This window comes from Lemur catta, chromosome 6 (genome assembly GCF_020740605.2).
Source record: "Lemur catta isolate mLemCat1 chromosome 6, mLemCat1.pri, whole genome shotgun sequence".
Taxonomy (NCBI): Eukaryota; Metazoa; Chordata; class Mammalia; order Primates; family Lemuridae; genus Lemur; species Lemur catta.
In genome coordinates, this window is record NC_059133.1 from 34,397,406 (window position 1) to 34,646,816 (window position 249,411).

Consider the following 249,411-nt stretch of genomic DNA (forward strand, 5'->3'; position numbering starts at 1 on the left):
AGGATCGTAACTTGAGAAGCTGTAAACAAATGATTCTGCAGGAAGAGAATAATACAGAGATAAAGGTTAAACAGAATGGAGATAAATCTAATGCAGAATAGAGAAAGTTTCCTTAAACAGTCGCCTTAGATATCCCCTTTTAACTGAGAAACAAGGCAGTAGACTTTATCCTGACACCTGCAGTCTAAGTTACTCCTTCCAAATGTGTCAAATCAAATGGTGTCTCATGGCAAAAGACATTGTCCACACTTGAATCCAGAGAAAGTTACAAAGCCATTTAACCTCTTGGTCCCGGCCAAACCCAGACAGTTAATTATTGGCACTCAGTATATATTCACACTGTGCTGGGCACTTTAAAAATGTTAGCTCCTGTGATTCTCATAAAAATACTAAGAAGTGGGAACTGTAATTCCCATGTTTAAAAACGGAGCTAGTTTGGAGACAGGTTAACTTTCCCAAGGCCATGAAGCTACCAAGTAAAACAGTCAGGATTCAAACCTTGTTGATGCCCAGAGCTTCAGAGCTGGCATGCCTTGAATTGCAGGTGTGCCATGATACTGATTACTTCTATCTCCAGGTGGGGGGCTGAAGGACAATCCACTCCAATACTGTCACTTATCCCAGCATACTATACAAATACGATCTTTTTATTTCTGTGCCAGGGCTTGAATATGGTGGGCAATCTGACTCCAAAGTCCACAATTTTCACACTGGGCTTATTATCTTCCTATTTAAAGTAAAAGATTTTAGACTTCCAATAAAACCTGACAAATTGAATACCCACATCCATTCCTCTCCTTCTCCTTTGAGAAACCGCACTGAAAGACAATGGAAGAGGGCAGTGGTGGTGGTAAAAACTTACAAGGACAAAGAGCACAGGAGAGAAGAAACCAAATGAGAGAATGAAAGGAAGATGGATCCCTGGTCTATGACTTAAAAGAGGAGTGTGGGGTGAGCTGAATTCAACTGCCGGTGGAGGATAAAGTGGATTTCCTTCTTAGAAAGCTGAAATATCTCAGGATTTGGAAGCTCTGGATTCTTCTGAAGGTTCCTAATAAGGATTAGGGTTTAAAAACAAAAGACGTGATTAAAAGATTGTATAATTCAAAGTTAGACCCCCACCTTGCAAGATGAAAGCACTTTCTCTGGACCATCAGTATATGATCTTGTTTTATTAAAGTAATTGTATAAAACAGATTGTTAAGCTCCATTTCATGCCAAGGGGAGAGCATGAGTGAAGGCACAGTCTGGGTTGGAAAGAGTGTAATGTGTAAGTAGAGCAAGAGAAAGCAGTAGGACTAGAAAATTTTATCAGAGCCAGCCAGATGAGAGGTCAGGGCCCCAGGGTAAACCTCTGGCCTTTCAATTAAGACACAAAAGGCCTGTTGATTGATCACTAAGCATATGAAAGCTTAAAATCGTTAGCTATTGAGTCTAAGTTTGAATCTTAATACTGGTACTCATTACGTGGGAAAACATAGAAAGTTTACTAACTTTTCCACATTGCAATTTCTGCATCTGTCATCTGAGGCTGATAATCTTACTTCACAGGATTGTTGCAAGGTTTAAATATGTGCCAATTGCTTATCATCAGGGTAGTAGCAAGCAAAGCTAATATAGAACATCAGCCAAGCCTTGTGAACTGCCAAAAAATTCAACCAAAAAAAACCTTCAGCTCCATTAACATACCTAAAATTTTATCATCAGAACATTCCAAAAAAAAAAAAAAAAAACCCATTTTAAGAAAGAATGTAAGTGTTGTGCTTTTTTACGAAATTAAATTATACTTTTAATGAATCTGAGAAATTCAGTAATCACAATCCTTTCAATATTTAAAGCCTCTAAAGCTTTTTAATGTGTAATATTTATTTCATAGTATGTCAATAATGGTATAGTTAATATGCTATTCAAGCTGATATTTTAAACACTTTAAGCAAAGATGCCTTGATGAGATTATCTAAGAGAAGCTTTCTAGTAAATGAAAAAGTAAAATGATAGAGAGGGTGCAGAGAAAGAAGAGCACAGGAAATAAAAAAAATGCTGTTCAAGAACGCATGATGGGAGGAAAAGAAACTGGAGTCAGAATACTTACTGCCTAAGGAAAAGATGGTGACAATTGGGAGAGCAGAATGGAATTATAATTAAAAAAGAAAAAATTATAATTAAAAGAGAAAAAAGACATTGGGATGCTAGAACTCAATTGTTCTTACTTTAAAATTTTTGCCTAGAATCAGCCATCACTAATACAGGCTTATCTTTTTACCATAGAGAGGGAGAATAAAAGTAATTAGTATACAATTTTATAATAATTATAGATTACCCTGGTAATATATTCTGCTGACCACTCAATTCATGCTTTCACCTAAATTTGTTAAGAGCCAAATATCTAACTATGAATAAGTATTAATATTAGAGCTACTGAAATTTTGCTTTTGACTTCCATGTTTTTAGTTTCTTGGATCTTATGAAAACTTGGCAAGTATACATGGAAGTGTTTGTATAAAGCATTTCATCTCTGCAACAGGTGTATGTGAGCTGAAATTTGACCCTACAGAAAAACTACACATTTGTTCTGATTTAGCAGAACAAATTTCTGGGAAATATACTGATTTTCTGGGCTTAAGAATAGTTTTAAAACTTCTAAAATGAAATTGTACATAGTACTAAAATTATAAATTCATATTTTGAATGTTTCTTCTTTTTCCCAAATAGTAATTGCAATAATGACGAGGAGAAAAAGTCAGATAAAAGAATTATTCTAGAAAAAATAACATTCCAATAGATGGGATGACAACTACAACTCCAGTTTATTCCAGCAGCCAAATAAAATGACATGAGATTCATCCACCAACTTTATTTTTATTTCTGAAACATAAATCTAAGTTACTTCTAGTTAAGAAAAATATTTAATTGCCTGTACTTGAGAAAAACTTGAAGAAAAAAACCTACGTAAATATTTCCAATTATTTTTTTCCAGTTCTTGTTTTGTTTTTGTTTCTTTTTCCCTCTGCATAAAAATTTACCATTGAGAAAAAATATCTCATCAATGTAGTTGTGATGAAGAGTCAATAAAAATTGCTAATGTATTAATTAAATCACCCAAATCCTTGAGAGGTAATTTTAATTCTTCTGCAGAGATAATTCCTAAGAATTATCTTGCTTCTATTTTATATTCCTAAACTAAAACCACTGTACGGTACTCAAATATTTGCAATAACACTTTAAATATATAAGAAATAATTTCATCATCATGGTGATAAATGATGAAAAAGAAAAGAAATATCCTTTGTCATAACATTTTGCAGAAAGTGTAGTTGACTGCCTAACATTAATTTAGGCTGCCAAATTTTGTGTCTGTGTCTGTGTACGTTGTGGGCGGGAAGGGTGGGCATGAAATTAAACTAGAAAATGAAACTTAAGGCCAGTTTATCAAAACAACAGCTGCTCTTATGTAACAAGGAAGTGGGCAATAATTTGGGGGTTCCAAAGACAATGCAAAGATTTCAACTGAGGTATTGTTTTCAAACTGAAGAAAATATAGGGAGAAAGAAATTACTTCATTTAGATAGATCATGAAACCAGATGTCTTATTTATTTATTAATTGGAAGCACCATGGAAAAGAAAATAAAAATATGGATACATGTTGGGTATTGGGATGGTTTTAATACAATCTGGCCAATATTTACCTCTGTAGAATCTCTCTTATCCTATTTCCACACCTACAAACTTACTACTACACCACAGCCTGGATCACTAGAGAGTGGCACAATGAAAACAATTAAAAAGTACAGTGAGCTTTGTGGACACATTTCTCCAACCCTTATTGTGAATGATGATCCACTTAGATGACTCTTGTGGTAGCTTTATCTTCTGCCTGTTGACACGATTTCCTATGTGTTCTTAGAGTTGGGCAACTAAATATTTACAGTTTACTTAGGATATGTGTTTTATTAAGAGCTGTTTATAAATTTTATCAAGAGAGCTAAAGTCTATTCAGAATTTCTGGTAAAGATATTTCGTTTAAAAATAAATTTCAGTTGACATCCCTTTGTTATTTGCTTGCATTTGCCTTTTTTCAAATACAGATACTCCTAAACCTTGGTGTGAACATAAAGTTTCTTTCTTTATATCTATATACTTATAACTCTATGTGGATATAGAGTTTGTCTATAGCACTATGCTGTTTACTCCATCAAAACTGATATCAGCCTATTATAAACTAACTCATCACATCTGAGAGCAAGAAAATTATGTTTTTTTAATTTTTTTCATTTTTTGTATTATTGTTTTATAACTATAAAATTCAAGTACTATTACGGGGCTCTGCCAGAATATTCCAGCTACTAGAGTCTCTTCCTTGTATCTCTGTCACAACACAAGGAAGCAGTGCAAAGGTTTAGGTTTTTTGATAGATGATTGTAATAGTTACATCTTCAAAACTAACTGTAAATGTTCGTGTTTGTGTGTGTGTAAAATGACTAAATTCTATTTCTTTTCTTCTTTAGTATCTCTAAAGGTTGTTCTTGCCTCACGTCTCTGGTAAGGTTAAATAATACCCTGCTAAGCCAGCTCGTTGTCTGCAGGCTTACTTACATCCCATCACTGGACTAATCAGCAGGTATTTACTGAGTACAACTATTTACTGAGTGCTTTCCATTATGCTCAGAAGAATTCCAGGAACACAAAGAATTATATTAAAATGACTGCAAATCCATCTTTGTTCTTAGGTAGATCACGTTATAATCATGAGGAAAATAGGTACACAAGTGACATACAATTGGGTAAGCCTTTTAGAGGTAGATGAAGAAATAATAGTGGGAGACCAAAGAAGGGAATGGAAAAATCTGTGTTCAATGCAAAAGTAATCATCAATTTTATCACTCCCTTGCCTACAATCTGGCTCCCCACTGCCTATGATGAAAAGTCCAAAGCCTTTTGCATAGACCTGTGGTTTTACCTCGTATCTATATTCCTCCCTTAGGAGGCATTTGGAAATGAGTAGTGTATTCTTTCCTATTGCTATCTCATAAATTATCCCATAATTTATCAGCTTAAAACAACAAATGCTTATTAACTCATATTAGCTTCTGTGGATCAGAAATCTGGGACTGCTTATTTGAGGAGGCTCTGGTTCCAATGAGATGGCAGTCAGGCTGTTGATGACATGGCAGCTGGCTTTCCCCAGCGTGAGAGGAGTGATGATGCATGAGCATGTTGTGCATGTGTGTGTGTGTGTGTTTGTGTGTGCATGCATGAGAGAGAGAGTGAGAGAAGAGAGAGAGGAAAAAAAAACAAGAGCCTCCACAATCTCTTATAACCTCTGCTTTATCCTGTTGGTCACACAAACCAACCTGGGTACAAAGTGGGAGAAGACTATACAAGGGTGTGAATATATAGAGTCTGGATGATCAGGAACCATCTTGGAGTCTAGCTACCAAAAGTAAAGACACTATTGATTTGTCATAATGACTGGCAATTGCTACAGGCATGAATAGTGTTACAAGAAAAAATCATAGCCCATCACCAAAATGTCAACAAATAGCTGTTCATTATGTCTTCTTCTGCACTTTGTGTACACTACCTTTTCCCACATTTGTATACTTGGTGCTCAACCTGTGCCTAGCTTCTTACAATTCTTGTAATTCCATTTACAATCCTATTCCTCCTAATCTCCACAAATCTTCCCTCTGGCTGCAGTGCCTTCTTTACCTTAGCAACCTTTCAAACTCACCCTTCAGGATTTCCTTCAAATATCTTCTCCTGGATTCATTTCCTGATCTTATGAAACAAACTGAGCCTTTGCTTTTCTCTGCACTATTCACATCTTTGGTATACTGTTTATTACACTGATAGAGTCAGTCTTTTACCAATCCATCTCAGAAGACTGTGAGCCCCTACAGGCTATATTGTAGAATTTTAGCTTAATCTCAGTGTTCTCTTACCTTACACAGTCTCAGCCCATAGAAAACAGTTAAGTGAATGACCAGATTAGCAGTGTATTGTCTGTACATGTGTATGCATAAGAATGGTGCCATTTCAAAGGAGGAACTATTAATCTCCATAGTGAGATTAAATGGTTAATATATGGGTTATACCATATGAAATTTCTCAGTTCAACCATTTTGACCAATTAAGACAGTAATTTCCTATGGTTCAACTTAATAAAGAAATTTCTTACAAAAATGCCTATTACATGGCGACTATATTGTACAAGTCTTAGCTATTTTTCAGTTAAATTAGATGATATTAGTGAAAGAATAATAGTTACAGATAATTGTCATTTAAGACTTAACACTTGTTCAGAATATTTCCTAGATTTGAAGAAAATACATGACTTTGCTATGTAACAAATACTTTCAAAAATTATTGGTTTTCAAATTCCTCGCTTTTGACAAAATTGAAAGAGGATCTAATTCAGTTATTGATTTATTAATAATTTTATTATAAATTACTATGCTATTTCTAACTTATAGAAGAAATTCAAATAATTGAGTGATATTTATATTAAAAAATACTCTGAATCCTATCAACATATTTATGAAAGCATATTTTTTGGCCTTTATAACTATAAAAATTAAAAATAGAAATAGAACTGATGCTAAACTTGTTGCACGCTAGCATTTAATTAATATGCATCTCTGCATACCTGAACTGTTTGGAGTATTTTGATCCCATTAAGAACAGTTATTTCTAATAAATTATTATTTATTTCTAAGAAAATTATACATTTACAGTTATTTTTAATAACATTTGCAAAACATTTACATTGCTTTTATAAATTGTACTATCAGTGAAATGAAAACTAGGTTCAGAACAAGTAAACATTAAACCTATAATTATGGGAAAATTTTAACAGGTCAAATTCAATTTACATTCATAATTTCTCTAATTCTTTTAGCTCTGCACAGATAGACAAATATATACACACATACACATACATGTGTATGTGTGTATAAAGTATCAATATATTCAGCTCAAGAAATATCAAGAAAAACAAAATCGGCTGGGTGCAGTGGCTCACACCTGTAATCCTAGCACTTTGGTAGGCCGAGTTGATAGGATCGCTGGAGGTCAGGAGTTCAAGACCAGCCTGAGCAACAGCAAGACCCCATCTCTACTAAAAATAGAAAAAATTAGATGGGCGTGGTGGTATGCACCTATAATCCCAGCTACTCGGGAGGCTGAGGCAGGAGAACTGCATGAGCCCAGGAGAGTGAGGTTGCCATGAGTTAGACTGATGCCACGGCACTCTAGCCAGAGCAACAAAGTGAGACTCTCTCTCTCAAAACAGTAAACAAACAAACAAACAAACAAACAAAAAGAAAAGAAGAACAAAATCATAGAAAACAGTTGGTAATATATAAAGAAACCTACAGAGTTTCCAACAGAATGCTTACTAATCTTTCAGTTTTTAACATACATGACATTACCCTTTCAGGGTCCTATTATTTAGAATAGATTCTAGCCTCACCTGTGGAAAGACAACAGATCTTCATGTTTATGTGTGACTTTTTGTCTATATCTAACAATGACTAAATATAGTAACCATTCAAAACAGTGCCTATATAGGTTAGGCATCTCTAATCTGAAAATCTGAAATTAAAAATGCTTCAAAATCTTAAACTTTTTGAGTGCAAAGATGGCACCATAAGTGGAAAATCTCAGACCTTACCCCATGTGATTGGTCTCAGTCAAAATACAGGTGCAAACACATAGTTTATTCAGCAACCCTATGTGAAAAACCCTCCCATCCCTCCTCAGCTGCCATAGCTCTTTTCCACACATACAGTTTCCCCCACACAAGCGCACCCAAAAAGGGTAATAAAATGGCACTGTGTAGGACAGATATGGCAATGGTAGGTTCCCCATGATGCTCCAGATGGAGCTAAGACCTATGTGCATTACTCACTGTCTTTTTTTTTTTTATTATTCTCTGCTCCGTGATGTAAAGATATTGTTGAAAATGTCAAAAAGGCCCCAGATACCCCTGTGGACAACAGTAAATAAGATAAAAATAAAGCATTTATGTTTATCTATAGCACAGAAAGTCAAGCTGTTGGAGAAATTGAACAGTGGTGTAAGTGTGAAACATTTAACAAAAGAGAATAGTATTAGAATGCACAACATACATGACCTGAAGAAACAGAAGGATAAACTGTTGAAGTCCTATGCTGAAAATGATGAACAGAAGTTAATGAAAAATAGACAAACACTGCATAAAGCTAAAAATGAAGATCTCAATTGTGTACTGAAAAAGTGGATCCCACAGAATCGCAGTGAACACATGCCACTTAGTGGTACACTGATCACAAAACAAGTGAAGATCCATCATAATGAACTGAAAATCGAAGGGAACTGTGAATAGTCAACAGGTTGGCTGTCAAAATTTAAGAAAAGATGCAGCATTAAATTTTTAAAGATTTGTGATGATAAAACATCTACTGATTATGAAGCAGCAGAGAAATTCACTGACAAGTTTGCCACAGTCATTGCTGATGAAAATCTGACATAGGAACAAGTCTATAATGCTGATGAAATGCCTTTACTTGAGCCTTCCTGTCCCAAATATACACTGACTTCAGCTGGTGAGACAACCCCTACATGAATTAAGGATGCCAAGGACAGAATAACTGTGCTGCCATGTGCTAATGCAGCAGACACTCATAAACTTGCTGCGATATGCAAAAGCTTGTGTTTTATCTGTTTTCAAGGAGGGAATTTCTTATCAGTCCATTATTATGTTAACAAAAGTGTATGAATCACCAAGGACATCTTTTCCCACTGATTTCACATTGTGAACCAGCAGCTCATGCTCACTGAAGGGAAAGTGGACTGGATAATGACTGCAAAATTTTGTAGGATTTGCCAACTGTCTCACTCATTCTCCAGCTGAAATTCTCATCAAAAATGATATTTATACCATGTAATTCCCCCAAATATAACGTCATTAATTCAACCATATGACCAAGGTATCCTTAGATTAATTAAGGGTAAATATAAAAACCCTTTCTTGAATAGTGTGGTAGCAGCAGTGAACAGAGGTGTAGACGTAGAAGGTTTTCAAAAGGAGTTTAGCATGAAGATTGCCGTATGTGCTGTTGCCAATGCTTAGAACACAGTGACTAAAGATACAGTTACGCATGCCTGGTACAACCTCTGGCCTGTGACTATGCTCAGTGATGATGATGAATAAGGTGGTGACTGGAAGATTCTGTATGCCAAGTGAGAAAAAAATGATGTCTGACCTTTTTACAAATGCAAAAAAGACACCTTCAGAGTCCAGCAGAAAGCTGAAAGAAGGGGATATTGAAGATGTTTTTAACATCAATAATGAGCCTTCAGTTGTTTATTCATTGACCAATGGTGAAATAGCTGAAATCATTCTGAATCAAGGTGTTTGGGATAATAGTGACAATGAAAATGACATTGTTAACACCGCAGAAAAAGTGCTCATAGGCAACATAGTGAAACTATGTGATGGGCTTATTGAAGCACCAGAGCAGCATCCATTCATAACAGTGCAAGAAATAATGTCAGTTTATAAAATCAAAGAGAAACTTCCAAGACAAAAACCATTATTAATAAGGCAGATGACTCTGGAGGAAACACTTAAAAAAGCCATCTAGCAAGGCTGGGTGTGGTGGCTCACACCCGTATTCTTAGCACTCTGGGAGGCCAAGGCAGGAGGATTGCTTGAGACCAGGAGTTTGAGGTTGCTGTGAGCTAGGCTGATGCCACAGGGCACTCTAGTCAGGACAACGGGGTGAGACTCTGTCTCTCAAAAAAAAGAAAAAAAAAATATCTAGCAGAATTCCTTTACATCCCTAGAGAACCTGTTTCATGGTTTCTCAACTGCTTCTGGTATTTCTTCTCACCTACATACATAAAACAGTGTACAGTAACCTTTTAATCAAAACAGCATTGTAGGTAAAAACTGAAAGCCTACTGTTTTTGTTGTTACAGTTGTTTAATAGCTGATGCAAATATTCTGGTGAGGCTACTCTGCTGCTTAGTTATCTTTAACGCATTATTTTTTTCACTGTATTAATGATATGTCACATTTTTTGCTACTAAGTACTTATGTTTGAATAAGTGTAAGAAAATGATTGTTTATGTCAGTAGCATATAAATTCTGAGTTAGGAATGATGGTGATGCCAAACAACCACAGATTGTCTACAGGAATGATGAGATAGTGTCACCTCTGCTTTCTGATGGTGCAATGTACACAAACTTTGTTTCATGCACAAAATTGTTAAAAAATATTGTGTAGAATTACCTTAAGGTTATGTAATGAATGAATTTAATGTATAGACTTTGGTCCCATCCAAAAGATATCTCATTATGTATATGCAAATTTTCCAAAATCTGAAAAAAATATTAAATCTAAAACACTTCTAGTCGTAAGCATTTTGGATAACGGATACTCAACCTGTTAACATATTAATTAGTATTTTCCAGGAGCACAATGCATTATTTTTCACATGTCATTTTCTCATTGATAATACTAATAGAATCTAATTTATTCAGTAATCAACCTTTTGACAACTTTAATACCTGTAACAAATCTAAGAACCTGATATCAAATGGGAAAAGTTCTGACCCACTAAAATACTGGGTATTTCAAGATTTCAGCAAGCTTGGTTGTGTTATTTTGCTGATCACATCAATTTAAAAAGAATAATTGAAAGCTTCATTTAACAATTCATGCATTCATTCCATAAAATTTATTTTACAATTTCCTATGTGCTCAACAATGCACTGACAAACTAAAATGTCATATAATAACTCAATCACAGTAAAGGAGGAGATAAAACACAATGATATTGACACAAAGCCTAAAATGGATGGTCATGAAAATGGATGTAAGTTATTAAGAACTAAATTATACTTGATATTTTATGAAAGCAAGTAGGTAACTATTTTAGTAAAATGTTTATTTTATTTTCATTTCATTAGAATTATAATTTAAAATACATATTATTAAAAATGTTATCTTTAATACTTAAAGAAACAGCTAGTTACCTGTGAAATTCTCTTACTGAAAACAATGTATTTCACACTAGCAGGGACCTCATTGTTTCTTTAGAAACTGAGGATTTTTTTTTCATAAAAAATAGTTATCTATAAGACCAGAGTAACAGTTTAATAAGCCCAAGATTAATTATGATTACATTATGTCTCAGAAAATGGACATTATGTAATAAGGTGCAGCTAGACGCCCTGGGGAAACCATGGTGGTTATTTTCAACTGGCTATTTCTATTAGATACAGGAATAGCACTGAGAATCTTTTAAAATTTAATAGTCTCTGTCCTCCCTAGAGGACTAAGTCAGTAGATTGAAATAAAATGTTATGCTGGATTTCAAAATAGAATATTCTGAACTACATACACAAATTAATATTATTGGTCATTCAGAAGAACAATCAAATGTTGTTCATATTAAACCAGCCATGTAGAATGGCATGGGTTCATAAGTTCAAGGTTTTCATGAAATACTGCTCTAGGCAAGTAAACATTTGAATCAAACTTAAAATATAACCCTCAGGTCTATAGCTGAATGTATTTTCCAGCCTGAGTTACATATGCATTGTCACATTTTGTAATCATACAAAATGTGCAGGTTCCAAAAATAAACAGAAATGTTCATCTCCTAGTCAAGTTATTAACAACCCAGTGGAATTCAATTTGGCTAAAAACCAAAACTGGCAGTCTCTGTCTGATCTCCTACAGATGTTTTTTCTTCTCTATAACAATATATCCAATGTTATAACCTATCATCATACATCAATATTAATCATTACCAAACACATCTATGCATGACCACGCATACATTTTGAACGTGAAGTTGACCAATTTTTTCTAAGCAAATGTTTCATATTTTACTTGCCACTTACTGATTTCTGGGCCTTCCTGAGGAATAGCAGTTTTGAATCAATAATCTTACATTGTTATTGTTATGTTTCTATAAAGGTATTCTGTTAAGTGTTCTTAGCACTCCATTATATGTAATTAGAGTTACAAATGCAAATTAAATAAAAACAAAAATTTCACCGGATGTTTGATTCACTCATTTATATAGCAATTGCCTAAAATTAAAACCTACCATCTGTTCTGTGTATTCAAAATCCACGTTTGTAATATGGTCCTTTTCAACTTTTTGATAGTTATTATGATTTCCAGAAGAAAAATACTAATGTTAATTTTTGAGGGTGCTTCTCAAAATATTTTGGACTCTCAGCAACTTCATGGATTTATGATTCTTAACATGCACCAGTTTTTTTTTCTTTCCATTCCTTACTTTTTTATCACAAATTTGTGGGAGTGTTTTAAATAATGAAAATTGTCTTTAGACTATTTTTCTTAAATGCTAAAAGGAAATTAAAGAAAAATCTGTTTTCCTGGATACAGTCACTGAAATGTCAAAAGAATGGGTCTTTAGATACATTACAATTGGGAAAAATAGAGCATTTTTTATAGTAATCATGTATAAAACCACCAGATGGCATCTCCTAGTCCCTGTGGAAAATTTCTGTTTTCTTGGTAGATGAAACATTTAAAAAAACAAATAAATTATGCTGTCCCAAAAAGAGGTGTTTCCAACCACTAACTGCTTAATTTTTTGTATTCTATTGTACTTTTTTTTCACGTGTTAGTCTCTTGCTTCTGTTTTTACTTATATAACAAAATAAACATTGTATTGCCTATGTAACACTATAAGGGTTATGACCAAAAAAATAAAATTCTCTTCTTAAAATTTTTCTCCACAGACTTAAAGCCCACAGTCAAATGTCTGGGCAATGCTTATAATACAATCATGATACTTCTGAATCAAAACTGAGTTTTGCCACCAATTTCACCAAAAGGCAAAATTAAATGTGTGATATCTAAATGGACTCACTGATCATTCTTGTTTTCCTCTGAGAACTTCAAGCTGTGGCTTACAAACAGTTTTCTTGTAGAATGTGCTGTGAAATAGCAAACTGGTTTTAACTTATCTGTTACCGTGGGGCTTTTTTTACTTCCTCAGTAGAGAAGCAGCAAGATATAAAGAAAGAATTTTGGAAAAATATACCATCTAGAATGTTTCCAAAGCCCTCTTCTGATAACAAATATTGTTATGGTCAAACTTGTTGGAGAAATAACTTATTAAACAAAGATAAATGTTTTTATTTATCTGTTTGTTTTGTTTCCTATTCTAATGTGTTTGATGAATCTGTCAGAGGAAAATATGGATAAAAGTTAACTTGATTAAATCATTCCACAATGTAGAAATATATCAAAATATCACATGGCACCCCACAAATATATACAATTATTATGTTTCAACTTTAAAAAGGTGGTATAAGCAATTCTTTTACCTCAGTATGCATACTTTATTCATTTCTTATCAAGATTTGTATTCAAAAAAACACACTTCGGGAAATGTTGATCTGATGGATGTTAATGTCAACCATCAGTCTTAAAGAATCAACTATAGAAATTTCAACATCAGTAAGGATTTAATTTTTGATTGTAAGTGTGACATTAATGAATGAATAGAATTAGAATATTTTTTCTATTCTAATTGCTACGAAAATATATTCCATTTTAAGTTTAATGACTATCATCACATATTTTCTCAAAGAGAAATATTTATTTGAAAGTACCTGAATAAATGACCAAATTTTCACATTTTATAGAAGATGTGTTGCAATCTGTGACATGGCACAACTATTCAAATATATTTTTAAAATATATTTTACAAATTCTCTGCTGAAGCATTTAGGATGCTGAAGTACAAAGCTATTATTTGAACTATCTAAATACATTTGTCTCCCTCATTTTAAGGCTATTCCAGCTTAAGGAGGTAAATTAATCTGTGAACATATTACTGAAGGTCGAGTAATAGGAAAAAAAAAAAGCAAAATTAATGAGAAAACAATAATAATAAACACACAGAATAACTGCGGCATAAACAAGAGAAAGTTTGTTTCTCTCTCCCATACAGATGATACACAAGGGTTTCCAGCCCCAGCTCCTCAGCCTTGCTGTTGTGCTCTAAAGGGCTTCCACTCCAAAGGCCACCTCATGGTCCCTGAGGTTTCAAAATCTAGGTGCTCATTCTAACCAGCAAGAAGGAGAGAGAGATGAACATGGCTCCATGTAAGAGCATTTCCTGGAAGTTGTACACCCTACTCTCCTTACATCCATTAGCTAGAATTTTGACATATGGTCAAACCTAAAGGCAAGGAAACTATGAGCCCAACTAAAAACTAAAAATAAAATGAGAATAGTGACTGGGAGATAATTAGCAGCTTCTGACACTCAGGAAGCTAGTAAAGGCACAACTTGAGAGTTAATTTGAGCTCTTTCGGATTCCTGTCCTTTTTTTCACTACCTCATTTACACTTTTTATGTGAACATACTCAGGTTCTCCATTATTAAATTCTTTAAGCCCTGCGTTAAGTCTCCTCTACCTCACAAAGCCTTTCCTAACTAGCACACCTCAGAACAATGACTTGTCTATAGGGGTTTTGCAGTATTCAATCTGTACCACAAATTCTGGGCTGAATTGTCTTGAAGGCACGTCTGTTTGTATGCAGGCTTTCTCCGACTGGATTGCAAATTTTGATTTGTGGTGTCTAATGACATTTGAATTCTCATTTTACTTTACTGGATGTGACCTTGTTGACCATGGCTATATACAAAATCTCACTCCACGCTTTGGCTTCTGTGGCACTACTTGCCAACTCTTCTTATGAGTAACAACTAGCATGTTAGTGTTAGAAAGCTGTGTACCTGCAGTCCACAAGAGAAGAGATCTTGAACTTTGTACCCCATCAGTGTTCACTGTTAGGATATTTTTAATACAGTCAAAATTTGCAGACTACTGGCATGCAGACTAGATCTATTATATAGACATATTTTTTTTTTGGCTCATACAAAGTCATTAAAAGAGTGACTTAGTTGTCAACATTTAAAAATCAGGACCTGTCACATTAAAAAAGAAAACCAAATTTCACTACCCCTTGAAAATTCAAAGATCTGGAACACTGGGCCAACATTCCCACATGCTTTAATAGTTTTGACCTGGGTAGCTGTCATCCTCTGTAGCAGAGGCAAGGGTATGTGTTCACTAAATCTCATTTCTTTTTCTTTCTGAACATACAACTATTAGTTTATTAAGTATGAAATGTCCGATTTCCTTAAGTATTAAGTTTGATGATTGATACCTCTGACATTTTACTTTGACACTTCTTGTTTTGTATTTATTGTAAAGGTACATCCTCAGTCTTTAAAATGCATGTTTTGGCTTGTGATTATCTTTCACATTTTTTAGACAAATTTTGTGAAACCATGGATAAGTCAAAAATGTGTGATATTTTAGAATATGAGTTCCATCATGGAACCAATGCAGCCCACACAACTCGAAATATCAGTGAAGTGTTTGGGAAGTACATGGCTAATGAACACACAGTACATCGATGGTTTGAGAAGTTCCATTGTAGTGATTTGAATCTTGAAAATGAGCCATGTGGGTGACTTGAGATCAAGATGGATAATGATGAGAAGAGCACTGTAGTGGAAGTGAATCCATCTCAACCTAGGTGTGAATTAGCAGCAAGGTTTGATGTTACTATTAAAAAGATATTGGACCATTTGAAACAAATCAGCAAGGTAAAGAAGCTGGATAGATGGGTACCACATGAATTAAACCAGCATTAGAAGAGAAATCATCTCAAAGCTTGCCTTTTTCTTCTGTAACAACATAAAGGCAAACTATTTCTACACCATATTGTTAAATGTGATCAAAAATGGATTCTTTTTGACAATTGCAAGCATTTGGCACAATAGTTGGATGAAGATGAAGTGCTGAAACACAGTCCAAAACCAACTGTTTATCAAAAGAGCTAATGGTGTCTGTTTGGTGGTCCAGCGCTGGTGTTATGCACTACAGCTTCATGAAACCTAGTCAATCCATTACAGTGGATGTCTACTGCAACCAAAAGGATGACATGATGGGAATTCTTGCAATTAAACAACGTAGATTGGCCAATAGAGATGGGCCAATCCTCTTGCAGACAACGCTGGACAACATGTTGCACAAACAATGCTGCCCAAACTGCAGAAGCTGGACTTGGAAACTCTCTTGTCATCCACCATATTCACCAGACCTTGCACCAACTGACTACCACTTCTTCCAGGCTTTGGACCACTTCTTGCAAGGAAAAATACTCAATTCTCAATAAGCTGTGGAAAACTCTTTTTGCAATTTCATTGCCACTCGCTCTCCAGTCTTCTTCACTGCTGGCATAAACAAGCTACCATTAAAGTGGCAAAACTGTGTCAATAGTTTAGGCACATACTTTGATTAATTGTACTGCTTCTTGTTTGAGATAAAATAAACTTTTGATTTAAAATTGGACATTTCATATTTAATGGTGTAATAAATTACCTTTCCCAATAAATTAGGTATGGCTGTTTGAGTTCAGCCAATCAAATGTAGTTAAAAGTACATATGTCACTTTGAGAAATGGCCACTGAAAAAATTGTCTATACAATGAATAGTAATCACTTTCTTATCCTGTAAGACAGACTGATGTAAAAAATACAATGGGAAGACTTCAAGACCATGATAGATAAAGAAGGAGACTGGATCTCTGAACTATTACGTGGAGCAGAGTTCTCATGCTAATCCTCTCTGTTACATAAGAAATAAATAAACCCGTATTGTGTTAAACCATTGGGATTTGGGGATTGCTTGTTACAGCAGTTAACCTAACCTCTTTAAACAATGGTAGGCAGTCTAAGTCACAATCATCTCCACCAAGCCTAATTTATCTTTCTAATATCTCTAAGCAGTTGATTTATTGACTTTTAAATTATGCCTCTATGGCAGTCACAGTAAATTTTGAGGACCAAATTTAAAAGAAATTTGACAAATTGATGCTCTTTACAAAATATTAATAGTTTACAAAGGTCCAGACTACTTGTCATAAAAAGAACAGTTAAAGGATTACACGTGTACAGGTTTGAAACGGAGAATTTAGAAGGTACTTTAAACAGTCTCCAAATATTTGAAAGGGTTTATACAACGAAGAATTGAACATGTTCTGCATAGCCTGGATGGCATATTTAGTACCTGAATGGGTAGAAATAGAAACTGAAAAACAATTTTTAAAGGGGATAATAGAAAATATTCTAACATTGGGTTAATAGGTTGAACAAGAAGACTCCTGAATTCCAGAAACATATAATACCTAGATTTTATTAAGTTGGTGCTAAAAATTACTCATACTCAAGTGTGTATACTTATTATTGGTTCTGCTTTGCTTAAAATATTACAATGTTTTCTTTTCTCTGTCTTGACTTGGTTTGCTTTAGTTTTTATTACTATAGTGACCTTACAATACTTTGTTTTTACAAAGTAAGCTTCAGCTATATCACAGATTGATTTGCTTATTATGAACATAAAATGAAATTGCTGCCTTGGTAAAGTAATTAGCAATCAATGAGTCCTAATCATGCTCGCATTTTTAGTTTCATAGTTTCTAATATTGAAGATAGATAGATGAGGTTTTATGTTTCTTTGTATGAATAGGCCTAATGACTATTCAATTTACAGCCATCTTTAAATTTCATAAATTAATAGAATCCTAGTTAAAGCTAACATAATTAAAATATAAAATACATATAAAAGACTTGCCTAAAATAATTTCTTATCTGAAATCACCAAGTCTTTCCATGTGTTTATCCTTCTTTAAACTTTTTTCAATCTATTATATGTACAACCTAATTTGAAATAAAAATGTAAAAGATACAGTTGAAATCCCCTAGGTCCCCTTCTCCAATCCTATTCATCTCTTTCTTTTTCCAGAAATAAGTGTGAGCCTAAATTTGGAATTTCTCATTCCCATATATCCTTTTAAATTATTACTACATAAGTGAATATCAATAAATTATACATTATTGATTTGCCTGCTATTAAGACATATATATGCACCATACAGAATGCAAGTGGCTTTTTCTTGTTCAACATTATGTTTTGGTTTTTAAAAAGTAAATGTATTTTTGTTATATATTTTACTTATTTTTCCCTTTAAACATTTAAACAATTATCTAATTTGTGGGATAGCTAATCCATCCACATGGTTTCCAAGTCAATAAGCATAAAATGCTATAGAGTTAACAGTCTTCCTCCCACCTCTATTCTTTAACCACCCACTTTCCACTCACGTTAGTCCCCCAAAATAGGTACCCATGGTTGCTATGTTTCTTGTCTATCCTTCCAGAAATATTTGAAGTGTGTAGACAAATAGTAGTGTGCTATACATTGCTTTTTTATAATATGTTATCTTTTCATATCAGTGCATAAAGGACATCTTTATCCTTTCTTAGTGTAGCATAATTTCATTTTATGAATGAACTCTAACATATTTTATAAGTACTGTTCCATTGATTGACATTAAGGTTGTTTCTGTGTTTTAGCAAATACAAATCATGTAGCAACATATAACACTCACACATACATAATTTTGCACATATGAGTGATATTAGTTAACTAACACAATGTAACAAATTTGGTGGGCTAAGAATTCAGGCTCAGTTTAGCTAGATTCTTCTGTCTCCATAACTTTTACAAGGCTATAATTAGGTGTTGGCCAGGTTCTATGTACTCATTTGAAGGCTTGACTGGGGGAGGATCTGTTTTCAAGCTCATTCACACAGTTGTTGGCAAAATTCAGCTCCTTAGAGGTTAATGGAGTTGGGACCTGAGTCCCCACTGGCCCTTGGGTGGAGGCCACTATTACTTCTGTGCCAGATGGATGTCTTCATAGGACAGCTCACAATATAGAAGCTTGCTTCTTTCAAAGCAAGGATTCTGACAGGGGTGGGAAGTGACAGATAAATAGATGATTAATAGATGATAGATAGATAGATAGATGGATAGATAGATAGATACCAAAAGAGGGTGCCCAAGAAGAAAGTTGAAAAAGTGTTCCCATAATTCCATGTTATAATGTTTTCTCCTACCACTTATTTGACTTTTAATTTTAAAATAGAAATAGATAAGAAGAGACGCATGAAGCAGAACTACTTCAAGTGACACAAAGACCTGCAGTGAGAAGCAGAGCTGTCTTGGTCACCACAGCCTGAAGCAGAGTTGCACAGATGAGCCCAGCCAACCTGCAGATGCGGTAATAACAAATGATCGTTGTTTTGAGTCACTGAATTTCATATTTGTTATGCAGCTAATGAATGCATATATGTTAATTAGCATTTTTCTTTTTGCTTTTAAATTATTCCTAGATGTGATTGGAAAAATGATTAGCCCAGTCATATTGATATTAAAAGACTAGCATTTTAAAATTTCTCATATTGATTTAGGCATATTTAGTTAATTTATTTTATTGCAATATTTTATTGTATATTAAAATTTATCCAACTTCTCTTTGCTGAACATTTACATTGTTAGCAATTTTTAAACTATTCTTTAACACATCTCTGAAAACATGGAGGCTGCAGTGACAGCTCAGTTTTTGAATGTTTCTAAATTGTCACAAAATCTGAAAAAGCAACTAGTTAACAAAACCAAATTTGCCTGGCATCACCGGCCCCCATGGCACCATGCCACCTGGTACTTCACTTACAGTGCAGCACTCTGCCACAGACTTGCTAGCCACCAGCTACCCCCTGCCATGTGCTGCCATTACACCTGGACATGGGTGGAGTGAATGCCCACAACCCTGACACCCATGGCCAACCCTTAGATAGCCTTGCCTAGCAGCTGCTGCCACTGCCAGGCAAGGCTATCTAGGCAGAGCAATCTCCTACAATTTGTTTGCTTAAGGTAGATTTTACAATTACTTGTTCAAAGTGAACAGTCCATTTTCTGAGTTTGCATGAATTTGGGAATCCCAGCTTCTTTTTTCAGATTGATGTCCAAATATCCCTAAAAAACATATTAAATAATGATCTCTTCCCCCATTGTTACCTTGTACGTAAAACACTATTTTGAAGGTGATCAAGAAAAAGTAATTTACAATTATTTATTTGAATTTTCTTATCTTCAAGCTTTAAATATTCATAATATTAATAATACCTTACATCTGTGTGAGCACTTTACAATTTTAAAGAATTCTAACATACATTTCCATAAGCATTTCAAACTCAGATTAGAATTCCCCATAACTATACGTCATAAAATAGTGCAATGTTCTTTTTTGTGCCTACGAGTCTCTCAGTTTCTTAGTTACCTATTATGTTATGTTTCATCAAAAACACTTGCATATTTATATCAACATTCTGTTTACCCCTTAGATTATTCATGCCTGAGTGGAGTGTCAGCTGCAGAAATAGGAGGTTTAATGAGTTTCATGGGGATACCTCATTCCAAGAACAAAAACTGGAAAAGGAATAAACACAAATGCCTGCATACTAATATGGTCCCTTGTTAGAACTAATCTCAGAAGCACAAGATGATAGATAGTCCCTACACAATATACATCTCCTTTAAGGGAGCCTTTACTTTCAATTCGGTTTTCTTTGTACAAGTCAATCTCCACAGACACTGCACTAATGCTAAATATATAAACCACAAAAGCCCAAAGGGAAAGGTTACCATTACTCTACCCTGAATATTGCATTGCTCTGCACCTGCTCAGGTTTTCTTTTAGACTATTGCTTTGTTCTGCTGATCTTTTTTTTAAAAAAAATAATTATTGTTGTTTGTGATAGAAATAGGACACCTTAAAAATAAACACTCAACTTATTAGCATTCTAAACATACCTTCTTTTTCTTTAAAAAAGAAATTTAATTTACTTTGGTTAAGATAATGAATTATAAAGTACCCTTTTTAGCATATTTAATATATGCTACATAGTGCTGGTCTGTTGGGACAGCAAGCAAAGTCAATGTAAAAGAATGAAAGTTAAAGTTGATTGAAGCACATGAAAAATGGAGAACTAAGGCAATTATTCATGCTTTTAAGATTAAAAATTTCAATATATGTATAAATAAAAAGATTTTGAATCTGTATAATTTAGATACATTATCTTTTTCTTTTTTTTTTTTTTTTTTCCTGAAACAGAGTCTCACTGTCTTGTCCATGCTAGAGTGCTGTGGTGTCCGCCCAGATCTCAGCAACCTCAGATTCCTGAGCTCAAGCGCTCCTCCTGCCTCGGCCTCCCGAGTAGCTGGGACTACTGGCGTGCACCACCACCCCCAGTTAATTTTTTCTATTTCTATTAGAGATGGGGTCTCACTCTTGCTCAGGCTGGTCTTGAATTCCTGACTTCAAGCAATCCTCCTGCCTTGGCCTCCCAGAGTGCTAGGATTACAGGTGTGAGCCACCACACCCAGACCAGATACATTATTTTGTGTATGATTTCTGTGTGTGTGTGTGTGTGTGTGTGTGTGTGCATGCAAGCATGAATGTGCAGCAAAATTACATGGAATTATAATCTTTATTTCTAATGTCCATAAAAAGTTTGGTTTTAAATTTTACAGAGCAAATTAAGCAAAGACTTCCAAAGGGCCCTAAATTTCTTCGGTGAGGTTTTTGAAGCAATGTGTTCCAATGATATTTAAGGAATTTTATTAATTTATCTGAAACATAGGAGGAAATGTTGTTTGATTCAGTTTTAAAACTTACTTTGAACTATATTCAGCACTTTCTGATGGATATTCTCTAACTTTTCCGATTTTCTTGGATTTCAAAGAGAATAAATTTTAGTCATTAAAAGGTGCTGATTTTCCACACATAAAAGAATACTCAATGTGATACTCCTGTGGCAATGAGAAAGGAGATAGTCAAGAGGGACACATGGAAATGAGCATCAAAGTAACAACTAATTTATGTAAGGCACTGTACATATATTATTTATGTTATTATTGTAGTTGAAGTTATCTTCTGTAATTCCCTCATTTATTCCACACACAGAAAAAATTCTTCTTCCTGCTGGCAAATGATGTGAAGGAAGGTAGCAACTTGCCCAATCTGCATGGTTAGTGAGTGCCAGAGACAAGATTTGAACTTTATAGGTTTTATGACTACAAACTCAATATCCTTTTTCATACACCATGAAACTAGGAGAAATAAACAGGGAATTTTAATTAAGGGTGTTAAAATGTGCAAATGTTTCTAATAAAACCATCAGTTTGTTCTTAGAGTTCTTCTATGTCGTTGAAAAGGAATGAATATATTGCCAACATCATTTATCTAAGAAACACAAGTGCTCAGAGAAGTTAAAAATATTAGGCACTACAGGCTCTAAATGTATAGAACTTACAAATATTTTATGTGCTTTAAATATCATTTATTGCAGGATTATTTTATGCCTGTCATAGTTCTATTATCACATTTAATCTGTTCAACAAGCAGGTGAGAAAAGTATTATTAACTAATTTTTATAGAAGATACTGAGGTTCAAAATCGATAAATATCACAGAGACCTTCAGGGATTTATCAGAATTCAGTGAAAGTTCTCCCAACATCTAATCCTCTATATTTATATTCTTCTGACTTCTTCAAGCAGACTGGTCAATACATCAAAGATAGAGGACATTCAAGAGCCCAAACATGATTCCAAGTTAGAGAAATGGAATCATTGTGATCATTCATGTTTTCAAACTTCCTTTTTTCACAGAGTAACTCAAGTATTTGGATTTCAAAATATCCAAGCAATAATCTCAATCCTTTCTTTTCACTTTACCCAATGAAATTAATGTTTTTAAAAAACTTAACCATCAAAATATTTTCAACCACATAAAGAAATAGTAAGAAACACTTCTTTAGAATTTCTCAAATATGCTGATAGTAAATGTTATAATATTTCCAATCATCATTCAGGAAGGCCATCTATCATCAGTTAAACACTGTGGCCCTGCAATTCAGATTTCCAGAATCCAAATTCTGGTCCCAGAACTTATTTTCTTACGTGATGGCATAAAATTTCTGAATCTCACTTTCTCCACGTGCATGATGGAGATAGTCATGTGCCTATGATTCATTTAGGACACTTGGTTATAAGTTTCACAAAATTCTGCTCAACCCAAACTTAACCAAAATGTATTGGCTTATGTAAATAGAGTTTAGAAGTTTCAAGAGTGCTTTGATCATGGCTCTGGCTCCATTTTTTTAAGGTTTTGTGCCAATGCTGGCTCATTGCAGGGTAGCCAAATGGCTACAGTAGTGTGAGCCTCACATTTCATGCTATTGCTTCCAGAGTAAAAGAGACTTAATCTTCCCACAACCATCAAATACAAGCTGTCAGGTTTCATCCAGATTTAATTACATAGAAGAAGCTCATGCCCACCTTTACAAAACATTTCTATGGCAGAAAGAATGGGAAGGAGTATTTTTAATGGTCCTTTGGACCTTTAAAGTATGGATGTGGGAGTAGGTTCAGACTTAAACCAAATAGTGAGGAAAGGGACAGGAACAGTAGCTAGGGTTGCCAAAATCAATGTCCTCTGCAGGCTGTCTTATAGAGTGGTTGTAGAATTGAAAGAAATAATACATGTATTGTACCTAGCAGAGATTCTGACATAATAAAAAAATACCTAAATATTAGATAATATTCTCCTAATACTTTTACTTTATTTACATTTCATTTGATGATTTTATTAGCAATCTAAAACACAGAAGGCAAGATCATATGCTGTATCTTGGAAATTATTTTTCTAGAATATTTGTTCTATATAACTGAATTAGACTGTTGTTATTTTATGTCTTGAATGTGGCTTGTACAGAAAGCCAAATCATATATCTTGGTTCAAACAACTTTGGTCTCATCCTCCTTTATTTCTTTCATGAAAAATATTCATAAATGGAATTAATTATTCAGCAAAAGTTGATTTGGCAATATAAATTGCCACAGAGTAATTTCATGAACTAGTCAGTTGAATGAACACATGCAATACTCAAACTTCATGTGCTCATGATACACTTTCAAATGTAATAATTTTTGGCTGAATACTTTAAAAGATTTAAAGAAAATAGGTGATTTTTTTAAAAGACACATTTCGGAAAATTGAAGGGAAGAAATCTTCCTTTTTCAGTTATTCAACTATGCACTTAAGAGCTGAGCCCCTGTGTAGTTTTATTTTCTACTCTAATGACACTCTCATGAATTGACAAAACAAACTTTTCACATGTTATAATGAACAACATGTCATTTCTCTTCTTTCCACCTTCCCTTTTTACCTTATCTCTTTCATTATTATAAGACGTTCTGTGTCACTGCACCCAACCCAGCTTACCATAATGGTAATAAGTCAATATTTATTGAGTGTTTATTATTTGTCAGAGACTGCTTTAAGTCTTTTATAGGTATTAACTCTTTTAATCCTCAAAAATGATGATATTTCTTGTAAAGTATTTTTATGGTCCTTTATGTAGTAGCATATATTATTGTGAACATTTAAGTAAACCTATCTTTCACAGCAGTCTTCAAGGAGTCATGTTTATAGTTTAAATAAATCACTACAAGAAGGAATGTTTATATTATCATTTCCCAACACATACACACACACACACACACACACACACACACACACGCACACACACACCCCTGCTATGCTATATGTCTAGACATACAGCTTTTCAACTAGCATGAATCGCCATACACAAGAGCTTCACAGTTGCTGAGCTTACAGCTTTGGATTCGTTTACATACAAATACTGCCTACCTATCTCTGAATCATAGTTTCAAGTTCCTGGAAAACAGGATCTAATTGTAATATCTAAGTTTAAATGTCCATGAATGATTCACTTCGCTATATCAGTCTATTGATATAGACTGATCAATCTTGCCATTAGTAATAAGATCCCTGATAAAATGAAGCAATATTACATTAGAACTTAATGAGATTGGAAGGAAACAGAACATAAGAGATCAGTAGAGGTTGGACAAGTGAAAATGTAGATACTATACAGACAGTTTCCTAGCTTTATGTCTAAGGACCTGAGCAAGTGTTTTAGTAATGAACATGGCAAATCAATGAATTATGCATAATTGGTTATTTAATTATGTTTAACTGCACAGAAAACTTGGTTTTTCTATAATGTCAGTCGAATTATTGTCTTTAATTTCTCATAATTTGAATAAAAGAAACCTTCCTAGTGTTGTTATAAAGTTACATCAGGATAAGGACTTCCACCAGAAATTCTAGTTAATTGCATTTCTCTGATCATCAAAGAAATGCAAATCAAAACCACAATGAGATATTACCTAACCCCAATAAGAATGCTTTTATGAAAAAGTCCCAAACATTAGATGCTAGTGTGGATGTGGAGAGAAAGGAACACTTATACACTGTTAGTGGGACTGCAAACTAGCCCAACCTCTATGGAAAACAGTATGGAGATTCCTCAAAGAACTAAAAATAGACGTACCATTTGATCCAGCAATCCCACCACTGGGTATTTACCCAAAGGAAAAAAGAATCATTTTATCAAAAAGACACTTGTACTTGACTGTTTATTGTAGCACAATTCACAATCATGAAGATGTGGAATCAACCCAAGTGCCCACAAATTCATGACTGGATTAACACAAGGTGGTATATGTATATATGGAATACTACTAAGCCACGAAGAAGGATGACTTAATGCTTTTTGCAACAATATGGGTGGAAATGGAGACTATTATCCTAAGTGAAACATCTAAAGAATGGAAAAACAAACACCACATGTACTCACTATTAAATTGGAAATAATCAATGAGCACACATAGAGGAAAGTATAACTCAGTGGAAATCAATCAGGAGATGGGGCGATGGGTGAAAACCTACCTAACAGGTACAAACTGGAACACTATCTGTGTGACAGGCACACTTATAACCCTGACTCAAGCATTACAAAAGTGATCCTTGTAACCAAAAATATTCGTACCCCCACAACATTTTGAAATAAAAAAAAAAATCTACTGGCACCTTTTTTTAAAAACTTTTTTTATTTCAGCATATTACGGGGGTACAAATGTTTAGGTTATATATACTGCTCCCAACTATATCTCAGCTAGATCCAGTAAAATATCAGTCATTAAAACAATATTTCAGTTGTTTAAACCATATAAAAAATTATTAAACCAAACCTCCACAAGGTCAAGGAGTATAACTAGTAATTTAACTGTCTATTAGGAAAAAAATAAATAAATACTTTCAGAGGAAGATAATGCACAGTTTCTACAACTTTCCCCCACAATGTCTAACATGCAATCAAAAGTACTAGACTTCTAAGATTCAATAAAATGTGAACTATTGTTAATAAATTTTAAAACTCAATAGAAAAACCCATGAGATGGCAAAGGTATTGAAAGTAGCAGACAAGGGCTTTAAAATAGCTCTTATAAATATATTCAGTAAGCTTAACAGTGGATTGGAGGCAACTGAAGAATCAGTGAACTTGAACATAGATCAATTGTAATTATCTAATCTGAAGATAGAGAAAAAGATTATAAAAGCATGAAACATGAACATGGCCTCAAGAAGTGTCATAAATACTAATTGGTCTGGTATACGTGTGAATGGGGTTCTACAAAGGGAAGAGGAATAATAGGGCAGAAAATAATATTTGGAGAAATTTTTTCACAAATTTGGGGAAATTCAGCTAACCCTACACAGGGTAAATACAAAGACAGTATACTTAGGGACATCATAATCAAATTGCCAATGAATATCAAAGATAAAGTGAGCATCTTAAGTAGCAAGAGGGAAAAATACATATTACATTGAGGGGAACAGAAATATGAATTGTGTGGACTTGTTTCTTGTCAGAACAAAAATGGAGAAGAAAACAAAATAACATCTTTAATATGTTAAAAGAAAAAATAATTCTATGCCCAGAAAAAATATTCTTTAACAATAAAGATAACATAAAGTTACTCTCTTAGACAAGTCAAAATTGAGATGATTCATCCTAGAAATCCACACTACAAGAAATGCAGAAGACTATAAAATGTGATTGGGTAGACTGTTCTTATTCCTTTATGTATTTCTCACACTTTATCTCATAGGACCCTACACTAGGTACTCAATAAGTATTTTTTTCAAAATCCATGTTTGCAATTAATTGACAAATAAAAAGTAGTTTTTGTACCAATTATCTGAATTATTAATACTTCATTCTCTAACTTTACTTTTGCAATTTTTATTTTCTTAGCCCCGTTTTGTTTTTTGAAGAGATTAATTTTGAAGATTTTGATTTATTTGTACTCTTCAAAAATTTTGCTAAAATTACATCAATATTTAGGGAAGGAATAAGACTTGTAATTTCCAAACAGAAATTCTGAATAACCAACAATTTTCCTTGAAAGATTTACAGTTTCATTTTACAACTGCCTGAAGCACTCAAATAATTGCCTTCTGTTTAGAGACATTACACATTACAACATATTTTAATATCCCTACCTTTATATTCTAGACACAATACAATTTAAAAAGCATTAGTGTGCATTTCTCTGAAATAAGCTTTAAACTATGGTCTGCAAGAAAGAATTATGGGAAATATTCTGCTCTTGTGTGTTTTTTAGCCAAAACAAAAACTATTACAGCTCTAAACCCTAATTCTGTATTTTAATTATCTTAATTTCTAAAACTAGAATACAGACTCTTCAAAAATATAATGGAAATTAGTTTTTCTTGGAATCCTTTGGTACAATGCGTTCTACCTAGCAACTGGTCAGCCTCTGGTAAATGAAAGAAAGAATGAATGAATTTTATAAGTAATAGAATCACTAGTTAGGTACACAATCTTTAAAATTCTAGTTATTGCAAAGTGGATATTAAAGAAATTGAATTATTTTCCATACAATTATTTATATGTTTTTGACCTCATAGTCAAACACCATAAGATTATCTCTACTTTGAGTCCTTACTCCCTATTCTCTCTCTCTCTTCTCCCCATATTCCATTGAAACTCCATTCATCAAAGTCACAGTGAAATCCATCCTATGAAATGCAGTGGCTTTCTTTCTATTTTCATATTCCTACTCGTAGTTTGAACGATACTCAACTTGATATTGGAACTCTTTTTTAGGTTTCTGTGATACCACATTTATCTCATTTCTCCTAGTTCAAAAGGTTCTAGGAATTTAATTTTATTTATATATTTTTTGTGGGTTTTTTTGTTGAAATGGTTTTATTTTTCTATAATATATTGATGATATGATATCAATATATTTTCTAATATCAACATGTTCTTTAATTATTGTAAATAACTTTCAGTACCTATATGATTCTGGAGAGTTATTAGTTTGTTGAGATTTTTAATCAATTTCATAGGCTTTTTTATTCTATGTATTCATAAGCAGGTTTCCATAAATGACAGAAATATTTTAACTTGGAAAATAATGGAAAATAACTACATTTTTCAGTTCTGTGGTAGTTTAAATAACATCAGATGTATCTGCAACAAACCATTAAGGGAAGAAATTTTTAATAAATTTAATAAATTATTTAATACACTTAATAACATATTTTCATTTTCTCCATGGTTATTAGCTTATTCAGAATTTATTACCTTTTACTCCTGGAGTCAATATTGGTAATTTTTCAGAAAAATATTTATTTCAATAATATTTTCAAATTTATTGGTAGGTCTATAAAAAGTAGCCTTTTAAATAAAGTCTCTTATTTGTATCTTCTGTTTTATGTCTAAAGTTAAATTTATCTTTTTCTTTTTTTTTTTTTTTTTTTGAGACAGGGTCTTGCTCTGTTGCCAGGCTAGAGTGCAGTGATATCATCATAGTTCACTGCAACCTCAAATTCCTGGGCTCAAGCTATCCTCCTGCCTCAGTCTCCCAAGTAGCTGGGACTACAGGCATAAGCCACCAAGCCTGGCTGTATTTTTTTCATTTATTACAATTGTCAGAGAGTTCATACTCTATTTTACTATACTCCTTCCCAATGCCTATCCTCCACACACATGCAAAAACAAAAACAAACAAAAAGAAATTTTTGGAATTCTTTGTAAATTATGTTTCTCTACTAAAATTTTATGTATGATCAGTTTTCCACTTTGATCCTATTTATTTCCATTCTCATACTTTCTGTAAACTGTTTTTGTCTTTCTGTCTTCTTTTTATGAATTATTTATTAATTTCTTATTTTTCTGTCCTTTTAAAATAATGCCCTCTTTGAATTATATTTACTTCTGATTGTACATTTGATCACTTCTCAGCCTTTTGGCTAAGATCGAATGTACGTTTGACTATATCCTGCAAGTTCTCAGTCATCTTTATATCTAAGAATTTTATTAATGCAGATTCTGTCTTCTATTTGAACAAATGGTTACTTTGGAATTTTTTTTAAATTAAGTTTTCAGATTTCTACTTTGTGTAGGGCTCTTTCCTTCTGAGAGAGATTATTTCCCATTAATGTCTGATACTTGCAGTCAGAACTCCCATTCTTCCCTGACTCACTGCACCTAGCAGCTTCTCCTTCAGCTACCACAGTATTATGTGCTTTTGTTGTCTGTATGTATGGTTTCCAGAATTTCCATACTTCCTAGTTTTGTAGAAGATATAGTTTATGAACTCTCTGTTCTCCTCCCCCATTTTCCTTGATGCTTTATATGGTTTTTAGGAGAGCAATGAGAAGATAAGTAATTAAGCTATTGTTACTTTTTGAAAACTGAAATTGTAAAATATATATATGACCAAAATCTGCTATGGCAGAAAGGATATTTTCTCTCTGCTAAGGTCTCTGCTCATTGAAATATATGAATATACTTTTTATAGCATCTCCTCACTACTGAAGTTAATGTTAAATTAAACCTTTTAATCAACTAATCTATTTTTAAGTTAATTAAGTTTCAGGCATCCTGTATCTATTCAATATGTGATTAAAATGTTAAAAGTTAAATTGAGTTTATGCCTAGGGAATTGTACTAATAGTGGTAACTGGATTACAAGACATTTTGTAGGATAATGATTAAACTAAAATAAATCCAAAGAAAAACATGGTAAGCCATCTATTTGAATGTCTTCAATATTTAGAAAAGTAAGTAAATCACTAGAATAGTCTATGTTTTTAAACCAAGGACTCACTGGGCATTTAAATGGCCTCCTGAAATCACTATTCAGTGAGTAAATTAATTCTTGAGTAAATTAATTTGTATCTATGATGTGATCAAATCAAAAGTTGAGTCTTGGACTCCTTTAGCTTTCAAATATAAAATAAAAGACTTCCAAATCAAAAAGTGAGAGAGAAAATTTATATTAATATCTAAATCTATATTAATATCTATTAACATAAGTTTTTAAATATCTCAACAAAAAAGTATTATCAAGTTTCTAATTCTCATGTTTGTGGTAATAGGCTCTACCTCAATAATCATCAGTATACATGATCTACTCTTTTCCAATCTGTGGCCTTCTACATAACACCTTACTATTCATCATAGTTACATAGTATCTCCTCCAGCTAACAAAATCATCTCTAAAAATTTGAATGGTATATTTATATTAATGATAACTAACCTGTCTCTTAAAATTATACTTCATGCATATTTCAAACAATTATATTTTATCACCTTTAAGAGTTGCTACTTTCTTCTTGGTTAAGTTCCAACACTATTATTTTGGTTACAATTTTGAACACACCACATTGTGTGTTCATTTACACTCTTATTTCACAGTTTTTATTCTAACCTCCCATTGTATTTGATTAATAGTTTACAGGCACTATGTGGAATCTGCTTCTAAGAATAAACTGAGTATTTCTGTCAAAAGTACTATATATAATATTTTTGTGGTTATTGTATTAATAATTTATATGATGCCTATATTAATGCATTTTTATGTAGTTCACCTACAGTCACATAAACCCAGTCATCCATTTCCTTATTAATAACTTAATTGTGTATCTACAAAGTTTGAGCTTCTCTTCTTTCAGGTCTTTACTTAAATTTCAGTTCTTGGCAAGGACTTCCTTGGCCATCCTGTTTAGAAGTATACTCCAATATCCCCTCCCCCCTAACATGATTTATTTTGTTCCATAGCACTTATCACTCTCTGATGTTTATATTTTATTTATTTATTTGTGGTCTGCTTCCCCTCACTAGAATGTAATATTTGTATTAGGGATATTACATATCTTTGTTCATGCTCTAGAATACTTCTTGGAATGCAGTAGGTTCTCAGTCAGTATTTTCTGAATAAATAAAAAATAAATCCCAGAATGATATGGGCATTATTGGAGAAGGTATGTAAAAAGATTCAGGAGGGTTTCAAGAAGCACTTAACATACTTGCCATCAAATTGGTACTAACTGATCAACACTATGGTGCTCACATGATAGTAATACTCTCCAGGGATTAGGGGGTTGGGGGGGACAAACTCACAACTAAGGGTCACAGACACGGTGAGCATTGTAGAGGGGAAGTGCATGCCTCTAAACCTCGCTTGGGTGAGGCAAAGTCATAAAATGTAACCAGAAGATTATTTGCACTTCAGTGTTTATTGCAGCATTATTCACAATGGCAAAATTATGGAATCAGCTTAAGGGTTTATCAAGGGATGAATGGATAAAAATGATGTGGTGTTTGTACACAAAGGAATATTATTTAGCCATGAAAAAGAAGGAAATTTTGTCATTTGCAAAAACATGGATAGATCTGGAGGACATTATTTTAAGTGAAATAAACCAGGCACAGAAAGACAAATATTTCATTTTCACACTCAAATATGGGACCTAAAAAAATTGATCTTAAGGAAGTAGTGAATAGAATGGTGGCTACTAGAGATTGGTAAGGGTGGTGGGATGGGGTAATGAAGAGATGTTGGTGAAGGGGTAATTCTATTTAATAGAAAGAAGAAGTTCTGATGTTCAGTGGTACAATGGGGCAGCTATAGTTGACCATAGTTTATTGCATTTCAGAATAGCTAGAAGTTTTCAAATGCTCCCAACGTAAAGCAATGATGAATGTTTTAGGTGAATCTTGTCCCAGTTACCCTGATTTTATCATTGTATGTTGTGTGCTTGTATCAAGATGTAACATGTAATCCATGAGTATGTACAATTATTATCAATAAAAAAATTTAAAAAAAGAAGCACTTAACATGATTTGCCAAGGAAAGGTTTATATGAGTTTCTATATTCCCTCCTAATATGCACACAGTTGTATAGAGCCATACTATATGGCAGAATCTTGAAACAGAAAATAAGAATATAGCTCTTAGTACTCAGGATTCATGTTCACAATGCAGATATTAAATTATTAGTTAAATGAGAAGGTGAGCATGTGCTATGAGGAATGTGAATATGCTAGGAGCTAGAAAACAGATTCAGATTTGCTAATAATATGTTGCTTCTCTGTTTTCCCTCAGCTCTGTGTCTCATTCAGTCATCCTCACTGTGACTTCTCACTGCCCAGAATACTGTGCATCAAAAATATAAGACAGTTCTGTCTCTATTGGTTTTTTCCCCTATTTTCTGGCATGCATAGTACTCTGGACAATAAATACCTCAAATACAGTTGGTGGCTCTACTATTTAAGGTGCTCCTCGGAGTCTAATGAAGCAAAGTGCTCTATAACTGAGCAGGTAGGGGCATCATTACTAAAGCAGCTGGAGTCATAGCTCATTTTGGCACTAGTGACTGATGCGAGGTGAAGAAAGTAGCAATATGCCAGGTGGAGATAAGTCACTTAGCTGGCTGATTACATCAAATTGCTTCCAATATAATCAGCCGGGACACATTTACCAAATTGGCATTTCAAATCATTATACGGAAGTTGAATTAATCACCTAGGTATATGGCTTAATATTATGTGTTCAGTATGTGATCATAGTAGGCACTTAATAAAAATGTTAATTATAATATATGGAGGAGAAAAATAGAACAAATAAAATCATACCTGATTTTTTCTAAAGTTAGACTTATCTTTACATTATGACTTTAGATATTGTCCTAATCAGAAACTCTGTTAGTTATCAATAAATGTTTTTGATTAGCCTAAAATCTTTACTGAGGCATCAAATGAGAAAACTTGGAAAAACAGACTACAACCTATAACAGTCAGCACCTGATTTTTTGTGTGTTATTCTCCATTTAGAGTCAATCAAGATTAGAGTACAACTCATTTTTAAATTCCCCTAGTTCTCTGTTGCTATGTGTCTGCCTCCTCCCAGATCAAAATTCAGCTGCATTGTGTCCTGCATACATTCCTCTTGATTAAGAGGCTCTACTGGTTGTTCATGATGAGGTTTTACACAGTCCCTTGATCCCTCAGAGTTCATTTAAATTGTCTTGCCATTTTCACATTTCATTACATAGAGAAAATGAAACATAGGAAAGATTGAAGCATAGTAGACATCATTTTTCTAAGCTTTGAAGCTGATGACAAGACAAACGGCAATAAAAATGTGTTTTAAATCCTAGTAGAGTAACATTGAAATGAATGTCAATGTTAACTTACAGTTGTGTAACTGTCTTCCTCTTCTATTTAAAAAATAATGTTGAATACCATTGCCTTGATATTATAAGACTTTTTGTGCTGTCTGTTTAAGCTGTTCTAAGAACTAAATGATTCCTTTTTTTTAGGGACTTTAAGACTTTGACAAATCAAAATTAGAGAGTTTCTGTATATCATTGTATCTATAGTTAAGAACACTCTATTGCACACTTAAAAATCTTTTACAATGATAGATTTTATGTTAAGTGTTCTTGGTACAATAAGAAAAACAAACAAAAAAAGTTGACTTTATCTCAGTCACTGTCATTAAATTATAGTATCATTATATTTCTATAGACTCTTCTGAGATAAAAAATAATATCAATTAAAAATAATTGATAGATGTTTTCCTTTACCATTTCAAAATAATTTGGCTGGAGAAGCTTCTAAAATATCACTCCTGGCATAGGAAAATAGAGGGACAAAACCCATATCAAACTAATGACTCTGGCTACCTTGGGAAGGATTATGATTTTACTTTTATTTATTTGACTTATTAAAATCATAAATGTTATGTTTTGAAAATGTTTAACAATACAAATTTAATCACAAAAGGAATCAACTCTCACTTCAAAGAAATTAATAAGCTTTTAGTTTTTATTAAGTACACTAATGACGGTTCATAAATTCATTTGCCTTAAACAATAAAATGAACTTACTCCACTGTATTTATTTCATGAGTGTTTTATAATGGAGAGGTGGCTTATTTTTCTATCCTGTATCTGACACCCATCTTATTTGGGAAGTATTCCCCTGATCTAAGTGATGAGAGAATTTTATCTCCTGCTGCAGAAACTGAAGCATCCAAATAGCTCCTCCCTCTGACTCCCTAAAGTGCCAGGTCATGATACTTGACCAGTGAAAAGCTTCAGCTTCAACCTTGAAGCTTGAGGTAGTGATGCAAAGATGCAGGTCCAGTTGACTTTAGTGTAGCAGTATGGAGAGTCTTGCAGAGGTGCCAAAAGTGGTATTTTTTTAGCTTGACCTTGGCTATGTTCTTTGATGCCAAACCTTTTGGTGCATGGTTATTTTCTGAGACTAATTCTCCAGCTTTCCTATGAAATTTTAAACTAATCATGCATCCAGAAAAATAATTGCTACTTAACTTTTCCAGAGTCAGTGACGTTACTTATCACAAAAACTGTGGTGAAGAAATTGGTATTTGGGAATACATTGTAGGCAGTAGATACTTAGAAAGATGAGGGTTCTGTCCTAAAGAATGCTAAAGAGAAATAAAAATCTACGGTAATTATCAATAGGTGGAAATATAGCAACTAAGATACACAAGACATGAAAAATTCAAGACTACAGGATAGAGAGCTACTGAAAATCATACTGCAAAGCTTAGAGAGAAAGAGAATGAAATCCATGCTGTCCGTTACAGTAGCCACTAGTCCCATACGGCTAAATACACCTGAAATAGTGAAGACTTAGTGCTTAAGAAAATGATGCAAAATATGTCAATAATAATTTTATATTGCTTATATGTTGAAATAATATTTGGGGTACATTGGGTTAAATAAAATATAACAATTAACTATATCTGTTATATTTACTTTTTAAAATGTATCTACTAGAAAATTTAAAATTATACATGATGGTCACATTTGCAGTTCACACTGTATTTTTATTTCTATTAACAGCACTTCCCTAAATCATCAACATGTGGTCCAGTCTGAAACCTTGATATTTTCTAATACTGTACTTAAAAAAATTAAATATTTAAAAAATAACCCATAAAACAAAATGCCTGTCATACAGCATTGATTCTGAAATAGCAAAATATAAAAATTTGATTGCCAAATTATAATGTCATTGAAGTCATGGTCTTGCTAACTCTCTTACATGAAATTTTTGGCATTGTCTGAGAAAGAGAGAGGTCAATAGGGATGGGTATATGGGGGAGATTCTGGAGGACTTGAAATGCCCATAGTCCTTATTCCCACTAACCTTCTCTTGCCAAAGAAACCCCTTCATTTGCATAAAATACATCTTCAACTTCCTTACATAAGCATTACTTAGGAAATTAAGCCAATATCCTTCATATCCAATGGTGGTGCATGCTTCATTGTCCACAGATGTCCAACTCAAGCCAATATCAACATGGTTCACAAAAGAAAAGGTCTATAGGCTCAAAGAATTTCAGAACTTTGATATTTATGCATGCAAAAGTGTGGGTATAGGAATGAAAATAGATTCTAAGGGTACTTAACAAAGAAGGGAGTAATATAATTTGAAATTGGGCTCACAATATCAATATGAACATACCTCCCAGAGACTCACGATTCAGTGTGTTAACTCAAACACTGGGTCTAATTTTTTGCTCCCTTAAAGTGACTCGTGGCTGGTTACCTACATAACTGTGCCTTGAAGAAAGGAATTTGCTCAGACCTTTCAGGGAATTGGTACACTGAGCCAAGGTTAATTCCCAGTATCCTACACTGCCATTGCAATCAGCCAATAAGAGTGAGAATTTATTGCAGTTGGGAGGCTGGTGGAGTTTTGACCCAAGTCTGTCTTTTGGTGGACCCAATTAAAGCCTAATTCATAGTGACTTTATTTCACAAGTTCCTAAAATGATTCTCTAAATTTTATTTCTGCTAAAGAAAACTGGGCCCATTTCTATTGCTTATAACAGAGGGCATTTGGCCAATATGAATTTATGAAACTTAGTAATGTCCTCCATTTATTGGAAAGGGTGTTGATGTTGATAATATATCTACCTTTAATTTCAGCTTCGAAGCAAATAACTGTAACTTTGAGCACCTGTCTTCTTCACCTGTAAAATTAGGATATTTGACTATCATTTAAGTTGCTTCTAAGCTTAAAATTCTTGATTCTTTATATCACAACTGAATCTACATCTAGCAAGTGACTCTAAACTAAATTTGTGTTTTAACCTGATGGTTTGACAGCTCCCACCACAAATATTCATGCATCAACAGAATTAGAATTATTGACAAAGCCTTGTATAAACCTGAGGCTTTTTTTGACTTTTCTGATCTTAAATGTAACCAGCAAATTTCTAAAGCATAAAGCTTCATTCACTAGTTTTTCTCCTGAAAAAAGAAAAGCCCCACTCCCTTTTTTAAACCATGTAGCTTATAGTTTTGATCGTTAATTTACAACAATTATAGCTAAGCCAACTTCTCTAGTCTACAATATAACATTATCTCCAGGCCAAAGAGGAAGACAAATATAAAATGAATAATTTTACAAATATATAACAATGATTGTGGTAAATGCCATAAAGTTTAATACGGTATTATGGGAACACATAATGAAGCACCTGGCAGATAACTGCCTCAGAAAGAAGCAATGGATTTTTCAGAAGTGTACCGAAGATGGAATCTGGTTTACATTAAGACTGGCAGCTGATGGGTACAGCGCTGTCCTCCAGCTGATGTGTTTAATGTGGATCAAATCGAAGCACAGGGTAGTGTGTCGTGTCAATCTGCTGACAAGAACGCTTCATTAATCCTCATTTCCTTTCTGAGTTCTGGAACCTGAAACATCATAGGGCTTGGATCCAGGTTTTCTCCCTTCATCAGCCCCAGATGGGTGCTCACATCACTTGAGAAAGTAACGAAAAGGCACATAAATGCCTTCAGATTACTTCAAACATCAAGATACCTGCAAAATTCTATCTTACATGTATGTAAGCCTCACCTTCTCCTGGTTAGTTCCATCTCCTTTTAAACTAAGAGAATAAAAGTTTCCACCTTCAGGAAATAAATCCAGAGCTCTCCTTGAGAAGAACAGAGTCCCATAAAAACCTACAATCCACAAAGCAGAATGTAGATTTTCTTTAGGCTACTGTCCTCGTTTCCTTTGCCACTTCAGTTTAATTTAGGTCCTGAGCATGAGCTTATTTTCGCAGAGGTATTTATAGAGAGAAGAAAAGAGAGAAAAGCTTAAATCTGAATCTCTCCAATGCCTTCGAGAGATCAGGGCTTTTTCCAAGGAACATTTCCAAGAATACATTTTCTTCACAGTGATAGCTTCCCAAACACGATAACCTGGTGAGTAAGTGCCAGGCCTCTACCAAGTAGGTTGGGTTATTCTTTTATACTGTCACCAGCATGGGAAAGTCACTTAATCACCTAGGCCTCAACTTTCCATCTGCAAAATGTGGGCAAGAATAAGATTATAATGAGGATTGGACGAAATACATACGGGAAGTGTTTAGTACAGTGCCTGGCTAATATCTGCTGAATAAATGTTAGTTACTAACATAGTTGTCATCCCTATTTTTAACAGACAAAACCAGAATAGTAATTGAACACAAAAAGAGGGGAAAAGGAGCATATTCATGTCACACAGGCAGCTGCTGAAAACATTTTAATTTATACAAAACCTATCCTGATCTGCATTGTTCATTTTAATCACTTTCACTGATTGTGCATCTATGGATTGACCTTTTAAAAATTGTATTACAAGCAGCACTTAGTGCTTAATGTTTAAGAGTAAGGTCTCTGGAGTGAGAATGTCTGGGTATGAATGTAGTCTCCACCATTTTCAAGTTGTCCTGTGTCAGACAAGTTACCTTTCTAAATATGTTTCTACCTCCTCAACATGGGAGTAATAATAGTACCTCCCTCATAGGTTTGCTGTGAAGATTAAATGGGATAATGCATGCAAAGTTCTAGAACAGAGTCTAGCACAAGATAAGCACTCAAGAAATGTTATTTCAATACACTGTCATATGTGCCTAAGAATGGGCCAGTCAGGGGTGGGAGGTGCGGGGTAAACCCATAACTAATGGAAGCAGAACGCACTGTATGGGGAAGGGACAGGCTTGTAGCCATGGTTTGGGTGGGGCAAACAGCATTACATGTAACCAAAATGTTTGTACCCCCATAACATCCTGAATAAAAAAAGAAAGAATGGAGATACATCTGAGAAACATGTCCTTAGGTGATTTTGTCATCGTGCAAACATCATAGATTATACTTACATAAACCTAGATAGTGCTGCATCACCTACGACATCATCTAGGCTACAAGCCTGTAAAGCATGTGATTGTACTGAATACTGTAAGCAATTGTAACACAGTAGTATTTATGTATCTAAACATATATAAACATAGAAAAAAATGTTTTGTGCTATAACATCGCCACTGTTACAGCATCACTAGGCAATAGAAATATTTTAGCTCCATTATAATTTTATGAGACCACTGTCATATATATGTGGTCTGTCAGTGACTGAAATGTGGTTATTGGTGCATAACTCTAATTATGTTATAGAGTGTCATGGATTTTTCATCCTCTTCCCCAAGAATCAATCATGTTCTCTCCTTTTTCATCCTGTAAAATCTGTTGAAGGATTTTGCTCAATGTGATAAGAGTGAGTCGACCTATCAAATTTTCGTTGAAAAAGTTTAGGCTAAACAAATAATATTGCCAAATCTTAAAATTTCAGGATTGCCTTAAGCAATGGCAGGGTATCAGTTAGGGTTTGATCAGGAAAAAAAATCCTCTGGTATTTCAAGCAAGAAGAAATTTAATGTAGTGAACTTGGTGATTTGAAAATACATAGGAAGGGCTGGAGGAACAGCAATCATAATGAACACTCTTCATCACCAGTGATGAGAGGATTAGGAAGTTTCAGGAATCACAAGAAACCTCCACCAATGCTCTCAGCTCACCATAGCACCAAATGAGCAATTTCCAGGGGATTTGGAGGGGCTACAAACATCACATCTGTCGAAGCCCATGAGGTCTCCTTGCTGCATGAAGAATAATTATTTCTGCTTCTATCTCACTTTTTGTTGTTTGTTTATTTGTTTGTTTTTAATACAGTGTCTTGCTCTGTGGCTCAGGCTGGAGTGCAGCAGTGGTATGATCATAGCTCACTGTAACCTTGAACCCTTGAACTCTTGGGCTCAAGTGATCCTCCCACCACAGCCTCCCAAGTAGCTGGGACTACAGGTGCCCACCATCCTGCCCAGCCGATTTTTAATTTTTTTTTGTAGAGCCAGGGTCTTGCTATGTTGCCCAGGTTGGTCTCAAACTCCTGGCCTCAAGCAATCCTCCCACCTTGGCCTCCCAAAATGCTAGGATTACAGGCATGAGCCACCAATGCTCCTGGCCTCCTCTGCTTCTCTTTCACCTTTCAAACTTTGTAGCCTCTGCTTGGCATACTCTAACCCAGAAACCTGCTGACCAGGGATTCTGGGAAATGTATTTCCTAGGCTTCCAGTCAGTGTGATTTGAGGACAGCCAGAAAAAGAAATAAGGGTGCATGCTGGTTGCTCTCAAAAAAATAATATGCAGCAAGTCACTCCTTTGGCCATTCAGCATCTATATATTACACATCTATCTATATTTAAATTTGTAAACACCAATAAAAATAAAATTCTCAGATTTAACATTTTACAATTATTTCTTATTCAAGTAAAGATATGTTTATTCTCTCCCTAGAAACAAAAGATCCCAAATTTCATCTCTTTACTCAAATCAGTGTGATATTATGTATCCTTCCAGTTTAGTATAATAATTTTTTTTGATAAACTAAACACTAAAATATAAGGTTGTCCACCACTAAAATATTTTATATAAAAATCACATAGGTTAATATACACAAATATAGTCATGGCAAATCAAGCAAGAAAGTATGCCTGAGTACTATAGTGATTTCTGCACCTGGATATAAAGCAATAGTTGATATTAATAACTTCTTTTTCTGGTAACTGTTCTACATCCTCAGCTTGCACCTAAGGTGCTTGTGTTTCATTAGTCAGTGGGGTGCCCTAATCTTTATTTATCCCACCTGAATTTAGTTGCTAGCATTGTTCCTTAACTTCTCCCACTGTTGATGGAAGTAGTAAGAGTTTCCCAGAGAATCCCTTCTATTTTACACTCCACCCCATTGTGTAGCAGTGACCTTATTTTCCCTTAATAATCAGTCATTTACACCAAACTGTTCAGTAAACCTCTTATTCGCCTGTTACTTCATTTATATGAATCATTAAGGTGGCAATCTCAACTTCTAGTTTCATAGAGATTTTATTTTATTCCATGGTAGAAAGAAGCATTCCTCCCTTAGGAATCAGGGAGCCCAAACATGTTAGGACAGGAGTTGGGATATTAATAACAAGATGGACTATTCTCATTTATTCCTTTGGGTCCAGACCCGTGTGTTCTCACCATGCTTCTAGGTGATGGGGCACCTGGTAAGACTAGTGAATCTCATGGGTATTAGTTTATCGCCTCACATACCTTACAGTAAATGAATTCCTTGGTCAGAAACAATATTTGGGATCCTATGACAGTGAATAAGGCATTCAGTGAGTCTAAGGATGATGCTGCTGGCAGAAGATCATAGGACAAGGAAGAAAAATCCATATCCACAGTGTCTATTCCAAGAATATCAAATTGATACCCTTAATATGATGTAAAAATCCAATGTAATCAATTTGCCACCAGGTGACAGGCTGGTCCTGGGGAACAGTGCCGTATTAGAGACTCAGCTTTTATCTCAGCTCTTTGCAAACTTATTACTCAGCAACTTACCTGGCCAGATTTACCTTGGAGAGGGTTAGACTCACATGGCTTAACTCTTGCATAACTTTTATTTGAACTGCCTTGGACATTGTGTTCTTGAATTTATTGACAAATACTGCATTGGCTATTGAAAGAGACCGACATCCACAGAGAAGGTCACCTTGTTTATCTGAGACTCCTCTGCAATGTGTGCCCTTTTGTGCGGCATTATATAAATGGGTCACAAATGGGCTCACACTAAGTAATGACCTAAGAAGTCCTCTTCTGCTGATCTCCCATTAACCTCTTCCTCTGACTTCCTTTTCACTAGTCTCCCAGTCGTGTTCCCTCCATGTTCATGACTATTCAGGAAATCTAGTGAGACCATCCATCAGCTGGCATACATCCATATATCTCGTCATCCCCACTACCATCAAAGTGAGACCCTGAATGCACTGATCAAGGTCTGCCCCCTAGGAAGATTTCCCTAGGGTTTTCCAAGACCTCAATGGGAGAAGTTGTGTAGTTGTGTGGTTCTTACTTGTTGCAAATCTATTTTCAATGTGTAAACCAGCCATAAATGTTTTCTTTCTCATATAGTTGGTTATAGAAAATTCCCCATGAGACCGCAAGTACAGGCTCAGGTAGAGGTGGGAATGTATGTTGCCTGCCGAATCTAAAGGAGGCTTTTTCTCAATACTAGAAGGGGTGTAAAGTTTAGGAACTTATCTTCCACTTTGGAAGGGAATATATTAATATGACACAGGCTGCTAGCACCTTAGAAACTTCACCAAGACAGCATGCTCCTGAGTTTTCGTGGGAAGTACCTCCCACCATCTGGCACCTTATGTGTCCTACCAAGGACTCTAAGATATTTGTTGATTCTTTCCAACCAGATTCAAAGAGGATGTATTGGTATAGTGAACTCAAACCTTCTGGGGTGGAGAGATGATTTACAGAATTCCTGTGGATAGGTAGAAAATTTAAAAAACCGTGGTAGGTGAAAGAAAACTGCTACTATTGATCTTTTCTAATTGGTTTAACTTCAAACACAGGCTGCATGCAGGCTTTTCATTTGTATGAATTAGTGTTTTAGTTAAGATTTAAAATTTGGTAAGGAAGAAAAATAATTTTCAGATCTAATAAGCATATTTATGAAACAAAGCAGATTAATAAAAATAGATAATAGAAGTACTATGGAAAAAGAATAAATAATCATATGAAATGGTAAAAGGTAGGAAGACGAAATCATAGGATAGAGGAAGTAAGATGAATTACTAGAAATAAAGATGAGTTTTAGAGAGATATAATGAAAACAAGGCATATGTATTGCTAAAGCAAAGAAAAATAATTGACACTATATAGAATGTTATGGTAATCCTTTCACAGGTTATTCTATGTCATTACTTTTCTTTGTAAATTAACAACTAGGAAAGGGAAAATATCGACAATATTTAGAGAATTTATTATTGGTTATAAGAAAAATAACATTTTGCTACAGTGCTAATGCCAAGAAAATCATAGATTTTATTTGAAATTTAAGTGTTCCCAAAGTTCATCTTTATCTAGGTATTTAAAGCTCAAATATGCTGATTCTTTATTTTTATGTTTTCTTAGTACTATTGTTCTGAAAAAAATGAAGTATTTCTGTTGAATAATTCAATATCATTCTCTCCTTGTAAAGTTAGTAACCTCATGCTACTGTTATAAATTACAGATATATCACTGGCTCTAGAAATATCTTTATAAACAGTCTAGTGCAGATGTCTTTCGACTCCCTGAGAAGCCACAGCCCACACCATTTTCTTCTTGCTTCGCTAAATGTCTATCATCTCAGGGACAATATGTGGGACCTTCTCTGATTTCTTATGGGAGGCCTGGCTCTTTGTGGAAGCGCACAGAGGGAGAAAGTCTTAGTGTCTATTTTCTACCTTGTAAAAAGAGTTCATAGAGGATTATTTTCTGTTCTTTTTCTTCCTGGTTAGTTGTCTAATTTCTTCTCTACAATGTATTCTGGCACTGCAACTGGGGCATGTAGATAAGTAGGTTGATAAAGATGATAATATTTGTACAAAGGCCACAGTTTCCTGAGAACAAATTCTGTGGCAGACACTGTAGGAGGCATTTTCACAATAATGATGGCTGGTCATTTTGAGTGTATAGTATGTTCAAGGCACTATGCTAAGGGGGTTATCATCCTTATAATATAAAATCATTAAACAATTCTATGACATAGGTATTGTTATCATTTCTACTTTACTGATGGTAAAAAAAAAACAGACTTAGAAAGGGTTTAAAAATATTCTCACAGTCACGTAGTTACTATATAGTAGAGCTAGGTTTCAAACACAGATCTGTGTGGCCCTAAAGCCCATATTTCTTATAACAGTTGATTCTGTAACCTATATTTGTGTAATATATTTTAAAAGTTTCTAGTTCCCTTCTGTATTATTCCAATCCACCTTCCATTGCCACAGGGTGTTGTTTTGTTTTTCCATAAGCAAATATTACAGAGTCACGTCTTGTGCGTAATTCTTCATTGGTTCCCTATAAACTGCACTATGCAATCTATATACTCCTAAGCTTGACTCAAAAGGCACTTTGTATTTAATCATTTGATCCCTTTAACGTGTTGAGTCTTAGTTTCCTCTACTTCCTTTAAACTTTATATTATTCTAACATGTTTTTCTCTAGGTCTGGAATGCTATAGGCCTGGAAACTTCTTAATGGTTCTCAAGTTTTGCCTCAAAGTATCACGTTCCCTGTGAAGGTTGATTTCTTCAGGAAGACTTAGGGAAAAAAATGTCACCTCTGCTCTCATTATTTCTTGTTCATTCGGATTAGCAAAGTATCGTGATGAAGATCAAAGAGTATACTCCTGTCTCCAACTCTTAGTAACGTTACTTAATTTCTTGGTTCCTCACTTGTCACTTTGGGGATAATAACAGAACTTCTGTCACACGTTTCTTGGGAATATTAAATAAGACTGCCTCTAAAAGACTCAACAGAATGCCTAGCACACAGGAAATGTTCATCGAAATGTGAGTTATTACTTTTGTATTTTATTACTAAGCATTACCCAAATATATAAAATTACCACATTGTAATTTTATTTATTTTTTATGGTAACCTTTCTTTTTATCATTCTATCTTTTCTACTGTACACTCTTTTAGAGAGGGTTTGTGCTTATGATGGAGAAAATTCTGGGAATATTCTAGGGATGGCTTCTAGACTAATATTTGCCTTATGTGGAGATTTTTAGATGGTCACCAAACCAAACTTGAAAAAGTTTCTAGGCTCCTTAATTAAAACAATTTATTAAGATGATATACATTTGAGTTAATGTATACATAAGTGTGATTGGGAAAAAGTTACGTGAACCAGCTGAGTCTCTCTGACGATAATAGAGAATATTTTCAATTACCCTGTTGCTTAAGAGGTGAAGGCATTAGACCCCCTTTTGGGGATGGCTTGATGAAGCCACACACGCTCTTTGCCGGATCTGTTGGCTGTCGCGATGTGTCGCTTCATCCATCACTTCATACCATCTCTTCACCGACAGAAAGAAGATGATACAATGAGCACTCACAGGCTGTGAGATAAACTAATTCCTGCTCCCTCTGTTAGGAGAACTCACACTCTGTGCCCTCAGAGAAAGCCAACAATATAGTGGCTTCATGGTCTTAACCTGCAAGTGAGTATATGTGAATATGCCTTGTCATTATCACCCCAAACACAAAAGACCCCAAGACAGATGTGGAGCCAGGTCTATGACGTGAGTAACATTATCAGGTGGTACTCATACATTATCTTTTTACTTTTTAACCTGAAAGTTCTTAGCAATATTCTTTTCCCACACGAGGCACTGGGTGAGTCAAAAAAGGAAAAAGGAGGGAGAGAGGGGGGAGGGAAAGAGAGGGCGGGTGGGGAAAGGAAAAGAAGAAAAATGAAGGATAAGGAAGGGAGGTTAGGAGATGACACTTCTCCATTTTATTGACTACACCATATTCATTTTTTCACTTTTCTGCTGCTAATATCTCTAGATCGTTTTCTTCTAAAAATCTTTTTTCTGCACCCCTTTTTGCATTATGCTACCCGGCTGCCCCCAGTTTCTATTGTAATGCTTCTTTCACACTCAGAGCTCTTGCGGCAGATGTAAGGAAAGCTTTCCTGGATGGATGAGAAGAAACTACACTCTTTTGAAGTTAGGAATGCCTATCTAACTTGCTCTTGTCCACTTAATGGGAGGAGCAATGGTTTATTTTAAATGACTAAGATGTTGGCATTTACTTCTCCAAATAAACTCCTGAATAATAGTGGATATGAATATTCTGAATAATAGAAATATACTTTTTCTTTAGACACATGGTCCCATTATATCAACTTGACTGCAGATAAAAAGAACTTCCTGGATGTGCATTTCTTACCAGGTTGATTGCTTTGGCTATACAGGTCATTGGCTACACAAAGTTTTAGTCTGACCTCACAGCATTATTGGCCAGTCTCTCTTTCATTATTTTAGCAGAAATTCTTTATCAACGTCTACACTTGTGAATTACAAGAAAGAGGTTCTAGGCTAAGTGCTCTATATGAAGTAATAGTCTAAACAATTGGCTTACAGTGGATGGCTACCACGGTCGAATAGCCTTTATTTCTACCTATTTAACCTTCTCCTGATAAAAGTTAGATTTTAATGACTCAAAGACTTTTTCCTTAGTCTAGCACCCTTCTAACAGATAATTCTACCTCCCCAAATTGCTATTAATTGAATTTTCTTTGGTTTACTGTACTCCTAACATGACTCAGTTTCAGCCAAACTCCTAAAATCTAACGCAGTCCAGAGTTCCTTTGGCTTGTGCTTCATGGTAGTAAAGATTAGCTGGATCTGCTCCTATTTTTTAGGAGGGTGGGTTGTTCTGTTTTCCCTTTTCTTGTTTCAACGGAATCAAGGGTGTGATAGGAGCAGAGCTGTTTCATTATTTCCCAGGTATGTGTCTGCAGTTCAAAACTAAATTAAACATGCCAACCCGACAGTGGTAATTATTTTCCTGAAGAGAAAACCCTTAGCTTTTTTCATTTATTTATTCATTCAACAAATATTTATTTTATATTATTCTATGGCTATAGCAGCTCATAGTTTTCTATGTGTTGAGGGCCCTGTCTTCATGGGGACACAATAAGAGGACACCAAATGAACTAGAAAATGTCAGAAAGTAATGAGGGCAACAAACAAAATAAAAGAGTGATGGGCTATGTCATGCATGGGGGCAGTGTCACTTTAGATTGAGTGTCCAGAGAAGACTCCTTACCTTATTAGTGTGATTTAGAAATATTAGTACACTCCTTCAGGTGAACTCATACTGCAATAGGTGCTATGCAAAATAAAAACAAAAGGAACAAAAGACAGAAAACTGCCCTCAAACATGTTAGTGAATTTGTGAAGGATCAAATAGTAAAAAAAATTGATTCCAGGCAAAAAACCTGATCAGCTCCCTCCATTTTGCCACCCACCCCAATCTTCCACCTCCAATATTCAGGTCTGGTCCTAATCCAATCAAAACAGTCTACATCAGAACAAGACAGGTTAAGAAATATGGTGAATTGCACGACCATCTGATTCTCTGCTTTTGGCTCTGAGTGACACTCCAGGCATGGAGACATGTAAAGCCTATTCACTTCAGATCTGCAAATGTCAACAGAATCATATTCACTAAACATCCTCATTTTTATCACAGTGCTTTTATTGACAGACATGAAAAGGAGAATTATTCTTATCAAAACCATATTTTAAAAAGAGTCAATGAGAAGAAACTCAAGTGCCTTGTAGTGCCAAAGACATTTTGTTCTGTGTTGACAGCAAATGAAACTGCCATTTAGAAAAACTAACACTGTGCAGTTCAAATGGTCAACAAGCCTTAACACACAGTAGGTTCGAACTTCTGATTGTCATTCAGGGGGGCAATTGTTGAGCCTTAGTGCACAGGAAGCTAAAAATTCTCCGTCTGTGCTTCTCACACATGCTAATATAGGCCATAATACTCCACATGCTGGACAGTGACTCAGCTGAGACCTATAATCTGAAGGAGGCACAGAAAAGGTAACCAGGTTTTATTCAGTGCCACTCAGGAAATATGCTAGATACTTTATACGTATTTCCTCATTCCTGGTGCCCTTCAATTTCCAGTTGGAATACCAGGGCATCAAACTCTGCCCTTGACATACAATCTTCAATAGTGTTCAAGTAATTCTGAAGCATTTACTGAGATAAAGACTTGATGGCTCCATGGCTGCAGGTATAGTTTATCAGTACAGTAATGCAGTGTGGATATTCTCATAAGGGAAGTAAATAAATGCTCCTCAAAGGCTAAAGGTAGATATTTACAGAGTCCCTTCCTACAAACTATATTCAGAAAATGGAGAACCCTATATTTTCATCATATTTATATTGTATATACATAACCTCTCTCTTTAAAAACAAAAGAAAGAAGAAAGAACACAAAGGATTCTATGATCTTGCCTCTGATTTATTTTAAAAAGCTTTTTAAATGTTAAGATCAGCAAAGAAAAGCTAATGTCAATGTTGGGAGGAGATGAAGGGAAGATCCAAATATTGGAACACAGGTGAGAATCTCCATGGTGTACCCCCTTAGGCCAGGACATAAATTAAACCATCCCCCAAGGCTTGCCTACAAGAGCAGACAGTCTATCAAGACAAGGTTTAGAGCCTGTTTTATTTACTGTCTGGGTTTTTATTGTTTCTTTTGGTAACTAAAACATATTGGACTTTCTCCCCATATATTTTCATTTGAACCAAGGTTATAAAAGTAATCTGAATTGTATATTAGCCATTTTACATCCTCATGAAATCTCTCAATATGACACGTTTGAAAGTGAATGATTTTGTGAGGTATGTTTAGAATAGTAAAGCTGTACCAGGAGATGTGAATTGCATTTTTGATATTTATCCATAAATTAATTACTCAAGGATTCATGCATATGTAGAAATTGTTGAATTTTCTCTATCAGTTAATTATTGACCAAAATTCTATTAACATTTACATACACATTATTCAGGCATTATTTTCTTATGCGGATTATATCTCCAGAAATAAAATACGAGCCTCTAGGGTAATTGAAAAACCACTACATTTCACAATTATCAGATAAAGTCTAAGATGATAAATATTGCCTTTAAAACACTGGGAAACCATTATTTCTAAAAATAAATTGTAAACTAAGCATGATTTTATTTTGCAGGACTTCAAAGCTATAAATCAATTTATGGTTGCCTCTATTGAATTAACCTACTGTTCCCTCACATTCCCTGTTTCCAAGGAGGTGATAATAATAACCCCTTTGTATCTCATAGGGAATATTAAGAAGATAAATGGGATAATATATGTGAACATCCTCTGAGCTACTTGAGAGTGTGTGTGTGTGTGTGTGTGTGTGTGCGTGTATATACAAAAATTAGGCCAACATTGTTTTTTGAAGAACTATAGAATGAACATTTAATTAGATTTTTGATCTTACAACAAATAATATTTCATAAATATTTTCAATAAAGGAAACAGTAATTTACTATATCTTCTGATTTAGGCAATTCACAATAAATACTATTGATATTTTCCTCTTGACTTTCCTCTTTTTTGTTTACTTTTTATTTTTTCAGAATATTACGGGGGTACAAATGTTTAGGTTACATATATTGCCTTTGCCCTGCCTGAGTCAGAGCTTCAAGCTTGCCTATCCCCTAGACAGTGCACACCGCACCCATTAGGTATGAATATACCCATCCCCTCCTCCCCCACACCTGCCCGATACCCGATGATTGTTACTACCATACGTGCACATAAGTGTTGATCAATTAGTACCAATTTGATGGTGCTTGTTTTTACATTGACTTTCCTCTTAATTATTTTTGATCATTCTAGTAAGTCCTCATGGGCCAAGATTTACCGGCATATTTTCTAAGCTGTGAAGCCCCAACTCAGAAACATAACCACATCTTCCTACCACGTGCTACAATTATAAGAAGGTAAGTCAATGTCTGCCTAGAGTTAACAAATTGTATTCTTAACATTAATTTCTAAAAGCTATTGTGTTATTACCTTCAATATTAATTATGCTGCTTTCAATCCACCATTTTACCCATAAATGGAGAAAAATGATGAAGAAAGTTATCAGAAACAACAGATAACCCAGTGATCTCTCCATCAGAACAAGCAATTGTATGCAGTGGAGACAGTTGGGGGGATTATAAGAATGTGGATGTAATTCGGTTGACTTTATTATTTTTTTTCCTATGGCTTTAGTATATTATTGGAGGAGAGTCGCAGCTGGGTCTAACCCCTTAGTTGAATTGTGGCTATTCATGGTTTCAAGTTGGTCAATAGTCAGAAAATGAATGCAAATTAATATGGGGAATTGAATTTAACTCTCATTACCCTGGAGAAATAGCACTGGGAATAGATGTTGTGCCTACTTGCCTAATAGATCCTTCTTCTGTGCTCCAAAGGCACCTTGTCTACAGAAATATTTTCGCTTAGACGAATGATCCAGATAATGACACGTATCCTTTTAAACAACTAAAAATATGGATTGCGCACTTTTACCTCCAGCAACTAGAATAGCAGCTAAAATGAACAGATGTAGTATAAAATATGCTTATAGTAATGTATGATTTTGAAAAATATTCATCAATCATTTTAGATCTCAATTTTGAAAAATATCCGTCTTATATTCCGAGATAAAATTAGAAAAAGAGGCTTGGAAAGGAACTTGGGAGAAAATGGTTGAATTCAAATAAACCTTTAAGGCATAGATGTTTTTGTTGGGGAGAAGTGAGCACCTTTTTAGGCTACTTAGTTACATATTAATGACGCAGGTGCTCTACTTTCTTTTCTTTGTTCTTGAGGAAAACTGGGGTAATTATTTGGTTCTTTTTAATCAGAGCTCTATTTCTGAATACCTGTTCTTTTCTTTGTGAAATCTCTCTCCCTCTCTCTCTCTTAAAATGGATACAGCATGATGCTCTGCAGGAGCAAAGTATCTGCTTTTGTAAAGATTGTGACTTCTTCTCCAGACAATTTTATAACCAACTCCATAAGCACGAAAACTTTTTTATATGGTTTTCCTGTAGTTCTCTAATGTTTCAAATTCCCAAGATTTGCTGACCAAAACTTTGGAAATTCTGTTGCACTAATACATTCCCTTTTGAATTTGTTTCCCAGAAAAAGTGGAGCCTTCTTGTAGCCACAAGATAACTGAAAAGCCTTACACCACCTGTTTGTCCAGAGAAGACAAGTTAAGCAACACCCCACCACAGATTGTGCCCAAGGACCTGCTGAGCAACCTTACTCCCCACGTACTGCCTGTGCACAAGGCTAAAAGAATGATCAATATTAACACCTAGCTCATTATACTACTAAAATCCCCACCCTGGGAAGGACTTATGCACCATTTTTTGATCATGAGATGTATGTACTAGCATGATTTCTCACTGTGCTTGCATGCCCTGCACTCCACCCCAACACGTAATGATGCTCACTCCCTTCATAAATTATTCATTTCACCTCCAAAAAATCCCCTGACTCTGTTGGTCAGAGAAGCAGATTTGAAGCAGTCCATTCCTCCCACCTCCTGGTTTAAGCATCCTCTGTAATAAATCCTTTCTTCCTTAACAATCCTCATTGTCTCAGTAAGTGTCTTTCTGTGTTGCAAATAACCCAGAGAATCCCTCTTGCCGGTTTGTTAATAGTTACTCATAAAATAAAAAGAGCTGAGTCTTAGACACTGAAAGTCATGATTATCTGAACTTTAACCAGAAGTAAATGGTGGGTGAAGCATTTTAGAGGTCTCTGCATATTACAAACCCTGGTCAAGCCCCAAGAAGGGTTCCTTCATACCTCTTGTCAAAGCAAAGGCAACTGCTCTTAGTAAGTATGGAGGTGTACGTACTATGCTTTTGCTAAAGTTTGAGACAGATCCTATTTCCAATGGTAGAGATGATTTGAGTGGTGAGGAGTGGCGAAAGGTAAGGAAAAAGACAAATTAACTAATTTGCCAAACTTCTTTTCTTAGGTATACATACAACAATCCTGCCTAGCAAAGTACCTTTTCCCAGTAGTGTTGAGTATCCCCACTTTTGCTTCCTATTCCAATTTGCAGCATCAGTGGTACTTTCAAAATGGGTAGCATTTGTGAGAGTCACTAATGAAGGCTGAAAAACATTTTACAATATAAAAAAATTGTATTTCTCTCAAATTTCAATATAGGTTGGTCTATATTTATACTCTCCAATATGGTAACTGCCAGTCAGTATAGCCATTGAACACTTGAAGTGAGGCTGGTCCAAAGTCCTATGTGTACAAAATAAACACTGAATCCTAAATATTTAGTATGAGGAAAAAAGAATGCAATATATCTTAATAATGTTTATACCAGCAGTCCCCAACCTTTTTGGCAATAGGAACTGGTTTCATGGAAGACCATTTTTCCATGGACTGAGACCAGGTGGGGAGATGGTTTGGGGATGATTCAAGCACATTACATTTGTTGTGCACTTTATTTCTATTATTATTGCATTGTAATGTATTAAAAAATAATTATACAACTTGCCATAATGCAGAATCAGCGGGAGCCCTGAACTTGTTTTCCTGCAACTAGACAGTCCCATCCGGGGGTGATGGGAAACAGTGACACCCTAAGTGTGTTGCTCATGTCCCGTCTACTCCATAATCTTGTTTTGGTTGCTGTCACGCAGAAAACTCTGCTTCACAAAGATAAGATGTTGGAAATGGAAGCTGGCTTTTCAGTGCTTTTGTGGCAACCTCAGGATATTCTGCCTTGACTTTAATCCAGAACATACGGAGATTTGAAGTTGTCTCAAACATACCTTTAAGGCCACCGTCATTTGTGATCTCAGGCAGTTGATCCTCTTCTAGCATGGACAAAGTCTATTCACTTGGCTTATTCACAAATGGGTTGGTTGGCAACAAAAGTGCACATAGCATATCCCCATGCATACCTTCCTGAAAAATATATCGCACAAAAACAAGTATTGTTGCCTTGTCCACACTGGTAGACTCATCAACCTAGATTGCACACCATGGTGGCTTATTAATCCTCTCAATATTGTGCCTCAATATCCTCTGCTATTTCATCAATTCATCTAGTTATGGTGCTAGCCAAAAGAGGAACATGTGCCACCTTTTGAACTTCAGCCTCTCCTAAAAGTTCCTTGGCAAATGTCCTTAGCAGCAGGCAAGACCAACTCTTCACCAATAGTAAAGTGCTTCTTAGCTTTAGCAAAGCAGTTAGCCACTAAGAATGATGCTGTCAGTGCAGACTTTGATGAAGTGGTGGCCTTCAATAATTGCTTCTGCCCTTCATGTTCATGTTTTTTCTCTTAAAAAACTCCAAAGGCTTGTCTTTTAATGCACAGTGCTTGGTCTCCATGTGATGAAGCAGTTTTGAAGGTTTCATGGCTTTGTTGTATAGTCGGTCACCACATATTATACAAAGCAGGCTTGGAGAATGTGAACCACCGGTTGCGATGAACCCATAATTTAAGTAGAACTCTTGGTATTGTCTTTTAAATGGAGCTTTCATTTTCTCGGCAGTCTTAGCGTCTTCTACTGTCTCATCATTTGGTCTTTCCCTCTTTACAAAGTAACTCTCCAGTGACTTTTTTTTCCCCCTTCTAATTCTTGCTAGGGTTAGCTCATGAACTTATCAAAACTGTGACTGAGACAAGTGTACACTGTGGGAAAGAGGCGCTGATGGAAATGGTAAATAAAATAATGGGCAGGCCACACATGGACTCACGCACTAAAATAAGTGTCGCTTCTGACTTAAAGCCTGCCACCAGATGCAGCGTAATTGTCACTTGCCACTCACGGATAGGGTTTTGATATGAGTCTGCAAGCAATTGATTTATTATGGTCTCTGTGCAGTCAAACCTCCCTGCTAAGGATAATCTATATTTACAGCTGCTCCCCAGCACTAGCATCACTGCCTGAGCTCCACTCAGATCATCAGGCATTAGATTCTCATTAAGAACACGCAACCCAGATCCCTCCCATGTGCAGTTTACAGTAGGGTTCACACTCCTATGAGAATCTAATGCCACTGCTGATCTGGCAGGAGGCGGAGCTCAGGCAGTGATGCGAGCAATGGGAACAGCTGTAAACACAGAAGAAGCCTGGCTCTTCCCCTCACCTCCTGCTGTGTAGCCCAGCTCCTACAGACGCAGCCTGCGGGTTGGGGACTGAAGTTTTGTATCAATTATAGGCTGAAATAACATTTTTGGATATGTTGGATAAAATAAAACACATTATTAAAATTAATTTTGACTTTTATTTTTACTTGTTTCATTATAGAAACTAAAAAATTCAAAATGGCTCATATGACTCGCATTCTATTTCCATTGGACAGCCCTGTGCAGAGCTAGTGTGGGCAGAGCAAGATACCAAAGCTTCACAGAGGCACCAAGCTGGACACTGAGCATCAGAAAGCAGGACAGTTGTATTTTATAAAAATGATTAGTAAGATTTAATTGAAATTTAAAAAATGGTTGATTTTTTTTCATTTTTTTCTTGATAGTTTTTTAGGTGTCACGAAAAAGCTCATTGAATAGCACTAAATGTGCTGCTAAAGAAGAAATGTATAGTCTAGAATTGTGGGAAAAAAGCTAGAATCATTCTTTGTGCTATGTATGAGCCTACATAGTCACACGTTACAAAGAAACATGGCTTCAACTACACAAATAGTAAAAAAAAATTTTGAAATATTTTGTGAAATAAATACAAAATCTCACCTCACTCAGACATGCTATGGAATGTCAATATACACTAGAAGAATTAAGGAAAATAACAGAAGTTACCTTACATGAGGAATAAAGGGGAAAATCACACCCTAAACTCAAGAAGTGCTGAGAAAAGGGGATTCTTAAAGATCTTGATCTGTTTTTGGAAGCATTTGTGAAATTTCTGTATTTCATATTATAGAAATATTACACCAAACCATTATCTTGTTAAATGAAGTTAATTAATTCATGCCTTGATCCAGAAAGCTAAAATTATTAATATAAAGAATCTGTCTTAAACATAGTATTCTTCTTTGACCAATTCTATAAAAGATCTGAGAATCTCATGCAATTTATATAAGTATGGAATTGTACCTTTGAAATAATATAAAAAATTTATATTATTGTGACAAAAATTTGAGGTTTTAATGTTTATCAATTTTTAACCTGCCTGTAATTTTATGCAGAAGATGCTCAAAATTGTGCATGTGCTGCACAAAATTAATTGTAGAAAATGTTTATAATGTATCAAAATCTTCACTGAGCTCAATGTAAATCACTGGATAGGGTATTAAATGTATTAAACCAATCTTTTACATGCCAATAACAACAAAAAAATTCTGAACTATGATCTTTGAAAGAGAATGAAATCAGTCTTGAATTTGTGCTATCTGCAGTAGTTTGGTATGAACTGTCACTTATCATCAATAATATTAGCAAACACTCAAAAGGGAAATAAATCTAAGGTTGGCTACTTCAATCTTTGACAGCTTAAAGTACACTATTTCAAAATTTAGAGAAAATGACATTTCTAAGTTTAAGAAAGCACATGAAAATTACAACAAAACTGACTTATTACTAATATGAAGAGATTAAAGAAATGAAAATATTTGCCTGACTATAAAGGAGAAGATTCACATATAAAATAATATCAAAACTAATTTCTATAAAGACTGTTCCCTGATTATTATAAATTTAAGATATGGTCTTGATAAGGAAGAGTTGTTGAGCCAAGTGCTTCTTTATAATATCCTAACATTGAAAAGTTAGGGAGAAGTCAAGAAGCATGTACAGTTCTAGATGCTGCATTATAAGGTGGTGAAATACTTTGATATAGGAAACATGAAATTATATGATTGCATTAAATATTGTTGTGATAGTCTATGTAAAGTGCTAATTTTTAAAATATTACCCTTATTACAGAGTTTGAACAGACATTTTTATACAGTAATTATAAGCATATATATTGCTTTATAGTCATATGAACAATTTTAGGCAAATTTTTCCAAAATGAAGTTATTAAAACAAATAAATCCTCTCTAAGTACTATGACGATTCAGAAAAGGTTGTCTAATTTGGCCTTATTGTCAATAAAATACATACAATGTGAAAACCCTGATTATGAGTAATTTTGTCAACATAAATCCAAAATATACATAAAATAAACTCATAATGATTTATAATATATGTATGTTTTGTTTTATTAACCATTCAAGTACTTTCCTATTTTCAATGAAACAACGAAGCATGTGTTTTAATCATTTAAATTTGGTCATTTTTGTTATTTTGTTGGCATTTAGTAATAAAATGTTACAGAAGCTTAATACATATTTTTCAATGTATTCATTAGAAAAGGATACTTGTCAAGGTACAAAGGTAGAATATACTTCATTTAATAGCCTGCACCCTTGACTTATAACATGTAAATATCTAATCATATTGCATGTAAATGTACATTTATGATGTTTCACAGGTCCCACAAATATCAGACTTAAACCTGGTGGTAAGATTTGCTCTTGATGAAAGTGAGAATTTCTATTTTTATTAATCATGTTGAAAAGCCAATAAGAGTGTCAAAGTGTAATTTTCTAAAAGTTAAAAATATAACTCATAAAGACATAAAATAAGCCACGTCAAAAACCTTAAGGAGGGATTAAGCCAAAGGTTAAACTGGGTCAGTGGGGTATTAGAAAGACCAAAGTATGTGTAGTCACAGAAAGGGAAAAAATGCTGAAATGACATTGCTAAATTAAATGCAAAACCATTTAATGTCTTCTAAGACCATAAAAAATAACCTTTAGAGTTATTTTTTTCTATCAGACAAAAATCATTTGCATCTCAACTCGACAAAATTCATTTGCAATTTAACAGTCTTCTAAAGGTTAGTATCTAACTGCACAGCGTCTGGTACTTTATCAATAGCAAATAGTAAATCAAATAAAACTGAATCATCTTAGAAAATTAGATAAACCTGGAGCAGACCTGTTAGAGCTCTTATATGCCCCAAAAAGGACATGCAGTCATTCTTTTGCATCCCAAGTTTTGGATACTTTTTCTTAGTAAGAGAAAAGAAATAAAGTCTTAAGTTGTAGTGAAGGACTCCTTGTCTAACTGAAGCTTGGGTAGCAGGCCATGACTCTGATAAATAGATCCCAAAACATTCTATGTGGTATGAGTAACATGGCCCCAGACATATAGAGGTAGACCAGAGACCAGGCCACAAGATGCCCTGTGACTGGGACTCTGCAAGGATGGGCCTGGACTGGTACATTCCAAAAGCAGCCTTATTTCATTGTAATTGTAATTTATTCTGTGTTTTGATAGCCTTCTTTTATCTCCAGCTGTCAGTAGAACACTGCCAAGTGTTTATAGCCTTATCTTCAACTGTGTTGTGGGAAGTTAAAGTAAGTGTCTGATCCATGTTTGGGTGAGGTATTCATGTTAGGCATGGAGAGAAAGGGGAGAAATAGTATTTGTCCTCACACTAAGGCCAGTGTGATGCTAACAGCACTGGCTTATGGAAAAGTGCCCAGGGAAAGAAATCTGTGTGAAATTACTTATTGACATTGTTGGGCACACAAAGAATAGGAGCTACATAGGTCCAGCTTGGCTGATAGCAGTGGCAAGTGAAGATGGGTTGTGTAAAATACCTGGGCAGGTGTATAGCAGAAATACTTGGAAGGGGATCCTGGAAAAGACTGGTCTTTCCCTTTGGACAAATGAATGAGGACCCAGCATACCTATGCTTGTTAAACTGTAGTACAATGAATACAGGCGTGAACTCTACAATCATATTATCTTGGTTCAAATCCTAATTCAACCTCTTAATATCTATGTAAATTTGACCATATTACCTAACTTCTTTATTCCTCAGTTTCCCTATCAGTAAAATAGGGGTAAAGCATACCTACCATACAGGGTTGCTATAAAAATTAAGTCAGTATCTATCTATCTATCTATCTATCTATCTATCTATCTATCTATCTATCTATCATCTATCTTAAAATACTTAAAATAGTGCCTATTATGCTGTGTGCCTTTAGGTTATTTTTCTTTTGGCATAAGTGCTATTCCTGCCCTTCTATGTTCACCTTTTAATTGTAGGAGTAATAGCCTGCAAACTGTATTTTTCTTTCCAGTTGGGTACAGAGATTGGAAAGTAAGAGAAAGAGAGATACCATTTCCCTCTACCTCTTGAGATGCCTTCAGCAGAAGTAGTAGAAGAAGTGTCAGATGGCCTCCTCCATGGGGGTGTGGCTCCCAGGTGCTCACTCATATGCAATAACATCAGGGCAGAACCTCCAGCCAAGAAGTGGCAAGGCAGGGCTACCAACTAGGAGGAATGCCACCTCTGGATGAGTGAATAACTCTCTATACTCCTTGGTTCACCCAGTCCTTCCAACAATTTTGTAAATAATTCGCTGCATTAAATCTCTCTGCAGCTGAAATATCTAGAATGGTTTCTGTTTTCCTGACTGATGAACACAGTTATTGCTATTATTAGTATCAGTTATAGTAATACTGCTATTACTATCCTCTGGACCATTATCCAGGGACCAAAACATCTAACAATGTAACCTTCCTACTCAACTTTTCCAATTCACTACTCTAATTCTTTTTCCAAGATTGTCCTTGGACCAGAAGTATATTTAATGAATGATCAATAGTTATATGAACTGATGTGTCATCTAACTACTCTATTATGGGTTTATCTCCTTCACTGATCAATGGCCTAATGGGAGGAGAGACTTAGTTCATTCAAAACCAGTCTAAGAAAGATCACAGGTATTTTGGAGAACATATTTTGAACAATTCAAAAAATGTGTAATCAATAATAGGAGAATTGTTATGCCCTACATAAGGCAATTGTGTCTAGAAACATTGTGTGATTTACTTTTAATACATTATTTTTTCCAGCTCTCTATTGATTATCCATGACTTATAACAGTTTGAAGGAGGAAATATATACTACACATGTAACCTTGTTTCACAGCAGAAGCAAAGTTCATTTCAATAGCCGTTCTGCCTTGGTACCAGGAAATTTGATCAACGAATTTAGTATCCAGAACTATAAATTTACAGAAGAATCTGTGAAGGTGAGGGCTTAAAACTGAAAAATAATTTTTAAAAATGGTCCTTAAAATACAGGACTTATATAGAGGGAAAGTATCTGGCTCAGCAACAGACGTAAATGATCTAAGATCTAAGATATTAGTAGCCAAGTAGCCACTACACCCAGCTAATTTTTCTGTTTGTTATAGAGACGGGTTCTGACTCTTGCTCAGGCTGGTCTCAAACTCCTGGCCTCAAGCAATCCTCTCACCTCGGCCTCTCAAAGTGCTAGGATTACAGGTGTGAGCTACCGCACCTGGCCTTAATTCTATCTTTGAATTATCATATCCTTCTTTCCTCATTTTGTTCCTCTTTTAGACTCTGGAGAAGACTATTATTGAATTTGTCATCTCCATATACTGGCTTTCCTGGCAAACAAAAGGCTCCTTATTACATGGTCACACAAATATACAGCTAGTCACAAACAACATTAGCTGCCAAAATGACTTTACTTTGGGTGACTCTTTCCAACAGTTTTCTTGGTTAGTCAGAATTTTTTAATAATAACCTTTAGGATATAACTATATAATATGTGACTAAAAATAAATAAGAATGATATAAATATATGACATGTAGAACCAACATCGTTATAGTCCTACCACTTGAAATACTTGATTAACGTGTACATGAGTTAGTCTACTACTTTCTGAAAGCTGGAAAAAGAAAATACAATGAACTGCTGTAATATAATATGAAGAATCATTGATTGGAAGACAGTAGAACAAAATAAAAATAACACTGGTTTTATAATCAGACTACTTGAGATCAATCCCTAACTCTTTCTCTCTAAGGATTATTCTCTCTCTCTTTCTCTCTCTCTTCTTTCTCTCCCTCCTTTCCTGTCTCTCTTTCCTCCTCCCTTACAATTGCTCTCATTCTTGTTTTCACTCTCCTTCACTTACATGTGCGTAAGACACACATACACCTCATATCAAATGCAGCAAAGTAGAGACATGAGCCAAATTCAGCCTGTCATCTATTTTTGAAAATAAAATTTTGTTGGAACATGGCCACACCCATTTGTTTACATATTGTCTATGGCTGCTTTTTTCTCCAAAAAGAGTTTAGTAGTCAAGTGACTATCTGGTTACAAAAATCTAAGATGTTTACAATCTGGCCCTTTACAGAAAAGTTTTGCTAATCTCTAGTATATAGTAAAAGCTCAAGAAATGTTAGTCCCCCCTTGTTTTAGTTTGAGAAACTATGGTAGATCACCTGGTATCCTAATCTTGGTTTAAGAGCATTCTTCGTAAGAGAAACCAGGGCTCCTTGGAGAAATGGTTGATTCTGGAACTGGGGCAAAAAATATACACTATGAACCTGGAGCATTTTGTAGTGCCAGAAAGTAAAGAAGTGCTTACAAACAAAAACAAAACAAGTAATGGAGGTAGGTCATTTGGGTACAGGAGAAAAATGAAAGTACTCCCAATGGCTAAAGCTGGGGCAAGTTGAGTAAATAAATAAAAATTGTATTGGATTATAACTCAGAGTTTAAATTAATCTCCATGAATCCATACTGATATAAATAACTGATGGGATAAAGAAATAAGTGAGATAACAAACAAATTTCCAGTGCAGAATTCCAAATAATTTATGTAGGCACTGCCCTCAAAGAGGTGGAACTTAACTAACTGTCCACATCTCAAGCCTGGGCTATGCATAGTCACTTCCTTCCAAAGAGTAGAGTATGGAGAAGAAGAAAAACAAGTAACTTTACAATGGAGAAAGCTGACAAACAGTATTTCAAACAGGTGATCAAAGTTAACATCAATAGTAATAAATCAGGTTGATGACACATACCCTTGATATTATGTGATAAGAATGGTACTGTGCCTCTGTAGTCTTCCTCCACGAAATATACATTCCAAGTCTGATCATTAGAAAAATTTCAGCTAAATCCCAGTTGAGAGACATTCTGCAAAATATCTGACCAGTACTCCTCAAAAGTATCAAGGTCATCAAAAGCTAGGAAAGTTGGAGGAACTGTCACAGCCTAAAAGAGGCTAAGAAAACATAACTGCTAAATGTAATGTGTTTTCCTTGGATAAAATCCTGGCACAGAAAAAGGTAATTAGGTAAAAACTAAAGAAATCTGAATAATTATAAACTTCAGTTAAATTAGATAATAATTTAGATGATTATTATGGTTAACTAATATATCAATATTGTTGTCATATTAATTATAACAAACCTATCACACTAATGTAAGAGTAATAATAGAAGAACTAGATGTGGGGTATATGTGAACTCTCTCTATTATTTTTGTAATTTTTCTGTAAACGTGAAACTATTTGAAGTTAATAGTTTATTTTACAGTTTGGCAGAAAACGTCCATAAAGTTATTGTACTTGATACATTTAGATGTAGAAATTATTTCATCATGGGTCTAACGAAGCAAAATAAAATGAACAAAAGAGTTCCAAATATGTTTATTCTCTTACAGTAATATGCTGTACTAAAATGTTTTACTTGAAAACTTTTGCAGTTTTCACATTTATAACTAATGGGCTCCTATCCTAAAAATGCTAGAGAAATACAAAACTCTATTTCAAGTAGAAAAGACAAAAATAGCAGGAAATAGCAGCCATGCTCTGAATATAATAAAGTCATTTAGAGGTTCTATATAAAAGCAGTACAAAAAAGAAAGAAGGCAATAGTCAAAGGGTAAAATCTGCTGGGGACATATTTAATTCAAGTATTGTATTTTGGAAACTACCCAAAAACAGTAAGAAAGCTAGCACCATGTCTGAGAAATTATAGTGAGCAATAAAAAGAATGGCAGTTCATTTTTATATTTGGAGGGAAAAATCAGCATAAGAAAGAGAATGAATTTTTCCTACATTTGAAGAAAAAAAATACTCTAAACTACAAATATATTTCCTAAGAAATAACTACCTCCAGGTAGAAAATGTGCAACAAGGACAATTCTATGCCAAGAATAAATCTAAAATTCACACAGTTAATCCTAGGCATTGCTAAAACCTGAATGCTTTAAAAAGTTAAGCAAAGAAATCCAAAGCTGTCATCTGAAGTGTTTTAAGTCCATGACAACATGCTTAGTTACAAAATGACAGTTTTAAGCCAAATTAAGCCATGCTGGAAATCTTTCTGAAGGGGAAACTGATATTGCACAAGGACCGTGTCAGGTCATGGCAGAATAGGGTATCATTGGCACCCTGGGCCTCCGATACCAGAAGCAAAGTGATATATCCTGATTCAATCCTCAGGAAATCTTTTTTTAATATATACAAATACAAGGAAACAATTCAGTCATTTAGAAGACTGATGATATTTCCACCAAAAGGTACATTATTGTGAATGTTAGCCACAGATCAATGCTTTCAAAGGCTTTCCCCAATGTAATAAGATAACATTTGAATCACCCTGCGTTTGCCTTGAAAGTCCTTTTTTAAAACACTGATAGTTCTCAAACAACTCAAGATAATAAAGTGATTTCACCTATGTATTCCCTCATGCTAGTTCAGAAAATGTCTGTTAAATAGAAAATATTTATTAGCTTATTAGTGCTGTATATTAATACTTAAATATAGAAAAGCAATATAATATGCAATTAGGAACTAAATTGCCAAAATAATTTTCAAAATGTAATTATGCTGATTAGCTCTAAATTGAGTACACAAATTCGTCACATATCTGCTTTGGCCTATTATCATTGCTTGGGTCTTTAAAAAGAAGACAACTGATATTTCTATCAATAAAGTGTAAAAGAGTGAGGGAAAACCAAACTTAAGACTGATCCCTTTGCCTGTTTGATAGTTATGCTGTTTAACTTCTTGGGTAAAGGGAGGATTAATTTTACGTGAACCATTATAGCTTTAGCACAGATCACTTACCAACATTCATTTATTTAACAAATGTTTATTGACCACCAAATTTGCATCAGTCATTATGTCAAATCTCTGGGAATACAACTGTAAATAAAATCAGAAAGAATTTCTGTCCTCAAGGAGCTTATAGTCTGATTTAATAGACTGGTATTAATTAAATAATCACAATGACAAATGTAAAATTGCTCTTGCAATAATTGCTAGGGAAAGACAGATGAATGGTGCTACATGATTTAGTCAAAGAGATGACAAAAGCTTCTCTAAGGGTATCATACTTGAGATGAGATATAAAGAGTAAGTAAAAGTTTACTAGACCAAAGGAAGAGGGAAAATTTTCCAGGTAGAGGGAAGAATGTATTCTAAAACTTTATAGTAGAAGGTAGTTTGGACCATAGACGAGCTTTGAAAATCATAGTAAGAAAGTTTACCTTTCCCTTAAGAGAGTAGGAAGGCATTTAACTTTTAACCAAAAGTGACATGACCATTTTTGCATTTAAGAAATTTCATGTAGTCTCTACAATGTGGATAAATGATGAGATGGGGCTGGCCTGGATGCAAGTAGCTTAGCTAAAGGGGTAGTACAATATCTGGAGTCATATAATGAGAAGTTAATCCATGCTGTTTTCCCTGGAGCTAAAAGGTGGATAGGTTTGAGAGCCATTTAGGAAATAATATGCACTGGACTTCATGATGGATTGCTTATGAGATGGAAAAATAAAAGAGAGAAAGAGAAACAGGTGCAAAAATTAGCCCCTGGGTTTCTGACTAGCAAAACCTGATGGATATTGGGGCTATTCACTGAGACAGATTACCAAAAAAGATCATTAAAATGTGGGGAAGATGATGTGGAGTAAAATGAGTTCATTTGGGGATGATGAGTTAAGATACCACTGAAATATATAAGATTTGGCACTTCCAGAATGGCAGAGTAAGAACTTCTGAAAATATGCTACTCATAAAAACAACAAGAAAACTGGCAATAATAGGAAAAATCAACCATTTAAAAACTCTAGAAATTAACTAAAATCTTGCAACATGACAGAAGCTTTTAGGCAAGAAAAAATGGCTGAAGCTCAATAACAGCAGTGATCTTTCGGGCATTTTAACTTGTGCTACTCCCATCACCCTCTTCTTGGTTTCACAATAGCACTAAAAACCAACAGGGTCACAACTATATAGCTGTGACAACCAGGAGACTACCAGCCACTGGAGGGAGCAAAGTAGATTTGGAGCTTCCTATATATCTGATCCCTAGAGAAACTATTTGACCTTTCTAGCAGCTCCTATGTAAAGCTCCATTCTCAGGGCTTGCATTTATTTGACCTAACTTAGAACTCTCTCTGTTTGAGTCCTATCTTCAGGTTGTTTAAAAAAAATTGGCAATTTTTTTAACATTGCAGCTGGCTGAGGCAGTGATACCAATTATAACTAACAAGAGGTTAACTAAAAATCTTAAAAGGGAAAACTGGGGAATAAGAGACCCACTAGGGCATTTGTAAAGGTCCAACATATTTCTGGAAATCCGGAAGGCCATGCTCGTATGAAAAGCTGTGCATATATCCAGGAATGAGAAGGCCCTAATCTCTCATGTTTGTCTAATATTGATGCTTTGCTCAAGCAGGAAGTAAAGACTAAGGATGAGTTTTAATTGTGTGTTAGAACATTGAAGGGATACACCACCATAAAAACAGTACCCTTTGGCAAAGACTTGGTGACTTATTGGTTCAAGGTCATTAAGGAAATCTCGGTCTAATCATTATCTGATTACTAAGTTAACTAAAAAGAAATTTCATTGGCTGCACAGAACAAAGAACACAGACTTTATAAAATTAGTCCAAAAAGTCACTAAACAAGCAAAACTCTTTGCTTTGCTCAGCATCAGCAACAACAAAAACAATGACAATAAATTGTAACAATAACAAACCCTGGGTAACGAGGAGTTGATTTCCAAAATTACCACATTATGTTATTATAAATGATCAATTTTTCAATAGAAAATTATAAAACACACTCACACACACACACACACACACACACACACACACCAAAAAAACAGAAAAGTAGGTCCTATACAGATGAAAAAAGAAGTCAGTATAAATTGTGGTTAACAAAGTCAGATGTTGGACTTACTAGACAAAGACTTTAAATCAGCTATTATGATTATGTTTAAAGAAATAAAAGAAACCATGTATGAAAAGCTAAAGGAAAGTATGAGAAAGTTGCCTCACCAAACAGAATATTGAAGAAGCAGAAATTATTTAAAAATCACCAAATAAAAATTCTGAAGTTGAAAAAGACAATAACTTCAATAACCAGCTTTAAATAATGAATAGAACAGCTAGGAAGAAGAACTAGAAAACAGAAGACCTGAAAAACACTATAGACAAACTGGACCTAGATATCTACACAACACTTCACCCAATAAAAGAAAAATACACATTTTTCTCAAGTGTGAAGGGAACATTCTCCAGTATAGATCACATGTTAGGCCGTAAAATAACTGTCAATATAGTTAAAAGCATTGAAATTATACAAAGTGTGTTTTCCAACTATAATGACATGGAATAACAGAAGGAAGGAAACAGAAGAAGATGGAAAATTGACAAATAGGAGGACCTTAACCAACACACTCCCAAGGGACCAACTGCTCAAAAAAGAAATCCCAAGGGAAATAACTCTGAGTTTAATGAGAACAAAAGCACAACGTACTGTAACTTATAGGATGCAGCTAACAGTGTTTAGAGGTAAATTTATATCTTTAAATGCCTTTATTTAAGAAAAAGAAAGATTTCAAACCAATAATCTATCTTTCCACTTTAAGAAACTAGGAAAAAAAAGTTAAACCCAAAGCAAAAAGAAGGAAGGAAATAAAAGATATTACAGGAGAAATTAGTGAAAGAGACAATAGGAAAACAATAGTCAATATCAGCAAAATCAAAAGTTGGTTCTTTGAAAAAAATCAACAAAATTGCTAAAACTTTTGCTAGAATTACTAAGGAAAAATGGAAGAAGATTCAAGTTACTATTAAGAAAGTCTGGAATAAGCAAGAGACACCACACCACCTACCTCACAGAAATAAAAAATATTACACGGGAATATTATGAGCAATGGAATGCTAATTAATTATATAACAGAGATGAAATGGACAAATCCTAGAAATATAAAACTATTTAAACTGGCTCAAGAAAAAATAGAAAATCTGAACAGACCTATAACAATTGAAAAGATCAAATTAGCAAACAAAATATTTCTCACAAGGAAAAGTCCAGGCGCAAGTGACTTCACTTGTGAACTACAAATAGAAATAGATCCACCTTTAGGAATTGCAACACTTAATATTCTTATATGACTATACTCCCCAAACTGATCTACAGAGCCAGTACAATCCCTACCAAAATCTCATCTGCCATATTTGCATAAACTAACAAGATGACGCTAACATTCATATTGAAATGCAAGAGATCCAGAGTAGATTAAAATAGTCTTGAAAAAGAATATGAGAACACACATTTTCTGATTTCAAAATTTACTACAAAGCCACCATAATCAAAATAATGTGGTACTGGCATAAGGGTAGAAATATAGATAAGTCAAATAGAATTGAGAGTCCAGAAATAATCCTTTGCATTTATGGTTAATTGATTTACCACAAGGGTGCTAGGATAGTTCAATGGAAAATAATAATTTCTCAACAAATCATGCTAGAAAAACTGGATATCCACGTTTTTGCATGTGAAACAAATAGACAACTACATTCACAAGTGTTGGCTAGGATGCGCAGAAGTTGGAATCCTCATATATTTCTGGTGACATTATAAAGTGCAGCCACTTTGAAAGAACACTTGGCAGTTCTTCAATATATTAGATATAGAGTTGACCTAATGAATTAAGACAGATCCCCTACTTCACACCACATACAAATATTATAGGTATATGGATCACTGACCTAAATGCAAAAACTAAACCTTTAAATCTCTTAGACGAAAATATAGGAGTGAATCTTGCTGTCCTTGGATTAAGCAATGGTTTCTTAGATGTGATACCAAAAGCACAAACAAAAGAAAAAACAGATAAATTGAATCTCATCAAAATTTAAAAAACTTCTGTGTTTTGAAGAACATCATCAAGTAAGTAGAAAGAAAACACACAGAATAGGAAAAAATATTTGTACATAATATATGTGATAAGGAAATTATATCCAAATATATGAAGAACTCTTACAACTCAATAATAGAAGACAAAAATCCAATTCGAAAAATGTAAACTATTTGAATAGAAATTTATCCAAAGAAGCTATACAATAGGCAATAAGCACATGAAAATACGTTCACCATCATTAGTTAATAGGGAAATGTGAATTAAAGGCATAATTAGATACCACTTCATACCCACTTGGATGGCTAAGATAAATAGACAATTATAAAAACAAGTGTTGGCTAGAAGGTGAAGAGATTGGTACATTCATATGTTGCTAGTGAGATTGTAAAGTCGTACCCCTACATGGGAAAGAGGTGTGGCAGCTCCTCAAGTTGTACCATAAGATTCAGCAATTCTACTCCTAGGTATATGCCTAAGAGACATAAACACCTATGTCCACACAAAAATTCATACATGAATGTTCACAGCAGCATTATTTATATTAGCAAAAAAAAGTAGAAATACCCCAAATATCCATCAACTCATCAACGGATTTTTTTTATTTTCTTTGAGATGGAGTCTCACTCTCTTGCCCGGGCTAGAGTCCCATGGCATCGGCCTAGCTCACAGCAACCTCAAACTCCTGGGCTGAGGCAATCCTTCTGCCTCAGCCTCATGAGTAGCTGGGACCACAGGCATGAACCACCATGTCTGGATAATTTTTTCTACATATATTTTTAATTGTCCAACTAATTTCTTTCTATTTTTAGTAGAGATGGGGTCTCTCTTTTGCTCAGGCTGGTCTCAAACTCCTGAGCTCAAATGATCCACCCACCTCGGCCTCCCAGTGTGCTAGGATTACAGGTGTGAGCCACCATGCCTGGCCTCATCAATGGATTTTAAAAATATCATATATCTATGCAAAGAAATGTTGTTTGGCTATAAAAAGGAACGAAGTACTGATACATGTTTTACCTTGAAAACATCATGGTAAGGAACAAAGCCAGACATAAGAGATCACATATTGTATGATTCCATTTATATTAAATGTCCAGAATAGATAAATCTAGAGAAACAGAAGATTAGTGCTTTCTAGGAGTTAGGGGAAGTGGGAATAGGGAGTGACTGATCATAGGCATGGGGTTTCTTTTTGGGATGATGAAAATATTCTAAAATTAGATACCAGTGATAGCTGTACGACTTTGTTAATACACTTAAAACCGTTCAATTGCACATTTTATTTTTGCTTAGTTTAGACATTTTGTTACTTATATAGACAGAAAAAATAAGAATAAGCCAAGAACGCCGGCTCCCTGTGATCCTTTTCTCACACATCAAAAAGGATGACACTGAAACAAAAAGGGCCATTGACTGAAACATGAGTTGTGGGATACCCTTGGCTGAGGAGCTAATTTTAGACTGCAGCTAAGCAGTATTATATTCTTCAGCTCTATTCTGAGGTATACAACACTTTAAATGGGTGACTTTTATGGCATGTGAATTATATTTCAATAAAATTGTTAGGAACAATTTTTAAAGGATAGAATAATAATGTTTAGTGTTTGCAGGAAAGATAATTTTGAGTGCAAGTCAGAAAGTTTTCTGTTAATGTTGATAAATAGAATGGTTTATAATGAAGTTACAAAGTACAATTTCTTTAAAAGAATATAAAAAATAAAGTAAGGGAGATATGGAGCCCAGGGATTATATGAGTAAATGGTTACAGACAACATCTTAAAGATATTACATATATGTTCCTGGTTTACACTGACTTAAAGCTATCATTTCAGAAAACAAAAATATGTCAAAAGTTACTTTGAAACCAGGCAAGAAATATTAAGATAAAAGGAACCAGCTAAGATTAAAGCATATGGTCTTTTCCTATTTCCCAAACTTCTTGAACTTTTCAAAGGCATTTGTATAACAGAACAAAGCAAAAAGACAGTGAAATCTAAAGGGAGCTATTCACAGTAATTGAAATAGCCAAAAGCAAATAGTTTTTAAGGCATTAGTTCTGTGCTTTGAGAATGCGTGAAGGTTTTTCAAGAGAAGCTTAAGATAGGCACCGTTTATATGGTTAGAGAAGAGAGATATGTGGAAAGTAATATAGAGATACCTCAAACAGCTCCAAGTAGAACTACCATTTGATCCAGCAATCCCATTACTGGGCATCTACCCAAAGGAAAAAAAGACATTCTATAAAAAAGACATCTGCACTGAAATGTTTGTAGAAGCACAATTCACAATTGCAAAGATGTGGAAACAACCCAAGTGCCCATCAATACATGAGTGGATTAAGAAAATGTGGTATATGTATACCATCAAGTATTACTCAGCTATAAGAAACAATGGTGATCTAGCACCTCTTGTGTTATCCTGGATAGAGCTGGAGCACATTCTACTAAATGCACTATCACAAGAATGGAAAAACAAGCACCGCATGTAGTTACCATCAAATTGCTATTAACTGATCAACACTACTATGTGCACATATAGCAGTAACATTCATTGGGTGTCAGGCAGGTGGGAGGGGGGAGGAGGGGATGGGTATATTCACACCTAATGGGTGTGATGCGCACCGTCTGGAGGATGGACACGCTTGAAGCTCTGGGTCGGGTGGGGCAAAGGTAGTATATGTAGCCTAAACATTTGTACTCCTGTAATATGCTGAAATTAAAAAAAAGAGAGATTTCAATGAAAAAGAAACATTCTTTTCCATGTATGTGGTACATTCAAACCACTGCAGAGGTGTTACAGTCAATCATATACATCTGTGAGAAAAGCTAAAAAATCCACTTTGAGTGTGTTAGTTTGTACAAGAAATACATTGTAACATTAAATAAATCAGTCTTTAGCCTCATTGTCTTAATTATGTGTCTCTATAGTTTGGTCCATATTAGAATCTTATTCAAAGATGTAGTCATAGCAATTCAAATTTACATGGTGAGGTAACTTGCTGGCATTTAAACAATGGTCAACCTTGAATATTAATGTCAGAACTATCAACAAGGAACACACTGGGACGTTGAAATTTCATGTTAGCTTTTTAAAATGTTTTTATTTTTAACAATTGTGGGTATGTAATAGTTGTATATCTTTATAGGGTACATTTGATATTTTGATACAGGCATACAATGTGGATTAATTAAATCAGAATAACTGGGGTATCCATCACCTCTGGAATTTGTCATTTCTTTGTGTTAGGAACATTCCAAATCCACTCTTTTAGTTATTGTCCAAATCCACTCTTTTAGTTATTGAACAGTGATATGATCCATGGTGGGTTTTTAAATGTAGTTTTTCGAAAAGTCGGGGGTTGGGCAGAGTGGAAGAAATAAGCTTTGGAGTATGGCTCACTGGGGAAAGTGTTTACATTCCTTAGCATCTGTGTGTACTTATTTGCTCCCCTATAAATAGAGAATAATATCTGCTTCATAGAGATACAGGAATGATGAAATAAAATAATATTAATAAATATTCTGTGAGTATCTGGCACATACAGTAGGCCCTCAGTCACTGTAGCTATAATTACTTCTGTAATCATCAAATACTATTTTACATTATAGCAATGAAAAGCATCAGATAAAAGCAACTTGTTGTGACATTATAAAATGTTAAGTAAGTCATACATCACTATGATAACCTTTGGCCAATACAATTTCATGTCATAGGAACTTGACTTTCATTGTCATAAGGAAGGTGATGAAAAATAATAATCTCTACTTAAATATGGCACACAGGTACAGTGTCTGTAAAACAGTGTTTTCTTCATTTTTCAGTTTAAAACGAAAAGGAAAGATTCCCCTCAAAGAGATCATAGAACAACTGGTAGGATGAGACAAATGAATGAAAAATGTCAAACTCTTGTTGAGTCTCTTTCCTTCACAGATGAAAAGAAAAACTGGGGAAGATGGTTATTTTTCAAATGACTATACTTGTCGCTCAGAATAGACATATATTTGAGTCCTCACAAATATTTCATATTTATATAGGATATACTCTGTGCTTACCAATCTATTAATACCAAGAAAATTTAGCTACAGAGTTGGGCATACATTACAGCAAATTTTTGATATATTTTTCATTCTTCCCTGCCAGCTCCTAAGTGTCATGAAATCAGTGTATCTTGTTCTCCTATTAGTATCTTAAGTGCACCACACAATCTCTAGCGGGCTATTAATGCAATATTGAATACATTTTGGTTGAACGAAGGGATATCCAGACTAGGTTTGTTAAGAATACGCCTTTCAGTAGGAAAGAATACACCTGCTACCACTGTATACAACTTGCCTTTATACAAGCAGAGGCAGGGACTCCCCCAGTGTCTAATGGCTCTACCCGAGAAAAGCTCAATGGAGGTGATGGAGACAAAAGGGTAGACATTTAAGTAATTGGCAGTACAAAAAGTGTGTGTATTGTGGGTGTGTATGTGTGTGTGTTTAGGGATGGAAATGGACGTGGGGGCTTCAGGACAGAGCACCTAGAGGAACCATTCCTTTGTGGATTCTAGCTGGGTTTGGCTCTGATATTGAAGTGTTGCCAGGTAGAAGGCTTTTTTGGCCAAGGAGCCAAAAATACTTATGCAGGAGGAGTGAACTTGTAGGTCTTAGTGCAGTAGAGTTACACTGCACGTACGTTCAATTTTTGAGCTGGATTTAGAACCTAACCCTCACTTAACCTGCATTTAATGCCTAAGAACATAAGGCTGATTCCTGTTCAGTAGGGCCTTCAAAGGTACTGGTGGACTGGAAAGACAAGGTGCAGCCAGCCAAGGTCATCTCCATATCTTTTCCAAGAATAACGTGCACATCAATCTGCTCAAGTATGATTTAGATTAAAATCCAGTAAGCGTTACCTACTGTGTGCCAGGTGACATTTATTTCCCTACCTCTTTCTAGGAAACAATGTATTTATATTAATTAAGTTTACAGAGGCTGATTTATTAGAAAGTAGTAAATCCTTCAGGCAAACAGAAACATTTTAGAATTCTCATCCATCATTTGTTGTTTATTAGGAATTTTATAGTTATCATAAGGCAGGAGAAATAGCAAACATACTTACTGCACACCAGACACTGTTTCAAACTGTTTACACAGATTATCACATTTGATTCTCACAACCACCTATTCCACAGGTCCAATTATAATCCACTTTTCCAGATGTGGATATGGAGCAACAGATATTAAGTTACTCACCAAGGTCACACAGCTTCTGAGTCATGGATCTGGGATTCAAAGTCAGCAGGCTGATTTCAAAGCAGGGACTCAACCTTTAAGCTATACTGTCACTGAGCACTGGGTCATGCAGTCACTCGCTACCTAGAGTTTGAATTTGTTTTGTCTCAAATTTAGCTCAGTATTTCTCCAATTTTAATGCATTTATGAATTACTATGTAAAAGTATAGACACCAAAATTAAATTTTATGAGTAATAGGAGGAATTTCAAGGGTGATTTTTGCCTTATCAGCTTACTTTAGAACTTAATCCCAGAAAGAAGCAATCCTGCTATAAGTTGCAAAATCTCAGACAACCTGTAAAGCAAATGTAATGTAAGTAGATGCTACCCCTCTCTAACAGGGTACTTGGATATGTTACTTATAGATAAATTATCAATTCATTAGGACCCAGACTTTTTAGGTAATACTAGTCAGCCTGTTGTATTGCAGTTGGTATATAAAATTTAAGAAAAACATAAATACTTAGACATATATTTTATTAGGATTATCACCTAATCAGACAAGTCTTAATCACTATTTATTTATTGATTCATTTGTCCCTTTCCTCATTCCCTTCCTTTTTTCCATCTATTTATTATCATTCACTACTATGTGTTAGATTTGCAGACAAAACCAAACAAAATAAAGCAAAATCCAAACATGGTCTTATTCATGTGTAGCTTATATCCTTTAAATGAGTAAGGAGCTTGTACATGTCTCAGTATTGGTTCAACTTTTAGAAACATGCTGAATATTAATCAATAGAACTAAGTCATTTGCCTAAAACCATAGAAAAATTTGAGATGCATAGAATTATATCTTGATGTTTATATTTTAGAACTCTACTGGATAAAAATCTGGTACAAGATGAGGATTATAAGAATATGGTTTGAACATGGTAAATACATTCATTTGTTTTTCATCATGATATTTTCCTTTTACAGCTAGATAATAGAAAGAATGTGTTCAGCTCTAAAAATTTCCAACTGTTATCAAGCTGGGGATCAATTGCAGTTGTCTATATTCTATTTTTATATTTTTATATTTAAAATCTTCTTAATAAGAATTCCTGGATTTTTTAACTCCTAAAAGTTCTAAATAGAATTAGACAATAGTTTCATACTTGATTGCTATTGTATCCAAATGAAAAGTTCTAAGTCATAACACCAGAATATTATTCAATAAATCCTTTGGTAAGTAATGAGTTTCTGGACAAGAGGAAGAAAAAGGTTAACCTGTATCTCATTCTGAAAAAATAGGTAAAGCCCGTATGAGAGGCTCTATCTCATCTGATAGAATAAGAACGTTGCCAAGTTTCAGAAAAATATCTTAACATATTTTGATTTGTTTACATTTTAAAATGAACTTGGATTTTGTATACCTAGGAAAATTAATGAATGACTCCTGGTTTCCATACAGATAAAAGAAAAAGTCCTCAAAATCACCAAAAAAGCCTATGAACAAATACAATTTTATAAGTCTTTCTATCATAGAATGTGCTCAGGTTTGTAAAAGTTAAATGACAATTTAAAAATTTTTTTTATTAAAATGGGATTTTTTTCATCAAAATACTTAAATTGTGAGATAAACAAGGTAATGAAAAATTTAGACATATACATGATATCAAAAGCTTACAAATTTAATTTGAGTGTTTATTTCACTAAAATATTTAATAAAATTTGTAACCTAATGGAAATTTGTTTTCCAGAGCTCTTTCTGGAAGGTAAAGTCACAAAGGAAAAGTAAGTTTTGTTTATTCCTCTTTAAAAAGTATTTTTTGCATTTAATAAACATGACAATTTATAGTTCACAAAAGGTTGTGTGTGTATATATATATATATATATATATATATATATATATACACACCTCCAATTCCCTCTGGATTTGTGTAAATTATTTCCAAATTTAGCAATGAATGTCTCAGAAAGGAAAAATTTGGAAGGACAATATTAGTATTGATACAAGTAATAAAATAAATGGAAACACAGAAGTGGAAAATTTGAAGAATAAGAGCATGAAGAAAAGAATCACAAGTCCATGAGAAGTAAAATGGAGATGCTCTTTAATTTACATAAATATTAACTTTCTGAATTAACATAAAAGTGAAAAAAAACAGTTAATAGTAATTTGAAGCCTCCGATTTAAAGACAATTTCAACCTAGAGTCGATGATATGTTAGGTAGTAGCATCCTTGACACATGATTACACTATAACTCAGCTGTAAATCACATTGTAAAGATGAGGATTCATAGAGAATATGAGAACCAAATTCTTGGAGCTGCACATTTGAAGTCAAAAGTTCTTTCATTACATGGAAGAAACATCTATAGTCATTGAGAGGAGTGAATCCCAATGGGTTAGAAAACTACTAAAGAAGAAAAATGACCTGTCAGATGATAATTAAAATTACCTCCAGGCTTAGCATTGTTGCTGTGCTACAATCCCTAGCATGCTATAGAGACATCTAGGAAAATACCTCTTTCCCCACAAAATCTATTTTCAATCATATTAGTTGGTAATATTTTCCATGGAACTGTATTTCCAACTCTATATTGAAAATGAATAGATGAATGGGATTTTCTTTATTTTTAAAATGCCTTGAAAGTCAATTTTATGGAATATATCTCTTCAATAAACCAAGGAGACAGGAGAGGAAAAAAATCAAACTTGGGATATAAATAATAAGGGAAGAAAATATAATAAGTATAGAGATGAAGGAAAATTGAAAGGCAGAAATGTAAATGCTGCAATTTCATCTCCACTTTTTCTGCTGAATGATGATGAATGCAACAATTAACCTGGCATTAACCTCCACCCACATTTTCCATTGACTCAGTGGGAGCTCTTCACAGAGCTACAATTATGAGCTGCACATAATACAAAATTGTTAACCTGCTCATTTACCATCTCTATTATTCCCTAAATATTTTATCTCATCTATTAATGTCAAAGTTCCACTGACATCAAATGTAGGTGCTCTTTCTCAAGAGCTATAATAATTATATATGTCCCATATGAAAATGGAAGATAAATATCAAGCATATGTTTAAAATATGTCTTCCACATATCTTTGTCCTAAATGTATAGTCTGAATAAAAATGCCAGTCACTAAAATATGATGCTAAAAATTTATGGTGGGAATGTTGTCCGTATAAAGGTTTGGAGTAAAAGCAGAGGAAGATTCTTCCCACCTGATAATAAACTGTAATTTCTACAGGTTCGGCGGTATTTTCATTTCCCCCAGGCTTGTCTCTAGTTGTAAAATTGGTGTTAATAGTAACTATAACAGAACTGACATGATTGACTCAGTGTATGCCCCACCATTTAAATCGCCACAACCACTTTCTCTCCTCATCTAGCTCATTGTCTTCAAAATATTTCAACTGAATAAACATATCATCATCATTTCAAAACTCATCTTGTAATAAAGAAGTCTCCTCAATAACTCCCTAAAGCTTCCCCTAATGAACGTGCTATCCCTGATGTAGTACCAGTATTTTGCTTATATCCTATCCATGTCAAAAGCTCTCATTTCTTTTTTGTTGTTTCCTTGTTATTCTTTATTTACAAGTCTGTAATATTTAATCCACCTTAAGACTTAATTTTACAATATTTTTATATTACTTGGAGATTAGATAAGCTACCACAATTAGAAGGAGTTCACAAAAGAGAACAGTTATCTGAGGGTATATACAGGGACATTTTAGGGAAGGCGTGGGGTGTTAAAAAATCTTAAGTTCTCAGAATTTCACACTTAGACCATTATATACTTTTTATTTGTATACTATCGATTCTTCTACAGCCAAACTTAAAAGCCCTCAAAAAAGTAATCTGCCATGATTATTAATAATGTTGAAGAAAATGGCACTGAGTGACCCTCCAACCAATGAACCAAGCTGTTGCCTCCTCCCATGTCCTGAGAATGGATCTATTCTCCTCATATGTGACTAGAGTATCATCAGCTGATATGGATAATTTTGACTTTCTGTTATTATGCCTTTTAGAATTATATAATCATTTTTCTATAATACATTTTAATATACTAGTCAAGAAAGACCTCGCATCAACTTCCTGCTCAGAAAGCCTTAAAGGCCTTCTGAGTGAATTCTAAACTCCTTAGAGTGACCCTCAAAGCCCCTTACAATACTTGTCATACTCTCTTTTCTTTTTCCTACCAGCTTCTTTCTACTCTTAATATTTTGCTATTTTCCTTCATGTCTTTTATGTTCCAGACAAGTAGACTGTTTTAATAATAAAATATATTCCATTGTTTCCTGACTCTGTGTATTTATACATTCTGTTCAGTTCAAATGAAATGTCTTAAATACTACCTCCACATAAAAACCCTCTTGTTTTTAAAGACCCAGCATAAATGCCACCTCTTTTGTGAACCTTTTCATGTTTCATGTAATACTTTGTTCATATGTCTTGTATATTATGGCACTTACCATGTCTTATACTGTTTTACAGATAAATAACTCTAAGTTCCTATAGGGCAAGGGCCACAGTTTATTTATCTTTTTCTTGTAAATCTTTATAGAACATAGTAAACAAAATAAGCGGTAAATAAATGTAGTTGAACTAATTTTCCATTGTAAAATGTATTTAAAAATGAAGATTATCTGGTAGGCAATATGGTACTTTTACTCATTCTTTCATTCACAAATATTTATTGAGCACCAATTATATGACAAACAATGAACATACAGTGGCAAACAAACCATTGTCCCTCTACTCGTGGAATTTACAATCTACTGTAATAACATAGCGTAATACAAAAAGCACTGGATTAATTGACACTTGAGTTCCAATGTGAGCCCTGTTCCTCACTAGCACAAGCTGAGAAGTTGATATAATCTCTCTGCGTCTCATTTTCCACTCTTGGTTAAATTTAATGTTCTTTACCATCCTTTATGGCTCAAAATGTTTTTATATTTTATCTTGACTCTGGAGCAGCATGATCAGGTGGATGCAACTCGTTCAATAATATATATGTCAATAACAATGCTGTCTTTTTTTGGAGTTAATTTGCTTTCTCTCTGTATCCATCAAATACAGAGAGAGCCAGCACATGTAGGTGTTTTTCGATAATATTAACTAAATAAACAGAAATCAGCTTCAAATATTTTAGTAGGCCTAGCATAATTTACTAAATGTTAGTAACAAAAAATATAGGATTGGTAGTGTATTGTTTTAGACAAATGATGGCCATATTAGAAAATCCTGGCCAGGAAATTTCCCTGAGTTGTGAGTATTCCTTCAAGCCATGTTTATTCAGTCAGGTAGTCATGATGGGAAAGATGACTTGCAACAAATCATTTCAAATAGATTGTTGAACTGATCAATAACTCTCACTCACCCAAACAGAGTGTTATGTTTTACTCTTAGTAATAATAAAAGGAATAACTCACAAAGCTACTGGCAGAGTCCATATTTTGGCATTTAAGGGGTCTGGGAGCAGAAGCACCTATGTGACCAAGACATTATCAATCAATCAATCAACTCAGGTGAAGAAAATCCCTCAAAGACTGATTAAACCTGAATCTCCATCTACTTTTATAAACCCTATGCAATGTTTATTTCAATACTTTCTACTCTTCTCAGACCCACTTTGGTCTCAGCACAAGGCCTTGCTTTCTACTTCGTTGAGATTATAGAAGCCTTCCAATAGAAACTCCCTCAATCTCTTCACAACCCTACAATTCCACCTGCAATGGTGTCTATTCTTTTATCTTCTGGTTCCACGAGAGGAGATATCCTCTTCTTATTAAGGCCTATCTTGACACCTATGTCTTGTTTTCCTCCTACCTGCTCCTGTCTTCTTGATAACCATATGCCATCTATTATTATTTCTCCTGTGTCTTCAACCCTCCATCTCTGCTAGCTGCTTCTCTCCGTTATTTAAACATACTCAAATCTCTCCTTACATATACACATACACATTCTCTCTCTCTCTCACACACACACACACACACCATTAACCCATCTCCTTCTCTGTTTCCTTCACAATCTTATCATCTTCTCTTAAGACATCATAGACTGCCACTAAGCAACCCATTTTAAACTGCCCTTCCCCTCTACCTCTAAGCCAAAACTGCTTTCAGTAAAAATCTTGATGACCTTCTACATCACTAAATACAGTGAGTGGACTTTGTTCAAGCTGGCTCTTGTTCCCTCAGCAGCACTTGTGACAGAATTGCCCATTTCTTGTGCATTTCCTTGATGTGTATCCTATCAGTCTTAGTTTTTCCTTCTACCTCTTATTTCTCCTTTTCTGGATCCTCTTCCTTTATATAAACTTCAAATGTAGATTTCCTCATTTAAAGAAGTGTCCTCCTATGAGATACTTTTCTTATTCCTCTACTCTAGTGATTTAAACTATAGTTCAGCTGGTTCCCAAGTTTATACCTCTAGCTCAGAACTCTCTTCTTAGCTATAGACTTCTACGACATCAGTTATGTCATAACCATCTTGCTATCTCAAAGCCACATCAAACTTCATAGGTTCAAGCTAAACACACGCTCTTTTCTCCCCAAACAATTCCTTCTTTAATGGCCCTCATCACCATTTATGCATTCATTCATGCCAGAAGTCTAGGAGGCATTTTTCATGTCTAGTCTTCTTTATCATTTGCATTCAACCTATCACCAAGGTCTGTTGATGTTTTCTTCCAAACATTTCTGGAGTCCAACCATTTCACTGAATTTCAATTCTGTCTTCCTAGACCACGCCACTATATTCTCTCACCTGGATTGCTGAATAGACTCTTCATTGATGTCCTCTAACTTATACCTGCTTCATGCACCCCAATCACTGCCCACACTGCATGCAGAGAATTAAAGAAAACACAAAGTTGTTCATTGCAATTATTCTTCCATTTAGGACTACTTGATAACCTTACATTTATCTTGGGATGAAATCCAGAACCCCTAATGTGGCATTTTCACCTTAACTGGGCAGACTCTTACTCTGTTTCTGTTTGCCACATTGACCCTTCTTTCTGCTTCTTGAAAAGCGCCTTCATGCCCAAGGGGCCTCCCCCATTGGGTACTTGATCTTGGAATGCTCTCTACAGCCCTCACCTTTGCTGGGGTAATGTTTAAGACTCATTACTCACATCATACCATAAATGTTACTTCTTTGGAGAAGTTTTATTTGAATTCCCATATTGGTTTACATACCAATTACAGGCTCTCATTGCACCATGTACTTTCCTTAATAGCATTTATAACTATTTTAATTGAGGAATAATTCTTACAAATACCATTAATTCTAGTAGGATTTTGATTATTTTGAATGCTGCTTTATCTTAAGTGTTTAGCACAGTGCGTGGAACTTAGGAGCCACTCAAAATGAAATTATCAAGTGAGTGAGGAATGCATCTCTCTCTTTCTCCTCTCTCTCTCTCTCTCTCTCTCACACACACACACACACACACACACACAAACACACACACATACAAACACTTTCTCTCTCTCTCCTAAAGCAAATAGCTTTCATAACCACTGGTAATAAAATTTTCTTCTAAGCTTTCAAAAAGCACCAGTGAGATTTTTTGAGTGTTAGGGGGATGGTGAAGGAAGGAAGAAGTGTTAGAGAGGGGAAAGAAAGGAAAGAGCCCATGACGGTGGTCACTGGCTGCTGTGAACTCCTGAATATACACAGCCACCCATTCTGCTCCTGGGAGGACTTCACTTGTCTTCTCCAGAGACAGGGAAAGCAAGCATGTTAGCTGATTCCATGGTTTATTAACTGAACCAAAAAATAGTATACTTTACATTCATGCTCTACACCCATCTTTTTGTATTTTCTCTTTATTACGTAATTATTTGTGATGATGCCAACAACTCATTTGCAGAGTTCACAACTGACTTCAGTGTAGAATTTCAAGAATGAACATTTATGCATGCACATACATACACACACACTTCTAAAGTAGAAAACAAACAGAAATTATTATTAAAATAGTAATACTATTGGTCTTTTGAGATAGATGATTTTCATGACAGTGTGTAACTATACATTTGATACAGACTGTAGTTGCAATAAAGATAAGGCCAGTAGAGAGCACTACATGCACTAGCTTTTAAAATATTCTTCGGATTGCTGTTAGTAAAATTTAGTGAAAGAATAGTATTTTAAATTTTATCTAGATTTTTATCCAATTAATTCATGAATGTATCATTTCATTTGAAAATTAAGGTACCTAAGCATCGCTTTGTATTTTCATTGTGTTCATATATCATTTCATTTGGTGGAAATAAAATATTCAATAAAATGAGTATTTAACAATGGATCTATTATACAATATAGTAACTACAGTTAATAATACATTGTATTCTTGAAACATGCTAACAGAATGATGTAAAGTGTTCTGACCACTAAAATGATAACTGTGAGGTAATGTATATATTAATTAGCTAGATTTAGTCATTCCATAATCTATATGCTTGAAAACATCATGTTGTACAGAGTAAATACATACAGTTTTATGTGTCAATTAAAAATATTTTTAAAAAATTTTAAATAAATAAAGTTAAATTTAAATAAAGTAAAATTAAGGTGGATTTTCAGGCTTTTAATTTTTATCTTGCTTTAGAAATATATACTGTTAGCTTCTTAGTAGAAAACTATGGTAATCACGGTTGACTTACTGAATTGCTGGGTAACACATGACATGACACTACATATTTTAAACTAAAAAATGGTCATTAGTCTATGGCAACTCACTATTTTTTAAAATCACTTATGGTTTTAGAAATTCAATTAAATATGACATTTGTATAGATAAGTGGTATCAACTGGTATAGGCAGAATGCATACAATGAAGCAGGAATAAAACAGTCACAGATATTATAATCTGGAAGCATATCATTGAAAATGGCCATGTTAGCACCGGATTATATAAAAATACAAGGCCATAACTGAGTGGAATTCATGCTCACAAAGATGACATACACAAGAAAAATTTTCATTTGTAACCCTGATTGAGATAGCAGAAACCTATAAACAACCTGAAATGACCAATATGAAATTATTAATATTTTGATAGAATTTTATGAAGTAATTAAGAAGGATTATATGGATCTATATATACTGATATGAAGATATCACTAAAACAATATGGTGATGCAAAATATAATGCATATAATTCTATTTGAGTTTTTTAAAAAATGTATGTGCACACACACACATAAAAATGTCCTTGTTGACATCAATTACTTATAGTGAGTGAGTGGGTTTTACAATACTCTTTGAATTGTTTTCCATGTACATTGTCTTATGCTTAAAATTCCAAAACAAAAACCCTTGTTTACCCACAAAAGAATATATGAAAGATTTAATAGACTAGTTTATTTGCTTATCCCACCTAGATAAAGATGGCAGAGATTTGCTTACTCTCTCCACTTTTGGGGGATTGTTTTTATTTAAGGCTTAGATAAAAATATTTATTCACCTTGACTAGTCACAATTGATCTATGCAATATCCAAGTCACAGGAACCTTGAGATATTCATTCAGAATTAAGAACATCTTCATTTGCCCCATTTTCCCCCCATTCTAGTTAAAACCTTAAGAGGCTATAATAAAGTCATAATTGCATTTATTATGTGAGTAAACGCTTTAAGCACAAAGTAAAATTGAGAAACCTCGGAAAGCGAACACTTCACAGGGACACTGCATTTCAGGAAGTGGATCTACCTTGCATAACTGCACAGACACAGGATGGCATGAGGAGATTGCAAGTAACAGAAAAGTCCACCTGCGGGGCAAAGGTGGAAGAGCTCATCCAGGTCTAGAAAAGCCAGGAAATCAGAAAAGGTAAGAGTGAGAAACTCAGTTTTAGAGGAGCATAATTTGATCCCCCTAATTACTTTCAAGAAAAAGGTACTTTGTGTTTTAGGCTGGGCCCAGAAAGATCATGTTTAAATGTAAACAAATTAAAACTGTAGCAATTTTTGCTTTAAATTAAAGCTTTGGAGGATAAAAACTAGTGAGAGTTTGGAACTCTCATCTGAATATGCTGTCCATGCTAATGGTGCGTTTAGCACTTAAACTTGTTAATTACTGACATGTATGTTTCCCAGAATGACTAGAGTAAATTCTTTTATTAGTCTCAATTACTGTACTGTGTAAGAATCTGGGAAGAATTCAAAGATGGCCTTTTCATCTGTTTCTCCGTAATATCCTTAATTAATTCCATAGTATGAAAGTCAGAGAGAAATTATACTGCTGAATGGAGTAAGTTAAGCTGGATTTAAAGAAATAAAAGTCAGAAATTGAGGTGCTTTTCAAGAGAAAGCCATTTAGACTATATTTTAAATGAAGCTAGAGTGTAAACAAACAAGCCCTAGATATCATTAGCATCCTTTTCAAGGATTTAAGTGATGGATGTTGCCCCTTCACCATGCGAGGATTCGCCAGCAATACAGACACCCCCTTATAATCATCATGTCCCTCTTTTTTCTGTGAAATTCCTTAGAAGCAGGCACAGAACAGTGCCTGACATACAATAGGTACTTAATTTTTTGGATAAAAGCATAACTTTTCACTCAATGTTGAATATATTAAAAATGTAAAGATGACAATAGTAATAAAAAATTGTTTAATTGTGAAAGGTTGTACATTCTGACAGTTTGGAAATACCTCCTGAGCAAATTGAGAAGAGATGACTCATACATCTCATTTAAAAATTCATTTGCCTTGTATTTCTTGTATCTCTTAGACTTTGCTAAGAAATGTAAATATGAGTTTGGGAGGCAATGGTATGAATATGAGGTTCAGATACATAAAGAAGAAGAAAAAAAATGTAAGCTTTGAATTTAAATTTCATTATTAAAAGATCAATCATAACTGAAAATAGAAAAATTCTCATTTTGAAATGAAACAAAAACATCATTTTATATTCTATGAGTCAATAGGAATAAATAAAATGCTGTAGAACCAGAAATGCTTTGCACTTATGAATTATATGTGTTATTGCCTACGGCAGAATCAGAATAAAAGTTAATTATTAAACTTAACGATTTGCATGATAACTGGTAATGTAAGACAATGCAAATAAGACCATACGACTGAGGAATAATTATTCAGATTTCAAATTTCCTTCTCTCAAAGTTCTTTTTTATTCCTTTTGAAGGAAATTAAAAATAATTAGAATTGACTTTTAAAATTTTCATTTCATCTTTAATTTTCTAAAATTCAACTCTGAATTAATAATTTTTCATTTCACTCTGATGTTAGTAATTTTCATTGTAGATGCTATGATACAAATTTTTGTCTTAGCATAGAGTGTATTTGTACCTTTTATTCTATCATGGGCACAAAGAAATTAATGAAGGGTTCATTATGTTTCTGTTAATATTACCTTCCACCATCTGACTCTTCATGGCCCTCTGTGGGCTTGTTTTTCTTATTTTCCAAATTGAACTGCTGATTTTACCCAAACACACACGGTGTCTGCTCTCATTCCTGGCTCTGCTCTCCTGCTCCTTAGAAGGCCCTTCTGCCTATCTGTGTCTTTTGTAATTCTAACTTGTAATTCTAATTTGTCAGTTTATTCATTTTTTGTACAATACTTAGTAACTAATTACCCTCTTTCTTGTTTATTTATTGTCTCTGTCTTCCTTGTAGAATACAAGCTAACTGCAAAAAGGGACTTTTTCTTGTTCACTATAATATCCTGGTGTCTAAAAAAGTACCTGACATATTAAAAATATATTATTTGTTGAATGAACAAATAAGTAATTGTCAAAATAAATATAAGGATAAAATAAATATTGGAAGATACTCTAATTATGATGATGATTAAAAATAAACATTTATATTCCAAGGTATTGGTTGGCACTGCATCTTAATCTAGTGCTATTTTGATAAAGCTGTGTGAATTATAAAAGATACTGTGATATCTTGAACCAGTCAAAAATAATTTCTAACACCCAGGCTGAAAGAATTCCAGTTTGAAGGTGCTATTTTCTCATATAAAACTATGCTCATTATATTCCATTTATAATCTAACTAAACACATTTTCTTGGTATGTTAATGCTTTATGCAATCCTTCTCTTGATTTTGTCATATAGTTTAAAAAGATTCAATTATGTGAAACAGACCTTAACATAATTTTTAATGAATTTTCTAAAAAGAACAGATTTTATATGTCAAAGTAGGCAGTTGTTTTAATATTAACCTGTATTTATATACAATGGAAACAGTATCATAGTTCTTTTGTCCTTTGACCTAACTTACCTTCAGGCATTCCTCTCTTTTGAGTATATCTCAAGGACACCAAAAAAAAAAAAAAGAGAGAGAGAGCAAGAGAAAGGATATATATACATATCTGGAACTCAGAAATAAAAGACTGAATCACTATATCTTCAATAATATTGACTGAAGTGTGATGTTTCTTAATGGAAAGCACAGAAGCTCTTGAATCCAGATGCTACTATTCTTAAGCAAACTGCTTAACCTCCCTGAGCCCCAGTTTACTTATCTCCAAAATGAGATAAGAATATCTATTTATCTGGGCTGGAAAGAGAGAAAGAGAGAGACCAATCTAGCACCAATCCTGGCTCATATAAAGGGCTCAATAAGTGTTTATTGAATTAATTAATCCCATTGAAAATATAGTCATCACTGGACTAAATTACTATATATCATTTAATGGAAGAGTATAGTGATTTTGTAACCAAATAGCTAAGATAAAAATATAATTAAAGACGTTTTAACAATTCTCTGATTAATACAGAACAAAACAACTAGCATACGAGTAGGTCAAATATATTGACCTTGACGAAACACTGTGATTAGTACAGAAGTGACCAATTATACATGAGACCTAAGCATGGGCACACCGACCTAAGCAAAGGCAAAAGAGGTCAGAAAAATTTTCTTATAGTATCTCTGCATGTCTTGAAAAGAAATTCACAAATATTATTGGAGAGACCATAATTCTTCATACTTCATAAAAACAAATTCTAACAGATAATGAATTACTATTCATTTTCTATACCTGGGTAAATATACACTGAAGGCATTCAACTTTCCACTACTAGAAATAATAACATGAATATATGGCAATTTATACTTCCCCTTACTTTCTCTTTTAATCCTTAAAAAGCAACACACAGAGAGACAACACAGAGAAAGAATGATAGAGCAAATTTTCAATTAGGAAGCTCAAGGCCTAAGTCCAGAAACAGTCTATGAAATGTTTAGTTCTGGAGATACATTAGCAAATAAAAAGATTTAAAAAAATTGCCTTCATAGATCATATAAATCTGGGATTTGTGTTGAAATAGGTACAATTATGGCTTTTAAACTTATGAATCAAGCTGCTTAAGTACATATTACTAATAAATGATGTTGTTAAAAGAACTACATTGGAATACAAGGGATTTGTATGTTCTTTTCAATCTCAATTATTGAATTACTTTTGAAAATTTTGTGTGCAAAACCTTGGAACACACTCTGACATCATTGTGCACAACTCAACTTCTTTCTGTTGCTTAATTCAGGAGATGTGAATAAGGATAATCAACCAGAGTTGTTGCTTCCTCCTCTGGCATCCCACAGCCCTTGCTTTCTGTGGTGCTTAGAGTACTTACTGCATGGAATTTCATGGTTTGATCACCGTTCATCTCCCAACTGGAACTGAGCAGTGTCCAGAGAGAGGGCCATGTGTCATTAATCTTTGCATGGTCAGCACCTAGCACAGTGCTTGCCACATGGTTCAGGTGGAATGTTGGCATGTATAAATAAACTTGTATATTCTTTACTGTTTTCAAAGTACATTTATGTGTATGATTCTAACAGACCCTCACAAATTTCTGTGAGATTGCTGTATCGAACTAGTACCCTCATATGCAGAATTTCTGTGAGATTGAAGGATAATATTTCTCTTGTACGACAGATGAGGAAACTGAGGATCAGTGAAAGATTGTGTGACTTCTGAAGAGCACATAACCAAGACTTGAATTTCAAGATCAGGGTTCTTTCTAAAATACTAAATTAAAAGATAAGCATTTTGAACAACTATGTTAGATGTGTCTTTAGGGTCTGCTAAATGTATGTGTGGCCAATCATCTTTGGCTTTCCCAGTCATTGGTGAAATGTTGCTTATTTTTTTCAACTGTAGACCACAAAATAGAAAAGACCTTTGGAAATCATCCATACTGTAAACAGAAGAAAATGGCATCGACTATATGCAAATATTTTGCTACAAAACAGTGTCTGCCTTTAAGAGTTTATTGCTAACCAGAACAATTCAGCTTTATCAAAGGGAAGGGGATGAAGGCAGCTCTGTCATTTCCAATCCTGCAGCCAGACGTGCCCCCATTCTGCTTAGAGCAGGTTTCTCTGTACTTCTTAATTTCTTAATCAGGAAGTACCAATCCTGACTGGCATAAGACAGTGAAAGTAGTCTGTTTGTGGGGATGAAAGAGTCACAGTGAGTGTTTAAAGACTCTAGTAATTGAATCCTGATCAACTGACAGTAAAGTCAGCCTTTAATAACATGGTTTTCCACTAGGTCACAGGCCACACGAAGTCAGGGACTATATTGAACCCCCAAGTTAGGGGCATGACACATGGCATGGAACACCCTAGCTCAATTTCTGGCACATATATTAACTAATTCATTAAGTGGTATCATTGAGTAACATCTGGTTATATATCATAAAAAGTGCTAGGTACATGTTTTTCAAACTTAGTGCTAGAGAATCAAAATCAGTTTGGAAAATAGGAACAAAACTGGGGGGAGGAACACCTTTACTAGAAGTGATCTGTAAAAAAATTGAGAAAAAGTCTGAAAATCCTACTTATTTCTGAGGTGCATGTATTGAATTGGTATAGTAATACCACTGGCTTAAAAAAAAAAAACAACCCCGACTTAGTGATAGAAATGCATCTTCATGTTTTTTATTTTAAAATATTTTTTAAAAGTTTGTTATTACAGGTAATTTATTTTCTAGGCAATCAATTCAGGTCCTAAATGGACACCTACGGATGGAACCCTGGCCTTAGGACGGTTATTTTATATACTGTTACAAGTCAACATTCCAAAAAACTTCAACAGAAATTAACGGCAATTGTAATTAAAATCTCAAACATTTCTTACACTAGAAGCATTTTCCCTCTAAAGGGGATGCTATTACAGGGTTGACAATTTCTCTTAATCGGAAAAAAACTGATCTTTCCACTCCCGCCCTCATATCCTCTTTCCCTCCACTCTCTTGTTCTGACACACACACACACACACACACACACGCATGCACACACGCACATTCTGATCATTTTATCGCAGTGGAAAGTTGAAAGAGCAGCACGTCGGCGCTCCCGCGGGCAGAGCCGCGAAGTTCTCGGGCGGCGCCCGGAGCCGAGGCCGCGGCTCTCGGGTACCTGCTCCGCTTCGCGCTGCATCTGAGGAGCTGCCGCCACGGCACAGTTGCGTCTCCATCTGGCCGCCAAGCCGCCCGAGCTTTCCTCTCCTCCATCACCGCCACCTTCCTCCCCCCCCTCCTCCCCCTCCTCTCCGTCTTCCCTCTCCACCCCCGCCCCCAATCTCCTCCTCTTTTTCTCACTACAAGCGGTTGCCGATGCTGAAGCCGAGCGTCACTTCGGCTCCCACGGCAGACATGGCGACACTGACAGTGGTCCAGCCGCTTACTCTGGACAGAGGTAAGGGAGCGGCTCGCCCGCCAGGCCCCTGCGTCCCCTCTGTCTGCCCCTCCGTCCCTGCCAACTCCCACCGGGACAGCGGGACGCGCTCGGGCAGGGGGACAAGGGGAGCGAGGAAGAGCCGAGAAGGCGTCGCGCCGAGAGCCGGATACTTTCTTCCCCTTTCTCTGCCCGCCGCGTCCCCGCTGCCCCTTCGCGGTACTCGCCCAGCCCAGGGCTGCCGTCTTCGGGCTCTGCCGCCCCCGCCACCACCCCCGGCCCCTCGCCAGGTCGCCTCCGGGCCGCCGGCTTTGTTGGCGCGGATGCGCGGGGACCGCTAGGCGCCCGGGGCTCGGGGTCGGAGAGGGGCAGGGAGAAAGCTCGCCCGGCCGGAGACCCGCCTGCGGGCGGGGACCCAGGAGGAAGTTTGTCCAGGCGCCGGAGCGCGAGGGTCGGTCCGGCCGGGGCGGGCAGGGTGCGCCCCGGGCTGGCGAGGCGCACGGCGGGGGCTGCCCTCGGCCGAAAGGGCGACGCGGGCGCGGGCAGCCGTCCCCGGGCCGGGGGTGTCGCGTCGCGGCGGCGGAGCCCGGCTCTCCCGGCTTCGCGTTCCCGATGCGGCGGGGTCGCGTCTGCTCCCGCCGCCGGCAGCCCCGGGCTGTGGCAACTCTCAGCTTCTCCCGCCCCAGCCGGCCGTGCTCTCCCCAGCTCGGTGCCACCTCGGTGCCTGGGCTGCGGGAGGCGCGGGGACAAAGCGCAGGTTGGGCTGAAATTCGGCTTCTGACCTGCGACCCTGTGAGCCCTGCTCTCTGACTTGAATGGGGAAACAGTTGTGCTTCCGCCCCGGGACCTCCCCGAGCTCAATGACAGAGTCACCCGCTGCGATCGGGGGCCTCTCTGGAGCACCGGTGGGGCTCACACCTGTCTCTGAGTGTTCGCGTTTCCCTTCTGGCTTTCAACGTCCAGTCATGACGGCGCTGGAGTCCCGGGGCTCTGCAGAGGAGGACACCCGCTAGTCCCTCTCCGCAGCGTCAGGATTTAGGACCCTGGGCGGCCATTTGGAAATGGTGTGCTCACACGAAAAGGATTTCGTCCCATGTACCTCTAAACATTTGCTTTCTAGCGGATTAAACGGAAAGGTGGGGCAAGGCAAAAGAGCATCCTTCTGCGAGTACAGTGACAAAGCCAGCGAACTCAGTTTGAGGTTTTTAATTTGGAGAGACTGTGGGTGACTTTAACGCGATCTGTTGGCGCCAGAACAGATGTCATGTGGTGCCCATAGCAACCTTACTTGGGATAAGAGTTGAAAAAGAAGACATAATTGATTTATGTTGGAAAATGTTGATTTGCAAGCTAGCAAATTAATAACAGTAGTTAAAGTGCTCAGAAATCCATTGTATAATCCTTGATTTCACCCCCAATATCATCATCTGCACTAAGCAGGATAAAGCCATTGCCAGTAAGAGCCAAACAGATGGCAAGCTATTAGAAACTATGGACTTCCCAAGTATTTCTGTTTTACTGTGATGAGCTCTTATATTGTCCCATTACTAAATCACAGTCATTAAACATCCCAAGTAAAACGACTACATTAGGGGCAAAAACTCCAAGAAGATTGCCCTGAGCAATTTTATATACTACTAATAATACTAATAAAAATATTTCACTGTTTGGGTTTTACCTTAGCCCTTCGTTGCCTCAGTCAGTTGTTCAGAAGAGGTGCTAATCAGATCAAGATTTATGTTTTAAAGTTTGTTCCTGTTCACAGCCAAACTGTACCTGTATTCTCAGTGTGATTAGGTCCATGCACAAGCTCAGGAAGGAAGATGGGTTAGAGTGTGGATGATCTAAATAAATTCACCAGCAGCTCACAAAAACTACATAACATAGGGATAATGGGTTATTGGCATCACCACTGTGCATGAAGTCAATATATAAATATTTTTCTGTCTACCTTATTAAATATGATTAATTAATCGGTTAATTTCATCATTAAAATGATGAAAGAAAAGGTTCTAAAATTTCTCCTTCAAAAATAAGTGTCTTTTAGAAGAAGCAGCCCAATAATACTGGTCTGGATCCTAGTTGCAACTCTGCTACTCACTTTGGGTGTGTCATTTAACCTCTTTGGACATCAGTTTCCTCTCTGCCGTACCCAGAGTTTGGATTAGAAGATTCTGACTATGTGTAGGTTTAGCAGTCTGTAATTCAATAAATTAAAGTTAGGACTCAGGTTTTGGTCACCTACTGGGAGATTTTCCAGATGACCCCTCTGGCAGGCTGCTTTGGTATCCTTTGATGGGTTCTAAATTTATGCACGGCTTTTGTCCCATCAGAGCATTTATCACACTCTGTTGCATTTGTCTCCCCATTGGATGGTGCTCCTTGAGGAAAGAGAATATTTCTAAATTCTTCTTTGAATTCTCAGTGTCTGCATAGTCCCTGACTCCTAGTACAATAAAAAAATTAATGTAAGTTAGTGTAAGTAAACTAAGGGCAACAGTAACTTAAGCAATGATAAAATATAGATATTTAGTAGTGGACTGAGGTACACTTCATAGATTCACAGCATTTTGGCCCTGGAAAGGATATTAAAGGTAGCATAGGTCGGTGGTTCTTAGGCTTTCTTTCCCTAGTACACTCATCAGTAACAATAGCTTACAAGGCTGTGATTTTTAACCAAAAGGGATTGTGGCAGGTGGGCAAAGGAGAGGAAGGAAGGAAAAAAAGGTGCTTGACAAAGCCTCCCAAGGGCATCCCAGAGAATCTGAATACACCGTGCATAATTTTAAAGCTTCTAGTTCTTCTTTAGTATCTTCATTTTACAAATGAAAAACATGAAAGAAGTGATGAGATGTTTTCAAGGTTACTCTACTACCTAGTAGAGATTTTATACTGAAATCTAATTCTTTTTGTTTGGTGCCCTTTGGCCTGATAAACGGATACATCTGGAGTCTTCAGGACAAATGTTTTAAGCAAACAAATCAACGCTGTGGATTGAAATTAGGAGTTACTGCTCCCCAAATTCGAAAGATATGTCTGAAAGTAAGGAGCTCATAAGTCTGCATCTAGCTTCTTGGGTCTTGTTTGGGAAGCAAGCTTTTTCAAGGCCCAGCTGGTGCCCAAAAGGATGAACAGGGTGAGTCAAGACTTTCATGCCTCTATGCATGCCCAAAACTTTGCCATTAAGACCTGAGATTAACCCCATAAAGGCTTCTGGGTGGCTGTGGCCAGTGTAAGCTCCTGTTCACTCTGGTCCCAGTTCTTGATATTATTCACTATTGAGTGCCTACTATAAACCAGACCCTATTGTGGGATTGATGTACAGTGGTGTGCTAAACAGACATAATTCTATTTCATATGATAATTAATATCTACTGGGACAGGAAAATTAAAACATGCACACAGGCAAACCATTCATTCATTCATTCATTCAATATTCATTTATCACCTAGTACATACAGGATGCTGCAGAAATACCAGAAAAAAAGTTTTTGCTTTTATGGTCCTTAAGAGTCTAATGAGGGAGACAGATAATAAGTAAGGGATTAATTAATTAATTAATTTAACAAATAAATATTGAGTACCGAGTACCAGCTTGATACCAAGTATTGTTTTATGCACTGTAGCAGTGGTAGTGAACAAAATAAATAAAATCTAATGGCATTTACATGCTAATGAGCGTCACCCAATGGACATATACATACACAACTACAAGTGCTAAGGAGAAGAAATAAAACTGGATAAGGGAGAGTGCTATCGATGGGGGCTGCTGTTTTAGGTATGTTAATCAAGGAAACCCGCCCTGAGCTGATGATATTTGAGAAGAGCACTGTGGAAAGTGAGAAAGCAAATGTTGTAGATGTCTTGGGGCATGTGCTCAGGAGGAGGAACTCTTGTGCATCCCGGGAACATCAAGGAAGTCAGTGTGAAAAAATAAACAGAGGAACGAATGGTAGAAAATGGGATGTGTGAAGTTGGTAGTCAGGGGTCAGATGATGGAATTCATAATTGGGATTTTAGATTAGTTGAAAATATGAAGTGCTCTAAAGAAAATAAATATGTCATTGGACAGAGAATAATGGGGAAGGACCTATTTAGTTAGCTTTGGGCAAGGAAGCCTCCCTGAGAAAAGGGAGCATCCTGGGGTAGAAATTTGATTATATGCCAAGAAAACCTATAGATCAGCTTATTGTTTCCTTTTATTGCTAGGCTAAAATATCATAAATTATAATTAGGTTTTCAGAAATATACTGAGTCCTATAATTTACACGTCCCTATAATAAATCTACATGTTGAATGGAAGTGGTCATTACAGGATACATAGTCATTTTCAGCCTAATATTTTGTGTTAGACAGCGGTGGTATAGGACGTAGTACATGTAATTTACCCTTGTGGCAAAGAGAAAATACTGATAAACAGATCAGTGTGAAATTCCCTTCCAGACTTTAAAATGTTCACAGCCACTCTCCCCTACACTAGAGATTCATTTGCCCAGATTGTAATCTTTAAAACCAGGAATGACCTTCAGTTAAACTCGAGGGAACAAAGCAGAATGCAATCCTTGATACTTAACACCTTCATATTAAAGAACATAGGAAAGTTTCACTATGTTAAAAACTGCATGGATTTAGGAACTTTCGTAAGTACAGTAGTTTCAAATCTCCTTCACTTTCCATCTCAAGGTCAAAGAAGATAATACAAAAGAATTCTTCAAAATTTCACTGTTGCTTACCTTTTCTCCCTAATTTTAAGATGAATGGCTTTTAAATAATTATGGCATGTAAAGGAATAATACAAACCAACTCTTGGAGAAAAATGAATAATTAAAACATTTCTGGGAGTTAATTAAAATTATGTAATTTAAAATATTTGATACTTTCCTTATGACATGATTAGTAGTTTACAATCTGCATTTATGTGCTTATATAAGATAAAATGTTGATAATACTAGCACCTAACATTTTCTGTGAGTTAAATTCAAGTTGGATAGGTTGCAAAAATGTAAATGGAAATCTTATTTCTTGGCTTCTAAAATGAGTTGTAATCTAAAATATTGATTAAACAAATCTTAGTGTGCTTTCCCTTTTTAAAAAATCAAACTTTTGTCCTTTAAACATTCTAATATAAAATCACATACTTTTATTTTGCAGATTTCAACCTTATGAAAAAAATACAAGAACAAAAATTGAATGCAAATGAGAATCCTATGGGTGCCACACTTTTCATAGTATTTGTGATACATTAAATTTTTTCTCTTTTCCCTGTTCACTTTTCAAGACATGCAGAGCTTATTACTTCATGTATCTTCCAATTCAAGCCTTGAGCAGCCTATAGCTTTTCTAATCAGCTCTATTCACTAGTTTTTATAAAATCTGTATTTGCCTGAAAATTGCTTTTGCTCACAGTCCAAAGGGACCTGTCTCTTCTTTCCTGCTCCTAGTAATTTTTTTTAATTTGACATGTATAGAGATTAAGAAATAAGAAAAATAAAAATTAAGTTAGTTTTTATGTTGTTTTAAAGATGTATGTGCTGGTGGCTTTGATCAGGAAAGGACAGAGAAGAGCTGAGCTGAGTATATTTTGTCTCTTGTCTTAAAGCCTTCCCACATTGGCATCCAGATATGTTCTAGTCTACAAATATTAAGTGTTTGCTTGCTTTCTCATCTTTTCTGTAGTCTCCAATAGACGTTTTTAAGTTATTTTTAATGAACTTTTTTGTTTTTTGCATATCAATGAGAGTGTTCCTTTTGCACTATACAGTTACAGAACACTCTAGGACTCAGAATTTCTCACATCTGCCTTTTCTTTTTTGTTTGATAATGAAAAGTTGCAAAGAGAAAGTCCCAAATCTCTGAAGAGTTTTTATTACCAAAAAAGATATTTTATATTTAAGGAGAATTTTACGTATAGTTTTAATAGTTAAAGGAAATCCAGAAATTAATAAATGATAGAGCTTCCAGAGAAAAGAAAAAGATATCTGTTGGATACTTTCTAGTTTGGTGTGTCAGCTGTCTAAGCCCTGAAATGTATTTGGTGTGCAATTTATGAAATTAAAGCCTTTGCTTCTGGAGTGTTTTTCAGGGATCACAACTAGGACCTACCTATTTACTGAGGGGAAGGAAACATCTGGGGAATAATATACCAAGTGGGAAGATGTACTGGATATTAGGAATGGTGTTGCTGTGCAAAACCACTATCTCTTGGAGAAATTTCTTTTCCTAAAGCCTTGACATCTGTCTGTTAGGATAAAGTCTCCATCAGGTCAGAGACTATGTTGGATTTGTTCATGTAGAGCGCACCACATTGTGTGATACATAGTCGGCATATTCTTCATATTTGTTGATTGATTAAAGAAATGAACAAATGAAATTGCTTTAGCTGAACTAGCTATCATGGATTATTCTTTATGCAAAACAAAAACAAGAAGAAAAAAACCCACTTCCATCCAAAAGTAATGCAAGACTGGTGGCTACCTTAGGATGCCATTTTGCCTTTGTGGGTGTGTCGGGGTGTGTGTGCGTGTGCACATGGGCACGTGTGCATTGTAGACTCCTACAGGTGAAATCCAGGGTCACAAAAGGATGTGAGGTTTTGGTGTTGACAGTTATAGTTTTTCTGTGATTTGAGTCTTGCTAAGTAATGTGCTAGCTGAATTTGAACACTTGCCCAAAGACCACTTGAAAAAAAATTATATGGGATTGAAACTTATTTTGAAGTTATACTCAGATATCTCTCTGTCTTGGACAGAAACCTAAGGCTTCTAATTTAAACTAATGGTAATTTCCCTTGGAAATAATGTAACTATTTCAAGTCTCACTAGTTGTACTATTTTTATTTACTTGCCCAGTATGGTGACAGTTGTGATATTTCAGTATAAACTCTTCTGGTTTCTTTTTTTCTATCAGAGTTACCTTTAACCAAAAAAGAAGAGAATAATGGAGTCACAAAATGGCTATAAGATTCAAATCTGCAAGTTAGATGGAGGAAAAAAGGCATGAAATCACAGCTTAGTCTATTTAACAGTAATGAAAAAATTGGTGAATATGGTTGAGGGACTGCTGAAAGTGATTTTTGAGGAAAATTGGAGAATAGAATTGTTGATGGACAAATAATCTAGTTTCCAAAAAGGTGATAAAGGTTTTTTAGGAAACTATAGAGCAATATATTTGTTGTTACCTCATCACACACACACACACACACACACACACACACACACACACATATGTGATGTATCAGTAAAAGAATGATATATTGGCACTTAGAAAAGAAAGTGGTGGTCCCAGAGACTACACAGGATCACTAAGAATAGGTCTGGCTAAGTTTCAGACATATCCCATGGTCTTACTATATACTTAGACATATTCAACATTGTTACCAATATATTGGATAAGCAGCAGAGAATACTATTTTAGTCAAATTTACAAGTGACATAAAGCTAGGAGGACTAACAAATAGTTTGGCAAACTAAATCAATATTCTGAAGTTATTTGTAGCTTTAATGGCGGGTTACAATAAAAGAGATAAAATTTAGTGGAAATTAATGTAACTTTCATTCATTAGATTGAATCCCAATAGAATGTTGATTACATGTCAATTCCACTGGTATATGACTGGAACAATTTGGTTTAAGTTAGTTTGGAAAAGATTGGGGAAGTTTTTAATAAATTCACAATGAGTAGTGTGATGAACTTATCAAAATATATTTTTAAAAATCCTCTCTTGAAAATTAGATATAATTTAGATAATACTAATAATGTAGTAAAACATTAAAACACCATAACCTAGCAGAGGTTATTTCAAAAAAATGCTGGAATGATTCAAAATTAGAAATCACTCTGTGTTGGCATATTAATCATGTCAATAATATGTTTTAAAACATGATGAAAAACTAATTCACAATCAGCATTGTTTCTCAACTGAGACACCATTGTTAATTGGGGTCCTAAACTTATTTTTGATATAGGAGGTTTAGTATCTCTAGTTCCCAGGCACTAAACACCAGCCTAAATCCCACTGGTCCCATCATTGTGTTAACTGAAATATCCAATGTATTTCCAGATTCATTCTGTAAAGGCAGTTCTATCTCATGCAGTTGAGAACCAGCAATGTCAAAAAAAGAATAGTTTAAAATTAGGAAATATTTTTACATAAAAATTACTATAATTTTTTACGTTAACAGATCAAAGGAGAAAAACCATAAAATCTCAGTATATATTGATAAAGCCATGGTGATAATAGGTAACATTGATATCTGATTTCAAAACAAACAGCTTTTAGTAACCTGTAAGTAGAGGACTTCCTTAACATGATAAAGACTAGCCATCAGATGTCCATGTCAAATATTTCACTTAGAGTAAAAGATGGAACATTTTTATTAACGTCAAAAACAGTACAAAAATGATTTAACCAGTTATAAGTTATAAAAAATAAAATATTAAGGAGGAACTGTCAAAATTATCATTTTTGGATTATTTGATTATCAACTGCAAAGCTACTAGAAAACATAAGTGAATTTGTTAGGGTTATACAGTTACTGGTATTCACAAATCAATAATCCTATATCCAAATAATAATCGCCTATGTCCAAATGATAAATTAAAAATTTTGATAGAAAACTAATTTATAATAACAAAAAAATGTAGGAACAGAAGCTAGAACTAAAATTTTTGAATATGACATGCCTACAATATATTCAGGAATGGAAGATACAGAAGTAAACAAGATTAGCAGGTTCTCTGTTACGGATGGTGCTTACATTCTAGTTAAGGTAGACAGACAAAATATTTAAAGAGGTAACATATAGTATGATTTCAGAGAGCAGTGGTGCAGAGAAGAAAAGTAAACAGTGGAATAGAACTGAGAGCTACTTGCACAGTGAGATTCTGGAAGGACTTTCTGAAGAGGTGACATTGAAGTAGAGACAGCCACGCAAAGACCGAGAAGAAGAGCATTTTGAGAAGAAGGAGCAAGTGCAAAGATGGTCATCTTGGTGGGTTCAAGCACCAAGGAGCAGTAACCAGAACATAGACAATGAAGAGGAGAATGGAACAGAAGGGTATGGAGTTTTAGTCAGGTAGTACCTAGTTTACAAGATTGTTGTGAGCATTAAGTGAGATAATGGATGGCAAAATGCTGTGCAAACTGTAAAGTGATATTCTAATACTATTTCTTCAAGTTTCTATTGTACTTTATGTCATTTCTGGAATATTGTATTGTTTGGGAAGCCACATGGTACTGTAACTTAAAAACATGCGTTCCAGAGCCATCCTGCTTGGGTTTCAATCCCAGCTTTTCTACCTAGTAATAGCTCTGCAACTTGCCTCAAAGTTACGTGACTGATTTAAGTCTCAGTTTTATTATCTGTAAAATGGCAAATGGTAATAATAGCACTGACCTCACAGAGTTGTTGGTTTTAAATCAGTTAACATGTATAAAATACATAGAACAGGCCTGATACATAGTAACCACTCAACAATGGTAACTATTTCTTCCCTGAGCCCTGGATGTTGGGTGCTCCCACCCTACTGCCAGGAGGCTAGGGCAGAGAATGTTTACTGCCTTTAGGGCTATCCTAAGAGGCAGGGGCCTGTTTATTTTGGTATTCTCCAGAAACAGGAAGCATTTGGAGATGCCTGGAAGTCCAAACAAAAATTATCCTGTATACGCACCCAATTTGCCAACTCCTTCCTCAAGTCACATATTTCTTGATGCTTCAAATAACAATTTTTGAAATAATTCTAATAGAAGACTTATCATATGAAGTTGAGATTATTCCTCTACCTAGCTGTCCCGTAAAAACATAAGTTTTTTTTATATGTATTTGTGCATTCACAGTGCTTGAAAAATAAGCACTCAAATGTTTTCTGAATAAATTAGTAGTTTGTCTTCAAATATTGCATAGGTTTGGGGGAGTTAAAACTAGGTAAATGAGCAGACATTTACATATAACTTGAAAGATTTTTACTCAAGAAAAAATTTACTATATTTATTCCGCTTAAACTTAAGATCAGTGCTTTCTAGGAATTGGTGAGCATCCTATTAATATTAGTAGAAATGTATAGGCAAAAGTTGAATGACAAATTGTAAAAGTCGGTACAGATGGCCTTTAAGATTCAGTAATAGTTCAGGGCAGAAATTAGAGTTCAGTGGCCTTTTTATATTTTTCTAAGATAAGCTAATTATTTACAGATCTCAAATGTATACTGAATAGTTGACTGGGTAATAGTCACTCTGACTTTGGACTCTTTTTTAGTGTTGTTTCATTGTAAAGCATCTCATGATGCTGAGAGAGGCAAACTGGCAGTTAAATGTGTGAGCTCTAGATCCATGAGGCTGGGCGTCAATCCTATCTAACTCTGCCTCATCCTAGCCATATAATCTTGACTGGTTATTATCTATGTAACCTTGATCTGTTATTATCCTCCTTGAACTTTAGTTTTTGTCTGTAAAATTGAAAATAATCATAGTCTCTAACTTGTAAGGCTGCTGTAAAAATTATCTGAGAAAATACATGCAAGTGCTTAGAACACTACCAAATCCACAGTAAGTGCTCAATGATGAATGATTATTCCCCACTTCTTTCCCCCAGGGGTATGCATTTTCCCCAGTGTGATAAATGAAAAGTGCATGGGCTTCAGATTTAGACAAATAAGGATTTGAGTTGCAATTCTGCCACTTACTATCTATGGAAGCTTATCTATTGCTACTTTCTCCACATTGTATTTCTCTTATCCTTAATATAGGCATAACGATGCCCACTTTGCATGGTGATACATTCCTTTTTTTCTTCTTTCCTTTGCTTGGTCATTCAAGGAAAATCAGATGAGAGCCTACCATGTGCCAAGTGACCAAGTCACAGGCAAGGGATAGAGCTAACAGTCTAGGGAAGACAGATACTAAGCAGATAATTCAAACATATTTTGAACATGATAACAACAGCTCATATACATTGGGTATTTACTACATTCTGGGCAAAGTGCTTAGCACTTTCCATGCTTCATTTCAATTAATCCCCCCAACAAACTTATAAGGCAGGCACTGTTTTTATTTTGAAGAGCTGAAGTATAGAAAGGCTAAATAAAGAGGAATGGAGCTTAGGCCAGTTGATTCTTGAGACCTTGAACTTAGTCACTACACTACATTGTCAAGAGCAAGTGCATAGGTCTGTAACAAAGTTTTTAACAAGCCCTGAGGAACATGAACTTGTAAGGAACAATGGAGGCAGAGGTGTTTGCAAAGACTTCGAAGAACTCACAGATAGATGGGAGGCACAACAGGAGAACATGTTGCCCCAGACCAAAAGGACAGAACCCTGTCCAATGCTTGTAAGAATAATGTATACTAATGTTGGTAAAGATTAATGTAAGTGATATATTTTGAAAGTCTAGCACAATTATTTGAAAATAGATGTTTAATAAATGGTTTTGCTTAGTATTAATGGTTATTAATTTTTTATTACTAAGGGTAAAAAAACTCACAGATAGTGTATTAGTTGGAATTTTCCCGAGAGACAGAACCAGATACACAGATATAGATACATGAGAGGGGATTTATTACAGGAATGAGCTCACATGATTATGGAGCCTGAGAAGTCCCACTCACGATAGGACATTTGCAAGGTGGAGAACCAAAGAAGCCAGCAGTGTCTCCCAGTCCAAGTCTGAAGGCCTAAGGGAGGTGATGGTACAACTCTCAGTTGGAGGCTGAAGACCTGAGGACCCAGAGGGGGCTGGGGCGATGCTGGTGCAAATCCCAGAACCCAAAAGCCAGAGAACTTGGAGTTCAGATGTCCAAGGACAGGAGAAGAATGGTTTTCCAGCTCTAGAAGAGAAAGTGCATGTTTGCCTTTCTTCTGCCTTTTTGTTTTATCCAGGCTTTCAGCCAATTGGATGGTGCCTGCCCACATTAGGTGGGGGTGGATCTTCCTTAGTCCACTGATTCAAATGTCAGTCTCTTCCAGAAACATCCTCATAGACATATTCAGAAATAATGCTTTACCAGCTATAATAATCCCCCCTTAGTCAAGGGGGACACATTCCAAGGCCCCCAGTGGATGCCTGAAACCATGAATAGTATCAAACTCTATAGGTCCTATGTTTTTCTATACACTATTGGGTGGGTAGCACCTACAGGACAAAGGGATGATTCACAACCTGAATGGAGCAGGTAGGCGAGAGATTTCATCATGCTACTCAGAGGGAAGCACAATTCAAAACGTATGAATTGTTTATTTCTGGAATTTTCCATGTAATATTTTTGTACTAAAATTGACTGTGGGTAACCAAAACCACAGAAAGTGGAACAATGGATAAAGGGGGATGACTGTATCTAGGTATCTTTTAATCCAGTCAAACTGACATCTAAAATTAACTACCACACATAGAATTATAAGAAAGTACCAGCAATGTTCTCTTCTTTCTTCCCTGCCTGTGTCAGTGAACCAAGAGATAATGACTGTGACAGTCAGATTACCTTTTACTGATCCCTAATGCACAGACAAAACTTCTTTAGGGACTGGAATTTTGACAGGCTCACATAAGGGAGAGAAAAGTGGTAATAGCACCCTTGGTCTTCTTTCCTTACAGTCGTTACCTCCAAGTGGGAAAAGGGAAAGGGATTTGGGAATGTGTCAGAACCTGGATTTCAGGCATGAGGAGAACATTGTGATACCTTTTTTCCATCAATGTCCTGAAGGACCTAAATACTACACACCCATCATTATTAAAATACGTGCCTTGAGGTTTTAATATATATTTCAGTGGCCCAAGTAATGCCATATTTGTCTGGCATTAAATGGGAAAGAAATGTAAACTTACAAATAACCAAAGCTTACTTCTTTAGGCCAAAATTTTTATTTTTAACCACTTTTAACCTAAACATATAGGATTTGTTTCCTTTCCTTTTTCAGTATAGCATCTGTTCTCCAGAAAATGGTTTTTTTTTTTTTTTTGTAAACGAATGGTGGAGATAAAACAAATAAGGCAGTAAAGCTTGACATGCATGACTGAAGGAATGCTGAGATATTTATTTTGATAACTCAAAGGGAAACTTTGTGTTAAGATCATCCCAGCTCTTCTCAGACATATTTTAGTTAGCTGAATTTGACAGAAACATGCCTCTGGATAAATGAGATGTTTTGTGACCAGGCAGACCTTAATTTCTTCTGATGTCACACATTTTCCAAATATTGCCAGTTTGGCATCCAAATGAGAACGACTAATAGGAAAATGTTGAGATGGGTGTATGCTATAGACAATGTTTTTGTGCCCCCAAAATGCATTTGTTAAGCCCTAACCCCTAATGTGATGGTACCTGAGGTGAGACCTTTAGGAGATAATTAGGTTTCCATAAGGTCAGGAGGGTGGGGCCTTCATGGTGATAGGATTACTGTCCTTATAGGAATAGAAAGAGACCAGAGTTGTTTGCTTTCTTGCTTTCCCTTTTCCAATCTCTCTCTCTCTCTCTCTTTCTTTCTCTGTCTCTCTGCCTTGAAAGGAGGCACAGATCCAGAAGGCTGCTATCTATAACCCAAGAGGGCTCTCTCACCAGGCTGAAACTACTAGCACCTTGTTCTTGAAAGTCCCAATCTCCAGAATTATAAGAAATACATGCCAGTTTTTTAAGCCACTTAGTCTATGGTATTTTGTCCCAGGAGTCTGCCTTAGTCTGTTTGTGCTGCTATAACAAAATACCATCGACTGGGTAACTTATAAACAACAGACATTTATTTCTCACAATTCTGGAGGCTGAGAATTCCAAGATCAAGTTACCATCAGATTCAGTGTCTGGTTAGAGCCTGTTTCCTGGTTCACAGATGGCTCCTTCTTGCGGTGTTCTCACGTGATGAAAGGGGCAAGACAGCTCTCTGAGCCCTTTTTTATAAGGGCACTAATCACCTTCCAAAGACTTTACCTCTTTATACTCCACACTGGTGATTAGGTTTCAACATATGAATTTAGGAGGGACACAAACATTCAGACCACAGGGCAGCCAGAGCTGACTAAGAGTGTAGCAATCATCACATGGTCTTGGCCTTAACAATCCTCTATCCTAAGTAGCTGAACAGATTAGCCATAGGCAAGATAGCTGTAAATGGATACACATTAAGGTATACCTGCTTTTCTATTTAGTTCCCCCCTCCCCAGTCTAGGTTTAGAAATCTCTGTCATCATGTACTAACAAGTTTTCAAAGCTTCTTCTCTTAGCCCGTTCTCCATTATTTTCAGAGCATTAAAAGAAAAATGAAGGGCAAACCTCTAAACCTCACTTGGGTGAGGCAAAGGTACTTGATTTGTGTTTTATCATCCATTCAGCTATCCTGTGTCTTTTGAGAAGAGCATTCACACCGTTAACATTAAGAGGTAGAATTGATGTGTGGAATGTTGATCTGTTCTTCCTGTTGGGTAGAACCTTATTGCTTTGTTTGCCCTCTTGTGCTATTGTCTTATGAGAGTTGTGAGTTTTGGAGTGTTTTGGGTGATTTTACACTGGGGGGAATCTGTTGTGCTGATCCATGCATAATGCCGTTCAGAGTATTTCCTGCAAGGCAGGTCTGGTTGTGGCAAATCCCCTCAGTGTTTGCTTGTCTGGAAGAGACTTAATTTCTCCATCCATTGTGAAACTTAATTTTGCGGGATATAAAATTCTAGGCTGGCAGTTGTTCTGTTTACGAAGATTGAAGATGGGGCCCCCATTCTCTTCTGGCTTATAAGGGTTCTGTGAGAGTAAATATATTTTTCTTCAGCAATGTAGAGTTTGATTCACGTTTGGGGAGCTTTGGAAACCATTAGAAGAGATTGCCCGTAGTATGATAGTTGTATGTGAAAAGTTAAGTCATTGCTAAGTGATGGCACACATTTATTAAAGGAAACAGATTTATTTCATATGAGGGTGGGCAGTTGTTGTACAATAGATGCTAAGCTTGACATTTGGGGAGCTACAGAAATGAAGGAAGTCATGAAAGATAAGGTGAAACATATAGTTTACAGATAAATAGGGGTGTCTAGATTTCTTTGATGGGAAATTGAGAGAGCCTGAAAATATTGAGCAAGAAAGTGAAATAATCTTCATTGTATATTTATTAACTAATGTGAAAATTGGCTGTAGAATTGAATGTATGGAGAGGATCAGTGCTTTACAAACATTACTTTGGGAGATTTTATTGGATGCTCCTTTGAGAAAAGTTCCATGGTAAAATAAATTAGGAAATATTGAGTTCCCCAAACACTGGGCTAAACAAACGTAAAGATGTTTCCTTACTTGTAGACTATATTTTGTGACTCTCCAAGCAATCTGGAATATGCATATGGAACTCTATGTTCAAGGAACCTTGTCATTCTTTGGAACAGTTTGAGGATTTTGGACTATATTACTGTAGTAATCTGGATGATCTGATCCAAACTTGAGAAGGAGCTTTGGGAATGGAAAGAAAGAAAGAGATATTAAGGACATGCCTTATTGACTAACAGATAATGAAAATAAAGAAAGGAGAAAAATCACAGGGGAAACATAGTGGTCCATGAAGTTGATGAGTTTAGCTTAACAATGAGCTTTAAGATGCTGGGAGGACAGGCAAGTATAAATTGGGGTTCTGATGTGGGAAAAGTATGCAAGGCTGTAAAAAGTTTTCAGAAACATAGACACCATACAATATATAGTGACAGAGAATAAGCTCAAGATGATTAAAGCATGAATTAGGGACATTGCAGATCTAATATTAATAGGTACAGTTTTTTTTTTTAGAAAAAAACTGCAAGATAGATCAAAAGACTATTTAAAGGAAGATATAGCGACAAGTCCTTGAAAGGAAGTACTTTTTGTGATTAGCATCATTTTCAGTATTCATACTGAAATATAAAAAGAAAACCAAGTAGATGTTTTTCTGCTCAGCATATTCATTCACGACGGCAGTGAAGTGTGATGCTGCCTTTCAGAAATTCTGATAGACCCAGGATATTTGGGCAATCAGTGATTTTTGACAAGCCAGGAATTCCTCACTATTTTAGCTTTCTCTTTTTTCCTGTGGGTGTTACTTCGCCATCCATTATGTCCACATCAGGATTAGAATCTTGAGTTCACATCTCCTCTCCATCACATTCTCAGAGGTTTACCTTCTGTACTTTGTTGTTAACCACCTTTCTTAAAGGAGCATTTGTTTCCTAGAACTGTGCTTGTTAGCACTTGCAGGTGTTTCATGGAAAGTGTAGGAATTTATAGAATGGCCAAAAGGCTGAAAAGCGTCATCACCAGAAACAAAACCTTTAAAAAAAAGTCAGACAACTGAGATTAAACAAAGATAACACAATATGTCCTGTGTTTTATTTATATCTTTTGCATAATTAGGTCTACCTGCATTTATGTGTAGAAGGAAATGCATATAGCAAAATATGTAGATGCATTTTCAAGGTCAGAATGTGGAGTTTGGAAGAGAAATATGGAACAGACGGTAAGCTCATAGGAAAATTAAGTCAGCCAGTTTTCCCCAGATGGTCACCTTTATACTATTTTTTCGTAGCTTGTGAATTAGGCACCTGTGTTTTCTTCCACTCACTCCCTGCCATGTGAATTTCTGCATTGACATTTTAATTGCAAATAGAAACAATAAATCCTGATTTTTTTTCACCAAGAAACCCATGTGTTTTATTCTTGGTTTTGCTTGGAGTGAAATTAAATTTTAGAATTTCTAAAATGCTTACTTGAATTTTATAGTTTTTTAGCTGGTATGTTTATAGAAATGCAAGTATATGGTTGAACTCAAAGGATTTTTTTTGGCACTTTTCTGGAGACTGGCTTTGATAACCTTTAACATCGCTTCAATTTTAAAACAAGTATAATATATATTTTCTATAGAATGTGTTGTAAAAGGAGATCTATGATTACTAATAAAAATATCCATATTGATTTCATGTGTAATTGAGTTAAAAATGTTTCTTGAATGGGATCCTTACATTAAGTATATCCCCCTCCAAACCCACCCACACATATAAAAAGACTGTAATGCCTTTTATATAAACAATGATTTTCAGGTAAACAATATGCTTTTCTCAGTGACCGCTTTCAAACTTCTTTGGCATTTGAACTGGCATTCTATTATGGAAATGTCAGATAAAGATAATAAGACTGCTTCCGCATCAGTGCTAAATAAACCAGCATAATAATTTCCTCTTTATTTTGCATTGCTTATGTGCCTTAATTAGTGTTGACCCTGAGATGCATGTAGGAAGGAGAGAAGGGATTCCTAAGAGAGACATGTTAATTTTTTTTTCGTTATTTGTTAGAGATATCCTTAATAAATATTATAGAAAAATAAATACTTTTAAAGCATTAATAAAATGTGATGAAGTACTTGAACCTGAGTTAAGGTATTCAGTGTATGCATTCCTAAAGATGAGATAAAAATAATCAGTAAATTATGGCAAGAATGGTTTATGTTAATACCACTTGCAAAGTAATACCTTCTAAATTAAATTGCTTAAAGATGAATAATTTGCCCTGCATTAAAAAATGTGCATTGAGTACCGAGATCTTACTTATCTTGTTCAAAAGATAAAACCAAAGCTAAACATATTTTATTTAATCTTCTCTCAAATGGAACAAAACCAAGCTATTTACTATAAATTCAAAACCTTGTTGAACAAGCCATTTCAAGTTTATTGCATTTGCATGTTTATTTTGAGTCAATTAGTTCCTAATGACTCACCAACTAGAAAAGATAGAAGTATAATTTTAAGGACATCTAGTAGTCTGTGGTATTAAGTTTAAAAATTTTTTTCATTTGATTAGAAAATATTAAATTATTTTAATAAAATATAAGATTGCTGCATCTGTTTTTACACAATTAAATGTTTTATTTATAAAGTTTAAAATTAACTCCTCATGCTTAGGATCTACAACCAAACCTCCAAATTTGCACCTCCTAGAACCTCCTTAAAATTACATTTTAAAAACAAGTTTCTGATACATTTTATGTACACAAAGATTGAATTGTGATTATAGAGTCAGTGAACAATTTTTTGAGTCATGTGTGTTTAATAGAATTGAGTAAGACAAACTTGCCCCAGAATATTTCCTCCACCTTCTAGACGGTTATTTTCTTTGGGCTTATTTATTTATTTAATATATATTTAATGAGTACCTGCCATACTATGGGCCTTAAGCCGGGCATCAAGAGAGAACACAGAACAATCTTTGTTCTTCTTCTCATGAAGCTTATATTCTAGAGGAGAGAGATATTAATCAAACGGTGACAGGGATAAATGTAAAATTACAACAAGTACTAGGAAGCAAAGATAGATGGTACTATGAAAGAACCATAGCACATATTAGGCATTTAATAGTAGATCCTTAATATTTGTTGGCTGGATTTCTGCAAAAAAATAACTGGATGAAAGGGATAACACAGAGAATTAAATTATCCCAGAGAAAGCTTCCCTGAGGGAGTGATGTTTAACCCGAGATCTGAAGCATGAATAAGCATTCCATGGTAAAGAGTGTAGGAAAGAATGTCTCACACAAAAGGGAAACACAAGATAGATCATGCCAGATAGAAAAGAGTGATCTTAAGCATCCAGAGGGGAACATGGTTCCCTAATATGCTGGAGTAGTTGATAAAGTCTCCTTATCTTCCATATAAAGAAGTTCAGTTTCATCCTAAGAGCAATGGAAAGTCATTGAAATGTTTTAAATAGAGAAATAGTATCCATCAGAACAGTGTTTTGGGGAAAAAATAGTGCTTTGGGGTTGAAAATTGATTCTAAGATGAGCCAAAATGGAATCAGATTAGTTGGAAAACGATTGCAATAGTCCAGGCAAGTGATAGGATATACTCTTCTTCCTAGGGAGGAAGAGTAGGCCAAGAAAGACGTGCATAGACAGAGATTCTGAAGACATTCTATAAAACGCTAAAATGAACAGGGGTGCAAATGAATTAGTTATGGGGAATAGACAAGGAGAGGGGATACATCAAAAATATCTACTATATTTCTATCTTACTATCTAGATGGAAGGTGGTATTCTTTAAGAGTTTAAACAGAAAGTAGAAAAATTAGAGAGAAAGATGATAAGTTCAGTCTTAAGTTGAAGTTAAGGTGCTCTCAGTAGTCCAGGAAGAGAGCTAGGCAGACCATTGTGTGTATGGATCTGGCAATCGGAAAAGAAATTTGAGCTTTATTATACTCCAGTGTTTCTGAGGTACAAAGCACAAACATAATTAGATGTAACCACCACTTTTCCCATAAAAATTGAAAATCAGGTAATAAGTGATGGACTTTGGACAAAAGACAGAGAGAGAGTTCCTGAGAGAATGGGCTTTGTGGAAACAGAAAACTCTAGCAAGCATCACAATAATGGGATGGCAAGTGAAACAACTCAGGATAATTGGAGAGAACAGCAAGAAAAGGTAGAAGAGAGTAGAAGGGTGCATATACAGGAGATGGAATAAAACGGTGTAAAATTTACCTGGCTCACAGTTTTACCTAGACTGTTTATATATAAATATATCACAACGAGACTTAAATCAGTCAAAAAGATTATCATAAAAATAATTTATATTTTCTGATAAACTCTGTATCACAAAAAGGGAAAGATCAAGAAAACACAAATTACCAATATTAGAAATGAGAGAGGAAGCATACAAATATAGTAAGGGAAAGTTATAAATAGTTTATGGGAATAATTGATAATTTAAATAAAAAATTGACATATTCTTTAATAGATGCAAGCAATGAAAGCTCCCCCAAAAAGGAATAGATAACGTCTATTTTTAAAAACTGATTAAGTTATATTTAAAAATATCCCCACAGAGAATAATTCCTGTCTGGATAGTTTTATTGGTGAATTCTACCAAACATATAAGGAAGAAATGTCATCAATTCAACACAAACCCTTCCAAAAAATACTAGAAAAGGGAACACTTCCCTCATTTTAGTAGTACAAAATCACCCTTACATCCAAAGACAATATAAGAAAAAAAATCTAAAATAAATATTTCCCATGGATATTAATGTACAAGTGCCTAACAAAATTTTAACATATCAAATTTAGCAAAAGATACATAGAAAGGCTATATAGAAAGGATACATATACGTATACATATACAAAAGATAATTTATTATGATCAAGTAGAATTCATCCTACAAAGTCAAAAATGGTTCAAGATTTGAAAATCAATCCAAATAATCCACCAGAACATCATATGATACTCTCAATAGATGCAGAAAAAGCATTTGACTAAATTCCATGTCCATTCATGGTAGAAACACCTAACAAAGTAAGAGTAAAAGAAAACTCCCTCAGCTTAATAGAGGGCCTCTGCAAAAACCTACAGCAGATGTAACACTTAATGGTAAAAGGCTGAATTCTTTCTGCTTAAGATTGAGAACAAGGCAGAGATGTCTGCTCCTATCACTTTTCTTTTTTTATTTCAGCTTATTATGGGGGTACAAAAGTTCAGGTTATGTATATTGCCCATGCCCCCCTCCCATCCCCCCAAGTCAGAGTTTCAAGCGTGTCCATTCCCCAGACAGTGCACATCGCACTCATTATGTGTGACATTTCATGAGAGGTCCTAGTCAGTGCAATATGGCAAACAAAAGAAAGAAATAATATACAGATCTGAATGGAAGAAGTAAACTGTTTATTCACAGACAACATGATTGTCTATGTAGAAAATCCTGCAGAATCTACCCATAAAGCTACTAAAACTAATAAATGACTTTAGTAAGAGGAGGAGATAAAAATATCAAATGTATTTCTATATAATAGCAGTGAACTATTGGAAACTAAACTAAAACAAGAAATACTTACAATAGCATCAAAATAATGAAATATTTAGAGTTGAATTTAACAAAAATGCATAAGAATTGTATACTAAAAACTATAAAACATTGCTGAGAGAAATTAAGGATTTGAACAAACGAAATGATATACCATGTTTATGGCATTGGAAAACTCAATACTGTAAACATGTCAGTTTTTCCCAAATTATTACATAGAAATAACAGAAATCTCAATTAAAATGCCAGAAGGCTTCTTTTATAACATAAAAATTGGCAAGTTAGATGTAAAATTTATGTAAAAGCAGAGGACACAGAATAGCAAAACTGAAAAACAAGAACAAAGTTGGAGGGTGTAATGGGGTGAGAATGTTTGGGTCCCCTTAAAATTGATGTGTTGAAATCCTAACCCCAAAGGTGATAGTATTAGGAGGTGGGGCCTTTGGGAGGTGATTAGGTCATGAAGGCGGAGCCCTCATGAATGGTATTAGTGTCCATCTAAAAGAGGCCCCAGAGAGCTGCCTTGCCCCTTCTACCACGTGAGGACACACAGCAAGGTGCCATCTATGAGAAAGTGGGCCCTCACCAGACACTGAATTTGCTGGCACCTTGATCTTAGACTTCCCAGCCTCCAGGCGAGAAATAAATTTCTGTTGTTTATGAGCTACCAAGTCTATGGTATTTTGTTGTAGTAGCCTGAATGGACTAAGGCATAGGTTTTACATTAATACTTTATTTCAGAATTTGCTATAGAAATACAGTAATCAAAATAGAGTGATATTGGTGTAAGTATGATGGATGAAATAGAATAGAGGCCAGAAGTAGGTCCACAAGTATGTGGTCAATTGATATTCAGTAACTGTGCCAGGGAAATGGGGAAAGGCTAGGCTTTTCAAGAATGCTACTGTAAAAATTGGATTTCCTTATGTAAAAAATTGAACCTCAATCTTTCAAACCATGCTCAAAAATCAACTCCAAGTGGGCCACCCAAAAATGTAAATATAAGACCTAAAACTATATTATTTTAGAATAAAGTATACAATAAAATCTTTGAGACCTTGGATTAGTCCAAGATTCCTTAAGTTGAATATAAAGGCATGTATCAAATAGAAAATTATGATAAATTAAAAATCACTGGTCTTCAAAAAATGCCATTAAGACAAGCCAAAGACTAGGAAAAGATATTTGCCAAACATATCTGATAAAGGATTTGTATTCAGAATATATAAAGAACTCTTAAAATTCAACAATAAAAGAAAATAACCCATTTTTTAAAAAATTGAACAAAAGATTTGAATAGATATTCTCTAAAGAAGATATGTAGATGGCAAATAAGGAAATTTGAAAATATATTTAATATCATTAGTATTTAGAAAAAAACAAATTAAAACTACATTGAGATGGCCCTCTTAGAATTCTTTTTAAAGGCCTGATTTCTGGGTATGAGCTTTAAAAAGATAAACATCACTGCATCATTGTCTCGAGTACAGAATACCATAGAAATGGCTCTTCTCTCATGAATAAGGTATCTTACTAGTCTTGATGCCTTACGGCTTCTCTCTTTAGTAATTATTTAATAAACTCTCATCTTCCCAAAATTATCCTTGTGATCAAAACCTCAGGCAAATTACATTATGTCCTTTGACACAATTTCTTTATACATAAAATGTAGGGCGTGGAACATACAGTCGCTTCCAACTGGGTGTTACTAGTTCACTCTCCTAAAATTTATAAATCTTTGATAAAAATGAAGAAGGATTAGCATTTTTAATTTATATTTGGTATGAATAGATACATATAGGTATCTAATTCTGATAAAACATACTCCTCATGTAATTGTGCATATTAAAACATCAATTATTTAAATTATTTTCATTACTTTTTCCCCAGCTCAAATTTTTATTAAAACTCTTATTACTAATATATCTGCATGTCATAAAAAATTAACATTGATGTAGTGGATCAATGTTCATTGAGTACTGATTTAGAAAATAGTGGAATCATTCTTATGATTGGTACATAGCAAATATTTGTATACAGCAAGTTATTTTTAATTAGGACTAAATGACAAAAGCAAGTCTGGACAATTTTAGTTAAATATTAAGTAGTATAGTGGGAAAAGATCTGCCCTGGAATTTAGAGTATCTTAGTTCTACTTCTGACTTCACCATCGACATCTCAGACTAAGTACTTAGAAATGCTCAACTTTTAGATCATGGGCAATAAATTTCATCTTACTTTGTTTTGGTTTCCTCATCTACAGATTTATGGGGACCGACTTGATGAGTATTTGGGTAGCTTCAATTTGAATAGTCTATTACTTCTGTACAGCTTTATTACTTTCAGGCACATACAATGATTGTAATTAGGCTGTCTGCCTGGAACACTTTTAAATAACTCATTTTCTTTTATCATCTTATATTTATTGTTAGTTTATCTTGCAAGAGGGTTTTCTTTTTATCCTTCTCCTCTTTAAGCATTCTTCCTTTTCCACTGTCCTCTAAAAAGCCACAGTGCTGTAATTCTGGATTGAATCCATTCTTCCTGGCACTCAAATTGCCCTACCCCCATCACTTTTTTGGTGTCCTGTTAATTAATAGCACTGTTGATAAATGGACCATTCCTGTAGGTAGAGCATTTATTCTTTAAGACCAAAAAACATTAGTCCAAACTCTCATTTTATAGAGAAAGATGTTGAAGCTGAGAGAAATTAAGCAAGTTTCTAAAATTTAAGTTACAATTTTAGGACTAAAAACTAGGACTGCTTGATTTCCAAGTCCATTGTTCTTTTCATAACATTATAATGCATTTCAAGAGTAACTGGATGACAATGAAAAGAGGATTTGGATCAAGATAGTAGGTTAAGCATGTATATCTTTATCCCCTTCAACCCAAAATCTCATACATGTCAAAAAATATATAAAGCAAACAATAAATTTTGGAAGGTGCTAGGGAAAAGGAGGATGTTGTTAAAGCCAAAACATTTTGAAGAGTCCCTGGAAGATGGCACACAGAGAGAATCAGATTGATGAGTGAAAAGGATAGTAATAATCATCATTAGTAACATTTATTAAGCATTTACTAAGTACCAGGCACAGGGCTAAGTATTTTCATTTTTATCTTATTTAATCCTCAAAACACATACACACACTCAGCACAGACACTCTGAGGTATGTTTTATTATGATCTTTGTTTTACTAAAAATGAAACTCGGGTTGGATGAATTGCCTGAAATGCCATAATTTGAAAATGCTGAATTGAGATCTGACTCAAGCTGACATCTGAGATTCCCTCCTGATACCCTGTCCTCAAACCCCTTAACTTCCTTGCCTCTCTAGTTCCTATCTCCTTTCCATCTGTTATGGAAAACAGTACGGAGGATCCTCAAAAATTAAAAATAGGACTATACCATATGATTGATCATTCCCACTACTGAGTATATGTCCAAAAGAATTGAAATCAGTATGTCGAAGAGATATCTGCATTCCCATGTTCATTGCAGCATTACTAACAATAGCCAAGATAAGGAATCAACCTAAGTGTTCACTGATGGATGAATGGATAAAGAAAATGTGGTATATATACCCAATGGAATACAGGTTGAGTATCCTTTATTCATAATGCTTGAGACCAGAAGCATTTCAAATATTGGATTTTTTTTTTTTTTGCATTTTGGAATATTTACATATACATAATGAGATATCTTGGGGATAGGACTCATGTCTAAACACAAAATTTATTTATGCTTCATATATACCTTATACACATAGCCTGAAGGTAATTTTATATAGTATTTGTAATAATTTTGTACTCAAAACAAAGTTTGCATATATGAGGCCACATGTGGAATTTCCCACTTGTGGCATCATGTTACACTCAAAAAGTTTTGGATTTTTTTGGATTTCAGATTTTCCCATTAGGAATGCTCAACCTGTATTATTCAGCCTTAAAAAAGGAGGAATTCCTGTCATCTACAACGACATGGATGAACTTGGGGAACATGATGTTAAGTAAAATAGCCAGACACAGGCAGACAAATGCTGCATGATATCACTTATATGTGACTTTAAAAAAGTTTAACTGATAGAATCAGAGAGTAGAATGGTAGTTACCATAGACTGGGCAAGGGGTTGGGAATGTAGGTAGGAGTTAGAGAGATGTTGGTCAAGTGATACAAAATTTCAGATAGGAAAAATAAATTCAAGAAATCTATTGTATAACATGGTGACTATAATTAATAATAACGTATTGTATTCTTGAAAACACTAGGAGAATAGATTTTGTGTTCTCACCACAAAAAGCGATAAGTGAGGTGAGGCATGCTGCTTGTATTGGTTTGGCCATTCCAGGGAGTGGGCATGTTTCAGAGCATCATGTTGTACATGATAAATGTGTGTAATTTTTGTCAATTAAAAATAAATAAATAAAATTTAAAAATAGGTACTTTAAGTTAAAATTTTTCATTTAGTTAAATTATTTTGAGATACCTTTGTAAGTTTTATTTTAATTTTAGGAAAAAATGCCTAGTAATAGTCTTGACAACATAGACTAAAATTTTAAAAGTTTTTTATAAGCATAGAAAAATATCTAAAGCATAGGACTAGGATTCATACTTCCCCTATAAAACCCCCAGATGTTAATTTATTTTGTAATTAGAAAATAAAGTACTCCATTGGTTTTTACGTTGTTTAAAATTTATTCAATATTTCATATAACTGGACTTACGACTAAATACCACTTTGTTAGTTACTATTAGTTTGCTATACAAATGCAATAGGTTACCAAACAGTTATTTTTCTCCTTTTATGTTCCCAAGATTTGGTTTATAAAAGAAACATCAATAGAAAGTCTGGGAAAGCAGCCCCAGGAAATCTAACATAATGAGGACAAACTCATTATTTTAAGATATTTACTTGAATGTTTAGATCATTTTTGATATTGCCCAATAGTAATCATCATGTTCTCTACAAAGTACATACACTATTCCCCATAACAATTTCTGCAAACACCAAGCTTTACCCTCTAATCATCTCTTAAAGATGTAGATAGTACCACGCTACCCTCACCATATAATTCCCAAAGTAACTAAGAAATTGGATGACAGTATGATATGGTAGTGATAAGGTAAAAGAGGAAACATTATTAAGTAGTTTGACAGCAGAATAATATATCAAAGTGTCAGTTTAGATAAAAACATTCGTCCATTTTCTAGTATAGGATGTATTTGAGGACAGGAAAAGTTAAATTTGTAGTTTCTTTATAACAAGCTCTCTGAAATCATCCAACTTGATTGGGTGTCTCTGCAGCAATTTCCTGACATCTTTCTCTTCAATTTCCTGAGCAACTTGAAAAGTGGAATCGGGATTTACTGATAATGATTACAAGGAAAAACTCCCAACTTTTGCAATATTCACAGGTGGAATCACTACCAATATGAAAAGTAGATTGCTTTTTATTTACTAAGCTAGAGAAATACTACAACTAACATCTTTTTGTGCGTGGTATTTTAAGTTGTCAGGCAATAATTATTTAATTTACTTTGTCTAATGAGAGATCATTAGACAGATAAGAAGCTCTATGGAAGGAAAGGTAAAATACATAAAGTTTGGGTTAAAGTTAAACGTAAAGCTCTGTGAAAGTTGTTCTGTTCTTTCATCTGGCTGCATCTAGAATCCGTTGAGATCACAGATGAAATATAAATATGGAATGGTATAGATGGACAGTCTGGGAAGTTAGTGGTACACTATTGAGGCGTATCATATTGCTAACTTGTTACATGGTAGTTTTATTCTATTCCTACAGCTGTACTTACTGTGTACTTAACTGGCTAGTGAGTAAGTGCTTGTTACATTAATTTTCTAAAAAAAAAAACTTAAAAAAAATTTGTCTGCATACAAAATGTTGTAGTTGGGACAATGTACTTTAAAATACCTCTCCCAGATAGCTTAAAAAAATGACTTTCCTAAAAATTGTCATGTGTGCTAAAATGAACTCTGATCTACTTTCTAGGCATACCCATTGGTTCTTATTGCTCTCAGTTGTAGAAGATTAAATTTGATCATTATAAAAAGATGGAGTCTAGTCCCTTAAATCCTCATTTTCTCAGAATTCACATTTGTAAGGAATCTAAATCTTGTCAAATAGGGTTTGGCACAGTTATCATTATTAACTAGTGAATTAGATACTTACATAAATATAAGAAAGTTTCATTCAATATAATAAATTATTTTCAAAAAAATTTTTTAAGTGCAATTGTCATGATTCTATATTGGATACAAAAATTAGTAGGAAATAGTTGCTCTAGAATTTGGCATAAGAGGGCAGTAGATTTCTCAACTTCTTTCTGACATGCAAAACAGATTATACTTTGGAAACAAGAAAAAATGAAATAAGCTAATTTCACTGTGATTAGGAATAAGGCTATAGTTGTCTGTAATGATATAAAGACATGGGTGCAAGAGTAAATAGAAAAGTGAGGTGAAAATACAGAAGAAAAGGAAAGACATCAAATATAATAAAGAGAAAGAAAAGAAAGCTCATATAGAAAGGAAAGTGAAACTTTTGATTTCATGAGGTCTTAGGTAGTGGTAGTAGGCAAATCAACCTTCAATTTTAGCTGCTTGGGGAAGAAAATTAGATGAATTTAAAAAAAAAAAGAGAAGAAAAAGAACAAAACACTGAATATAGTTACCAGCGAAACTATGAACGCATTACTCATTGCTACCACATAACAGCAATTGTTTAACAAAGAAAGCCGTATCTTAAGCTTTGTGTACCTAAAGATTTGTTTATTGGGTAAGTAATCACTTTCAAATGAAATAAGTACCTTTCATTTCAGAGAATCTCTTAGCAACTATAGCTTTCATTTTGTAGCATAAATTGTTCTCTTGGCTGCAATAGGATTGGCAAACACTTTGGCAATCCAGACCAGGATTTTGCCATTATATAAATTCATGTTTTAAAAATTCTAATATAGTCAAACTTTATTTGTGATACACGTCAATGTTTTCCCAAATCCCATGAAGAAAAGCTCATTTAGTTTTTAATAATAATAGTTTTTAATATTTATCATTAAATATTTATTATTAAAACTAATAATAGTTTTTAATAATTTAGTTTTGAACAGCATAATAAGTCAATTTTAAAAATTTGAGCACATTTAAATTGAGCCAGTTCTTTTTTAGAGTTTACCAATTAGTCTGCATTTAAGGAACATGGTAAGTTGTTGTCAGATCCAAACAGGGATGAGTGTCAAATGACTAGGACACACTGATTGTCATGTCTCATTCGTAACTTGTAAATTGACAGAATTTCCTGTCATCACAGCAATGGAAGTATAACGCATTATTGACCATTTATGTTTTTGGTACACAAACTCTGTTGTATAGTATTAGACTTTTAAACTGAGCATTTTTGGCATAATTTTAAGATACATGGAAAAGCTAGCAATCAGTCAATATTTCATGCACATTATTTAAAATGTTCTCTTAATAGTTAATTCTACAATACAATGCAGGAAATGCTGACCTACAGCTAGACAAGTTGTTTATAGCTGCTCTACTTAAACTTTATGTGCTCCAGTGTAAGAGTGTGTCTTTAAAAAGAGGACATCTAGTCTCTTTATCAAAGGAAGTTTGAGTTACATAATTCTCTTCCTATAATTTTATATTTCCTCTTCAAACATTACCACTAATAGAACAGGAAGTGAGGACTCACAGGAATAAAGGATTAGGAGAAAAGAGGGTATAGATCTCATTATAGATCATAAGACAGGTACTTTACATTAAAATCTCTTTATACTTATACTCTCATTTAGACCTCACAATAACCATATAGAGTTGATATCACCACATTTTATAGTCCCCAGGTCTCTTTGACTTTCAGGTCTATACCCATATTCTCCAACTGCTTGGTGTAGTGATGTAACATTTTACATAATCTTTTATTGACCCCAAATTGAGGGCTCTTATATAGACAGGAAGATCGCAGAATCAGATGCTACTCTATTTTAAAATAATTTTTGTCTTCAGGGTTCTTCTATTTTGTTACTCTTGGTACTTATTAAATGTATTGACACCATTTGCTTATAGATGAGGCAATAGCCACAACTCCTTATGAAGCACTGTTAAGGCACATGACTATATGCAATAATATATCCTTTTCCACCTAACAAGTATTCCGTGGACACCCTCATCATAAAACTCTGCCCTACCCCTTTAGGGTACTGATTCTTCTTCTACACACCTGCACTTCAAACCTATCCATCCACATCTTGCTGTCCCCACTGCCCCAATGCCAGTCTAAGATTCTGCCATCTCTTGCCAAAGCCACTATAATAGCCTTCTTCCTAACTAGTTTCCTACATATGTACATCCTTGGTTGACAATCATTAATATTCCAAACAATATTCATAGTGATGTTTATAAAATGTGAATCAGATCATATCATTCCTCTGCTGAACACTTTCTAAATGCTTTTTCATAATTGTACTAAAATCTGAACCTCTTATAAAATCTTTGTATAAAACCTGGCCCCTGTTTACTTCTCAAGCTTTGTCTCCTATCCAACAGGGTGCTGGGGTTGGTGCACTGTGGCTTGTGAGAGCTGATTGTTAAATATTCTAGAGTTTTGCAAGCTGCTGATACAATGTTAGTAGCTTGAAACTGGCAATAGTAGGAATATTTACACCACAGAAATCAGTAAATGCTACAAATCAGGGCTTTTTTTTTTTTTTTTTTTTTTTGTCTTTGTCTATTTGTTTTGGAGAGCTAGTTTTTAATCACTTACAAGCACACCACTGTAACTGCTTTTTGCCTTATTTACAGTGTTCCACTGACACTGATTTTGTCTAAGCTTCTAACATGTAGGCTTGCTCACCTTACTTTAGCATCTTTGCCCTTGCTATTCTCCTTGTCCACATGTTCCTCCTTTGGATTTTCATATGGCTGGCCCCTTCTCAACATTCAAGCCTCAGTCCAAATGTCACCTTCCCAGGGAGGCTTTTCATGAGTGCCTTAATCAAAAGACCACCACACATTACTCCAGTTTCTCTATAACATCAGCCTTATCCATGAAACCTACAAAAGTGCCTTTAAAGTCATGTGCTCTTGTGTCAGCTAGCTCTCATTTGGTTGAAAGCCACAGAAAACCAATCAGTAAAGCATACATTTTCTCACAGACAAGAATCACCGGTTTGGACAGTTCAGGGTTAATACAGCAGCTCAGTGACAACAGTAGAAGCCGGATCCTTTCCTTCTTCCTGTTCCACCCGCCTTAGCACATGACATTCATCCTCATGAGCACAAAATAGCTGTTTTGCCTCCAGGCACTTCAAGCCATGATAGCTGTCAAATCAAAAGGAAAAGAGGAAGCGTGCAAAGACCAAAAGGCTGAAGGCATGTGCCAGCAGTTTGTCCATTTCAAAGGCCTTCCAGGAAGCCATACCCAGTGATGTTACACTTACAACAATTTGGTGAAATTACAATAGAGTCCAGAAAGAGAAATATGTTTGTAACAGAGAAAGCAGCCTGGAAAAGGGCAAAAATGTTTTCTGTCTCTTCAAAACCCCCTTACCCTTTTTGAAAACTAAAACCTGTATCCCCGCCTCAGGCCAGTGACCAGGAGAGTGTCTTTTGTTCTTTGTGCCACAGGAGATGGCTCAAGGGAACCATCCAGGTGGAGGTCATGAGATTGTCTTAGCCGAAGATGAGATGAATCAGAACCTTTAAAAACTCTGCACTTCTGCTCAGAAGCAGGACATTGGGACTTTAGGGTGGGAGTCTGCCAACCTCCTCGTTTGCTGGCAAATTAATAAACTTCTCTTTCCTTCTCAAGCTACTTGTCCTCATTCTTTTGATGTGGCCTCAGCCTCAGGGACAAGTGCCAGACTTGGTAACGTGTTCACTTTTCAGCTCTTGTAGTAGAGGAAGGCAAAGGATAAGAGAGATGTGGATGGCTTTGGGGTACATAATTCATCTTGTTAGCTATAGTGCTCAATGTGTTTTGTGGAATTAGTTGACAATAGCTAGTACTCAATGTGTTTTGTGGGATTAATAGACAATAGCTTTAAATGACCCAGTTCTATCTTCAGCAAGTTCTAGCTTCAGATGAATCATGAGTCAAATTCCACAGTTTAAATGTCAATCAAGTTCATCAAAACTCATCATTAAACAATAAGATAATTGAATTATTCCAGATCACCATAAGCTTATTCCTCTTAAATTCCAAAATTTTTAAGTTTCAAGATTTTGTTCTTGTTTTGCTTATAACATTTCATCTATATTAAAGGAAGTCTTTTCAAAATGTGTTACTTTACTATCATTAAGCAATTTATGATTTGATCATTTTTCAGTGATCCAGTATTATCACTGTGAACACATTGATTATACTATAATACAGTCTGAAACTTTGGGCAGTGTATGACTGTTTTCCCAAGCTCACAATGGTCCATGTTGCTATATTTAAAAAAATAAGTTTGCCATACCTTTATTGTTTTATTTCTATTCCCTTTTCTGTGGCACTGCAGAGCAATAAATAAGAGCATGGGCACTGGAATCTAACACAGCTAGTTTTGAATTCTGGTCTCATCATTTATTAGCTGTATAGCTTTGGGCCAGATGATTGATTTTTCTGAGCATTAGGGTTTATTATTATTATTTTTCCTTAACTGCACAGTAGAAATAATAGTACTCCTTTATATAATAGTGAGGATTTTACAAGGTGACATAAATAAGGGAAGTAAGCATTGAATAAATGATGGACATTAACTCACTTTGTTCTGGATCATATAGTAAACACTCAGTAACCTGTAGAATGCATTTTTCAATTGCTTCCTGCATCAGAACCATCTGACGAGACTACTAAAAGAGCAGATTTTGAGGCTTCTCTTTGGCTTCCATTTATTTTACGTTTCAATTCTTAATACCCCCTTAGCTGTGGTTTTGCTTTCTGCAGTTTCACTTTCCCCAGTTTCAGTCACCCAAAGTCAACCTCAGGCTGAAAATATTGAATGGAAATTTTCAGAAATAAACTACTTATAAGTTTTAAATTGCATGCTATTCTGAGTAGTGGGATGAAATCTCTCACTATCCTGCTCCATCTTGCCTAAGATGTCAGTCATCCTTTTGTCCAATCCATCCGTGTTGTATACGCTACCCACCCATTAGTCACTTTAATAGCCCTCTCATTTATCAGGTCAACTGTCCCAGTATCACAGTGCTTGTGTTCAAGTAACCCTTATTTTACTTAGCAATGGCCCTAAAGCTCAAAAATAGTGATGCTGGCAGTTCGGCTATGCCCAAGAGAAGCTGTAAATTGCTTCCTTTAAGTGAAAAGGTGAAAGTTCTTGATTTAATAAGAAAAATAAAATTGTATGCTGAGATTGCTAAGATCTGTGGTAAGGATGAATCTTCTATCTGTGAAATTGTGAGGGAAAAAGAAATTGGTGCTTGTTTTGCTGTCACACCTCAAATTGCAAAAGTTACAGCCATAGTGCATAGTAAGTGCTTGGTTAAGATGGAAAAGGCATTAAATTTGTGGGTGGAAGACATGAATAGAAATATGTTCTGGTTGACAGAGCTTGGCTTAAGTACTACGGGTGGTTTCAGGCAAGACTACTGGGGGTCTTGGAACATATCCCCTACAGATAAAGGGGAACTACTGTAAATGGTCCAGGGATAAATTTTTATGTTGACTGAAATTTGAGAACCTCAAGCCAGGACTTGTTGATCAGATTAGCTCTGTTAACAACCTTGGAGAAAGAAAAGTTCCAGGAATGATTTTAAGTATATGGATTCCTGAGCCACATCTCAAATATAGCCTGGACTTTAGAGCTAGATTAACTACATTCAAATTCTACAACTTACTAGCTCTTTCCTCAGGGAAGTAATTTTAACTCTATGGGTCTCAGTTTTCTCTTCTATAAAGCAGGGATAATAGTAGTTCTAGCAAGAGAAGTAAAATGTTTAGAACAGTGACATAATAAACACTATATGTATGAGTAATTAGAGTATTAGAAGTACCATTGTTATTAGAATCTCCAGGGTGTCCCTCCAGACTCCATGTCAGTGATTCTCAACATGACTATACATTATAGTCACTGGGAGCTCTGAAGATCCTAATGCCCAGATCATACCTCAGGCCAATGAAATTAGAAATACAGGTACGTGTGGGCAGGTAGGATCCAGGCATCTGTGTTTTTAGTGACCCATGTAATTCTAATACGCCCTCAAGGCTGAGAACCATGCCACGCTATCATTTAAAAGCTGTCCAGGTGAGTCCGATGACCAGTGAGTCCTACCTGAAGGAGGTATACTGGTAAATAGAATAAAGGTTAATCTTTATTGAGGGAGGAAAGATTAAGAGCTCAGCCTCTGACCAAGAAAGCCTGCAGAGTGCAGAGTTATTATAAAAGTACTGAATGTCAAAGAAAAAGCTTCTAAAAGTAAAGCTGTGATTGAAATGAAAATAATAGGCATGGGGTTTAGAATCTCTCAAATTTCCCACTTGTTATTGAATTACATAAACTCTCTGTAAGCCTCAATTATTTCATTTGCAAAATGTGGATATTTGCTACATTATAAGGACTGTTGTAAGGATAAAATGGGTTAAAAGATGTAAAACTCTTAGCATACAAATGACCTCCACATTACAGATGTTCAGCAAAAGTTTATTGTTGTTATTGCTTTTAGGAGTAGGGATCAATGGAACAGGGGTGTGAGGATGAGTGAGGGGTAAGTGAAATACCCAAGTGTTTTTCTTATGTAATGGGAGAGAGGTATTAATCAGAGTTGGCAGACAATAGGAGGAGTAGGTTTCAGTAAAAAAACTTCTTACATCTTGCTTTCATTGTGCTTGACTAGCAGCCTCCCCTGTTCTTACCTAATGTTCCTCCTAATCTGAGCTATATTACTAAACTCAAACTTCTACATTAGTAATCAAACAGGGTAGAATAGTCTGATAAAATAAGCCTAAGGACGTTCTGAACAAGGACCTTAAGAGGACTCATAAATAAACCACCACACCTTATTGCAGTCGATTTAAGAGTAAGTATTTTGCTTACTCAGAGTCTTCTTTTGCTTCCTTCTAGATCCTATCCTTTTGTGTTTCTGGTATTTTTACAGAGCTGAAGGGAATCTGAATTCTGTTTAAAACACCAGTCTCATATCTATCTATCACTAACTACCTCTTTGTTTCTAGCAACAGCCAGGCCTGGGCTGGAGAGACTTGATCTCCCCACTTTTGGTTTATAGACTTCCTTTGCCTTTGGCCACCTGCTGTGACTACCTGACCTCGTACTGCTGGACTCCCTTGGGTGGGTAGCAGCCAGATGGTTCAGGCTCCAGTGGACGCTGCTTTTCAGTTCTCTCTTTGCTCAGACAGGCATGGAGGGCAGGCAGATTGCCAAGTCCATTACCTCTGCACCAGGAAAAAGGGGCTAGTCTGCCTTCTTTCAGGCACTCCCGATTGCCACAATTGCTTCTGTCGGAACCTTCCTCATTTAATTGATGGAATGGACACAAAAGACCCATGACCCTGTCCCACATTAATAACTTTAACAATTTTTGGATTTTCTCTCCTCTCCCAGCTACCTCTTATAAGAACTAGAAAAGGCCTATGGTATAATGCAACAGGGTTGTCAGCCCAGCTTTTATAAGTATTAATGGAGGTGTGTCTGGTTTCCTTGTTGGCTCTTTTTTGAACAACACTGTTCTCAACTATGAATGGTCTTGGGAATCATCTGGAAACAAACAAACAAAAAACTTGATGAGTGGATCCCACTCTTAGAGATTTCAATTTAATTGGTCTGGGATAGTAGGCCAGTATAAAAACTTCACAGTTTATGCTAATGAGCAATCTTTGGTAGGGACCACCATTTTTAGAATGGGGTTGGGACTTAAACCTAATTACTGTCGTCTGTGGGCTTTTATCAATGATTCTGACACTCCTGGAAGAATCCTATTCAGTATCCTGTTACATACTGTATCAAAGAATAATAGAGAACACAAGCATTCCCAGAATTCTGGAGATGAAAGAAACCTAAAACATCATTTTGTTCACTTTTCTCTGTCTGGGATCTATGAACCAATAGCTGCAGAGCATTTGTTTAAAAGGCAGATTCCTGGGCCTTATCCTCACACCCTTTGAATCAACATCTCTCAAATGAGGGTGAGAGTTAGGGCCTGCATTTCAACAGCTCTGTCAGATGATTCTTGTGAACATTCATATTTTAGAACCAATAATCTGTGGCAGGGGTTCTCAATCCTGGCTGCACGATGGAATCAGATAGGGGCTTTATAAACACCCATGCCAACTAGAGTGATGGTCTCAACCTTGGCTGCACTTCAGCATTACCTGAAGGGCTTTAGAAAGCCCCAGGCCTAGCCCCTACCCTATGTCAATAACCCAATAACGTCTGAAACGCTGGGGTGGGACCAACCCAGGCATTTGTGTTTTTTTCAAACTTCTCAAATGATTCCATTATGCAGCCAAGGTTGAGAACCACTGTTCTGGAGATTCTGGTTTAATTTCTTTGGGGTGGGTCTCAGGCAGTAATAATTTTTAAATGCACCCCAGATAATTTCAGTGCACAGCCCAGATTGAGAACTATTAAATACTCAGGCTAGTGTCATTCTGAATTTTTCTAAACTTCCTCCAGTGTCGTCACTAATGCCCTTCAGCCTATAGATTCACTCTTGCCTTCTTCCCTGACTCCAGACCCAAGCAAGTCTTGACAAAGGCTGATCGTATTCTAGAGATCTAGATTCATGCAAAATTATAGGTCTACCAACGTAGACTTCTAACACCTGCCTTCCTGAGCTAGAATCATTAACTAATCTATTATTCATTCAACAAATGTGCATTAAACACTTAAAATTTGCGAGGTACTTACCAATGAACTATGGATACAATAACAAATAAGATATCGTTCCTGATACCTTGAGATGCTTAGACATGTGTGTGGATAAGGGAGAGAGATGTGTATAAAAACAGAGGGTAATAATTATTACAGTGGATGAGTGAACAAAAAACTGCAGGAACACAGACATGATAGCAATTAAAGTTGCCTGGCAGAGTCAGGGATGATATGTTTGAGGAGATGTTATTTAAGCCCAGTCTTCCCTACATGGTCTTTGATGAACTCTCTTAACAAGCCTTTGATCTTACTTTATTCCCTTTGTTTGAAACATTCATCCTCTTTCCTGACTCACACCCCCTACCTAGGACTCTCCTTAGATGTTATGTCCACAAAGAGGTCCTCCTTGACCTCCTGGATGATGGTAAATGTCTTTGTTATACATTTAAGGACCAGCCTGTAATGCTTTGTTTATAACACACACCTACTTTGTTGTGTGTCTCTAACTCATCACATCTGTAATTTCCATGAAAACAGGAGTAAAAAAGCCAGGGTAGGTTTTATGTGCAGGAGAATAATAACTAGATTTATCATTCAGGACGATTTCTTTGGAAGCAATGTGGCAGACAGACTGAAAAAGAAAAGACAAATTTAAAGGAGATCAGTTAGGAGATGCCCCAGTTCTAGAGGTGAGAAATGATGAAAGCTTCCCTGAAATAATGAAGTGAAGGGGTTCCATTCAAAAGGCATTTCTGAGATAGAATCTACATCACTTTCTGACTAACTGCATGTGGGGGTGAGTGTGACAGACATCATGGTCAAGTTGGGAGACTGGCTGGGTGGGGATGCAAGTAATGGAAATAAGGAATACAGGAAAAGAAGAACTAGTTTTAGGAAAAAAATAATAATCAGCTCAATTTTAGTATGTTGAGAGTCCCATGCATCCGTGAACATCTAGGTAATTTTTTAATGCATAAAATCTCAGCGTGGTGCCTTATTGATTGTGGATGTGATCAGTATTGTCGGATTGACTTTGCTGACTTTCAGTTTATGTACAGAAAGATAGACTTTGGAAACAAGCAGTGTGATATTGATTTAATGATTTGTGCTACTTTGGGCCATAATTGGCCATCAACATATCTACTTCAGGGAGTCTCCATTCAAGTCACTTTCTGGGATTTCATTCAGTTAGATACATACACCTACACTAAGCCCACCTGAATTCTGAAGTGGTGACTATTTTATTACAGATGGCTGTGCTATTATATTTCTTTCTTACTGGATTACAAGTTTGGAAAGAAGTGTGTATTATTTTTGTTAAGCTGGTGCCAAGTATATGCAACAAAAACTCTTTCTCTCTCAAATTAGTGGATGGTGGGTGGATGGATAGATGACTGAATAAATTTATAACTTGATGGCAGAGATGTGGGATACTTCCTGGAGCTGGGCATCTAGGAATTGAAACCTCATATCCTACAACACAAATGCCTAAGTGGCTTCCCAGTGAGTTAGTAACTACAGCAACAGGCCTAGAAGAGATCACCAGTAAGTATTTTTTAAATAGCCTTTCATTGTATCATTTTTTCTTGGAAATGTGAAATAATCCAGAGAATTTTAAGGTTTATGGCTATAAAAGACTATGTGTTTCTTGATACATTAACCTTTGATATTGTCAAGTGAAAGAGAGGCATTTAAGTTAATTGCTATTGAAACCTCTTCTGCGTGGTACTGCTTTAGAAGCTAAGCTAGTAGGTGGGAAGATGACCAGATTTTTGTTTGGGGATGAAAACTTTGTGGATCATATGAAGAAGACACTGGAGGAGAAGAAATAATGACAGTTAGACAGAGGAGAGACGGTGAGGGCCTGAAATAATGCAATGGAAGTGAAATGGAGTGAGTCTATTAATTAATTAATTCATTCATTCATCACATATTTGTTCATTGTATTATACCAGCCCCCGGGGATGCAATGGTGACCAAACCGGACAAGCTCCTACCTTCAAGAAGTTTATAGCCAAGCGGAAAAGATGCACATCAATCAAATCATTATACTAATAAATGCATCATTGCAGCTGTGATAAATATGATATGGGAAAGGAAAGGTCAAACTGAAAAAAAGTATCTCAGAGATAAAATTTCCAACACTAATTTGGTTATTGGGGTATCAAAATAAACAATAGGCATGTTTCCTACCCTTCGTTCCTGAAAGAATATTCAAACTGATTTGTATGGCAGAAAAAACATACATGAAATACCATCAAAGAAAGTGTATTAAAGTAACAAATGTGCAGAACAGATTAAAATGACTTTTTACCAAAAGATAAGATCAGTAAGATATGAATCATAAACTCTGAGTTTGCAATGAATTACACTTGTTTTTCAATATTACCATTCAATTGGAATAGTAGTACTTTGCTCATGAGATACAATTTATTCTAGGTTTCTCCATTTTGATTTTTTTTCATTCAGATGTTGCAAGAGCAATTGAATTGCTGGAAAAACTACAAGAATCTGGAGAAGTACCAGTGCACAAGCTACAATCCCTCAAAAAAGTGCTTCAGAGTGAGTTTTGCACAGCTATTCGAGAGGTACGACACCAAGATTTTAATAGCTAATGTCTGCCATATGTCTTCTGAATAGAAAACATGTCCTTTTTACACAAACATTTGAAATAGTTAAGATTGGAACTACATTTTAATTTTCTGTTTTTATATCCTTGGACAGATGATAAAATATAATTTAGTCTGCTAAATTCTTAAATTAGATCCTACCAGGATTTATACATTCACATAAAACCAAATGTTGATATTCTGGTACCAATGAAGGGACTGCATCAATAGGTGACTGTTGCATGTAGTCTAAACAGTTTAGTGGTTACATGAAGCCACGTGTGACTTCAAGGAGAAATAGTTATAATTAGTGGGAGCTCATCTTGTCTTAGAATAACATTCAAGTAAGTCTTTCACAGGTAAATCTGAAAGAGTAAGCTCCTACTGAGTAAGGTTATAGTCATTCAAACATTATTGTCTAGTGCAATAATGGGAAATCACCAGTCTGGTATGGCTTTCCAGTAAAATCTTTGTAATGTTTTCTTAACTAATAGTTTTAAGAAGACCAAGTTGAAACAAGTGTGTTGAAATGACTATTTTAATTTTGCATTGACATATGATAGAATTGACTGTTCAACTAATGAATTTAATTGGTTACAAAATAATCCACTTGAGATACATGGGCTATATTATTTTATTCATTAACCCATTACCATTTCCTCATCAGGTACCAGGTGGTAATTCATTAGTTAGAACCTAGAGTTCATAAATCCAGTATATTTTCCTTCTTTGAAGTCCCCAGTGATGAATTCACTATTGTCATCCTCTCCAAAGCCAGTGGAACCCAATGACTGCCTGGAGAGTTTGTTGTAGCATACAGCATATACCCCTCTCAAGGAATCCCGTGTTACTCTCCCTTTCTCTTTGCAACTCTACTTGTGGCTAGTGCGCACTCTTTTGCCTCAACAATGCTAGTTTATAAGTAGTTACTAGGTAGAAAAGACAGTAGAGACATACAAAACCTTTCTCACTACAGATTTAAACTGGTACCTGTGCAATACAGTTAAAATTTGGCCTTTGTGAGGATTTGACCTATACTGTTGTGTGCTAAATATTTCTCAAATAAAATTGTTCATTTAATCTTGTTAATATTGAACACAGGTTAAGTAAATAACTATAATAGCATCCCTAGGTTTTAACCTATGAATTTTATCAAAGGCTGGAAGGAAGTATATGAATTCTATGCTACTGGCTTCCCCTCAGTGGGAAAGGTATAAGATCTCTAGAAACCCCAAGAGCATTCTCTTGGTTACTGTTGTCACTAATATAGTCATTCTGTAGACCAAGGCTAAATTTCCTATGCCCTCTTTTCTTTCTTCACAGAGTACTATTCCCTTGAGATTTGGTGGCCAATTTTTCCTTTTTAGAGATTCTGTCATCTCTTCTGTGTCTTAGCATTCTGCTTTCCACAGAACTAACTAAAGGATAGGACACATCAAATAAATATCTCTGTTCACTAGGCATATGTCTTATGATCAATTCAAAGTCTCTACCTTCATGGAAATTACAGCCCAGTGGAAGAACATTAAGATAAATAAGTATGTAATACAATACCAGAAGGTGGAAAGACTATGGAAGGAAGTAAAGCAGGATGAGAAGGGTCAGGGTAAGCCTCTGCTAAGTTGAAGGTGATCAGAAAAAAAAACCTAATTGAAGTCACACAAGTATCAGGGGCTACAGTGTTCCAGGTAGAGGAAACCACAAGTGCAAAAAACACAGAGGCATGAATGGACACCCCTGAAACTAGTATGTCTGCAGTGAAATTAGCAAGGTAGGCTCCTTAGAGGAAGCTAAAGGGTAGGTAACATGAGGCTTTGCAGGCCATAGTAAGAACATTATATTTCATTCCAAGCATGATAGGAAGCCCTTGGAGAGTTTTGACCTGATCTTATTTGCTTTTTCAAAAGGTCTTTCTAGCAACTGTGAGAATACAGTGTCAGTATAAGAGTAGAAACAAAAGAGACCAGTAATAAAGTAATGAGTAGATCAAGTGAGAGGAGATGATGGCAGCTTGGACAAAGATGGCAGCAGTACAAGTAGTGGGAAGTTGTTAGATTCCAGATATATTTTTTGAGAGTAAGGTCAGCAGGAATTTTTGATGTGTCGGATGGATATATGGGGTATCAGAGAGAAGATTCAATTGAATCTTAGGTTTGGGTTTGAACAATTGGATGAACGATAATATAATAAGATGAGGGGTGGGTCAGTTTTGGAGAAGACTATCTAAGAACTCTTTTCTGGACACAGTAAGTTGATTATGCTTTTCAGACATCCAAGTAGAGATATGTAGCAGGCATCTAAATCTGAAGCTTGAGTCTGGAGATGTAAAGGTGGTATAGATATCTGTTCAAATAAACATTTGATATGGAAAAAAAAGAATGAAAGTAAAAAAGAAAATAAATATGGGGACCTTATATAGGTATTAATGTATCTTACAAACTGTCTGTGGTAAAGTGGGTCTGTGTGTCATCTTAAGTCCATGGAAGTCTATAACTGATCTGCAGGCAATCCAATAATTTAAAAAAATGATGATATAAGTTATCTACCTCGAATTTTATAATGTGAACAAGAATTAATTTTATGTTCACAGTAATGGCCTTAGTATTAATTTTATGTTCACAGTAGTGTCCTTAGTAATAATTTGTTCTTAAAGGCAATCCATCTTATACAGAAATTATAAAAGGTCACTTCATCTTGGCTAACATTTCACACCATTTGTGTGATATTGTTTATATTTGTTAAGTTTGGAATTTTCTTTATTATTCTTATTGTGTTGATTTGCATTTGCTATGGGAAGTAATGATAAGAATAGTAATATCTATACAACAATTCTGAATAATATTGTGAATCTGTCTAGTGAAGAGTTTTTCAATAAAAACATAAAATATGAATACCTGCTGCCAGACTGGTGAATCCAAAAGCTAGTAAAGTTCAACTAGAAAGTATGACAGTAAATATCTGAAAATTAAATTTTATTGAGACTAGAACACTTTCAGTCCTGGTGTTTTTATCACTGACTGCAATGCTGGCCAGATACCTTTGAAGTTTTCAATTCAAATAATGCTCAAAATCTTTCTGGGTTGAATTATCTCAGTTTTTCAGAAATATTTTCTATTAATAGTTATAAATTTTGTCCAAAAAACTGGAGAAGATAACAAAAACTACAGTGTCATCATTCTTACTTGCACTCACCAGAACAAAAACAGATACAGGTCATACCAGTGCCAACAAGATTGTAAAACACAAATTATGCTTAAAAAAGAAAGCAGGGCAAGCTTTTGCCAATTTTTTTATTGCCTTACATAAGTATAATAGCAGTTATTATTATACGTTGAGGTAATCTCACATTTTGCCTTACACTTGGATGAAACCACTGAATCAGCTCTTGGCATATATATAGCACATGAGAATAACTTGATGACATTTTGTGTTTTTTTTTAAACTGAAAATGGATGGACTTAAAGGAGATTAGCAGTTTTCTTTACTTAGCTATTTTTCTGTAAACTGTAATATGACTGAAAAAAGCATGTTAAGATCAGTACTGAAGGAAGACTATCTATGTACACAACTAAGAAAGGCATTGTTCTATTAATAAATAAGTTGCACTTGAATTCCATTCCACACACAGCTTTATTCACAGAATACGGAGAGTGGTCACTAATACTGTTTTTTACTATATTTGATTGCCGAAGCATCTGGAAAAAATCCTGATCAATAATTAAATTGAGCCTAATCTGTGCAAGTAATTTCAGAGAACATGGCAGAGAATGGGTTAACACATGATACTATTTTTCTATAATGAGATGTGTTGGCTGATAAGAGAACATTGACATAAGTTTTTGAATGAGAAATGAAATAAAAATTTTATGGTGCTTATAGTCCCAACAAACACCATTTCTGTAATTTCAAGTCACTTCCTTAAGTTTTAGATCCACACTGTATTAATTATCTTCAATGGCCTAAACTTATAAATATAGAGTTGAAAAATAATGTTTATGAAATGTTGATTTTTGAATAAGAGAATTCCATAATAGAACTGAGTTGTAGTACAAATAGTTCAATTGCCAAAAGATGAACTTTCTCCTGACACTTTATATTCTTTGTGCCTCAGAGAAAGAAATTAATGCATGTATAAATTATCATATTTTAAAAGGACATCTAATTTCTGAAACAGAATATGAAGAAATTCTTTCCACAACCAGAGAAATCAAAATATAATTACCAATCTAAATATTGTTTACTACCATCATCTTCCATGTTCTAAAACATTCAAGCTTCTGCTTTCCAGGATTGTGTATGTGTTCAGTGACCTGAAGTATGATGTGCTGCAGACACTGGTCTATTGTAAGGATTTACTCCCACAATTATAACTGCCATATGCATGTTTTTTTTAATTTCAGAATATTATGTGGGTACAAATGTTTTGGTTACATGGGTTGCTTTTGTACTGCTTAAGTGAAAGTTATAAGTGTGCCCATCACCCAGATCGTGTACATTGTACCCGTTAGGTAGGAATTCACCCATCCCCATCTCCCCCTCCCACCTGCATGATTTCTGTTGAGTTTTACTTCCATCTAGGCACATGAGTGCTGATTGGTTAGTTCCAATTTAATAGTGTGTACATGAGGCGTTTGTTTTTCCACTTTTGTGATACTTCACTTAGGAGAATGGTCTCTAGTTACATCCAGATTGTTGCAAAAGGTATTAATTCATTTTTTATGGCTGAATAGTACTCCATGGTATACATATACCACATTTCATTAATCCACTCATGTACTGATGGGCACTTGGGTTGTTTCCACATCTTTGCAATTGTGCTGCTATAAACATTCGGGTGCAGGAGTCTTTTGTATAAAATGTCCTTTTATTCTGCTTCTAGATTTTCTCCCCTTTTTTCCTATTCTCATTTTCTTCCTAAGGATAGAGTTCATTAGCCCTCCAGCACCATCCCTACCTTATGTAAATCTTACACCACTTGTTTATAAATTGATATTTTTGTCTTATAAACTTTTAAGACAAGACACAAGAAATACTTGGAGTGTGTCAGTCTATTGTTCAAGCGCTCTTGATCCCCAATGACAATTGTTTTTTGAAAGGATCCATAGATTGGGAATTTTCACCGCAATGCCTCCCACCAGGGATGGGGGAAAGGTCACTGTGAGATGTTCTTTCAGATCAGAGAAAGCAGCAAAGTCATTAGAGTAGTGATGCAGTCAAATTGGCCAAGGTTTGAATTCCACCTTGGCTACTTATTTTTTACTTCTCTGAAAACTTATTTTTTTAGTTTAAAACAATGGCATAACCACCGGTCTTATAGCAGTCCTGATAATTCAAGATCATATATGTAAAGACACCTATAGACAATAATTACACAATCAGTGGATGCTATCATTATCAAAGAGTAGGGTTCCAAATTATTTCTAGGTATAGTACTTTGGTAAGTCCAGAAATGGATAAAAGATAGAGAAATGGTAGTTTCTATAAGCTGGATCTAGGAAAACAGACAGACTAATAGGCTTATATTTGTTACCCCACCATCAATCATTAAAACAAAATAGAGTCATTGCACCCTAATTCCTACAACCATATGAGAAATAGCATTGTGACACAAGTTTTTATTCTTAATGCCATTCTATAAAATGCCTTGATCTATTGTGTGGATGCAAACATAGAAGGCAAGCTTAATAAGCTTTATGACAGAGCTAAAGATTGGCTGCATGATAAAACCTAGATTTAAATTTACCCTAAGAAAACATACACTTGGATCAATAGTGACAAGATGAGATGAAACAAGGATGAGATGAGAAAGAGGAGTTGGAGGAAGAGAGAGTGGGAAGGAGTGAAGGAAGAAAAGAAGAGAGGGAAGGAAGAAAAAAAGGAAAGAAGGAAAAAATAGAGAGGGAAAGAGAGGAATGAAAGAAGGGAGGGAGGGAGAGAAGGCTGATGCTGAATCATGGCTTTAATGTAGCGTATTGGAAAAGCACAGGAGTATTGACAATGGATTCTGACAAACCTGGATTCACACCCTTGCTTGACCACTTACTTATGTAATCTTTTGCCAAGTTGCTTAACTTCTGTGACCTTGTTTTGTGTTATCTTTTTTTACGATAAGACAATAATAACTTCACAGGATTGTTGGGAAGATTAAATCAAATGAGATAACATGTTAAATACTCTGACTAATACAGTTCCTAGCTTAAAGAGTTGGTTGTTAAGAAATCGTAGCTACTTTGGTGAAAAGTTTGGTGGATTTCTTGAAAATAAGCTAAAGTTTTAGTACGTTCTAATAGAAATATTAGTTAAGGATAAGAAGAATAAGAATCCTGTAGCTTTTCAATCATTCAAAAATGCAAAATTTTTTAATAGGAGGCTTCGTTGACACATTGTAGTGCTTGTAGAAAAAAGACTTAGGGATATTTAGCCACATAAAGAGAAAAATCATTTGTAATATGAGATATGTCATCCAATATTTGATGGGATAAGGGGAAAGGGAATTATCCATGCCAGACCACTGGATTAAAAATGGAAGAATGCAAATAACTAAGGATAACTAGAAATACCCAGCAGTGGACTCACTTGTAAGAAGCTTCCTATAACAAGAGCAGAGATTAGATGGTATATTTCAGATTACTTTAGAACAGGGATTTTCTAAACTGAAGGTCATGTATAGATTTCATGTTGTAAGTTAAGTAACAGGAAACATAAATATACATAACTTTTTATTTAGCTTTATTTTGTTTCCTTCACTCTGTGCAAAAAAAAATTGTTTATGATAAAATATGTTTTTTGCTTTTTAAATGTTTTCTTTTAAACATGGATAGTGTAGCATGGATTTCTTATGTAAAATTATCATCCTTACACAATGGCATCTAGAATAGCATTGCATTCATCAGAATTAATGAAAATGCATCTGACATTGTGTTTGTGCATATCTCTTCCTGTTCACATTAAACTTAGCTTAAGTTGGCAAATGTCAAAAAAAAAGAAAGCTGATGGATCTTACACTTTCTTTGATTTTATTTGCATTGCTAAATATGATGGGACACAAAAGCCAGACTGTTTCTTGTGTGATAAATTTCCTGCCAATGAGAGAATGAAGTCAAGGAAGCTTATTTCTGAGCATCCTGAAAAAAAATTACACAATATAGATTTTTTTTCCCCTAGGGAAAATTTCAATTTTAAAAGGGTGGAAATTTACCTAAATTCATATTTGCCCCAACATGAAAGTCTTGATACATTTCAAATCAAAAGAAACAATAAAGAACTGGAGAAAGCTTTATCAAGTACTCTAGAAATGCTTGAACTGGTAGGTTGCTTACAAGAACAACAACAACAAAATTTAAACACTGCCTCTGTTCACTTGATATAACCTACTCCTGAACTCTGGCATTTTGCTAATATTTAATATTTTGAAGCCAGTCATGGTGAAAATAACAGCTGCACATTCCTTTTTGGCATGCAACTGGATGAAAACTATTGTTGTTTCATTAAAACTCAGATTTTATCTATCATGTGAATGCTGATGTCTGTGTGTGTGTGTGTGTGTGTGTGTGTGTGTGTGTGTGTGTGTGTGTGTGATGCCTTAAAGGCCAAGTCCTTTCAACAGTAAAAAAGTTTCTTTGTCAAGTAAAACTCCTAATGGAAGAAAAAATATTGATACTGTATGTATTATATATATGAAGTACATATGTAGTTTCTGAATCTAAGATCCATCTTGATGAGTCTGGTGAAGATTCAGGTTCCACTTGTCACTTTCACCATCAGCATGACATGTCAGTGTCAAAGACTCTGACAATTATCCTAAAAGGTGCTTTTCCTGCTCTTTTAAAGGTGACCTAATAATTTCACAGCCATAGCCTTAAATCTAGGTTTTCAAAAGTTTTTATTTAGAAACAGAGCAAAATATGTTACTTTTACTATCAAAAGTTTCTTGGCTTTCCAGAAGATAAGTGTTAATGCACTTGGCTGAACTCGAGACAGAAATTTCACTTTACGTACAGGAGAGATGAATCTTAGTACAGTTTGATTAAAGAGGTTCTTTGCAGATGTTAAACCAAAAGCATGAGGTTAGTATTTTAATTCCAGATTCTCTGGTCTAGTAGGGTGGCTTTTGGAAGAAGAGATCAAAGATGAAAACTTGTGATTATTCCAGTGCTAAAAGAAAGACTTCAGTTAAGACAAGGGAGTTGAAAGTGAAAAAGCCTTGTCAGCTTATCCATGCGGAAGATCTACAAACACCTGGAAAGACTAGAAAACTCTTTTAAAGGTTCCTTCTACTTATATTACTTAAAACCGAACAAAAGATTTAAGCATCTTCCCTTGCTGACAAAGGCTACATTGTTGACGCCAACCTCTCCGAAAATGATTTCATTTGACTTGAGGACAAAGGATAGAACCTGAAAACAACTTTAATATCTCAGAAAAAGCTCGGGTGTCTTGACAAAAGTGCACTGTGCTTTGACAGGGAATTTAATTCTATTTGATATTAAAAGCTATGGGAGCTGCAACTTTGAGCACTCACTGCTATTAGACTCAAAAGTGATTGGATACTAAAAATGACTTCAATATTTCCATGTAAAAGATCACTCTAGATTTTAACTTTTTACTGGGCCATATAAAACACCCTGCTCATTGAAAAATATTTAAGGAGAAACAAAGTTTTCTTTTTTAACATATTATTTTGTTAGTTTGCATTTATTATTTTGGGGGGGAGCAGTGGATTTTTCTTGGGATAACTGCACAGTTTCATCAGGGTGTCAAAAGGGTCTGTGATATTTCCTCCCATTCCCTAGCCCCCCTAAACTGAAGACTACTTTCCAATAAGGGACTATAGTATCAGTTGAGAAATAGTAGTTAGTCTATACCCTAGGGTCCTTCCAATTCCGTGAATCTGTAGTTATGTAGCAAGTAATCTGTGTTTTCCTTTATGTAGATTACTGAGCATCTATGGATGGTAGGAATATGTGACTATGTGAGACTGTGAATAAGATAAGAAAGACAGGTATTGGGAAGATTTTTAAACTGATAAAAAACTGAAAAAATTAAATGTACTTATTGAGTTTTTTTGAGAATATACCTTATAATTTTATGTAGGAATTGCAAAAACAGAATGACTTACATCACTCACTGGGAGCAGAATTTTTAAAGTAGAGTTATAGTTTTATTTCTGTGACTTTCTTTGAGTGAAGACACAAAGTTTTTAATGATGTGCAGAGTGTTTGTAACATCAGCATGTCACATTCTGGTAGCAAGAACAGGGTCCGTGTGGCAGGAACCATCTTAGACTGTAATTGCGCTAATGGGTCATTGATTTTAAAGATATCTAAACAGACCTTTACAAATCGTCTGTAATGACTCTGAAGGCTGTTAGCATCACCGTTGGGTAAATACTTAGCCCAAGCCTTTCTCTTTGCTATTACAAATGATAAAATAAATAGTACGTATTTCCAGAAGCTTGCAATTACATGTACTTACATAGTAGTTCAAAACAATAGACTCCTTGGAGGAGTTATATTTTATATCAGTCAGATAAAGTGAACATTCTGTCTTCTGATGAGATCAGAAGACTGGAAATCAACCTTCTATTTTTGGTACCATGGATGACAATTGTTTTTTCTTTCAGTGAACAAGTCATTTAACCTATTCTTGCTTTAGTGTTACCAAAATAGATGGAGAAAAATCCATTTGTACAAGCCATCTAAAATGAATGAGTTACAAATTGTCATTTTTAAGCCAGTTTGCTGTATCTCTGAAGGTGGTTTGCATGTAAAAAATAAATTATTATCATTTATAATTCAAGTATTTGCAAGGCAATTAATATTAACTTACTCCTTTCCTTTCTTTCTCCCTCCTTCCTCCCTTCCTTCCTTCCTTTTTTCTTTCTTTTCTCTCATAGGGAAATATAGGAGATTTAGGGCTAAAAACTGACCACTGTATCTTGTGTATATCATTTACTTGCTATTCTTTTTATATAGTCTGGCTGCATGTATTTTTCTACAGTATATTTAATTTTTTTTGTTTAAAAAGTATAAAAACCTACCGTACTCATTAAATATTGGGGGGATGTCCTTTTTCACTTTGTATCATATTGTCGAGATGAAATCACATTTTTTTGTATTGCTGTAGTTCATTTGTTTTAGCCGCTATGTGATATTCCATTGTGTTAATATATCACAGTTTATTAAATTGCTCTCCCATTGATGGACATTTGAGTTGTTTCCAGTTTTTCACTATTATAATCAGGACTACTGTTAACATACATGTGTCTTTTGTTAGATGAACAGGACATCTCTTGGGTGTATACGTACATGTGGAATTTCTGGGTCATCTGATATAAGAATGTTTTACTTTAAGAAGCAATGCCAAATAGTTTTCAAACTTGGTTACTACAATTTACACACAGACAAGCAATATATAAGTTGTATATCCACATTACCTCCAACACTTGGTATATGAGACATTTAAATTTTCACCAATTGAATGTACTAAAATGGTATCTCATTGCAGTCATCATTTCTGTTTATTTGATCATTAAATTGTTGAATCCTTTCTTACACTTATTGGCCATACATGTTTCTTTTTCTTTGAAACATCTGTTCATGTGTTATTCCACTAATTTGTGCTTTTTGTATATTTTTATATATTCTTATTAGTAGTTCTTTACTGGTGGTGAATATAATGAATGTATTCTCCTACTTTGTAACTTGTCTTTAAGGTATCTTTCATACTTTTAAAATTCTTAATTTTAAAATTCACACTGGTCTTTTTAAAAATAATCAATGCTTTTTTTGGTGCTATACTTAAGAAATCTTCCCCTACGCCATTGTCTGAAAGATATTTACCTATATTTTCTACTGAAGTGAAAATTTTATTTTTGAAATGATGAGTGCCCATAATGTACCTAGAGTTTACTTTTTGTATATGTTGTGAAGTAGAGATCCAGTTTTATCTTTTATCTATACAAATAACTATTTACTTCCAGCTCCATTTATTGAATCATCCCTAATTTCTTTCCTGATCTGTCACATCACTATACATCATAGTCCACACATATAAATCTATTTCCAGGTTCTCTGATTAATTGGCTAGTTTATCGAGCTCTTCATTAACGCTCTATTTAACTCATTTGGGAGACCCCAGGCAATGAGTATGGGGAAGAGGGTTGGCAAGTAGTTTTGATCCTAGCTAGTTGTGATGCCAGCTCTTGTCTCAGTGGGAGGTTTGTGTGTGTATGTGTGTAAAAGTAAATTAATAAAAGCAAGGCATTCTTTGATCAATGAGCAATGATGAGTATGTGCCATAAACTAAAGAGTATGATGATTTCAATTCTGTTCTTTGCACCTGAATTCCAGTGGGACAGGAAAAAAAAAATAGAACTGTGTAATGTTCTCAAAAAGAGTTAGAACAGTTTTAAGTCCATGATTTATGGGTCTCTTTCTATTTCTTTTGTTGTTAGGAACATTCCAATTCTAATTATTTCTATTTGTTTTATTAAGGTTAATAAAGGTTTTAAGTAAGAATCATCTACATTACTAATGTAGAGAATGTCTATTTTAAACATAACAGAAAATTAGCACCTAGTATGGTATGTGCCAAATAACGAGCATTTAATAAATACTTGTTGAGTGCCTCAAGTAATTCATTAAGATAACTCATTTTCATTAGTAGACAAACATATATTTGATTTTCATAAATCTTGAATTTTTGAATGGCACTCTGAGCTCATACAAATCCCAGATAAAACATGCTAACATTTCTAGTTCAGAATAACATCTCACTTACATTAATATGGCTTCCACACTAGAAAAGAGATCTCTAACTAGAACGAAAAACTTCAGGGTTCTTTATGTATTTGCATAGATATATACATTGATATGAATGTGTAGATATGTAACACATGGGTGTTCATGTAATAAAATGTATAAATCTTGTATTTGATATAAAAGTTGGTAATGTGTACAGGGTTAAAAGGAACCTTAGTTCTGTGGTTCTCAGCGTTTGGGGGAAATCATGAACTTTCTCTGTGAATCTGGTGAAATTATGGGTTGTTTTTCCAGGAAAATGTACATATGCAAATATTTTTATTAAAAATTCAGAATGTTGGTAAATCTTCTGAAACTGATCTATTTGGCATCTTAATCTGCTATAACCTCTTAATTTTAGAGATAAGAAAATAATATGCAGAAAGATTCAGTGGTCTTTCAGTCTACTTAGTGCCTGAGTTAGCACCAGAACCAAAGTTTCCTGGATCCCAGTCCAGTTCTAACTCTACTTGCTATGGATAGTTGCAAAAACAGAACATTCTGAAATGCAGAAACAATGAAACATTATTTCACTGTTTGTCAGTAATGAGTTAAAATAACTAGAAAATTATACCATGATTCTTATTTCCATAATCCGTGTTTGTATCACTGTTCTATTTGTATCAGTAATAATGATTTTTAAAAAAATTTTTGTCTTCTTGTCCTTTCTTTGCCTCAGTTAACACAAGACAATATATTGTGTTTTAGTATTATATTCTCTTATATATTTTTAATCCAGTTTTCTAGAAGGCAATGTAAAAAATTTAGTTACTAATCATTGTATATTTGGCATTGTTTCACCAAAACAGTTAAGACATTTTCAGAAAATTTCAGCCCTTTCTGGAATAATTTTGTATTTTTAAGACCAAACTTTAGCAAATGTATTTCAGGATCTACCACAAATATGCATGTCTATTCAAATGCGCTCATAGTTCTTTTCTTAGTAAGTTAGCACTACAACCATTTTCAACCAGTAGCCACAATGTTAGGGAGAAAGCCTGTTTTCCTAAGTAAAGAGAAATCTGTTACATATAATCTTGTCATCCAAAGCTTCCTTGGTTTTTTTTTTTTTTCCATTTCAACCTGTTGACTATATAATAACAGACCCCCAAATATTTATTAAGCCTGATACTTGGAAACTTTTGAGCTACATTTTCTCCATGCTGCTGTTTCCCATAGATCAGCAGAATTCCCAGACTTGTCCCCACTGCCTGAAGTCTAGCCCAGAAGTACTTTGCTGCCCGTTCCCTATTTGGTGCAGTCACAGAACCCAGCCCTACCAGTTGACAGGCAAGAGACAGCAGTAATTTCAAAAGGCATCTTTCCAAGTGTTTCAGGGACTACGCAAACAATAATAACAATAATAATAGGCAAACAAAAATCAAATAAACAGATAACCAACCAAACAACAACAAAATAGCAAGAAACCATTTACCTTAGAGTTGCCCAGGTAAGGGATTGGGGGCCCACAATAAACACATCCTCTTCCCCTCCTCAGTCTTGCTTCTGAAAAAATAACCAGTGACCAGTAGCATCAGTGGCAGAGAAATCATGGATGTCTGGATAGCCGACAGAGGATAACATTGATAACAATGGACAGATGTGTATTTTCCATGTTAAATGCAATAATGCTCTTCTGTCTTTAAGGTCAAAAAAGGAGAGAGGAATTAGCCTTTCTGGAACACCCATTAGAATAGATTATTTCCCTAATTTCTCTGACATCATTTTCTGTATATATCTTCCTACACAATGTTTAGGTTTTACCATCCTGGGGGTATCAACAGGCATGCAGTCATACAATGAAAATCATGCCAACCACATCTTTCTAAAGAACACTCAGGGGTAACTATTCTGAGGGATATAAACCCATGTGGAGGCAATGTAGGGAAGTTTACTGGCAGTCTTGCAAAATTAAAGAATCCTACCTCGCAGGGCTTCTGATCGAAAGGATATTCTGTTAATTTTCCTCTGCGACCACCTGCGTGACTGTCAGTTATTGTTAACTCCTTATTTCAGAAAGTGAATTGCAACTGGATTCTATTAAAATTTCTTTGAAAATTATTCAATTTTCTCACATATGGGCCAGTAATTACTTCTGTGTCCAGGATGGAGACTAATCAACTACCACTGCACATTGAGAGAATTGGGATTGCTAGATATTAACTGAGTAAATTAAACTTTACTAAACAAGCTATACAATTGCCCTTTCTCCAAATATGATGAAGATTTTTGTCAATTATATTTCAATGAAAACTAAAAATTAAAACAGACAAATAATAAGGGTGGAAGAAATTCAAGGTCTTTGAAAGTTATGAATGCATGATAATAGCTCAACGGAACTTCTCAATAATAAATATTTTAAATGTTTGAAGATAGTCCCATGAGAGGACAGTAATTTATTAATTACTATGGTTGAAGAGTTTGTAATTATGAGTGTGATCCAAATCACATTGTTGATATTTCATGCAAAATACCTTGTCAAGCATAGGCAATTATTCAAACAATAGTTAAGAGGAAGAGATTCAATAGTTAAGAGGAAGAGATTCATTTAGAATGTTCATTTGCCTTAATTAATTTTGGTACATTATTATAGATGAGGGAGGAATTTTTAAAGATCTCTATGACTTAAGGACTGCAAGCAATAGAATCACTGAATCATGTTTGATATTCAAATTTTCACCTTAGAAAAGATAAACTTGAGTAATAAAGAGTCTACTTCAAATACTGACTTAATTCATTACAAAAAAAATGGAATTGACTATTGTTCTCATTGTGGCTTTATAGTACTTCCATTGCCAGGCACAATGACCAAAATTGAAGTGTCTACTCTTTGAAAATATAACTATACAAATGGATTTCCCCTAACTTTAATTTTTATGTAATTAAAATTGGACCCTGTCAAGCTACAACTTTAAAAAAATCTCAGAACATTTATCTTTTAGTTAGCTAAATTGTCACAATGATCACAACAGTGAGAAAAATAATTTAAATATCAACTAATGTGCTTATATTTCATAAAATATTTCCATTTTGTAGAAGATAAAAAATATTTTCATCATTGAATTCCCAGTGATAAAGAGGTTTACATTTGTTTATTATAAAATTCTAGGAATATTTTGACTATCAAATATTAAGTTTAATTTTGAAACTTGCTTTACAATGGATGCTTAATTAAACATGAGTTTTACAGGGAACATATTCATAAGTTAATGTGGCTATTTTGTTTATTCAGTGCCAAATGTTCAGATGTTTATGAATATTGATTTTTTTGGAAGGAAAGCAATATTTATAATGGTTAGAATAACATATGTTTGTTGACATTAATGTACATATTGGCAACTGAAAAAAAAAGTAAGATGAGATTTCCTCAATGCAATGGCTAATGTGAATATATAAAACTAATTAGATTTAAAAGTAGTTGCATTGCTTATTGACTTGCTTTCCCAATAGAGAATAGAGAAATCCTTTTTAGAAATACTGTTTCAGACATTGCAATTCAATATACATAATTTCATTTTCATGTAACAAATTATTTAGGAAATAAATTTATTATATATTGTGTGTTAACTCCAAGGGACATTTTCTATTTCCCACTCTTCTCCTTTACTTCCCCTTTGACTTGGTCTTCAAAAGCAAAAGAACCACTGATACACTCTCCTTTCCAGTTCTCATCCTACTCTCTTTTTCCTCTTATGTGACTGAAAGAGGGAAAGAAGCTGAATTAGGTGGATATATACTGTTTTCAGCCTGAGATTTCTTAATTTTGTCTGTTGATATTGGTTCCTTCAAAAATGTAGCAGTTACTAGTTTATGACCTCAGGGCTTAGATCCTTTCTATGTGAATGCTTTTTCCATTTATAAAATAATTTTACATTTACCTTTCCTAAGGTTTAAATAAAATCCTTAGAATCCTTGTTTGCTGTTAAAATAATACAAAGATATTACATTTACAGTTTTCATGTATAAAGGTAAATTTGGCCTAAAATTTGTGAATGGTGAATATAACTTGGATAGTGCAACACAATATTTTCAGTATGTAAAGAAATATTAGCTTTCGCTTTGCAGCTAGCACCTGAAGGAGCATGCTGTGATGTACATGACTCTGCTACGCGTAATCTGGCCATAATCTTGGCTGAGCAAGTTTTCTCCTGTTCATAATTTCTGCTCTCAAGACACTTCGTTTTCCTTTGTGGTCTCCCAGTAATCCATAGGTGATGGTGCCAAACACATAGTAGGTGTCTGTGATGACAGTTATAATTTAGTGTGTCTCTGGACATTTCTTCAATCCTCCGTGCTTGCTGTGCTCCCCAACTCTGTTCATTTTGCAGCAGCTTCTTGTCCTCCACCCTCTGCCCAGGACATGCCTAGTACTTGTGTGTAGCATCGGTTCTGATCATGTCAACTGGCACAATTCACCTTTCTTCTTATTGAAAGAGAGAGTATTCTTACACTATTAATGACTCTGGAAATTCTCAAGGGTACCAAGTAAGATTATCCAATGCACACTTCATCAGAACCATTCATTTTCTTAATCATCCTAGATTTAAATATTGATTATTACAATTTCCTGGCAAATGGCAGTGTCTCAATGAAGGGTCAGCTTTTTCTAATATGCACAGAGGCACCAATTGTACTAAGTATGAGACTGGATTTTCTCTAACGTATTCTTTGTCATTTTGTACATTTATCATAGAGGAGACATATCATGTGCATTGAGCTTCTCAGAGAGACCCCAAATCTGTTAGGAATTAGAGAATTTCCTAGAGCCTTGCAACAAGCAAGTTTTCTCTCCCTAAGTTAAAAATTCTCATATCTTTTAATACTATTGTATAGCCATCTACTTTTTAAAATCTTCAAAAATACATGTTATTCTGTGAAATGATTCCTAACAGTTTTTAAATTAAGGATATGTCTATTCTAAGGTCTCCTGAGATGTGATAAAAATCAGAGTGCCAGTGGACATGGTTTTCTGCCCAAACCTCCGGAGATCTTTGCCAAGCTTCCCCCATGGTGCTCAGATGGAGTGCAATGCCTTCTGTCTGAAGATGGATCCACCCACAGCCAACTAAACAATCCAACTAAGCAGTTTGAGTTGGTGAGAAGTGATAGAGCATATTCCTATGTGCATAGAACTTCCCCCCCACTACAAGAATCCTCTAAGTTAGATTAAAACGCTCTGTTTATTTTTATGTGACCAGAAAGCATATGCATCTTCAACTATCAGTTAGTTTTCACAAAGCCTTCGCTGAGTTGCCTCAAATTCTGCCCATTTGTCTCATGAACTATATGACTTAAAAAAAAAATTACATTGAGATACTTTGGTTTAAATTGCTGGATGCTAGTGCCTTTTCTCCACCTAGGCAAAACTCAAGCCATCTTAATTTCACCTTCTGCTTCACCTGCAGCTTTTTTTTTTAAACGTATATTCTTACCCATCTTTTTTACACGTAAGTACAGAGCAGTTGAGATGGGGGGGGGGGGAGGTCCGGCTTTTGACACTGGAGAAAGGTCTCTCTCTGCTATAGGATTTCCCAATGGGCGAGCCTGTCCTGCTACCTGATAGTAGCCCTTTCGGATAGGAACCCCTAGTGAAACTAGCCCAGAGGCAAGCAGGGGCCTCTGGTGATCTTATCTGAGAGGTTGCATATCTTCAGTTAATTTAAGCTAAACAACAGGCCCTGCTGAGCAGCCTGGCAGGTAGAATCCCTAATCTATCTTGTTAGGGGGCAGTTAAATGAGGTCCTAGCCACTTCCTGGTTCCTGAATTAATTAGTTCTTAGGAACTTTGACCTAAATTATATCAAAAGACAAATAACACATGGCTGGGAAGAAAGACATAAGCCCTGCAGTTTCTTTTCTCTCTTACCGGCAGGACAGATGTCTCTTTATCCTTGGGTATGCAAACACTGACATATCAGAAGAATTTTGTGAATGATCACCTTGGCGCTAGGCAGATGGACTCTCATAATTACTATTACACTCTTGTGGCAGGCAATTTATACGTTATCAGAGAAAAGAAATGCTACCAAGGTGCCGGCAAGTTGCTAACCATCCATTATTTCACTGTAGGAAGCTGAAAATAGCTGCTTTCCATTTGCTCTGCTGTCAGCATAGTAACACTTCAGGGATAAGTATCTTCAGGGGGACTGTAAACCTGAAGTATACTTAAGTGAAAATTGAAATACCAATATGTTAAATTGACAATATAAAACACACACAGCAGAAAAAATATTTTTACACATTTCTGGATATGAAGGAAATGGGGTGCTCATGCTAGCAAAGCATAAATTGAGAAGAACTGGTGTTTAGTGATATTGAGCTCTTACCACAATAAAATTTCTAAAAAGAGGGAAAAAACAACCTAAAAAGTAAACAATTGAAATTTACTGTAACACATTACTACCTATAAAAGGACACTTTGGGAATGGGGTTCTTTGCAGGTGCTGTTCCTCTGAACCTTGACATCTTCATGGTTTTTCATTATTAAGGAGCATAATGTTCATATACAGAAAGTAGGGTCAAAAGAAAATTCATAGAAGTCTTGCATAAGTGGACACTTACCCAAGTAGATTGAAGGATATCCGGTAGAATGTGGAAAAAAGGAAAAGGGCAGGTACTCCTGGTTTCCTACCAACAGTCTCCTTTACTTCTAACTGTCAGAAATATGATTTTATCCGGGTTTCTACACCCCTACCTCTTAACGCCTGCCCCCAGCCTGACTCAGGGAAGGGCAAAGCTAGCCTTGGCTAAGAGCATAAATCTGATTGGTGCAATCTAAGGCAGGTGTCATGGTTTTAGTCTCCTTGTTAGGGGTGGGCAGGTGATCCTGATCCAGCCAACGAGACATGAGTGGAAGTCTAGGGGTGGATTTCTGAGAGATGTATCATAGCTATTAAAAGAGACATAGGAACAGATAATGGTCTCTTTCCCACTAGATGTTTTGCTGTCTGGATGTGGTTTTCGGAACTATGACAGCCTTTGGAGGATTATGAGGAGAACAAGCCTCTAAAGACAAAGATGATATTCTTAGAATTCCAGAGAAGTGAAAACCTGGGGTCCTCGATGACAAGATTAAATATCTGAACTAATTGTCTTTGTTCGTTTTACTTCGAACTTTCTTGTTATTAGCTTTTCTTGGTGTTTGAGCCAGTGTTTCCCAAACTTTGCTGTACACGAGAAGTACCTGAACAGCTTTAAAAAAATCTTGATGTCCGGCTCTCACCCCATTGCAATTCAATCAGAATGTTGGAGTGGGAGCCAGGCATTACTATATTTTAAGGATCCCCAGGTGATTCTATTATGCAGCAACATTTGGAAACCATATGGTTTGAGCCATTTTGAATTATATCTTTCAATTTCTAGCTGAGTTCTTCCTAACTGAAACAACCAACTTTTAGAAAGAAAATCGAGACTGAAAACATTATTTGTGTGAGTGGCTACATGGATAATAAAATAGAAACAATATTAAGAAGAGTATAATAAAGTCAGAAAAATGCTTTAATAGTTTTCAAAGGGAACTCAAAATCAGTGACTTAGCAATCAAATCGAACCATATTCAAATGTAATCAAATGCCTACTACTCTTGATAGAGTAGTCTCACTGATTATTTCCTTTTATAAAGCTTTGTATCTATTAAATAACCTGTAGTATAATTTATGTAAAATAATTAAAAGTGAAAGACTCCTTACATCTTTATTAAATTTAGTCTTTGAAGAATATGTGGAAGGTTAGTTATCTTTGTCACCTGTTACAAGTCTGCCCCACCAAATGTAACACACACATTTATACCCTTTTTAAAAAATGTATTTTTGAAACAGGATCTCAATATATTGCCCAGGGGAGGCCTCGAACTTTTGGCCTCAAACAATGCTCCCCTCTCAGCCTCCACTGGGATTGTAGGAACAATCCACCACACCCAGCATACACACCCTTTTATTACACCACTGGTGAATCCTAGATTAAGGCCCTCTCACATCTTACCTCCTTGCATGATCCATGAATTGTAATTTAGGAAACCATCTAAGAAATGGTTCATAGCAACTTATGCTCCACCTGGGGAGACACAGGCAACAAACCTAACAGCTTACTGTGACTCTTGGCAACAATTCAGTGGCCCAACCAATTTACAGAAGAAATAATTTCTACTCTCTGGAAGGCTGTACTCCCTCGTATTTTGAGGATGGGGATCTATCATCATCTACCTCTCCAGGAAGATCACATAGCAATAAGTCTTAAGTCCTTTTCTTTATGTGAGATCCAGAGGGCAGATGCCTGTTCCTCCTCTCACACTTTCAATAAAACATTAAGCATTGGACCTAGGATCTTGCCGAGAATCTCAGTGTCACTGTATAGTCCAAGAGTGGCTATTTTTGGTAACATAAATCCTGACCATGTTTGTGATCATAGTGAATCATGATCCAGTATGACAGCTGCTAGAGAAAACCTCCAGTTTCCATGAAGACTTTCTTTATATCTCACAGCTGTTGTTGATCCCATCCCTATTATCTGTTTCTCAATAAAATTGGACTCAGGTCTTGATTTAGTACTTTCATCTTCAGGAAGATTATAAAAACTGGATAGATACTATATAAATAGGCATCCTTATTCTCATCAGACAGCAAGACAGATATGCCATTCAGTTTATAAAACAAACCTGGTATACTGACAGTTAAATGGGCTTTGCATTTCATAGGTCATATCAATGTAGAATTTTCTTTTCTTTTCTTTTTCCCTAGAGACAGGGTCTTATTCTGTCATCCAGGCTGGAATGCAGTGGTGCAATCATAGCTCACTGCAACCTTGCAACCTCGAACTCCTGGGCTCAGGCAATACTCCACCTCAACCTCCCAAGTAGCTAGGATTACAGGTGTGCACCACCATGCCTGGCTAATTCTTTTATTTTTATTTTTGTAGAGATGGGGGGTGGGTCTCACTATGTTGCCCAGGTTGGTCTTGAACTACTAGCTTCAGGTGATCCTCCCACTTCAGCCTCCAAAGTGCTGGGATGACAGGCATGAGCCACTACGCTCAGCCTATGTAGAATTTCTTTAATTTTTTAATACAGAGAGATAACTTGCTTAACAGATTAGAAATGTGACTACCCAATCTTATTCTCCAAATAAAAGACTTTTTAAATTTATAAAATAAAAAAATAAATAAAAGACTTTAAAAAACATGCTTTTAGATTGGCAGTAAGAACATGAGGACACTATAAACTTTGAAACAGGCATGGAATCAGAAGGTTGTTTTTATTTAATGCTGAGTTATGCTGACAATCATCTCTAATAAAAATGAATGGGCAATGTGAGAGGAATACGCAGTGTCTGAGAGATTCTTTGCATCAATCTGAATTGATGGCATTTACCAAATTGAGGGAAGGTACTAATGAAGCTCTTCAACCTAATTAAAGCTTTTTGAGCTTTTCTTTCCCCCTTTCTAAACTAACTTAGATTTTTATAGGATTTAATTTGAAGGATATGGAAATACAAAGACAGATTTTTGTCATCCCCAAGGACAGGTTAATAATGCATTCAAATTCAAATCATCTTTTACTTTGATAAAACTGACCTACTTTTTCTTTCAGAGAGAAAATGTCTCATGAAATATTTTTCACATAAAAATGTTGCGTTTCGGTGCCTTTCTTTTTACATACTATAATTAAACCTGGCATATCACTTCCAAAAGTTAAATGAAGTTTAGTTCATTTTCAGGTCTGGGCTTTTTAATGAGTTAGCATCTCTGCTGCTTGAGACAAGCTGCATTCAGTGCTTTGCATGCCAGGGAATTTTTCTGACAGTAGTGATAATGATGCAGATGTTTTTCTTTGTGGGGATTTTCCAACAATGTCCCTAATGAAAACACATGTCTACTTCCTGGCAAATAAAAAAAAAATCATTTTTCAAAACAAAATATTTAAATGCATTCATCCTAAAATGACAAATGTAAACAGCCATTATTTTCTCCGCATCACTTTTGTTCTGTACCATTGTAACAATAAGGTGATTCATTTCTTTTCTTTTCTTTCCTAGTCTTGATGTGAAAACAACTTTAACAAAATCTTATGCAGATCCCAAGTGGAGTGGGGATAATTAGAGCAGTGGGGTCAAGCCTTGCAGATTGACTCTTGAAATTGATTTGCTTTGTCGCCTTAAGCCCTATGTCTAAGTCAACTGATTCCATTTCAACACAGAAATAAACATAGTTGCTACAGCATTATGTCCTTAAACTTATGAATGTAACTCTATCTTTTGAGACTTCCATAGAGAGGAATAATGAAAAAATATCTGTGTAAATAATGTTTTAACAAACCTTTTTATTTTTAAAAAAACATGAAATTTTGCAAAATTCAGCTGAAGTTTTTGAAAAACAAAACTCGAGATACATTTTGAGGGCTAAGTGAATGTTTTCTGCTGCCCTTTCTCAAAGGAACATTTTGATGTTGTTCAAAAAACAAATCTTTCATCAGTTAGCTTTTAAAAAATAATTTCCAGCTGATATGCTCAGGAGATGTTCTTACTCTATTCTTAAGCATCATAATCCATACCCCACCAGATGAGGTACAGGGTGGGGTGAGAACCAGAGATGTCTGTTGTATCTATTGCTTGGTCATAAAAAGAATAATATTTTAAATTGACTGTTCCATGTTAAGAGAACTATGTCAAAATGCCACATCAGATAGACCACATCAAAATACAGGGTGTCCCAAAAGCCTCCCTACAAAGTAAAAGTTTTGTAAAATTTTATAATGAATATTTTGTAAATAAAGGTACATTTAGCTACAATTTCCCATTTTCCCCATGTATGGCAACTTTTGGGACACCCTGTATTTTTTCTACCAAGGGAATTATTATAAACCTCCTTTTTCTTCTTCTTGGATGACTGAGCCATTGTGATCATTAGGACATATATAATTAAACAACTCTTTAGAAAAGAAGATCAAGCCTGGGAAATTTAGATAATTCAAGCCAAATAAAATCCTTGGTTAGTAGCAGGTTGGTTAAGTTTATATGTACCTTTGGGTAGGTGATTATGTGCTCTCTTTCTCTTATCTTTAAGAGGACACATTGCCCTTTTGTAGAACAAACCTTAGAACTTTTTTAGGCTCTACCTTTACAAACAAAGCATGTTTAATTATGCTTGATTACTTGCTCTACATCAATTACCTATTTTAAACTACAAGAAAATGGAGAACTAAATCATTATTTGTGAGAGTCTATTTAGCCCTTGAATGAATGAGCTTGAAATACAAGTCTAATAGAAGCCAGCCTTAAGTCAGCATCCTTAAAATTCCCTTCCTTTTCTCTCTCTTCCTTTTTATCAAAGTTATATAAGTTTAAGAGCTAGAGGGAGTCTTTAGTTTCAAATCAGAACCTAATGATTGTTTTACAGTCTTAACATCCATCGTATAAAATTAATTATGCAGAACCAAATATGGTGCCTTGAACATAACTTGAATGTAATGGAACACATGAGAAAAGATATAATGGAAAACTCCTTTCTGTAAAGAGTGTAGTCTGGTGTTCTGGTAATGATGTTGCTGTTGGTAAAGGCAAACCCAATCTGGAATTCTTAATTCTTTACCTTCTTTTACTGGAGAAAAATTTGAGTCACCCAATGATGCAGTCCCCAGCCCCGGGGCCACAGAACGGTACTGGTCAATGGCCTGTTAGGAACTCAGCTGCACAGCAGGAGGTGAGCCTGGAGTGGGGGAAGCTTCATCTGTATTTATAGCCACTCACTTGCATCACCACATACACTCCACCTCCTGTCAGATTAGTGGCCGCATTAGATTCTCATAGGAGTGCAAACGCTACTGTAAACTGTGCATGCGAGGGATCTAGGTTGCATGCTTTCTATGAGAATCTAATGCCTGATGATCTGAAGTGGAGCTGAGGTGGTGATGCCATTTGCTGGGGAGTGGCTGCAAATACAGATCATTAGCAGAGAGGTTTAACTGCACAATAAATGTAATGCACTTGAATCATCCCAAAACCATCCCCCCACCCCAAGTCTGTGGAAAAATGGTCTTCCATGAAACCAGTCCCTGGTGCCAAAAACACTGGGGACCGCTGACCCCAAGGCACACACACACTCAAATTCCCAGCTGAGGATGAACAAGGAAAAGCTCTGCCTTCTTGTAACAACTTGTTGTAAACAAGTGAGCTTTTTGCCATCTCTTTCTTGCCAGCCACATCCATCATATTTTTGTGCTTTCTCTTGGTGATTTTGCTGTTTAAAATGCCCCTCCCCATAGTGCTGAAGTGCTGTCTAGTGTTTCTCAGCACGAGAAATCTGTGATATGCCTTACATGGAAAATACATGTTAGATAAGCTTCATTCAGGCATGCATTATAGTGCTGTTGGACTTGAGTCCAATGTTAATGAATCAAAAATATACATTAAATAAGATGTCTTTAAACAAAAGCACACATAAAACATTTATGAATTGATTTGTTGGTGAAAATGTTGTAACCAGAGGCTCACAGGAACCTAACCCTGTACTTTGTCTATTAATAGAAGCGATGATTCTATATTTGTTAATTCAGTGTCTGCAGATAAAACATGACTGCAAATAACAAGAATCAACAGTAGTCTTCATTTTCAATATAGTCAATTCGAGAAGAGAGAATCCTAGATATATAGTTGTATCATATAAAAGATTATAATTCATAATTTTACAGGGTATCTGGAAATTGTGAAATATGATGAAACTATTTTTGCAGGCTTCACAGTTTACCAAATTGTGCCTGACTCACTGTAGGGTTAGTATAAACTGAAGGACTTGGTCATAGTTGAGATATTTCTAACCTTAGCCATCTGGTAACTTCTTTGAAAAAGAACCAAATCTTCTATTTTTCTATTTTGAGATCTCTTTTGAAGACCACACAACCATAATCTAAAACATCTTTAAATGATCCTAATACCATCACATTGTTGACTATATTTCAATATATGAATTTGCAGAGGATACAAACATTCAGACTATAGCAATACGTACATAGAGGACTTTTCATTTTTCAATTATCTTTTCATAAATAAATTGTGGTATTTTTATAATATTAAGCATGTTGGCACCTTTACAATAATGTAAAAGAGTATTTAATTCATGGGGAAAATGTTCACAATATTTTAAGTAAAAAATCAGATTACATACAATCTGATGCAAGACTGGCTTTAGAGACAACTGTCAAAGACCTGCCTCACAGACCCACCACAGAGCTGTCTGCTCTGGGAACTAATAGGGATGGGTCTTGGAGTCACGTCTGCTTTCTGGCCAAGAGAATTGCTTAGATTAACTTTATATCCTCTGGGCTGCCATGGGCAGCTAGTTGCCCAACTAATGAAAGATTAGCTGCAGGTTCTGAGCAGAGCTCCTCTGGGCACCTCCCTCTGCAACTGGGGACCAGTGGTCTCAGGGGACATCAACGCTAACTAATTAAGACAAGGAGACAGCCAGCACAGTAAGGGCAGTGATATCGGAGGGTGTGTCTGCTTCTCACTGCAGAGTACCTGCAGAGCTAACCCTTTCTGGAGAAAGCCCACCTTAGTCCAGACATTCGTTCACAGCTCAGGGGCAGTTGTGGCAGTCTTGGCAGAACTCCAGGCAGATGCCAGCTGCCAAAACTGTTTGGATTAGTTGAGTGACCCTATCACCATCAAATGTGAGAACAACTTTGGTATCTCCTTCACCCAGCAGTCCTGGGCAGATGTATAGGACGGGTTCTCTTGCCTGTTTGGTGTCACCAGTGCCAAGAGGGACACTTCAGGAACAACACCCTGCTGGGAAGAATGACTGAAATTGTCAAGCTGTCCCATATTACCAGGAGCAAGAAGAAGAGGCAGGAACCAACGTGCTTGTGTGAGAAACACAATCATATCCTGATCCTTTTCTTTGACAAAACCTAGAGTTGTGATCTCTCCTGTGTGCTGAGCCCCCTGACGATTAGGGTCAGTCACCACATGAGGCCCAGAAAGGACGCTGCCCCTCATCACAGGGAAAGGCTCAGCAGTTCCATCAAGCCTCTCAAAAAGAAAGTTGCAGACAATCAAAAATTAATAGGCATTCAAGACAGAAAGCCCTTAGAACTGAGAAATAGGGGGGAAAATCGGATACAGAAATTGTTCTGTGAATGTGAATACCCGAACCAGTTTGTAGAACATGAGCAAGAGGCAGTTCTCCAAAGGTTAGCTGGTGAAGAGAAGAGCATTCAACAGAAACTCAGCGTAAATGAAACAGCATTTTCAGGCTACATTTCCACACTCAGAGGTCTGCTAAAGGGTATGGCAAAAAAGAGTATGACATCAGAAGTGAACTGCTGATGGGTATCAAGAGTATCTGCAACAGGCATGAAAGCCTAAAAACTTCGGTGTTCTATTCATTCCAGTGAAGGAAAGAGGGATTTCTGTCTTCCTCCACGGCATTCACTCTAGAGGAATTACACAGGAATTTAAAGAAGCTGTAACTCGGGACCCCCAAACAGCACATCCTAATCTGCTTGTCTCTGAAGATTATTTAATTTAAAAAGTATGCCATTCGTGAAGAAAAAGCAAATAGTTCATCCAGATCCAAAGAGATGTATAATTTATCCAGTTGTTCTGGGTTAGGACAGCTTTGATTCCTGCTGACATTACTGGGAGGTTGAAGTGGTCCACTCACAATTTTGAATGAACTGGGGTGGAGGGGGGTTGTGAAGACTCCCTTGTCAGTAGAGGAAAGTGATCTCCATTAGGACAGACAGATGCTGGACAATTCAGTGTGACACTGTTTCAATCACTCTTCTGCTAAAGGAAAAGCCAAGAGGGATTAGCATTTATCTGGACTTTGAGTTGGGCAAGATTTTGTTTTGCAATCTGAATGACATGTCTCAGATTTATTTTTTCATTGATAAATTTTCTGAAATACTGAGCCTTATTTCACTATTACACATGATTCCAAACTTCTTTCAATCTTTCTGGTAACAAATTATGAGTGATGAGCTGTGACACTGCTTTATTTTCTTTTTGTAATTTGTGGACAGTAGGTAGAATATTGTACAACTAATACAATGCAGTGAAGTTTTGTAAAATTCTTCTACAACAAACACATACATAAAATTATGTAGTCTATGCTTTTTCTTTTCTGGTTTCACTCAAAAGAATTGTTTTGAGATCATCCATGTTGTTGTATGAATCAATAGATTATTTTTTTTTTATTGCTGAGTAGTGGCCCATAATACAGATATACCACAATTTGTTTATTCATTCACCCATTAATAGGCCTTGGGGCCACAAATTGTCTCTCCATGGGGGATGTAGGTTGTTGCTTCTTAGCCCATCTCTTGCCCTTGTTGCTGGCATGCACTGGGCTTCATTTGGTCTGCCATCTGTAGTTTGCCAAAATCCTACTAAAGAGGCAACATACCAATATCTATCAGCATTGGAAATCATATACTTTTGACCCAATAATCCACTTCAATGAATTTGTAATAAAGAGATGTTCTCACACCTGTAAAAGAGATATCCAAGATCATTTGCTGCAGTACAGATTGTGAGAATTAAAGTGAAACCCGTCATTAGAGGATTGATTAAATGAATTATGATATATCCAAACTGGAGTAATATTAATATAAAGCTTTAAGCAGAATGAATATTAATATGTACTGAGATTTCATAACTTCCAAATATTGTAAAAAATAAAGAAAAAACAAAAAATAGATTACAAAAAGTAATGACTGATTTGCTATATATTTTTAAAAATCAATAAATAAAACAGACTAGAAATAAATACCACAGAATGTTAACAGTGGTTGTTCCTTGGTATGGAATTATAAACAATTTTAATGTCTTGCTTGTGCAGTTCTATATTGTACATACTTTCTATAGTGTATGTGAATTACTTTTATTTGAAAATCACCTCTTAAAAGTTATTTTCTTTGTATTCCCTTTCTCTTGAATATAATTCACTTGAAAAGGAGTACATATGAGTTATATAAATTTAAAAAGATGTCAATGTAAGACTGAGTCTGGGCCTCTTAATTATATACGTAGATATTGAATCCCCTAAAAATCCTCTCATCTTATTCTAAATTTCTCCTAGAAGATAACAGATACACAAAGGGCTTCATTTCCAGTTAAAGAGGTAACTCACAAATTATATCTTAAAGCCTATATTTTTCCTCTGAGCTTTAGACCTATGTATCCAGCTGTCTAATGAACATCTCCTCTAAGAGATCACAAGACACTCAAACAACATTGTCCAAGATCCAATTCATCATCCCACACTCTTTACCATGCCACCAAACTGGACCTCTTCCCATCCTTTCTCACCCAGAGTCTCTCACCATCACCAAATTATGTTTGGTTTACGCCTTAATTGTGTTCACTATTGTCAGCATCTCTTGCCTGCCAAACTGTAATAGTCTCCTTTTTAACCTTACTTTATTTATGATGAAGTATTATTAACTATGCCTCAAATATTATATGGGACATACTTAAACCAGAAATTTATTCATTATTTATCTGAAACTTTAATTTAATTGTGCATCCTGTATTTTTATTGCTATGTCTGGCAACCTTATCATTAGCTATAATAACTTTAATTCAATCAACTGAATAATCAGGTTAGTTCTTAATAAGTGAGTTATTTTTTTCCCTTCAGTGTTCATTTGATTAGCTGATGAGTCCTATGACAATGACAGTATAGACCTAATTGTTCCAAAATGATTGATTCATTTCCCTGATAAAGACAGGGAACTATTTTTTGTTTTACAACCCTAGGAAACTTTTAAGTACACTGTTAAATTTCAACCATGATGAGCCAGTATCCTAGCACTTTGGAATCCTTCATGAAATTTTACACCATCATAATCCAAACAGTAAAAAATAAGATAGATTTTAAGCCCCAAACCTTGTTTGAATCTTCCCCAAAATTAGCAAATAGGGATAATCCAGTCACTTTGGTGCTATGTTAATTGGAAATGACATCTTCTCAAAATTTTGCTCAGGCATTTCCTGTCATAACAGCCTCTGGCTGTGTAACAAGGGCTGGATAGCGAACAGCTGCCATAAGGGAATTCTTTTTGGACAGCTATAAGGAAAGAGATTTCTCCTGGGTAGCTTGGCCACCTGCCATGTGGACCCAGTAGAAATGCCCTGTTGTGATCTCATTTTTTTTCTTGAAGTTATATAATGATTTGTACAAGTTATTTAATATGCACTACCTTATAAAAGTTATTTGTGTTAAGAACCCACTAGGAAATATCAACCAATTATAAAAATAAGTAGTGAAGTTAAAGGTTAATGGCACAATTTTAAAAATTATAGTCATTCTTCAATTTTATTGTTTCACAACTAATTATTCAGAATAATATTCAGTATTATTCAGAATAATTAGTTGTGAAGATGTAAAACTGAGCAAAGTATTTCTATTCCCTTCAGAAAATTAAGTGAATGGCATAGTCATTTTAATTCACTTAAAACAAGTGATATAAATAACTTTTGGAAATTTCAAAATTGACAGAGATTTTTGAGGACTGTGTTATGTAACATACCAGTAGTCCTAATGCTTCCCTACTGTATTCCCCCAAAACCAAAAACAAATGAAAGGATGTGCCATTTACTGTCAGGGACAAGAAAATGTTTAATCTTTGTTAAGTGGTCCTAGAATACCGAGGGTTCTCCCATCCTCCCATATCACTTAAGAGGTGGAGTGCTGGAGAAGTTTCTTAATGTGCCCCTCTCATTAAACTTAATCTATAAATAGCATTTCAGAAAAAGTCCCAGTTCCTTTGTAACTTATCTAGGCTAATGGTTAGATATTTAAGGGCATCATTTTGTCTGAAATGTGCCTCATCTTCATCTAAATCTGAGCAATGGTGATCATTTGCAACTTGAGACTATATTTTCCTTCAATCTAGTAATACCATTTTCACATAAATTTACTTTAGGACATGAAATTGTTCATAAATTATGAACCATTTCAGCTTTTCTATATCTGTCGTCTAGTTAATGTCCTTTAAAGCAAATCATAAATGGCATGTATCACATTGCAGCAGAATGTTTGAGTCGTATAGCTGAGCTCAGAAATACACTTGTGGGCTATAAGAAGTAGATTTGAGGTTTCAGTGCAATTAAGACAGTATCATAACCAGGGGTCCATATCCTCTTCTACATTCCATCCTTCCCTCTCAGGGATTACTATGAAGGAAGCTAGGTAATAGGACCATAGCCAAATGGGAAACAAAATACCACTTTGTCATCAACATGTAAAGTACCCAAATCTTCTCTAGTGAAGCTCTTCCTGATAAAATATAGATTAGAAATAGAGCTTTGGGCTAGATACCTAAATCAACCCTCTCTTTCCCTCTAGTCTGAGTCTAAGATGTCTGGTTTGGCCTAGACTATGAAATATAAAATAAGAAAACCAGCTACATCTGCCCCAAGCTGGAACCCCCTACCTAAGCTATTGTGACATGGATGCAGAAAGAGAAGGAGGTGTATCTCATGGCTGCTAACCTTTTAGAGATACTATCAATACCACTAATAAAGCAAAACTATATATAGTTCCTGGATGCTGATCAATCACCTGAGGTCTTCCTTCCTTAAGAGTATTGTGGCAACACTAAGAAGGTGTGCAGAGGCTAAATGGATGAGAGTAGACCATCAATTTTTAGTTCCAAAGCATCACATTTGCATCACATTTATTTTCAATCTTCAAATTCAGTGTTTTTTTTATTTTTGTTTTTAATTATAAGTAATGCCATCCTATTCGTGACTTTGTTGTGTGATGCATCCTGTCAGGATGCAATTGGAGTAAGAGGCTCTGTAGTAAGGCTGATTTTGTTTCTTGAAGACAATAGTGGTTATCTATGAGTGTTAACTAAGGTTTCTTCTTCAGTGATGAAAGGAAGCACTGTCCAGCCAAAGGCATTTATTTTACTCTACACTACATCAGCATGGTTTAAAATACTAATGAAGTAATGGAGCTAATTGCCTAAAGAAGGTCTTTTGTGTTCTTTGTGACTGAAAACTGGAGAGCCCATTTGTTTTCCTCTTCATTATTTGAATAAAAAGAGTATTTCACATGGCAGTTTTCACTGAATCAAGGGGGATTCTTCCTCTCCAAGTCCTTGGCCCCTTCCTGAAGGAATTGTCAGTAGCCATATTGATTTCACCCGGTAATACCATCAAATGTCTGCTTTGTTGGCTGAACCTTCTTTTGTGTATCATTTCAACCCAATAGAGATGTTGTCCTGTGCTTCTTTATACCTGTCAATATTTTTTCTTGTCCAGTGGATGACATGTTTTCATCAAAGTTGATGGCCGTAGAGAAATGTGGAAAGACATTACTCTGGATATTGTACTCTTCTCTGATTTTTATTGGATTGATTTGAGCCTTGATGGTCTTACTGTAGTAAACAGGACTTTACTGTAGTAAACAGTAAACAGTGAGTGCTATTTAATTTTACTCTTTTTTTTTTTTTTTTTACCAAAAACGCTGGCTCTAGACAGTGAATTTTATACCCCAAAATCTTTAGTTTATAGGAATTCTAACATTGCAATTTTAAACAATGTTTTCCACAGTTACAAAAGCATATGGAAAATATATATAAAAGATAAAAAGATACAGGGATAACTATAGCTTTAAATACATAAAATTTGTATGTGGCTGCCAGTTTTTCAAAATGGAAGAAGAAACTTAAGACAAAAAATAGATATTTTTAGGAATATCTCTTCCTTAGCAGATGAATCAACTCAATTGATTCATCAATTGTTTCTATAAAACACCCTAAAATAAGTAGAACAAGTTTTTGGTGATGTAAGCTCTATTTCTATGATATTTTATTATAGTCATATCCATGTGCACGTTACGCACATTCACATCAGAGAACTTAATTTTGCTGGCATGGACTCCATTCCACTGAATACAATTAAGTTTAGAGCCACAAAGTCATTTTAGATACCTCCTCTGGCCTAAAATCTGCGTTCATAAAACCTGCAGTGTTTTTATTGTATTATGATAAATACGTCATGGCTTAATATTATGAATGTTGTCCAACTACCCAGTTGCCCTATAATTATAAAAGAATATGGAGACCTTAATCTTTATTTTTAATGTTCTGAGGATATTTAAATATTTTAAAGTCAGATACCACATCAAATATTTGTTTCTTTATTCAACTCATATCTGAGTTTCTAAATCTGAAAAATCAGGAAATCCATTAAAAAACATATAGATAGGTGTAGATATCAGGTTTGCTTCATTTTTACAGTCACTGATATAGAGGGGTTTATATGATCCTAATTGTAATTCTGTTGACATTTTGGTATCCAGCCCATCCATAACGAGGCTCTACAAAATATCTGGAGCATCCCATGTGTTAAAGACATGTTCTTATCCATTAAAGTGTATCTGTTGCTTTCCACACTTACAAACTTTCAGGAGTGAGGGTTAATGTCATCCTTTTATTATATTAAATATTTTCGTATATATGTCTTTGTGTTTCAAAACCTTTATTTTAACTTCTAAAATCATGATTAAGCTTCTGAATATTGTCATCTCTTCAAAAATCTTTTCTGCTTTTTAGAAGTCAGTTTATTAAAGTATAACTTACATATAGTAATATTTCCCCTTTTCAGTATACCATTCTAAGAGTTTTAATAATCACATTCAGTTGTGTAACCATCACCATTATCAAGATACAGAACAACAGTTCCGACACCACCAAAAATTTCATCATGCTGTCCCTACTCCCTGCCTCTGGCAATCTTTGATCTGCTTTCTGTCCCTATTGGTTTGCCTTCTCCAAAGTGTCACATAAACAAAATCATTACAGAGTCTGGATTTTTTCACTTAGCAAAATGCATTTGAGATTCCTCCACATTACTGTATGTATGAGTAGTTTATTCCTTTTTATTGCTGAGTAGTATTCTGTTGTATTGATATACCTCCAGTAGATTATTCATTCACAGCTGAAGGCTATTTGGGTTGTTTCTAGTTTGTGCCAATTATAAATAAAGCTGCTATAAGTATTTGCATCTTGTTTTTGTGTGACTATAACTTTTTACTTATCTTGCATAAGTAGCTAGGCTTAGATGAATGAATCTTACAGTAAATGTGAATTTAATTTTATAGAAAACTGTTATCCTGCTTTCTAAAGTGGCTGTACTATTTTATATACCCACCATCAATGTATGAGAGTTATAGATGTTCAACATTCTTGCCCATACTAGATACCATCAGTATGATTTTTTTAACCTACATATTCTAATCAGAGTGTAGATGTATCTAAGTATGGTTTCAGTTTGAATTTCCCTAAGTGACTAATGATGTTGAGGATCTTTTCATATTTGCCACCCATATATCTTCCATGATAATGTGCCTGTTTAAATACTTTACCCATATTTTAATTGTGTTTAATTTTTATTGACTTCTCAAAGTTCCTTATAAATACTGGACATGGGGCCTTTATCAGGTATATGTTTTGTAAACATTTTTCCCAGTTAGTTTGTCTTTTCATTTTCTTAACAGTGTCCTTCAAAGAGTTAGTTTCTGCTTAAAAAAAAAAAAAAAAAACCTATGATTTTAGTCTTGCCTCTCAGTTTTTAGGCCCTCATATTAACAAATTTGCACTAATTTCTAATGGACAAAATTATAACTTTCAGAATTGGAAGAAGTAGAAGAAAAGAGACCCTAAAGACAACATAGATCTGTATGACATTTACTTGGGTAATACAGCAATCAGAAATTCTTTTGGCTGAAAGTAGCAGAAAATCCAACTTCAGTGGATTCAGTTTGCTTAAGCAACAAACAGGACTATTTTTTTTTTCCACTACAGGAAGTTGAAGGATAGGCAGCTGTTTGCATGCATTCAGGGGCTCCGTGTCTTTAGAACTGATGATATCTGTATGGTTCCCTGGCCTTTCTCTTGAAGTTGAAGGTTGCAACTACGGCTGCTAATGTCCACACTCATGGCAAGAAGTAAAATATGGGAAAGGACAGCACTCGCACCAAGATAGCAACGCTTTCTCAGAGGCTTCTCACCTACCTCCAGCTGGATTCTCACTGGAGAGAACTAGGTCAGATGCCCAGACAACGTTGGGAGGAGGGGGTTGAAAATGGGGATTGTATGAAGTGAGTCTACCTAGAGCCTGCCACACACAGAAATTGTTAAATAACATCCAAATACAAAGGGTAATAAAACTATACTATAAAAGTAAAAGAACATTCAAAATCTAATTTTAAACTTAAGATTTTTTTTTTTCTTTGAACTTGCTGCTGGCTACGCAACTAAATTCCAAAGGTATCATTCCAATTGCTTCTTGGGTGTACATATAATAGTAATAATAGAAATAATAGCAGCTATTATAAGAAGAGCATAAAATAAGAATAGTGGATTATGGTTTTTAAAACCACATACTTTACCTTCTTTGACTGCCTCTTTGAAGATAGGGTTTTACATAATAGACAACTAATGTACACAAGTGGTAGGTTACTTAAAGTCACATAGAAAAGGGACCCAGCATAAGAACTCACAATATAGATTTGTCATCCCTTACCTACCTCTCTGTACCAATCGGGGTTTTCAAGATCAAGAAGAAATTTGCAATAGAAAAATTAGCTGGGCATGGTGGCATGCACCTGTAGTCCCAGCTACTCAGGATGCTGAGGCAGGAGGATTGCTTGAGCCTGGGAGTTTGAGGTTTCAGTGAGCTATGCTGACACCACTGCACTCTAGCTGGGGTGACAGAGTGAGATTCTGTCTTAAAAAATAAAATAAAATAAAATAAATAAAAATATGAAGCTTGCATATCCCACATGTTTAACAATATAAAAATTATATTGTGATACAGTCTGCATGGCCTGTGTATATAAACTTGATATATAAATTGAAGTGACAGTAAAACTTTCACTTCATTTGTACTTGTTATTCTTTCAGTGATAAAATTTCCATCTAGGAAAAGTAGTCTATTTGCTTTTCAATATAAAGTAAAATGTAGATTATTCATTTAAAAAATTTAAACCAGCCCTTCTATAGTGAAAATTAATGTTATGTGAGAGTTTTAGAAAGAGCCTTTTTTTCCTCTCTTAATTTAGCCCAAGTGCCTAACACATTGACTAGAATAGCTCCTAAATAGAATTAGCCGAACGAATGAATAAATGAACTTTTGAACCAACTCACTACAATTTCATTGCTTTAATTGCATTGATCTATATTTTTAAATTTTCAACAGCTTGGAATATGTTCTAAACATGCACAATGCTGCTGAATCTGTGAGATTTATTCAAGGTTAGGAAATTACTGATGCTGAAATCTAAGGTATGAGGGTATCTATCAATTATTTGCCTTACACTAGGAATTAAACCCATCTTACCAAATGGAACATGCTTAGAATGCTGTAGCTTTAAGTTTATCAAACATTTTGGAACCCAAAGGATTCAGCCCCACTTAAAAGCCCCTTGTCGAAGCACATACAATTATTTTCTCTTTTCCCTTTAAGAACTCTCTCGGGGTATCTGGTAAAATAGTTTAGCTTTCCATGGTAACTTTCTTCAAAATTTTACAAATACTTTTATAGTTGTCCTTGAAGAGTAAGGTAGGCATGGATACATTTTGTCCCTTAGGAAATGAGAGGCTAAGGAAATTCATAAAGTGACATAGCTAATGGAAATAGAATTAATATATCCAGGCTTTGACCTGACTCTCTAACCAGATCATGTTCTCTTCAGCTCACTTTTGAAAACCAACTAATTAGAATCTATTGTGTTTTATTGGGGGGGAAAAAAAGACTGGCAATAATGTTGGATTCAGTTCACTAAATCTTAGCATATTATAATCATAAAGGGAGCTTAAAATGATATTTCACTCTCATTTGAGGTGAGGAATTTGTTGGTTGCATAATTCTTGAATTGTACATTTACAGCCATCATTTGTTTAATGGTAGCTACTATATAAAACCTAGATACATTTATTCAAAATATAAAAACTGCTTGTGGCATCTGCAAGTTTTTGTTTGCATGCATGCTGTCAAAATAGTAGTAGTTTGATGCTGTCTTAATATAAGAAAACCTGATATGGTTTAAAGAGGAAAGATTTTGGAGGCAGTACTGATGAATTTGTATAACAAATTGGTGACTAATTAGCTTTATGATCATAGTCATGTTACCATCTCTGCAACTCCATTCCATTGTGTGTAAAATGCCCAAATCATAAATTGTGAGAATTAAATGAGCTCATGTATATAAAATGTTTAGCATTACATTTGACCCAGAGTAAGTCCTCATTAAATGCACACCAGAATTATGATAATTTACTTCAACAAATATTTATTAAACATTTATAAGATCTTCTGCCCTATTATAGATCTGCTATAAAAGTGGGATTTTATGGCTTACTAATTATTGCATATAAGAAGAAAAGATATAGCTGGACTCTTTAGATCGGAATTTCTCAGCCTCAGCACTACTGACATTTTCACAGATAATTCTTTGTTGTGGGATGCTTCCCTGTGCACTGTAGGAAATTTAGCATCATCCCTGGCCACCATGTATTAGAAGCCATAGCACCCCTCTCCTGCCTGTTTGTAACAACCAAAAATGTCTCTAGACATTGCCAAATGTCTCCTGGAGGGCAAAATTGCCCCCAGTTGAGAACTACAGCCTTTGATCAATTCTTTGTAAAGAGTGTTCATGGACTGCTAGTCCTAGGAGATTCTCCCCAAAAGATCCTGGGATCAAATAAGATGAGAAACATTAATTAACAGCAACAGCAATACGGATAATAGCTAACTTTTGGTAAACTTACTACCTGTAGCAAACTGTTCCTGTCTTGTTTAATCCTCGTAACAGACCTAGAAGTTAGTTACTATTTGAAGGCACATTTTTCAAATGAGGAAATTTAGCACCAGAGAAATCAAGTTACTGACCAACATCATACAATTAGTAAATGGCAGAGCCAGGGTTTGTTTCCAAGTTATCTTCAGAGCCTGTGCAATTATCTGCTACACGGTACTGCCCCTTGCATGTTCCACTTTTTAATTCAGAATTCAAATTGGGATGTTAAGGATAATTATTCTTAATTTGTGTTATTTGTCAGGTACATGCTATTTACCATATCTTAAGCACTTACAAAATTATCTTTTGTTTTAACCAATTGATGACAGTGTCCAAATTATTTACTGAATGATTATCTCCATAAACATCCTTAGATGCAAGCAAAGAAGTCACTTTCCCTGGAAATGTTAACTAAAATAACCCCAGACAAGTTCAGATGGCCAGGAACTAAGGAGGGTGAGACTTAGTCTGCTTGAGGGAGGCAGAGAACATTTAACAGAGGAGATAATATTTGAATTGGGCCTTTATTCATCATGTTAAACTGGGATAAAAAAGAGTCTGCCAGGTGGAAGGGCATTCCCAGCAGAGTAAATAGCATGTGCAAAGGCCTGGGTAACTGGGAGGGTTTAATATGTTTAGGGAGTGGTGGGGATGGAGGAAAGGAAGTAGGAAAAAAAGACTAGACTGGAGAAGGCTGGGTTCTGCATTATTATTTCTGGCTTGACTTCTGTAGGCATTTGACTTTGTCACCTTACTGTAAGGGCAGCAGACAGCCAAGAGCACAGTAGTGACATGGTCAGGTAGGTACTTGATGATAATAACTGAAGTGAATACTGTTTGGTGGTAGGGAGACCCAATTAAGGCACTAATGCAATGCTTTCAGAAAGAGATAATGAGTTAGGGTTGAGCAAAGGGTCAGATTTGAGAGAGTTTATTAACAAGAGGAGCAGGGCAGGGAAAATCTTCTTCTTAAATGGGCTGTAAGAGCAAATAAGTAGAATCTAGTGGAAGGGCTGTCTCTATGAAACAAAATGATGCACTCCCAAAGAAATAACATGGAATTATATTTAAGGCTATTCCGGTAGCCTGGAGAATTTGCAGTAACATGTCTCAAATTCCACAAATGCTCTCCTAGAAACCTGTTCTCATTCCCATTCAGATCTCTCACAGAAATTGAATATCTCAATTGTTCAGTGGCAATTCAAAGCTGAAAGGTAGAATCTGAATTGTACTTCTACCTTTTTAGTCCAGACCACTGTGTCTATTTTCTTCTAACCATGTCACCCAAGAAAGATGAGTAAGCATTAGTGGAGATTCAACCAAATATATTAGAGAAATGATGAGTCAGTCAAAAATGTGAGGAAGAGATTAGTCCCAGCCACTCAATAAATGGTTGCTGAATGCAAGAATTAATCAAATTTTAGATTCACTTTAATAATTTTTGACTTAAGCAAGTAAAATAAGATTAATGGAAAGGAAAAACCCTTCAAGCCTTCAATCGTAATTTTCCTATTTCATTTTTTTACTAAAATAGTTAATGAGTTACTCCAAAAAATTACTCCAGCATAATACCAAATGGATTTTTGCTTTTCTTCATTATGCAATAGATTTTTACACCTTTATTATTTAAATCCAAAATGAGCATATAGTCCAATATATTTAACCTTGATATTTTTTTCCAAATATCATCTTCAAACTATTCTTTAAGGTTCTTTCTCCATATATCAGTTCATTTAAGATGAAGCAGTTATTTTACCATTGATATAAAGATTTTATGATTCCATTTCTAGCAGTTTAAAAGGAAAATATTTTTTTCTACCATGTTTTAATGATTTCTATAGTTGTGTAGTTGTATCTAAAAATCATAATTGGTAAGAATATCTGCTGTTTAAAGAGTGCTATTAGGTACCAGAAGCCTTGAAAGTATTGTTTCAAATAACAATGGCCCTACTAAATAGATATTCCTTACCCATTTTTCAGATGGGCAGAAAGAGGGTCAGAGTAGTGAAACAAGGCCTCATAGTTTCTCCATTGTATTGTAAGACTCAAAATTAGGTGCATTAGTCATCAAAACCTGTGCTCTTTCTAAGACATCATTCTGGATCCAGATTTTACCCCCATCCTTTCTATTTTACCTAAATGTTAACATGAACACATAGCTGATATGTTGCTTTGTGTTACCAGTTCTAACATTCTCCTACTTTGCTTGTTTTTGCCCTGGAATACTTTTTTTTTTGTCTCTGTGCTTAAAGGACTCATTGACTACCCTGTCCACTCATATTGAAGTCAAATAGATTCACAGAGTAGATTATGTTATAAATGTTCAAAGTTATGAATGTGTATCATTAACAGTAACATACTTTCCAACGTGATGGAGTTTGGGCCAAAGAAAAGATACCGTTATCCCAGCTTTGTGGAATATTAATTTAGAAAACTCTTTTTAAAGTGTTACCAAGATTTAAGAGGTAACTTTACATATAATTTTTATCACATTTTTGAGAGCTAGGGCTCTCTATAAATTTATATATAAAGTTTTTAATGACAAAGTAGAGTTTTTATAAAACCAAATGTAAAATAGTTTTTGTATTTGATAAACATAGACAATCAAATTAAAAACTTCTGAATAAAAGTGATTGCCTTCCGTGTCCCAAGAGAAGGTATTTTTTGGTCCAAATCATCAGGATAATTGATTCAGACCTATTTTATTTGGTAATAGAGAACTTCTATCTTATAATGGCAATGTATTGTCCTGTCTGCAATGAAAGAACTGAAACTCTTAATGTTCTTACACATTTCTTTTTTTATGTGAACATTTTAGGTATATCAATATATGCATGAAACGATAACTGTTAACGGCTGTCCTGAATTCCGTGCGAGGGCCACAGCAAAGGTAAGGCTTGAGTAATTTTAAAAGTATAATTGACCCCAGTTATCTAGTAATTGATTGTGCGCGTGTGTGTTTCAGGTATTCTCGTGTGTACACTGTAAGAAAATTTAGACATCAGTGGCAGCCCAGAGTCTAGAACCAGTACTACTTCCCAGGTAAAAATCCTAATGGAAAATTGAACGTTTCTGCTGCTTCTGTAGCTTAAGAAAGGAGAATGATTTCATTAAACTCACTAAATGTCCATTTGGCACAAGCAAATCTACTGGGTCATTGTATGAAACACTATATGGTGTTCTGACACATTCCTCTGATCCAAAAGAACCTGTATCCTATTCAGTGCATGAAGATTTATTTGCACAGATCAAAAGACTTTATTTAAATTAGACAGGAAAATAATTCACCCTACACACGCTGATCTAGGATTTTTCCACGTACTCAGCTGAGCAGTGGGTAACTTGCTGAAAGAATGTGGTGTTGTGAGACCCCATCTCTAAATAAAAAAAAAAAAAAAAATTAACCTGGTGTGGTGGCTCAGGCCTATAGTCCCAGCTACTCAGAAGGCTGAGGCGGGAGGATCCCTTGAGCCCTGAAGTTCAAGGCTGCAGTGAGCTGTGTCATATCACTGCATTCCTGCTGGGCCACAGAATAAGACCCCGTCTCTATAAAAAAAAATAAAAATAAAAAAATAAAAAGTTTTTTAAATTAATTTAAAAAAAAAAAAAGAAGAAGAATATGTGGCTTTGACCTAAAGGGAAGGGCTGTCACCTCTTGTGGAAGTGGCCACATTTGCTCTTTAAAAACTCAAATCCAGAGATTGCGGAGACCCTACTAATGGAAATCTTACAGTAAGATCATGAAATGATTAAATATCTAGAAAAAAGACCATTAAGACATTAGTTTTAAACTAAAATCACTGATGCAGGTCTTATTTTACAAATACACAAAAGTTATAATAGAAACAGAACTTGCTTTTAAAAATCTGTTATCTTCTAATAGCGTATAAGAAATAAGAACCATTGAAAATACTTAGAATTTTCCATTTAATTGTTTTATGTTACAACATCTCTTGTTTGGTTTCTCTCCTGATTTTTTAGTTTTCATTTTGTAACCGAACACTGTAGATTGATAAGTTTCTTTTTAACTCAGGAAAAAAGAGGGAATTATTATCATTACATCATGCTTTGCTTGTACTGAAGTGGAACACATACAGAAAAATGATCCCTACATGGTTTAATTAAGGGGAAAGTGAATTATGTAGTGTTTTACCATTCTCATTTCTTATTCATGTAGAACAGCAGGATAGCAGCATAATGTTGCAATAGCACAATATTTTCTGGTTGTTTCTGGGCTGTCTGCATTGCATCCATGTCAGCCATTAAAACTTATGCATGACGACAAGGTTTGCATGAGCAAATGCATGCAGCTAAAAACAAGCCATTGTTTTCATATCATTCACTATCTTTCACTAAATGCAGACAGTAGCAAAATGCTAAATTGATGTGATATTGCTGTGTGTGGAAAAGAATGTACAGTAGTTGGAATCAATATTTTCACAGTGTTGGATAAATCACTTTATAGTAGGCATCTAATCAAGTGTGGTTACAGTGGGATAATGGAAGTGGAAAATAAGAAGTAGGCAGAGAATCTTGGTAGAAACTACTTAAATGTTATTATTTTATTTCTATGGGGGGTGGGAACCAATGGTAAGTTGTTTTCTTGAACTTATCTAAAGAAATTAATATATTAATTTTAAAATAAAATTACATCCATATTAAATGATGTGTTAGATATCTAGCTATAAAACCATGGACTGTTCATTTTGACTATTTCACTATAATAATTGAAATATTAATGTAAAATATAGAGGAAAAAATGTGCCACGTAAGATCTCCCACAACAATGTGGAATATAGGTCCACAATCTGTTTGAATCTATTATTATATCTTAGTTTTTATTTTCTTTTGGGCCTCCTCAATAAAAAATAAAAACTTATATTTGCTAAGCCTGTGGTTCAGTGATATGAGGGTTATATATGTATTCACCAGCATATACACGTGTAAGTGCTCTTCCATTTGTGGAATAAATATTTCTGAACTTTAATGTGCAAGCATGAAACTAGACTGTGTGTCTTAGGAAAAAGTGCAAGACACACTCTCTGCCCTTAAAGTGCTCATAGTCAATGCATGTACAAAATAATTATAATAGTAGGTAGTATATGTAACAAAACTATTTGGAGTCCAGGAATAGAAGGAATTGCATCTAACTGAGGTAACTGGGAAAATGTTTATGAAGAGAAATTTTTATCGTAGTGGATAAGCTCCAGAAAGCTGGAAATAGATGGGTGGGGCTTTACCAAAGAAAGGAATCCCCAATGGCATCTAAATGAAAAAAGGCCCCTCCGTTTTGTGTTCTTTCTTTCACAGGAGAATGCTATAAAACTTAGAAGTTGCCTGAGCTACCCACTGCAAAACATATGATTAGGCTCATTTCCCTCATTTTATTACCAAAAGACCATCTTTTCTTTCAGGCAACAGTTGCAGCTTTTGCAGCTAGTGAAGGCCACTCCCACCCTCGGGTAGTCGAACTGCCAAAGACTGATGAAGGCCTTGGTTTTAACGTGATGGGAGGAAAGGAGCAAAATTCCCCCATTTATATCTCACGCATCATCCCTGGAGGGGTGGCTGAAAGACACGGAGGCCTCAAAAGAGGAGACCAGCTGCTGTCAGTGAACGGAGTGGTATGTTTATAAAACAACCAGAAATTTTTCTCCTTGAGCACATTCTTTTTTTTTTTTTCCTGCTGTTACCAAAGTCAGTGTTGAGATCCTAGAACAAATCATAATTTTGTGTTCAAACAGCTTCCTAAGTATCGATGCATACTAAACCTATAAAGGCTGTAATTTTATATTTTTATGTCTCATCTCATCTTGTTCAGTTATCATAAATATCAGCTCGCTGGAAAATCATCCCAAGAAATTATCCCAACTAGTAGAATTTCCCCCCGTAATACTTTAATTGAATTAACATGTAGAAGGGCATAATAATTTCAAGACGCTTTTTATTCTAAGTTACCATAAGCAAATAAACACATTTAAAAAATAAAGGTAAAACTCCTCACTTTATAATGTGTGTGGGTTTGTCATTTTAATTATATAAGAAGAGTAATTTTAATGTTTATATAATAATAATACATATGAAAAAGGCTAATGCATTCATAATTCTTTTCGCCAGGTCTACAACCATAGTCTAATAGTATTCCTGTATCAGAACATCACGTGTACCTCATAAACATACACATCTATTATGTACCCATAATTAAAAATTAAAAATATATGTATTCCTGTAATCCTAGTACTCCGTGAGGCTAAAGTGGGAGGATCGCTCGAGGTCAGGAGCAAGACCAAGACCCTGTCTCTACTAAAAATAGAAAGAAATTAGCCAGACAACTAAAAATATATATAGAAAAAACTAGCCAGGCATGGTGGCACATGCCTGTAGTCCCAGCTACTTGGGAGACTGAGGCAGGAGGATTGCTTGAGCCCAGGAGTTTGAGGTTGCTGTGAGCTAGGCTGATGCCAGGGCACTCTAGCCTGGGCAACAGAGTGAGATTCTGTCTCAAAAAAAAATAAAATAAAATAAATAAATATATATATATATATATGTATGTATTAGTATATTAGCCTCTCCTAAAAAAAGTTTGATTACATTACCTATTCATCATATATATTTTAGTTTTCAAATGAAATTAAAGTAAATAAAAATATATAACATTTTAAAGTAAAAGTATGAATGTATATTTTTTCATAACCTCATATTCTTTGGATGCCACTACCTTTATGTGTTATAATTAGTTGCTAAAGAAACAGCTTCATGTGAAATGAATAATTTTCTCCCCACAACTTTCATTTATATCAAACATAAATAACCTAAAAGTATAAATTTCAGAAATATAAACAGGAACATATCAATGTTTACCTTTCTATTAATCTAAGATCTTTTTTTCTAAGAACTTAAAGATTTTAATGTATAAACTACTGCCTAGATTTGGGTTATTTGCAGTGATATTGATTTATGCTTAGAACACAATATCCAAAATAAAATGCTTTTGGAATGTGATATTTTACTGGTTACTATCGAGTGAAATTCTTCTGTATTTGTATCTTGAATTTTGTTCATTTGTTTTTTTATTTTTAGCCTGACTAGTAGTTTCATAAAATCCAAAACGATTCATTTAACTCTGCTGTTCCCTAATGCATATCAAAATTATAATCCCATGAATATTTCATATAGCTTCAGCATTCCAATTACTATTTACTTTTTTCTATGTAATAATGCTTTGAGATAAGCTTTTTCATTGACCTTTAGATAACTATGACTTTTTCAAAGCATGTTTCAACTGATAATTTCAGAGTTGAACTTTCTGGTCTAGAGGGCTTTAGAGCTAGGCCACACCCTCGTCACGTAGTAATCTACGCCTCAGAGTGTGAATTTATGATTTCTCTGAATATATTGGGTAGATCAAAAGAAGATATAGATTTAAAAATAGTATGAAAAGTATAAAGAAATCCAAAATATATTAATAGTAATTATAATTGTATAAAGCAACAATAAATATATATATTAATTCAATAGGTGATTGACTTTGAACTTTCTGCTCAAGTAGCTAAAAGCCTTTGTTAACCCACACATTTGCAGGGAACACTGTGGACATTTCACAGTCACTCATCCATTTATTGCAATGACCTCCCAATGTACCTGGGAGGCAGCAGGGAGCATTGAAGTCAAACAGATAAGGTTCTGCCACTCAATATCCATATGATTATGAATTCATATCCCTTGAACCTGGATTTTCTTATCTGTAGAAAAAGGAATACTAATGATCTGAAGGGCTCTGGTGAAAATTAAATTGAGGCAAAGTGTCTGTTAAAAACTGTCCTGTGATAATTTGGTCACATATACTTTTAATAGGTAAGTGTGGCTACAGGAGGATGATTAAGCTGGGTGAGGATTAAAAACCCCCAGTGATATTGCTTTTGCTAGTTATGTTAAAAGTAAGTCCTAAAGAAAATTCTGCTCTCTATGTAGGCATATGTTAGCAAACATTTGTTAGCAAGAAGGCAGTAATCAACTTATACAGCTCTTCCATAAATTTGATGAAATCCTGGATCTCTGTCCATTTAGGTGTTCTAATCATAACCTTGGGGAAAAGGTTCACTTGAGGCAGGTGAGACAACATTCCCAGGGCCAGGATTTTGTTACCCTTATATTCAGTATCAGACATCCAGAAATCCTATTAAACTCACAGTTGAAAATAGTATGGTTCAGTGATCAAACTTTTACCACCAATCTTATGGTACAGGCTCTGGGCCTCCATAAGATTTTCATACTCTCTTCATGCAAAGATGAAGAATGTCTCTAAAAGGCTTTAATATTCCACATATATTTAAAACCTTTCATGTTACCATTAAGTTCAATTTATAACATTTATTGTGCTAGTTAATGGCCCACTAATTTCACCAAATAAAATCTATTTCTGACACATTTTTGCTAATAAGTAAAGCATCATTTGTTCATCAACACAGGTGTCACAAATGCTCTTGTAGTGGCTGCCTCTTGAGTGTGGCCTTTCTGAGACAATGCTAGCCAACCACTCTACACTGGTTTACTTTACTAAGCTCCTAGAGCTGGAGCTTAAAATACCGCACATCCGTATAATCAAACTATATATTATAAACTACCTATTTTAAAGTGTTTAAAAGTAAGTTAGGTACATTTTAACAGTGTCTAATATGTACGGGTGTTCTGTAAATGAGAAACTTCATGACCCGGTGACTCATTCATAGTCATATAAAGAGTAGTTAATCCAATTCCTAAACCCTGGGCTTCTAATGCTGAGTCCAGAGGTCTTTTCAGTATGAATAATTCCAGGCAGGTAGCAGCACTTAATGGGAAAAAAAATTATTCTGTAATGAAAGGGCCCAAAAAAGAAAAGATTAGCAAATGATTGAATGATTTCTATTTCTACTTTGAAATAAGGTACCATTTGGGGAGATTAAATATGGAAGATTTTCAGAACGTGCCATTCTAAACTGAGAACAAATTTTTGAAGGAAGTGAGTTAGAGGACTGAAGCAAAACTTAACTACTTTAGCATAAGTTCTCTGGGGAAAATTTCCAAGTATCCTACTTATAAAGTAAAAAAAAATATTCCATGGACCTTTAAACATCTGAAAAGACACCTGAAATGTCCTGATTATCTTTGTTTACTTGTATGTTTTCATATCCTGCCTGCATTTAGAAAGGACATGTCCTGATGTCTGATAAAAAGTAAAATATGTTAATACAAAACTGTTAACATGGAATGTTAAGTAATAAAGTGGGATAGAAAGGGAGAAATCAATAAATAGAAATTAAAAAGAGATACAGCAGTTGAATAATTGATTTTTTACCTTTGCTTCTTAGAAGTCAAAACAGAAGGAAACTCATACCAGCTCAGCTATCACTGGGAGAGAACATTTTTTTTTCTATCACTAGGTCCCAAGAGAAATTTTTCTTGGGATTTTTGCAAATGATAGATTGAATCACCTAATACAATTTTACAGAAAATACAGAGGCCTTTTGTGTATGGCTACTTCTTATGTCAACTCTCAGTGAAAACTTACAGCTGAGTGCTGAATTAAAATTTAGCATCAATAGGAGGTCAAAATGTTACAGTTATAATTTATAGCTTTCTAATATCCCCTTTTCACCCTTTTATGCTCAAGTGTTTTCTCAGCAATTTTGAGGAAGGACTAAAGGACTATTTATAAAGGTTGCAGCCAACGTGGAGCCAATAGGGATGGTAAATATATTTAGTGATAGAGTCAGGATATGAAAAATCTCAATAGAATGATATAGTAGGCCTAATTCAATAAGAGTCTACATGAAATCCTGCTCCTATGCCCAGAAAACGAGCTACACATGTGCAGAATCAGGGAGGAATGGCTAAATACCAGAGCCTGGGGAAAAAATCCTGGGGAATTTCAGTTGTTTTCAAAAGAAATATAAGGCAAATTGAGGGAGAGGGGCGAAAAATAAGGCTAATGTGATTAGAGAAGCACTGATACAAATATCTTGTACAGAATATGGAAAGAGGTTGGTCCAACTCTTGAGTGTGCTGTTTAGCTCACACTCTGTTGTGCTCTGATCCTGGTTCCATCTTTGTACAGAACAATAAACTCATGCAGAGATGAGCAATCTTTATGCAAGGAACATGTTGAGTTGTTTAAGGTGGAGAAGAGAGTATTTAGGGGAATGATGACTGTCTTCAGCTGTCCTCCATTGTGCAATGACAGAACCAAGACCAATGGGTTAAAGTCACAGGGAAGGCAGATTTCAGCTTACTGTAATAAAGAGCTTTTAAACTCTTAAAGCTCTCTACATGGAGAAAGACTAAGTCATAAGGCAGTATGTGCCCATCATTTGAAGTTTTAAGCAGAGATAGAAGACCACCTGAGTATTTCAAAGTATGTGTACCATGTAGAGGGTTGAATAGTTGGCCCCAAGGTCCATTTTAAGTCCATGACTAAGTGATTCTATGTCTTCAAATGGAATTTTGCTGAGACCACAATATAACCCTCCATACAAATACACACCACCTTATACTGTGAGGCAGATAAGTAGGCTCTGCCTATACTCTGTGTACCCTATTCATGAGACATTTTTTCCTAACTGGAAAGATTAGAAATCTACTACAATATACTTTTTATTTATTTAGCACTTTACAGTTTATTATCAGTGTTTACACAGTATTCTCCTATTTGTTCTTCAAAAAAAAAAAAAAAAAACAGTCTCATGAAATGGATAGGGCCAGAATGTTCCCTCCCCTCTCTCTCTTTCTCTCTGTCTTACACACACAAATGCACACACAGTTTCACACCCAAACAGACACACATAAAATAAATTTCAACTTTTACTGCAATGATAGCTGATGATTACCAAGTGTAATAACTGGTGATTTTAAAAAACAATCCCAGTGAGATCTGAATAAGCTCTGTGGATTGTACCAATACCAATTTACTGGTTTTAATGTTATGCTTTAATTTTACAAGATGTTAATATTGGAGGAAGCTGGGTAAAGGGTGCAAGGGACATCCATGTACATTCTTTCAACATCCTTTAAATCTACAATTATTTCATATTTTTTTAAAAGGCAGAAAGTCCAAAAGAATTAACCTCAATTATGGTATCCTACTGGTACTGATGGGAGAGAAGACAGAGGACAGAAAGTTATTATAAAATACAAGCATCAGAACTTTAAAAACGTGCTATGTGGAAAAGAGATCTTCATTAGCTTCTGAAATCCAAACATTGTTTTAGAGCAACATTGGTGGGAAAATTCCAATTAAATTTGCCTAGCTCTGTAGTTAAAACTAAATAAAGCTGTCGATACAGTGTGTGCACATTGCTAATTAATTTTTAAGCATAACAGATGAATGAATAAAAGTTTAGGTATGGAACAGAATAAATTGTTTTCCTGGAATCTGGCTTTTTTTTTTTTCTGATTTTATAAATACCGAGTTAAGGGTGAGTACTCACAGCCCAGATTATTTATGCAAAATGGCTGTCAGGTGTAGGATGAAGAGGAAACAAAAGCTAGAATTCCAGATCTGAGCTGTGCAAAGCTATAGCATCCCAGAGGGGAAATCAGTATTAAGATCTTATTTATCTATTGTCTGAACAAAGAGGAAACACAAACAAAAGCATTTTTAATTGCTATGAAATACACTGCAAGATTTCTACGAAAATTTAAGCACCACAATAAAATGTGTGCTCCATTGATGGCAGTAATTTTTGTTCATTACCTTACCGCCAGTACTTAGCCAGTACCGCTTAGAACAGTTCCTGCATATAGTCAAAGCTCCATAAATATTTGCTGAATGCCAGGCACTGCTGTAAGCACTCTACATAATGAATTTCTTATTTCTCCATTCTATTCTGTGGTAGGTACTACAATTATCACTCTCATTTTTTTGCAAATGAGGAAACTGAGGAAAAGAAAGATGAAGTAACTTGCCCAAGCTCATAAAATGGCAGAGCTGGATATCCTAACTCAGGCAGTCTGACCTTATTAATCATAATTTAAGGTCAATAAATATAATATCTTAGCCATTAATAAATTAGTACTTTCATGTATGATGTAGAAAAGATCAAGTTTTCTTAATCTTTATGGATTTGCATAAGTGAATTTTTGGTGGAGAGAGAGTTGTTTTTCTCAGCTGCTCATAAGGAACTTGGACCTTTAAAAAATTAAGAACAATTCTGAAGATAGCAATGTTTTGAAAAGGAGTTGCTTTAATTCAAATGCCCCAGAATACTGAGGAAGTGTACAGACTTTGGTTCCAATGTGTTTGAATTGTTCCATACATGCCTAACCCATCATTCCACTTTGCAACAGCACCAGAGAATGGCCTGAACAGCCACTCTCCCTGGGCCGGCTGAACAGCCCTGGCCCACAAGCACTCTCTAAAACCACTTGGCCCTCAGAGGAGTAAGGCAGAACCTCTGCCTTCAGTTCCCCTGTAGGCCTGACATGAGGATCCTCAGCTTAATTCTATGCTAAGAGGCCTCCATGCTAAGTAAAGCTATTCTCACATCCTCTCTGTGCCTAGAAGTCCTTAGCAGATTCTTTACCTTTCTCAGCAGCTGAGTGGGAGGTTGTTTGGGTTATAATTAAATAGGAGTGCAAGCTGGAATTTCAGCTAAGTGCTGAAAATTTTTGTTATCCGGATGACATCATTGTGACACTTCACTCATTTGTGAAGGAGCCAAGAGAAGTACAATTACGTTGTTTTATCCCGGTCACTTTCAGAAGGGCACAAACAACGCAGCATGATCATTTTGCAACGCTGAGCAGACAGTGCTCTCGTCCCCTTCATTCTGAGTTGGCTCATGATAAGAGATCTTTTAATTTCTGAAGCAGAACAGGGAAATATTGCGCTATCCCAATAGAACAGGTAACAACAGCTCACAGGCTCGAACTGCTGTATTCCCACCCTGTGACTTCAGCACCAGGTGTATTGGCTCTCACTCCTTAATAGGCCAACTTGAACTTTGAGCATACACCAGGATTGTGCTGCTAAAACTGACTGAAAATGTATCAATGCCAGAATACACACAGTTGATCAGAACACATTCACACTTAATTGATGCAGAAGTACAAGTCTCTACATGAGGAAAACATCGCCATACATGGGATCAGACTGACCTAAATCCTTATTTAGCTTGCTGATAATGGGGCATTTGACTATTTAATTTAGTTACTAGTGCAGTCTCTCCAATAGTTATTTTTACCATTTGTTGTTTCATTTGACTATTCAATTTAGTTACTGAGTACGGTCTTTTTCATAGTTATTTTTTGTTGTGTTTTCCTCATTTTTGTGCTGTTATTTTAGCAAAGGTTTTAATTCATTCAACAATTATTTGTAGAACAATTATTATGTGCCCACTATTGAACTAAGCCCTGGATATAGAGAGGTGAACAAAACAGAAAGGTTCTAACACAAGGAAATGGTGAATGCCTGAGGTGGTGAATACCCCAATTACCCTGATTTGATTAATTCACATTGTATGCCTGTATCAAAACATCACATGTACCCTATAAAGAGATACAACTATTATGTACCCATAAAAATTAAAAAATTTTAAAAATCCAGAAATGTTCATAACCCTCATGGAACTCTCTGCCTGGTAGAGCGTAAGAAGATGATGATGATGATGATGATGATGATGATAACAATAAATATATACATATAAATGTTTATGTAACAGTGATGATCTATCCACCAGTTATCCCAGCCTAAGAGAAATGCCTCCGATGATTCTGTTCTGTTACACATTGGTCAGAATAATGAGGTTATTCACTCCATGTATTAGTTGCCTATGGCTGCTATAACAAATTGCCACAAACTTGATGATGTAAAACAGAAATTTATTATCTCACATTCCTGGAAGCCAGAAGTCCCAAATCAGTTTTACTGGCCCAAAATCAAGGTGTCAGCCAGGCCATGTTCCCTCTCAAGACACTAGGGGAGAATCAGCTTCTTGCTTCTTCCAGCTCCTGGTGGCTGCTGACATTCTTTGATTTGTGGCCATGTCACTCCAATCTCTATCTGCATGGTAATATTACCTTCTTCTCTTCTATGCCCAATCTCCCTCTACTTCCCTCTTATAAGGATACTTGTGATCACATGTAGGACCCACTGAGATAATGCAGGATAACTTCCCCAACTCAAGATCCTTAACCTACAGGACCTGGTAACTTTAGGAGCTTATCCAGCCTTCTACAATGTGTAAATATCATAAATCCACAGTGCTTACAAGTGTCCAGGGCTATGGAATGAGACCAGTTCACAAACTATGGGCATGTTGGTTTTACACTCAGAACTGCATATGTTGAGTATTTTCCACTTCTGGTTCTAACAACGCAATTTTTCCCTTACACTTTGGCACTTTGCTCATTTTACTGCTCCCTATCTAGTCAGTAAAGCCCTTCAGACTCTTCCTCCTTTCCCCAGCCCCAATTTTATCTAGTCTTAGATGAGAAAAAAAAAAAAAAACTGATATGAAAACATGCAATTCTCTCTTTCTGCTTATAATCAAAGGCTTTCAGCCTTGAGTCCTTTTTTGCTCCCAAGGTGTAGGCTAAAGGAAGCAGAGGGGGAGGGGAAATACACAAAGAGTACAAATTTATACTTCAGGATATAATACTGCCTCATGATTAAACACGGTGACAAGTGTTACAGAGAAAAAAGAATAAGAAAACAAAAAGCCGTAGAACAGAACAAGAGGAGTTACTTTTAATAGTATTAGTAATGTCCTCTTTGAAGGGTGACATTTAAACTAAGATTAAGGATAAGGAAGAGTCCGTTGACATGAAAAGAAAGGGCTTACGTGAAGTTCCCAAGGTAAGAAAGTCCATGACTTGCCTTGTAGGAGGGGTTGAAAGAAAACCAGGGCAACTAGGGCATAGACAGTGGGATAAGATGAGGCTGAGGAGTTGACTGGGAGTCAACCAACAGGGGTTTATAGGTGATAACCAAAAGGTTTCATTTTATTTTAAGTGCAATAGGAATCTCAATGTTGTGCATCAATTCTGAAATCTGGTGATATGCCAAGGTTTTCTAATACTTCCTGAGGCTATTCACTAAGAAATGAAATATATTATACTTTTTTGTCTATTTTAGTTTATTATTTTTTCTAAATTACTGGGCTAGGATCTGACATGATTACAACATTAGGGGCAATTTTCCTTCTTTCTATTGTTACCTTTAAATGTAAATTAGAAACTTTTACTTTATTGTCAATTTATATTTCCAGCATATTAAAAGGGACTTATTAAATTTCAAGTTCTTATAGTTTTCTCAGGAGTTAAGGGTACTGTAACCATAATGTGGTCATTTACTCTTTGCGATTCTATGTTATCATATGTAAAGCAGAAATAGCAGTGGCTTTGTCACGGGACTAATCTGAAAGTTAAATAAAAGAAAGTATGTAAGAGTGTCTGCCATTATGCTGCATGCCTCTTACATACCCAATCACTGTTAATTCCTTTCCTTTAAGTCGGGTAATAGTCTTCTCCTACCTTACAATTTTGTCTGCATGTACAGTTAAATTCTCAGCCCTGTTTAAGTCAGTCCCTCTGTTTTCTATTTACTTAAAAAGACAATAAAAGTCCCCTAGTGAATACTCTAATTGCAGAGGCAGTTGTTTCCCTGTCATTAACTGGTTGATTATGGGCAAGTCATTGGAATTTCTGATGTCTTTACATCTGCAAAAGTGATGGAACAACACCTGTCCTAACTACTTTTGCTAATAGTAATCAAGGTAAAGAAGAGAAAAGATAAACACAGCATCAGCAAAAATAGGACTTGATGTTTTCACAATAACACAGCATTATTGCTATGTTATTAAACAGCCTTGTCATCAAGCCCCCGGGTGAGTCTCCCCATATTTCCCATTGCAACATGTTTCCATGTTTCCTGTTGAAAAATCTTAATTTACAAAAGCAGGAAATATAAACCAAGTAATGATCCTTCTTCTGTTCTAGCTGAGAAATGTGTGGTTCATCTCAAATGAATAAAGTGTTATCTTCAAATTTTATGCTGGTTCACGTTCTGGCATCATTTATGCTTTGTGGAACTCATCAAACCCAATTACCAGTTATTGCTTTAACCATTAGTGAAGAAGCCAATGATTCAATTTAAGCCTCCAACTTGCTTGGGAGAACATTCTTCCAACTTATTAATGTTGGTCTAAAGATTGCTGGCATCAGCCTAAGCAAGGTTGGAATGTTATTAATATACTGCAACTACACGAGTCTACCTAATGAAATGCAAGCTAAGGGTTTGCACAATTTTCTATAATCAATTTTTATCTTGTTCTGTTTTTAATTATATCTCAAAAACAGAAGACGCTAATACAGATGGAAACAGATAACACGTCATAAGCTACAAGTGCTTGCTGAGGCGTTGGTGTGATATAGTGAAACGCTAACTCAAATATTAGTTGCTGAGTCTCAGATATGGAAAATACAGTAAGTCTTGGCAGTTGTGAGGCTAGACCCACACCTTTCTAAGTTCGGCCATGAGGTGTGACCTATTTTAATAAAGTTGCAGACTGTGTCACATTGGGCCATGGGCCCTCCGTCCTTGGTGTCCTTTCTCTTCTCTCATAGATACAGAATCATTAGTAGTTTATTTTATCATTGCCAACCTTACTCTGAAATGTAAATTACTGACCTAGCCCATCAGTGTCACTAAAACACTCCTCAAGAGAAGTCATGTTTTCTATTCATAGATGTGCCTATTATTACCAACAACTGTGTAAATATGTAGCATAGTTTAAGACTTGAGAAAATAACTTTGAATATGAACCAAAGCATGAGACTTTAGATTCTAGAGCCAAAGTCTGTATATGTAGTAATTGTGTGTCTGATGGGACATGAATTTAAATCATTGCAAGGCTGGTATGTACAAGAGTTGATCTCTTCACATCAGCCTGAGCCTAGCTGATCACCCAGCACTTGCATCTCAACTCAGCTTTTTCATTCTGAACTCATCACCACATATGCAGTGGTCACTACATGTTCAGAAATCTAGTAAAATAGAGAAGTTGAGGATTCTGGGCAGTCTGTGGGCTTCTACCTCTGAAATCCAAGGGAACATGACACTGTACTAAATTTGGTTTTACAGAGGGCTCTCCCTGAATTAGGAATGATAAATTTGACTATTACAGGGTCCAGGGGGAGATTAGATAAGTAAGTAGAGGTAACCAAGTGGGAATGGTGGCAATCTATAGAAGAAATGCCCCATCACAGTTCCAGCTAGTTGTTGTTACTGGGGAATGTAGATGGTCTGGCAGATAATTCAGAATTTAAAAGCAAACACACAACACCTTCTGCCTTTGTAAAGGCGTTGATATATAAATAGGATCTTAAAGAATAAATTGTTATCTATGGAACTGTTAGAGTGACTAGGTTGATGGATGGTATTCTAGGCAGAGGGAACAACATATAGATAAACATATAAGAAACATGTTTGTAGCTAAAGAGTAGGATTGGGGGAATGGGCAGGAGCTGTGTCATGGAAGGTCCTGTAAGCCATCATAAGGAGCCTGGACTTATAATTTGAAGGTGGTAGGAAATGGCCAAAACAACATGGTTTTATTTACATTTAAGTAAGTTATTCTGGCAACTGCCAGCGTGTGGGCATGGGGTATGTGAAGGCATGGAGGACAAACTGGAGGAGGGGAGATAACCAGGAAACTTTTAGGAGTTCAGCAGAGACGTGATAAAGATACTAACTGGAAGAAGAGCAATTAGGATGCAGAGAAAGAAAGAGATTTGAAAACTGCTTTGATGGTAACAGTACCATAAGCAAGAACTGGAGATTGACTGGATGTGGGAGGTGAAGGATAGGGAATTACCAAGGGCATCTCAGGTTTCTGATACGGATCTTGCCTCTTGTTGATAAAGGACAAAAGAGGGTTCAGGTGAGAGAGTGAGGAGCTCAAGACTCAGCAGTTTGTGGTGCCTGGGGGTCTTCTATGTAACAGAGCATAAGGGCAAAGGTTTTAATTTAGTTTTGTTTTTTGCAAGGTGTAAGTTTAACCTTAGTTAACTGAGATCTATTAATCTGACAGCATTTTAAAGTAGAAAAGTTTTTCTTTTTTTAATTCTACTATGTAAACCTTTCACTTAATTACATTTGTCAACCAGGATTTCTCACCCTTGGAACTACTAATATTTTGAATGGGATAATTCTTTGTTGGGGAGGCTGCTCTGTGCATTGTAGAATGTTTACCCTGACCAGTAACACCCCCCACTCCAGTCGCAACAATCAAAAAATGTCTTCAGACATTGGCAAATGTCCCCTTAGAGGGGAAATCATCCTTGGTTGAAAACCACTATTGTACACTAAATTAGTACATTTTCATAAAAACTGTTGCAAACCAAATAGCAGCTGCACTAATTAAAATCTAAAAAATGCACACATTGTACAGTGTATGGTGTATGTGAACAGAATGAACTTCTACCAAACCATAGCACATAAGGAATTCCACAAATGAGGATCATTTGGGAAAAGAGAACTCATCCAAGGCTTGTCCCTGAATCGAGGGCTCTGTGAGGAGGAGCAGCACCACAGTTGATCCTGATTCCCGTGTATGACAAAGGCAAAGCGATTGACAGCTCACCATTATGACATTTGTCATCAAATCTGTCTCTGTAGGCAAACAGAATTATCAGAATATCACTTTAAAGTCTTCAATCAGGCTGCCAATAAGATTTATTAACCAGGGGCCATGCCTGGCACTGGAAAAGGAACAATTTAAAGAAAACATACATCATACCCTAAAGGAGCTTACTTTTATCTAATTCTCCTAGAAACATCAAGTTAAGTTTTTCATATGTAGAAATGGCTGCATTACTCATAAATGGCCTTAGCTTTAGCTTTGAGGAATTTGTGGAAATATTGTGCAGATATGTCATAAATAGAAATATGCCCATTCTGCCTATGTTTAGAAGGCACAGTGTCTATTTGACTACTCACCAAAGTCTGTAACCAAAGTCCACAGGGGCCCTGAATGCACACACACGCGATCTCTCTCTCTCTCTCTCTCTCTCTCTCTCTCTGTTTTACTGTGGATCTGAAATTAATTCGGACACCAGGCTAGAGGGTGGACAGCTGCTCATCTTGAAATTCCCCGTATTTCTGTATCCATGATCTGTTTAATTTTTTTAATCTAAATTAAATTATAACTATTATGTTGCTATTCACTCTTAAGTAATGTAAGAGAAACTTTAAATATCACTGTCCATGCTGTAGCAACTTAGATGCAGCTAATTGCCACATGAACAGTGCACACACCATTTCACCGGAGTCCTCTTTTATTACATGAAATTGGCAGGGGGGATAATGCAAAGCTGTACGATGTGGGTTATCAGATCACACATCCTTTTATGGTGACAGTATTTGTAGTTGTTTAAAATGTTTTCCTCCAGTTATATTGACCATAATTTTGCACATAATTGGGATGTTTCACAAAGAAACCCAATCACTTTTAATTTGCTTGGCCTCTATTAAATTCATTCATTTTTCTAGAAAAGGATCAAAAATTTAACTATGTGCAACTTTTAATATGTATGTTTACTTTGCAAATAAGACATATCGCATATAGTCATAAAACTTTCCTCTGATACACTTTCATTTATCTGTAGGAATGTGAGGCCTTGAATCAAATTTTTAATGTTAGCTATGTTTGTTGTGTTACTCCACATAGATCCAAGCACAGTCATCTGCTTTCTCCAATAGAGTAGCTGCTCAGTTACTCCAGCAAAGCCTTAATTTGAGAGATTTTAGATAGAGCAATAAGTTGACAAAATATACATAAATACCTTCTATCTGGAGCACGTGTGTGGCCAAACAAGGTTGTATAAGACTGTCTGAACATAGTTTTAATAGTCATTCATTTAGTCACTCAACAATTTTTTATTAAGCATCTACATTGTACTATTTCAGGCAGTCAGGATTCTTTGGTGAAACAACAAAAAAAGAAGATCAAGAAAGAATCCTTGTCTTTGTGGAGTTTACATTCCAGTAGGGCAGATAAGCAGTAGCAAAATAAATAAGCAAACACATATAATAATATTAGATGATGGCAAGCGCCAAGGAAGAAAAAGTAATCAGTACAGTGTAAGGAGAGTGGGGAATGCCATAGCAGGGAACGGGGACAGTGTGCGGTGCTGGTCTAAGTAGCCTCAGTGAGAAGGTGATATGTGGGGAGAGGATCAAAGGAGGTAAGGGAGTTGAGCCACCCGGTGTCTAGGGAAGAACATTCCATCCAGAGGAAGGAGTTGGCCCAGAGGTGGAAGAGCACTGGCACTGGAGAAGCCACAGGGAGGCCAGAGAAACTGGAGTGGAGTGAGGTAGAGGGGAGAAGGAGAAGAGTTCAGTGATAGCAGCTCACATATTTTCTTTTCTTTTTAAATTTTTTTGCTAATTAAAAAAAAAATCAACTTTTAAAAAACATATCTCCTACTTGATATATATGCCACTGCATTAGAATGGTAGTTTTAGAATCCCTAGACATTAGGTTTAGAAATAAGGCAGGCACCCCCGAGTGCAGTAACAACATGCATGGATAACAAATGTAACAGAAAAGTAACAGGCATTTGCTCAACACTCCAAATGTACTGGGCCATTTAATTCTCACTAAATCCCTATAAGGCAGACTAACTCAATGTAATTTGTGGAGTCTGGTGAGTAATTTGCTAACTTCTCTGAACCTTAGTTTCCTCATTGCTAAAAGGTGACAATAATAGTGGATACCTAGTTTTTATATTTGAGTGATTAAATGACATAATACAGTTCCTGAACACATAGTATGTACTAAACAAGTGTTAGTGGTTATAATTGTTACTAGTTCATAATCAAGGCAGCAACCATTGGCTAAAATCAAAAATCATTGTTTTTTTAAGAAAAGTGACAACATATTGAAGTTACAAAATCATTGATGAGCATTAACCAATCCATAAAGCATAGATATTTATTCACACCTTCATTTGGCAAAATGTTATTGGACCTGGCATTGTCTTAGTCACTTTTGAAAGAAAAAATAAAGACAATATCTTCAACTTCACTTATATTTATGGGGAAGAAATAGGTAGGCAAGCAGGTCATCTTTGCAACACAGGTTATTGAATAAATCCATGGGAGACCATAGAAGTAGCATCTAACCCAAGTAGGGGTGGGTAGGAAGGGGCTGAGCAGAGGTGGGTTCCCCATAGGCAAGTAGGTGTTGGGCAGGTGAATGGAGGCAGTAGGAAGGTGAAAAAGCCACCCAGACAGAACAACACATGGAAGGGTCCAGGCACTAGAAAAAAATTCAAGTTCTGTTTGGACTCTTGTGGGTTAGCAAATGAAGGTGAAAATACAAGTAGGGCCCAGATCATAAAAGGTGAGGTCCACTAGGCTGCAGACTTTGGGCTGTATCTAAACAATACATAGACACAGAATTATTTTAAACAAGAGAGTTACTTGATCGAATTTGCATTTTCAAATAATTACTGTGATTGCAACGTGAAGAGTGGTTTAGAAGGGGCCAGAATTAGAGGCAAGGCAACCAGGTGTGAGTATAACTTACTGTTTAGTGAGAGAAGACACAGATGTCATTATGAATCTGTTATGTAGGGAACAGCAATGTTTGTTTGTTACAACAAATTATTTGGGGGGTGGGTATGGCAGGGAGAAGATGAACAATAATTGTACCAAAGGAGAAGTTCAAAGCCGGCTCATTTCAGTTTCAAAAAAAATTCCTAGGATGACTGATTTGTAACTCTCTATGGAATCGCACATCTATCAAGACTGAAATCACCTGTAGTTTTTCATCTCTGGAGCCATTAGATGAAAAGCAAAATTTTAAACATGAAGTATTTCATAATCCTTCCTCACCATTTCTCAGTCAAACATTATTGCTTGAAGATATGGATTTATAGCATATACACTGAAATGTGAATGATCTGCCAGGCCATATAACTGATATTCTGGCACTGACAAATAAGCTGAGAGGAAACCTAGGAAAGAAGAACTCAGGTTTCAGCAAATTAACGAGACCAGGAGAGAAACCACTCAATCATGATTGTTCAAACGGAATCTCTGTGGCATTCGTTATAGTTGGAGTTTGGAGGCTCCCACGCACTATACTTGCACATACATAATTTTTGAGGTAATTTAGCTAAAATCCCTTCATTTCACCTGAATTACTCAGGCAATTACAGTCATAATTTTTATTTTTCCCAAATTACTTGAAAGCTATGTCTCCCAATAGTATTTAAACAAAATTATCCTTTGTCCCACCTTCTTCAGTTTGTTCTAGAATGACCTTCCTCATTTTCCTCCTGATCATACTGGGCTTTCATATTTCAAAATATACATAAAATATGTGAATGCATCCTTAATAAAATTTTTAAATAATTCAGTGTGAAAAGACTAAAATCAGGTTTTAGAACAGTCCCTTTAACCATTTCCCTCCCTCCACTCCAGCTCCCTCCTCTCTCCCCATGCAGAAACACTATCACAGTGAGCGTTCATCTAAATGTTATTTTTGTATTCAAGTACACTCACACACATGCTTATTTACTTATTTATTTTATTTTTAGGTACAAACTTACGAGAAAACATAGAGCTGTGATTGTAAGAGGTCAGGCTCTGGAGAACAGATTTGTTCCCCATTAATAGTGTGGCCATGGAAAGTTACTTAACTTTTTTGTGTCTCAGTTTCCTCATAATATAAAATTGGGATGATAATATTATATATCTCATGGTCTGGTATGAGGAGTAATTATTTCAGTCTTTTAAAGCACTTAGAACAGTACCTGATAGTAAATACTCAGGGAATATTATCTATTATTATTGTTCTAAGTTTTTATAATGCACTGATATTTTCATATATGTTTATTATTCTATGACTTCCTTTATCATATTAGTAATATGTCTTGGACATCTTGCCTCATGTGTACACAGGCTTTTAAAAATCTTCTGTATAATGAGGACCATGGTTAATTTAAAAATTCCCCTGTTGGACATTTAGCTTGTTACCCAATTAGTTGAGTTTAGTTTAGTTTAGTTTTGCTATCGTAAGCACTCCTTGAATAAAAATCTTTATATATTAATATATGAATAACTGTTTTTAGGGTGGATACTGATATATGGCAAGCCAGATTAGGATATGGACATACTTTATTTTAATAGATATTACCAAATTGACTTTCCTGAATTTCACCAAATCTTTGGCAATACATTATGTTTTTCTTAACAGGTAAATAATTTTTATCCTATTCTGGATTTAATCTGTATCTCCTTAACCATAGAAAAGTTGAGCATCTTTTAGCTGAATACTTAATGAAAGGGAGCTAGTCATGCAAAATTCTGGCAGGAATGAACTAGCCATGATCAATACAGAAAAAGAACCCCATGATGATTTTGAGTATGAATGATGAAGAGGGTCTTAGAAATGAGGTCGTAGAGGCCAGCTGGGAGTGATGAGTGAAGGTTTTGTAGGCCACTGGAAAGTGTTTGCATTTTATTTTGAGCAAGACAGTGATATAATAGAGAATAAGGACTATTGAGATGAACTTTGAATGATGGATGGGGTTTACTAAGACAGAGGAGTGAAGGAAGGACATTGTAGGCTGAAAGAATAAAACTGAACAATTATATTAATAGAAAATGCAAATACATGGTAAAATCAAAAGCATGGTGTTGCTTATATATTAAAGATTAATATTAGGAAATAGAACTGGACTTGCCTGTTCATGGAAAGTACTTTGGCATGCTATTAATCTGACATTTTCATTTTCATTTCTAGAAAATTGGAAACTATTCATGGGATAATGGAATCTGCATTTATTGAGCACATTCTGTGTTCCAGGTTTAGTCCTTGGCACTTTACATGAGTAGTTCATTAAATCCTTGAAGGAGATGTTATTAACACCATTTTGCATATGTGGGCACTGAGGCTCAGGGAAATGATATGACTTTCTTACAGCAGTCATCTTTGGGCCTAAGCTTCAAAGTCAGCTCTCTCCAGGTTAGTTAAGCACACATTGGGTGAATACTGTGTACTGTACTAGGTATTGGAGGGAAAAAAATCAGTGTAGCAAGGTCCCTTCCCTCAAGGACAGTGTCTACTAGCTTTCTACTCTTCACTAGATTTTAACCAAAGGCATGCAAACACCAAGTGACTCAGACTGGAATAAGGAGAAGAGTTTAGACAAGAGAGAAGCTGGAGGATATATTTTAATCCAGGCAAGAAATCATAAGAAATGAGAGAGAGGAGAGGATGAGGTGTGATGGTAACTGACCAATGAATATCAACCAGTATTGGCAGTCAATTGGATGTGGGTTGAGGAAAGCATTCAAGATGCCCGCAGGAGGCCTAGTTCTCATGGCTGCATGACTAGTGATAGCAGGAACTAGAGAGGAAGGTTGAAAAGAATCTTTGAAGGTTAGAGCCAATTAGAACATTTAAAATAAGCCAAAAAAAAATCTTAGTATAAATCAATGGTGACTAATGCAAAGAATATTCTGTGGTATGTGTTTAATTGGAAAAGACATTTATGTGCAGCCTAGAAAGATGTTGGACAGTAAACCTGAAATAGCCTTTAAATTATTACTTCTGCAAGAAGGCATATGCAATGTTGAGACTCTGCAATTAAATTAAACATTATGGCTATTATTAATGTTTTATTATTCATGGTATACATCAACATAAATATCTGTGCCATTTTATGCTTTGTAAGAAACATATTTGACAGCTCCAGGCTTAGACAATGTCTGCTGAGATTTGCTGTGTTTCCCCCATTTATGCTTTATATTAATTGCCTGGGCTTCTAGGATTCTAAAACAGGTTAGATATTAAAGTGTATTTTTTGAAGGGCCTTGTTGAATAAGTTCAGCAATCTATTGTCTCTATGACACCCCTTAGAAAACTATGATCTCTGTGAAATCATTACAGTAAGATACTTAAGGGGAAAAAAACTATTCTGATTGACAGAATCCTAGAAGATGTTATTGCCACATAATACTTGCTGTCATCTTGGGAGAAGAGATAGTATGATGTATTCCCTGCATAGGAGAGTAAGATTTCCTGAAAACTTCCTATAGGTTAAGCCTTTTTCTAGATTGCAGAATCTTTCATAGAACCCTCGAGTTCTAGCCCTGTCCCCATCACAATAACAGCCCACCTGTCATTAAAATCAATGGAAACTATTTGAAGGGTAGACCTTGGTATTTGTCCTCAGGGATGTCAGCCGGCATCCAGGTATGTGACACTGCTTCGTAAATATTTTAAAGTCCTCATCTGATTGTGCCTACTCCTTCTAAACTAGTTTTGCCATTTTCAGCCAGGGTGGATCATCCCTGGGATTCTTCAGTGGCAGAAGGAGATAATGCTCCATGGTACTAAGTCTGCCTGTAGGGTCTTGGCAGACTTACACTATGAGCAAAAATGACATAGGTGCCCCCAAACCTACTCTTTTAAACCTTTCTTATAACTCAGATCTCTCCTTGCCCTTCCCCTTCTTCACGCTGCCAGTGACCCCCTCCTCTTTTATAATGTCACTTCCCCTCATACCCACTGAAAAATCAAATTCCATGAGGTATGTTGATTAAAAAAATAAATATCATGTACCAGGCTCTGCTATGAACTCTTCGATCTTTGTAATACTGTCCTGTGTCTTGGGTGACCAAATGTCTTAGTTTGCCCAGGCCTAAGACATTTTCTGGGATGCTAAAACTGGGACAGTCCCCACCCGGGAACTGAGGCACAAAGAGGAGAGGTCATTTCCAAAGGTCATACTGTTAATCAGTGGTTTGTCTAAAATTCAAACCCTGATCCTTCCGACCGCAGTCCCTGCCCTTTTTTGCTCTGTCACTCCTGATCTGCTAAGGGTCTGGTGGTTTGATTAAGGAATCACACTACATTTTAGTGACGAAGATGTATTTGCATTTTTAAAATGGAGCTGCAACGGAAGTGAATATGGTGGAGGTGGATCTTGGGGGACACACAGGGGATGGTGGTTATCTCCACCTCAACAACCCCTCCCCTATGCCAAAGCAGACTTAGAAACAAATATGGAGAATCGGTGATCATGACACTCCACTCAGTTACAGTTACAAGAAGCTTTGCTCTTTGGGGGTTTAGTGTCACAGAGTATCACGGGTTGGGGAGAATGCAGGCGGACACAGCATGCACCTTCGAAACAAATCAGTGTGAATCATGGTGGGGAAAGAATTCCCTGTAGTCACCACTGCCTGGGTAAAACCTACCACTCAAAAGTTAACAGACAGATTTAAAGATCTCATTTTCTAGGAATATTTTTCCAGGCAGCTTTGTTCTGCTTTCAGACCTCTAGAGCTCACATTTGTACTCGTGAAGTAGGTCGTGTGTGTGTGTGTGTGTGTGTGTGTGTGTGTGTGTGTTTTTAATATTTGTCCCAGCAACTATCAGGAATTTTTTTTTTTGGTGCCAGAATGTCAAGGATTGAGCGGAGTTACTACAAAGCATTATAGCTGGGATGTAGTAGCTACATTTGTTTCCAATTTTAGTCTCCAGATCTGAAAGGTGGGCTGAGATCAACCAAATGTTAGATTTGTGAATGTCTGATTTCTGGCACTGATCTTTTTCTAAAGCTTTTTTGCTCGCTTTAGGCTTTCTGCCCCCTGGGCCTACTGCTAATGCTCTGCTTTCTCCACTTTCATGGTTCAGAAATTTTTGTATTTATAACTACTCTCACAGGATAAAAATATGTGTAATTATATCCACCTTTTTTTTTCCATTAACCTCCTTGCTCTTTTGTAGTGTTCAGTTATTTGATGATTTTCCTCTCTCAAGTTCCCTCACATTATGCATGCTCCTATCAAGTGATTCTCCTACACACTCCTTCTTTCCTCCACAAAGTGGGATACTGTGAGGGGACTGAGAGGAACAGTTTTTCATGAATAACTAATGATCAGTTGGTTTATAATTACCATATCACCTGTAGGTATGAAAATGATGTTGCTACATTACTTGAGGATGATTAAAAGCAGTGATTCACCTAAGCAGTTTTAAACATTCTTCCAAGAAACTCCATACGCCAGCCATTAATTTATTTAGTAAACTTTTGCTTCCTAGATAATATACAGGAAACTTATCCCTACCCCAAAGGCAAAATCATATTTTGTTGCTGCTGTTGTCGTCCTTAAGCACCTGCAGCCCTAATCAAGATTATCAGAGAGGAAACAGTTTAACAAAGAGCTAACATTTGTTGAACCTTTGTTACTCCCAGGAGTACTTCTGAGTGCTTTGTGTATCTTACATGTAATGCTCTTAATGATCCTATAAAGAAGGTACGCTATGATGCCCATTTTAAAGATAAGGAAATTGAGGTTTGGAGACATTAACCAGCTTGTCTGAGTTCACAAACCTGGTAAGGGAAGAAGCTCAAATTCAAACCCAGGTAGCACTGGCTCCTTAGCCTAATAGAAAATTTCGATTTTGTATTGATTGAGTATTTATTGACCACATGATAAGTTCTGGGCACAGAGATAGATGAATAAGAGTATTCTTGACTTTGAATAGTCTAGTAACAACAGAATGATTATGAACTGATAAATTATAGTGCACTATATTAGCATTAGGTAATATAATTAGATATTAGCATTAGGCAGGAACAGAGTACTATGGGAGAGCATTAGCATAGTGTCTCCAAGGCATAAATGTGATACTTTTTATATACTTTTCACTTTTCTTAAGCAAAAAGAGCCTACGTTTAGAACAGGAAAATTAACATATTTGAAAAAAGGCAAGGTTCAAAAATCATAAATGTCTTTTCTGAATAGTGTATACTGTTTTCTCCTATACTGTACCTACATGCCTATGATGTTTTAATTTATAAATTTGGCACAGTAAGAGATTAACAATAACTAATAATAAAATAGAACAGTTATAACAATATACTGTAGCAAAAGTTATTTGAATGTGGTCTCTCCTCTCTTTCAAAATGTCTTATTGTACTGTACTCACCTATTTTTGGACCTTGATTGGCCATGGGTAACTGAAAACAAGGAAAGCAAAACCTTGGAGTGCAAAACTGTGTGTGGATAAGGAGGCACAGCTTGTATATATTTGTAGCTTACTCAGAGATACTCTTTTCTTTATTAAATACCCAATCAACATAGTTTTTTTTTTTAATGACCAAAAATGCTGAGTATAGAGCGACACCAAGGCAAAAATCATAAGATTTCCCTCATCTAAGCAATCCTTTTTCCTGCAGTAATGTAGTAAAGAAATCCTTTAGATGGCATTTACTATTTGGGTTGGTTATAGTCTAGAGCAATGTGTCCAAACACAAATCTGCATGTCAATGACTGGCTGATTGGATCAGAGTCTTATAGTCACGTATTCCTAGGTCATATTGCTATGGGTTTAGATATAGCAAGTCTAGGAACAGCCTAGGTCTCTATATTTTAAAATTCCCCAGTTAATTTCCATATACATGAAGGTTTAAGAACCACTGGTCTCAAAATATCCATAAATAAGGAAGGCCACTTATATGATCTTTACTTTTTCTTTATTATTTTGTTTAAGGGCATGGATTGGTAGGTAAGAGCCTAATCTCTGGAAACATATAAATCTCAGTTCTGGTTGATCTGTTTCACTTACTACCTGGGGACCTAGGACAAATTTCTTAACCTTTCCATTACCTTTGTAACAGATTTGTTGTGAGGATTAGATATAATGCCCAGAAAACAGCTAGCAGTGCCTTGTACTTAATAAGTGCTCAATTAATGTCAGAGTATATATGTATATACACACACACATGCATGTCCACACACATTTATATGTATAAACACACATACTCTTAAAATGATATGAAAACACCATAGTGGAAAATGAGCAGAACTATCACAAAAACAAAACAATCAGTCACTGTTACCTTTGCAGGAAAGAAGTAGGTCTTTGTCTGGCTATACTGGGCCTTTTCAAAGTTGAGAATCCTAACCCCCTAGTAGTGAGTCCTTCAGGTAGCCTCAGGCTGCTCCTTCACTCCAACTCACACCTTTTAGCTAGGAACTGACCGATCTTTTCCTTGCCGTTAGTTCCTATCCTTTCACATCATGCAAAAACCAACCTGCCATGTTTCATTTCTGGATTAGTTAAGCTACAAAGTAGCATGGGGTTGTTGAAAGAGTAGTCATCAAGAATAATGATCACTAATCCAACTCTGCAACTAACAAATTTATAAAATGGAATCAGTCATAGCTACTCTTGGTGTCTGTTTCCATATGAATTAGGATACAAGGAGATAAATGAGATTGTTTCTAAGCACCTTTCCAGGTATAATGTTCTGAGTTTCTGAGCTACTAAAGTATTATAACCTAATACCCTTGAGATCCTTTACTCTCTGATAACGACATTTGGCCCTTAAGCCAGAGGAATGACTGATGTCATTTAAAAGTCTATGCATAAACCTGGCTGAAGATATGTCTAGAATAACCACAAGATATAGCCAGCTCTTAGCTGTCCAACAAAGTACTTAAACTACTTACCTGTCAGCAAAGTGGGTCAGGATGATGTCCATGTAATCCCCATAGAGAAAAACCTTCCTAAAAGCTGGGCATGGATCATCTGGCAACTGATGGTGCACAGATAACAAAATACCTACCCAGGGCAGGAATCTCTTTCATTCTAGGTCTAGCCAAGGTCAAAATTTAACACTCTATAGAAGGAGGGGAAAGAGCACATGTCATGAGCAAATTCATGTAGGCAGTACAATCCAAATCCTCACTTATTAGAGAGGATTCTTAATCAACTAGAATATTGAGCATACCAGAAATAGCAGCCATTTTAATATCTCACAATATGTAGAAACAGAAAAACGATTGAATGATCAGAATGCAGCCATGTTTAAAGATTGGTTCATTTACCAGCCACTCCACCGATTTGCTAAATTTCCATCAAATTAACTAACTTTAAAACTTCCTAGAGCTCACCATTGAGTGAGATGCTGATGAAACAAGAATCCATCTGGTTATTTACTGAGCTCTTTTTTCCCAGCTTCTCGAATGAAAATATATTTCTTTATGCATTAACATTATTGGAGATCCAGTTCTTATGGTTTTATATTAGTTTAGTATTTTATTATCTTGTATTTATGAATTTTGGAAATGGCAATAAAACTATACGAACTCTCCTTCCCATATTGATTTTTATGTTTATTTTCTCCTTCCCATATTGACTTTTATGTGTATTTGTAAAAGATTCAACAGCAGAAAGATAGAAATATTTTCAGGATGGGAATGCTCATTCTTCCTAGTGCATTTTAATTCATTTCAGTGAATGCTCATGGCTAGCTTAGGCACAATTGTAGTGTAGGTTAAGTTTCTCTTTAAGGGTTTTTCTCTTTCAGGACCACACTTCTCTTTGGTCAAAATATTTCCTGGGCTGGGCGCAGTGGCTCACGCCTGTAATCCTAGCACTCTGGGAGGCTGAGGCAGGTGGATAGTTTGAGCAGAGTTTGAGACCAGCCTGAGCAAGAGCGAGACCCTGTCTCTACTAAAAAACTAGAAAGAAATTATATGGACAAGTAAAAATAATATAGAAAAACTTAGCCGGGCATGGTGGCACACATGCCTGTAGTCCCAGCTACTCGGGAGGCTGAGGCAGGAGGATTGCTTGAGCCCAGGAGTTTGAGGTTGCTGTGAGCTAGGCTGACGCCACAGCACTCTAGCCCGGGCAACAAAGTGAGACTGTCTCAAAAAAAAAAAAAAATTCTGTGGGAAGGTGGTCTGCTTTCTTTGTTCTTACCTTAAAAGGGAAAGAAAGAAGAAGGAAAGACTGCCTTATTCTTATTAAAAAATTATACTGAGGGATTAAAGCACTCCAGAGATAAGTAATACGTTAAGGAGACAAGCATAAGCACTCAAAAGTATTTATAAAGTAGGCAAAGCCAGTGGGAAAGGAGGGTCACCAGAACACTGCTGAAGATAAAAGTTAAGACATTTTTCTGAAAACCAGAAGCAAAGTCGAGGCGTGTTTGAAATAACAAATTCTACAAGCACACTTAAATTTCTTCAAATCTCTCAAACTAACTTCTCAGCTGCTTAGTTATGTAATTTGTATTATTTTAATCAAGCATTTTCAGCAGTAGACATGAAGAACTATGATACTGCCCAGATCTGAACATGTTAATTCTGTGCCTTGGTAGGAAAGACAAAGATGGTAGAAAGTCAAACCAAGGGACAAGTTGAGCCTGGAAGAGAACCTGAATCATTGTCTAAACCAGAGATAAAGCATCAAGGCAAAATTTCTGGATTTGAAGACCATGTAGTCTGCTTTTGATAAATTGCTAACTGTGTGGGAGAGAGCTGAGCTAGGAGTGGAAGTGGGTAACCGTATGGTTTTGCGGGGCGGGGTGTGTGGCGTGCCAGGCAGCCATATTTCTCTCAACTACTCACCCTGCTGTGGGTGCCTGATGGCCCGGTGCATCAGTACCACAGCCCTGAGGTGGCAACTCTGAATGGCAGACACAGTGCCAAAACGGAGATCATGGGCCTCGAAAGGTCTGGCCTAGATCTGCAATCCTATGAAATGAAAGCAAATGGAACAAAAGCCAAAAAGTAGTCCGGAGAGTAATCATCTGGCCTAGAAAATGGGGGGACCATTTTTATTAAAACATATAAACATGTACGTTTTGAGATTAAAAAAGACATTAGAGAAGGATATAGACAACCAAATCACCAAGTTTCTCTTTCAAAGGAAAATTCCACACATTAACAAATCATCTTGGGGCAAATTGCAAAGAAATTACAAGCATACTAAAAATAGGGTTTATATTATACAATGCTGTCAAAGTTTTCCCCTGTCATTCATGTTCTTCCAGAGAATGTAGTGAATGGTAACTAGTAGAATAAATGCTTAATAAACATCTCAGTGACTAAGTCAGTGATCAGATGAATAATTGAAAGAATGAATTAATCAACGACAAAGCCTATTTTCCCAAGCTTCAGCCACAGATAAAAATTGATTCTACTCAAAGTCTATTTATAAACCCTGGCTTTTTATTTAACCCAGATTTGGTATAGGAGTGGTTGTATAAATTGCTCACCACAGCCATTTCTTAAACCCTTAGTGTCTGCCCAGTACTCAGACAAAAGGAAAGTGGGGCTCTTACAGGTCAGCCAGGACCACCTCCTTGCTAAATTCAAGATCTTTTTTTATTCTCAGTTTACACCTACCTATCTATTCTTTACTAGTGCACTGACTCTTCCGGATGGCACTTGGAAATCCCGTTTTTAATGTTAGCATTGTAATTGAGGTCTTCATTGTTTCTTATCCCTCCAACTTGAACCCCCAGCCAATCCATTCCATGCTCTAGTGCAGCCTAACCTGCTTATAGTTTAGCCACAAACATAATAAATAATAATGATGATGGTAAAATAGCCTATTTGCCATGTCCTCTTGAAATTTTAAACTTCAGGGTTTTAATATGATGCTAATTTCAGATTTGTCTATCAGGGAAAAGAATATTGAAGCTCTCTCTTTTTAAGAAATGTCATTGTCTTTTCAGAGTGTGGAAGGAGAACACCACGAGAAAGCTGTGGAACTACTCAAAGCTGCTAAGGACAGTGTCAAGCTGGTGGTCCGATACACCCCAAAAGTCCTAGAAGAAATGGAGGCTCGCTTTGAAAAGCTACGAACAGCCCGGCGTCGGCAGCAGCAGCAATTGCTAATTCAGCAGCAGCAACAGCAGCAGCAGCAACAAACACAACAAAACCACATGTCATAGGTGAGAATTGACTTATTCTATACAAGGAGAGTCATATATATACACACACATGTACATATGGTCAGGGAAGACCTTTAAAATGAGGAGGTAACATTTAAGATGAGACTGAATGACAAGCAGCCAGGAAAAGAGAATAAAAAGAGGAAGAAATAGCCAGTGCAGTAGCTCTGTGACAGGCATGAGCTATTTGATGTTTCAGGAACAGAAAGAAAGCCTGAGTAGTTAGGGAATAGTCAGTGAGGACAGTGGTGGATTATGATATCAATGAGAGAGGTGGAGGCCAGGTCACAGAGGGTTCTGTGAGCCACTGAAGGAAGTTACATTTTATTGCAGTGGAAGCCACTGAAGGTTTTTAAGCAAGGGAGTGACTGTTTTCTCTTCCATGGGATATGGTAGAGTTCTATTTAAGTGAACAAGAGACTTATATTTGCACCTGCCATGGTAGCACTTGCAATACACATGATCATGGCCCCTTGAGATGAAACTGTAGTGACCAATTCAGGTACAAATAAAATAACACCAAGTCACATCATCCATGAATTTTATGGTGAATTCAGTCAAAGGGACCTTGATTAGCTCTTCATTACATTTTAATTAATTTGACTTTTAAAGATTAAAAGAGATTTGTTACACTTGCTAACTCATACAATGGTTGCTTCTGAGAAAATATTTGAAGCTAATTTGACGTATTTAATTTGAAATAGATCTCAGATTTTGTTCAAGTTTAATCAGTCAAGCAATGACCAGGTAAAGACAAATACTTGTCAGATATTATCTTCTTGTTTATCAGATGAAATGCAATTTCTATTCTCTAAATTAGAAATAATATTTCTTTTATCTGAGGTGGTAAAGGTTATGAGTACCTAGCAATGGTAAATGATGGCTACAGATACAAATGGAAAATAGGTCGAATGCAAGAACTGTGTGGGGAGTTTCTCTCTTTTGCCTAATTTTTTTTTAGAAACAGGGTCTCACTCTGTTGCTCTGTTGCCCAGGCTGGAGTGCAGTTGTACAATCATTGATCACTACAGCCTCAAATTCCTGGGCTCAAGGCATCCTCCTGGCTTAGCCTCCCTAGTAGCTGGGACCACAGGCACATGCCAGCACATCCAGCTAATTTTTTTTTTATTTATTTTAGAGATGGAGTCTTCCTATGTTGCCTAGGATGGTCTCAAACCCCTGACCTCAAGCAATTCACCCGCCTCAGACTCCCAGAGTGCTGGGATTATAGGCGTGAGCCACTGTGCCCAGCTCTTGTGCCTAGTTTTAATTTTAAACTCTCCTGAAATAAAAGTCAATTGTCTTTTCCCCTAACTTCTATATTTGATAATCAGGATGAATAGATTACATTTTCTACAATGTAAAATATATGGTTACTGTTCAATAGTGTGCTAGAAATCTAAACAGAGAATGTGAATGTGAGATTTCTTTTGCTATACCCACTTTTTTTTGAGAAAGTGTTACATTTATTCAGTTTTAAGCACCTCAGCTTTAAACTGTGACTTCATGTATATTCATATTTCACCCAGATTCCCAAAGAATAAAAGTAAGAAGCAGGAATACCTCTTGAGATATCAAAACTCTGAGGAAGTCAAGCTTGTCCCTGACTTCTGTTACTAGCTATAAAATGAAGAATTTATTACAGTCAAACTTAGGCTGTATCTTAACAGATTTACAAAGTAGCTGGCATTTGCCAGTGGCTTCACTGACACTCTTTTTCCTCCTTCTCTTAAGAGCCCCATTTTGTTTATTTTGTCCACTACTGAAACTCCTCTGTACCTTCTACTACCACTATCCGTGGTCCTGACGATCTGATCCAGGGAATCACTACCAAAACTATCAGCCCAGTCACAAAGAGAACCAGGTCCCAGAGGATGACTCTGATAAAATTGCATCCAAGAAACTCAGAATTTCCAAGCAGAAAACTGGACCAGAAATAGTCTTAATGTTGACTAACATTTTATTAAACAATTAGTGTATGCCAAGAGCTCTTCTAAGTGTTTCCATATATTAAATTACTTAATCTTCACAATAGCCTTGTGAGGATTAGGTATTATTTTTAATCTTGTTGTAAAGTAGGAAACTGAGACATACAGGAGTTTAAAAATATATATACAGTATTTCACAGCAGTTAAGTGATAGGGCCAGGACTCAAACCCAGAAACATGGGTTTCAAGGCTTCCTGCTCTTACCCACTCTGCCACATTGCCTCTTTGTTCACTGGAACCTGCCCTTACGTTCTCTGATCCCACCTCAAAGATACACTTGTGAACTCTCTGGGGATTCAACATCAAAGAGTTATACAAATTACCCTTACCACCTACCTCCAAAGCAGTACACCATACTTCAAAGTATTAATACTTCATTGTCACAGTTGCATTAGTTTTCTATTGTGGCCATAAAAAATTACCACAAATGTAGTGGCTTAGAAAACCCAAATTTATTATCTTATAATTCTGTAGAATTTATTGTAATTCCATCAAAATTCCAATGTCATTTTTCATGGAAGTAGGAAAATTCTAAAATATGTGTGGAACCACAAAAGTCTTCAAAATCCAAAGCAATCCTGAGTGTGAAGAACAAAGCTGTCTTTATATCAGTACCATGCCGTTTTGATCACTATAGCTTTGTATTAGATTCTGAAGTCCAGTAGCGTGATGTGTCCAGACCCATAGACCAATGGAACACAATAGAGAGCCCAGAAATAAATTCACATGTTTACAGTCAGTTGATTTTTGACAAAGGTTCCATGAACACACAATGGGGAAAGGGCAGTTTCTTCAGTAAGTGGTGCTGGGAAAACTGGATATCCACAAGCAAAAGAATGAAATTGGATTCTTATCTCACACTATATACAAACCAACACAAAAGGGATTAAATACTTAAATATAAGACCTGAAACTGTAAAACTATTAGAAAAAAAGGTAAAAGAAATGCTCTACAATATTGGCTGGGGCAAAGATTTCTTGGGTATGTCTCCAAAAGCACAGGCAACAAAAGCAAAAATAAACAAATAGGATTGCATCAAATTAAAAAGTTTCTGCACAGCAAAGGAAACAATAAGTGAATAAACAACCCACAAATTAGGAGAAAATATTTATAAACTATACATCTGATAAGGAGCTAATATCCAAAATGTATAAGGAACTCAAACTCAATAATAAAAAACAAATAATCCAATCAAAAGATGAGCAAAGGATCAGAAAAGACACTTCTCAGAAGAAGACTAACAGATGGCCAACAGATGTATGAAAAAATGCTCATGATCATTAATCATCAGAGAAATGCATATTAAAACCACAATGTAATATCACTTCACACTTGTTAGAATAGCTATTATCAAAAAGACAAAATATAGGAAGTTTGGGCCAGGGCATGGAGAAAAGGAAACCCCTAGGCACCATTGGTGGAAATGTAAATTAATACAACCGTTTTGGAAAATAGTATGGAGGCTCCTCAGAAAACTAAAAAGAGAATTATCGTATGATCCAGCAATCACACTTCTGAGTGTATATCCAAAGGAATTGAAATCAGTATGCTGAAGAGATATATGTACTGCCATGTTGATTGCAGCATTACTCACAATAGCCAAGATATGGAAGCAACCTAGACGTCCAACATCAGATGAATGTATAAAGGAAATGGGGTATATATACACAGTGGATATTATTCAGCCTTTAAAAGGGGAAAATCCTGTCATTTGCAGTGAACCTGGAAGACATTTCACTAAGTGTAATAAATAAGCCAGGCCTTTCTTCTGCTCACTTTGTATTTAAATTGCTCCTCTTTTTCTAATGTCTTAAGATGGAAGCTTAGGTGATTGATTTTTAATCTTTCTTCTTTTCCAAAATACACATTCAATGGTGTAAATTTTCCTCTCCTCACTGCTCTCACTACATCCCACAAATTTTGATAAGTTGTGTTTTCATTTTCATTTACTTCAAAGTATTTTTTAATTTCTCTCTTTGACCCATTTCTCTCCCACTTTCATTTTATTTTATTTTATTTAGGCAGGGTCTTGCTCTGTCACCCAGGCTAGAGTGCAGTGGCCTCATCAAAGTTCACTGCAACCTCAAACTCCTGGGCTCAAGCGATCCTCCTGCCTCAGCCTCCTGAGTAGCTGTGACCACAGGCATGTACCACCACACCTGGCTAATTTTTCTATTTTCTGTAGAGAGGGGGGTCTCGCTCAGATTCCTCTCCCACTTGTAATTACATTGGGTTCAATTGGATAATCCAGGATAATTTCTCTACTTTAACATCAGTTGATTAGCAACCTTAATTCCATTTACAACCTTAATTTCCTTTTGCCATGTAAGCCATATTCATAGGTTCTGGAGATCACAACGTGGACATATTTGAGGGTGAGGAGGCACTATGCTGCCTACCACAATGGCTCATATAAGAGTTAGCAAGGCAATTTCACCAACAAAAGTCACACTGATATGGAAAAGAGGCTTTTGTTTAAAAAATAAATCACTAATCTGTAGAATTATAAATCACAGGAGTAAGGTAAATATTGAGAACATTTGATACAGATGGTACTTCCCAAAAGGTATTTCAGTGACCCACATTTTGAATGACCAGTGCTCTCAGCTGCTGGTATATCTCTCAGAGCTACCCCCGCTTCTGGACAGATGGAGAGATCCAAGACTCCTACCAGAATTCACCTGTTCTGAGCACCATTCCCTCAGGCCATGTGACTATAAGATAATTTAATACATTAAAAACTCAGTCTCCAGATCTTTGTCACTCTGTAGCTAAGTGACCTTTAGGAAGTTATTCAGTCTAAGACCCAGTAAAATGGTCTGTGTTGGAGATCAAATAAGAAAAAATTATGTAAAACTCTTGGCAAAAATATGTGACAATTAGTGAGCACTCAATAAATTTTAATTAGTAATAGTGGCAGTGTTAATGTTGTAATAGTTAAAATGTTAATGGCTCACAATGCTCTTATATGAAATATTGTTAGGTGACTCCTGACAACATTCTTGGTTTTCCATCCCCTCAGTAGGCCTCTGGGGGTAGGGGTCGGGGGGTGGTTGGCACATCTCTAGAAGGTATAACTGCTGGAGAGGGTTGGTGCAGAGCAAGGCAGAAGGATTTTGTTACAATCTGTTTTGTATTTGGTACTCAGCATTCACTGAAATAAAAATAGCAGCAGCTTTAAGAACAAACATTGAAAACCGCCATTCTCTCTGACAGAACCGAGGCTGTAGAGTGGAAGAGTGGCAGGTATGGGGGAGGCGTCTGGGGAGGCTGCTTTTCCCAATCTGACCATATGGGCAGCTGCCTACTCTGTTCCACATGGTGTCAGGCTGACCTCCTGGGAGGAGAGACAGGTTGAATGTCTGCTTCAGAGAAGAAATATTGCTGCTTCCAGCCTATCAGAGAGAGGCTTTGCTGGCTTGTGCCTTGAGAAAGGCACAACCAAACGCCCTGAGAGTCATAATATAAATGTATTCTTTGCCTTCATGAGGAAAAATAGAATCATCTGGAAATGGGAGGAAAGAAATGTTTTACATTTGAAATGTTTCCAAACTGGTGTTCTTTATTTCATTTTAGGGAATAACTGTGGCTTTTCCATCCTCATTCGGTAATTACTTCCTTTGCAAACATCAAAAGATTTTTTTTTTCATGTGTGGAAGATGGTGCATGAATGATAACGCCCAAAATAATCCTTGCTGTTCTCACATAGCACATGCTCTTTTGATATTTTTAGCATATTGTAGTTGACAAATGAATACTAATCACTGATTTCTCTTTACTCTTTTCCCCCTTTCAGGCCCTTGAGGGAAAGCTACTTGATCAAACATCTGATAGTCACAAATTTGAAACCGTGCTTCAGAATCCCAGCACATAGTAAAAGGAAAAGACAACACTGATAATTATACCTGTCAAGAAGCTGTGAACACGTGGTACATAAATTCTTTAGCAAGGCAACTCGACACTGTCTTTCTCTGGGCTTGAACCCCCACTGCTCACATGCGTGCTCCTTACACACATAGACCTTCCATTCACTGCCGTGGGAATTCTCAGTGTGTAGAGGGAGTGGTTTTACAGTCTGCAGACTGAAACAGTATAAGAAGAATAAAGTCTGTGACTTTGGAATAAATCACCAGGGCCAGGATTAAGTGATCTTTGGTCCATAGCTTTTCCAGAGATTAGCAAACCCCTCATTAGGCTATAATTCAAACTGCATCAGTTCAAGGTTGTTGCCACTTGAAAGAAACCTACACATTGCACCTCCCCCTGACCGGTTCCACAATCCATATTGCTGAGTTGTCTGAATTGGAATTCCAGTTCATTGCAAATTCAACCTCTATTCTCCTCTTGAAAATGGCAAGTTATTATACAATATTTATACTCTCTTCAGGTTCTACAGGCAATTGGCTTTTTATTTTGTCCCCATGAACTTTATTATGCATTAATAGAGTGGGGCAATTTTAGCTCAACTTGTAGTTTGCTAGAAGCAAGAATAGGAACTCTAGTATTGTATTTTTTTAATTTAAGTATTGCTTGTATCTATTATTATTAATTATAACAAAATATAATGTATATTTATTCCACAAAATACATATTATCAGAGTGCATTGGTTACAATTTAGGTTCTTTTCTTACCAAGTGTTTTGAATCTGGTAAGAGAATACTAGCAAAGGACCTAGCTTCATGAACTGATCCTCATATGGTATCTATAAGCCCACTTTCAATATTTTGCTGTTAAGTTTTATATTTTTTGATTGACAAACCCTGGAGAAATCTAAACTACCAACACTGATGTGCTGTCATAGAAGTCTATTTGATATTTTAAAGCTTAGGGCTTTATGAAACTAAATTATAATATATGTGCATATATATTCAAATATATATGTCACACAAAGTTTAGGTCACTTTCCCAAATATAAACTGGATTTTGGGGATATTATTCCTCTTAAAATTGGCCATATGGAAACCAGTAATATCAGTATTATGAATAACTGATGCTGCTTCCTCTAGACGGAGAAGACACCTACTTTGTTACATATATTCCTTTAGGTAAATAGACAATGCATATAATCTTTTGGAAAGTATCATTCACTGAAAAATGATTTGTTAGAGCCACCTAAACAGATCATAATTTTTGACTTATGGTAAATGGAGACACCTAAGTCTGATTTTACTTTATGGATTGAACAGGAAGCAATAATTATTTGGGTACTTAATACCGTAAGCACAAAAATGTACCTGAAGAAAAGAATAATTGCCTGGTTGAAATGTTCTAAACAGATCATGAAAACTGAGGCAAATATTTGAATATCCCCTTTTCTTAAATATAGAAATCGAGTCCCCAAAATGTTCCCCAAGAATAAATTTGATATTTCAGATAGTCCCCCAAAACAGAAATTTATGAAGCTCAGTTTAAAAACTGTCTTCTTGAAAATAAAACCAAACTGATCACAACTGCCCCGCATGTTTTATGTTGCCCCGTTGGATGGTATTATTGTCAATACCAAGTTCTCCCTGCTCTTCATAGTGTATCACTCACTAGAGGACAAACAGCAAAGAGACTAGAAGGCATCCTAATTTCAACCACGTCCTGCTGTGTAACAGATTCCCATCCTTGACTACATATCATTTTTTTACCAGAGAGAACTGGGGCAGGGAGTAGGGACAGTGAGGACCCTGAATGTTATGTAAAATAGATTTACAAAAGAGACAAGCATGATGAAAGGGAATGAATGGAGACTGTGAGTATTATTCAGTTTGAAAGAGTTCACATTTTTATAAGGAAAATTTAATAAAACATATATTTTAGTTATCATTTAACAAAGAAATAATAAAGCTATTCAGACAATGCCACAAGACACTCTTAAAGGGAAATCATTGCACGCTTGTAATGAGAAACTGGTCATTTCAACACATTTCCATACATTGTATAAATTTAGAGCTTAAGGTGAGTATGTTTTCACTTAGCCATAAGTGTTCGGTTAATATTAAAGTTATCATATGGTTTCATTTCAATACAAATATTGTCATGGTGTTATAAAAGCAACTGTCAAATGAGCAGATAGTTTACATTTGTGTTTTCTAGAAGTCTTTGTATTTTATGCTGCATTTGCATAGCGTTAAATACTGATAAATGTATGCCAGGTTGTTTGTCAAAATGAAGGTGCAATCCATCACACCTGCTGCATTTAAGGACAGATTATATGTCACAGTGGTCCTACACACAAATGGCCAATTTCCTTCAGTAAAATCTAGTTGGTTGAAATTTAAGCCTTTCTCCAAAGTGTTAATCAAAAATAGCCATCCCTAAGGCTTAGCGAGGAAGCTTGTGGTTCTCTTAAGTTTCACTGAAGCCAGAAGGAAAGGGAAAAATTTAGCACAACCTGTACTAATGCTTTTTATTTTTGATCATCATATTAGAGCCACTGACATGTCCCAAGTCATATTGAAATAAATACATATCAGGTTGCTTCTACATGAAGCTCAATCTTCAATTTAATAAGCCAATTAGGCATTAAAAGAGGAAAAAAGTGTGATCTTTGCCAGCAATCCTGGTGACTTTTAGTTCTTTCCCTTGGTCAGGTAAGTGGCCAGTGGGACAGATTTTCTAAGCTTTTTCCTGCTATGATTTTGAAGACAAATACACAAAGCATAGTTCAGGAAAAGATTTCCAAACCTTTTCACTGGAGCATTTACATTTTGATTCTGTTGCCATTTGAAATAGAACATCTGCAGGGAGATAATGAGTTTAAATTACAATTGACTTTGGAAAGAATAACAGACTTTTGTGCTTCCTCAATCGTATAATCAATAGGGAATTCTCTAGTTATGTGAACAACTACAATCTTTTAAGACAATGCTACGATCTAAATGCAAAATCCAGCATGCAGGGGCTTTTTAAGGATTTGAAGCTGTCTCCAGAAGAACTTGGCTAGAGATGGATTACACCAATTTACAAATGTAGTCTTCAACTGTGACATCAAACTGATCTTATCTCATTTCCTTTTACTCAGCTGTGCCTGTAGGACTCCAAGATGTGGAGTATTTTGTCCACATTATTTTATACATCTATAGATATTTGTGAATGTGTGAATAATGTCTGAATTTCTCATCTTTTAGTTAGTTTTTGTTTACCATACAGACACAGCCTGTTAGTAAGATCAGCTTTAGACAACATCCTGAAATAGAAATCAATACCCTGAAGATTCAGGGAGGCCAACACAGAACAAGACCTTCCAAAACACGGGGTGATCTTAACCATCTGATCCCTGTCTAGACTGCAAACTCCACGAGAGAAAGGGTTGTGACTGCCTTGATGACTGCCTGGCACAGTGTAGGTACTCAATTAACATTTGTTGAGTGAATAAATCATTGACTCAGTGAAGAGACAAATAAATGGATTTTGCCTTCTGAAAATTTCACAGATTTTACCAGCTTATATCATACTAATTGACGCTATAATTTCTAAAATTCATAGTTAAAACCAAAATTGACTTCATAAGAACTTTTTAGATGTGTGAATTTGGAATCTAATGACTTTAAAGGCATCAAAGATTTGAGGACATTTGAACAGTGGATAAGCAACAATGTTTGGGGATTCGGAGTTTTTACAATGAATGTTTGAAACCCAACCTTTCTAGTTCTTTGTGAAAGCTCCTGGAATTATTTGGCAGGAATGATTCAAACATAGAACTCCATTTTTAAATTTTATAAAAGATTATGTTTTAGTTTTTAGAAAAGAAGAAAAGTCCCATCATCAAGCATATTATTAATATCCTCTCCAGTATTAACAACTTTTTTCTAAGGAGCTCATAGTAATTAAAGCCACCATCCCTAAATCTCCTACTTTTAAAAGATCATTTCTTTTTTCACTTTTGAAAAAGAATGTACTGACCTAAAATTTAATCACATACCTATTCAGAATTTTCCATGTGTTTATTCATTTAAGAAATATTTATTGTATACCTAGTGCATGCTAGGTTCTAGAAATGCAACAGCAAACGAGACAGACATAGTCCCTTCCTGGAGCTTACTGTGAGGAACTCCTGAATGCTTACTCCAACAATAACAAGAGTTTATGATCCATTGGGTCCCCTCCGCACCTGACAGAAGAAACAAAATCGCCTTATGGAAATCAGGAAATACTCCCTGCACAGATTTATGTGAGCTTGATTTTCTAAACACACCACTCACAAGCACTGCTTAGTTTATTTATAAACCACAGCTGTACCCCAGTGAGGTAGGTAAGTAATCATTTATGCATAACCAACACTTATTCAGCTCTTACTATTTTCTAGCTACTGTGCTCAGTGCTTTCATGGACTATCTCATTAAATCCTTTCAACAACTCTAATCATTAGGTTCCATTTTATAGACAAGAAAACTGAAGCACAGATCTATTATGTGACTTGTCCAAAGTCACACAGCTGGCAGGTGGAACTGGGATTTGAACCCATGCAGTCTGACACAAGAGCTCATGTGTCTAATCATCATCTGTGGTTGGGGGGGGACACCATTACATTAAAATGAATGAGTCATTAAATGAGTCACTGTATATAAAAGTACTTTGAAATTGTAAAGTAGTATACAAAAAAGATGTCAGTAAAGTATTACTCATGCTCAACAAATCACATCAGTGGCAAAAACAGGGTGAGAACTCAATCTTATGTTACAGCAGACTCTCATGCAGAATAAGCCAGAGACATGGATAAAAAGTACAGACCAGAAAATGTCTGACGTGTGATAAATATTTCGGTGACTTTTCAGAATTACTTCTTGTTAGCCACTGTGTCTATTTGGTGCTACAAAACCTGAAAGAAACAAAAATCCCTGCTGTAAGGGCTTATAATAAATACACAGTGCAGAGATGAACCAAGGATGTTTCACATTTATGAAGAAGGATTGGGAAATAGTACCATTTTCTCACCATTTGCATGTGCATCATGTCTTTCCAATTGTTTTCATTATTTTTCTGAAAGAGCTGCAAAATTGTGCAGTGGTTCAACCTGACCAAAGTGGTATTACGCTGCTGGGAAGTAAAAGTATTAGACACCAGACTGGAAGTATTGTTTTCATTATCAAATGACTTTAAGTTCTTTTAAAGCATGGATATGAAGGGATTTTTAGATGCTGAAGACGCCTGAATGTTTGGATTCTAAATTGTTTGTATTTCTCCATTCCCGACAACACAAACTGTTTTCTCCTTTCTGTTCTCAAACTCAATACAGAACACTCTGTGACCAAACGTGAGGATTTTTTTCCCAAGCAATTCTCCAAGCAGACACCAACTGAAGCTGTCTACCTAGAGATAGTGTCAGATCCCACAGGTTGAGGGCTCCGTCTCACAATATGTGACCCAACTGCAAGTAGTAGGTTGTCACCATTCTTCTGACCAACTGCCTACAAACTGGGGTTCCCACTGCCCCCTCCTTGGATTCAGTTAATGTGCTGGGACAGCTCACAAAACTCAGGAAAACTCCTACTTAGTTCACTGGTTTATTATTCATATAAAGGATAATATAAAGGAGACAAATGAACAGCCAGATGAAGAGATGGATAGGACAAGTATGAAGGGTGGAGATTTCATCCCCTCTCTGGGTGAGCCACCTTCCCAGCACTTCCACAGTTCAGCAACCCAGAAGCTCATCAAATCTCTTTGTCCAAGAGTTTTTATAGAGCTTGATCTCCAGCCTTTCCCCACCCCCACCCCCACACTTTCCTGGAGGTTGGTGGTGGGGCTAAAAATTGCAACCCTGTAATCCTCTAATCACTTTGCCTTTCAGCTGGTGAAAGCTATCTAGGGGCCCCACCCTAATCACCCCATTTGTATAAACTCAGGTGTTATCAAAGAGGCTCATTATGATTAACAACAGACACACAGCTATCACTCGGGAAATTCCAAGGGTTTTTGGAGCACTGTGACCAGAACCAGGGACAAGGACCAAAACATATTTCATATTATACCACAGGTTGTAAAATCTATATGAAAGGCAAAAAATGATATTGGTCTAATTTTATGACCACAGTTAGGTAGGTTAAGTGTTCACACTCACACAGGGTAACAAGAACTGACACCTTCTGGGGGAACAGTAAACTCACAGTTTCCGTTTCATACACTCATAGAGGGATTATACCCATTATGAAAAGTTTTTCTCTCTCTGCCCCTCCCTCCCCCAGTTAAATGGTCATGTGATACTTTATGGTTTGAGATGTGAGAAATGACTACCTAAAGATTGAATTGAGTCAAATTAGGAGTCTTTATTAGTTGGCTAGTGACTACTCCCTGTGCCGCCGCCTAGAGAGTAGTATTGACTTGCTGAAGTAGAAAGTTTTTATCGTGAGTGAAAAATTATTGGGGTAGAGTAAGTATGATTACAGGGGCAAAAAGTAGTATTATATTATTTTTATGTCCTGGTGTGATAGAATTTGGGCAGTTTAGGGCTTGGCCATGTAGAATATGGGTGTTATATTTTTATATTTGGGGCACTGTCTTTAGTAAGTAGTTTTATAGAAGTGAGATAGTAGATTAATGATTTTTTGGTATGAAATTTACATTATGACATTATAGAAATAGTTTTGATAATGTTAAAATTGTAGTCTTTAATATTATATGGCCAAAAGTTATAACAGTTAGTAGTCTTGAAGTTTTTGGCCCTTAATATTACTTATTGGTTTTTAGTGGGAATTAGATTATTGATTTTTTAAGTTTTAAGTTTTAGAAAGATAGAGTTGAACTATTATGTATTTTATTAAGATTCTGAAATATTTTTTAAATTTATAATTTAGAATATTTTTTTAAATAGTTTTTTTTTGGCTTTAATGGGCACACTTTTGTAATTTAAAAATAATTGTTTTATATATGTATTTTATATTTTTTTGGTGTCCACAGTATTGTCAAATATATTAATATATATTGTTAAAAATGATTTTATAAATAATTTATTTTAGTGTTTTTTGGCTATTTGTATTATTCTGTCTTCTACACAAATGTTTTAAGTAAATAAGGTGTTTAGTTTATGTTTAAAGATTTATTTTTTAAGTATGGAGTGGAATTTTGTGTTATGACAGTGTCATTTATTGTCTTTGTAAGTACCTAAGTGTAGTTTATAGGCTGATGGGGGGGGTATCTTTGGTAAGTTTAAAGTAAGTAATTAGGAGGAATTAGAGGAGTCTTTGGAAAATTTTGTCTTTAGCGGGTCTTTGGTTGGCTGGATAATTTATTTTTTGGGGAGTTGATTTGAAGATGTCTTTTTAATTTGGGTGTGATGGATCTAGTGGCGTTTTTTGGCAATTTTTATGGCTGTTGGCATGGTGAGGGTTATTGGCAGGGGTCTAGTCTATCTTGTCTTTAAGGTAGTGGGGTGGAGCTCTTATTTAGACGAGATCTCTGGGCTGTATTTGAAATGAAGTCTTTTTCGGGGGGGAAGATTAATTGGTCTAGGATGAGTGGCCTTTATAAGGTCTCTGGTCTGTTGGACACTAGACTGTAAGGCCTGTAATGACTTAAGAAGGGAGTGGTTATTTAATTTTGTTATTTTGTCCTCTCCCAGTTTGGAGATAAGTGGGGGCAGTTGGCCAAATATGATTTTATGTGGGGTTAAGTTTTTAATATAAGGAGTGTATCTAGTCTTTAGTAAAGGGGAGGAGGCTTATTTAGTCTGTATCAGTCTCTATTTTTAATTTGTTTAATGTGTTTTAAAATCTTATTTATTTTTTTTATCTGTCCTGAACTTTGAGGTTTATAAGTATAGTGTAATTTTTAATGTCTTAGTTAATAACTGAGTCGTTTGGGCGATGAACGTTGGGCCATTGTCGGACCCCAGTGTAAGTAGGAGGCCAAATTGGGGAACAATTTTAGTAACTAGTTTTTTTATAGTTATTTGTGTTGTTTTTGACTTTGTAGGAAAAGTTTCTGTCTATCTAGAGAAAGTATTAGTGAATATAAGTAATTACCGGTATCTGTATTTGTCTGGATTTATTTGAGCACAGACGTGGCAATTTGTTGAAGTTTGCCGGGCTTGGTGGTGTAGCCGAGGAATATTTGACCTCTCGAATCAGTTTTAGTCTTTAGGGCTTTCTTTATTTTAACTTTTCTTTTTTTTTTTCTGTGTACCAAACTCTTGGAGAGTTTGGTAAGAGTTGTTTTGGCAGAGTAAGGAGAGTTAGGAGAGGCCCCACTGGTTTTTTTGTATGACTTCTTTTGTTGTCGTGTTGGTGAAAGTATTGTCTCTCATCACTGGGGAGTCAGTTCTCGTTTTTGGTAAAATGTTGCCTTGTATATGTGTTGTTGCAAAGCTCTCCCCGTCTTAGGGCCTGGGTCAGGGCTAAGAGTCTAGCCTTTTGGGCTGAGGTTCTATGTCTAAGAGCCTGTGTCTAGATAATCCGGTCAGCAGTCATAATAGCCGCCCCTGTATATCTGACTCCCTCTGAGATGTGGCAGGATTGAGGGAGGCTGTTTTTAGGAAGTGAATCTGGGGGTGTCCAGCAACAGCACCTGATACTGGGTTATGCGGGAGTTTGAAAGTCACCTCTCGGGGGGACCTTTTAGTGAGGCTTTTACAGAGCGGAGCATGGGGCTATAGTATGTAAGTTTTGTCTCAAGGTTAGTTTAGAGGCTTTTTTTGACTAGGATGGCAGTTGTGGCCATGGCTCGCAGGCAGTTTGGCCAACCTGACATCATAGGGTCCAGTCTTTTAGACAAGTAAGTCACTAGTCTTTGTTAGGGTCCCGGCATCTGGGTTAATATTCCATTTACTATGTCCTGGTTTTCAGTAACATATAATTGGAAAGAAAGGCTTAGATTAGGCAAAGCCAATGTAGAAGTGTTTGTGAGGGCTTGAGAGTCTCAAAAGCCTGGGTTTTAGTTTTAGTCTAAACTAGAGTTTTGGGGGTTTTTTTGTTTTTTTGTTTTTTTGTTTTTTTGTTTTTTTTTAAGAAAGGGGGCCCTTTAGCTTGTTGGAGAACAGAGTATGTTGTTTTTGTGTCTATTTAAAACTCTAAAGTTTGTCCTCGACATTTAAAGTTATTTTGGGCTCCTGGGGGCTTATTGGGATGAAGTCTCAGCCCCGTCAGTCTGTGTCTTCTATATAAGGACCAGCGTGGGCTTGGTTTCTTCATGTTTTTTGTGGGGACATTCATCGTTTTAGTGACCATGTTTTTTGTATACTGGTCACGGCCTAAGTCGGCCTTTTTCCTTTTTGTATCTTGATCTAGTTCCTTAGGCCTTTTGTCCTCTTAGTTTTACATTTTTTTGCTCCACCATAGTAGAGGTGAGAATTTTGGCCATTTTTTTAGACTGTGCAATCCTAGGGTCCTCTCTGTTGTTGTAGATCTTTTGGGCAATTTTTATTAACTCAGTATTTTATTCTCAAATCTCTCTAATCTCTGCAGCTTTTTTTTAATATTTGGGGCCGACTGGGTAGCAAATGTAATGTTAATGGCATGTCTATTTTTTGGTGTCTCTGGGTCTATGGGAGTATATAGGTGGTAAGTTTTAAAGAGGCATTTTAAGAATGCCGCCGGGGGCTCATTAGGTCCCTGTCTGGTTTTGTTTACCTTAGACAAATTAGTTGGCCTTTTAGTCGCAGCCCGTATGTTTTCTAGTAGAGTCTGACAATATCATTTGAGAGCCTCCTTACCTCGTTTTTTATTTGGGTCTCAGTCCGGGCGCATGGCGGGGAAGACAAATTTTATTTGGACTGGGTCAGTTGTGGGTTGCCCATCTGGGCGGGAATGGCTTTGACAGCCTCCTTTCTCATCTGTCCGTGCTCTTCAGAAGTGAAGAGGGTTTGGAGGAGCTGCTGGCAGTCCTCCTAAGTTGGCTGGTGAGTATAAAAGACAATCTCCAGGAGAGAAATTAGTCCCTGAGGCTTCTCAGAAAAAGAGGAGTTTTGGTTTTTTTAGTTATGTAAGTCACTAGTTGAGAAGGGGACATAAACCATGACTGGAGGGCGGTCAGGTCCTGGGAACTTGGACACTGCCCTCCGGGGGCCATCCAACACCAAATGGGGGCCACTCTCGTTAGAAAATTTCTGTAAGTCAAAGGTGTTAACTGAAAAGCCGTAGGCCCGGCCCAATACCGAAAGTCCTGAAAATTTTTTAAGTATTTAAGAGGAGAGCAAGTAACACAGGACTGAGATTGGTCCATGAGGAAAAGCCTAAATATCACAAAATTTAGGCAACAGTCAGAATGGGGAGCAACACCGCAGCTAGGAAAGGAAACCTACTGTAGTCTCGTATATAATCACTAATAACAGCCTTTTCCCAGGCCCCCAATCCTCTGGGGCCACTGAGTAAAGTCTGATACCCAGTAACAGAGTCAACACGAATAGGCCAATGGCAATGTAAGACGTTGACTCAGTCATTTAGTTTAGGGGGACCTGAGTAGTTTGTCTTCAAGACAATTTTTTATACACAGTCTACATTTATTAAACATTTATGTCGGCGATGAAATATAGAGACACAGACTTGTTTTATAGGGTAGGGTTTTTTAAGTTTTGTGGCCTTTTAGCCATGGAGCTGTGACACTCTCACTCACTCACATCATACGTGGACATAAAGGACAGAGGACAGGACAAGAGAATTGGCCAATGATGACAGCGCACATAAATCAGACTCCCTACTGTCGTTGTTGCCTCGGACGGACCCAAGATGGTGGTGGTGGCAAAGGCCGTCTACCCCTCTCTTGATTTCGATAATAAGGGCCTCGGTCCTGCCGACATCAAGGGCAGTCAGGGAGCTGCCAATTTGGGTTGACCGGTGCAGTTGGATTAATTTGGCCCCTTGTTGATTTTGTAGTAGACTTTTTAAATCTCATTTAAAAAGAAAAGCAGAAAACCAGAAATTTCGGTCGCCTGAAAAGATCTGAAGGCCACGCATAGAGAAAGGCAGGGACAGAGAGGGAGAGAGAGACGGGCGGAGAGAGCAAGTAGCCAGCAGCTGGGTGGAGGCAGGGGGCGGGGGGAGGCCGGGTTCTACGCCCCGGCGGCCTCAGGAAAAAGACAGGAAACTGACAATCACGGGGCCCAATGATAAGCGCGCCCCGGTCTTTAAAGTTCGAAACTATAACCTAGGACCCAGATGACAGGTGAAACTGAAATGGAACCGAAGGCCAGAGAAATGAAAGTAGAACAAGAGTAATTTAAAAGAAAATATTTAGGAATCTGACCAGGACTCGCAAGTCCTAGGTGGCGTCTCACGTCCCAGGACTCGCCCGAGGAAAAGGGGAAAGAGAGTCAGATCCTGACAGTGAGTTTTAGGTGACGTCTCAGCTCTGGGAACCCGCCTGAGGAGTGACGCTGCGTCCAGCCAGTCTCCCGAGGCGCCAGACAACTCCGGAGCCAGAAACAGACCAGAAAAGAACTCACCGGTGAACAGAACCGGAAGACTCGTCTAGAAGAATTTGCGGTGTTGAAGGTGTCAGGGCGGTGTATTTGTCAAGCCTCTGCCCGGGGCGGAGGAACGTCTCTCAGAGGCCTTCCCCGAGGCAGGACGCTCGGCTCTGTGCCCGGTCTCCAGGCACCGGTGGTCGCCAGGTGCCCTATATTAGGGCAGGATCTCGCTGGGGCCTCCAAGTGTTATGGTCTGAGACGTGAGAAATGGCTACTTAATTCGATCTTTAAGTAGCCATATCTCACGTCTCAGACCATAACAATGCAACTTAAATTTTGGTTCATATTGGGGAAAGCAAGAGTCTTCTGAAGAAAACCTTTTCATTACCTCAATATTCTTTTCTACTACCTACTAATTAGCCCCTTCCAAATAATTAACACTTTGTAAAGTTTACCTTCGCAGATAATACACCAATGAAGAAGCTCAAATTCCTTATATCCACAATCAGATTTGTTAATTTCCCTCAATCTTCTTTTTGACACTTTTAGTGCTGCTAATGATAATACCACTCTCTGCACAAAATGTTGCCATCTTTCTCACTCGCTGCTCACATCAATTCTTAGATTTAACTTTCGAGTTTACCTTGACAAAGTCTTCTGAAACTATCTTCTATCCATTTCCACTATTCCCACCTGTGTATAAGACCTTAGTACTTTTTCCCGGGACTTTTGTGGGCTTTTAACAGTTCTCCCAATCATAAAGTCTCTCCAATTTTCCCTATATATTGCTGCTATGTAATGCCCCTTGAAGTTATTCCATTGCTTAAAATTCTCTTAAGGAGTCCCCCATCACAAAAAAAAAATTTAAAAATTAAGTACATTCTTCTTCATGGCTGAGTAGTATTCCATGATATACATATACCACATTTTGTTAATCCACTCATGAATTGATGGGCTGGAGACCATTATCCTAAGTGAAGCATCTAAGGAATGGAAAAAGAAACACCACAGGTACTTGGTATTAAATTGGAGCTAACCAATGAGCATACTTACGCATAAGGGAAGTAAAACTCAATGGAAATCGAGCAAGGGGTATGGGGGAGGAGGGAATGGGCAATAATCTACTTAAAGGGTAAACTGAACACTATCTGGGTCATGGGCACACTAATAACCATGACTCAAATATTACAAAAGTGATCCATTAACCAAAAATATTTGTACCCTATAATACTTTGAAATAAAAAGATAAAAAATAAGTAAAAAATGAAATACAAATTCTCATATTCCTAATCAAGACTCTCTGAACCAGAACATTAATATGATAATATTATATTAATATGGACATTACAATGTCCTTCCATCTATAAGTGCAAAAGATTATAGAATACAAAATAGGCTGATATTGAAATCTGATACATGCACTGTGAAATAGAAGTCATGGGGTTTCATGACACTGAAAAATATCTGAAGTTTTTCTTCTAGTTCAAATTAAATACAAAAATAAATTAGCAGTGCTCTATGTTGAAGATACCTACCAAGACTACATCAGATACAACCCACCAGTTCCAAAGTCCTTGTTTGGAATGTGGGGGGGAGGGTGTGTGTGTGAGACGGTGGTGGATGGGCAAGGTACAGGCATAGGCTAACTTGCTAACTAACGTTAGGAAGAGGTATGGTTTCAGACGGTATTTCCTCTCATATAGCACTGCTTTTATAGCCTTCGTGCTTTATCTGGCACTCCAAGTTGACAGCTACATACCTATTCCTGGAAACTATCCCAAACTTTCCTTCCTCTGACCTTTTTATTATTCCTGAAATGCCTTTTTTCTTCCTCCAGAAAAAAATCCTCAATTTTTTAAGGCCCATTTCAAATGGTACCCCTTCCAAGAAAATTTTTCTGGGCCCATTGTTACCTACTCCATCATCAAACCCATTGTGATATTTGTACCCCTCTTTAGCTCTTTTCTTAGCTTTTCTTATGGTAGACCCATTTGTGTCTTTTTTTTTTTTTTTTTTTTGAGACAGAATCTCACTCTGTTGCCCAGGCTAGAGTGCCATGGCATCAGCCTAGCTCATAGCAACCTCAAACTCCTAGGCTCAAGCAATCCTCCTGCCTCAGCCTCCCGAGTAACTGGGACTACAGGCATGTGCCACCATGCCCAGCTAATTTTTTCTATATATATTTTTAGTTGTTCATATAATTTCTTTCTATTTTTAGTAGAGACGAGGTCTCGCTCTTGCTCAGGCTGGTCTTGAACTCCTGAGCTCAAATGATCCACCTGCCTCAGCCTCCCAGAGTGCTAGGATTACAGGCATGAGCCACCACCGTGCCCGGCCCCATTTGTGTCTTTATCATTTTAAATTCCCCTACAGTTAGGGATTACCTACAAAGTGGTTGCTCAATATTTCTTTAGAGGAATCACCTTTCACTTGTCAACTTTGTAGATTGCCTGCTGGATTCTTTGGGGTCTATCTCAGTTCTCTGCAGCCCACCCACGAACTTCATCTGAATAAGAACTCAACACTAGACACTTTTAAAAGAGAGAAAGAACCCTAATTATTGAGCATCTCGATTTTTAAAAAACATAAACATAAAAAGAGCACAAAGATAAAGTTGGCAATCCTTATCTCTTATTCTCTAGGTTTTTCTGAGCTGATTTTTATCCTCAGGATGAATGTAGAGGTTGATGTAAATATTTTAGGTGAACACCACACACACACAATGACTTTACTGCAGATATACATATTTGGTTTCTTATTTCATAGGATAAATGCTAAAGGGTAAAAGTTGGTATGACAAAGTCAAACGTATTGACTCACTGAGTATGCAAAGTTGAACCACCCATATTCAAACTGGACATTGAAGCTACGTAAAATTATGAGAATTCACTACATGAGTGCTTACTATGTGTCAAGTACTGTTCTAAGAGCTTTGCATAAATTAACATATTTTAAATCTTGCAACATCCTTCAAACAGACTACTTGTGTATGGACGTCTAGATGGGGCTTATTAATAGCAAAGGAAACATAACTGAGTTCAAGGTCAGGAATTCCCTGTGCCCTGGATGGTAGTTCCTCATCAGAAGTTAAGCTACCCTGCCTAGTCAGCTGCTTGGGTTCCCAGCTGCCAAAGTATAATAGAATGTGACAACTAATAGGATAGTTTCAAATTTTTTTTTTCCAAACCAAATGCAATCTACTGAAGTAGATATAATAGGATATTGAGAGAAAAAATATTTTTATTGGCCCAGAATTATGGATAAGACTCAAAGCTGAAATCAAAATTTACCATATAATCCCATACTCTAAAAAAAGCCTTATACTTTCTAAAAGCAGTAGGATTGGCCCAACTCACTTCAACCCCTCCCTCTCCACCAAACATCCTATCAACAGACAGAAAGATATGTGGGGAATAAAGTTTTTTGGAAAGAAGGTTTTCCATCTCCACATCCACTCCCATCCAGCCCACGCCATGTGAGTGAGAAGAGCTTCAAGATAAACTCTCATAAGGATGTAGGGTTGCCTTGGTTTGAATATTTGTCCCCTCCAAAACTCATGTTGAAACTTAACTCCAATGTAACAACATTAAGAAGTGAGGCCTTTACAATGGGATTGTGTCATGAGAGCTCTGCCCTTGTGAATAGATGAGTCGATTTATAGATTAATGGACTCATGGGTTAATGGCTTATTATGGAAGTGGGTGTTATCAAAGCCAGTTTGGCTTTCCCTCAAGTGCCCCTTGCCCTGTGATGCCCTGTGCTGCCGTGGGACCCTGCAGAGAGGCCCCACCAGCAAGAAGGCCCTCACCAGATGTAGCCCCTCAATCTTGGACTTCCCCGCCTCTACAACTGTAAGAAATAAATTTATTTTCTTTATACATTACTCACTCTCAGGTATTCAGTTATAGCAACAGAAAACAAACTAAGACAAGAAGTGACTTTAAAAAAATATCCGGAAACTCACTCCCTAGCTAGATAATGCTGAGCTGCAGAAATCCATAGTTCCCCCAAAGTGCCACTTCTTCTGTAGCTGAAAGCCATGAGAAGGTTTTAGGAGAGCTTTGAGGTGGGCCCCCTGAGGTGTAGAGGGTATATGAACAAAGATACTAAGACAAGGAAGCCTCCTACAGGCCTGTACCGTCAGAGCTTGAAGGGAATGTGGTGCCTGGGAAGAGGATGGGGACAAATCTCCACTTCCTTCCAATGCCCTGTGCTTCTCCGGGTTTACAGAAGAGGACTCAGCAGTGTCATTGGGTCCATACGATGGATCCTAGGAGATAGAGAAGGGGCACGGATGGACTTGGATGCTACATAAAAGTCAAATTACTGCACGAATTTCTAAATACTTAATTGCTTCTGATAAGTAGCAAACCATTCATGGACCAAAAACAGTTTATAGGCCATGCTTCGAGCAGGACTGTTTAAGCATTCTCCGGATTAGAAGAACTTTGGATTAAATACAACACTTTCGCAGTTTTAAATAAATAGAACTAGATTTAATTTCAGTAAGCATAAGCAACCAGGATATTGTACAATATGACCATGATACTGTTTAAAAGACTTGCAAGGAGGAGTTCAACAAAACACTGCTGAAAATATCACCCAGAAAAAAACAAAAAAACACTGTTTATACCCCAAAATGTAGAGATTCTTCAGTAAACTCGTTACATACGATAATTTTTTTTTTTTTTTCTGGGTTGGATTTTTTTGTGGGTCTTTTTTTTTTGTTGTTTTTTATTTCAAATACTGAAAAAGTCCCCTGGGCTCTGTGGGGCTCCCCATGCTCACGGCTCCTTTCCCCCACACTCACTCCCCTCTCCCCACATCAAATCTATTTCAAGGACAGCACTTTTTTAAATGAACAATTAACATTAGGTTCTCAGCTAGCTCTACAGAATCAGAGAAGCTGTTTGAATCTGTTGTATGTAGACTGAGTTTCTTTTGTCTGGCACCAGGTCTCCAGCCATATCCAAAGGCATTTATCCACAGAACTGAACTAGAACTCCTTACCTTTAGTCTACTCCACTTCCTCCCCTTCACACCTACCCTACACCAGTCACATGGTCAAGGAGGAGGATAGTTAGGAATGTTTTTATCAACTCCAAGCCCTAATTCATATTCTCCCAAGTCTCCCACCCCACCCTCTCAACCCTACCCCCAGGATTTCATTGAGATTTCTCCCAACAGTTATTTGGAAAAAAGGTAAAATAAAAAGGTTCAAGGTCTTGGTGCTCAGCCCAAGGGGCTCCATGCCCTGGGACACCAACGGGCAGGGGCTTCTGCCTCTCCAGCCCGCGCCCGAGCCACCTCCTGACCCCTGGCTGCAAAAGCAGGGAGAGGCAGGAGCCAGCACAGGACCCAGGGGGGCAGCGTCTCAGGATCTGGCGGAGCCCCGGGCAGCATCACTCAACTTGGCCACCCGCAAGCTTGCTGGTGAAGAGCGAGGACTTTCTCTGGGGCAGATCCTGTGGGGTGGGGATGTGGTCACCAGTCACCAGGTTCTTGTCTGGTCCTGTACTTGGCAGCTGCTTATTCTTCATCTTGGCTTTGGCCATGTTGTAGTCTCCTGAGTCAAAGTATTTTTGCCCTTTCTGGAGTCTCTTCATGAGGAAGTCGGAGCCTCCAGGCTTTTGTCCTAGGCTTGGATATTTGGCCTTTAGCTTTGCCTCCTCAGCTCTCTCAGGGAGAATACCTTCTTTCTCCTGTGTGTCCTGTCTCTCCTCGCCGGTCTCCTCCGCAGGGTTCTCTTCGTCTTGTTTCTGGGACATGGCGGGACCGGGACTGTGGAGTGTAGGGGTCCCGGGAAGTCAGCCGGAGAAGGGAAGGGAGGGGGGGGGGAAACGGGGATAACCTGCGCTGCTGCTTCGGCTCCTGTCACTCACATACGATAATTTTATTATACTTCTATTTTATGTTACCCTTTTTGCAAGTCCGTATATTTGAATAAATTCAAATCATAGTAATGGACCTGCTTTAAAATTTAACCAATTAGAGTAACAGGCCCAATTATTGTGTTCTTTGGCAGCTACACAACAGAACATTAGAAAAATATTTTTCCCCCACAGAGTACAGGCAGTTTTTCTATTAGCAGAATACTAGACTTTTTTATTACATAATTTTTATTCAAAAATCTATTCAATGGAATTCAGAATCCTGCCAAAATGGTTAATCATACCAGACCTCTAGGTTTCCTTTGGAAAACCGATAGAGAAAAAAAAAAAAGGAATTAAAAAAAATAGTAATCAAATCAAATTATTCCTGTTAGAAGGAAGGCTGTCTTGGACTGGCGTGTTGAGTGAGGTCAGATGGAAAAGAGAAGGCTAACCTAGGGCAAGACAAAGCTGGGCAGTAAAAAGACACACTAGAGAAAAGCAGTTTCCATTCTGCTCTTCCTTGCTTCAGGGCTCCCTCCTATGCAGAGATCTACAAGAATACTCAGGCCCCTGGTGCAGGTATCCACAGGAGAGTAAGGTGAGCTGGAGCCAGGTTCAACTATCAGCCCAGCCTCAGGCACTCACACCTCCATCCTTTCCCTTCCAACCCCCCAGGGCTGGTGGATTACAATGGGTGCCAAGTACTTCCTCCTAATGTTAACAGTCTCTGGGAGTTACAGGAAAATCCAGCATAGTGAAACTGCTTGGTGGGGAGATTCAGTTGGGAGTGATTATGTAAACTGTGGTTCAATAGTGCCTGGGGCTCTTCTCTTTCCCTCTTCCTTGAAATCTTGGGCTCTAACAAACTGCTGGCTGGTTTTCAGCCTTCCTGATATGGGCATTAAGAATGCAACAGTTTAACCTAGTTAAAGCAGAAAAATAGAATTTATAATTGTAACACAGGGGTATTTCTCAGACCCCTGTGCCTTTGGAAAAGAGCAGCACGTCCTCTCCACCCACATAGCTCATTCCCATCCTTCCCTGTATATCTGCTTCATTCATTTCTTTGCCTACACTGGCTTTTTTCATGTTTCTGTGCTGTGCATGGAGGATGCCCACGCTGCAGCTCCTCTAAGGAGGCTTACAGTTCCTCTCAGTGACAATTGCAAGTTGCTGGGAAGTAACTCTAATTGGCATTGTGACCAGGAATGTGGGGCCATGTGGTACACTGCAGCTGATGCGGGTGGGAAGTGCTGGTGGGAGAGGTGGAATAGCAAAATCAATGGATTCATGTGACCCTAACAGACACCCCCACCAAATAAGGAAAAATAAGAGTCCGGTGTAATATTTTATTCAACATTTGGAAAACTCTGATGGACTCTGCAGGATCATTTGTACGATTTTGCAGATCATACTCTTCACAAATGCACCCAAACAAGAGGGTGAGTGGGAGCTGGTTTGTCACACAAGCTGTGCTGACCTTGGGCTGTTTATCAGTTTTAAAAGAGTGGGTTTTTTCCGGATTTTTGCCATTTTTTTTTTTTTTTACCCAAAGAGAATGCCTTTTGTAATTCATCTGTGCTGAAAGTGTTTTTTTGCTTTTTTATTTAAGTCTTTTTTTTTTTTTTGCAATTCAAACAAAGGTAACATTGATGGCCTTGGAATTTTTACTAACATTCTTAATAAATGCTTGTTGCTTTATGAATAAATGAATTTCTAGCCCCTAAAATATTAAGTGCTCTGAATAACAACTGTTCCCTCCTATAGTGTTGGAAACATACAGTCAAAGTCTTAGCCTCTGAATTTCTTTAGTCTGTATGGAGAAAGAGAACCACTGTATCTGTCTTCCTCTATGCCCCTACCATTCCTGCAGTGTAGTTAGTAGTGGGCCAATGAACTAATTCATGTTGGATCACCTGCATTCAGGAGTCTTCACTAATACAGAATCTCTAAGATTCCTTTTGAGCCATATACATGATTCTTAGTGAATTATTAATGAAGCCTCAATTCTTAGAGTAATTGCATGATTTAGGACAGATCACTTAATCTTGCTGGTTAGCCAAAAGAGCAAATGACCAAAGATTGAGCCCACAAGTAAAGTACAATCGATTCATGATAAATCAGCGGTGTTTGATTGCTATGTTTAAAATCCATATCACAAGAATCTAAAATATTTCCTCATTTAAACATTCACGCATACCCTGAAGAAGACAGCCATGAAACTGTTAAAATATGGAAACAAAGGATTACATTGAAAATCCATTTCCCAAAAGAGTCAGATTAACCTGTGCATAATTCTGTCCTTTCAGAGATTTCAGTTTTGCTCTTCTGCAACAGCAGTATCAAATCTTTGGTCATTAATATATATCTCCTTCATTAAAAATTGATCAAGCCAATATGTTAATCCATCTCATTGCCTATGCAAGGAAGAAACTAATCGATAATATGGTTCATTGCCATTATCAATAAAAGCCCAGAATTCCAACTGCAAAGAATCCAGCACATTGAAGTTCGGTTTGTGCAGTGTTTCCTGGGTCTAAAACTAAATCATTTCCTATTAGTCCTCTTAGTGCTCTTTACCTATTGAATTATAGACATTAATTTTATGCTATTTAGATAAACACCCAATTCAGGTCAGGGAGAAGCATACAAAACTGTAGGAGAAAGTTTTACTTTTTCCAGCCTGCTAAAGAAACTGGATAGGCCAATAAGTAGAGGACGATTGTATTTATATGTTCGAGGGAAATTTGCCTAGTGTATTTAAACCAGCTTTTGGATTTACCATACCCCTTTCAAATATACTTTTAGAGCAGGATTGTACTCAACATAGCATTAACAGAATTTGCATTTCTTATTTCGTATTGGACCGAAATATAATAAAAAGATGTCATCATACATACTCTGACTAGAAATTATTGAGCAAAGAAAACGTAACACATGCCCCCTTTCCCACAAACTAAAAGTCTGCTATGTAGAAATTAAAGAGCAATGGTTTGCTTATCTTTCTCTGGCCAATGCTTATAGTACTAACAGCCCCTGGATTTTTTTTTTTTTAATAAAAAGAACTTACATTTTGATAAATACTTACTTGCCATTCTGTAACTAAATGAGAACTGTCATTTAGTTACAGAAAACTGGGGAGGGAAGTCCTATATGAGATTGAGGTTGTTTAGATTTTTTTCTGTTCCATGATGGTGGTGGTGAAGACTTGAAGAGATGCAAGTTTAAAACGTATGAGCAGGTCTCTTACATTAGAAATATAGACATTAATTCACCCTGGGGATGGAATATTAAGAGGGTAGCCTTTTAGTTAACTAAATGCAAAATCGTTACCCAGGCTTTGTTCTTAGAGGAAAATGAATCACCGTTGAGAGAGTGTGTGTGTGAGTGTGTATGTCTGTAACCTTGTTTTACAAGAATTGAGAAGAGACCTACACCATGGAGGTGTATATAGGGATAGATTTTAGTTTTGAGAGGCATGAAGCTTATTCTGGGGAGAAGCAGAAAGTAAGATTTTTTAAAAAACTACAAGATGTAAACATGAGTATTTATTTAGAATGAGGATAGAAATCACAAAAAAGTAGAAAGTTTCAAAAGTTTACAAATACCAAAAAAAATCCAGAAATATTGCATAATTTTATTGATGACCCTGAAAAGTCTTTTTCCTAACATATTTTTTGCTGTATATTCTTTGAATTGCCTCTTGATATGATATTGATTTTATAATATTTTCCATGAAAAGGATAGACAATTCAGTCTTTTCTCTAGATTGATCAAAATTTGTTTTATAAAAATTTTTCGTAGTTTAGAAGAGTTTCTTACAAATTCCATAACTTATTTTGAGGATGTCAAATCAATTTTTTTAAGATTGTAGTTAATTTGGAAAACCCTCTGTCACTTTTTGTTCACATGTGAGTCAAGTTCAGGGCAATTTTTGCACAATGATTTATCAATTTAATATTAATTATCTTTGAATTGACAATAGTCTTTAAACACCTTGCTACTGATGTCCTCACTGTAGTGGTGATGTATTATGAGTTCTTAGGTTTTCTTCTGTCATTATTTCTTGTCAAATCAACAAGATATTTACATCTTTTTCCTCTTTGTCCACAGGAAACACTTCCTTTTGATTACGTATCTATTAAGCCTAGAGCCTACTCATTACTTCTATTCAAACTTGCCTTTTCCTGTTAACAATTAGATATGATCTGATTCTGCTGTTGTTTTTATAAATCAGTTGATGTCAGAGTAATTTCTATTGATTTTATCATTCATTTTTGTGGCTTTTCTTTTCATATTTCATTAATTTGAATTTCCTTTAATTTCTTTAGTAAATACATTTTAAAATGGCAAAAGATTATCCTTCATATATATCTACACCAAGCGTCTATAATTTTTCTCTTGTTTTAGTGAAACATTCCAAACGTCTTTCTAAACTACAGTTAAAATGGAGTGTCTCCAACACAACTTCCCCTTGTCCCTAACTCAAAACGCTCAAGGCCATTCTAAGGGGACATATGAAGGAAAGCCAGTCAGTGACAAATGGTATTTAAAATGCCTTATTTTTTTCTCCTCAGCCTTATTAAGGTGTAATTGACAAGTAAAAATTATATATGCTCACTGTGCACAATACGATGATTTGACAGACATATACATTGTGTAATGACTACCACAACCAAATTACTTAACACATTCTTCACCACACAAAGGTACCATTTGTGCGTGTGTATGTGTGTGTGTGTGCATGTGTTGAGAAAACTTAAGACCTGCTCTAGCAAATTTCACGTAAATAGTACAGTAGAATTAACTGTAGTCACCATGCTGCACATTAGATCTTCAGAATTTATTCATACTATAAATAAAAGTTTGTACCCTTTCACCATCTCCCCATTTTCCCCATCCCACAGCCCCTGGCAAACACCTTTCTTCTCCCTTCTATGAGTTCCACAGAGATTCCACATACAAGTGAGATCAAACGGTATTTGTCTTTCCGGCTCTGGGTAACTTCAATTAGCATAATAAAATGCCTTACTTTTTGCATATTGCATAGAAACACATGATGATGTGAAAACATTGCTAGGACCTTCTACGGGGCCTTGGAAGGGGCTGCTGCAAGTGAGGGGCCTGATATTTAAGCCTCCTTAGTTTCACAGTCATTCTGCTTCTGGTTGTGGATTTTCTGAGTTACTTGCAGACAGGTGAAAATAACCTGTCTTTGGTTGGGTGTGTATACATTTTTAATGGGCTTGGACATTTAACTTGCAGTAGATGAAAAACAGAGAGGGAAAACGGAAGCAGTACTTTACTAGCCATAGTGAATTATACTATAAGAAGTAATCATACTGCTTTGGGCCTGGGTATCAAAATGGAGAATGATGAAAAGTGAATAATCACTGCTGAGAGTAGCTGATCCTTTTCTGGTGTGTGTGGGGGGTGATTGGGGGGTGGGTGTGAACAAAAAAGAAGAGGAAGCGGAGGAAGACCTTGGCTTTAGTTACCACTCAGCAATTCTCCGTTGCAGTTCCAGGAATAATTCTTAATCTTGCTTTTCTCCTTTTTTGTTTCTTGTTTCCTAACAACTGACCTCCCAGACTCTATACACTAGAAATTAACCAAATAGAAATTTCTCTATATGCATGTGATAATAAAATGAACATATGGAGCCTCAATGAAATTAAGAAAACAATGATCTAACTTAATTAAAGACTACTTGCTGATAAAATGTGAGACAATGCACCTCTGAATGCAAATTTGAAATATTTTTTAATGTGGTCTGGAAATTGTCCTACAGTTTGAGAGCTTGAAGGTGTAATTTTCCATCCAGCCACCAGGGAGCAGACAAATGCCTTGAAAGAAAGGCTTTTCAATCAGTTGTGAAATTTCAAAAACCACAAAAGGAACACAAAGTGCATTGATTACCACAAATAAAGTGAAAAACGTGTTTCTTTTATTTTAAAACATAAAGAATGTCAGAGGGCATATGTTAAAACGTTCCAGCCATCTTCTGTCTCAATATATTTAAAGGTTTTATCCTCCCTCTAATACTTGAGGAGGCAGTGTCTCCTGTCTTCAAAGGTGAGCAAGTTCTAATTAACAGAAAGATGTACATGTGTACCCTGCCTACTTGCTAGAGTTGCTTGACATATCTAAAGAAAGTAAACATTGTGAGATATCACCACGGTTGATCTATGAGCACAGATTTCCTTAAAAATTCTCTTTAGTCATAGCAAAGCTAGCTGGAACAACAACAAAAAAAGTGGATTCTCAATTTAACTTAGTTTATAAATGCCAATAAAAACTCAGTTTAGTTATTGGCATATTTTAAACTAAACTCCAGTCCATCAACCATGAAACCAGTAAAATTGTAGCATAAAATTCTTGTTCGTGGGCAAGTTTAAACAAATTATTTTTTAATACACAAGATCAATATGTCATGTACTCTTAATTTAATTTAAAGAAGTCATTTAATGTTATAAAAACCTCCTCTGGTTTTATTTAAATAGGTCTTCCCCAAAGAATAATTAGAGTCTTCAGTAAAATTAAGTTAGAATATTTGTCTTTGAAATCTGGGTCTCCTAAACTCCCCCTCCCAGTTCTCTAACTCTTACCCACTTCTGTAATCCCACCCCCATCCCCCTTGAGTGCCAAATATATACATGCTTGTTTCTCCCTTCCTCTCTCAACACCTGTTGTCACAACCACAATTGTCATAAAAAGAAACATAGTGACTAGCTTTCATAGTTACCCTTCCAAGCACTGATAGCATTTTTATAGGGCTTCCATGCTTAAGCAAAAGGGTGGAGGTATAGTGCAGAACTTTCAACTCAGCAGTCAGAATGCTGAGCTTAAATCCCAGCTTTGTCACTTATAATAATTAGCAAATCACTTAACCTCTCTGTGATTTCCTTACCCCTTTTGTAAAATGGAGAAAACAGTTATAGGACCTAACTCTTGGACGGTTGTGACCCACAGAGAAATAATGGAAGAGTGTGCGTGGAATGATGCAAACCCTTCGTGAATGTTAGCTGTATGTCTGCTTTGCAAGGGAGGTTTTCTTAAGCCCCTTCTCAGGTGATGGGAATCATTACCCCAGGAAGGTTTTCAGTTAAGTAAGCCAGAGGATTCTGAGCTTGGCTATGATTTAAAGCCCAGACTGTAGTTTAGAAGAACAACTGTTCGTGAGAACAATTGTCATGCTGTGTAGACCTGTACCATTCATTGACCCATTTTAATAAATGAATCTCAATTTGTAAGGGGATCATGTTGACTCAGCAAACAAATACCATATTTACTGTGGTATCAAGGCTCTTCCTCAACTAAGAAGTACTAAGGCATGATCTCAAATGAGGAAAAGACTTCTCAAACCCAGCACACTCAAAACTGAACTGCTGGCCACCCTGCCCACACTGAGGAACCACCGCCGCATCTTAATTTATGGAAGCTCCGCCCATCACTGAGGCCATCCCCTGCTCCACTCTCCCCCGCACCCACATCCAGTCTGTCAGAACATTCTGTTGACACAACCTTCAAACTATGTCTAGCAGCTGAGTGCTTCTCCGTCCTCGCCGCCACCCCTCCCCCGAATTCCTGTGATAACTTCCTAAAGGTCCCCCCGATTCCACACACCACCCCCAGTCTACTCGCAACACAGCAGCCAGATCCGATTGTGTCACACCTCTGCTCAGAACCCCGTAATGACTCTTCACCAAGAGTAAAAACCAAGATTCTTTTCAGGGCCTTTGAGGCTTTTTTGTGATCCAGCTCCCTTATACTCCTCTGCCTCGTGTCCTCCCAGCCCCCCTTAGCTCTCTCCTCTCCAACCACATTGGCCTGTGTGATCCTCACAAGCACCAGTCATGCCCACCTTAGAGCTTTCGAGTTAGGTCTTCTCTCTGCTGAGAACACTACCCCAGACAACGGGTTGGCTGATTCCTGCACTACCTTCAAAGCTTCGTTCAGGTCTTATTGCCACCATATGGTCTTCCCTAACTACCCTATTTAGTACCACCACCTGCCTGTCTATACTCCTCATACTCCCAACCCATATTACCCTGTTTTACTTATTCGTTTGTTCCTTAGTACTTACACCTTCCAACATACATATCTGTCTAGATCCTCCCCTTTCTACCACCACCCTTTTGTCCTATCAAATTTTTCTACATCTTTTCACTCTTAATCAAACTTAGTATAAACACTCATGTTTAATAGTTTCTTCAGGTCTTCATTTTCTTATGAAGCCTCCTGTATCATGTAAAACTTACAGTAAATAAATTGGTATCCTTTTCTCTTGTTCCTGTGTCTTTTGTCTGTCTAATTTACAGGACTCCAGCCAATGAACCTAAGATGGGTAGAAAGAAAAGATTATTTTTTTCTTCCCCTACAAGGACTAGCAATCAAGTTCATCAAATAAAAGCTCATATTTGTATTTGTTTTCTTAGGAAAACTGATTTGGATCCAAACTATTAAAAAAATTGCCTCAGCAGAAGTTAAAATTGATAATTTAAAAGATAACTAAATTCAGCAAACATTTACTGAGTGACCATTATAGGCTAAACAATGGGTAAGCAGCAAGTGGGAAACAAAAAAATGAGACACTGTTTCTGCCCAGTAAGTGGTTATAACTGAGTAGGAAACACAAGACAATATTATATATAATTATACATTTCAATAATTATAATTCACTGTAGAATGTGATAAGTGCTAGAATATAGATACACAAATATGCAAACAACAATAGGGGAAATTAATTCCAATACTTAGAGATATTCATTTTTTAAATTTTATTTTAAATGTGTGTTTATCTCTTGCTAGATACTTCTACTTAATTAACCTCAATCAACAGCAAATAATTGCTATGGGTTTGACTTTATGTTATCAGACTCTATTCATTTGTCACTACCTCAATTTGTTCAAGCAATGCTTTGAAAAGTACAAACTCCAGAATACCGAAGCTTTAAAAATTATTTTTTAATTTAGTAATTTTCCATACTCTACAGTGCTAATGGGACTCAATTCAATTCATCTTTTATCTGAGATTGAAATGAATCAGAAAATATGAAATATGAATCCCATAAAATATAATTCATGCATCTATCAAAATAAAAATATTATGGTATTAGCTTCTATCTGATTGAATTTTATTTAGATGATCAAAATTATAAATATGCAACCAGAGCAGAAAGGATGAGGAAATTCTATACTAATAATTTTTTCATATGTTTATTGGCTGTTTATCTATTGTCTTTTGAAAAAAACATCTGTTTATGGCATTTGCCCACTTTTTAATGGGATTATTTGTTTCTTGCCAATTTGTTTGAGTTTCTTACGGATTCTGGATATTAGTCTTTTGTCAGATGTATAGTATGAAATACTTTTTCTCCATTCTCTAAGTTGTCTACTCTATTGATTATTTATTTATTTATTTATTTGTTGTGCAGAAGATTTTTAGTTGAATTAAGTCCCATTTATTTATTTTTGTCTTCATTGCATTTGCTTTTGGGGTCTTAGTCATGAATTCTTTGCCTAGGCCAATATCCAGAACAATTTTTCCTAGGTTTTCTTCTAGAATGGTTATTGGTCTTCCATTTAAGTCTGGGATCCATCAAGATATTTTTTAAATTTCCTCTTAATTTCTTCTTTGATCCAAGAGAGTGTCACTAAGAAGCACATTGTTTAATTTCCACATATTTGTTAATTTTCCATAATTTCTCTTACTGAGTTTTAGGTTCATACCATTGCACCACCACATCTTACTTGGATGATTGTAATGGATTAATATCTGGTCATTCTACATTGACTCTTGCTCTCATACAGGTCATTCTCCGTACTACAGCAAGTGTGATTCCTGTTTGTGTATGTGGTTATTTTGGGACCCTGGGTGTTAACAATTGGCTTACTCGTATTTCTCAGCTCATGGCACACTATCATCATTAGTCCATGCAATGGTCCTCTCTTATTTTACACCTTATTATTTTTCCCTGAACTCGCCATCACTATTATTTTCTCCTCTCACTCTGCTTATTCATGTAAGTAGATATACTTATAAAAAATATGATTTTGTTTCATCATAATGGGTTTTAAAACTGCATAAATGTTGCCATGCAAAAGATTATGCTCAGCATCTTATATTTTCCTGAATACTGAATCTTAAAATTTATCTATAATGCCATTTGAATACCTAATTGAGTACTTTTACCTTCTGCCTAGTACTTTACTGAATGCATTCACTGCATTTTTACTCATCATGCCATGAACATGAATTTTTTTAACATGTGTTTATTGTGCACCAACTAAATGTCAGGCAATTTTCTAAGCCATGGAGATAATAAGAGCAAATAAAATGGGCAAAAATTCATGCCTCTTAGGAACTTATATTCTATTGGTAGAAACAGATAATAAGATAAATAAATAAAATATACGTTATTTTGGATGGTAATAATTACAGAAGAAAAGTAAAGCAGAAAAAAATGTGAGAAGTGCGTATGGATTGATGATGGTCGGGGACTCTTGTGTTCTGAGAAGATGACATCTAAGTTAAGACCTACAGGAAGTGAGGGTCTGAGACACATAGGTGTTCAGAGGAAGAACATTCCTATACAGAGAAGATAAATTCAAGCCCGAAAGGAAGAGTGCACGCATGTGTTCAGGAAACAGCAAGAAGGCCAATATGACCACAGTAGAGTGATCCAGGGAAAGAACAATATGGGTGAGATTAACAAAGTAATATAAAATACATCTAGAGCTTTATAGATCACTTGAAGGAATATAGATTTTATGCTGAATTAGATGAGAAACCATTGCAGTATTTGAGCAGAGGAATAAACAACTTGGATGTACATTTATTTCCTCAGGATCTTTCTGATTACTGTGTTGAAAGCAGTTTGAAAGGGGCTGTTTGAAAGGTAGAAGCAGGGAGACTAGTTAACAGGGTCTTGCAATAATTTTGTGAGAGAAAATGGTAACTAAAACCAACATGGGAGCAGGTGAGGTGGCAAGAAGTTATCTGATTTTTGATACACTTACAATGTGGAGACAGCGTAATAACTTTTTGATAAATCATAATAGTATGAAATAAAGATAATTTTAAAGGAATCAAAGTTTTTCGTCCTGAGCAACTGAAATAATGAATTGTGATTTACTGGAGGGGGAAGAGTGCAAAAGGAGCAGGTTTGGAGAAGAAGATAAATAATTCAGTTTTGTCCAGGTGTAGCTTGAGATGTCTTTTAAACATCTAAGTAGAGTGGTTGGTCAGACCATTGGACTTATGAGATTAGAGTTCAGAAGGAGAAATCTATGCCAGAGATACAAATTTTGGAGTCTTCAACATTTGAAAATGTTTAAAGCCATGAGATTGAGTTCACTAAGACAATAAGTGTATCGAGATTTAAAAAGGCACTAAGACATGGACAATGTATATGACCTGAACTTATGTACCCCCATGATGAGCTGAAATAAAAAAAAAAAAAAGGCACTAAGAACTGATGTCCGAGTCACACTAGCATTTGTAGATCACACAGATGAGGAAAAGCTAACAAAAGAACTGAGGAGGGTCCAGAGAAATATTTTTAATCTCTAGACTGAGAAATATTTTTAATGCATGCCTGTTTTAGTTTATGTAAATACCTCAGGTTAAAACAAGGACCTAGGTTTGGGATGTTGATGAGTTGGCAGTATCAAGAGAGATTGTACATTAAGAACTAATTAGCTTGAACAGCTTTCACTTCTTAATTTCCTCAACAAGCTAAAGGACATCTGTGAGTAAGCAAGATTGGACGGGGGTGGAAGGCACATGCTAATGTCCAGGGATTAACAGTCTCTCTTACTAGCTCAGCTCCTGCTCACTACCATTCCGCGTGTCACATGGTATTACTTGCAGATGTCTTTGCCAAGGGCAGGAGTTAGTTTCCCAGTGGTCTGCAAGTAGCAATTTGCAGCAGTTCTCAAGGATGCAGGCAGTCAATGGGCCTCACAGTCTGGCCAGCAGAGCCTATATGATATTCGGGGAAACTGAGTACTCTAGAATTGTCCATTTGATTGGTTTTCAATCACATCAACCTTATCCTGATTGCTTAGACCCAAAGTTACATAACCCCTTATTACATTTTTGATCATATAATTTTTATGAGTTATTTCTTTCCTTATGAATATATTCTAGGACTTCTTTTACTGCTCAAAATATATTTTCGTCTTTGAGGCACAGCAACTGTTTATCCTCTTTGACTGAGGTGCCCTATGCTTATCCAAAAATAGAGTAACAAGGTTTACAACTTGTAACAACTATTGAGAAAAATGTGTTTTCAAGCAAGGAACAGTCTGGTGGGAAAACTTGTATTCCATTTTTAAGCACAGCAAGCAGGTTTTTATTCATTCTTATTAAAATGCAGAATGAGGCATTCTTTCCAAAAATTTATTTCACCTATGACACATGCCTGCCCATATCATCTTTCTTCTGCTTCAAATTCTTCAAGGCCTTTCTGTTCTTAAAATAAAGACCAAAATATCTAAAGTGACCACCTGGATCCTGCAAAATCTGGCTTCAATCCACCTCTTCAGCTTCATCTCAGAAAAATCCTCCTTCATCCACAGTGGTCTTTTTGATTGGACCTGTGTTCAGTGCAGGAACTTTGTCTGCGATTCTCTCTACTAGGAACTCTTTTCTCTACCCCTACTCTCCATCTACCTTCCATTCACCCACTTAACTCCCTTAAATATCAGTTCACTTATTTCTTCCTCAGGAAATCCTTTCCTGACCCTCCAGACTATACCAAAACCCCTATCATGTGCTCATGAAGCACTCTGTAACCATTGTATCATTGGTAATCTTACTTCTATCTGTATTAATATTATTTGAGTAAGATCTTTCTAATTACAGAGTAAATTCCATTGCATCCCAGTAATTAGTGCAATGTCTTATTACATAGTAGATTCATTAATATTTGTTGAGTGAATCAATAAATAGAAAGTACTTGTCTTTGGTTAGTAGTGGAACAGGGATGATTTCTTAAAGTTCTTATTTTTTCACTTAAAAAGATTCAAGCAAGGAGCAGCAAGTTATATTGAGAAGTTCTGCATATAATGCTTAAATTTACCATGAAACTGGATTTTTTTTTTGCCTTAATGATGCAGAAGCTAGAATAATGGATATTAGAATTCATGCTCAGTGATATTTTAGACAACAAATGTGATATGCTGTTAGTCAGAGTAACTAAAACCTATACATCACAATTGGAAGAGCACAGCTTACTAAGCAATAAATGTAATTGGAATTTGACTCATTAAGCAACCATAGTTCTTATAATGAATTTTGGGATTTTTATAGAACATAGCCACAATGCCTGTGGGTATGAGTTATAAAATGTTTGAATTGAATATGCTCACATTTAATCAAAGAAAGAATTTTGACAACTCTGCTGACACTTCAATGCTTCCACTAGAAATTTTAAAATTGCAGTATGTATTTCGGGTTGACTATCACTGATATTTCCTGATTATCAGTTAGGTAGGTTTGCAGAATTTTGGGCTGCCATTCATCTCAGCCTGGCCAAAGATTTATGACATATCTGAATAGAAAGCAGCTGCTCAGTGTTATCTTCACCGTCTAGGAGAAGGATACTTTTGCCTCTGTGCATGTGGCTCACCCATACCAACAATCCATTATTTTCACTCTGTGCCCCACAAAACACCCCACTTTCTTCTTTATTTTCTTAATTACTCCTTTGATCATTTTACAGGTTTTTTGCTAAGAGAAATGGGGTTTGATTTTAAGCCTATATGAGTCGAGGGAAGGGGTCTTGTTGAATGTGGAGTAGGAAAAGGCAGGAAGTGCAAAGCAGAGGAGAAGGAGATGCAGAAGACTGAAGATCTTGCCCGATCTGAGCAATACGCCTCCAAAAGAAAGTTCTGAGTAAGCAGGAAGCTTGAGAGTTGACCAGAATCTGTTAATAAAATTATAAAGAGTTTTGGTTAAGCTAAACCCTGGAACAGTTGTAGTTATTTTTGCCATTATTCACACCCTCTCATATGATATTGTTTTATTTTCATCATAGCACTAATCATTACCTAAAATGTCTTTATGTATGTATGCACGCATGTATGTATGTATTCACTAGTTTATAGTCTCTCTAGCTCTACTTTGTAAGCTCTGAGAGTTGAGACCATGTTGGTTTTGTTCTAGACTGTAGGAAGTCCCACTATTTAGAAACATATACAGCACTGATTAGGACCCTCAAGAAATCTTTACCAAGTGAATTTAAAAATGTTTAAAATCCCAACACATATTTTTATTTTCTCTGAAAAGTCCTTCCTAGTTTCTTTAGGTGAAGTAAGTCACTCCTTTTATACTTTATTCTGAATTATATTTTATTTATCCAACCATCAATTCATTCATTAATTTGTTCATTCATTCATTCATTCATGCAACAAGCATTCATTGAGTATGTACATTAAGCCAAGCACTGTGCAAGACATTGAGGCTGTAAGTTGAATAAAACTCTGACTTCATGCTACAGTCTAGACGAGGAGACAGAAGTCCAGGGCTATGATAGAGACATGCACAGGTTTTTTTGAGGATGCATAGGAAGAGCTCTTAATCCAGCTTTGCAGCGTGAGTAAAGGCTTCTTAGAGAAGGAATTCTTTAAGCTGAGATCTGAAAAATGAGTAGAAGGGAATCACATTTTAGAAAGAAGTAACAGCATTCCCTAGGCCAAGCAGCTAAAATAGAGCATGGTAGATGCTTGGAACTACATTATTCTACTGGCAAATCCCAATAATAACCCGCACGTAGTATGTACTTAATATGTTTAATATGTTTATTTATGTTGTTGTATGGTTTCTCCATTGACAAACAGGATAACTATCTATGACAAATTATTCTGTAATTTCCTTACTTTGATTTAAAAGCATTATAATTTCTCTCTCCTTTTACATCAATACATGGCTGAAGCAGCATTCATTCCTACATATACTGTATTTTAAGTACCTTAAAGGATAGAATCTACGTTTTCTTTCTATGCAGTTCCATTACTGCACAACAGTTCACATTTTAGTGGTGCAGTAATTCTTGTTGTGGATTGTAAAAGGACCTCAGTACCAACCATTTCTTCACCCGTACCCAAACCACTCCATGTCTAAAAGGAAATCATCATCTACTTCTCTCTTAGGAGAAAGAAAGCAAGTGCTGAAAATCAATCAAAAAGCTTTCACTCCTCTTTGGATAAAACAATGAACTCCATTATTCTTTCAGTATTCTGGGTCTTGCAGTATATTCCATGCTAGTTAATACAGAATAACTTTGGAGAATTTCTTGCCAATCGTAATTCACGGCTGATTTCTCTCTGTTTTTTATGATTTCCAGCCAACTCCCATCTGTTCTGTAGTTTCAATATGAGCTTGTCACAAAGGAGATTCACTGCCCACCTAAGGTTCAAAGGGGTAGCACAAAAGCTGCACATCTCAATCTGTAAGACAAATGCAAATGCTTGTACCCAGGATACATATGAAGCCTGTTAGACTCAGAAAATGGGCCAGTTATTGAGACAATGAAAAGACATTGTAGCTCATTAATTACTTCACACTAAAACAAAACTAAAAAATCATTATGGAGGGACTGCTGAGACAAGGTCTGAGGCAAATCTGCATAATATTTAGCATTCTGCCTTGATGCCTGTCTCAGCTCCACAGCCCTTCCCAACACTCCAGTCTATCCCTTTTCTCTCTCCTTATCACTCCTCCCTTTCCCCCAAAACACACACACAAAATTATGAAGTTTTAAAAATATGACCATTTTACATAAAAACTGAGATTCTTAGTTAATTTTGGAAAAAAAATGGGCCCAATTTTTTTCCTGGGATAATTAGCTAGAACTGACAGTGCACACTCCGTGGATTCCCTTGTGTGCCCCAATCCTCACGAATCCCTTTGAGTCACACACAGCCTCTTTTACTTGTTTATACTACCTGTCTGGTTTTCATAGGTGTTTGAGATTAACTTCTCTGATTTCCTCTTTTAATGAATGTATCACTGAGTGTTTGTTCTCCTAATTATCCATACCCAAGTCTTTCCCCTTAATCAACTGTTAGCTCTATAAGACTATTCTGCTTCACTTTTGAAATTCTAAAGGGCCTATAATGGATGATCAATACATACTTGATGGAAGGATGATGCAATAGATGAGACAGTGTCACAGAGCAGAAAAAAGATTGGTCCAAGAGTCAGGATATCTGGCTTTTCTGTTAACACGCTATGTGATCTTTGGCAGGATACATCTCCATTTGGACATCTCAGTTTCTGTGTTTCTAAAAATAAGGAAATTAGTCTGATCATAATATTCTTTTTACTCTAGAATTTTATGACTCCAGAGTTCTTTGAACTGGACTTTTCTCAATTTCTATAAATGTGTCAGCTAGGTCATGAAGTCCCCACCCTCTTCCCCACTGGATATGCGTGGGGAATTAGACTAATTATACTTTTGCGAAGGCAGGCAAGAAAGTGTGTCAAGGAAAATAATACTTCACATATCGTGAATGAGATTTTAAACCAAATATTTTTAGACTGTGTTCTTTCTTTGATGTGTCGTTATCTAAATCCTCCTTGCAGGGTTCCCATTTCCAGATGAGATGTAGAGTTAATAATATGGTAAGAGTAAAGCAACTCTGTCTTCCTTTATTATGCTACCATACAAAAGGGGAGAATAAAAGCATCCAGAAATTCGTGATGAAGAATTTGCAGAGTCAAGTGTTCCTTTATATTCTGCAGAGCAGTGAGAATTATATTGCTTCTTCAAAGATAATAATAGTTGTAACAAATTCTTCTTTACTTGCAACAGGGCTGTCAGAATTTGAACAGTACCTTTTTGCAATATTGGCAACTAGGGACTACATGTTCCCTAGTGTCTTTGAGAGGCTCAGAATCATTTCATGTGACACATTCTCTTTCCCCCAATTTGGGTGAAAGTCTCAAGTACAGGAAACAATTTCTTTTTTTAAATGTATCACTGTAGAAATATTAATCATTGTAGAAAAATTAAAACATAAATTCAAAAGGAAATATTAGGATTAAAATAATCTAAAATGCTGTCATGTAGACAGATACTTTTAGCAATTCCAAATACGTGCACAATACACATATACATAAAACTTTGAAGAGAACATTTATCATTTTGTTCTCTAGTCTCTTCCTCCTTCCTATCGGCACTCTAAAATCCTTATGGAGTATCATCCCTACCCTTAAGTATGTAACTTTGGTGAGATGGTAATTCTAGGCGTCAGGGAGAAATACTATTTCCCAACTCTCATACAGTATTTCTATGCAGTGCCATATTCCTCAGCCTTGGCACTATTGACATACTGAGTCTTATGATTCTTTGTTGTGCTAGCTGTCCTGTGCATTGTAGAATGTTTAGCAGCCCACTGAATGCCAGTAACACCCCTTCAATTTTAACATCCCCAAATTTCTCTAGACATCGCCAAATGTCTTCTGGAGTAGGGGTGGTGGTAAAATCGCCTCTGGTTGAGAACAGTCGTATAGTGCGAATGGCCTAGAATAAAATTCCAGGCCTCTTATAAAGGAAGAGTGACTTACCTCTTTCTTCCTAAGAAGGAGACAGGAACTGAGCATGCATGACCCAGCACCTACTGGATCCTTTTGGGATCTGCTTTCCTCCAGAGAATAGATTATAGTCTGTTCTTAGGCTTCTGGTAATACAGCAACCGGGGCTTGAAGTTTTGGTGGGGGGTTATTTAACCAAGTGTTCATTTTTAAAATCTAGATCATAGTCAAAATCATACTCTATGGCATACATTTAAGGTTGTGTAGTTAACTTTACAGTGATATGATTTAGGTGAGTGGCTTTAGGACTTGGGATTTTGTTGAGTGCAAAGCTACATTGGATTTTAACCTTGGCATGTTACCACAGCTTAGGGTGGCTTTATCCTCAGGCATTGATTCTATCTCAGCAAAAATGGCCCATAATTGCCTTGGCAGATGTCAGCTGCTTGGGCTCTGGAATGGAAGCTGCTATAGCTTGACTGTAAACTGCATTCTGGCTTGGCAATGCATATGAGAGCAAAAAAACGATTCGTTTCTCTTGAGCATTGGTAGGGAGGAAAACATTTGCTGCTTAGGCTATGTTTTCCAGCCTTGCTTTCAGATTGGGACTTTGAACTCCACAGACTATTGAGTACTCCATGAGTGAAATTCAAACTTTATTTATTTATTTATTTATTTATTTTGAGACAGAGTCTCACTTTGTTGCCCGGGCTAAGTGAGTGCCGTGGTGTCAGCCTAGCTCACAGCAACCTCAAACTTCTGGGCTTAAGCGATCCCACTGCCTCAGCCTCCCGAGTAGCTGGGACTGCAGGCATGTGCCACCATGCCCGGCTAATTTTTTCTATATATATTTTTAGATGTCCATATAACTTCTTTCTATTTTTAGTAGAGACGGGGTTTCACCCAGGCTGGTCTCGAACTCCTGACCTCTAGTGATCCACCCACCTTGGCCTCCCAGAGGGCTAGGATTACAGGCGTGAGCCACCGCGCCCGGCCTCAAACTTTAAATTATTAGTGCCAGGCCTGAACAGATAGTGCTAAATCAGCTGCCTGAAATTCCATCCTTCTTTTTGTTGTCTTGAACTGCATTCTTGGCGAAGTAAGAGCTAACAGCTTTGATTCATGTGCTTTGTCCACATGTTCCTTCACGTACCCCTCCACTACTATTACCACATGGTCTCAGAATGGCTATGGCTTTGCTTATTACACAATTTCTGGCTTAAATTTTAGAGGCCCAAATAGTGATTTTACTTATGTTAAGATGGTTGATCTTGATAATTATGAAAAAAAAAAATTATGTGGTTCCTTACTATAGGGAGGATATACCTTCTTCTTGGTTGAAAGTAGAGAAAAAACTCAATGGAACTTGTGAAAACTAAAGGTCATGAAAGTAATTAAAGAAGTTTTTTCCTGGAACAATGTATTTCTTGGAATCACAGTTCTCAAGAAATCAAGAAATTGTATGAAATAATAGGTTTCAGTCATACCTTCAGAAAGGAGTAAGGAAAGAATAAAAATAAAAAAGGAAGGCAACTAATTAAACTCAAGGAAGAGAAAAAAGTTAACTTTAAAATCACAGAAGATAGTCTAGACATATATAAAGGGAAAAATGACATTAGATCTTCAAGGCAATAATAAATGGATATTAAAAAAAGAAGCAAAGGAAATGCTTCTAGGTCACCTTTCTTTTAAAGAGATTATATGAAATAGAAGAATTATTTCAGTTTTCACAAAAGGTAACTAAGGTCCAATAACTTCTAATAACGGAAGAGAAACAAGATCTTAGAGAGCAGGTCACAATGACCACTCCACAAAGAGTAGAATTCAGGAAATGACTGTCTTTGAACCACACAGTCAGTAGTTCAAGTAAAGCTGCAGGAGTCAAAGTGAACACACCTGGGAAAACCCCTTGACTAGTAGGACAGCTATATCAAACTGTTGTAATATAGAAAACTTGGACCTACTTGGGAAAGAAAAATCGGGAAGATCACGATAGAAACTCAAGAATTATTAATAACTTGATGAACTTTCAAGATGAAAGTTATTGTTGACAGGTTTGCAGAGGTCTCCTGTGCCTTTAAGGAACATGCTCCAGGAAGTTTTGACATGAATACGTGGAAAGCCACAGACAAAATGAGACATACTAAAGGAAGCCAGGTGGAATAATGATAGAGTCCTGCTGGACCTGAATGTTTGTCCGTTGGAAGAATATGTCCTGTGTGGGATTATCCAATTTGGAAAAATAAAGGTGGACACATTTGTTTGAATAGTGCCACAAATCCTTTATTTCTGTCTATAGTAGGTAATGACAAGACAAAATCTAGAGGAATATGTAATAAAACTAAAGTCTGAGCCAGAAAAGAAAGGAGAAAGAACAAGATGCTCAAATCCAGAAAATATCGCTAGTTCTACCTGTATAAACTAGGAAAGGGAGCATTTAAGAATCAGGTAAAATGTTAAAGCTGAACTGAGTTTTCTCAAAGGACTAGAGGAATATCAAAAGGAAACAAAGGAAAAATATAACAAATAGGAAGCAAGAAAGATTTGGAATGTTCAAAACATTTAGGAAGACAGTGTCTTGGGGAGCACACATCAGAGAAGTATTGATCTTCCCTGGGTCCTGGAACACGCGCTTCAAAATTTTAACAGCAGTTTCAGTTCATGAATCTGCTAATGGCAATTCTGCAGCTGAACAAATGGGGAGACTCTTTGAAATCTTTCTTTAGCATGCTGGTTTCACAAGCCTAAAAAAAATAATATACAAAACCAATAACAGCCCCCATTATGCTTGAGCCCAGGAGAAAATGGAGGCTTTGTCAATTAGTGCAGAACCAAAGCATCAAGCAGATTCTAGGGGGAGATGAAAATAAAGTTTTGAATATGCTGAATAAGAGATAATCAAACCTGGCCACTGAGGATCCCATATTGCAAATCTTAAACGTTGCAAGGAAATAGCAACATTACAATGTGTCTAGGTAAGCAGTTGTCAGGCAGTTAAGGAAGGAAGATTATTCCCTCAGAGAGGGAATAATAGTGTTTTCAAGACTAAGAGATATTGAACACATGTCATTATTGGAGGATTGCAATTAGAGAAGGAATGAGGTAATGGTCAGAGATGAAGCCAGAGGCTAGATTTTATGTACAAGAGCCTGATCTATAATAGGTACTAAGTATATGTTAGAAATAGGTATAAAATCAAACAAGAGAAAAAAAAAGATTTAATGATGGAAATATTTAAAGCATCTTGGGAAAAACAGCATCTAGTAATATTGTGGAAAGGTGATAAAATTGGGCTGGGGTAGGAAGGGATGCTACTGAGAGAGGCAAATAAATATACTGTATCAGTCATCTATTGTGGCATAGCGTCAGGCCCCCAAATTTAGTAGATTAAAACAACAATTTATTAGGTTTCACAATACAATTCTGTGGTTTGGCTGGAAAACTCTTTTTTTTTTTTTTTTTTTTTTTGAGACAGTCTCATTCTGTTTCCCGGGCTAGAGTGAGTGCCGTGGCGTCAGCCTAGCTCACAGCAACCTCAGACTCCTGGGCTGAAGCGATCCTCCTGCCTCAGCCTCCCGAGTAGCTGGGACCACAGGCATGTGCCACCATGTCCGGCTCATTTTTCTATATGTATTTTTAGCTGTCCATATGATTTCTTTCTATTTTTAGTAGAGACAGGGTCTCGCTCTTGCTCAGGCTGGTCTCGAACTCCTGAGCTCAAACAATCCGCCCGCCTCGGCCTCCCAGAGTGCTAGGATTACAGGCGTGAGCCACCGTGCCCCTCCTGGAAAACTCTTATGCTGGTCTCACTTGTCCTTCTTCATGGGACCACTCCCAGCTTGCTGTCAGTTGAGGCTTGTGGCTTGGTGGGGCAGCTGGGATGGCTGGCTTTCTGTCTGTGTAGTTTTTTACTCTCAAAAAGACACGGTGGATCTTCTTTGCAGCACGATGGTCTCAGGGTTCCAAGTGGGAAAAGGTGACAGCTGCAAGGCTTCTTCAGTACTAGGTTCCCAAACTTGTACAGTATCACCTATACCACATTATTTGTCAGAGCAAGCCACTATATACTCCTAGTTTAGTGCTCTTTCCAAGGTAACAGAAAGAGCAAGAACTGACCTCAAATATCCAAATGAAAATCCACTGACCAGCCTATAATATCAGCTCTGCCCCTAGATTACTACCAGTTATTCAGGCCTGTCATTGATACTCAGAGAGGCCATGTAGTGTATGACTTATTCTTCCTTTCCTGCACAACTTTTCATTTACCATAGAATTCTTTTCTTTTGTTTTCTTTACTCATTGTGTGAATTTTTCTCCATTTATCATTAATTTATCCCCTAACTATCCCATGTTTTGTTAATCTCTTCTCTCTACATTTACAATCAGAAGGTATTCTTCAGGTTTAGCTTCCTGAAGATATTCTTTGTGGAGAATTCTGTCTTGCTCAGGTCTGATTAGCCAACTAAACAGCTGTCCCCTCCATATCTCCCTGTAGCCCTTTCCTGTGTTTTACTTTGTGTTTCATGGATCTTATGTCTTATTCTTTGTAAACCCCTCTTACTAATGAAACACATCCTCCAATAACTTTCTGAAAGAATGCTCAGAAGGTAATTTTTTGAAACCATGAGTATCTATTAAAACAGTCCTTATTCTACTTCCACAGTTAATTGAAAAAAGTCCAGATGGAAAATAATTTTCACTCAGAATTCTGAAAGCATTAATGGGGCTACCTTCTGCCTTTTGATTTTGTTCTTGAGATGTTTGTTGTCTTCCTGATCTTTATGATGTATATAAAATCTGTATTCTCCTCTCTGAGACATTTTAGAATCTTCTCTTTGTCCTTAATCTTCTGAAATTACATACTCATGTTATTTGGTTTGGGCTGATACTCAGAGGCATTCAATAGACTTGATTCAATTTGAAAATTTCTGTTTATTTTTATTACTGGTAAATTTTTTTGATTTTTAAAAATTATTCCTTTTCACTCTTTTTTGTTGTTGTAGTTGTTGCTGTTCTTTCTTAGATGCCTATTATTTGTGTATTAAACTGCCTGGCCTGTTCCAGTAAAAAAATCTAATATTTTCTCTGCTGTTTGTTCTCTCTTTTCAATTTTAACTTTATTGTTCAATTCTTCTTTTGACTATTTCATTGTGATCATATTTTTAATTTCCATAAACTTTTTTTATTTCCAAATATCTCTTTTTCATAGGATTCTTCCTTATGTCATGATACAGTGGTTTCTAAGCATCATGAGGGTTGAGATTTTTGTCTGTTCTACTTAGTGCTGAGCCACTGCCTGGCACGTAGCAGGTCCTCAAATATTTGTTGATTGGATCGCTCAGGATATTTTGATAAACTTTTGGAGGTTTTCTTCTCTCTCCATAGTCTCTGTTTCCTCCAAAATTTTATTTCCTATTTATTTTGGCTTCTTTCTTTGTACATCTGTCGATTCTTGGTTATCTGCTCATATTGAAGCACTTGGCTCTACAATGCTGGTTGAAAGCTCTGTGGACACAGGCACAACTTGTTGACTGCGGCTTTCTTATTGAGGATTAGTAAAACAGAATTTAAAATATTTTGTCCCAGTTTTTAGCACACGTTTAGTTAGAGTTAACTACAGAGTGTTCTAAATCATGTAAGACATATTTAAATGTCTAATTTTTTGAACACTTTCGCTCATTTTTTTCATCTTCCTGAATCTCTCCTAATCTTTACTAGAGTGGTCTACATAAAATAAGGCTACATCAAATGTTTTATGTCTTAATTTTACAGCCTAAGTATATTCATATAAATGTTCAAAGAGCCACATACAAAGATATTCATTGCAGTGTTGGATGTAAAAACCTATATGCTCATCACTGTGGGAGGTGTAAAATAAATGATAGTACAGTCATATGATGGAATACTATACTGATTTTTAACAGCATGAGGAGACCTTTATTTGCTTATATAGAAAGATATCTGACTTTTGTTTAAAAAAAAGTGGAAAACATAAAGAAAATTTGTGGTGTCCCACTTCCATAAAAAATAAATAGGCACAGAATTAATTTCTTCCTCTCCTACAAATAAAGCCTGGTTGCTGGGGAGGGAAACACAGCCTCTACCTCCTCTGGCAACTTATTCTAGGGATTAACAAAAATTCATGACTGTAAAACTATCCTTATGTCTTTCTTATTGAACTTCAAAACAAATTTTAAATTATGTACTTAAACATTACTTACTACATTTCAGGTACTCTTTTACATATGCATACATTTCAGGTACTTCACATATGTAACTTTAATTGTCAGAACTCAGTATAAAGTAGATACTATTATTATCCCTATTTTTTAATAAGGATACTGAAACAGAAAGAAATTAGGTAGTTTGTTCAAGTTTACTAGCTAAGATCTGAATCTACAAAGTCTGTCTCCAGAACCTATGCTTTAACCACTATATCCTATTTATTTAATGATTATAGGTTGAGTTGTCTGTTAATTTCAGGCACAAGTATTTCTAGCTGATATATGTTTGGAAGGACCAATTTTTATCACAAAAATTATATTTGGTCATTCCAAGGAAAATAAGTTTTAAGCCTTTCAATCGAACTGCTATTTAATATGCACTATTACATCCTCTTTTGTTGGATCATAGCTCCTATTGCTATTTCTTTTTTGTAATTGCTTCTTTACAAAGCTTTAAATTCAAGACATGGGTTTCTCTCAGCCTAATGCTGACAGCAGCTAAGAAATATTTGTACCTATACACTTTTCCTGGATATCTTCTTCTTCGGTAGCTAGAGGTCGAGTCAGCAAACTGGCAGAATCATCATAGCATGGGCTAAGCCTTGATTCAAGAAATCTATCCTTCCCATATCCTCTCCTCACCCTCTGAATTATGCCAAATAGTTCCTTCACTTATAGCTTTAAAAGCACAATTTAATTAACTCTTATTTATGGAATATGACTGGCATGCCAAAGTTATTTCATTCTTATACCAGAAAAGAAAATGAAGCAAACTAGGATAACATAACCCCAAACACTTCTAGTTCCCATATTTTTTAAAATTGTTTTATTAGGGGCAGGGATTGGTTTTATTTTTAAATGTCTTAGGAGCCCCTGAAAACTTTCCTATCTGTGGCGTACTTTACATTAACTGGCTGGTTTTGTATGTAGCATTGTCTCCTGAGTTACTTACAGAGGTAATTATAGTTTTTAAATCTTCTAGTATATGGAGTTTTGTAAGTTATCATTTTTTATTTAAAATATAAATTGATTGAAATACGGTCTGTTTGTTACTACTTCTTTCAAACTTGTTGAAACTCCTTATTTATCCCAGCCTTGGTTTCATAATCTGTAAAATAATGCAGATAAAGGAATAATCACGGTGACTATCCGATGACTATCCAAAGGTAAATGCTCAATAAGACAGTGCAAGTAAGATCCTTCTGGCTTTAGGCACATAGATGCATGTCAGGAGTTGAGAGTTGAGGGGCAGTTTTTCACCCATTACTTAAAGTGATCGAACATGAGCTCATTTAGTCAGACATCTGCTTCCAGGTGAATGGCTTTTAAGATTTCTCTACTGACTTCTTAAGGGAGCAAGACAATTCTTTACCATTTTCCTAGAATGCAAAATCAGAATACAGGTTAAAGAAATAAGAATCTTCTTCAGCAGCACCTAAGACTTTTCAACAGATTGATGGATCCTGAGCTTTAGATCTATCTCATGCACACTCTACTGAATTAATCTGGGCAGTTTGAGAAGAAGATAACATCTAAAAACTAATGGACAAACTACTTTTAAAATTATTCTCTACTCTTCAAAGCAATTGTGGAATACATTTAATATTCTAAATGAAGTATTACTCAACAAAATTTATGTCAAGGATTTATACTTTCATGTTATTTTGATTTCCCCCCAAACATTTTTTTTTCCTCCAGAAATCACCACACAGTGAATGAACTTACTTCAAACTTAGCCAAAATTTTAAAATGTTTAAGGAGGGCCCTAGGTAACTAATCCCAGAAATTGGTTTCACTTATTATTTCTTCCTGATTCATCAGCATAGGATTGTTTCTCACTACAAAAACATGAGGTCTTCAAGGGCAGCCCTATTTTGTCTGATTCTTTTATTCTTTCATATCATTCCTAGTACGTTCTCTGTGCACTGATGACTCAATAAAGGCATGACAAGTGGTTATATTTTAGGTCCCCATATTCCAAATGGAGGCATGAGACAATGAATTCTGAATATACGTGGAGTAGCCTTCTAAAGAAGGAACATTTGGGAAATATATTTGTTAAAAGTCACTCAAGAGTACTTCTTTCAAAAAGGGCACAGGAAAAATGCTGGAGCCAGTTGCAGATCAGAAATGGCATCCATTAATCTATTTGCCAAACCACATAAAGTCAAGAGACCTTTGAAAGGAGTTGCCCTTAAGAATGGAGTCATGGTTTAATGCATTTTGTTTGGAGCACCTCCTTTTAGAAGCCAGCACCTGCAGCAAACTGACAGAGTCGTTGCTTCTGGGAGTAGACTGGATAATGATACTGATGACATTTACAATCCAACGTTTCAAGAATTAATTTACAATGGAAATGGTTTTTAGTGAAGTGAATACATCATTGCAGTGAAAGATTGACTCCCAGTTTATCAGCTATAAACTATGCAGCCCAGCTTAAGTTCCTCAGAAGGCAAGCACTATAGGCATTATTCACCATTATTTGGGATTCATAATTTACTGGGAAGATATTTGAAATATGAAAGCATATGCCACTATAATAAAAACAAGAGCAAAAACCTAGAAAAGGATTTGGAGGGAGAGAGAAACCATGGAGAAATGTATTCCAGGTGACGTCTATGTCTCTTTTCCTCTTCTGGCTGAATTTTCTACAGAAGCTATGAAACCTCATTCCTGACAATTCCCCATATTCTACTTTAGCAGATTCCCACCAAAAGATTTTATTCAATGAGTTTCTCTTCTTCATGACTAGCTTATAACCAATCCATCATTTTCATTAGAAATAATTTTTCTTTAGAAAAATTCACATAAGGTGTATGTCATGTTCTTTTGTGGATTTTATCAAAACCCTGCAAGTCACTCATCGCTGGCCTTCAGCAAAGACTAATATTTTCCTAGAACTTCTCAATATTCTCCAAATGACTCTAAGTATCTGTCTTTAAAGGAGAAGATGGTTCTGTTTACTGAAAAAAGTGCTAGGAATACACTGGCAATAAACCCACATTTAAATTTTGATTAGATTTTGAATACATAAATAAGACATCTTATAATTGCAAAAATTAATGAAATTATGGAAAGGGGGTTAAAATAAGCTATTATACAACAGTAAACTAAAACTAACGATTCCATTGGAAGGCTAGTGAAAAGCAGAGGTATTGGTGACACAATTATCAGTACCTATTCTTGGCCACGAAATAGACTTGGGAAAAGTTCTTTGATTGAAACATATTTTTCTGTGTTTTTAAATTAGCATGGTCTTTTTCAATGATTTTCTGAGTATAAACAACATATTTGGGGAAGATAAATTCTGCAGGGGTGGTCTGAGTGACTGCTAGGGCAGTATGGGAAGAGAAATACTCCAGTAAGTTTTCACAAAGCCTTTTGTTAACAATTCTGTATGAGCTTAGTGGGTTTTTAGTAAGTCTAGTAAGTATTCCAATGTTCCCCCTTAAGTAAGTCTCCTTTCTCCCCAACTCATCCTTGCTTCTTCCAGTCAAATCTAATGAGATTTAATGTATCCATGTGCAAACAGCACATAAAACATTAAGGCTGGTTTAAAAAGTTGACTGACTAGAAAGGAAATGACAGATTGGAAAATGTTGATAAAAGAAGAATTTATATACATTTCTGTGCAACTGTTTTGTTTCCATTCCTAAGGTATCCATTTAGAAAATTTGGAAAAAACTAAGAAGTAAAAAAGAGTGAGGCAATTATGTCCATAGTTCCCTTATCCAAATATACGCTGCCATTCTTTGTATGTTAATAGCTAGGAATAGATAGTACAAGTACAACATGAAAGAATTTGTAACATTTTACAGAATGTCATTACTTTTGACTAAACATTTCCTGGGAGCTAATACATAAGGTAATTGAAAAAAATACCCCTACCCATAAAAACAGAAGTCTCTTGTATACCTTACCAGCAAGTGATTTGGCTCAGTGACTAAAGCTAGAATGGACATACCAGGGATACTCAACTCTTTGTCAATGTTCCCAAGTACCACAGTAAATGTAACATATGAAACTTAATAGCTAACATTTTAAGAATTAACCTCCTGAGAGGATTAAACTAACAATTATAATCCTACATATTTTACTTACGTGATCTACAGGTCTTGACACAGCACTCTACTTTTGTTATACATTGATTTAAAAGTGATGGCTTTGCTTACCACACTTTAGTAAGAATTAAGAATGATCTTCCTCTTGTGCTGAAATAGCCATTTGAACCTAGACAGATTGAAGAAAATTATAATTGTAATATGATTATAGATCATTTATGCCAATCACTGGCACATGATTTCAAAATATAACTTAGGTATTTTTCTCTAAGAATTATTAGAAAATAGTTTTTGCAGTACTTTTGTATTATATGCTCCACATATTTGTTAATATTTCAGAATTAAGTTTTTATTGTGAAAACATTTTAAAATTATAGCATCTTCAGTTATTAATTTAAGGAATAAAGGCCGAAGTTCAGAAGGGAGATGAGATAGAGAAAATATAGTCTCTAGTGTTGAAATAAGATTTTATTGAAGCTTTTAAATTAACTAAAGTAAGGGGAATAATGATTTTGGATAATTTATTTAAGTAACTTTAATAATAGAGCATTCTGTAACTTCGTATATTAACATTAATATCTGATTGAAAATCCTAGAGTTTGGTAAACAATTTGAAACCATTCATTTTGGAATTTTGATTAAGTATTTATTGCTAGACAGAAAAAAGAGGGAAAAATTAGTATGCTTATGTTTTCTTTAGTTCCTCCTAAACCACTTCTGGCTATGGTATTTAATCTATCATTACTGCTCAAACGTCTTAAATTAAACCAGACTGTTTCTTGGGCCAACAACTTGTCAGATCCCTAGGTTAAGAATAATTTAGTATATTGGGAAATATTTCTCAGAACCCCTTATCCCAGTATTTTGTATGAATTCTGTTGATCATTAATAGATAAAAATAATCTCCATTTATGTTCTAGAACTGATTTTAGAGCCTGGTACATGTTATATATGACTAATTCTAAAAACAGCTTGAGGAAGTGAGTAGTGAGACCCTATGTGCAGAGAGAGAAAGTGGCTTGCTCAAGTTATAAGCTGGGAACCTGTGACTTGACCAAGGTCACCTTTACTTCGCAGCTTATTCCCTTAACTATAACATATATTGCTTCCTACATTCCTCATCTTGGATCAAAAGACCACAATAGCCCCCAGTGTAATATTAAAAAACTCTTGAGTTGTCAAATCACATCTTGAATTTGATTGGTGATACTGACATGAATCTTGCAGTCATCAAGTATCCTAGGGACTTTATATCAGTACAGAACAGTTAACCTTTCTGTCCTGGCCAGAAATCTAATTTGAGCAGTTTTACTTTGATGCTCTATTTTTGATTAGTTAAGCCATTCATCCTGTTTGACATTGTTGTGTAGTGTTGCTATGCTTACTTTAACCAGCTGTCACATTCCAGCCCAGAGGTGGGTGAAATGATTCTTGTTTATATGTAATTCTGAAAGGGCTTTTAGATGCTCTGAGTTGGCAATATGTCAATGTAAAAGACACTTATCTTTCCAACATAGCAAACCTGAAAGATTTTCAAAATTCTTATGTAACTTTATTAAAAATTTCTTTCTGCCATTCAAATATTGGCAGACTATTTTTTATGTAATTATTTCTCACTCTATTATTAAGCTTGTGATTCTAAAGAGATGTCTTTTTAGGAGATACTCATTTTCCCATGTTGAATTGATTCTAAATTTGTATGGGACTATTCATATCATATATCCTGTCTTTCTGAAAGAGATTATAACATTTAAAACAGATGGATTTTCTGGTCTACAGTTAGATATGGAAAGAAATTTAAATTTCTCCAATAGAGGTTCTACTCACATAGACAAATTGACATGAAAATATAGAAATTTACTCAATGAGCATTTCTTTTATGCCCTTTATGTGCCTGAAGCAAGATAAAGGTGTTAGGGATTGAGAGAACAGTTCTGCATTCAGGGAATGTATGACCCAGTAGAAAAATAACAAATAAATAAACTATACTTTTAATATTTTTTAGCCACAAACTCACATTCCTCCCAGTATGTGTTAACAATTAGAAGCAGTGGAGTTTTGGGTTTAGTTACCCAGGCAGTCATCTCAATTCTCCTTGTCACTTTCCTGTGTAGATAGCTCATCTGCCTAGTTCCTGTTATCCCTATTCATCAGAGAATGTAAAACCGAACAAATGATTTAAAAGAGTAACTTAAAAAATAGGGAATTTCTTCAAGAAAAAAATAGTCCAACCTATAGCAGTCGATCTCTTTATCATCATGTGCACAAAACACCCAGTTAGCCAGTTGTGTTATTTAAACTTTCACTTCTTGGCCAGGCATGGTGGCTCACGCCTATAATCCCAGCACTTTGGAAGGCCCAGGTGGGAGGATTGCTTGAGGCCAGGAGTTCTGGGCAACATTGGGAGACCCTATCCCTACCAAAAAAATAAAAATCAGCTGGGTATGATGGCTTTAGCCTGTGGAGGCTGAGGTGGGAGTATAGCCTGAGCCCAGGAGTTCAAGGTTGCGAGACCCTATCTCTAAAAATCTTTCCCTTCTCAAGTCAGCTTAGCATCTGGATATAGACTTGGTTAAATTTAAAGGTATTACCTTCAATGATAAGTTAATGCACTTGTTCTCCTATTTAATTTGGAGATAATTTTTTAAAGAGCAGAGATATATTTATTTTATATTATCACTATTAATTGTAGCACTATGATTTTCTCAGAATTGGGATTCTTAGAATACATTGGTATATGTAATGTTTAGGAGGATGATATTTACTTTCAGTGAACTGAATATGGTATTACAGGGCATCACTTTTTGTATCGCATTTTAACTGAGCAAAGTGCTAACAGAAGGAAACTATTAACAGTTAATTGTCTGTGAAATATTTTCAGAGTTAGCTTTGATGTGAAAAAAATAATAGAAAACCGTAATGCTGTAAGCTTGAGACACCCAACCCAGTGAAAATTCTGTGGATAAAAAGAAGAGAAACCACAATAAATAGTCTTTAAAATGCATCTCTGATAATATGAAGCTTTCATTTTCCTTATTATTTACTAATTCTTTGGTATCTTGATATTCACGTGCTTGTGATATTTACCATCCGTTTTTAGAGAGTCATCAGCATTAGCAACCTGATTAACTACACTAGTAAAAGAAAAAAACAGGGGACAGTAATTGGTACATGCTCAAGCTGAGTTAACTCAATGTTATTCATCTGGATGAAAAGTAAAAAAAAGGCAGTCAGTTAAAAGTTTCTAAATGTTTGATGGTGACATATCATGTAACCTTAACATCTGGATGACGGGATTTTACTCCTTATATCCAGATGTCTGGCATCATGCAGACACAACCTCAGTGGTTCAATCAGTCAACAACTTTTATTGAGAGCCTCCCTTGTGTTGGACAGCTCAGTGAGGGCCAAAGAGCAACATCACCTTATGCAAGGGCTACTACAAAATCCTCTTAATTAGTCCTCCTGACTCTACCCTCTTCCCCTTCCAAACTACAAGAATACTAAAATGCCATTTTCAAAATCTAGGTTATTTGCTCAAAATATTTGTCTTGCCTCAGGTTTCTACCACACTCTGGTGGCTGCACAGGGCTGTAATAAGAGAGTTTACAGGAACCCCACTTGTAAATTGATCATGCTACATACACTCTCTGTGTGTAAGCGCTTTCTCAGTAATAGCCTGGAGTTGGTAAAACTCAATTCCTTGAGCTGTTTTTATGCTTAGTTATAGATAATGCATATCAGACCCAAGAATATTTTCAGGTACGTAGTAGTCACTCTATGAATGGAGGTAACTTTTTTATCTA

The 249,411-nt window shown here is 35.8% G+C and overlaps 2 protein-coding genes across 2 annotated transcripts; one reads left to right on the top strand and one right to left on the bottom strand.

Annotated features, from left to right (window-relative positions):
• Positions 1-86,651: 86,651 nt before the first annotated feature.
• LIN7A (lin-7 homolog A, crumbs cell polarity complex component) lies at positions 86,652-205,627 on the top strand. The gene is made up of 6 exons (XM_045553303.1): positions 86,652-87,008; positions 125,083-125,201; positions 164,652-164,723; positions 167,248-167,457; positions 194,369-194,587; positions 200,373-205,627. The coding sequence occupies exons 1-5, from the start codon at positions 86,927-86,929 to the stop codon at positions 194,585-194,587; spliced, it is 702 nt and encodes a 233-aa protein (XP_045409259.1). The 5' UTR covers positions 86,652-86,926; the 3' UTR covers positions 200,373-205,627.
• An 11,199-nt stretch (positions 205,628-216,826) lies between these two features.
• On the bottom strand, positions 216,827-217,779 carry LOC123639482 (alpha-endosulfine-like). The gene has a single exon (XM_045553304.1). It carries the CDS (start codon positions 217,668-217,670, stop codon positions 217,305-217,307), a length of 366 nt encoding a protein of 121 aa, XP_045409260.1. The 5' UTR covers positions 217,671-217,779; the 3' UTR covers positions 216,827-217,304.
• Between the last annotated feature and the right edge of the window lie 31,632 nt (positions 217,780-249,411).

What these genes read in the sequence shown, in the direction of transcription:
- LIN7A (XM_045553303.1), top strand. Translation starts at nt 86,927, where the DNA reads ATGCTGAAGCCGAGCGTCACTTCGGCTCCCACGGCAGACATGGCGACA. An exon ending in GCCGCTTACTCTGGACAGAG is followed by an intron (nt 87,009 to 125,082) that starts GTAAGGGAGCGG and finishes TTTTTCATTCAG; the next exon opens with ATGTTGCAAGAGCAATTGAA. An exon ending in TGCTGTCAGTGAACGGAGTG is followed by an intron (nt 167,458 to 194,368) that starts GTATGTTTATAA and finishes TTGTCTTTTCAG; the next exon opens with AGTGTGGAAGGAGAACACCA.
- LOC123639482 (XM_045553304.1), bottom strand. Translation starts at nt 217,670, where the DNA reads ATGTCCCAGAAACAAGACGAAGAGAACCCTGCGGAGGAGACCGGCGAG.